The 288,358-nt window shown below is 44.9% G+C and overlaps 6 protein-coding genes across 22 annotated transcripts; 5 read left to right on the top strand and 1 right to left on the bottom strand.

Annotated features, from left to right (window-relative positions):
- Nucleotides 1-9,701: 9,701 nt before the first annotated feature.
- Nucleotides 9,702-73,154, top strand: cntn6 (contactin 6). The gene is made up of 23 exons (XM_040204420.2): nucleotides 9,702-9,819; nucleotides 42,969-43,113; nucleotides 46,065-46,188; nucleotides 46,317-46,492; nucleotides 47,785-47,880; nucleotides 49,278-49,481; nucleotides 49,917-50,019; nucleotides 50,130-50,314; nucleotides 52,750-52,892; nucleotides 53,111-53,240; nucleotides 53,502-53,652; nucleotides 56,688-56,815; nucleotides 57,397-57,569; nucleotides 58,711-58,828; nucleotides 60,095-60,253; nucleotides 61,312-61,461; nucleotides 61,969-62,039; nucleotides 62,256-62,490; nucleotides 62,594-62,709; nucleotides 66,726-66,906; nucleotides 68,299-68,411; nucleotides 69,101-69,269; nucleotides 70,063-73,154. Exons 2-23 carry the CDS (start codon nucleotides 43,053-43,055, stop codon nucleotides 70,149-70,151), a joined length of 3,075 nt encoding a protein of 1,024 aa, XP_040060354.2. The 5' UTR covers nucleotides 9,702-9,819; nucleotides 42,969-43,052; the 3' UTR covers nucleotides 70,152-73,154.
- A 26,180-nt stretch (nucleotides 73,155-99,334) lies between these two features.
- LOC120820995 (uncharacterized) lies at nucleotides 99,335-103,325 on the top strand. The gene is made up of 8 exons (XM_078091446.1): nucleotides 99,335-99,893; nucleotides 100,159-100,277; nucleotides 100,375-100,785; nucleotides 100,902-101,118; nucleotides 101,635-101,846; nucleotides 101,927-102,074; nucleotides 102,187-102,296; nucleotides 102,547-103,325. Exons 1-8 carry the CDS (start codon nucleotides 99,854-99,856, stop codon nucleotides 102,856-102,858), a joined length of 1,569 nt encoding a protein of 522 aa, XP_077947572.1. The 5' UTR covers nucleotides 99,335-99,853; the 3' UTR covers nucleotides 102,859-103,325.
- Nucleotides 103,326-112,699: 9,374 nt separating this feature from the next.
- Nucleotides 112,700-212,764, top strand: cntn4 (contactin 4). Of its 2 annotated transcripts, none has more exons than XM_040204296.2 (23): nucleotides 112,700-113,066; nucleotides 122,769-122,905; nucleotides 141,057-141,186; nucleotides 147,180-147,355; nucleotides 158,244-158,339; nucleotides 167,418-167,621; nucleotides 170,685-170,787; nucleotides 171,337-171,521; nucleotides 174,845-174,984; nucleotides 179,041-179,170; nucleotides 180,749-180,899; nucleotides 195,497-195,624; nucleotides 202,263-202,438; nucleotides 203,832-203,952; nucleotides 204,387-204,545; nucleotides 205,347-205,496; nucleotides 205,855-205,925; nucleotides 207,412-207,646; nucleotides 207,864-207,979; nucleotides 208,597-208,783; nucleotides 208,863-208,975; nucleotides 209,059-209,227; nucleotides 210,423-212,764. In XM_040204296.2, the coding sequence occupies exons 2-23, from the start codon at nucleotides 122,851-122,853 to the stop codon at nucleotides 210,512-210,514; spliced, it is 3,087 nt and encodes a 1,028-aa protein (XP_040060230.1). In that variant the 5' UTR covers nucleotides 112,700-113,066; nucleotides 122,769-122,850; the 3' UTR covers nucleotides 210,515-212,764. The 2 variants fall into 2 exon arrangements, with proteins under 2 accessions (XP_040060230.1, XP_077947828.1); XM_078091702.1 differs by having other exon boundaries at nucleotides 112,763-113,066; nucleotides 203,835-203,952.
- A 1,259-nt stretch (nucleotides 212,765-214,023) lies between these two features.
- Nucleotides 214,024-261,262, bottom strand: LOC120834822 (band 4.1-like protein 1). 11 transcript variants are annotated; one of them, XM_040203110.2, is made up of 25 exons: nucleotides 260,772-261,262; nucleotides 237,722-237,857; nucleotides 237,176-237,343; nucleotides 232,993-233,097; nucleotides 230,731-230,773; nucleotides 230,544-230,619; nucleotides 230,005-230,223; nucleotides 229,683-229,770; nucleotides 229,434-229,586; nucleotides 228,640-228,737; nucleotides 228,359-228,534; nucleotides 227,374-227,600; nucleotides 227,089-227,124; nucleotides 226,600-226,635; nucleotides 225,359-225,508; nucleotides 224,481-224,555; nucleotides 222,623-224,029; nucleotides 220,939-220,989; nucleotides 219,743-220,120; nucleotides 219,244-219,372; nucleotides 217,110-217,169; nucleotides 216,935-217,030; nucleotides 216,583-216,663; nucleotides 216,378-216,494; nucleotides 214,024-216,169 (listed from the first exon to the last, which is right to left on the bottom strand). In XM_040203110.2, the coding sequence occupies exons 2-25, from the start codon at nucleotides 237,758-237,760 to the stop codon at nucleotides 216,164-216,166; spliced, it is 4,014 nt and encodes a 1,337-aa protein (XP_040059044.2). In that variant the 5' UTR covers nucleotides 237,761-237,857; nucleotides 260,772-261,262; the 3' UTR covers nucleotides 214,024-216,163. The 11 variants fall into 11 exon arrangements, with proteins under 11 accessions (XP_040059044.2, XP_040059045.2, XP_077947825.1 ...); XM_040203111.2 differs by having other exon boundaries at nucleotides 227,374-227,597; XM_078091699.1 differs by lacking the exon at nucleotides 219,743-220,120.
- Nucleotides 261,263-271,098: 9,836 nt separating this feature from the next.
- On the top strand, nucleotides 271,099-276,965 carry LOC120835780 (bactericidal permeability-increasing protein). Of its 2 annotated transcripts, none has more exons than XM_040204988.2 (16): nucleotides 271,099-272,190; nucleotides 273,571-273,681; nucleotides 273,756-273,870; nucleotides 273,953-274,084; nucleotides 274,213-274,368; nucleotides 274,453-274,516; nucleotides 274,740-274,800; nucleotides 274,882-274,973; nucleotides 275,070-275,246; nucleotides 275,333-275,392; nucleotides 275,477-275,644; nucleotides 275,722-275,789; nucleotides 275,888-275,930; nucleotides 276,012-276,075; nucleotides 276,539-276,615; nucleotides 276,783-276,965. In XM_040204988.2, the coding sequence occupies exons 2-16, from the start codon at nucleotides 273,579-273,581 to the stop codon at nucleotides 276,843-276,845; spliced, it is 1,443 nt and encodes a 480-aa protein (XP_040060922.2). In that variant the 5' UTR covers nucleotides 271,099-272,190; nucleotides 273,571-273,578; the 3' UTR covers nucleotides 276,846-276,965. The 2 variants fall into 2 exon arrangements, with proteins under 2 accessions (XP_040060922.2, XP_040060923.2); XM_040204989.2 differs by having other exon boundaries at nucleotides 271,797-272,190; nucleotides 273,574-273,681.
- Nucleotides 276,966-278,758: 1,793 nt separating this feature from the next.
- On the top strand, nucleotides 278,759-282,632 carry elf3 (E74-like factor 3 (ets domain transcription factor, epithelial-specific)). Of its 5 annotated transcripts, none has more exons than XM_040205000.2 (9): nucleotides 278,759-278,959; nucleotides 279,123-279,274; nucleotides 279,929-280,165; nucleotides 280,350-280,457; nucleotides 280,556-280,690; nucleotides 280,787-280,873; nucleotides 280,956-281,069; nucleotides 281,285-281,480; nucleotides 281,819-282,632. In XM_040205000.2, the coding sequence occupies exons 2-9, from the start codon at nucleotides 279,130-279,132 to the stop codon at nucleotides 281,928-281,930; spliced, it is 1,134 nt and encodes a 377-aa protein (XP_040060934.2). In that variant the 5' UTR covers nucleotides 278,759-278,959; nucleotides 279,123-279,129; the 3' UTR covers nucleotides 281,931-282,632. The 5 variants fall into 5 exon arrangements, with proteins under 5 accessions (XP_040060934.2, XP_040060935.2, XP_077948706.1 ...); XM_040205001.2 differs by having other exon boundaries at nucleotides 278,773-278,959; nucleotides 279,932-280,165; XM_078092580.1 differs by having other exon boundaries at nucleotides 278,818-278,959; nucleotides 279,150-279,274.
- The last annotated feature ends 5,726 nt before the right edge of the window (nucleotides 282,633-288,358 follow it).

Below are 288,358 nucleotides of genomic sequence, written 5' to 3'. Positions count from 1 at the left end.
CGGCGCCGGGGGCTCCCGCTATCTTTGTGGCATCGGGTTCATGGCGAGAGAAGACATCTGCCTCCCGAGCCGTCCTCTGTTTTTTCTTCTGCATGGGGGTTTTACATGAAACGTGTGTGCGGAGCCAAAAGAAAAAATATTTTCCAGTTAACTCAATTACAGGAGTTAAAGATGTCAACCTTTGGCAACACGTGTATCTGAATGGTTGTTTCGAAAAGAATTTGCCGAATCTCTAAAATTGGACACCAATATTGTATATCATGGCGAGGCCAGATGATGAATGATTATGTGCAGAGACAGTGGCCATGACCTTTACATATTGCATCATCAACACATTAATAATGCATGGCGTAGCACTTTGCTGTGTGCCATTACTGTGTTTCATGTTGTGTGAGTTGAAAAACAACAACAGTTCATTCCCCTCCTTTTGCTTGCCTGCTTTGTCTGTCAAGCAGACCTAAAGGGCCTGTTTAAAAATGAATGAGCAGTGCTTACACTGTAAATAACTGCTGGTAATGCACCGTAGGTTATTTGAAATGTAAAACCTGCTGTCACGCTTTGATTATCTATGTATCTGCCTTGAGCGCGGAAGCAGTGTTCCATGCAGCGTGGTCGCTGGCTGACTTATTAAGGCTCGCTGTCATTTGTGAGAGTAACGTGGTAACTGCAGCAGCATTTTTGAGGGCATTTCACGTACAATGTGATGTTCTAATTCCAAAGAGGTTGTCATTTTTCCCGAGGGTTTACTTGTGCAACACTGCTGACAATATGTCGTGGAGGCGGATTGTTTCTAAGGAACATCCATTGCATAATTTCGCAGAAGAAGACATTAAAACAATTCATTCATTTTAATTGTTATTATAGGCAGATGCGTTTCGCAGTAAATTAGTAGCTGCGGGGATGCACAAATAGCTTCAGGACCATGTGATCAATCAGCTTGTCATTCTTCGTTAGTTCTGTTCTGGATTTACCCTTAAACAAGCCCGACCTTGTGTCTTTGTAATTGTGTCTAGCTACTGATACCAGCTCCTATGCCGGAGAATTGTGTTGCTAGAATTTGGATCCCTAGTCTCCGATTCACCCTTATTCTATGTTGAACAGGAGGTCTATTTTTTGCCCCATATAAGTTTTTCATATGCAGACATTCATGCTCAGGGGACAAATTCAGCACAGCGCCATCCCACTGTTACTTTACAGCCGCGGACGACGTGAGGGAAAAGAGTTAAAAAAGAAACTTACTTTAAAAAAAGTGTCCCACTTCACTCCGACATGTAGTCGTGTTGCACGATTGGGTTACTTTGGATTCATAAAAAATAAAAAAAACATTGACCATTGCTGAGCTTTTCAGAGCTCAACCGCACCTCAATGCCCTCAATGCCCCCCGTGAATTTAATTTCATCCAGTTTCAACATTTCACCAGCGGCCACAATTGACCCAACACAGAACAAAATGAATAAGCTCTGGTGGCACCTGATTATCAACCTGCTAGATGAGTCCGGGCTCTGCCTCCCTCCTGTTCCGAACAGAAGAAAAAGCGAGGCGTGCTCCAGGCGGCCGTGCCCTTTGGAAGTCTCTCTCTCTTCACCGTAATGGAGCGAGTTGGCTCTTACTCCCCAGCCTGAGTCCAATGATCAGTCCAGGCGGCTGCTGTTAATGAGTTCCCTCCTCCGCCATGCGGAGGTTTCTGGCTCGGCCGATACCTTGCTTCTGTCTTACCTGCCCGTGCCTTCTGGCATGGGAATCTGACGGGGAATTGGGTACCGGTACCGGTATGGTGCCATGGAACCAGCAGCATGGAACCAGGAGCATGGAACCAAGAGCATGGAACCAAGAGCATGAAACCAGGAGCATGGAACCAGCAGCATGGAACCAGCAGCATGGAACCAGGAGCATGGAACCAGGAGCATGAAACCAGGAGGCTGAAACCAGCAGCATGAAACCAGGAGCATGGAACCAACAGCATGGAACCAGCAGCATGAAACCAGGAGCATGGAACCAGCAGCATGGAACCAGCAGCATGTCTCCGACACGCGCTGTAGCAGTGGCTGACATGTTATACCTAGGCCTGATTTAAATGTGTTATAATTTAGAGCAGCCAATGTGTAAGTTATGTTTTGAATATATACATAAGACATGTCATTAAAATATCTAGTATTAGAGCAAAATTCAAGCAACAACATCAAATTGTTGGCTCAATCCCTCCAAGCTAAAGTGATTTATTTTATAATAAATCACGTTCTATAAGAAAGTCACTTGGAGTGTAGTTCAAAACATCAGATTTAATCCAGACTAAAGTGGTTAGAATGTGTCTGTGATTTCTAAAATGTACAATCTACCAGCTAATCCCAAACTAAGTTCTTAGAAGGAACTATGTGATGTAAATCTTGTAATTCTGTGTCTGCTAAAAGGTGCAATAATACTGGTCACAGTTAGGAATACGTTGGTTATTTGTTATACTACATAGTTTGACGAATGAGCAATTTGCCTCCCAGAGTTGAATTGGCTGGGATGGTTTTTCATGTGTAAGGCAACATCACTCTTCAACATGGCTTTGCCAACTTTGTCAGACCAAAAGTAACAGATACATCCATAGATACAGTACCAGTCGGAAGTGTGCCCAAACTGGTACAGTATGTACTGATTGCTGTAGTGGTTATGTACTAAGACAATGGTACCCAATCTGTGCCATAATTCTTTTCCTCATCAGCTACTCGCTGCACCTGCGTTGTCGGTTGCATTTGATACAGGACACAGCATGGACACACTCTGTGCCCTGTGAGCAGTTATCTGTTCCCACCTCAGGATTACTGATCATTCTGGGATACTGGTTTAGGTTCCCCCTTGGCTGGGATTCACAGCATACTGGGGACCAAGTCACCTGCTTAACATCAGCAATGGCGGCTGTTGTTTAGGGGCTCCTTTATGGATTGTGGAAAGGTTTTGACCAACGATATTATCATGAAACGAGGAAGAATTTCTGGAGTGTACCTGAATTACAGAGCGGATTCAAGTGTTCTTTTTCACTTATAGTAAACGTCTTTTGAGGATTTCTGCACTCTCCTCTCAGTACTTATAGCTAACATTATTGTGATTGTAGTCAGGGAAATGAAATTGGCGTAAAAATGAATCTATGATGGGCTTAAATGCCCATTCAACAGTTCTCAGAAGTGATTGCTGATGACACCTTTGGATCCAAAATAACAGGACAATTGATACTGTTGGCAAGGAGCCGTCCACTTATGCAAATTTTTTTGTATGGATTTTAAATTTGACTAACTATTATGGCACATTTAGAGGAAATCACATGCTGTCAATTCAAGGTTATATACAATTTCTTTCTCCCACTTGGCTAATTGTTTCCCTTCAGAGTCTCATCAGCTTCCGTGTTTAGATGCAGGAGAGGAGAAGAGTTTGATGATCCATTGCTGCACAGAGGAGCCACGCAGGTACTCTGCAGCTGGAATTCCAGACAAGACAGCGGAGAAACAATGTATAAGGTTGGCTTTTCATCAAAAAATGATGCACTGTCTATCACCTCAAAATCTGGAACTGCACATACTGCACACTCCTACAAAGATGGGGGGGGGGGGGGGCATATTGTATCCCACCGGACACTGCTTCTACACAGCTTGGTTGTCATGGAACCAGATGTGAATAGAAATGAACGCGTGTGGCGCAAAATGCATGCAGCACAGTTGATTTTCACAATAATTATCAGTGTGTCCGGATTCTTGCAGAGAGTTGCTCCTCACAAATACAGTTTTTACTAAAATGAAGTCTCTTGAGCTCTCTCTATACAATATGGATGGCAGTATAATGAAAACATAAGCTAGTGCTCCATCTGGCCAAACTAAAGATGAATTATTTATATTATTCGCGACATCTTTTAAAGAGATGCACTGATCCGACTGCCGATCCAAAATCTGTTTTAATTAAGTTATTCGCCTCACTGTTATCATTCTTATATGTGTAAAGAAACATCTGGCTTTACTTAAATACTTTCCTAATACAATTTAACAAATAAATGCATAGACAAAAATTAACTGAATTCATTTGGTTAAAAACTGCTTTTTGATGCCAGACCTGACTGATAGTCATTAATACGCAAACCAGCTATTTGTGTCAGCACCGAACTGATGACAGTAAAGACACGGCTGCACCGCAGATTTGTTTCCCAAATTATGCTTAGAAAAGAGTTTAATTCTAGCCTGGCTCGGGCTTTTAGGCTGATTTATTAGTCCAGCTGGGGACCTGGTTACGGATGTTCATTAACAGACCAACTGTTATACCTTAGAAAGTTTATCCCTATTAAGTCAAGTTTGGTAGTTAGTAGTACGAATCTGGGGGAAAACGCAAGCGAGAGTATAAAAGAAAACTGGAAAGGAAATCCAGTGGAATGGATAACATTGAAGCCTGTAAAGCTAAGCTAAGCTAAGCTAACGTTAGCTATACTTACTTGTATGTTAAAACATTTCCAAAGAAATTGGAATCTGTTTTGTTTTCTCTGAGTTGTAGCAGCATGTAAGTTATACACGCCTGTAATGTTTGCTTCCTCATGGAAATCATGTGACTCAGGCTGGTTGCTTCATCTGCAGTGAGTGATATGTAATTATTTTCTACTTGTATATTTAGAGTTTGACATCGGCAAAGATTGCGGTTTGATTTTAAAACATTTCTACTGTTAGTCACCTGCGTGCTGTTTGTGGCCAGAGAAAAGTGGGCCAGAAGCCCTTGTTCACTCCTTTCCTTCACACATGAAGATCCCTCTCCCCAAAGAGACAATTAGAGGAAGAAACCTGTGTTGCCTTAGCAAGCAAATAACATTTCAGAGATGTAATAAGACAGAAGTGTGACTTAAGGCAATAGAGGAAGCCACCACAGACACATGTGGTTTTCTGATTAAAGCTGCAACAGCTATAATAATATGACAAATGGCGGTGGGATTTTACACAATCACAGTCATTATGTTCCTTTTTGGTCACGTAACCATCTTTAACTTTAACAGCTGGGAACAGCTTGAAGTTAAAGTATAAGAAGGAGCTGTCTCTGTGGGTTTTATGTCCCAGAAAGAGAAAAGACTCTCCGCTGGTCCCATGTGAAGCAATTTGTTGAAGCATAACATGAACTACACAGCCGGGCTTGGGTGTCATCCATTGCAGACAAGTAAGCTCCCGATTGAAAGGTCTGCATATAAAAAGCATCGCTGATTTGTCTATTTCCTCTGAAATGTTATTCACAGCGAGGGGGAGGACACGCGATGAATCATTACTAACAGCCGCAGTGTGCAGCAGACAAAATGTGCAATGGTCAGAGAAAGAAACCTCCTGTATCTGGCACAAGAAAGATGGCTCCTATGAGTGAATGAAAACTGTATCACAGTGTTGAGCTTCATTATTTTTAGTCATTTAACATTTTTGTTTTGTTTCAAATTAAAACATAAACATACAACTTAAACCGCATGTTTAAAATTCCAACTTTTTGTTGGTTACTGTTTAGTTGTGCAGAAATGTCTTCACAGGGTTGCACAGTGGCAGCATAAAAATTAGATTAGTGTTGTGAAGCATTCAGACCAAATTTCATGGTTTGATTAAGGAAGAGATTCTTGGGGGGGAAATTACGTTTCCTACGTATCTTAAGTTATCTTTATGAGTTAGTCAGTCAATGTAGATTAGTAGATGTTTGTATGTTAACTTACTATCTGTCCTCTAAAGAGACAAACAACCCGTCTATTAAAGCATCTATTAAATGTGTTACAGACAACCCGTAACTAGTTTATATTATATAATATATTTGTCTTTCCATTTTATCAATTGTCCTCTTTTCATGCCTTATGTGAAGCACTTTGAATGTCTGTACACAGTTAAGGTGAGTAAGTACAATGAAATAAAGAACATGTTCCATTATGCGTCTATGTAATGGAGTGGTGAGAAAAATAAAAGAAAGAAAACCACTGTGACCCCAACGGTAAAGTGGAGGATAGCACAAGTCTTTGCCCTTCCTGTTTTGAATTTAGCCCCGTTGAATGAACGTAATTATGCAAATGACAATGGGATCATCAAAAGGCAGCTGTCTCATTTCCTCCACAAAGTCAAAGTGATTTGGTTGATATTTAGCACGTAGCCGTTCTCTATGTCGATGCTAAGCTAGGTCTCTGTTGTCTGCACACGTACACACACAGTAGCACTTTGTAAAGTGTGTTGGTAGAAATCCAAAACCATCCAGTGCAGAGCAGTAGACACACCGGAGCGTTTGAAGTGTTTTCGCTCTCGGCGGCTAGACAAGAGTTTACAGCGGGGAGCCAAAACAAGAAGGAGCATTTGTTTGAATTCTTCTTTATCCTTCTGCTCCATTTCAAACAAATGAGGGCAACGAGACATGAGAAATGAGAAAAACGAGTCAGTCCATCACAGGGCAATTATGGAGCAGAGCTTAATTAGTCTAATAAAGTCGATTTTGCTGCCAACTGGTTTTGCCTGCTACATTGTGGAGTAAAGTTCTTTGCAGATGGTATTCCACTGCAGCGTGAGTCCACTTACAGAGTGAAGCATTCGTACAGAACATGTGTCACCATTTAGCCAACGAGTAAAAGGAGGATGGAAGCAAAGGGAAACCGCTAGCTTGACTCTACAAAGAAATGTGACTCCAGAATTTGAAGCTATTTAGCTCACACGTCATGTGTTGTTTATCGAAAGTGCTAAAACTAACGCGGTGGTGGTATCAAAGGCGGGACTGAACTGTAGTCGATATATTCTGATATGTTTCATCAGCAATAGTTTTATATTTGCAGGATATTGGTTGCATAAAGCCTTTAATTGCTAGCAGTATCCAACCTTAATTCTGTTTTCTAAATGGCAAGTTAGTGAAGTTCAAGATCAATCCGGGTTTCACTTCCAGTCCAATTAGATTTTTTTGACTGAACGCAATCTCAGGATTCAGAACACTGAAAACATTCCTTCATCCCGTCCGTATTTCTAACCAGAATGAATGAACCCATCTCATATGCTGTGCAACACTCACCCAGGTGGTTCAATATCAGGAAGTTCAGAATGTAACACTTGGTGTCCCACCGGATTAGGCAGTAATTACTTGAAATGAATACTTTAATTATGGAGCCGCTTCTGATAACTGCATATTTGCCCTTGGTGTAGTTTGTATTCCTGGATCCTGAGCACATTCTCCACAGATCATGAAACGGAAATCTGCCCACGTGGCTTCCTTTCTATTTCGGGGGGGGGGGGGGGGTGGGGAGGGGGGGCTCTGTTGGTAATGATTTGTCTGTACTGCACGAGTACCATCCTCTGGGATTTGTTCTTACACGAATGGCCTCTGGAGTTATCACCTGTAAAGATAATGACTTTTCTCTCTGTGTTGCTTCAAAACGTCCTCAGAATGGGGCCAGAAACCAAATGCCAGCTCTCTATTGTCTGGACAAGGAGAATAAAAAGTCTGACATCTAAGGTTTTCATCAGTGTATCTATGCGGGCGGCGCGTGACAGAATTTGACATTTGGTGAAGTGTAGCTTTCTAAGAGGGCTGCTACGTTTTCCTTGTGAACATTGTGTCACTATTACTGCTATGGAAGGAACGATAATCTGGTGATTTTCATCCTGAACATTTCGTGTGCTGACGTTAATGATCAGAATCACATCAGACCTGAGGGGAACTTGTATGTAGTGTCGGAGCCTTTCAGTCCCGGTCCATCGCAGGTAGACCCTGAAAAGGGAACTGGAGTGCAGAAAAACCAATGTGAGATAGAAGTATGCCATTCGCTTCGTTTGTAAAAATGACCGCGCTATGAGTGCTGATCACACGCCAAGAAGCTGATGAGCAACAATGCAGATGCCTTCTTGAACGAGTTCTTAGCCACTGTAAAACATCTACTCTGCACTGTCGGACAATATTGCTGAATTATGGCGACAGCACTATAGTACCTTATTTAACCGTATCATAAATAGTTTTTAGAAAGTGGACAGTGTTGGGAGACAATTCAGTCACATGATACCAAGCTATAAATGGGCCGTCCGAAGGCAAAGCAGGTGGATTAGATCATATCACCGGGATTTGGTCCCCAGTTCTCAGATGACAGATGATGCTGATATGTAGGCAATGTCGTAGGACGAATGCACAAGCTGACACTCGCTCACGGTAGTTTAGTAGGTGTTCAGGACGAGCGAAGGTTTCTCTGTTCAGAGCATATTGTGCACTAGGCTACACAGAATAAAACAAGTTAACAGTTCTCTTTATGTTCCTGTGTGATTTCAATCATCTTGAGTTCTCCCCCTAATCCACTTTACTTTTTTTGGTCTGCGTATTGTTTTGTGTTTTGTCAGGAATTGTTTTTCTTGTCCAGAACTCAATTTAAAAAATCAGTGAGGCTCAAAGTCAAAACCTTGACTTAAAAGAAGAAGACAAACAAATGAATCAAGTTTGAGCAGAGGACAGGCGTAGGACGTGGTGATACCGGTGGAGGAGCTGCAGCACCCTGATTTGGGATTGAGGACTTTCAGACTTGAGATTTTTGATTAGTTTGAATGAAAAGACTCTTTTTATTTGCCACAGGCGTTTCAGCGTGTATTCAAAATCTGATTAGAACGCTGCCGATTCTATACTGTCCACATTAAGCATCCCGACTTCGAGGTGTCACGGCAGTGTGGGGCGTAAGGATATATTTGACTGGATTAAAGGCAGGATTGGAATATTTGTCATCTGATGGTGGATTTTGATATCCACCATAAAATTCTCTAAAAATCTTCTTTTCATAAATTAAAATGTCACCAGTAACTCAAATACCTGATCCAATTCGTCCTGTAAGTGTGCAAGAAATGCTGTTCCCTATTAGCTTTGTATCGGCATGGACTGTATTCGACCGACTCCTATCTGTAGTTTTTTTACCTCAACAATTCCAATTAATTGACGGCTGATTAGCATCAACTCTAGTCTGGAAAGTGCTTTTTTCCGGTGAGGTGCTCACAGAGTTTCCCACATAGAGACCCAGATCATGGGGCTATTGGCCCTGACCCACGCTGCTTTATGACGGCAGTGCAGAGGAAGGCCGCTTGTCAGCCATCAAACATGCACTTAAAGCACGTGCAGCCGGACCGAGAGGAGCTAGAACAACAACACGCAGAGCAAAAGGCGAACGCGTTCTCTGATCAGGTAGAAATTACTCTAATAAATCTTTACATTTCAAATCGGCGTGATAAATGTGCTGATTGCTTTAAAGCCAGAGGAGCAAAAGGAGATTGAGAAAATGATCGAATACAAGATTGTTGACGGACACTAAGAGAATTCATTAAAGCAGGTAAACATGTTCTAGTTAGACATCCCAAATAAAAGTATGGACCTGAACATGAGAATGATCCGTCTCTACTTTAAATAATGCTGCAATCAGTGCCATGGAATTCAAATCATTGTTATGAGAAAAAAACAGACTCAAAAGGGAATTCTTCATCATTCGAAGAAGGTTCAAAACCTCTGCACGATAATAGAAATCGAACAAAGCTAATTGATGAAGGTATTTGCTTTGCTGCACATACACTGTGAAGTCATATTTCACAATGTGGAACATTGCATCCATAAAGCGCGTGCAGCGTGCACGATGCGGGGGTTCTGATGGCGATGGGGAGGCAGATGTTGGACATAGTTTGATAAAAAGGGGGCTGGTCTGAGACTCCGCTGCACGCGCGATATCGGCTCGAGGAGAAAAAAATCCCACAGACGCACTTCACTCCTTCCTCACTGCAGGCTGCCTGTGCCCGGCTCTCCGCCCGACGCCCTCCCGCCTCCCGCCTCCCCGCCGCGTCTCCTCTCCGGCTCCAGGTAAGGCACCGGTCGGGGGGGGGGGGGGGGGGATGCTGCTATGTGCGCGATCTGTCTCCGCCCGCGCGCCGTTATGTGCTGCCTCGCCATGGCTTTTTTTGCACAGATTGCGCGTTACCCCGATGGAGTGAGATGCTGCAACCTTCCCCCGTTTTTAAGCATTTTTTTGGGGAAAAAAAAAAGTTAAATACCGCAGCAGAAAGCAGCAAACATCGTGGTCCGTTTGCGCATTCCGCCGCGCTGCTGCGTGGAGTCACACGTGTGGGTGTTTGCCCGCGTAGAGGAAGTGGGGCAGCTTTTAATGCCAGAATAAGTCATTTAGTTTGACGCACATGAGTTGTGCGCAAATATAGAACCAAATGTGTGTATTTATTTGTCCTTATTCCATCATCGTTTAATTGATGAAGTGGACGCGCGCGAGGCACCTCCATAAAATGTGCGTGTCACCGACCGCTCTTCATCTTGTGAATTATTATGATGTACACAGTAGGTTTTACTCCGCAACACACACCCGAGATCACGTGTCCTTAAGATGACTTGAGCGGGTGATTAAGATTAAGTCAATTATTTAAACGACGGTTTCTTAGTGACACTGTGTGTGTGCGTGCGTGCGTGCGTGCGTGTGTGCGTGTGTGCGTGCGTGGAGGAGTGTGTGTGTGGAGGAGTGTGTTTGCTGGATGTGATCGCAGTTTCTGATGTTTGTCTCACATTTCAAGAGCTCAGTCACTTCCCTTTCCCTCCTCGAGCACTGTTAGTTTGCACAAACTGTTCATATAAATGGATCATTGGGAAGGAAACATTTCCCCCCCACGCACACTCTCACTAGCACACCACCCACTAAGGCACTACAGCACAATAAATACCCCCCCCTCCCCCATTCCTCACCCACCCCTAAAATTGTATTCACTGATCACTCTCCTCTGTCACTTAGTCCTGTGAAGTGATGATTAATATTCCACTTTAAAGCTTCATTTCCCAGGGCTGACTTAATAAACCTGCCATGTCCATGTCGCCCCGTCGATTGCTCACTGGGGGGGGGGGTCAGCGAATACATACGGCCCCCCTCACATCCTCATTACAATAGAGGCGAGGCGGCCTTTCGGCCACCACGGTTCCTTTGGTGTGAGGAAGGAAAAGAAAACACTGCAGACGGCATGAAGAATTCACAGGAGTACCGTTTCATTCCCACCAGAACAAAATGCAGCCGAGTGACCAACAGAAAGTCCAACCTGCTCCTCGGTGTTTGCAGAATGAGCACGTAGGTGAAGTTTCTTCCACGTGTGCTTCAGCGTGTTTTTCCCCTCGGGGGGAAGCCGAGTTCGAGGAGGACTCGGTGCGTCCACCGTTCGCTCCACATCTCAGCTCAATGATGCACTCGGTGGTGTGTTTTTACTCTGAAACTCGCGTCCCTCTTTTTATTCCGTGCTGTCAACTGGATTTATTTTTTTTGGAGGATTAAGTAAAGGCGTCCTGTACATGTCAACATTCAGGACGTATAGGTCTTTCTCGGAGGCGCAGGGGGGGGTTATCACCTCATACTGCCTGGGGCGTCCGGCCTTTTGCTCAACAGCGGCCGTCTTAGCAAGTAGGTAGCTCTGGGTGGAAGGCTAATCTTCACATGGGTGATAGAGATAACAGTGATATATGGAGCGGATGGGGGCGATTTAACACCCGCAGCCTGTTGTCTCGCGGGGTCAGGTTGCGTGATACCGAGCTCCTCTCATGCGCTGCTCTCATGCGCGGGATTTGGCTTGTCTTAATAGATGTGGGTGGATGCGAGCAGAGGCAGCCGCTGTATATATATTTACAGCCCGCAGACGCCTGGATAAATGCTGCTCTGCGGCTCCGGCAGCTGTCAGTCGCTTCTGCTCTCCAACTAAAATCCGTCCACAGTTTACACCAGCTGGTTGATACGCTGACGTAGTTATGTTGCAATCCATGACAAGTTTTGTGTCTTTCGGATGCAAAAAGAAGTCTGGTTGAATGGAAGTCTATGAGAAAATGACTCTACTTCTCTCGTGATCTATTCCCTCACTAAACGTGGTGAAGATGAGTTCATGACCTCAATCTCTAGTTTCAAGTCCTTTTCAACACAGCATAGTCATTTAGTAAATGATGGTCCATTTAGAGTAGAATAGACCATAAAGCAGAGTACGCTTTAGGGTTGGCTTACTGCGATTAACCGGCTATAAGACGTGTCTAAAGTCACTTCTCTGCATTCCAAATACATACAGTCGGATCAATCTTCAACAGATTTGTCTGTTGAATCTGCAGGTTTATTTTGACCCTGTATTCCGGTTGTTTGTTTGCAAGGAAGGACTGAGAGACCAATCAAATGTGACCAGATCACACCTAAGAGGCGCTGCAGGCTACAGCTGGAGAGTCATTTCTCTTCATACAAAATGACCTTCAGGTGACGGAAGTTCGATTTACTTAATGAAGAAATGCACGCTAGAGACGGCATACATTATCTGATGTTGTCATCTGAAGACGAATCCATTGAGGAAGTGTGACTATTATTATTATTATCGAACAGCTGATGCCTATCAATGGACAAACAACAATACATGTAACCACCATCACATGTAACCACCACCAGATAGAACCACCACCAGATAGAACCACCATCAGATAGAACCACCATCACATGGAACCACCACCAGATAGAACCACCATCCACAGAAGCCTGAGGGGAGCACACAGACTTTAGGAAAGGGTAATGTTGGTTTACGATGACAGTTATAGTAATGTGATTAATATTTACAATAATAATGATGATGATAGAAGCAGTAGGAGGAAGGAACAGGGTCCAGTTACATTTGGAAAATATTCAAAGATTATTTATATTATAAATGTACATGAAATAAAAAATGAGGTAAGGATGAGGCAGAAATGAGGTGACGAGGAAAAGTGCAAAACAGGTTGTAAAAGAAAAAAACTTAAATGAAATGAAATGTGTGCAATATAAATGAACAGTACAGTAACAGATATATCTCGAACAGCTTATTAAAGTAGAAACCTTTTTAACAGAATAAACCCTTTTATTAACCGCCTTCCAAGAGCTGCCGGCCCTTAAACACAGAACCCTCTGTTATTCAGCGGAGACATTTTCTGACCCAAAATGATCCAAATATTATTTCTAGACTTTTCAGGAATCTATTCCTGCAAAAACACTTAATTATTGCGACCACTCAATATTAGCCGGGGCCAATATTGCAGTTGGGGATTTATGAGACAAACGCAATGTGTTTCTGTTCTCGAGCCGCGGCACCCGGGCGAGATTCCGAGGGAGGCTGGAGGTGCAGTGTGGGGACATGCGGTCGGGCTACAGGAGGCCAGGTAAGCAGGACGGAGCGGTGACCTTCACTCTCTGATAGACTGACAGAAGCGTGATGGAGGCTGTGCATCCAGAGTCATGTTGAGTTATATCCGACGTGGATCCGAAGGCACCAGAGATGAGCATTCCACACCGCCGTGTTGGAATAAATGAGCCTGAAACAGCCGCCTGAGAGCTGGTATAGAAACACACCGTCAGCTCAGTGGCTACGTGGTTGTTAGTCGGCTGTTCCGAGTGGAGCAGGTAGTGTATCTAGTGCAACATGTGAACAGTATTTGGGTTGGTTTGAAATGAGCTTTTCTCACTAGAACTGTTACCGTTGTGTAATCTGCCTTCGTTTAAGGCTCTCCGGCAGGAGAAGCACTGCTTATGAATAAATCAGAACCCTCACTTTCGACTGCTTTGAAGGAAGGCGAAGGGAATCACTGTGTACTGTACCACCCTGAACTGGGCGATCCTTTCTTTTTTTGCCCTCCCATGTTCTAACAATAATTCATTGGTGGAAGTGTTTTCTATTCTGCATCCTATTGGTAAAAGTATGTACGCTTTAATGAATAATTCCAGTTCCTGTAGTTTATTTCCACGACAGCTGTTTTTGACTGTCAATTATACATTTGAACATGGGTGTGAACCCGTCAGTAATGGTGTCAATTTCTGCACTAATCAACTTCTGGTACATAAAACGAACAAACTTCACTCAGTGGTCACTCGTGATTTAACACTGATCCATTTAGCCATACGACATGTTTGTTTTCAGAGAGGCAGATTATATTTGTTTGTCAGCTATATCCCAGGAAATACATAATTGGACGAGAAGATGCTTTTTTTTTTCTTCTTTTTTAATCAAACCTGCTCCTCGTGGAGATTTTATTTAGTGCTGACGGTCCCTGTAGAGACCAAAGCGGTGGTGTTTTTTGAGCATCAGAGACCATGGGGCCGTAGTCGGTCCTGGTTCCGGCTCTCCTCTGTTTGTAAGGGAGAAGATTTGTTTATATCCTCATTCTCCTCAGCACCGGTGCCAATATTCCACATTTTGATTAACAACGTAAGTCTACAGCTGCAGTCCAACACAGGATTACCAAAACAATATTGAAAGTAGCGGCTCACAAAACCGCACGAGGGAAAGAAGTTTTATCCGCGGTCTAAATAAAGCAACAGATCCTCGCTATCAGCACGAGCCACAGTGAAGCTTGGAAATTTACAAACAGGCTTTTCGGTCCGAGGTGTGAGGGAGAGATGATTAACGATAAAACCTCAGACAGAAGACGCCGGGCGAGCTTAGTTTCCTGCAACAAATCCTCTGTGGCCCCGGCGTCACCGACACATTAACGCCGGTGCACATTTCTTCAAAGGTGGACTCCAATTCAAGTGGAGCTACACCTGCACAGTGCTGATAGAAAGAGAGGCTGTAATATGAATCCTTCACCTGGAGACTTAGCAGACGTTTAAATAGATGGTATTCGTAACATGTTGAGCATCGCCTCATCATTAGAATGGAACCCCTCCCCCTCAAAAAAAGGTGTTTAGGGGAGAATAATGCCGTTCCACAAGTCTTTCCTTGAGTGATGTTTGACAGTTGGTCAGTTTATTGAGGCCGTACTGGACCCTGTGAGCCTCTGAGTGGCTTTGTTCCTCGAGAGTACTCTATGGATTTACCATCTGAAATAGGAAATACACCCGTGCAGAATGTGTTTCTAGGATTTGACCTCACTGCTGCTGCTGTGAATGACACATTCACAAAAGATTCGACTTTGCATTGATTCTTATTTCTTGTGGAACGTGTGTTATTGCTATTGAAAGCTCAGCACTAGGCCAGCAATGTCGGTCAGCGCTGCCCCGTGATGGAGAGGTCCCCATGAAATGATAGTTTGAGTTGCTTCATTGCAGCTCTCCACGTCCCATCCCACTAACAGGAATCGTTCACACAGCTTGTCTGACAGATTTCTAGTAATAGATGTTGCTGTATGAAAGTAGATGAAAAGCCAAAAGGCAGATCACCTGCAAGTTTCTAATACAATGTTCTATATGTTATTATCAGTGTATGACCACCCGTAACTAAGAATCCTTGTGTTTTTGTTAGCTTAGCATTATGCAATCTACACAGGTAGCAGGTTGTCATCACGTGATCCGTCATGTTGCACCGCCATTGTCTATGAATCGTTGAGAAACGCTGTTGGTAGACAGGTCTTCTACACGTTCATCTGGCATATCAGTGGTATTCTTGTAACGCAGTATGTGGCCGCTTTAAGAGTTAATGCAGCTAGTATATTATGCTGCATTCTGATTGGACCACCAGTAGTAATGTGTTGTTCTCAAATGGAATTGCTTTGAGATGCTTACCTGACTGTGAGAAACATACAGTTTTCAGATTTAATGTACTAGAACACAGCCAAATTAGGTGTGACGTATTTTATGAGGGAACAGGTATACATCAGTACCGCCAATGTTAAATGTATTTGTTCCACTTTTGGCCTCTTGCCCTTGTTGTTTTGCATATACGACCCTATATGCCTTGCCACTACCCGCTGTGCGGAACCCTTGCCGCTTCTTATTCACAGCAGATAGAAGAAGTTGGTGGAAATGACTTTCCTTCTGGCACTTACATCCATCAAACCCCGTCTTAAGCCCTATCTGATGTTGACGAACAATGCCTGCATATGTGATGTTATATGAATTCCACATGCTCCTTGATGCTCGATGCCACACCCATTTTTAATATACATGTATTCTTGCATCAGCGAAGGACGGAGGTTGGTTCTGATCAATTGTGACACCTCACTAAGTGATCGTGATGGCTTTTGACAATAAGCTGCTTTCTGGGTAAATGGCACGTAGTGAAAAACTATTAATCCAATAAGTGTACAGCAGGTAGCTTTGGGTATGTGTGGTACTTTTGGGCGGTTGGATTTGCGTTCTATTTTTTGCATCCAAGTTAATTCACGTAACCTTAATGTAATGCATTCTCATTCTGTGCTGTGGTAACGTCACCTTAGCGCTGGATTTAATGCCATAACCCAGTGCTGCTCTGCAAGAACTATGTAATTGAGAGAGAGCCCTGGGGACCTTGATGGGGGGAATGAAAATCTCGTAACAATATCTCTATCCACTGTACGTCAAGCTATTTCCACAAATGGGAGCAGTAATGCAGCATTTAAACTTCGGTGAACGCCTTGCGTAGCTCGCAGAGGAGGAGGCTCCTCGGGTACAGATTCGCTGTGCACGCATGTATCAGTCAGCCGCCGTACGCCAGACTGCTCGCAACACCGCAAACACAAAGCAGGGAGCATAATGAGAGCTTCCTTGCCATTAAAAGAGAGTTTCCAACACCCCTCTCTTGTAATCTACGGAGGAACATGAACGGCAAACCTTGGCAGCCTGCAGCATGATTAATGCACTGCACGCTAAATGGGTTTGCAATGAACCAGTCGCGTGATGAGCTGCTTACGCTCGCATTAAGCCGGCACCTCCACAGTGGCGTGGCTCTTCCCGCTCTTTTAATGTTAGGAATTTGCATGGCAAATAGCCACTGCAGGCTCCTTCCTGTGAATCTGTGTGACAGAGTGAATCATTCGTCACAAATGCCGGCCTCGGCTTTCTCAAGATCTTTTTTAAGAACGGGGCGTACTCCTCGCCGTCTGCCGCAGGCCCGCCGGTCAGGGGCCCGTTTGTCCTCCGTTACGTGTCCGCCCGCCTGCGATTTCCTCTCTAGAGGCACCGTCATGCCACTTGCCCCTGGGACCTGCACCAATTGCCCCCCCCCCTCTCCCCTGAATTTACTCAAGCAACCGGCTCCTCAAGATATTTACAAGAAATCTTCTGCCCTTTGCACAATTGAAAACGGCCCCTGACATCTTTGATTATTCCAGACCTTTAAACTGTCTCTTTCTATAACACTTACTGAGTTGTGGTGGCTTAAGCTTTATCTTCACGGCCACATTGCATCTTCTTGTTCTTTGTGCGCTTTGTGGAAATGGGCTGCAGGGTCTAATAGATTAAGACCAAGGCCATCATTCACATCCCCCCCCCCTCCACTGAATGTGCATCGGGATTTCATTACCCGCAGGAATGTTCTTACTTTTGTCTGTGGAAAATTGGGTTGAACTAAACCTCAATGTTTTCCTCTTCCTGAAGATACATGCAGCATGGCTGTGAATCGGATATCGACGGTCACCCGGCCAAACATAACAACGACTGCACCTCGGCTGCTGCAATTTGTGGTTGAATTTCAGTGAAAAAAGCACACAAACTGGTAATGATAACAAAAATGTCATAATATTTCTTATAGAAAGGCCGTTGCTGGAGTCGACCTGTTCGGCTATGATTGAGGGTGGGGGGGGCCTGTGGCCTGTGATGAGTGAAGTCACTGCCCTGCCGCGGCGATGGAGGATGGATGGCCTCAGAGTACAAGGTCCAGCAGCAATGTGCCCAGCGCGCCGTTAGGGGATCGGGAGGAGATGATTCATTTTCAGCATCACTTCACCCAGGATGATCTCATTACTTGGTGCGAGTGGACAGTCCCGGCGATGGGACCGCGGCGGATTCCCCACATTCTCCACCCTGAGAGGCGTGTCACGCGCGCATTGATCATAGAATGGATGGAGGAGCACACATGGTGTCCTTTCACCTGATTTTATTTAGGCTTGTATTCAAATATTATTAGTTTTGGCCTAATGAAAACAATATGTATAAGAACTGATCTGCCCTTATTATTAATGCCTTTTGTTGTACATTCCATCAACAGCACACGTTTAGAAATATTGAGTGAATGTTATTTAAAATCTGCATTTATCTCTTCAGCACCGAAACATTAATTTGCTGAATCCTGTGCATGTTGAGGAATTTAAATTATAATGCAGTTGCACAGTATTGACAATCCATGTTCATATTCAGTGGCATGATTATTTCTTAATAATAGTAACAGGTCTTGATTACAAATGTGTAACCAGAACGTGAGACAGTGGGATCCTCTGTTTGCGACACAAGATGAATATTGTTCTAATCAGAGCACGAGGAAATTATTAAATAATTCCAACTTAAAATGCAAAAATGTTCAAGGCTCTGTGCATGTAGAGTGAAGGTGATAATAATAACATGCTCCTTGATGCAAATGACAACATGTGTGAGATACAACTTATAATAGAATCATACTCATAATACAAATGATAGATGAATAGTTTGGAGCGGAACGACTGAACGTCTCTTTTCACAACCACTTTTCAATGTATTCGGTCCGATAGCATTTGGAAGCCGTACATTTGAAATATTGTATTCCAATTCATGCTGGCAGAGGGCTTAATTAGCAAGCGGACGTCTCTGGCGGGCTTTCTCTGCCAATACAGCATGCATGTTAATATTCTGGCAGTAGCCAATACATTTTAAATACATATGTAATATGTACAGCGCTCACCTCTGACCGGATGACACAGAGCAAATCTTAAAACCTCATTTTTACACTGGGTTTAACTGTATAGTTAATAACAATGTAATATTATGTATTATGCCAGTTGTTCATGAAATTGAGACACCAGAGCCAAACTCATTTATTTGTATTGTATCTATTTTCATGCACTGGTTGATCTTCGGAGCCATATTACTAATAAGTCCTCTTTCAGACTTTTGGTCAAAATACATCTATTATTGTATTGCCTCATTTGCATTTTAAACATACCATTCCAGAAAACTTGTAATACAATGACGCTGCACAGCCGTGCAGTCGATGAACAATAGGACTCTGTGCATCATTGCTGTTCATTTCCAGCAATTGATTAGCTAACTTATTTGAACGTGTTTCCTGTGGAGTATTAAGAGCAGCGCTGAAACGTCTCAGCTGTTGTTTGTAGGTTGGAGCGGTTCAGTAGCTGAATGATGTTGACTTTGTCAAGGTTGACCTTAATACATGTAAGGCTTGATAGGTATGACATCTCTCTGCTGACGTCGCCTTCGATGTCTGTTAAAGTGACATGGACTAGAAGGTACGACTCAGCAGCCACCATGCGGATTCTCTTCAGGTAAGGCCGTCTTCTTAAAGCGACACGTCAGCATTTTACCAGCTCAATCTGTGTGTTGGTCGCAGTAGTTCTTTTCTTTTACCAATACGGACCGGTCAGCTGGACGCTTTAGTCTTAACGTGAGGCGGACTTGCTCGTGAATGTTTGATTTACGCACGCATGAACCTGATTTGCAGCCGTACAAGAGCTGCTATCAGCATGCTAAATAGCAACGTGCAACTTCAGAAGGAGTTTCTACAGACACACTGCTTTGTGTCAAGAAGAAAATAAAGTAAAACTACAGCTGTAAAGTGACTACAGCTGTACATCAAGACAATCAATTAGCACCTCATTTTGCTTTATTGTGAAATAAAAAGTAGCCTACCTGTGTTACTTTGTGTTAGCGTGTTAATAACTAGCGTGTTCTTCCAAATGCTATTTTTTTGTTTCTCTCTGGCCCTTATCGTCATAATGGAGATGAATGCCATTTCAGTTCAAGTTTTTACAGATTTTAACTCTTCATATTTAACAAAAAAACATGTTTCGTGAAATAAGAGAACAAAGTTCTTGCTACTGCAGTGTTTGTATTTCTTTAAAGGGCTGTAATGCATTTAAATTATGGGCCGACATTGAGTTTAACATACAGCAGCTGGACAGTCGAGACTGCTTATTGCACTTTGAATAATTAATTTCTCAGCAAATGTGTCATTTTAGTTTTACAAACCTGAACATAAAATATTTGGTTTCATCTGACTGCATGTTCTACTTTACTCTAGAGCAACCCTTTGTGTCCCAGTGTCATATTTGACAGATTGTCATGGTTAAAGTTACCAACAGGCTGTTATGTCTCTCTGCTCCAAATAAAATGTTTGTCCAGCTGTGGAATAAAATCACTCAACAGTAGACAAGATGTATGATTTCAGGATCTCCTGATGCATGTTTTATATAGCTCACGTTCACCATCGGCCATGCTGGTAGGAAAGTACTCTGTCTACCTGGCCGGCCTAAATACATACTCCCTCTTCGGGAACTAATGCTTCATTTCAAAGGTGACCATTTTAAATTGCTAACCCACGGTTTAATAAGGAGAGATGGTGATGTTCTTGCAGATTTTCAAAGGCCAGTTCATATCTTAATATTCACGTGTTGGGCCGCAGAAGCCAGATGGGATGAGGTGGGATTACATTAAATGAGAAAGCGGTGACCTGGATTAGCTCTCCCACCACATCGCTGCATTTCTGTGAGCTGCTTGTCTGTTCAGATTAAAATGAATCCACCAAACCTGTGGGGAAGGCAAACCAATAACTTGGATCCTCTTGTAGTGTTGGCAACGAGCCTCACCTTCATGGCAAATGACAGGTTCTCTGGAAAGACAAAAATAGTCTTTCACATGGCTCGGCTTAATGTCCAAAGTGTGCCAATCTTCACTCAATCGCACCGTCACTGTTGCCCTCAGCCGGCCACGTCACCCTCTTCCTCGTTCTTGTATGTCCCTGCTGTCTGTTCTCCGCTAGCAGAGTTAATGTAACAAATTAAATTCCAAGCAATCAGCCACAACAACATTTTTTTAAGTGTTTTTTCTTTTTTTTTTTAATGGTGCTTGACCTCCAATCAGCTGTCATTCAAATTGTAAACTGGGTCTGCTGCTTCACTGGAAAGTGGCGGAAGGAAATGCGTTACCAGGCCTTTTCTACTGAGGTCAATGAGCAAGTCTGCATGTCAAAGTTCACCAAAGTTTGACTAATTTATAGAGCCACCGCGAAAAAATCCATTTCACATTGTGTTCCCATTAACTTTTGTGCCGGTATATCATGCTTGTGTGAATCACAAATAAGGTGTTTTTCAGAGATACGCTTCAATTTCATTTCCCCAATATTTCCCAGTTCCCAATATAATAACTAAAGTGACTGATCCTTCAATGTGACATTCTCATGCAACTAAATTGCCTTTTTAATTACTATTTAAGGGAAAGTTAGAGTTGTAAAAAGAGACGAGCAACCAAAAGACTACTTGGTCACGTTTCCTAAAACATAATGGTAATTTAGTGTGCGCTCCATGACGGCGTGCAGTGGCGCCGCACCGACACAGGATTTCACAGCACCTCTAGGTTTGCGTATCAGGTGCTAGGATTGTAATTACTTGCATGTCCGCAGACGTGATTGCAAGCGGCACGCTGGCTATGTGACTTGGCCTCGCGCCTCATTGTCCTCAGGCTGTGGGCCTATTTCTTTTATTTGCACCATACAGATGATAAATGATAGATGATAAAGGCATAATTTCCTGTCCCCAGCAGACTTTCTTTTCTGCTTGAAAATACCTCTTGATGAAAGAAGCGCCATGAAACACGGATGCGTTTTCGAACTCGGTGAAGGCCGGTTAGAGGGCGACAAAGGAGCTAAATGTCTCCGATTAGAACTTTCTTCTTGCCGGCCGAGCTGTTGCGGCGCTGAACTCCAGTCCAGCTGGACACACCCTCTCTGACCCTTTTATGTTGTGATCTGGGCTTAGACAGCACCCGGACATCTCCCCTCCCGAGCTTTGGGCAGGAACAGACGGTGAGTGTTTGCTGTGATAGCAGAATCAACTTTGAGTCACAGCCTATCAGAGGCCGACTGGCTGTGGGAGCTGGATGGGATTTGAAGACCTGGCCCTCCATTAATCATATTCAAATCAGCACCCGACTGAATGCCTCTCCTAAGCTCCTCACTTCTCACTGCAGCTTATCTTAATGTGGACAGATGAAGCCACACTCGGGTTTGTCATTTCAGTAGCAATTGTAATCATACTCCCATCGTCCATTATTGATAATGTCAACAGTTATTGATGACTTTAAAATGTGCAGTCGGTTTGTTTACGAACAGTTCATCAAATTTAACCAGCAGCAATCAATTCTTGCTTTGCGCAGATTAACATAATGCATGATCTTTAAATGAGCGCTTCTAATGGTTGTTTTGTTGTGAACGTGGTGCCTCATTTGTACATTCAAAAAATGTAATAAAAAAAAGAAGTTGCGGTTTACTGCAAAGATTTATCTCTGTACAAATCTGTCACATATTTTCTGTATTGCCATTCCAGACTATTTCAACTTCACTGTCTGGTATTAGTTGAACAATGACAAGCACTTTTGATATTTCTATCTCAAATATACAGCCGGTCAAAAAAACTCTTAATTCTACCGAGAGCCAACTGACATATGAATGTTTAGAAAGATAAAAACTGCATTATGCTCAAGGACTATAAATGTCGAATGGGAATTTGTCTCAGACGGTTTGTCTCTGCCTGCATCTTAATGAGCAGAGACGCAGTCCTTTAAAATAAGTATTTGCCTCTTGTTCCCATCTGAATCGTTGCAGATGAAAATAATACTCTAAACAAACATCCGCGGCTGCAGACTGCGATCATGCCTGACCTTCAGCACAGAAGCGTCTCCTGGACATCGATAGGTAGACACATCACAAGGACTTTGCACATGGACTCTTCATGGAGCACGATGTCCTAAAGTCCAAACGCATTATCAGCTGTTATCCAGTGCTGTTTGTGTTTGTGTTGTTGAGGCAAATCATTTGCATTTGTTTCGTTCTCTAATTATTGTCTGAGCAGAAGCTTCTCGCTCACAATTTACAGGCTAACAGACTTATTCATGCTGTTGTTAGGATTGTGAGTCATAAAATACTGTTTGTAAAAAAGATCCATCCACAAATATTGGCAATATGTTGAAAGTCCACTGGGAGGATTTGATGAATCAGGAATCCTGTGTAAGACTGGGATCAGGCTGCACACCTGTCTATTAAACCTTAAGCCTCAGCAAGCAACCTCCATGTTAGCTGCATGCAAATGTAAAGCTATTGAACATCCTTGAGGTTCGTCAGAAAAACTGATCACAGCAACACTGATTTCCTCACGCTGCTCTGTGATGCTTCACGGCAAACGGAAGCAAAGGGTGTTAATGAGGCAGCTTTCTCTGAGCCGGTTAGTCTCAAATTTTGAATTTAGCTGTAACTCTTGATTTGTGTTCCCGTAGGGGAAGAACTGGACACACGTTCCACATTCGATTTAGGTTAACAGGTCAGAACTGTGTGTCCACGCTCAGTGGGCGTAAGACTCTCCTGGGTCCCAGGCGTGATCCAAGGTGAGGACGAATGAGTGAAGCGTGTCATACAGAGCCTATTCCGTCCCAATATTCACACTCCTTTACTCCTGTTTTTTGTCTCTACAACGCCTGAAGGAAATAGCTCCTTAGTGACTAAATGCTCTGTTATGTTCACCAGCCAGTTGCTAACTGTGTCCGTGTGCAGCCGCTCGTGTACGGTGTTTTTTTTAATAAGCTTTTTTTCTGAAAATCAGCACTCGGAACAAGTATAATGTTTGTTTCTCAAATGTTCAAGTTAAAAGTTGCATATTAGCCTAATATTAGTAGATATATTTGTGCTATTAGAGGGATTTTTTGAAGTGAAGAGATGGTCTCATCCATCAGTTATGTAGCTGGGTCATTAAAAAGTAACCTACTGCCTCACCAAATAACCACAGAGTTAACATTCTAACATTCATGCAGTAAAACAGGCGGCCGCCTCTCAACTTAAATCCCGTCCTGAGGATAACTGAAGTGGCAAACAAGTATCTGAGTTCGCTGCCAGACACACAAAGCCGACTGGCGTTGCTTCAGGGCCTCCGCCAGGTGACGGCTCTCGCGCTTCAGGGTGGATAACCTTTTGAAAAGGCTACAGGCTACATAACCTTTGGAAACCTTTAAACATTCATGCGGCGGCCATTAACTGTGATGCATGTTAAATCCTCTTTGCAGCCACTGGACGGCTTTAATAAGCCATTTCCATAACAGCCCTAGAAGTCCCTGAATACATATTCAGATTTTACAGAGCAACCTTAAGGGTTCGTCTAATTGAGTCCTTACATTTACAACCTGGCATAATGGAATACTCTTTGATTTAACACATATATTCACAGGTTTATTAGTCATATTAGGATTGCGTTGGTGTGTTTCCTTTTTCTTGCTGTCACATTGTCAGCCGTCAATCACAAGGGAACAACCCTTTGCTTTACAAATTACAGCTGAACTAACCTCTCAGGTGAGTTGTCATCTCACCTGTCATGTCACTGTCTGAGGACTTAGAGGTGTCAAGGGTTACAAGATCTCCAGTTTAAACAAGCTGCCTGCCGGCAAAGGTCACAAACACTTCGGTGCTACCAAATCCAATTACAGGACTGGACTAGCGATGGAATATAAAACAACCTGCACCTGCTCTCAAACAACATTTCTTGGGAAGAATAGAATCACGGCAGTTTGTACAGTGACTGAAATTCTGAGAAAGTTTTTCACTGAATTGCCTTTCACATATTTCTACATATGACTGCATTTACATCACGAGGACGATGCTCGTGTTTGCTTTCATGTTGCATCGCAGCGTTCTCGAGAAATACTGAGACAAACAACTTGTATCAGTCTGGTTGTCCAGCTACTTGTGTTCAAAAACATCAATGAAGTACTTTGTTCATGAGAAAAACCCTCGAGTCTGGCTAGTCGGGTCAGAAACATAGACGCTGTGGTTCACGGGAACATAACACTAAATTCTGGCTACTTGTGCTTGAATCCACTTAGTGAACGTATTATTTTCCAAACCGGCATTTTAGTGCTTTGACAATCAGTCAGTCAAATTTCACCAAATTCAGCCCTGCAAGTACTCGTGAAGTATGTGAAGCAGGTGAATCGTCCGAGACGTCTGCTCAGGACATGTCCTCACAGTAAGATGGACAGAGTTCAGTTTGCACTGAGAGTAATTGTCTTAACGTTGCTTAATTTGAGGAGGGTAGTTTGGTTTTTCTTTGGAAACTTAAAGTCTATTTAGGTATTTCTTTCTGTTGTCCCGACTACATTAACGGCAGTTAAAACACATCATATTTTCTTACCCTATCGCTAGAGAACTCAACTCATTAGGTAAAGTATGTGACATCCGTACTGACCCTGCTCACTAATACACACCTATAAACTGTGTCCATAATTGAAAAGTAGCTTGCAAGCCAATGAACGGCCCCCTTAGTTTCTTGATGTTTTCAACGCGTTGCTTCTCACCCGCCGTCCATGTTCCATATGAGGTTCTGGTGAGCTCGTGTTGCCCCCCCCTCGTCACTATGAACATCTTTATGCACAAGCATCTGAGTGCCCGCCAGTTGACCTCATGGGCGTTTCCTCCCCCTCCTCCCCCCCACACACACTCCCGCTCTCGGCGCCCCTCCTGTTCTTAATCAATAAGCTAGACCGGGCGACACACCTTTTAAGTTGCCCAACAAACCGCTTCATCAAACCGCCTTACTGGATGGATGAACAACCAAACACAGTCGTCTCAGTTTAAAAGGCAGAGCGTACATTGAACATTTAACCGGTGCTCTCGTTCAGCCATTGTCCTTACGAAAAAGATTATATAAAAGTATTGATTATGGTTGTATAGAAATGATTAATTGAAAATGAATATGCGTTGGAACAAACAGAACACATTTAACAAGCGGTGGAGTGACCGTGCTGAGGCGCCGGTGTGAATCCGCCTTGTCATGTTTTTCCCTCACGTTGTGCAACATGCATTTGATTGACATAGAAACATTGTTTTTTTTAACCAGTTGTTCTGTATCGCATCAGTTCCATTAGAATAAGTCCCGCCACCAAAACTAATTGGGCTTTGTGTGAAACATCAAATAGTTAAATGGGCTCTGACAGTCGCACTGTAATAAAATCCTGTGTGAAGACAACTCTTTCACTCTGGTTTTCACCACATGCTGTATGTAATTCCTCAAACTTACACTTGTTCCAATGAGACTTTATCATGCTTAACATTGACAACAAGACCACCGGCGGTGTTGTGCTGTCAACCAAAATAAACTCTTGTATTACATCTTTACACATTGAAACATTTACTGGACTGATTGGATCTGGTATTTTTTTGCACTCATTCGTTTGGATTTCTTACCTTTCTAACTCTTTTCCCTCAGACTTTTCAGCCAAGACGTTCTTATCATCTCTTGTTTTCTTCTCTGGATAATTGATCTTTGACTGTGAAAAGGAAACCTGCCAGTTTTACACAATTGGATTGCAAAAGATTGTTTCTCTCCACATCAATCTGTGGGCCTTATAGCTGGAATGAAGTACATCTTATCGCCATTTCTGTTATGTTTTATTGAATCTATGCATCAAAGGTGTGCAATCCTTATCGCCATGCACCCTGGTGTAAGCCTTCTCCTAATAAAAAAGTGCAACCAAATTCAAATCAGAGGAACGGAGTGTTTCAAGTCTGACGGTTTCTCTGCTCGCTGGCAGGGTTTGCTTATTATTTTACTTCCCAATTGCAGTGACATCCTCAAAACCCAGTTTTAAAAGGACCACTTTGGTGTAGACTGCAGTGGAAGTTGAGGAATAGATACTATGTGCGCAGACTGTTCGTGACTGTTGAGATTACACCAACAAACAAATGCCTCCGGTGCACCAAGCCTCCTTTTTCCCCCCTTTTGCAACAATTGTTCAAAGCTATGCCAATGAAGTAATATCAAGCTAATGTCGTTGTAACCATGGATGGTTCAAGCTTTGACGTGCAAACGCAAAGCAGCCTTTTGTGGTGTTTTGAAGAAGCTTGTAGCCCACTTTGAATTCCCTTTTTGTGTCCTGTTTGTGATACTGTGTGAACATTTGCTCCTGATTGCTGGAAACTCTAAATAACTAAATGGCTAAAAACTCACGGGTAATTCAAGTAGCGTTTGTTTGGCGGGACTCTGACAGTGTGCTTGCATGCATTCACGATCAGTGTCGACAGGACCACCCCAACCCCGGGCCCGGGCGCTGGGTTTACTGTGGATAGGCACGTCATTTGGTCAACTTGAGGTCAATGTCAGTATTTAGTTGATGGTAACGTTGAAAATGTAATGCTTAAAATTGTACGCATATGGGGAAAATTATATTTAGTATTTGTTGTTGTCGTGAGTTAACATGAAGCATTGCGAACTCACCAGCACTCAACTACTGGCAACTGCAATAATCACGATGGTAGGTTTTTGGATTCGGCATCGGCGGCACTAGAAATGTATGTTTTTTTGTGCACTTTGTCTTCAATCCAATGTAATTCCAAATCGTTCCTTGAACTTAATCAAAAGTAGTCAGCCAGATAGCAATAGTTGCCATTCGCCAATGTGCAGCTGGCTCATTCAGCGTCACTTTGAAGCCGCTTCATGCCTCGGAGAAGCATACGGCCTGTGTGTGACCTGACATCATGCAGCATGTCCGCCTGGCTGTAAAAAACACAGACAGGCGTCCTGGAACTGACGAGTTGCACTGTGTCTGCCAGAGTCTAAAGCGCCACCTCCAGCCAACCGTTTCACTCGAGTCCAACTCTGATCCCCGATCCCATGAGCCTGGGCATTCCAGTTTGCACTTAGTAGTACATGTTGGCACCAGCATGTTAGCATTGTCCTTTAGAGCATGTTAGCAAGATGAAATGAGCTTTTAGCTCACAGTACAGCCTCACATAACTGCTTAAATGGCTCAAAGTTTTTTCTAAATTTGGAGATTTAGCTCATGTTGTCTCATCTTGGATTGCTGCATAATGACCATATAATGAGCACGAAGCAACTCCAACCTAAAGCTTTAATTATACTTCAGTATGGATCGCACACCAACACACATACACACATGCTCAAATTTGGAGTAAGTAAAAAAAGATGATAGAAAAGTGAAAAAGACGATTAGCAACCATTTCAGGTGGTTAGTTTGCTGTATTTACATTTTGGCCTGAAGTGGACGACAGTACAGGAGGTCAGAGTGGACACTTGCATACTGGACTAGATCACTATACACATGGACAACAGGGGATTTGTCTTAACAACACACTCATGTAAGGCAAGTTGAAAGTTGGTCACCAAGGAAACCCGCTTACTAAAGTCATTACGTGATGTTGATGTGCCGTCGTATTTAAACCGTGATGTTGCTACGGCAGACTGATCAACCAGAATTCAACCCAAAATGGCAACGCATATCAAAATGTGAGACAACACCTGAGCCGATGGGTATGAGACTGGTTCATGCCGACCTCAGGGTGTAGAGCTTGACATGGACAGGCTTGTAGCAATGCTGACCCATCACAATCCTGCAGTCAATTATCAAATATATCTTTATAACCATAACCTTTTACTAAGCACATTGCAGTTGCCCATACCATATAACTATGTATAACAATGATTTTTTTTCACCTTAATTGGTATGACAACTAATGGCACAATTGAAAAAAAATCCTGCATTCATTACCATTAATTGAGGGAAGAAGAAAAGCTCCCTGGATGATAAACGAGCTGAAACCTCAGAGCCACCTGCAGTCACAAGTGCTCTGAGTTGTTAATGATCACCAGTAGCAATTTTGCCATCAATTAAAGTGACAAGCGGATGTCAAAGGTTTCCCGGCGGGACGCCTCTTCATCTACGGTGTTACAGCACCGACAGGGATGTGAAAAAGAGCCTCGTCGAGTGCTGACTTCAGCATCACTGGGCCGCTGTATGCAGCAGATAGCACCACTGCAATTAGAAGCCGAGCTTGTCTAATGGGGCAGCAACATGAAGAATATGTGGAGGAAACCGACGTGAAAGCCTTGACATTCTTTGCAGAGAAAGCTCCAGGTTCACATTCGACTGAGAGTAAACCCTGTTATAAATGATGGCTGGCAGATCAAAATCAAGGGACTTCACCATGAGGGGAGTTCAGGGGACTAACACTAGACTAATGTGGCTCTCTGACACGGGGACATCCATTTTCACAGCGACTCACACAACTCTTAATCTCCATGCACAACAGCAGCAGAGGCCCAGGTGCCACGCTGTTACTGAGCCACAGTCTCATGTTTAATGGATGATGAAATGTGTTGCATGACTTCAGAAACCTTTGCTCTTATGATTACTGCATGAAAATCACAGTGTGTGACCCAACGGTAAGCGTGTGGCTTCCCCTGAGAGCGGTCCTCCCTTTTGCTCCTTGTTTTCTAAGAGAAGATGTGCTAAATTAGGAACCATTGTTGTTTAAAGGTTTTCTAAATCCTGATGGGAGATTATGATCTTAGTATAAATAAGCTTGACTTGGCTTGAATGACACCTGGTGCTTTCTAATCAGCAGCAGAAAGCACCGGGTGATTTTCTACCTTATCCCTGCATACATTTGACATTGACATCACATTACACTTTAATGCCTGTTGCTGTTGTTTTTTAAACCCGATGACTCCGTGGTGATGTTGGTCTGTCTGTCCTTCTGCACCTTCCAGACTTAAAAATATCAAAAGCTTCAAAATGGATTGCAATGGAATTTGATTGGGGTACTCATGGTCCCTAGATGGTGAACCCCAATGACTCCCCAGAGAAAACAATGTGTGACAACTAATTGGTTATCTGTGAAGTATCACCGTATTTTTCTTGATGGACTTTTTAATGTTTTATTTTAGTTTGAATGAATTGTAATAAGCAAATTGACTCCTTGCCTTTTCATCCAGAATCAGCATATGCCATTAGCTGTATTTCAGAGATATTTAACTTAGTGGACCTTATAATTATCACCAAATATGAATGATTTTGTTCTATTGAGCTATTGTTTTATTGAGCCTATGGCTCCTCAACTTACTGGATTGTTCAAGCATTCATTATAGTGTACCAGTAGCAGTTTGGCTAATGCTTTCTGCCAGGGATGCCAGAACATGTGAAATTCCAGCTTAATACCTGACCAAAAAGTTCAGGCAGAAAATTGCAATAATCTTCAACACACTGTTGTGGGTTTTGATGTGTAGTTCTATGGCATCCTGCAGTGTGATGGCAAATATAACACAAACAATTCAAACCGTTCTTCACAGTTTAAGTGTAGAATGACAACCAGTGCTTTCCGTCAGGTGAATTGTGGCTTTTCGGAGCTCTGGTAGCGGAGTTGCCTCGTACTTTTCATGTGCACCTCACCGTGGTAACGAAAGATGCTTTGGTCCTCAGCAGGCACCTCTGTCTGTTGAGCAGAATGTGGTATTGTTTTTAAATTGGCATTAAACACAGCAGTAGCAGGGGACGATCAAATACCTTTGCACTGAGACAAATATCATTTTTAGCTAGTTGCAGGGGTGTCCAGATAAATTACAGTTTATTTAGTGATAAATCCTCCTTACTTACATAACTAACCAGCTGCATCATTTTTATTGTCTTTGGTGTGTCATTGCTTTCAGCCGTCAATGGTGTTTTCTTGTTTCTTCATGTTTTCACCTCCATACTCAAGGCTTGTCTAAAAATGGTTGCTCGCTAAAATAATTCTCACCAAGGAAACATACCTTAATGCACACTCCCACGCACAACCACTGTTTTTACTGGTTCCAATCTTGTTTGACAAAAAAAACTCATTCCAAATGCAGAGAACAGTTTTATTATCCTCAGACTGTCAGAGCAGTCCTTCCTCCGTCCAGTCTGAATGGAGACCTGGCAGGAAGGGATGTCTTGTCTCCCGGGTTGATTTTCTCGGGCCGAGACTCTGTTTGGAGCTAAATTGACTGAGACCACTGAGGTTGAGGGAGTTCGTTACGTACCAGAGGCAAAGGGGGAAGTTGTACAGTACGTCAGAGTATTGTCTGGTATCCCTCAGGCGATGCTCTACTTCGTATACATCTGCCACTCACGCCTCCCCCATCCTCACTCAGGACCTCTGCTGGATCAGCTGGTCTTTTCTTACTAAGCACAACAAAACAATCACATGATTCGCCCATCTTCTTTGCTGCTGTCTCCCCACCTCCACCCAATCATCCTCAGCTTCACCAACTCCTCCTTCTATCCGCCTCGCCAACCAACACCATCACCAGGTCTGGAGATTTATCTTGCTGCTGCTCTGAACAGAAGCCCCCCGATTACAAATCTCCCTAAAGAGTCTGAGCGCTGTAGTCTCACATTTCATCTGTTAATAATTAACAATGATCTTTTTTTATCTGGCTGGGTTTTTTAATTGGCTCAACAAACGAGTTCAAGTTTGCTTTTGTTCCCAACTCTTCAGATATGATAATGCTGGAAAAGAGTCAGCAGCAACACTATCATAATCACCCAGGTTTTACATGGATGAAAATAAAAACAATATCTTAATTGTATAGCTCATTATATGGAGGTAAAACCAAAAGAATGTTCAGCTACGGAAATCTGTAGTAAGTGATGGCTATACGCTTTTAATACGCATTATAATAACATTCATTATGTGACTTGATTAAACAATATAAGACAAATTATGTCTTCTTTAATACTGTATCCAAATACCGGCCCCTCGTTCATATTTCTAAATTAACAAGATCACATTTTGCCTCAAATCCTTCAGGCCTGACTGACCGGGCAGACAGAACGACAAGAAAACAAAAGAACTGGAATCATGATTTCAGGAAACATCTCGAGCACGGCATGTAAATAACTGCCTTTGCTTTCCCCTTTAACAGAGACAAGTCAATAGTTCTCCGAGGTTTGACATTTCCAGCTTCGCTTCTGAGTTAATGGTCAACTGAGATTATGATACGGAGCCTTTTTAATTCCCCAGGGAAAGCGCGTCGTGTGCACGGCTTGTTTTGCTCTGTGACGCCATTCTGGAGTTTTGCAGTGTGTGACCCTTCAGCAGTAGATGTCCCGTTCTAAAATGTAAATGCCTCAGATTTTAAAACAGGTGAGGCGACTATGACTGTGACTATTGGAACAGCTAGAGGAAACACTGTCATGGTTCTGGGGTACCAGCTAACCGAGTCTGGTTTGGGTCCACATAGCATTTCAAAGACATTTGAAGCAGACTAGATGTCAGAGGGGCTCTGCAGCGATTTTATTTTTACTTTTACTTATTTTTACTTTATGCATTAGAAGCTTTTCAATGAAGGAGAAAATTCACCGTGGTGATGTCACAGGGTTAACTGGGTTTTGCATTTGGAGATCACAGACTGCTTTACAGGGCAATTTGCCGGTTGATCCTTGTTGAACTCTGGGTGCTTCCCGTATGAAAGGTGCATGACGGAGCTTTCACAGGCCCCAATAAGGGAGATATTCTTTCTATTAAAGCAATCCATCTTCTATAAAAGTCCTAAATAAAGTGGACCTTTATTTGTATACGAAGGTAAAAATGCATCTTTTTCTTTTCAAGAGCCAAGAACTCGATGATCTACTGTGCTCTTGAAGCCCTTCACCTACCATTTATTTCAGTTGTTTGGGAATTTGCAAAAGAAAGAATCCAAACACTCAATCACTGCAATCCCTGATCGTCCCCTTATTGATCTTTTTTTGCAATGTCTATTTTCATATGATGTGAAAAGGTTCAATCATTTCCTCTTTCCATAATGTGTTACTTTTTGGAAAGACAAACAAGGAAAAACCCCGTTCATTTTCAGCTCATCTAGCCAACTAGCCATCATCATGTTTAGCATGTCTCTCCAAGCACCAGATAAAGCTTAGGTCCACACACTGTAGGATTGAGAGAGATGTGTGTGTGTGTGTGTGTGTGTGCTTGGAGGGGCGGGAGGGGGTTGAGCACTAAGACTGCAATCAATTGATGTTGACCGACTCTTAGACCTCTGAAATCCATTGGTCTTTGTTGTTTTAAGAAGCTTTGAAGGCTCTCTTATCCGTACAAATTGAATGTAGACTTTTTGCACAGGCTGCAGGATGCAATCACTCCTCACTCCAATTGCTCTCTGTCTCTTAACAAGTTACGAGACGAGCAAGCGTTTGATCTGTCGAAACAAATACGACAAAATGCACGTGAACAAGCCATTGTTAATGTACTCCACAACATCCGACGCAATCTATACGTATGCTCAGAGCCAATGTGGAGCACATCCTTCCTGCAGGCCTTCACCGAGACTGACTCCTCACAGAAATGTAAGGAGAACTGAGAGCCGACTCCTCTCTTCATCAGGGCTTCTTCCAGGAAGCCTTTGAAGAGTCAACCGCGGAAGCAAAACGCCGTACATTTTTGATGTAGTAACCGCATTGTGGTTCCTTTTGTTCCGACGTTCTGCCGCATTTCCCATTGAACTCCCTCGCTCGCAGCCTCCCAGCCGAAGCCAACTCGTTGGTGACTCAATCCCACGATCTCGGGGAGAAGGAGGGATCGTCGTACCGCCGCGAACGCGTATATAGTCTCCTCCAGTGATGCTGTTTCAAAGCCGTCGCTGTTTACTCCCCACCTTTACTAAAATGAGTCATTTGCCTTGTGACCCGCACAAGGAAAGATGATAAAATCCCTCTCTGATCTGAAATACCACTGCTGTCAGCCTTCGTTAGTCAGCTGACTAACAGCCAGAGTAGCTGCGATGAAGCGGGAGAACAGCGTCAGCCATTTATGACTGAGACTCTTTTTGTCTTGAAACATTTAGATTGCTATCTGTTGCTGTGTAGAAGTGCTGGGATTTTGCCTAAAAAAGGAAAATAATTTCCAGTTATTCTCAACATGCTTCCCTCATGTTGGGAGAAAACCCAACTAAAGTGTTTTCCAACTGATTGGGTCCAAAGAAGAATCAGCAGCTGCTTCCCTTCATATATGAATTATAAGAGGATCGAGCTAATGAGCATTTTGTTCTGCCCTTTACGCGTCACCTTGTATAATCTTGAAAAAATAATTAAGCTGTATGAAAATATACTTTAGATAACCATATGACAACATTAACGTATTTGTGTGTTATGGAAAATATGTTAAATAGTTTATACATTCCACCATTTTTGGGGAATACTACTCAATGCTTACTAGGAGTCCCTTAGAATAGATAAATAATAATAAAAACATGATAGAATCATCGTTTTCTTGTTTGCTGGTTTTCTGCCTTGGTGCATGCGGCTGGTGGGCATATTTATATTTTCCGCCCTCTGAAACCTCACACAGCCCGAGACCGCCTCTGCATGAAAGCATATCCCAAATCCTTCCTCAACATCCTTTTAATGCAGAGTTCATTTTTGACCGGTAATAAAAATGTAGAAAATCGATAACCCAACGGGGAACGCTCTTATGGTCCTAGAGCATTTTTTCTCTGTTCCTTCTGTTGATCAGGCTGCACACGGCTCTTTTCGCTGCTGCTTCACACAAATACGTGAATTTGACAAGACGACGTATTTGTAAAGTCTTTGGATTTGACTCCGAGCACATTGGCTACACAGGCTGCTGAGAGAAAGCTGCGTGTCAGCCGAGCAGCAGCCTCGGTGCTGCGTTCATGCTCAGCGTCTAGCTCGCCTGCAAATGGAAGAAAATGCATTTAAAGCATAGAAATAGACCTAAAGCATGAAATACATTGTATTTTCATACAACATCTGCTAAACACAAGCTGTCACGCAGCCTGTGTCCACAGCTGTATTGATTAAAATAAAAGGTTCCTTTGTTTTGTCTGACGCCGATGTGACAGACGACTGAGAAACACGCTGACAATCCTCCTGTGAGAGAAGCTTCACAAGTCATTTTATAAACTCATATTAAAAAAAGAAGCACAACGATCAAATCGGAACAACGACATATTATCACCTTTTTGAAGTTGAGCAAACCGTTGATTAATTACTCATCTAACAGCAAAAGAGTACATTACCGTTCCTTTAGAGTGGCTGACCAAGCGGTGAACACGTAGATACGTGCCTAATAGTGTGGGTAGCATGCTTTAATTACAATACTCCTTCTACAACCTTCTTCTGTTACTGTGTGATCGTAGCATCAGTGGGGAGTCGCGTCGTGTTTCATCCACTGCGATTTGTCCTCTCAAAGCAGATTATACGATATTTACAGCTGGTGTGAATTCACGCTCTTTCCACGCATACAGTCGGTTCAAAGTGAACTTTTGTCTTCACAGATGGCATGAGGACGGATACAGTACATCATTCATTTCTTCTGCAATGACACTGTACAATAAGTCAGAACGGAATGAGATTACTCACCGACTCTGCAATGCCAAACTGGTCTATAATAGATAATAAAATCCAAATAGGAATACACAAGCGCCTCAGGGAGATACGTGTTCATGTAGTTTAGAGAAGCAGGGTTCGTATGTCACATAGGCCAGGGGGCGAATTATGAGGATAACAACACTGCTGTTTCTTACAAGCGGCTCCACATACAAAATAAGCTACATGCTTTTTCGTGGGTGGTTTATTCCTTGGGGCAATCTTTCCTGTGATTAGAATTTTTATACAAAGCTGCGTCATTGCAAAACACTTCTGATGATTGACTATAAAACGTGGCTTCAGAAAGTACATTGAAATAAAAATTGCATTTTCAAAATATGAAAGAGTCTCATTCATCCAGAAACAAATGAAGTGGCTTCTGCTAAAGAATTCAGCGCACTTTATTTGCATTTGTAATTTCAATTACCATCATTTTCCAGGGACATTTGGGGCTTCGCCTTGGCTTTCCATTGAATGGGATACGGATCCCAAGCCGACCAGCACATGCATCACTTGTACTGGAAGCAATCAATTGGAGAGGAAAGGCCTGATGCAACACTGTTGAATATTTGGAGGGCTGAAATTCAACACCATGAATTATTCATTTGCAGCACTTAAATGAATGTGAAGAGAGTCTCTCTATCATTCACAATCTGTTCAGCAGCTGAAACGTGACTCTCTTGCTGCTGGCACTTAGCAGGTTTTCCAACAGGCCGCGATACCTGTGCGGTGACACAAAGGCCCGAAATAAATGAGAGACATATCTGAGGCCATTTCAGGGTGATTTTCTGAAAAATACAGAAATATAAAATAAATGACCAAATATTACATTTTCATCTTACATTTGAAAATATGAATACATCAGTATTCTCTGGAGGGAAACAAAACCCAGCAGAAAAGCTTCACGTTTGATGAAAGATTACCTGCTGGACAGGAGAATGATGACATTGTGGTTCATGTTCTGAAGTTGAGTTAAATCACAATTCAATTGGATGGCCACCCTCTGCTTGTCAGTCACAAAATCTAAAATACTGAATATGACAGTGAGAAAGTAACTCGACTGGTCATTGATTCATCATTTACTTTTTAGAGAATTGAGTGGTGCTTGTTTAATGGTGCTTTAGTCGAGTCCCTTGTGTATCTCGCCAGGACGATGGCCGGCTGTTACTTCTACACTGCTGAGGGCTACTTATTCAAAACTGGCCCCAGTTACTGCTGCCAGGCGTAAAACACATTAGTTCCACTACACACAGTGTGTACAAGTCTATTTTCAGACTTGACTTGAAGTTGCATCCTCATAACAATGTGTTCAAGGACGCTGAGATGAGGGTTGTTTCCACATAATTTCCTTGATTATCGAATTACGTTCTGACAGAATGCAAGAAAACAGGCGATACGTGAATGTCTGCAGGATGGAAACCTACCAAAATCTATAACATGACACTGGATTCTGTTTCCTTTTGATTCATTCTGCAATATGTTGGAGTAGTGACAGCGCTAAGCTGAAGATCAAACACACACGCAAGTTGGTCGTGTTCTAAAGTCCATCCTTTAAAACGTTTGGCCTTGACTTCTAGAACGTTCTGCAGGTATTGGCTCAGTCTCGTCATCTCCAGTCTCTGCAGTGCCATTTACAAAAGTGTATTTCTCAAAACAGATGACATGGGGTTAATAATGTTATAGATCGCTATCTAACTTAGTAAAAACTAGGCCAATGAAGCACTTAAGCACTACACCAGATTTCAATCACTGTTTTGAAGATTAACCTTTTGAGACGAAGAAACTAAAGTTCTTCTCTCGTGTGTTTTTTTTCTTCAGCAAACAGCTCCACATGCACACAACCTTTTGTGGTCAGATTTGTGATCCGGCTGAGAAAAACACAGTTTCTTAAAAGGCAAGAACTATTTATTCTTCACCATACGGTATGCCTGTTCTATGGAGACATCAGGTCCAGTCAAAGAATATAGAAGGGAAGTTTGGACTGACCAAAGGGCTGAACTTTTCAAAGATGTTGTAGATAGCGACCGCTGACTTTTAATAATTTTTGCCTGGAGACGGACAGTGGAGGAAGAGAAAATTGTACCGCTGAGATGAAGTGATGAAAGGCCTATACGCCCCCCCCACACTCCTGGGACTGACAGAAATGATTCGATTGTGATGTTCCATCCACACCTTCAGGTCACCTCCATCAAAGTTGTTGAAGCCAGTTATTGTTGGACTAGTTTCACTGTATTAATACAGAACCAGAAGATTCTGTAGCATGCAATAGATGCAATACACTTAATTACGCTGGATTCCGGCAATTTAGCTCCTTCAACAAGCAACATTTAGGTTAAACCTGCAGAGTCACGGCCGAGGACATTTCCCAACACACCGAACATGTCTTATCGGACTCTTATGAAGGAAGGAAAGCATACGGTTTAAAAATGAGCGCTTTAAACATGAGCAATAGGAATTATTATCCTGTCGGACTTTGTGGGGCCAAAACTCAACATTTTGATGTTCGTAACTGTTTTCATTCAATGAGTGCATTTTACTAATTTGTCTGGAGAAAAAAACTTGCACACGAATATTATTGATGACGTTGACTGTAAGTGTGCTGTGTAGCTACTGTAGGCTGTGAGTGTACATTTATTGACAGAAACCCATCATCATCATCACCAACAACTCCAAATCTCTACTTTGATAATGGAAAGAATCAACCATAAAGTTGGTAAAAGGAAGCTGTTTTCAGTTCCATGTTTTCCTCATCCTTTTTGCATACCATCTGAGGCCTATTACCTATTCAGTTGTGTAGAAATACACAAGGAAAACATGTATTTCCCCGTCTGATGTCGGCGGTGCAATAGAGTGAGTTTTTTTATTTTGTTTTATTCGGCAACCTGCAGAATCAATCAGTCTTTTCGCGATACCGGACGAAGCCGACGATCTTGCTGGAAACCAAATTACACAGAACAAATGGCCTCCGGTGCCAGTGCAGACATTCGGGTCATTATGATTCCTATTTGAAGTACGTGTTTGTGATGTCTGACTTGTTTCTCCTAATGAATGTAATCTCGTGGAAGCGCGCGGTCATACTCAGGGAAGTGGGACTAATATGGGTTCCTATAGTGCATGTCCTCTTTATGGTTTATCCTTCGTATGGACGGGGCTCATTTGTTGGAAGGGCGTGGGTGCAGCTGCGCAGCACATTAGCCTTCAGTCATGTGAAGGCGACACCTTTTGCGGTCTTTCCTTCTTTCAAAGGAGGCCGACCCTGAAATGGGTCACAGCTGCTGACACAATGGAGGCCTGCTGAAAAAGGTGCTAAATGTGGAGCGAGGAATCATGATGCAGCCGATGGTGCCCGAGCTCCAGAAGAAATAGGGGGCAGCAGTCACCTTTACTGCCGGGTCCATATGTTCCAGATTGAAAGTAGACCGTTAAAAAACACCAACAATTGATTAACAGCCGGGGAAGAAAAGGCATTTTTCAACCAAACTGCTGAGAACCCCGTCAAAACAACGGCACTATCTTAGCCTGTAGCTTAGCCAGTTATTGACATTGTGCCACAGTTCTTTTTAATAGTTTCTCCAGCGGTTTGGGTCAAGGATGAAACCAGAAAGCGACGACTCGTGCTTCACGCAAGGGGGGAACATCTTCAGCTTGCGGATCTGTTCAGATTAATAGAAACCCAAAGTCCTGCAGTCAAGGTCTGCAAAGAGGACTTGGTTTGTTAAATCCAAAATGGCAGAAACAAACTAACGGGTAACCTCTACTTCTTCCCATGTTAAGCAGGACTGCAGGTGGTACAACGAGAGACACAACTGCATTCCTTCTACAGAATTATTTTAGTTTTTTTTAGATATGCATCTCTCGACTCCACAGCTCAGAAGGAATGGGAGGGTCTCTGTGATCTCATCGTATGTGTACAAGCGTGGCATTTAGTCACTATCTTAGACACAAGAGAGTGAAACTAAGTAGACGTTTGTACTAAATGTTGCCATTGACTTCAACAACCGGTTCTGAGACATGACTATGTGTTCTGTTAAACCACAATTGATTGTGGATTGATTACTTCAAAACACAAGTTAGTATATTAAACCAATGCAACTGGTCCAAAATTAGAGTCATAAATTTGCAAGGGAGAAGATAACTCCATAACTAATGAAAGGGTGCTCTTTGAAAATAGAGATGCACATTTTGGGGAAAAAAAACAAAAGGTCAGATACTCTCAACCACTGCTTTAATGTGTATTATACTGACCAATTCTCCTCTCTTACCCGGGGGGCCGGGTGGCTGGATTAGCAGGCTAAGCAGCATATTGTAGACATCAGTCTCTCCAGCACACAATCTGTGGTTCAACACGAGCACTAATGTCATGCTCCCTTTCTTGGTTGTTATCCCTCCCCATGCCGCACAGTGGCATCCAGGCCCATCAGAGCTGTGGCTACGCAGTGTTTTTCAGTCTCAGCTGTGCTGAAAACGTAGACGTGTAAAAGTGAAGAAGAACGAAAAAAGAAATAGAGCATTTATAGTTACACACAAACGTATGCAAATTATACAACATGGAAGCTGCTCAGGTTCTCTGCGTCTTCTCACTTTGATCATTCCCACGCCCAAACATCATGTACGCCTGGGTTTGCTGAGCTGCTATTGGATCGACGGGAGGTTGGCTTTCAATATTCTCTTCCAACTCTTGGGTAATGAGTAATATCATGCACTTGTGGCGTGAGTGACAGTTGGCGTCCCCAGCTGCAGCGCTGCCCGTGCTCTCTTGTGGCTGACTGGATTCGAGTTCTGAGATCAGGAGGCTTTACTGCGTATTTACATAGACTGGCACTTTCCGATGATGAAACTGGAGCCCCATATAGATCCCACGTGGCTTAATATGAGCGTCGTCTTATTCAACAATTAATACGTATGAAGCTGTATGTTTTCCATCTGTTGGGGGGAGCTTAAAGCCGCGATGACGTGGCGTCAACTCAATGTTCTTATGAGGCCCCTGTTCAAAGCAGATTGGTACGCACCCCCTTCTAAACGCTTAATGGCTTCTCACAAGTTCAATTCTGTAGTTCCATGTTCAGCCAATTACACCGAGTGTAATGATGTGGAACAGGACACCCTTTTGTTCATACCCCAGTTTGGCTATTCTAGAGTGGGAAGCTCGTCGCCACTGAACATTAAGCCCGGCAATACTTCACTCTGGATACATACATTTATCCGTGTCAATATCCATCCCCCCACCGTCCTCTAATCATTTTCTCCACCGCTATCTCAATATAGTGAGAGAGGCGGAGGAAGCGTATTATCTGTGGCGGGCGGTGTTACAGTATTAGGGATTACCCCTGACAGATCGTTTCCCTCGCAGGCACCATTAGCTTAGCCTCATCCCATTTGGTATTTCCAACACCTGCGACCACCATTCGCTGGGCACTAGAATTATTACCATTATATTCCTTTTTTTTCTAGGGTATATAAATTAATCATGGGGCTCACAAGCAACTGCTTTAAATTTCTGGACTGTGACCAAGAAACACATCCTCCCCAAAGGATGCCAGGGGCCCATGCGTCATTAAAACAGAGTCCTGCTATTCCACGGAGGAAAGGCGCCGGCCTCATAGCTTAGACACCCTACTGGATTGTGGCCCTCTGCATTTTTCACACTTTATGCATAATAGCCAGCGTCCATGGCTGAAAGCAATCAGGGTCCTTGTGTCTGACTTTGAATGCCAAACAAGCGCGCTTGCGAGCCGGCAAAATAAAGTTGATCAGCTCGAAAGTGAAAGTGGACAGCTGACGACAGCAAACATAGATCAACATTGATCACTGGGCAGAGCGTGTAGGCTAATGACTCAAGGCTGCTGGGGGGCTTGTTAGACAACCTCTGCAGTGGATGTAATGGTTCCTGTATCCTCTCAATCCACTAAATACCAATCGCTGTAATTCCTCATCGAGCACCCTCGTATCAGCAAATGATCCGTCTCCGTTTCACTTGCATGAGTGAATTATGTGGGTGTTAATGGGGACATTACCTAGAAGTTATACGTCAAATGGTCCAATTAAGATCCGCCCCGTGCTTTAGGAAGGCGTAAGCTTCTGAATCATTGCGGTTCTGGCTCACGTATGGCCATGACAATGATCAGCTCGGTGTGATCAATGCAAAGACGCTCGTTCTCGTTGACACGCATCAGACGATAAAGCAGCTCGTCGGGGCCGTCGGTCCAAACCACGGGGCCGCTTTGACCGTGCAGGTTTTGTCGTGTTTTCATCTGTGGTTCTAATTTGACTCGATCGGAGTTCCTCCGCTCACACAACTCTTGGAGAGGGCGTCTGAATTGGAAAGCATATTGATTTGGAATTACTTACAGGTGCCGGCCTATGACAGCATTGATTGCAGATAGGCGTTTTGACAAAGTCTGGAGAACTTTCTGCATTGATTTAAAAGTTTCTGAGTGCCCGCCAGCCCCCCCCGAAACAATTTTTAACCTTGTAATTGCCATATGCACCTTGTGTGATTTATTTCTCGCCTATTCATCCAGCGTCTTAATCAACAGCAGTTTTACTTCTGGCTCTGAAGAACAGTGTAAACTAGAGCAGTTTATTGAAGGAGACCTTCATAGCTCACGGCCCACAGTGGGTCAGAAGGATGCTTCTCCTGCTTGACACACGGATTAAGTTTCTTCATTGTTTTTCTCCTGAAGCATACAGGTTATCAACACAGTGAGTCTCATAAAGGAAAGCCATCAAACAAATCTCCCTTCATTGATTCTTCCCTCCATATTTGAATGAGACTTGACAAGATTGTGGGCAGGATGATAAACAAAAAGGCAAAAGCTTTGGGAAGAAAAAGGTGGAGAACCAAATCAATAACGACGACTGACAAGATGAAGCTTGACTGATCAGTATTGTGCCCCCTTAGAATAAATAATGGACAGCATAATAAATCTACTTTACTCCCTTTATGGCTAATGCTTCTTCAAGTTCGTTGCATCCATCTGTTGGCAGCACAACCACAGGCACTAAAACAGAAAAGGCTGTAGAGAAAGAAATACTGTAAAAAAACAGTTGTTCCATCATTTTTTATGAGAGCTCATACAAGCTTGCATGATAATGTTATTTGATGTGGCTGCAATCAGGTGTTTGTTTTATTATAAAAAGTAATTTTCACTTTTTAATGATAATGAGGTAGTGGCATTTCATTTTTAGTCATTCATTTTAATATTTTAATAATAGATGACAAGCGCATATATTGAGCATTTATATGAGATACAGAGACGGGATGGACAGAGGCATGCTTCTTCATCTATCCCCTCAGTAAACATGAATTTATGATCTCACTCTATATAGTTTCCAGTCATTTGACAAAGTTGGCCAAATCATCAAAACTTTCATTCTGTAGTTCTGAAATGACAGTTCCCTTCATCATGATCCACAGAAAATGTGCCTTCTGTCAACTGTTTTAAGTGGGTTTATCTATTTTTTTCACTTCGGTCAGCATTCATTAGCAATCCCTAATATACAGTGTACATTAATACATCATTCATTGTGCCAAAGTAAATGTCAAATAGCAGTTATTCGAAAGCTTAGCATCACTGTCAGCAGGCTGCTCTGCTCATCTGTTGCTGCAAGCCAAATATTTTCCTTTTCTTGTTTATATTTATATGTTTTTTTGTAATGCTTCACTCGCCACGAGTAGATAGTGTAGCAGCGGCATGTACACAGTAAAGATCAGCTGCTAGGTACCAGCTCCTAGCTTGCCCTTCAGCACAGGATCTTGGCTCAGCTTATTTGAATGAATTATTAATGGTTTGCCGAGTTGCAGCACGTTCTTTATCTTCTCTTTTCTTTTCAAGAAGTCTTGTTGTGGACGGCATGTCCACACACTCATGTGCCCTCATTTTTGTTCTTACAGAGCCAAACGGAGGAGCGTCTGCCCCTGGAAATATCCTCCGTTCTCCTCGACTGCATGGGAGGAAGGGGAATCTGACCTTGGAAAATGAAGATGCTGTTGCCATGGGAACTGTTAATCCTTCTGTCACTCAAAGAGTGCCTTGCTGGTGAGACGCCAAGTAGAGCCGCCTTTGTACGACAGACACCTGATATGCATCCAGCTCCCAACAGGGAGGGTTCGCCTCGTTCCCATGCAGGTTTATCTCCTTTGAAACAGAGCCATCGTCTCGGAAGGCCTTTCGTTATTCAGATGGGCAAAATTTGGGAATACTTTATACAAAAAATGGGCGAAACTTGGCTAAATCTGGAGATTTTACTTCAGTTTTAAACAGCCTCGCAAAGCATTCGGGGGTAAAGATGAACTACAGAGGAAGAAGTTTGAATTTAGGAGAGTAGATTCCTCTGGAGGGACGAAGTTGTCCCAGAAAAAGTGAAACTACCTGCTATGCTAAGATTGCAGTTTATTTTTTATCTTAATATTTAACTGCAGCCGTAGTTGAACGCGTTCTATTCAGATGCCCATCTGATGAACGTGAGTCACTGTCAGAGACCCAACCGGAGCTCACGCTTCCCTTGGTCTTTTTTATTTTAACACCTTGCTATTTCATTACGCAATGTTCCCGCACGTGGAATTTGGTATGTACTATAAAAACTACCCGATACAAGCTCTTTTTCAACGTTGAGAGGAAAGCAGAGCAGCGTTAATACCTGTATGAGCTACAGCTTCAGAGCTCTCACTTAATGTCAGGATACGGTAACCGGCGCAGTGACAACGTCAACATGTGCTGGAACACTGTATGCCGATCTAATGCCAACCGCTTACTAGTCATCACAAACAAATACATTTAAATGTATACAGCTCACAGAGTGCGGCTTGTTCTTTTGTTGTTCATGCTGCCATTCCTATTGATTTAGCATCTCATCGCCAGTCAGCAGTTTCACTGCGGTGTGTCTGTGCAAACACAGAAGGGAAGAATGCTAAACAGCAGCATGCTCTGGACCACATACACTGATCAAATTTGCATGCACACATGGAAACTAATCAAGTGTTAATTTGTATGTGTGTGTTTACGTGTGTGCTAGTGGTCAGACCGGTCTGTGTGTTTACAGGGCAGCCGTGTTCTCCAGCAGGCACACACAGCCACCCGGTCATCTTCCCTGGCTATTTAAGGCTCATTAATTTGTTTCATTAAAAAAGGACATAACAACCAGGGTAAAAAAATGATAAAAAATGAAACGCTTCCCTCAGAGGCCGTGGGAAATCGGGGCTCTTATCTGAAGCAAAGACTCCCACTCTCATTAGGATGATTATGGCGATGATGATACGGGAGGGAGCACTCTTTGTCCTAGCCAAGGTTAGAGGAAAAAAAGAAAGATAAATTAACCATTTTTGAAAGAGCAACGGCACCGTGGGGGGTCACACTGCACCAGTGTGTGAGCGTGAGTCCACCGAAGAAATGTTAGATTTCTTGGGAGTAATTAGTGCAACAACGGTTAATTACTCCTGTGTATTGATCGCTTGGCAGAAACTTACCAACAGCTTGACTGAGGAGACACGCATGTACAAACAACATGCAGACATCTGAGCCCCTGAGGTTCTCTGATGATCACGTTACATCCAGAATAAGGCAGCATATTGCGAGTCCCATGTAAACGCCTCAACCGGGATCTTCTACTTGTATTGCATATTATCTTAAAGTGTGCGAGAACGTTAAAGTTCCCACTCTGAACCGAAACACAAGTGTGCGTTTGAATAAAGAGGATGTACAGTCGCTCTTAGTAAGACAAGTTTTAGTAACACTTCAACCAACAATTTGCTGACCCCTTCTCCTCAAAGACCAGTTGTTCATTCATAGCGTAGCAACCACCCAATGGTCAACAGGCCTCCGAAGCTTTGCATTGCTCCATATGGCAAAGTGATGGTACAGCAGAGCCACTACTGTCTCTACAGCGCTGTGTCAGCATATAAGGACGGTCCTGCTCCACACTTTACCATTCTGCTGTAGGGTGAAAAATACACTGTGGCTGGATAGTAGTTCTTTAAACCAGTTACAATCGGCTTGGCTAGTGCTGAATCCCAAAACAAGGAATTAAGGAGGTTTAAAAGGAAGGACGTTTTTCTGTACTTCCCGTTTGTTTATGCTGCTGCTAGAGTTCTAACGCAGACCAAAAAATGTGAGCACATTACACCAATTCTTAAATCCTTACATTGGCTCCCAGTATGTCAGAGAATTAATATAAAAATCCTACTGCTCACATATAAATCACTGCATGGTTTAGGGCCAAAGTATATCACTGATATGCTTCCACTACATAAGCCTTCAAGATCACTAAGATCTTCTGACACCATCTGTTAGTGATTCCCAGAGTAAATACAAATCACGGGAAGCATCATTTAGTTACTACGCAACAAACAGCTGGAATAAACTTCCTGAAGATTTAAGACTTTAAGCCCCAACTCTGACCACGTTTAAAACAAGACTGAAAACTTTTATGTTCAGCTTCGCCTTCTGCTAAATTTGACCTACATTGCACTTTTAACCTCTGCCTTTAATTAAACAATTTAAATAAGATTTTAATTTATAATTTTATTTGCTACCAAACAGGTAGAAAAGGGAAGACAGATGCCTTTGGGAGATTAGATCTGCAACAGTTATCATATTATTCTGTAAATGTATAATGGAAGAACGGTACGTGTATAAATGCAGTACTAATTACTTGAGTTCAAGATGGATCAATGAGTCGACATGTTGTTTGCATTTTCCTCTTTTGACACTGTAAATATAAAAATACTTCTCTGAATAAGCTTCCCGATTGTGAACAATCAAAAGAAAGTCACGACTCGTGAACTTTAGCCACGGACGGGGTTATCCAAGTTAATTATTCTCTTATCGCTGTGTATTCATTATCGTTCTCGTGCCACGTGCACAGGAGGGTATATTAAACGCAGGAGAGCCATGTTGGCAGCTAATTGTTTGAAAGACTTTTTTTTTGCATTAATTCAGTGTCACATGCTGAGCATAACCGTACGGCTAATGTGCGTTTTGTTTCCACACAGAGAATACGCGCCATGGTCCCGTCTTCACCCAGGAGCCTAGTGACAGTATTTTCCCCTTAAGCACCGACGATAAGCAGGTGTTTATTAACTGCAAAGCAAAGGGGAACCCACCTCCTCATTATAGGTACGTGCCTTTTTCCTCCCCTCTGACTGTGTGACACTGCAGTGTTTAGGACTTTTTTTCCTCCCGAAGATGAAAAGGAATTCCACTATTAGCAGACCCAGGTGACCCGTTTGGTTCCTGCTCTACAGGTGGAAAATGGATGGGGGAGAAATTAACACACAGTCCGATCCTAACTACAGCCTTGTGGAGGGGAACCTGTTGATCAATAATCCACACGTCGTCAATCACGGAGGAGTGTACCAGTGCATCGCCACCAACACTTTTGGGACCGTTGTCAGCAGAGAAGCGAAGGTCCAGTTTGCTTGTGAGTGTACACAGATTCTTGTATTTACGTGCACAGATTGCTTGGTAATGATGGAGTGGAGTAGTCTACCTCTGCAGAGAGCGCTGCTCTATGTCTCCTCCTTTTGACGTGGGTCCGAGTGAGTGACACCCAGATGATGACGTCATGCCGACAGATGGGAAGCACTCAGCTGACAATTACCAAAATAAATAACCGCCAATCTGATCCATCCATCCATCCATTGTCTAACCGCTTATCCTGCACACAGGGTCGCGGGGGGGCTGGAGTCCATCCCAGCCAACTTCGGGCGATAGACAGGGTACACCCTGGATTGGTCGCCAGCCAATCGCAGGGCTACACAGAGACACACAACCATTCACACTCACATTCACACAACTACGGACAATTTAGAGTCACCAATCAACCTGATCCCCAGAGCATGTCTTTGGACTGTGGGAGGAAGCCGGAGAACCCGGAGAGAACCCACGCAGACACGGGGAGAACATGCAGACTCCACACAGAAAGGCCACTGGGTGGAATCGAACCCAGGACCTTCTTGCTGTGAGGCAACGGTGCTAACCACCACGCCACCGTGCCGCCCCGCCAATCTGATGTTTAACCTAATAACCGAATTAATATTAGCATGCCAGGTATTGATTTTAGTTGATAGTTGCTATAGCTTGTTGTCGTATGTACGAGCGGACGGGCGGCGTCACGTTATTCCTTGACAGTGCCCGTTTGGTATTTGCTCCTGTCAGTTGATTTGTTCTGCGCCATTCAAATTCAAAACGCCGCACATCCACACCGTCACGTGAGCGTCTGCTGAGCAGAAGCCTCCCCAGGGACGAGCCTACAACCTACGTAGGGATGGAAGCCCAATTGTTGAAAGGGCAAGACCGGCAGTGATTATTGCGTGATCATTGCGTGACAGATGGAGGTCTGGATTTTTTATTTTTATCAGTCGACTTGGATTTGAGTGCTGCTGATATTTGATGGATCACTCCTGAGACCGCTGGTATTTATCGAATATGTGGGATTTATAGGTCTTCCACGCTGTTTATTTCCCCTCATATTGCAAGGCAGCATTTAATGAAAGGCGGAAGAAACGTCCCAAGCTCTACTGGTGAGCGGCACCTTCTACTAGATCTCCTGCTGCTGTATTAATGAGACCCGCGGGTCTGACTAGTAAGACAACATCAAGTCATTTTGCAGAAGGAAATGCCTTTTTCCTCCCTGTCAACATGTTGTCAAGTCAGCTGTCAGACACTGAACACTTGTATCTTCTTTTTTTCTCTTTTTTTCTATTTCAACAGTTCTGCAGAATTTCAGCAGAAAGCCGAGGAACACGGTGTCGGTGAGGGAGGGTCAAGCCGTGGTTCTGCTCTGCGGCCCCCCGCCCCATTATGGAGGTACAGCGCTGCGTCTTCTACATTGTCTGCCTCAGCAGTCTGTATTGTTCCTCACTCGGCTGCCTATTATCTCGCCGTGTCTCTTTTTCTCTTCCTCTCCTGCTCTGACACGCTCACCTCTCCTAACCTGTCGGACAGGGAACTTCTCCTCTTTTCTTCTTCTTGTGATCAGCCACCGCTCTACCTGCCCCGTGCCTTCACATGTATGATTCCCACATGATCTGTGACCATGCTGTCGTCCTTAAACCCTCCGGCGCTCCACTCCCTCGGCTGTGTCTTTGGTTGAGTTTCTCTCCGTATGCGGGCAGGTCATCTGCGGGTAGCGGAGTTCCGCCGCGGCCAGGGAGGCGTTTATCCTCGTGCCACAGCTGCGAGTCGGCGCGCGTGTCTGCGGCCCGCTGATTAGCGGAGCCTCAAAGCGGTCCGCACTCCGGCAGCCATCCGGGTGCCCACCAGCGCAATTTCACGCCAGCGCTGCAGCCTCCTTCCTCGCTCCCTGCTGCCAGCTGAATCCTGCGGGTATTCAGACGAAAAAATGTCCCCTGCAGCCTCCCCCCCCCCCCCCCCCCCGCCTCCCCCTCTCCAAATCCTCCATCTCTACATCTTGTCTGTCAAACACAGCATCGTCGCACGTGTGATGGGATTTGCGCCAGGCGATGATGCCGGCTCGAGGTGTTCTAGAATTGAAATATCGTCTGTATTTCTGCTGCCACATTGTGTCGAAAGCTTCCTTAATCACGGTTGATTGCGCCACTTGAGGAGCACAGTGATGCACCTCGGTAGAAGAGAGATAATGCAAAGCGCCTTTGAGCAATCAAAAGGTAAGTGTTGTAAAAAGGAGCCATGCTGAGAGTTAAACTGTCAGAGGACATGAGATTATGTGCCTGCGAGTCCTCTGTTGCTGTGAGACCGCCAGCTCTTCAACATCTAATCATCAAAGGTCTGTCAGTTTCTGCCCCTGAAGATCACCGCTGTGCTTTTAATTCACTGCCTCCCCCCAGGGAACCGAGTGGGACTTTTTAACCTCTGCCCGGTCAAAGGGGCCGATTCAGCATGGCTGCCAAGGTTCACTCCACGGACCCTCGCAGACGTCTGCCTCTTTCTTTATCTTCAATCCTTTTTTAAATGGACAAATTATTTAGACAATGAAATCTAACTCCCTCTTGTAACAAATTCCTGCCCACATACCAGTATTTACTTTAACTAATGAAGCTCTGGCTGCCATTTTACAGCATTGATGGTTTTTCTGAAATTATTATTATAATTATTTTTTTAAATATCACCAACTTTATTCTTTCATGTCGTCAATGCAATAGAGATCTCATTTATTCGAATAGAGGTTCCTTCCCCAGCAGGTCCTGATTTTAAGAATGTCTGTTTCGTTTTGTCATCTTCAGAGATCAAATATTGGTGGTTTTTCAACGGGCAGCGGAGCTTCCTGCAGCAGGACGCCCGCCGCTTCATCTCCCAGAGGACGGGCAACTTGTACGTAGCCAAAGTCGAAGCCTCGGACGCGGGGAACTACACGTGTGCGGTGAGGAACGTGATGACCAACGCCACGGTTCTCAGCTCCCCGACCCCCGTGGTGGTGCGGAGAGACGGTGAGCACCCGCCGTCCGTCCATCACGCTGTCAGAGGAGGGGGGGTGTGGGGGGAGATAAATCATTTTTATCATCACTGTTTTTGCTTTTGTTCACTATCTCAAAGCCCGTGAGCGGCAGGAGGGGTTGTGTATTCCAGAAAGGCCCGTGGAACTGCACGAAGGCACATATTCACATAAGCAGTAATGTAGTTTCCCCCGACAAAAACGCATGCTGGCGCACGCACGGCGAGGAGCTTGCCACACATACTAAACTCCCATCAGGACCGTTTACGTGGCCCCCCGCTGATTTGGGCTGAGGCAAGATATGTAATCCAAAGCCATCCATCCGCTGAGCGTTTCGCTCCCCTGCCGGTGTGTCGTTATGAGCTACCGGGAACCGCATGTCCATGTTGTTTTTTGTGTTTGGACTGATTTGCTTTCATCCTTCGCGTAGCGGTGATGGGTGAATATGAGCCAAAGATCGAGGTCCAGTTTCCCGACACCCTCAGAGTCTCTAAGGGATCGTCGGTGAAGCTGGAATGCTTCGCCTTGGGAAAGTAAGTTGCTTGGTCACATTAATAAAGCTGCCTGCTGACACGAGTCCTGCTGGTCGGTGGGAGCGGGAAGCATGTGGCCGGCGTGACCTTTCCGTGTGCGACCTCTGCAGCCCCGTGCCTTCCATCTCTTGGAGAAGAGCCGATGGAAACCCGCTTCCTGGCAAGATTAAAGTCAACCACTCCAGCGGGGTTCTGGAGATCCCGTACTTTCGGCCGGAGGACGCCGGCGTGTACGAATGTGTGGCCGCGAACAGCAAGGGACGGAACGTCGCCAGAGGCCAGCTCGTATTCAACAGTAAGAGCCTCGTGTACTTCTGCCTGCTTGTTTCAAGGACGTGACTGAGAACATCTTCTCTGCTTTTCTTCTCACCGAGCGTTTCTTTTAACCTCCGGCCGGTGAGTGTGAGTGTGAGTAAACGCGATTACTCACAAGTCGGAACATGTCACAGAATCAAAAGGAGGCCGTCATACCGCAAGTGTTGAAATTAGTCCCGACTGTCTTCAGCAGGCCGACAGATGAGTGTCTCCAATGGACCCGTCTACTGAGCGCGCCGATCGATATCGGATCCGTCTGTACGTTTTTGGTTGAGCACAGAATTTGCATACCAGCTGATTCTAAAGGCATCTAGTTTTGACTTGAGTGGTGCCACTAACACTAAGGCGTGAGTGGCTGTTGACACAAAGCGGGAGGGAGGGAGGGAGAGAGAGGGAGGCAGGGAAGGAGGGAGGGAGGGAGAGGGAGGGAGGCAGGGAAGGAGGGAGGGAGGGAGAGGGAGAGAGAGAGAGAGAGAGGGAGCCAGGGAGGGAGGGAGAGAGCGAGAGAGGGAGGCAGGCCGGGCCGAGTTTATTCGTGTCGCGCATTTCGCGCAGAAACGCAGTTCAAGGTGCTTTACGTAATCCGCTGAAAAGGAGATGAGCCACGACGTGAACCAGCGAGTTGAAAATTAGAAAAATTAAAAACATCAAGAACAGCGAGGTTGAAAAGAATCAGGGCTGAAGGTTCAGTCATAAATCAGAAATCAACCTGGGTTTAGTGTTTTAAATTCGGACCAAACCTTTGGCCTGTAGGTTTGTTCTCTTGTTCCAAGTGACTAAATGCTGCTTCACACAGAAGAGACGGATGTGGGTCCAAAAACAACCGAGCCATCTATAGACAAGCAACAGTGATTCAAACTCTATTTCATGACTCACAGAGTTGTCAGGCCTCAGCGGCTGCTTTCTGAATGAAATGAATCGTTTTTTTGAGTCCGACCTGCTGGAGATCAAAGCTCCATCGCTCTACGATAGTATGCAAACCTGATTATTGATTCAATGTGGCCGTCAAAGTTTCTCTCTCAGACGGTGATTATGGCAAAGATTGATTCTTGGTGTATTTATTTGGATCCCTGCAGCTGTTACCGGGGCAACGGCTCCTCTTCCTGGGGGTCGATAGAAAAATAATTACTGCAATTCTTTGTTTGTTTTAATCGAAAGACGTATTACAAAAGGTTATCATTGCAATTCCAGTAATATTACATGCATGTGCATAGCCATGCAGATGACAAACCAAAAAGGATAATAAACTAATGGTTTGTATAGGACGATTAGGCATTATTGTTATCAGCCCATCACATACTCACTGATAATGTATGCCAGCTTGTTCTTAATAAGCCTGACCGGTTCTGCTAATCAAACCTTGTGAACAGGATCACATATGAGCAGGCTTTGGCTGCGTGCATGTATTGACTTTGGAGAGAACAAAAGCGGCGGAACGCATTCACCACAACGCCGTCTTTGAACCTATCGGCTATCGCCCGGCGTTTTAGCTTTTTAATACTCTAAACAAACATCTGCATCTTAGAGCAGGTAAGCAATCCGGTCGTGGGCCACGACTCCGTTCCGGCCTTTCAAGCTGCTCATTGGACGGGAAGCAGTGAGCGGCGCAGGCTGAGACACGACATCACCACACCAAGTTTTGACCAAACTTTGTTCCCTGTGCGTCCGAGCTGAGATCATTCAGAGGCCAGAGGGAGTCACCTGCAGTTTATTGTGCATTCAGGTTATGGATCGGGAAATCCTCTGAAGGGGTAATAAGTTAAAGTAAATAGAGTATTGAAAAAGAGGAGTTTGTGGTGGGAAAAAGAATCTCACAGAGGCAAACAAGACGCAAGCTCTCTTTCACTCGGCTTCCTCGCCTGTGACTTCAGGTGTGTGAACTGTGTTTTCTTTTTTTCTGACCCTGGTGCTTTAATATCACGCACGGGCTGGCAAATCAAGCAGTCTTTACAATATAATGAGTATATAACCGAGTCGGACTGCAATGCGAAATTTTTGAAAGTTTTCATTTCATTTTAGTATAACACATTTTTCCGCTTGGTGATCTCCAATCTGTGAACTGCACCTGCAGACCAGTGCTGGGAACCGGCTGCGTGTCGAGCTGCTGCCCCGGTGAACCCAGGACCTAAATACACACAGATCGCAGGAGCAAATTGGATGAAACATGTTTTATATTTGTAGATCTGACCTGAAAACCTCTCTAGCAGTGAGAATAAGGGAGCAATTTACTGCACATTTAGAGCAAACAAGCTCTACATGGAAGAACTGTCCATTTTGGGAAAACATAAAGCAAAAAAACTGTTCATGTACTGTGCAGCTAAATAACTGGGTTGCATTATGTCACTGTCATCTGTAATTGTATTCTTTGTCAATATTTGCCAATAATTGTATGATATTCATCTGTATTTTCCACAGATGCTGAACATCTGCACTGGGTCCAGACCCTAAAGGATGCTCACATGGCCATCGATGCTAATCTGCAGTGGGAGTGTAAAGCCGTGGGTAAACCCAGGCCCACCTACAAGTGGCTGAAGAACGGCCAGCCGCTGGCGCCGGAGGTAAGACGCCGCGAGTCAAGCTGGAGGTTCTGTTAGTAGATGTGAGGATCATTTTACACACACACACAAATAATACGCCTTGAGAGGGAATTCAGCTGAGCCTGACTAAGGCCAAAGATGATCCAAGGGGCTTCCACTCATCTCGCGAAAGGGGGAGAAAATTGACATAAAACGGCGAAAGATGTCGGCAAACATTAATCAGCCGGCCTGATTTGCAGGGCAGGATCCACGTGGAGGCGAGCAGGCTGACCATATCCAGGATCAGCCTGTCGGACTCGGGGATGTATCAGTGCGTGGCCGAGAGCGAACACGGCGCCGTGTACGCGAGCGCTGAGCTCAAGGTTGTCGGTAAGCCGTTTGTCCGCCCTGTATTATTCAGGCACGGGAGAGATACACTGCGTGTACGTTGGGATGTCAGAAATGAATAAACGAGAAGAGGCAGAACCGGCTCCCCGCTGAGCCACAGCCCCCACGTCCCCCATTTCCATAATTCCCTCCTACAATAAGCCAGCGTGGCGACAAAATACAAATTGCAGTAATTGCTGTTGATGCACTTGACATTTCTGCTGATGCCAAACTAATGGGCATGAACGCGGGTTTCCTCCACAGCGTCGCCGCCAAACTTCGCCCGGCGGCCCGTGAAGACGTCCACCGTGATCCAGAGGGGGGGCGAGGCGGCGTTGGAGTGCCGCCCCCACGCCTCCCCCAGGGCCACCGTCTCCTGGTGGAGAGGCGGCGAACCGCTGAAGGACAGCGAGAGGTAGGGTGCACACCGCGCTGCCCCGTGGTCATTCCGAGCGCTCATTTCGTTGTTCCTTTTTAGTTTCCACATGTAGGAATGAGGCCACGACCTCCAACTCACTCCCATGTTGCTGAGGCACACAAAGAATATGGTTTTAAAAATTGTGGATCTTTCTTTTTTTTACCCCCACAGCTTTAGAGCTCTTCGAGACAGTCAGTGCTGGATGTAGAACCGAGACCCTGCAGAGTTTAGAGAAAAACAACTGTGTACATCCTTGAGCAGAACGGCACCCCGGGCCGCATGAAAGGCCCCCACCCCGTCATGGTGTCTGAGGCAACGCCACGAGCTAAAATAAACAGGAGACGAATACGCACAATGAGAAGAGCACAGCAGGAGAGCTGAAAGAGTAGAGGAGGAAAACGTGAGCACTGGAAAGGTCCAGAAAACCCTCGTAGAGATGCTCCGGATGGAAACCTCCCTACTGACATGAGCTCTGTAGCCGAACAAGCATTGAGGTTATTCTGTGAGGGAAGAAGGGTCCGTGTCTTCACCATCAGAAGGCCTTGTCAGTCAAACCATTTAATTGACTTAATAGCAGAAATTTGTTCTCTCACAGCCTGGATGGGAAGTAATATTTATTTATTTTTATTAGTTTAACAAAAAGGTTTAAGGTTAGGTTAGGTTGTGTTTTTCAGTTGATACAATTCAATTGGCCTTCAGTGAAAGAAATCAAATGAGTTTACATTTTCTAGGATGCGCTAGTTCGCATGTGTATTAATAGGACTGTGAATGGCGGCTCCATCGACACTGTGTGAAATGTGCAAAGTCATCAGCCGTGATTCCAAACGGTGGCTTCAGACAGCTGACATCATTTAGTCGAAGACAAGAGGTTTTCTTACAGACTCTCAAGGACAAAAAGAAAAGTCAAAGAAAAGTGAACAAGCGTGTACTCTTAGCACTACTTGTACCACTTAATACTAGGACAAACTGGCTTTAGACCGCAGTGCAACACTTACGTTTCTTCATTTCCATAAACTGTTCATGGATCCTCAGCTGGCTGGATGCTAGAACATCTCCTCGAGACCCTTTTAGAGGAGCCTCTCTTGAAAAGCCAGCTGGATGCCATCAAAAGATGAACGTGGCCTTAAGGAGCCATTAAAACGGGTCGTTTTAATTCATCTGTCCACTGTGACCAATGTGAACTCATTGATTTTTCTTTTAACGTACGACGATCAAAGTTTGTACATATTTCTTTAACATCAAATTAAAACACATTGAACCTGCTGTGACTAAAGATCAAATCAGCCTCGATCCACCAGCCAAAGTCTTTAAGATCCGCCCGGCTTCACCCAGACACCGTAACAGTACAAACGTCACGAACGCAGGAGTTGTCTGCTCCTTTTATGAACACCGCCGCTGATGTAGCCACCAACACATGTCCAATTACACGTCCCAACTCCGGTTCACAGCAGCACTGTCGCTGCAGCGGTTTGACAGCCCATCGATCAGGAGGCAGCCGGAGGAACAGAAGTACCCACGTGACACTTTTTGGCAATTCCTGACTCTGAATCTCATTGGTGGTTTTTAATTTGCATGCTGCCGCGGTTGTACAAGGTGTACAGTGCGTTTTCCCTTTTACATCTACTTTTACCCTCCGGCTGCAATTAATCCATTTAGAGATTTAGTTATTCGTTGATCTGTTGGTACATGAAGCCTATGTAGCTTGGACCTGCTGCAACATGCGACCAGCAGGATGGATCAAATATCATCTTATTCTATACGCTGATCATGAAGGAATCTAAAAAAAAAAAAAAGACTGTCTGGTTTGATTTTTTAAGGCTAGAAATTCCCAACATAAACTAAGTTTGTTCACAAAGCAGATAGTTATTCACGCCTCTATTTGTCTCGCAGATCATTGCCCCCCCGGGTCATGTTCTCAGCGCGCCTCCATCACTCAGCGCTTGATATTTTTGTCAATAAATCAGCACAAAGCACCCAGTGTCAGACGTGCTCTCTGGGTCTCAGCGCGGCCTCCAGTGAATACATATTTATTCCGTGAGAAACTGTTTGATTTCGCCGCTTGCTGCTCGCAGCATTCCGCTTTGCTTTACTCGATCCAAAAGGTCACAACAGGAGCACATTATCGGCCTGTTTATGAATATGTTTACATGCTTTACAACTTGTCGGGGCAGAGCCCAGGCGCCAGAAAAAGGCTTCCCGGGCCGCAGTGTGAAACATTTCCACTTACTTTTTTAAAGTCCTGTTGTCTCATTTCATGGTTTGGCTCGGTAGGAAAAAAAAAAAAGACACCAAACTGTGTGAGCACTAAAAAAACCGAATTATGATGATATAGAGGTTAAGTTGTTGGTCACATTTTTTAGAAAATCTAATTTAAAGGGGACGGATTATGAAAATCCTGCTTTAGTCACGTTTATGTGTCTGTCTGGCACCAAACAACTTGCAGTGGATGAATACTATTTAAAGCGGCCTGTTTGGGTTTGCCGACGTCATCACACCAAGCGGGAGTCTGTCAGGTTTGTGCAAATCATTCTGAGACTGTTCTCTCAACCTGGGCCAGCATAACGCTGGACTCGCGCTAACATTGGTCTGGTTTGGGGGGGGGGGGTCCAACGTTTCAGACAGATGGTGAATACAGGGATGTTCATACAGACAGACGCTTTGACATCGAAGCAGGTGAACGTGTGCAAAGTGGTGGAAAAGAGGCGTACGGCAGGTCTCCTTTAGTTGGCTGGAACTTGCAACAACAACAAAATATTGAGTTCATAAATTGAATTGCAAGCTGATACAGATCCTTTCACAATGTGTCCATTTCAATATGTGCATTTCAGCTGCTGCTTGAGCTAATTGTTCTCTTCTGAGGCGCGTCGATGGACTTCTGGAGTAGATTCTGAAGCCCTCATTGAAAAAATGTAATGGGGGGGGACGTCAAACGAGAAATGACACCGCACCTCGTGCCAGAAAGCGGCTTCTAATTGGATGCTTATCATCACTTTGCATTGAGAGACGTGCTGCTTTATTCCCCCTCTCGTCAGACGGATAATCACGGACGACGGGACGCTGCGCATCACCAACATCTCGGCGTCGGACGCAGGCAGGTACACGTGTTTGGCCAGAAACTCCTTTGGAACATCCAGCCGCACGGGGACGCTGCTGGTTAAAGGTGGGTCCTTTTCTCCCTCGTTCTTTCTCACACTTTCACCACTGTAGCTTTTTAAGCCGCGTTTTTACAGAGGATAGAAACACGAACTCAAGCATGAAATTGCTAATGAAATATATAGCCGCTTTATGTTCCCGCCGCTTTGACAGACGTATAAGTCATTCGTGGTTTTGTCAGCTGTGAGTTATTGTGCACGTAGCGGAGTGGGGCAAACCGCCGCCGTCTGGAGCGGTGACTGAGGAATATTTTGACACTGACATTTAATTTAAAAAAGAGCCGCTGTGGCACTTTCAGATTTGGGTTTTTACATAATGATGATCATAGAGGGGGAGCCCCCCCCCCCACCAACACCCTCCCTGGTTGTCATTGTGATTGCAGTGTTTAATTATTCATTACTGAGTTAAGAGAGCCATTCGCTTCCTAAGAGAAGTTATTCGAGGTCACTTAATTACACCAAACGAGCAGAATCTGTTCTGGGCGAATTGAGCTTTATTGCTTTCTTCATTTCGTCGGATTTTATAGATGCCGGCTTGTATACGATGTCGATGAACCCCCCCCCCCCCTCTCTTGCCCCGATGCTGTAGAGCCAACTAGGATTGTCGTCCCGCCCTTGAGTGTGGACGCCGCCGTGGGCCAGAGCATCGTGCTGCCCTGCGAGGTGTCCAGCGATTCCTCCCTGGTTCCCATCTTCAAGTGGTTCTTCAACGGGAAAGCCGTCGATTTCAGCAGGCAGGAGCACTTTGAGATGATCGGGGGGGTACGTATCATATGGCTGACTGCAGGTTCTTCCTGTTGTAGCCAAGACAGTCGGGATTTGACTAATGATCCCTCATTAAAAGTAACTGCTCATTTTATTGTGCGCTTTCCATTGTAACAAAACCGAAGACGACAATTAAGAGCAAAGAGAATAGCCAATGGATCAAAGGCGGGAACACGCCACGGTAATACATCGAGACCGGATGCACACAGGGATTAAATAAACCACGGAGGTGCACACGGCTGTAAGTTAAAGGATTCAACAAACGAGACACAAGTTAAAGCAACATTCTGGGATGCTTTGCTTTGAAGAGATAAAAAGATAGAATCATGTCTGCTTGTGGCTGAAGATGGCAGGCGGGAAGCTTAGCACGCACACACACACACACGCACACACACGCGCGCACACACACACACACACACACACAACCGGTGCAAACAGCAGCTCCAAAGCTCCTGGCTGCTGAATCGTTACACACAACCGTAATCTGCCGAGGTTACGGTTGTGTGTGAAGTGAACAAAGGTGAAATAACGTGAATATACAGTGCGCTGGGATCGCTGTGGATAGGAACTACGACATGAAGCGTGTGTTACTGTGTGTCTGAAGGGCGGAAACCCGTTAACAGCGATTGCATTTCTCCATCCCCAGAAGGTGATGTCACTTCACGAGCAAAACAAGCAATTCCTCCACGAACAGATGAGCGCTAAACGTCGGTGGTGACGCTACTCGTGCTCCCTGCGACGGCGTCCTCTGAAGCACTGACATCGTCACAGCCAACATAATTACAACAGCTGTTCCTCTGGCCTTTGTTTACCACATAAAAGCATCCAATAGTTCTGGGCCGGCTGTATTTTGCTGGAGAAAAAGAGGCGTTTGGAACATAAGGGTGCGTGGGGGCGCACAGCAGTGAAATGCAATAAGAAGCACTAACATCTCTGAGCTGAAAGGGGAAAAGATGAACACAAGAAAACACAAAAGCTTTTCTCCTCTTTTCTAGTTGTCCTGTGGTGAATTCCTCCAACGGTTTTCTTGTGGACAATTTATTGCGTGTGACTGAACAATCATTTTCCAAACTTCTCTTTGACTTTGCTGTTTTTCTTCCCCTGCAAGACTTTTACACCGGTGTGTCTTTGTCGTCAGGGATTCGCAGGTGACCTGATGGTGAGGAACATTCAGCTGAAGCATTCTGGGAAGTACGTGTGTGTGGTGCACACCGAAGTCGACACCGTCTCAGCAGCAGCCGACTTAATTGTCAGAGGTACACATCTGCTGGCTTGTCACTCGATGTTTCTGCCTTTTGTTGTGGAGCGTTTGTGTGTCGTTCATCGTGATGAACACATCTCGCTGCTGTCAGACGAGAGCAGCGGCACCACCACGTCGGGTGGAGGGATACGGAGGGAAAACCGGCTTTAATAGACTTTCAGATTGACAAGCGTGAGCGTTAGTGAATTAATTCATGCGGTTTTCAAACCACGGGCTCTATGATCATCAAGTTAAGGAGATGCAGGTAAGTTACACAGAAAGCTTCAGCGCAGCTTCGTGCAAGAGTAAAAACACACATATCTTAAGTATTTTTGCTCTCACACATGGGCATCGTAGTGGCAGTGAGTGTGACGTCATCCTTCACACAGCTGCCAAAGATTCACCTTGAACGTACGTAAAAGTTAAACGGTTAAACGATCACAAATCCCAGTAGGATTTAAATGGCCGATCAAATATTTCAACACAGACGAGGGCTGAAGCTGAGAGGTTCTGTGTGCAAACACTGCTGCTGTCTTTATTCATAAGGCTGCACTACAGTATTCTCCAAAAGCGCCTGGAACACACAGTGTAGACAGTAGATCGACATATCGGCTGATTAACTCATTTTCTGCGCCAGTCGCTCTATTGGCCTGATCCTTTTTTACTGTAACTGTTCCAGCCACCGCTCGTCATCCATGACTGAAATGGATATACAAATGCAGTGGGGGGGGTGACACTGTTGTCTGGGAGATTATTCAAGCGTGAGATCCAGAGTCGGCGGCCCAAGCCAGACAGACGGTGGCGGGTTTTACATACGGATCGCACGCAGCATGTGAAACCGAGCATCGCTGATACCCAGTGATCTTCCTCCAGCAGCAGGTCGTAATCCGCCGGCGGGTTTGTCTGATCTCCGGTTGATGCTTTCCCTATTGAAGAGTCCTGCCTTGCTTCCTTTAAATCCATCGTCATTAACAGCGTCCATATCGTGAAATAATCATTCCTCTTAACCCGCCTAGTCAGCCTGGGATGAGGAGACTTTTTCTCTGCCTCTTTGTGGATGAAGGCACACGTGAAACAGGAACACAACTTCTTCCACAGTTTCTGGTGTTTATTTTTGTACTGGTACAGTGGACGGTCTAACCTCAGCCAATCCATCAATCGGACGCTCCCAACAGCACCCGTTGCATCTCCTGTTGGCGGAGCCGTCAACGCCTTTTGATTTGGCTGCTGTTGGCGCGGCGGGGCTGATGCCGGTGCCGCTGCTCGCTTTGTGCTGTTGCAGGACCCCCCGGCGCCCCGGAGGGCCTGGCCGTGAGCGACATCACCGACACCACCGTGCAACTTTCCTGGGGCTCCGGAGCAGACAATCACAGTCCCGTTACCGTGTACGTGGTCCAGGCCAGGACCCCCTTCTCCATCGGCTGGCAGACTGTGAGAACAGGTGAGTGAAAAAAAGCAGCAGTTACTACCAAAGCACAGGCCGACAGTCACGAGTCACAATTACAGCTTATTCAGGCTGCTCTATAACTTCCTTTGAGGCCGTTATCGCTTGTATCAAATGGAGAATATATGGAGACATCAGCCTGCTTCTCATTTCGTACTCCAATCTTCTTCTAACGAATCAGACTACTTTTCAGAACCAAAACTTTAAATTGGCAACAAACAAGTATTCAACCATCCGTCCCCCTGCAGCGTTTCCAAGTGCTATTGTTGACGGGGGGCCGAGTAACTAACAGCCACGCGGTGCTACGATCAGAGCGGAATGAAAGGCCTGGTGGCTTTGATACGAGGGAAGGTTTAGTTAAGAATGAGCTTTCCATCCCAAGTTGTTGTTGTTTTGCCTCCTCCGTCAACGGGGTGGACTGAGAGTTGCCACCAATTCATTAGACATTAAGACATTAATATGGCCATTTAAAATCACTCCGTTTGTTCACCGCCGCCACGACCAAAAGTGCCGTCCTCTCTGGGCGCTCAATAGTTTACACACTCCAGTTGTGCCGAGGAGGCCCGGTTATCCCAGGAGGTCAGAACCGGGGCCACAATGAGCTGCACAGTGAACACAGACCGCGTCATTACTCCACAGACATCAACATTTACTTGGTAATGAGGAGTTGAAACAAACCTTTTCCCCTCTCTCCTACAACGATTTCCTTATCCATCTGTAACCTGTAACAGCGCTTTATTTAAAGTTAGTTCGAACCGTAGCGAGTTGATCGCTGGAGGATGTTTATAGTCAGTCAAGTCAGTTCAAGCGACCTCCTCAGGCAGCTTATTAATTCTGTTTGTTCATTGAATGTGTGTGACTTGCATGATGACATGGCTGTGCAATATTAACAATAATAGTAGGTCTACTATTATATTAAAACAAAGGTTTTGTTTTGACGTACTCGACTACTTAAATGTTTAGTTGTTTTTTTTCACATTTGTTGGAAAATGTATTTTTAAATGTGCCTGAAAAAAGAAAGAACCACATCTCAATTCTAAATTCTTTAATCCTAGTTCCTGATTCTGTGCCTGGACAGATGATTCATGCAACAGTGAAAGACTTGAACCCCTGGGTGGATTACGAATTCAGGGTGGTGGCAATCAACGGCGTTGGCGTGGGAGAGCCGGGCACGCCATCAAAACACATTCAAACCCAAGCAGCAGGTATCCTCTCAGTTTGTTGTCTCTCTTCATAAGAAATGAATCAGCCCCACTTGGAGAATGTGATTTAAGTGTTTCCCAAAGCACTCCCTGCGACTTCGTGGAATCTGCCCATCGTTTTCGTGCCAACGCTTTGATTACTAATTTGCATGCTAAAGACGTAGAAATGAATGAGACTTTTCAGAGATTCAAGCAGTAGAAGTGCTACGTGATTAAATCACAGTTGCATGAAGTGACCTACTGACAGGCGAGGCGTCTGCGTGATGGGTCTATTTTAGGCTGGTTAGTAATTCCCCCCCCCGCTGGTTGGATCACACGGGGACAAGTTTCCCCCCCGTGGCGCCTCACACACGGGGCCGACATACGGCGCTCGGCTATTAACGCCGGCGTGAGCGCAGGGGGGGAGGAGGGGGGGTCCCAATGTCAACACAAGAACTGTTCCGTCGGCTGTGTGGTTGACCCGGTCGCTCTGCACCGGCCTGAGACGAGGTCTCTTTGTGCCCGCTTCAGTTCCCAAGGTGGCGCCGGTTAATGTGAGCGGCGGCGGAGGAGCTCGGGGGGAACTCGTCATCACGTGGGAGGTAAGAGGATCGAGTGGTCATGCATTTGTGAAGGTCTTTTGGACGCGCCAGCGGACCCCCGGCCAAGGGAACGCGGCTTTTAATGAAAGGCCGAGCTTCTCGGATTGGCTCCTGAACGTCGCTCAACGAGCTGCATACGTAGAAAATATCCACTGCAATATATTCTGCTCAGTTGTTTGGGGTCAAAGGCAAAACCCTCCCGTGCTCCCGTCTCAGCCCGTTCCAGAGGAGCAGCAGAGCGCCGAAGGCTTCGGCTACGTCGTGGCTTTCCGTCCACTTGGCAGCAGCACGTGGATCCAGACGGTGCTGGCGTCCCCGGATGCGTCGCGATATACTTACAGGAACGAGAGCATCGCACCCCTGTCCCAGTTCGAGGTGAAAGTGGGAGTTTACAACAGCATGGGAGAGGGTCCGTTCAGCCTCGCCGTCACAGTGCTCTCCGCAGAGGAAGGTGTGTTTGTGTGGTCACGCTAGCAACAGATATAACGCTGATTGTGTTCAAGAAATGCTCCTCTAATTGCTAACATGCGTAATTCATTATCTCTCCTATTTAGAACCCTCCGAGGCGCCGTCGAGAGTTCGGGCCCGCGCTCTGTCAGCCTCTGTGATCGAAGTGTACTGGGAACCAGTTCCCAGCGAGTCGGGCAGCGGGAAGGTCCTCGCGTACCAGGTATGAGAAAGAATAGTGTGAGCAGCAGACACTAATCCCAGAGCGACTGGCAGGACAATAAGCCGGGGTTCATTTGAGAAGAACCTCCGGTGGCGACAACGTGGAAACTTTGTGACATTTAAATACGGACGTTATTGGAGCGTGACATCTTTTGCAGGCTAATCCCGGGCATGAAGAGGTCCACTGGCTGCTGCGCTCGTACTCCACAAGACCTCAATACAAAGGCTGTCTGGGAGCCTCTTCTCACAATAATAGTGTGGACATCATACAACACTATCCTGCACAACAAACACTGTCCTGGGATTTGGCTGTGGAGAGATAGAAATAAACGCCCAGGTGTTTGTTGTGGTGGGTTAATCCCAGGGGGCTCGATCTCTACTGAGAAGCTTTGAGGTCACATTGTTATAAGACAGGCGTTTGATGCACAATAACAGCTTGTATGGGAGCGAGATGGAGTAGTTTACTAGTTTTTTTCGGTTACATTCACGCTGAAAAAGGTCTCCAAGTTTAAATACACGTCTCCTTCACAACATGAATGCAGTTGTACTACCTTTTGATGTGGTAAACAACATTATTTGGATACTTCTATCCAGCTCAGTGTTGGCTTCCTGTTATTAAAGCAGAACGTCTCCTTTATGAAGTTATTCTCTGCATTTACCCCACACAGTGGGAGCAGTGTGTTGCCGTAATGGCGCGCGGGAAGCACACCTGGACATGGAGCATTTAGCAAAAGGGATTCAAACTGCCAACCCAGCAGTTATTGGGCCACCCTTTTCTACTTTGTGCGCCACAAAAAATGCCCAAATTCTAGGAAGTAAAACTTCCACGTCTCACACTTCATATTCAGAAAGTCTCTATTCCTAACGCGCTGTCAGGGCTCCCGTTAGGTCGTGATGTCACCATCACACCTCCACCGCCCGAAGTGAATATTCATTTAAATTATTGAACGACACTTTTTTTAAACAAGTCCACTGGGTTTTTATGACATATTATAATTTCAACTTTAAACTACCGCTCAGATCATGATTCAGTGGACCATTTAAATTGCAGAAGCTGGGTGCAAAAGCCACAGAGATTACGGCTACAATGACTTGTGTTTAGCAACGCGTTATAGTTAAAGTTATAGAGCATTTGCAGTCATTTTCAAATATTACATTCCAGATAAGCAGGTCTGCTTTTAGGAAGTGACTTACATCATATTTGGTTAGGGATTTACTTTGAGAACATGAGGTATTTAGATGAGAACAGTTGACGAGAGCTTTTCCCACTTGCATTTCTATCCGTTGACTAACTCATGACTAAGTCTATCAAATGACTGGTCGGGTAAAGCCACATGTTTGACCTTCACTACTTAACCGTAGCCCACTGCTTTTTACTGTGACCCCGAACAAAATGATGGATTTGACCTATTTATGCCCAGACGTCATTTTTCTCATCTGAAGATTGTCTTTTCTTAAGGCATGCTGTTATTTTTTAGCACGTCTTCACGAAAGAAGACTGCAGTGGCTCTGACGTGATCAACAAAATGTTAAAAGTGTTACCTGTCGTGCATGCAGCTTATTCCATGAAAGGCACAGTGAAGGTGCTCCTGCGTCTCGGAGGAGACACCCAGTAGTGCCCACTCTCCCAGTCCCAGTCATGTCAGCACTGTTGTCTCAGCCATTGCCATGCTGGCATTTCTACATCATAGAAACACTGTGAATCATAGAGAACATTTAAGGTTATTGGTGTTAATACGAAGCTTGATTGGAGTAATTCCATTTGATTGTAAAAAAGCAGAACATTCTTTGTGCACTTTGCTCCACTTCTTGGGGAGCATTTGAGAAAAGTACAACTGGTTTTCCCGAGTTCCAGAAAATTGCTGGAATAGATGCTTTTGTTTGTCGCTCTGTAAATGTCCCAGCATAGGATGACCACAGCCTCATTAGAGGCCCCAGCAGACAAGACGGGACACTGGAGAGCATAGCTCATTCGTGATGTCCTGTGCATGCACCATGCTGGAAAACAATGCTCGGACAAAATGTATCTCATCAGAGGCCCTTAGCTTTACTCATCTGCCTATCTGTCACAACAGGGTTAACAAGCCAAAAAAGGGCAGCAAACCCAGTATAGGCCTTGGTAGCTGGCCCTTTTGTTTTAGGGCAAGTGTTCTTGCAATGTACAAGAATTGTACATAATTGTAATGTACTGTTGAAAAAAAAAAAGAAAACAGGAGGACTGCCCTTCTAAATAAAATTGGGGAAAAAAATTACATTAAGATAAAAAGGAAAATAAAATAAACTGGTCTATACACAAGTGTCAGCTGTAATGACCCAACGAGATATTCTGCTTACCTCAGTGAAACCCACTGGGAGAGAGTGGCATCGACTGCCGTTCAACAGGTTGCCGCAAGTTTTAAAAAAAGCTACATTATGTTCTGTGTAAACATAATGTAGCATAACAGGAAAACTTAACACCGTGAAAGTCTGCTAAAAAAAATCATGCTATTGCAAAGCAAGCCATTGCACTGCTAATTAGAAAACTTGAAAAGCGATTCATGCGAGTGTGAATATTTTAAGGAGGCTTTCAACTAGAGCTCTGAGGTTTTGTTTGATTGCACAGACCACATTTAGCACTCATGGCGAGATGCTGTGATTTAACGGCCCTACGTGAAGGAAAATAGCAGGCGCACAACTAAATACAACTCCAAGTAAGAACAGACTGAGAAATTAAACACTTCTTCAAAACTATACGCCTGTATAAGAGTCTGTGGGCACGGCGGAATTAACCTGTAGGCGGGGCCCCGGGGCAAAAGGGCCCCCCTCACTTGCCCCATCCAAGTCTATCAGATCTGTCGCAGCAGACAGACAGCTTGTCATACCATATTTGGACACAGGGCTTCTTCAACAAAAGATCTGTTGTAGATGCCGGGGACATGGGGGCCCCTCTCTCCGGCTTCAGGGCCCTCGCCTGGGAACCAGATGAATCTGTGAGCTTGTTCCTCTGGTACATGTGTTGGGGCCGCTCTCCTCTTTGGTCAGATCTGATCCAATTTGGGCGCGTCGGATACGATGAAAATGACTACGATGGCCGCAACTTTTTCTGATAATTTCGTAGAGCGGGTAAAAATTCTCATGCCATAAAACGCTGATACTCGTTCAGACGGATGGCCTCCAAAGGCATTTTGGTCCACACCCGTTGATAAGGACCCTCGGTCATCGAGAATGAACTAAAAAAGGTCTGACCCATTTTCATTTGCCATTTCTTCTGGAGATGTCCGGTTATCAAACTAATGCAAACAGTTCAGCTGTCTCTATAAAAACTCAATGTAAATGACTTCGTTGATATGATGCACTTTGCTGCAAGACAGCCTAAGCCTCCTCAGACCCCCTCGTTTATGGGCTTAGGTGTGCAGCAGATGCAATGTTAAAAAATGTTTAGACGTTTTCCAAAGCGCTGGTAAAATTGCTATAATTAAACTGCTGGTGTTGAAAATAAAAACCATCCTAGATGCATCTGTTATCAGCTACTGCAGGCCCCGTCGCTAATCTGCCTTCCCACCAGCGAGGTCCCTGAAAACCTGTGTGCAGCCAATTGAATAAGTAGCTCCTCTCAAAACCATCTGTTTGACATGTTCCTGTCTGCTGTTCCCCGTCTCGTGTTCAGGGTCATAAATGATCCCTCTATGAATGCAGAACCTGATGAGCTACTTCTACTACGTCTCCCTCCCAGTGCTGCATGCTGCTGATTGTCAGACACAGAATCACTTGGTAGTTTTCCAACATGTGGGTTAGAATGCTTGAGGAGAAACAGTAGTTTGGAGATCTGGTTTTTAACTTGGAATTACATCTTCAGTACCTGGATGAGCCTTTTCATTTACTTTACAAGCACAATGTGAGACTTTGGCCAAATAAATAAGGATTGGACTTCACCGACTCACCGCTGTGCTCATTTGTACCGGTTTGTGGATGGGTAATGGAACTATGGACCATGCCGAACAATACGGCCGAGCGGTGACCCTTGTGTCTTTGGTGCAGGTCCTCTTTTGGGAGGAAGGATCTGAACAGAGTGAGGCCGAGAGCTTGAGGGTTGTCGGCACCACGGCTCTGCTGTCTGGCTTAAAGGGCAGCACGGCCTATGTGATCTCAGTCAGAGCCCAGAACAGCGCTGGACTCGGACCCTGCAGCCCTGCTTTCAACTACACAACCAAGAAACCACGTGAGTCCACACACAAGAGTCATTGGTTAAGACTCTCTCCCGTCTCTACGGGTTGTGAGGCCAGTTCTGCAGAAACCACTCAGGTCAAGTCCAAAGACTTTTCTTAATTAGGTCTCTTCCTTTTATTCTTGAATTTAGACTTAAAATCTTAAATCCCAGGTGCTGGGTATAAAAACATATTCTTTTAAATGAAAGTCAAATAATCTAAGAAGTTGTACATATGAAATGGTTTGAGAGATGCGTTGATTACTATGATTAGTATTATTGATACTAGTAACAGCAGGAGGAGCAGAAGTAATAGTCGCTGCTTCAGGGTGTACTTTTAATTTATTCTTTTATGTGTCGTCACACATATAAATGAAGAACTTCTCTAATTCTCTCCAGTGTCATCCAGGACATACTGACATACTGTATCTAGTCTTAAAATGCAGAGTTGTTCATATTCAACCTGCTTCAACTCCAAAGGGTGTCATTTATGAAAATGAAAAGAAGCAAAAAGGCGTACGGGCACCTAAATAAAATCAGGGAAATATAATTGAACAGCAGGTTGTAACTCACTTTCCACTTGGACATGTGGATCCTCATCCTACCCCCCCCTCCACACCCCCGATGGTCAACGTTCTGGCTGATCAATGGGTCCTCGCGGGGAATCACGGCAACAACCATCGAGCGGCATTCCGCTGGAGGATCCCCGCAGTGTATATTTAGAACACGGGACTGATTGCTTCACACCTCGCAATGACTCATAGACGAGTGGAACCAGAGCGCCAGAGCTGGCAGTTTTATTTACACACGATGCTAATTTACACAATCCATACGTGCTGCCGGTGAAGACGTGCCGCTAATGCTATTTGATGAGATGCTGGATCTCTACAATAGCACATGGTCAGCTGGTTTGTTACCATAGAGTCCGACCCTCTGCACTCTGGGTAATATGATGGCGAGAATGTGCTGCTGAAATTCTGATCAGACTGATTTGACTCATTTTTAAGTGTGAATCCTTTGTCCCAAACGAGATCTCCGACTCCAAAATGTCAGTTCGTATTTACAGATCACCTACCGGAAGCATTCTTACCCGTTTGTTCATAGTGAATACCAAGTACAGGCTTTGTATATAAGATGTGGACATAGCTTTGTGACAAAGTCTTTTTGGAGCCTGGACTTTGTGGTTTTGTCTGTTGCCATCTTGGCTTAATGCAGCAGGTGAACATATTTAAAGAGTGGAACTGATGTAGAGACGCCTGACACGGCTCTGGTAGCCCACATCTACCTGTAGATCACAAAGTAACCACAGCCCGAAGCATCCTGCCTTGGTGGTCTACTGTGTTCTACATGTGACCAGAATTTATTAAAGAAAAGAAAAAACCTCACTGCTTTGTGAACGTCCTGCAGCTCCGAGGCAGCCTCCAGCGAACATCGAGTGGAACCTGACCAACTCGAAGATCTTCCTGAATTGGGAACACGTCAAGGCAACGGAAAACGAGTCTGAGGTGACAGGATACAAGGTGAGTCTGTCAGAGAGCAAATCGCAAAAACTCACAACCAATAGAGCCTCAGCAGCCCAATAAATGTCTCTCTGAGCACAGCGGGGAGAGAGAGTGCAGCGCTCCAGTGCTTCAAACATTAAAAGATCGGTTCCGGGAGATAAAATGTAAAAAGGCATCATGACAACGGCTTCATTTCTTCACGTTCTTTCAACCAGTACAACAGTGGCTCATATTGGATCTACTTTGCATACTTGTGTGGAGAGCCCCTTTCTGTATTTGGTAATGCTTCCTACAAATATAATATGTATATAAAATGTATTCTCCAGAGACAAGCGGCCTTGCTTGTTTAATGACGAGTCTTTTGGGAGTCCCTGTTGTAAGCGAGCGCCCAGTCACGAATGGGTTCATCACTTGAACCCTGTGAATCAAAAGTTCAAACATTTGTAAAAAATTGCCATACGCGAGTGAGTGTGTGAAAAAGGTTGGAGTGTGAGGTTGAGTGTGAAAATGTGTTCCTCCACTTTTGAGCTCAGCACAAACCTGCACCTCCACGAGGCATTTTGAATGAATCGCCTTCCCCAGAGAGGGATCCTATTGCCAACGTCTGCTCTCCCACTTGAAGGAATTTGATTTGGTTTTCACAGCTTCATTTAATATATTGAGACTGGCGAATGAAAACTCACAGCGGGAACCTCGCTCTCCTCCAGGTCCTGTATCGGCAGAACTGGCCCGGCAGGACCACCTCACTGGAAACCAACAAGACCAGCGTGGAGCTGCAAATCCCCTCCGGCGAGGACTACCTCATTGAGATCAAAGCTCTGACGGACGGGGGCGAAGGCACCAGCAGCGGTCCCATCCGCATCCCAAAGATGTCCAGTGAGTTGGAAATGAGCAGAGAGGCGGTGGGACGGGTTCACTCTGTGAAACTAATCCCATGTGACTGATACTGTTCATCAGCTTAAACAAACGCCTTCGGAATACACATGTGCAGTTAGACGACAAGGACGGGTGTGCGCTTGGTTCATCCTCACGCAGACTGAATACCACTACTTGTGTGCTCAACATCTTCATGAAAACAGGAAATGCTGATTCAACATGTAGATATAGATATATAATCACTGTCAGATGCATCAGGTTATTCCTTTGCTGTCCTCAAGGTATCAAGGGGGCAATTCTGCAAACCACTATTTTCAGCGAGCGATCGTCTGTGAGCTCACGACGTATAGTTTACTTGTGAAACTTTAGAATCCCGGGAGCTAGCTTTGGAATACCAGTTATTTAGTTCCCAGTAGGTAAGACAACATTTTAAATGTACGTGACCATTTAGGTGGTTTGTTGTGTACATTTTGTTATCTAATAGGGCACACAGGGGATACAATTCCACAGAACTACTCCATAGGAAGTAGAACTACAAATATAGTCATCTCAGTCCAGACGGTTTTGTTTCACGACCATTTATCAAACACTTTACACTAATCCTGAGATGGTTTAATGAGCAGACTTTCTTCATTTTACAGCATTTCTAACCAGACATTTTACATTAGCAAAGCTTGTTCTTCATATTAAAGTAACTTTTAATAAGAGTGAGATTGAAACAAGTTTTGATGACACATTCTTTTAAAAATCTCAATAGCCTCCGTGCTCAACGTGTTTTCTTTTTTCTTTCTAGGTCTTAACTCTGAAGGGTGTCTGTGTCCAGTTTCCACCAGGATTATCCATTTTATTCTGTTTTTTTGTATTTTCTTGTTCATTTTTTGAGCTTCTAATGCTTTTACATCCTGCCCTGGAAACGATTCTAGTCATGATTCTCTTCTACATATCTGATCTATGGAGGACGAAGATAACCACCCAGTTTCTAAACCACTGGTTTGCAAACCATAACTGGATGATGGCAGCGCTCTGACAGGTTATCAAATGTCCATAAATATGTGGCTGGAGTGGTTCTCGGAACGGTTACAAAACCTTCTCCATCTGCCTATTTTCAGGACCACTGCAGTCCTCCAGGATGGACAAGTTTGATAAACATGGAAAGATGAATTTCTTATCTCGTATTTTAAGCGTCACAGTGTCACATCCGTCCCTCTTATCCCATTTCACCTCCGGTTTCCACATGTTTTACCTCAACTTCAAAGTCATTTCTTAGTGTGACCTCAATGAATATTACAGAAACAAAAAAGGTGCAAGTTTAATTTACTTGATATTATTATACTTATACCATTATTCTTTGGGGAGCTCGAGTTCAAATTACGCCGCAAAAGTAAAAGAAATAACTTTTCCTTCCCTCAACGCTAACCATAGCTAAGCTAATTGACTCCCAGCCCCATAGTTCAATGGGTGGTTTGGATTTTTTTGGAGCAGGTGTATGCGGCCCTTGTCCAAAGTTACTGACGCTTATACACAGACAAAAGTTCTGCGGTGAATTAGGCCGACCACAAAACGTATCTTCCACAATTAAAATAAATCCCATCACTTTAGTGAGTATTTTCGTGGATCATCGCTTTTTGTGTGACGGCGGATAAAGTGAGAAACTGCAGCCGTTATCTGAGCTCTTTTCAAAGCCAAATTGTACCCAACATTGGGTAAAATGTGAAGGTCTTCCACTGCTTTGATTAGTTTGTTTGTCTTATTATGGGAATTGATCTAAAACTCACACAAACTTACTGATCAATGCAGCGATAAACCTGCAACATGCGCTTGAGGGTAAAATTGCTCTGTTGGCTGCAGTAATCTGCTGGCATAGAGCGCAAAGATAACGGCTTCAGCTCCCTGTCGGGAAGTGCCATCTGAGGTGTGGAGATACAGGAATACATTCTCTCATCTACCTCTCAACAATGAAAGGATTAAGCATACATCCCAACATGTCAGGTACGCAGGTGTGGGAGTACCCGGGAGAAACGGCGCATGTTGGTAAAAATCCTTTTTCATCCCACATGCGTCATAACTATGGAATTATTTCTGTAAATAATTTCTGCATGTGTGTGTTATGTGCGTGGAGCTTAACTCCACACCATCCTCTTCCATTAGCTCTAAAAAGCATCAACAGCTCCTGAAACAAGGCAACAGCCCTCCACTACTTTAGCCGTGTGACATCACGGTGGACCGTTTTTAAGCCGAATACCGAATACCGCAAATCAATGTGTTAGTGCACAACGATGTCCCTGCTAGTTCATTGAGGTTGTCGCTGATTGTTCAGCTGAGCATCTGTGACCACAATCAACTTTCCGTGTTTCATTTTGCACGAGACAATTAAAGGTCACACGTGTAACCGGCGGTGACCAGCAGTCATTATAAGAGACATTTTTAATCAATACTTGTAATACTTCCCTCAGTTCATCTACAGAATTCAGGACAGGCGTGAATGTTTTGAGTGTTGATTTTATGCAAGAACAATTCCACGCTGCTCTTTGTTTATCGGAAACAGATGAGATGATTCTTTACAAAGCTTTATTCTTTAAATCTGCTTTCCATCACTCCCGTGTTGCTATTGTTTGAGCAACACGGCAGGCGTACCAGATATAGATTAAATGTGATTTGCTGCTATTTTGTTTGTGAAATTGTATTTTGTGTAACTTAGTGAGAAGAGAGAGTACGGAAGTGAAAAGTAACACCTAGCATTCATTTTATCCCTAAAGCTAAAAGAGAAGTACGTCTAGAAGTGTTTCTCCGAATCCTCCATAAGCAAGTGAATACATTCAGAAAGTGTAACTGCATCTAAACTAGTTGCAACATCAACAGGATATTTTTGGAAATCCACATGTTGCTATTCATCTCACAATGGGACATCAAAATATAAAACATTGAATGATTCGAGATAATTGATGCGTGATGAAGAACATCATTTGCATTACAACATTATTTCGTGTATTTCAAGATGCATACCTTTGATGCGGAATGACAAAGCTCACCTCCATGAAACACGCTACTGACTGATGAAAAGAATAAGAGAGAAGCTGTTGTTCATGTTTTTATGATGAAATGTAAAGATGTGCTACTGTAATATTTTAGATTTGTTTGCCTTTTCACAATGTTACAGCCCAGTCACATTAACATTAAAAGATCTACTTTATATCATGTGACGTCGAGCTTGAGCTATAAAACGCTCTTTAACTAACTTTAACCCTGACCAAGTGGTTTTGTTGCCTTAACCGTTTGACGGCGTCACCTAAATGCTGCCGGGGAGCATCTCGCGGCGCCGATCACATTAACCGGGAACAATTCATGACATTAGTCACATGTTATGTGTGACTGTTTCACTGCAGTAACCACTCGTTACAAACATCACAGCGTTAATCAGGGTCACAGTGTCACCGCCGTCTGTTACACAAGCGTTACCCCGCGTGGTCATTTAAACAACGCGGACCACGTGTTACGTTTAATGCGTCGCTTTTACTCTTTCAACTTTATCCAACGCTGACTTACAACGTTAATCTCGGGAAGCGTTGACCACGACTTTTTCACTACATCACACGTGTTTTATTGGTGACCGCGACGGTTTCACAATGTCACTCACGTGTCGCAACCATGTCAATGTAAATCCTTAACAATTATCTGTTTAATGCAATCAACGCTATATATGTTTATTGTTGCTGGAATATTTGCTGTCTGAGACTTGTATCTATGTTTTTCTTTCCCACTTTGATTCATTTGCCTCTTTAACTGATTTTGCAATCTGTTACTTCAGTAATGTAATACCATTGTATTAGTGTAATAAGATATCTCTGTGAGATGGCAAGAAGACTCAATAAATCCTTCAAATTGAAACCCTTTAATCAGTGGATGTGTTTGAGCGCGGTTCCTTCCCACACCTCCTTAGAGGTAGCAGACCTGTTCTTTGCGGGATCGGTCTCCGGAGAGTTCTGCTGTACTACGGAGCGTGAAGTGGAGAATCACTGCAAATTGTGAGTAAGTACACTGAGGGATTCATATCCTGTGGGACCGAAACAGGCTGCGCCAACAAAAGAAAGGTCTCAAGAAAGAGGAAGCGTTTTCCCTGAGCACCAAGGAACGAATGGCAACGTATTAAAATGAGGCATTTGAGTTTATCCACCGCTCCCGAAGGAATTCAAATAAAATCACACGTGCGGTAAACTGCTGGCCTGAAACCAAACCGGGTCAATACTGTGCAGAATGTAATGCTTGGATGCCACATCAATCATGAATAATTCTAAAACTAAAAAGAATAAACAGTGGTTCACATCTGAGGATATAGGTTTGACATTTGATAATAATAATGTCTATTTCGGAAGAAGTTATGTGGAAACACTCCTAAAGTTGATATCAGTTGCAAAGATCGTGGTCGAGGCAATTAAACGTCTGATGGATTCGGTGGTTATATCCGGCGTTAGTCTTTTGAGATTACATCAGCAGCGACATGCTTTTTCTCAGAGCTCACCTCATCATCTCCGCGTCATAAATAAATTGATTTACAGTAAATATGTCCGCCATGGTGGGATATATTTGGCTTTTTATTTTAGACTACAACATAACATTCTGAGTGACAAAAGCACATTTGGAATTTTAGGAACAAATATTCTTGTCCAAGACTCACTTTACTGAACTGCTGCACAATCTGCTTTGACTTTAAGCCGCCTGTTCTCCCCGTTGCCCATTTTGGCCTTAAATATGTAAAGCAGCTGGCAGAACCAGAGCTTGACTCATTGTTTGAAGCTAATCCTTTATTGGTGTAAATCTACCGAGAACGGCAGCAGACGAACGGTTGATTTCTTTACCTTTGCTGCGCGTGTTGTGCTGCACTGATCTGGTTGTTCGGTCACCTGATCAGCGTGGGCTGATCTGTCAAGAACTAAACCCGAAGCTCTCACACACACACACACACACACTGCTGGAAAAGTCAAATATGGAATGGATTAGTGAGGGGAGGCTTTGTTCCTACATACACATGGAAAGTGAGTTGGGCGGGGAGGAACTGACAATATTTTCTGGTATTGTTGAGGTGCAGTCTGCGAGATATGTCAGGAAGTGACAGTGTGTGGACCTGAGCGGAGCTCTAAAGTAGGGATGAAGTGCTGTGATGGACAGAAGATTGGCTGGGATTTAAAGAAGACCATGAGCCCTCTCCAAACACTGACAGGCAGCCCGTAGAGCCCTCCTCCAGGGTTCACAGGGAAAGGCTCTGTGTGGAAGACCACCGCTGCACGCATCCCCTTCGTTCTTCACTGTGGAGGCAAACGGGTGCTTTTTCACAGAAAGTTGATTCCATACTGGATATTCTGGTGGTCCCAGCTTTCAATGATACTATGGGAAAAACTCCATAGACAGTGTTCAGTATATCAAAAAGACCGACGAGGGACCTGCTAAAGCCCAAAAACGACCAGCTCCGAATGGGGACAACAAGGAAAAATATCGGCACACAAAGTTGCATTTTTTTGGAATGGAAGTCTGAGAATCATAGCTGCCAACTCGAAAAACGTGAAAAGAGTCACAAAATAGGGGGCGGACATCAAAACCAGGATCTTTTCAAAACAAGCTGCAGATTTGTAACATGGTTTGTTCCTCTCGCTCTTCACAACATGGCTGTTGTTTCACGTCGGTGCTGGATACCACTAACATCCCAGAATAGACATGAAGGAAACCATCTCCAAAAAAATCCGGGAATGAGCAGCAATTTGGAGCAGAGCATAAAGGTCTGCCTTAGTGAACGTGGCCTATTTTGCACGTCTGCTTGCTAGAGAGTGAAACAAGGTGCGGCAGCATGAGAAGTCTCTGGAATGCAGGACACATTGTCTCTGTCAGTCTGCTGTCAGAGGTACAACACGTCCTCTGCAGAGAGTCACTATCTACTGTGTTTGTCCTCCATTACAATCATGTGTCCTTTTATTTTGAACTTTGATCGACATGTTTTGCACTTTGTCTTGTTCACATGAGAACACACACACACACACACACACACACACACACCTTTCTTTCTTCTTTCCTGCAACCTTTTTTCGTACCCGGCCCGTTAATGCATGTCGGCCAATAACCTTGGAAATCCCAAGCGGATCTGGACGTAGCCTTGTCAATCACTCCTTTCTAAATTATTGATCGACAAAACACGAGTTCATTTGATCCCTGTACTGTATATCTTCCTACTTGCATTAGGAGCTTCCAACGCTGTCAGAATAAAACAATGAATGCTCATTTTAAACATATTCCTAACGTGTGAATAGTGTGATTCTCTGTGGACTCTCGTGGCTGATGAACATCAACATGCAGCACATTAAATCCACTCTGTAAATAGGATGACACGAGTCTGGGTGATGAGCTATAAGCAGACAGCGCGACACTGATTTACAGTCACTGCATTGCCAGAATACACGCGTTTACTAAATATTTGCAGCAGCGTGTGTGAAAGCTGTGTATGATCCAAGCATCACTTTGCTCACTCGCCACCTCTGTTCTAGAGATGAAATTCAACCAGAGTAAAACAGCGTGCTGTGTGGCGACCGCCTCCAACGGCTGGTGAGTAAATAAACAGGATTTGTGGATGAATCACACAGAAAATATGAATTTGAGCCGGCCAGTTTCAAAGCGAAGTGAAGACCAAATCAAAGAAAGGAGGAGAGTGAAGATGGATATTCCATCGGTTGGCTGGTGGAATAAACAACTGCACTAACAAATTAGCCTTAAGGAGGCCATAACATCTCAAGCGTGTGAATTGCATGGTGATGAATGGCGGCTCTGCGCGGATACGGACTCTGCACTGTTATCAACACAGTTCTCATTCAGTCATCTGTCAGTCGAACGCCCGTACCGCCTTAATCATCCCATCCCAGCTTCCACTGCACACTTTTAATTACCAAACCGAGGAATGCAATTTGCCCTCTCTGCGAAGCAGTCGTCTTCAAAGATGCAATTACGGAGACAACCGATTTTTTCAACATCATTAGGATGGATAGATGTTACAGAAACTACTGAGCCTGTTAGCCATATCTCCAGATCCTTTGTTAAAGAATACAAAAAAGTAACTTATAGGCAAACAAAACTGAATAAAATCGAGAGAAGACGGATAAAACCCATTTGACAGTTTACCTTAAACCTGGACTTACTTCAGCAGCTGTCTTTACTCCCGTCCATTAGTGCTGATCTGGATTTGTCTCCCGTGGAGACATTCGTTTTCATTGCTCCTTTTGTCTCAGGCAATCAGCCCGAGTGCCGGGAGGAGATCTGCACCATGTCAGCACTTCATCCCACGCAGCCCGGAGATCAAACTGCGTGTTGCTTTACTCCGTTCGTCTGCATGTATGAATGGAGCCACTGGGTCGGACTTTCTATCAGGCTGATTACAGCCACTGTCCATTTCCTTTTTCAAATTGCTGTAACTTCTGATCAGTTGACTTCAATAAAGGAAACAAAAACACCAAATGTTCATGAATTCAACATCAGCTACCTACGTATTTTTTTAGACGTTGAATCGTATTCATATGTATTTCAATGTGATTCTGATAAAAGCTACGTCACGTTTTTAGAAGAACAGTAACCGTGTCCTCAAGTCGAAAAAGTTGTGCAGAGCTAATACACAAGCAAGTGTGAAACATGCTATTGGTGTGTGAGTGTGTGTGTGTGTGTGTGTGTGTGTGTGTGTGTGTGTGTGTGTGTGTGGAGAGCCTCTTCAAAAGGCTTCAACACTTATTCCCCGGCCCCTACCGACCATATGGCAAACATAAACAGGGGAAATATCCTCCGAACCTTTGGGGGAGCATGCAGCTCTTATGAGGCGTGTTCATTAGCCCCACGCGAACTCTGAAGGTGAGGGAGACACTGCGGCTGCACACACGGGGTGATACGCCCGCGTCACACAGCCCTGTTTGCCAACATTATGCCGGAATTGAATAATTGTTTCTCTAATTATAGATGGTGTGAAACCACAGTTAAGGCCACAATCTGTTGCCGGTTCCTTGGAGAAATTTGAGTAATTGAGTGTGGCGCACAACAGATTAATGACATGGTGTTTGCAACTTGGCAAGAGTGCTTATTATTATTGGCAAAGGAGGAATTGTTGTTACATAATGCGGATTAACACCGACAGCGTTTGATAAAATGATCACAGTTTTCTTCACTTCTCTAGCAAGTCTCAGACAAAAAATGGCTCATTTGTACCAGTTTTCCATCTCATCCTGCAGGCAAATCATCCACTAAAGAAAATGACACAGAAAGGAGGGTTTCTCCCAAAGGCTTCACCCCAATTAACGTTGTCGTCTTCCGTGTGCGCACAGTGCACAACCTTTGGCGCCCGCGAAGCCACCCGAAAGCTGTTGCCCGTCCTGTCCGTCCCTTCCCTTTCTTCGGGGAACTTAATTCGCAGACTCTCTGCAACAGCCTTTCTCCGTCGGCGCTTCGTCAGCAGCTGTTCGATGCATCGACGTTTCGAGGACCCAGTCGGTCCATCTAGGTGAGCGGCGCTGGCATGTTTGGATGTTTTCTGCTAAGTTGACTGCTTAAATCAGAGGTCGTTGTAGTTGGATGTCGGCTGCCATTGATTAGCCTTCAAACACGCTCAACGAAGACCCTCGAGTGACAGGACGGACTGCTGCTCTGGCAACTTGACAAAGTCTCGTTTGGAATTCCATCTCTTTGAGCTATTCCATCATCTCACACATCTTTTCAATGCAGATACAGCATTTGGTCTGGGAAAAATCATTCAAAATCTTAAGTAGTCCATTTTTTTATTTAACTAAAACGTTTGCATCTGCTGTCTGTATTTGGTCCTTTGCGTTTTGAGCTTCACCTCTTGTGTAATGTAATTACTTTATTGATATTACTACGGTGTCAAAGAGGCGCAGAGTTTGCTTGTGCACAGAACTAGTTTACAGCGCGTACGATTCGTCAGCCCCGTCGTGATGGATTGAAGACGGAAATGCAGCAAGGCGCGTCGTTGACTGACAGATGTTCCTCAGAGGCATCCGTCTCCGGCGAGCGAGTGCTCAGTGGTCAGGAGAGCCCGGTAGCTCGCCTTGATGATGATAGATGAGGCCGCGGAACGAGCCAAACGCATGGATCAAACCTAAAGAAATGTGACAACGAAAAATCGACTGACTGAAAAGTTTCATTTGATCAAATGGCCATGGGTTAGCCACATCATCCCTCTCGCTACATGACTGAGCTTCCTGGCTCACAAGTGGGAGGCAAAACTGCAAAAATAACAGATCATGTCTCATCAACGCAATTATAGAACCCACAGGCGGCTGCCTTTCCTCGATTCATTTTCCCCCTTGAGGTTTCATGGTTTCAGAGTTCCCTCTTGCTCATATTTGCCTGTGTTTGGGGAATAAATACCCTCCTCTCCATGAGAAATTTGCAATACTAAACACAAAAGGAAGCCAACTCGCTGGGTTGCTATTAAAGGCAGCTCAGACTCTACTACGTTCCTCTGGGCTACAGGAGAGCAGCCATCTGTGAGGGTAGTAAATGCTACTCAAGCATCGCTAAGCAAATACATCCAAGTCGGGCCCATTTCAATTTGAGGGAAAAGAGACCATGCATTGCCGCCGTCCGGAAAAATATACAGTGGATCTGCAAAAAGCATGAAAAAATAAGAATGAAGTGTTCTTTGTCCGTGTCGCTCCGGCTGTTTGCACAGTAGCGAACCCAGTCTGTGACAATTCTTTCTATCTACCCTCAAGATGATGAACTGACGACATACTGGACATGCAAAGAATCATGTTACTGGATCGTAACCGCACAGAGACCGACTCCTCTGCAGCTTTTATCTGCAGGATCAGTTTCCACACACCACTTTATCGGTATTGTAGGCCTGCATGGACTCACCTTCCTTTAGCCGGTGTCATGGCAATTCAAATGGAAGTGTGTCTGTGTCTCACAATGGCAGGTGAGCATCAGTTATTTGTAGGTGTGCCGTGGATCGTCTCTGACGGCCACAACTCTCACAGCCGCGTTGGCTTCGAGTTCACACATCTCAGCATTTCTTCCGCATCTTCCTTCAGTCTCACGTTTGCCCTCTTTAACGCATGAAAACACTACTATATTCATAAATCAAAGTTAACACATTGGAAATGTTGCTAACTGGAAATCCGGTTGATAATTCACCTAATTCTGCTAGATTGACACTCTCACCTCAGAGTGAGAAAGTGTTTTTTCACATCTTGGGTTCGGAGCACATACGTGTTATTTTTAGCGTTCAGTGAATGCAAAAGGTTGTACAAACTGGTTAGATCGAATCCGTCCAACAGTCCATATAACCCACGAGGACGGTTTCCGTACCTGTGCTTGGCGTCATGTGGCACACAGCATGTGCGATCAATGGCGACTGCTTGGAGGAAAGTTAGCAGTGTGGCTCAGCGACTGCACTTCCTTCTGCTTGCCGATCGTCGCTCAGACTTTCTCTTGCTGGTGGCCTAATTGGGCTGAGTGAGGCTCATGCCGTCTTCTTCACACTGCAACAGGACGCTTTTAACCACACTATGGATTTGGCCCAGGCTGGTCTGTCCACCGGTCACTTTTCAAGAGAAATGCGAGCTAATTATTTGCATTTCTATTAACTTCAGCTGTAATGTTCAAAGCAGAGCGCCGACGCCGTTTTTTCCCCACTGCTCTCAATTAAGGTGATAACTGACATGTAGCGCCAACCCTGCGTTCTTTGCAAAAAGAGTTTCTATCAATTAAGAGTGTGTGTCCAAAGAGGGATAAATAACCTACGTGCATCTTTCTGGACTTCACTCTGTAACTTCCAGAAAGAATAATTTCGACCTCGTAATAAATATAATACAATGCAAATGAGTTAAACAAGATCCTCTGTGATGGCCACCTCTGAGCCGTTATTCCTCTTGCATAAAGTGAAACTGCAAGACGAGAAAACGCATCCAACTGCCCCCATTATGTCATTAAAGTACCACAGTTTGAGTACTCCTCTGCCGTTATCCAGGACATCTATCTGTTCTATCGCCTCCTCTTTGCATTTCCACTCCGGGAACCATCACTTTGGATTTTGCCAGACGAACATCCCGGGGAGTCGCGGAGGGGGGTGGGGGCACCGGGCGTGCAGAGGGGATGGGGTAATTCCTGCGATGTGGCTTTTTCCTTCAAGTGGATCTACACTCCCAAAGCCACAGGATGCAGTTAGGCAATTTCATTCACCTTAACACGTCCCGGAGTGCTGTAGCCTGATGCTGCTGAGGCACGCTTTTCTTTGCCCAGGGATTACGGTAAGTGCTGTTGTGAGCGTGTTTACCCTTTGCCTTTGAGGACGCGTCGGCATCCCTCCTGGCACTACATGGGGCAGATGAAGCGCCCGTCTGAATGAAAGAGCAGGCAGGGAGATTTATAAATGAAATTGACAGCAGGCACTTTACTGAACCACGACTGGAATGTTTTAAGGGAGGTAGTGTTTTGGTCAAATAAGCAGCAAAGTACACCGAACCCTCACCAGCACAAATGTGAAATAGTCCTTTTGTCCCTTTGGAGCGGCACGGTGTGCAATTACGCGACGTTGTGTCAAAGACTTGCAGGGCTCAATTGTTGCGGATATGCTGATTTTATCTGGGATTCATTTTGTTTTCTCAGAGCAGAAATGCTCTCTGGAGGATAAACAACCACGTCAGCGTTTAGAGCACCATCTTCACTTCATATTATCCTGAGTAAACAACAGGCGACAACAGAGACCTTTTGGATGTACAATATGTAGGAGGGTCTCATATTACCCGCGTAAATCAACACCTCATTCCTATCACCACCCGAGACCCCCCCCACCCCTCCATGAAAACGTTTGTGTTTTCATTAAACTCAATCTGCTGCTGGGGCAACTTTCGACGCTGGAGGCTTTATTTTGGAGACAGATCGAGCTGCCTCTTTTCATCATCAATAAACGCCTCGAAGGGAGGAGGGGAGGGGGAGTAAGGGGGAGGGGGGGGGGTGCAAGCAGGGACTGTTTGGGAGAAAATACAGCTTTTAGTGTGACAGCGAGAGCGGAGAAACACTTTAAGTTGAGCACATGACATCCGCAAATCACCGAGCGCCGCCGCCCCCCCCCCCCTGAAGCAACGTTCACAGTTTCACTCCCTAAATCACGCACGTGATTTATAGTGTCCTGCTTTGTGTTTCTGCACCACACATCATCACGTGCAAACCTCTCCACTCATGCATTCACATTATTACGGATAATCTATTTCAGTGATAGTAGAATTTTAATGTTGAAGTTGGTGCAGATGGGTCTACTTTTAGTTGTTTAATCATTATGTTAATATGTAAAGAAATACCAAATTTAGATTTCGACAAGCTGATGCTTGATAAGGTTTGATTTTTTCCCCCCTCAAACCACAAATGTCAACCTAATGATGGCGTTAGAGGAAAAGCCAGGAAATCCCCAAAAATCTCTCGTCTGCGGAAAATGACAATCCCGAACAACTATTTTTGTGAACAACTGTAATTTACTTTTGGGGGGGGATGGACTCCAGCCCCCCCGCAACCCTGTGTGCAGGATAAGCGGTTTGACAATGGATGGATGGATGGATGGATGGATGGAAAATGGAAATGCAATTGGTCGGATTGCTCTTGGAAGCATCACAAATGAGTGTCCTCTTTTGGGGTGACGTTCGGGTAGTGAAGGGGTCTGTCCCCCAAGTACACTGCGCACTTTGTCCCACATTAGTGGAAAAATGAACTGTGTAAAAGGAACAGCAATACTACGGATAGAAAGACCTAAAGACCTACACGCCACCCCTCTCCCTGGGACACTCGAGGTCAAAGCCGTCCTCCCCTTCTTCTCACTTTGTTCCTGTCAAACAATTAGTACCTCAGCCCACTTATTGCAGTGCCAACCGGGAGGAGATTCTCTCCATTAGTCCCTTGGAAGGAAAACTCCTGCATTCTAACTACCTCGGCTCCTCTCGTTAGTGTGTCTCTCTGAGTGCATCCACTTACAGAATTATTTTTGCTTCGAGGCAACTGACAAGCCCAGAAATGGTGGATGTGCCCCCTCAGGTCATCCATTTGACTGACGCGCTGCAGCGACGTGCAGATGTTCTTTTATGAAAAAAAAAATGGAAAAAAAATGGAAATTTCATCCGTGTTGGAAGAAGTAGTTTTAGGCGACATGAGAGGCGGAAGAAAGCACTTGTGTTAAACAGAGTCAATAACAGCACCTCAGGGTAACATCACACGGCCTGAAAATAACAGGAGTGGATATTTATTGAGTACCTGTCGCCGCTCCGATTACTATTCAAATTATAATGCGAAAGCTTTTTTTTTTTTTTTTTAAACATGAAAAAAGGGCTCTGAAGGTACAATTCTGACTGACTGCTACTAACCAGGAGCTCGTACATTTGAGAACTTTGTTTTTTGCAAACTGAAATCTAAATGTCACCGGCACAACAGCATCCTCTCTGCCGGATCTCCGGGGAGCCGATGGGGGGGAAGGGGAGGGTGGGGGTGAGAGGAGAGTCGCTCACCTGAGCTCCCGGTTGGGAAAAACATTTAATGCGGGGCCATTATGAATAGAGGGCCGGACAGGATATTTGAATGTCATCGCTCTACCTCCTGAGACACTTCCAATTTGAAACTGTGTGGTAATAATGTCAGAGGAGGAGCCGTGACCCCGTGTGTGTGTGTGTGTGTGTGTGTGTGTGTGATCACAAGGGAGGCAGTGCGGGGTTATTATACCTCTCTGGGGCAAAGCTGAAAAAAGTAATAACTGGCACTGTTGTTCCAGAAAACCGCTACTACGCGTTTGTATCTGCTTAGTGGAGCTTTAAAATAACTTTATAGTCGTATTTTTCTTTTAAAAAAACCCTCAGATTTACCTCATTTACCACAGTAGGAAGGAGGCATCTCATTTGCTCTGCTCCTCTGACAGGCAGCAGTCAATTGTTAAAGATATCATTATGAATCGTCTTTTGAGCCCCGACACGTCGCCCCCCCCCCCTCACCTCCCTGCGGCTAAGAACGTGGCCCTGTCACCTGAGGCCCATCTCCCAGCCGCTCGACTTGTTGAGTCCACGTCACAGCGCAGCATCCACCCGTTAATGGCTTTTCTGCTCATATACAGGATTTGGGAAACGGACGTTAAATATTTGACAGCTTGATGGTCGAAATGAGGACATAAATATTCTTTTTACAAACACGGAAACAGAACTAAACCGTGTGGCTGCTTCCTGTCTCTTCACTGATATTACGTCTAAAAATAAACCAACACGTTAGCCCGTGTCAGTCTGCTAAAGGATGGCGGAGAGCGGAGTCTGGGTGTGATATAGATGGAGCGGTTTGTGGAGGAAGTTATTTCATCCTTTCACAAGCTAAAAAGAGGCGGAGGGGTGAGGGAGGGGGCGGGGGAGAGTCCACTGTGTGTCTGCCCGAGTCTCTCGCTGCACATTTCTCAGCCATGCAGGATGGCAGGTCGGGGCAGGATGATGTATCGCCTCCCTGTCGGAAGGAAAGCTCTGCCAGGAACACAAGACTGTTATTGCAGCAGAATATTGTACGAGAGAAGAGTTGGAGAAACACTTCAGTAACACCTCCAAGCAACCGTTAATAATGCATTGTAACATTATAGCGTTATACACATATTACATTTCACAAGAACTTAAGAAGTAAAAGTATCATATGACTCACCGACATTCTATTTGTAAGAATCATTGTTTACTATACTTCTTTTTTCTGATACATTATAAGAGATTAATGCATGAGGAATAAGAAATCATTCTAAATGGTGTGTTTGCTACTGTAGTAGTTTTGAACATGTTCAATTATAAATAAATAATGAATTAATCTTGTGCAATCTTGCTTCAGAAATGGACACAAGTCTTTGTGCAACAATTAATCACAGCACTACATGTTTCAAAATTGTGATTGTATTCATACAACTTCCCGGGGAAAACAAGGAACATGGTGTAGTTGGCGAACGTCTTTGCCAGAGTTGTGAGTTGGATTGCTACTCAGCATGAAATGGAAGAGACGGCGCCAGCAACCAGCTGATTAATTCATATCTACTTATGCCGCATTTTTTGTATAAATGTGATCCATAATTCATTCTCCTCCATTGTACCAAATGGTGGCAGAAATCATTTGAGTAGATATCTGAAAACAAGGCTGTGAAGGACCCTAACTAACAGTGTAGCTGGAGAGGTTTCCACTTGTGGGGTGAAAAGTGATTCCATCCCTCCCTGATCATCATATTCCCTGGTGAACCACAGTATATGTGGATCCATTTCAAATGTAATATTTGAGTCCGACAAACACTGCAAAGTGACACATGTGCAAGCTCACGCTGGTGCATCTATCTTCCCCCCCCCGCTGCGTTCACACATCCAGCCCGCTCGGGTCGAGGCGCTCACATTCACGCTTCAGCTACCAAACGATGGATGTGCAGCGGAACGTACCTGTGCACGCAGATTTAGTGTTAAAGTCAAAACCGACAAGCGAGGTGTTGTCTCGGCTGACATCGGCTTTCAGACATTAAATGTCCATGTCAAAAATAACACGGTAATCTCTCATCAAATATCTGTTTGTGATGATTTGCTACATACGAGACATGAACAGTTGTTTAGCCTTCGTTTGTGTTGTTTCATTGTCGTTTTGCTGTTCATGGTCTTTTTTTGTGTCACTTTATAGCGGTTTTGCATCTCGTTGTAGTCGTTTCAGTCTTCTTTTGTCTCTTTGAGCCTCTCCCAGTTGGTGTACTGTACGAGTCTCCTTTTCCAGGTTAAGCGCAGCCATTGACTCTTTGGGCTCTTGGGCGGTGCCCAGCAGACCCGTTCAGCCATCCATCCATGCTCGCATGCTTGTGCATCTACGTCCTTGATTAAAAGTCCAATTACTTTTAAAGATTAATTGTCAAATATGTTGAGAGCGATGTGGCTGCTTACAAGTGCATCTGCCGGACCGGTTGACCTCAGCCGCAGGAACAAGCAGCTCTCAAACCAGCCTGCTGCCTGATTATCTACCGAGTCAGTGGAGGAACAACATCCAAATAATAGATGTCTGGTCATTCTGTGGGAGTTCTGGGAGCAGCCATATTGATATTAAACATTGCATTTTACTGTCAATATTAAGCAGAACATTTCACAATGACATCGCCCGAGCCCAGGCGAGGCCTGTTGTTACTCACACACAGACACGTGATGCAGAGCCAAGACATGCCCCCCATCTACAATGAGCAGATAGCTTGTGTCCTGAATGAACTGTGTAAGTAAAAAGAGATTTCCTGCCTGCTGGTAACTTGACAGAAATGTGTATGTGGTTCTTGTTTCTCGAGCTTCACACATTTTTCTACGAGAAAAGCTTAACAGCGGTGCATTCAGAGCAGCCATTAGTGGGACTTATGCGTCGCTGACCTGGAATTACCTCGTCAGCGCTGACTCATTGTTTGTAGCAGTTGTACAACTTCTGTACAGCTTGGCTCATTATTGAATGGTTATGATCTGACATCTGAGAATGTGGCTGCCAAGTTTCGTTGACGGGAAGTCCAGGGACAGGAGACAGAGGGGACTTCAACCCAGACTTGTTATTTTGTTAAATAAAGCACCTTTTTGAGTTCAAAGTAACTCAAAATGACTCCAACCGGGAGCGAGCAAAACCCAACAGGAGGCATTGACAAAAGCCAAAGAAACACAAACCAACAATCGGACAGACAAAGGACCTACAAAGAGACAAAGGACACACCCGGTTTAAATACACTGGGAAGGTGCAGGCGGAAGGAATCAATCACACTCACACCAGGAAGTGAAGTTAACCCTGGCAGGAGACATGAAAAAGTTGAAAAAAGGACGTTGAACTTGTCTATGAATGATTCAAATTAGGTGATTTCCATTATTTTTTCCGCCTGTCTGCATTATTGTCCCTGCCAATAAAAGTTTGACTAATTTTTTAACAATGATGCAGATTTCCCAAAACAACGGCAATTATAACAGATGCAAACAACTGGTAAGAATGAATTACGTCCACCTGTTAATAAAATTACAACTCTGTTTCACTTCCAACGTTAAAAACACTCAAAGTGCAAAAAATCTGATGCAGGTCACTACAGCTTTACAAACCACCTCTCCAGACAACCAGACACTGTTAATTGCTGACACCAGTGGAGCAACAGTGTGGTGTATAATTACCAGGCATTGCTAGCAACAGTTGGTCTTAATGATGCTTATTCAGAGCGTAATATTGATTTTTTTCTGCACAACTGTAGCTATTCTATTTCTATTATTTTTGTATTCTTGGCCATTATTTATTTGGCACATTGAAATTACACCGATTGGTTGAAAAGAAGAATTTACATACACATAATTGCCAGGTGTGCAATTCCCATGCTTACTGTTGTATTTCATACACAGTGTCAAAATAGATCAATAAATTGCAGGATAGAACCACTCTGGAGAGGTTTAAAATTCAAATCAAAGCAATATGAAAAATGTATTTTATCCTGAAACCAGAGAAAAGATACATTTAAACACAAAGTTGTCATAGGTTGGAAATTCGATACGGACAGCTTCCTCTTTTAGTTAGAGAAGTTATACGTTTAATTTAGTAGATGGTGTGTGTGTAATATATATATATATATATATATATATATATATATATAATATAATATACACACACACACACACACACACACGATATTTCAGGTTCATAACTTTGAGCCTTTTCTTTTCATTATATGAAGTATTAACTGTATATATTTTTGCCGTAATGCCGCCATTTTGCCCATACCTCATCAATACATCGAGCTCTGGGATTGGCTGAGAGCGCACGTAAACAGCGGCACTGTGTAAACCGCAACCCCACCTAATTTCCTGTTTCATCCCCGTCCTTCCCTTGAGCCGCCGTTTAAACACATTTGAGATACTGGTTTCTTCACAGCTGAATAGCTAGAGTGGTAGATTTAATGGACTATTTGTGAATGGTCCAGGCTTAATATGTTTTCAGTCTATTTTAATGGTTGTAGGGCGTCTTGTAGATAAGCAGGGTGGAGACCGGTCCCTATGTCACATGACTTTGTAGTGGTGACCTAAGCATCCTAACGTCAAGAGCCAGCTGGGATAAACAGATATACCGCATGGATAGATTGATGGATTATATTGCACACAAACTGCTTTAAATGCGATTTCACCACTCTGTTAATGTTGAGATGTTATTCTTTTGTTTTTAAAAGTCTCCTAAATATTTTAGTTGGCTGCCGATTCTTTTTAAGCATTTGATATGTTGTATTCATTGGATTTCTTTGCATAATTTAATGAAAAATAAGTCGAAGTCGTTGTAAATGTGTCACGGATGGACAGACTGTGACATGACTGGGTGAAGAAGGGTGGTCTTGGAAAACATCATCTAAAAGTTTGGATCTGATTTGGAATCTTTTTGTCTTCCAACTCTCAAAAATAACCTTTCAAAAGACTTGTTTCTCTGGATGCTGGCGGCGTTCTTGGGGCATGCAGCTCATCTGGGAGGAACATTCAAATATGGCGTTTGCTTTTTAAAAAGCTTTGAACTGTGACATATAGATTGTCTATAAAGACAGAAAACTAACTTCTTCTTTACCCAACATGAACTCTTAACAACACTTAAGATGAAATGCTTTAATAGATTCTTTACAAGATAATTGTAAAATAAAAACCCCTTGGTTTATTGTTTTATATTGAGTGGAATTTGGACTCAATTCCCAAACAGTATGTGTTACGGATGTTTGTCAAACTTACTAGCCGTTGAATGCTTAAGTACTTGGTCGTAGTTTTAGCCACCAGTGACATTGACTTACATTTAGCTTCTTGCTTAATAATTAGCTCATCGTTTCTGTCGACTGAGTATCTCTTGAGAAATGTCCTCACTAGTAAACCAACAGATTAGCCAGTAGGTCTTCGATGGCCTTTTATGTCAAAACAGAGATGATAAAACAAACTTGTCACTAGTTTTATTCGCCGGTTTAAAGATTTTGCTTCATACTTATCTGCAGCAAAGCAAATGACATTTGCAATCAATGGTGTGGTAAGATGATGAGGTCATATTTATCCTTCAGCTCCCTGCTGTTTGATTAAATAGTTTCATATTGCCAGCCTGCAAGTATGAGCACATGTCCACACTCTGTCCATCCCTACCGGAGGACTGCCCAACGCCAACCTCGGTTTACCCCAGTGCAGTATCTGTCTTAATACACATTATGTCCTTTTCACTTCATTCTTTCAGCATTTATGGTCACTTGAAACTAAACATGGCCATTTTGTTCTTTATCGTTTCTCATGAATCTGTTAATTAGCAAAGAAAGCATCACGTTGGCTGCCGCCTGTATTTCTGATTGGTTATTTCCTACTTGTGTACGTTGTCAACATGAGGTCATCAAGTCTCACTTTTAACCGGCTCTCTGCTGGGGAGTCAATAGTCTACACACACACACACACACACACACAGGAGATACGAACCTATGAATGCCTGTGAGGACAGTATATAAACCCTGTATGTCTCCTCATCAACGTCACTTTCTGCTTTTGAAACTTAGACCATTTAAATGGTCAACTTGGACAAAAAAGGTCACATCTTCGTCCTTTCTCTGACTGTACAAGCATTTCCATACTAGACCCTTCAAATAGGACGTGGCGAGGGCACAAATCAACTCCATTTCCATTTCTTCGACAATGGTAATGTCCACAATTATGCTTGACAAGTCGGTCCGGGCATATGGACAATTTCCATCCATCCATCCATCCATTGTCAAACCGCTTATCCTGCACACAGGGTCACGGGGGGGCTGGAGTCCATCCCAGCCAACTTCGGGCGATACATATGGACAATTTGTACTCTAAAATTGTCTCAATGAAACTTTCACTGGTATGTGCTTAATGGACCGTGATGAGCAACTCATCACCCTCAGCAGACATTTCATGAGATATGTTTTAAATGGGGATCAAGTGATCAAAAGCGTTTGGGTCTCTGGAATAGACGCAGCTTTGCAGTTCCAGCACATCCAAGTTAGGGGATGTAACTAAGTGGGCTAGCTTGTACTTTAGTATTTCTATTGATATTTATACTTCTAATTTACGTTAGGCCGGTCTCATCCAGCATGAGTAGCCATACCTACGTAAAATAATGGCCAATACAGCCAGGAGATCACGGTCAGCGTGTGAAACAGGGAGTCATTGTTGATCTCATGGAACTTGCATAATGGAGGGTAACTGCCTGCGTCTCCTTCATTAGGTCATGGCTGTCCGTCCTAGTGACAGACAGCTCCAAGTTATCAAACAGGCAGCTCTTCTTCGGCCTGAGGAGGCGTGGTTGTCGATTTGGAAACTGTTTAAAAATTGTAAATTCAATTCGGACAAAAGAAATTAAATTCCTCTTGGGTTGGACATTGGGGCCCGTTTTCCTAATGTCCATTTTTAATTCAAAATATTCTTGCAGATGTTTCACTGAGTAGTTGTAGAACTCCCCCTGCTGATGGATCTGGAAGAGGAATCATGAGGATTTCATTCCCCCGGGGGACCAAGAATGGCTGAATCAAGCTTAATAGCATTTCATCAAATAGCTTAGGAGGCGTTTCATTTCTGGACCAAAAGACGGATTACTGTCCGAGGAGCAATGCCTCTAGCGTGTTTAAATTATGTGATAAATTGGAATCTCCCATTACAATATTCAGTTAGCCAATTTCACCTCCTGGGTGTGAGAATTTAAATATTTTCCAATGTATTTGCAGTCAACACATCATTCTGAAGTGTGTTTTAGTTCTGAGATTAATTTTGTTTCCTCTTATCCTTCACAGTGAAGCATCTCCTAAAGGCTGTTTTATGAGTTCCATAAACTAAATAATTGGCTAGGTTTCTGATTTTCACACCACTTAAAGTCTGCATTACAAATGTGCGCTCATAGTCTCTTCCTTCATATTAGTTAGCGTCCATATCCAAGAGAACTGCACCAGTTAATCAATGAAACGTTCTCTCTCTCTCTCTCAACGAAGCCGGCATTGGGTTCCTCTCCTCCTTGTGATGTACCACTCATCTCCTCGCTTTACAGACTCCAGCAAACTCTCCATGAAGTTGAAAGGATAAAGTTCTTAATGTGAAACTTTTTTTTCCTCCCCTCCAACATTCCCATTAGAGCCACAGATACACGTTTCTCATTACGGCTTTCTTCGTGAAGCGCTTTGCACAGGCCGGACCTGCAGTGGGGTGAACAGGGTCACGAGGGGCCAGACATCTGCTGTCACATAGAAGACATATTTATTGATATTAAAATAAGCGAATGGAGGATCAGGTGTACTGGCGTAGGAGTGTGTGTGTGGGGGGGGGGGGTTCATCATTAGCCCTGTAGCAGGATCTTGTAGGATTCATATTTTAAAGAAGAAAGGGCACTGGTGAAACATCACACACTGGTTTTGCATCCGTTGGTGACAGAAGATTCAAGCCAAATGTTTTTAGGCTAACAAAGAACTTCATGTATTCTTTGTAACCAAATAGTGTATTAATTTTTAGATTGAATATTGATGACAAATGCGTTTCTAAACAATTGCTAAAATTGTAGATTGAGAATCTCCTTTGGCACAGCTAATCAAAAGATAGAATTTGATAAAGATCAACGCTGCTGTTAAAGATGCTAAGCAGAAACCCAACGGGCGTATTTGAATATTGGGTTTGTTTTGTGGGACTTGTCCACACAGATAAAAAGAACTATTCTGGACTTATCCAAGAATATTTAGTAAGTTCTCATTCATAGTGAGAGCATCGCCACATGGTCTCTCTCATGGAAGATGGTCAAAACATGCATCCAGTAAAATATTTCTGTGATGAATCATTTCTGATATATTGGATGTTTTTGAAAAACCTCTTAAAGGATCCAAAAATGAAAACGGCAAAAAAGGCAAACTTTTGTTGACTTGAAGATGCAAATGTTTTTTTTTCCAGTTTAGAGTAAATAAAATCAAAGAAGAAATTTTGAATCCGGAAAAACAAATGTTCTAAAAAATGACCATGTAGGGGAATGTAAATTCTAAAAGTTCTCAACATGACACATCATGAGCCGTGGCAAGACACATAAAAACAATATTTTTAATCGGGTTGAAGTGAAATATGTGCATATGGTCCAGTAAAGCTAGTTTGGATTTGCAATAATCAACATCAAAGCAGATATTTGACACCGGACGTTCAATCCAGCGTTGCAAAGTTCTCTGTACTGTTAATTGAAAGTGCTTAATAATGTTTTTTTTATTTTATACAGTTTTTGCCTCCATTATCCATTCGACACTCTTCAATCCAATACAGGGAAAAAAAATCAATACACTTGAGGAGTGGTCTGAGGGCCTTTATCTTTTTGCGGTGGATGATTTGGCAGCCTGAATTATTCATCAGCAGAAAGCTGTGGCCTTCTGCTGGGGAGCACAGAGGATGTAGGAATAACAGCTTTTCCTTATCACTGTTAATCTTAGAAGCTGCAGTAATGCAATTCCTAACATTTAGCACTTAATGGCGTGTCAGAGAGGGAACATGATCTAAGACCATTAGGGCTGTTTTGTACTGAGGTTCAAAGCAGGCTTTTCGCCTCTTATCTCTACCACTCAGGGAGCAATGGAAGGTGTGAGGTAAGCAAAGCTTTGGGATGCAGTCGGCCAATCAAATGGAGGAAGTTCCTCTTCGCATTTTCCTTTTGCCCGATGGTTATCTTTAGTTTGCATTCAATCTGGTAAATGCTATTGACCTTTTCAACTTCTCTATGTTGCTGAAACGTTTAGTTAACAATGCAGCTGTGAAGAGCTGGTGTATTGGTTCGTTGAAAGGATACGGGGAATTGTTGCACTATTCATACATACACACATTGCGTGGGTTCAAATCCACATTCATTTAATCAAGATAAACAACATTGACCACTCCCAACTGCTGTTCAAATGTCTACGTGGAACACGGGTAGTCAGACAGAGCGGGCGGAATAATCCAATAAAGCGGGCAAAGATTCACAGGCGGACAGAAACGGCTCGACGGAGGGGGACGCTCAGGTAACTCACAGGACAAGCAGTCGGTAGAGACTAAATACAAAGGGGAGACACAGGTGGAATCAATAAGGGCGGGGCTTGCAATCACAGAGGGCGGCGGCACACAGGAAGGGAGGAGTCTGAGTGAATGACAGAAAACCAACAGTGACCTAACACCCCAGTCTGGTGTTACAATGGCTGTCTCTACGGAGACAGGCCACGCCCCCTTTCAGGTGCGAATGAAGAGAAAGTAACTACCACTAGACGCGCGAGTGAAGCGCTGCGAAAATTTTGCTTCGCTTTTGGTGTGAACAACACCTTTCAACACCTTTTTATTAGCAAGCTCTTGATTATTTCCTCTGTTTGCTCGGCCTGTTACCTCTCACACGGATGTTGTCTCCTCTGGCAGTTTAGCAACAGAACAACCGCGTCCCCGAACATTGAGTGTGTACCTTTTTTAAGTAAAGCGTGTGCGATAATGGCTATAGGAGGGGAGCAAAGAGCAAAATGACTTTGTTAATTAACCGGTTGGTCAGGGCAGCCTACAAATAAAAAACACACCCAAATGTTTTTGCCCAAGTGCTGAAAAACTGAGTTTTTCATGATATGTCTTGTTAATGATACTTGACAAAATAGTTTCTTGCTTTCAAATTTATCTACTCAGACATGCAAAAGTATCCGCTGGATTGTCAGGATCCAAGACTCGCGCCCACCCACCGTTTTCACATAGCTGCTCCACAATAGAGGCTGGCGATACAAGTGAGCGACTGGCGTCGAGAGATATTTCATTGTCACACCGAACACAACAAAGACAAAGAACTATTGTTGCTGCAGACAACACAATGCTGTATAACCCGCTCACGGGACGCTGTCGTTGGATCTCTGCTCTAATTAGCTTTACTTAACTGAATTGTTGGTGATTTATTGGAGGCAGGCCGCAGTGGTGGTTTTCTACAGAACTTTTAAAGGTTTCCAATTCCCCAGAAGTTGATAAAAGCGAACGGTAGAGCGAGGAATGAGGAAGAGTGCACATGAAAGAGTCCAAGACACGGTGCATTCTACAGTTACAAAATAATCTGTGGGTGCTGTAATGCCTGCAGGCTGCTTCACACTGAGATGATGCATGTTGTTTGTTGTTGATGCGCTAAAAGAATTCCAAATAACAAAACTGTCTGTCTACCTCTAAATAATGTTGAAAATGTACTTTGGACAAAATGTAATCACCGGGCGGATTATTTTCCTTTTGCTTCCATCGGCTCATTGAGTGCTGCATCTTGTACAACATAAGAGGGCTGGTTTTAAGGCCAGGATGTGCTCATGAAAAAAAAGATGGATGAAAGATGGCTCACTTTGAGAATGATTGGTTGTGGTTAAGTATTCTAGAAAACATGCTGTGCCGTGTCCCCGTTAACTTTTCTTCATTGGTTCCATCTTGCATACTAATGCACTGCAAACTACATAATAAATTCACATAAATAATATTTACCAGACTCGCAGCTCAGGGAGAGAGAGAGAGCGGCCATTTCCACAACTTTATACACGAAAGTGCGTTTTGCCATTTTCCTGAGAAATACAGTGTGTGGTATTTCTTGTTTTCACCGTGGCGATAGCGATCTTACGATATGCTGCTGAGTTACGCGGTGGCCTCCCAGGCATGTCCCTGTGGGCATCGTGAAATGTTTATGGAACTCATCTATTGAATACAAATATCCCGCTGTGATACATGTTCGGGGAGACCATATAAATAAATTCATTTTCAGCACAAATAAAGATAAATCCACTCAGAAATCACAGGTGAACACGCGAGCGTGTGACCTGATGGAAAGTCTAACCAGGTCCCCGTCGTCACGAGAGTCCCCTCTGCGTCTCCTTGTTAGCACGTCCTCTAGCGGCTCAGCGGGCGCAGCTGACACCAAAGGAACTACTCAGAAGACTGCACCTGGAATGGTGAGATGAGATGAGACACGCGACAGTGAGAGCGGGGGAATGAAGATCAGTGCGGCACTCGTGGGCGATGAGGTGGCGCGCCTTAAAACACTGCACGTCTCCCCATACCTCCTTATACTCTGCCTCTGCTTGTGATCTTTTTTCCCCAATCTTGTAGGGGTGGGGGGGGGGGGGGGGGGGAGATATATCTGTATTCACAGATGTATCCAGGGTGCTTGCTGCTGTTTTCTTCTCCGACTCGGCGTTCACACTGCAAAAACTCCTGCTCTAACCAAGACATATAATCTTATATTCAGCCAAAAAGTCTTATTGATCTTATTTTGAGAATAATATACCAGGTAAGAGCAGATTGTGTAAGATAATTTAGATTATTTTAGGAAAAGTTTTCCTTTCTTTTCTTACTTAGTTAGTATATCTTAAAGTTAGTTATTTTTTATGTACATCAAGCTGAATTACTGTTAGAAACCGCATTGGAGCATTTTATGAGGATGTATAGCTGTTAGAGACTGGTTTCAAGACTGCCTAGTAAGAACTGCTAAAATAACAATTCATTATTGTATTTATTGCAAATATTGGGGGGGTGTCAACAACACATTTATTTACAGGCCGTAACAAATCATTTCAACAGTATCAAGTCACCACACACCTTCCAAAACGTACAATATGGTTATTCATTTTCAGTTTTAAGTGCAATTACATCATCAAGGTTATATTTTGTCAAAACATACAAATTGTTTTTAAAAGTGATTGCATAATATGATGTATAATCAAGTAGCTTTTCAGCATCCTGGAACTCTGTGGCCTGTGCAAGATTAGGTACAGCAACTTCAAATGCCAAAAGATCTCTATTCCAACCCAGAGTCTCGTAAAGGTGATATTCAAAGCAATACAATAAACTGTCTATCACATAAATGTTTTTTATGAGTCCAAAAACAGGTACTGTCTCATTTGCATTAGTAATGATCAAAGACTGTTCACGGATGTACTTGTTACCATTGAGAATCAGCCACTTTACACTGACTGCATGTTGTATGCCATCAATCCCCAAAAAATCTCTTGTCTTTTCTGTGATGTAATCCATATTTGTCACTTCAGAGACAGGACCCAATTCCCTCTCATGAACAAAAACTGGGTGCTCAGTGCCCATCTCATTTTGACAACATTCAAAAAGCTGATTATGGTTGACGAGTGACTTACAGACATTTTTAAAGTTCAATTTAGATGACCACTGTTTGAAAAAAGAGTGCTTCGACTCAAATCTCATGCACATATGCCTTATTGAAGGCCCCAGAGAAAGGATTTGAGCAGGTATATGCACCATGTAATGTTGCTTAGGAATTACATTATTCTCAGGAAACAGTTGTTTAAACTGTTTGAGATGCTGTTGAATCATTTGTTTCAGTCTCAATACACTTTGCACCGATAAAACAGGTGCAAATATTATCTGAACTATCTCAATCAAGTCTAAAACAAACTGAACATATTCATTCTTCTCAATACTGTTCAACAGAAACGGTAAGATCTTTAACAATATTAGCATTTGCCCAGAAGACTGTTTAAGTTTGTTATCATTAGATGCCAGGGTACTGACACTGATAGGACAAGGTTTGTCACGTACATCTACTCCTGAAAAGGGAAAACTTTGGATGGCTGAATTGAACATATCCAACTCCATTTGTCCAGAGAGAACAAGATATTTTAGCACACACTTTATTTCCATGGGTGCAACACCCTCAAGAATGATGTGCATTATATCCTGTGGAGTTTGCTGAATGAGGTCAAAGGCTGGAAAATCAACCAACTTGCTTCTTCGGTTTATTCCATATGTGGTTTTGAGGGCTGATTTTAAGAAGTCAGTGGTAGCCCTTTCAATTTCAATGCACTGTCTTATGTGTTTTTCCACTGTCCTTTTAGTAAAGAGTTCTTCATCAAAACTCCTCTGCATTTCCTCAAATGTACATTCACAATGCCTACATTTACTGTAGGCAAAACCTACTCCTTCCTTGAAACCTGCAAGCTCATGTTGTGCAAGCGTGTCTCCACATAGTGAAACAACAGCACCAAATACATCCATTTCACCATTCGGTGTTTGGACTTTGACACCATTATACAACAACTGTAAGTCTTCATGAATTTTTTGCAAAACAACATCAACACCGCACTCATCAACATAACTAGCTTTTGCTATAGCAAGGAGTCTGATTGCAGCAAGCTTTGACCGAAATTTGGGGTCTATGTTTCCTAAGGTATAATAAACCATTAGTAATTTATTCACCGAAGCATGCGACCCGAGGGGATTGCATATCTCTATTTCATCAGTATACAAAATCACCTGTAAAGCAGAAGGTCTTATAGAAAACAGTGGGTGTGATTTGAAAAGGCTCCCATCAATAATATCATACAAAAACCCATCTTTGTGACAGCTCTGTGGTTTGGTGTTGATCATATCAAAGATTCTGCGGTTTGACAACAACTGTTCAAGACTCTTAATTAGGGGTACATAGTAAAAACATTTGTTTTTGATTGCAAGAACTCTTGATGGTCCTTTCTTAACTCTACAAACCCTTTGTGAAATCAGTACCTCCACTGGTTTTACTGGGTTGAAAAGCTTCTGAATGGTTCTGTCTTGCATGTATGAAGAGGCCATTATTGAGAAAGGATCCTGAAAATTATCCAATGTTGCCAGTGCCTCCTCTTGGCGCTGCTCCATACTCTCAGAAGGTCTTTCGAGGATTGTCTTCATTGTGTCCCTTAAGGTACTCAGAAGAGCAGCTTGATACTGCTGGACTCCAAAGATAATACTGTTGACGCTCCTCTGAAAGATAAAAAAAAGAAAATAAAAATAAATTATAGTACGAGACACGTGTTTGTCCATCATCAAGAACTAGCATAACCCTACTAGCAAATCCACAAGATTTCATACAAATATAGCCCCAGATCTCAAGTTTGACTACGTAGATTTTTAGAATAAAAAAAGGACTGGGCAATTAATCAAAAATATATTGAAACTGAAATTCAGATCCTCTAACTGACGTAATCTTGCCCATATCGATTATTAAAATAAAAATGCTGTGTCTGTTTGTACGCATTTTGACTTTAGTGAAGACGACACTAAACAAAAAGAAGTTAAATGTAAACCTTAAGAAAAAAAACAATTTGTTTCAGCGTCGTTCAACTTTATTGAATATGAACAGTGCATGGCACAAAATAATCAATTATTAATAATCGCCCCTGACTTCTTTTGATTGACCCTTTGCTGTCCACTAGCAGAACCATAAATTGAAAGAAGAAATGGAAAGAAGTCTTCCTTTTTGTGTATTCCTTTCTCAAAAATTGTCCATTATTGCTATGACAATTAATGGAATTGATTATAAACTGACCCATTGATGTAGAATTGACAGGAAATGTAGAACGGGTGCAGTTATTGAGCAGATTTACTTCATTTTTGACATTTCTTTGCATTTAAATTTACTTTTCAAATGTAATATTATTAAAGTTGTAATTAATCTTGTGTGAGTGTCACAAAGAGTGTCAACATACAATTTAGCACTGAGGCACGGTAGGGTAATACCTGGGACAGGTGGCATTGTTCCCGGACATTAATGACAAACGCTGCTGCACGTCTGGTAAGAGCCTCATGTGTTGTACCAGCACATTCCTGTAAAGACATGTTGATATATAAAATAGTTCAAACTTGCTGAAGTCTTAAATATTTCTGTTTGTCCTTCTATACATCAGTATTTCATTTTTCTTAAACAAACAAAAGTGACGGGTTTGTGTTAACAGTCTGATGCTGTTCAAAAGGGGGCCAACTGGGTACTAAAATATTAACAAAATGTAATGAATATGGTTTCATTATAATATTATGCAAGACAGTCAAAAGTGGAATCTTACCTGATGATCAGTATGTTGAATCTGGGAATCATCAAGCTGAGGCTGAGGCATTTCATTTGGGGTGACACTTGTGTTGACTTCACTGCTGGTCCTTTGCATCCCTCTTGTTTGAGTGGCACAGTCAGAAAAAATTGGTAGATCAAAATGTTCTCCTCCAACCCTAGATGGCTCAGATGTAGCTGCTGTCATCCCTCTGGTGGGTGGGTGCCCAGTTGCAAGATACAGAGCATGTGTGCGTCTGATATGGTAGTAGAAGGAGTTGTATACTCTGTATTCTTCGGTACATCCATCAATTCCGCATATAACACGGAAATCGGGGTTTCGACTATGTGCTGTGTTGATATGGCTCAAGAGAGACTTTAATGTTAAGGCAACAAAAACGAAGCAAATAACACACCTCCAGCAAGCCATTATGTTAAAAGTTGCTAGCTAGCTAGCTAGCTAATGAAAGCTGATAGTTAATGTTTCAGTTTCATAAAAAACTACACTAACGACAAAATCAAGAATTGCTAAGACAGCAAGGGCAAAAAATAACTATACTTGCAAACTACACGTAGCACAAAGAGCGTGATGTTTAATCCACAACTGCAGACAGCAAACGAGGAAATTGTTGATTCATGTTGGCTTAGACGGGCACGAGCAGCCTTGCGCATTTGGTTGGTCGATACCAAAAGAGAAGTTAGGGGGGGTCATTCTAAGACACCGTGTAATTTACATATACACTTACGCAATTCCGCGATGAAAAGGCGGATTTGAATGACATAAGTTTGTCAGAACATATGTTTGATTTGTTTGATTGTCATTTTGTCATATTTCCATTTAAACTGATGTATACGACGCACATAGTCGCCTCTACTCCTGTGGTCACGTCTAACGTCTGTTCCATTGGAAGAAACCGCCACTTTGGATTAAATCCTGCCACTACTAGGAAACTTCTCCTACAACCTGCCATGAGACAAGGTATGCTTTTTCATTAAAAGTATATTGAATTTGAGTTACTACGAAAGCTGCACCCTGGTGCAGCAATACTTAAGCAAGCTGATTTGTTAGCATAAGTTGACTTGTTGGTTTTCGTTCTATACAGTGCAGGAAGAAATATTGCTAATGCTAATTTAATGCAAGTCATTGCCAGCTAAGTTCATTTGTATTTGCTTGGCTAGCACTAGCTCTCCTAAACTTATTAAGTTCTAACCAAATATATATTTTTTTCTTCAGTCTGACTTTCTTTGTGCCACGTGAAACACAGGCGCTATCCTGAGTAAAAATACAAAAAGAGCATTCTGTCCCTCGCTCCGTTAACAACGAACTGTGAACAACATATTGGTTAATAGCCTATCTAACGTTACAATTCACCTGGCAGACTCATTTTTTTCAGTTGTTCAATAGACATTTTTTGAACATGTGGCAGACACCATTGAAGTAAGCTAATATTTTTTTAAATGGTATTAATGTTATAAAGTTACTTTCTTGCAGACGTGAATGCACTTAATCATAAGGGTTTGCGTCGTTGTGGTGCTAAACACATGCAGTGAATTAAAAAGGTTATGTAGATACATGCAGAAATAATTTCTATGTTGATAGCACGTTTAAAATTAGGTCCTTACCTGCAAAATCTTATCTGAACATGTTGTTTTGTTTTTAAAAAAAGCTGTTTTTTTTTCATTATTGGCTGATTTATTGTGTTAAGTTGTGATTTTCTTCCCACAAGATAAAGGAGTTCGTAGAGGGGACAATCATGGATAAACTGGATGATGTCACAACATCAATTTTAAATGGTATGCTAGGTATAGTGTTAAAAGCTGCTTAATAATGTGTGTTGTCCAATAGCTAATACACTGATCTCAAAATAAAATTATTGTAAACCTTTTAACAATTTCAAGACACCAAATATTTAAATTGTATTCAGTCTAGGTATGGACAAGATATACCAGAGGATTTAGAACGTATACTTTCACCTGTCATGTTAAATACCAGTTTATCTATAATTTTTAAAATGCCAGAAAATTTACAAAAGCTTTTAATGATTGTACTGTTTTATAGCTGCCAATATTGACGAGACCTTGCTCCACACCCTCAACCGTGATGATTTGCGAGACCTTTTTCCTGGCCCGGAACACTTTCTCAGGAGGAAACGAGTTTGGGCCCTTATCAACCCAGAGGTAGTGGGTACCTACTTTACTCTAAAATATCTATCATGTGGTTTCTAACTCTAAGTCTGTTGTTTAACTTCTGTACGTTGTGTTTTTTATCTTGTAGGATGGGAATGTCAAATCTGGCCCTAGTGAAGGAGGAACAGTGTCTTCACCTAGAGGAGTGCCTCCAATCTGCCCCCAGTCATCTTCTCCTTTGGTGATGAAAAGTCCAAAGAAGACGCTGCAGCTTCCCAGCCCTCCAGAGTATGTGGTCTATACAGACAGTGAGTTGGAACAAGCTCGCAAGCACTACTCTGAGATGGCCCACACTGGCAGAGAAGGGGAGTGTGTCATGTCCAAAGAGCTGAGATGCAGACTGGTGAGGAACACCGTCACCAGCATGATTTCCATCTTGAGAGCCAGTGAACAAGGAAAGGATGTCCGGTACCCTTCCAAGCATGAAGTCACATCAATGGCTAAAAGACTTGGGGAATATTACCCAATGCTACAGGATAAAGACAAAACTATGAAGCATGTAAGTGATTTAAATTTGTGGTAAATATGTTTGTTTATTTATTTTGTCTGCCGTGGTTTATCTCTAACATAAAAAGAAGGCATCTAATAATAACCAAACCTTTTTTTTTACCACAGATGAGCATTTACAACAATCTTCACAAGAGGCTGCAGAATGTGAAGTCCCCACAAAAGAGGCAGGGGCCCACTCCAGAGAGGGGCCAGCCAAAGAAAAGGAGTCTCATTGACTTCTCATCGAGTGACAGAGAAGAAAATGATGCAGACTCAAGTGGTGCATCAACAATTATTTTGCATCAAACATCTGGGAGCAGTTCTGATGATGGCAACAGGTCACGTAAGTTGGATTTGTGTACTTTTGACAGTACTATTGGGCATGAAGACTAAGAAATGGCTATCAGAATACAGACACTGATCATTTTAGTTTAATTCTGATTCTGTTTTGATATATTTGCTGTTACTGATGATTTTTCATTTGATTGCATCCATTTGGCTCTAAAAAGCAGGAAGGGCATATGTTGATGTATAACATGCACAATATTGCTTTGTGTCTGGTGGAGATTTACAGTAAGGTGGTTTTATCACTATATTTTGCAATTTCTTATGATGCAAGTCTGACCTGCTGATGTTGATTTCCTTTCTAAGAACTATAATTAACAGCACACACATTGTTCCTTTTCTTTATTGGAGAAATGTATTGTAATAAATAATTACTTAACTATTTTCCTTCAAAATTGCATTAGTATATAGGTCATTCAGCATCTCTAATTTTGTTAATTGTAACACTGAACCTATATTATCATTCAGATGGAGATGTTGGATACCCATTACTGATTTTTGTTCTCCATTTTAGCTGAAAAAGACAGTCTGATCATACAGGCCAGACATTATAAAACTCTGCAGGAGATGTTCAAGAAAACAAAACCCAACAAAGATGCGGTCCACCAAATCCTTGACCTCGAGTTTGATGCAAGAAGAGCCTTCATCGACAGTGATGCCATGAAAGAAGAGGACAGGCCAACAAAGATCCTCGACGCCTACCCGTGTTTTAAGGATCTTCATCACGTAAGCGTAATTCATTTGTTATTTCAGCTCATCAAAAAAAACAATCATTATTGCAGGTGTTAACACTTATTGCATTACAGGTGATGAGTGAGCTGCAACGAATCCTGGATAAGGACAACATCACATACATAGATGAAGTAAAGAAGAGATGGGAAGACTTCTGTGCCAAGGTGCAATTTTACGGTGTTTCAAAGAAAGTGATGAAGCCGCCCATGAACCTGGATGCAGGTAGGTCATTCTGCTGCGTCTCTAATATACTGTGTGGCTTTTTTCATGGTTGCGATAAGGATAAAAGATAATTCTCTGAATTCTGAGAACATTTGTTTTTGTTCTCTTCTAGTGGAATATGCCATAGCTCTATTCAAGGCACTTCCCGCCCTCTTTCCTTCACCAACTGCCCCACCGAAGAAGTTGGGAAATGCCAGTGAGGCATTGCTTCATGTCCTTCAGGTGAGTTTGTTCCCAAAAATTGTTGAACAATCAAGGGGCGTGTCCACAAAAAGGGCTTTTTGAGCCACCACTAGGAGTGCTAGTCTTTCCCGTGCCATTATTTGATTTGATTATCATTTAATTTCTTTTGGTCCTGTGTTTAAAACACAGGACAGTTTGTTTTCATATACCACCACAGTGGTGTCTTGTGTTTTTTTTGTTGTACCCTTAAAGAAATTTCTCAGATTTGTTTCTTTCTTCTTTTTATTAGCCAACAGAAGATCCCACCATCTACCTTCAGAAGAGACCACACTCTGCACTTGTTTTGCTCTTTGATGGGTCCCGCTGTCTTGTCACATTTGGAACCACTCCCATCACCACATTTGCCAAAGAAGACCTTTGTGAAGGTTTGCTTTATCTGATGGCTTACTACTACACTCTGCATCTCACCTATCCAAAGTGTGTGGCAACCCTCCTCTCAGTCATTCAGACAGAAATATTACAGGATTCTATTCATGAGCAAGACATGACGACCTCATACAAAAAAGCCATGACAGAATGGAAGGATTTTATTGGGAAGTAGTGGTGTTCACTGTGCACCAGTTTCACTGTCGCGGTACTCTACATCGAGTGTATGAGGGTGGGGGATAGTAGTGTGCATTGAGTTTGTCAAGAAAAAATTCTTTCTTCCTTTTTGTTCAAGTATTCTCTGATTGCCTTGTTCTTTGTTCCTTTAATCATCAAAGCATATTTTGTACTGCAAATGTTGGATCTAAAAAGTTAATAGAGGCCAATGACGGTTAACTAGGTTTATAAACATTACAGGAGGTGGAATGAACAGAAAATTTGAAACTGTTAATACTTTTTTCTGTATCTGAGTGTCAGGTAATCAGATTCCGTGACGATGACACATAACCATAATTACCTCAAAGTTATATCACATGTTTTCTGTTGCAATGCTTCCGTAATTGAGAATATGTAATATTTTGAAAAGCAACAAGTGTGTTAAAGGGCACAAAACAAAATCGAAATAAATTGTTGTTGACAATGATCTGTTTGCTTTATCGTATTAATGCTTTGTCTCATTTTAAGCCGCATAAGCTAATAATGAACAGTCTTGAATTAAGTGAAATTGTCTTGTATAGTGGTTCTGCTTTTAAGAACCTTTCACTAAAATTAAGAAAGGAAAAAAACTGAAAGAAGAATGGACATCTTATTTTGAGTTTATTTGACTTAATACAGTGCTTGAAATTAGTTTTTACCACTCATTTCAAGACATGTTTCACCTTTCTGATGCCTAGAACATTTTTCTTATTTCAAGAAATCTTACTAAGTGTAATACTCTTACTGCACTGGCAGATAAATTACCTTGTTTTAAGTCTTTACCTTCTCAAATTAAGTAATTTTTACTTGCATCTAGATGGTTCATTTTTGCAGTGCAGAGGCTTTAATCTTGAGCTGATGTTTCTGTTTTGCCTGCAGATAGCTCGGCAGGGAATTCTACAACACATTATTTGCCGGTGTACTTCCTCTCGTGACTTCCATCTTTTTTTTAATCTGCATGTAATTAATCTGACGCACTTTAACCCGTGCAGCCCCTCTATGAGTGCCTGTCTAATTGTTGTCTATAATGTCCCGGCTCACTCCGCCACTGATCATTAACATTTAATGAACAACGAGAGCACATGCAATTAGCAAGTGGTCATATCCACTCAAATGTGACTAGACTAGAGGGGGGCTCATTTTCAAAGACAAAATGCTCTTTCATTTGGAGAAACGCGTGATGACCAGAGCAGCTGTTCCATCCGTGTGTTTTCCTCATGTGAGATGAGGTCCTTCTTTTGAGTATGCGGGTGGGGATTGTGGAAAAGACACCCAGTCTGAGAGATGTATCAGTTGTTTTTTGGTGGGGGGGTTTGCTCACAGCACATGTTCAGTTTACGCTGTGAACGTTACAGCAACATTTTCTGCTTGTTCTCCAGCATTCAGACGTGAAGGTGTGATGTCTCCATCCGTTTCATTTGTTCCTATTTTGACTACACAGATCTAGAAGAGAAAACCTGACATCTACATTGTTTTGTCTAGTTTCATAGACTACTATTAGAACTTGGGCCCTTTGGGTGTGGCAGAAACAAGCTGAGCACTGACAGGTCACAGTGGTGGCGGGTTTGGCTCGGCTGGGCTGCAGAGGGGACGGAGTGGGGGAGGGACTCAGGAACGGTGCCAGGTGGAGGTGTAATTGTCCTCAGCTGCATTCGATTGCCTAAATTGTGTGTCTTCCTGTCTATATGAGCAGTAGTGGAGCGCCGGCGGGGGGGAGGATAAGTCAGGCGGGGAGTCCCGACGCCGTGAACAAAAACAACGTTACTGCTGCTAGATGATAAAAATAAAGTTGATTACAAACCAGCAATTTGTGTGTACTTTGTCTCTGCAACAGCCCCCCCTGGTAACCACACCCGCTACCCTGTAATCACCTTTACAGATATGAGCTTTTTTACACATTCAGTAGCTGTTCACTCTTTTAACTCTGTTTTGGGTCTCTACCAACTCCTGTGGGACATCCAGCATGTGGCTCTCTAAATGCCAAATGCTCCAAAGAGGACATGAACCAAAAAGGAAAAGTGGGCCATTTAAGCACCCAAATATGAACCTAATAAATGAACAGTATAGACAAACTCCCCTCTCCACACAACGAGCCAGCCTAATGGTAGCACTGATATGGTGATGGAAAAATGACTAAGTGATAAAAAAAGCTGAAGTGGATAACAAAAACAATAACTGTCAGTAATAGTGACGTAAGTATAACCAGTAACCAGAGAGCAGCCGTGGATGTAAGGAAGGACTTCTGCAGAAACATCCACCATCCAGATCTAACTGCAATCCAATTAACTGTTAGAAGGAAGAGTACAAAGTCAGTGTGCTTTGATAGTAATGTGACCAATGACAATTAGGGATATAGTCACGATTCTTGGAAACCTGGGAGGTGAGAAAGCACAAAGACTCCAGGGGAATAGATGTGCATTAATGAGATGTGAATTCGTATAGGAAGATCGAGAGCTCAGTGTGTCCCAGGAAGTCTCCCAGCAGTCTTCGCCTTAAGCATCTTATGTTAGGGCTGCTCCAGGCAAATCTGAGCCAGCCCTAACTGTAAGCCTTATCAAAGAGGAAGGTCTTAAACAAGGTGACTCTGTGCCCCCTGAAAGTGAAATTGGTAGCTGCTTCCACAAAGGAGGAGCTTGATAACTGAAGGCCGTGGCTCCAATCTGACTTTTTTTAGACTCTAGGAACCACAAGTAACCCGGCATCTATGGAGCACAGCTGTCTGGGAGGGTGATATGGTACCATTTAGCTCCTTGAGATAAGACGGCGCCTCACCAGTAAGAGCTTTATAGGAGAGGAGAAGGACTTTGTGTTTTTGATTTAACAGGGAGTCTGTGAAAGAGGAGCTGCAGTGGTGTGAAACTCTTGAGTCTGGTGGATGCGAAGCAGTGAAGTGTCATTGTGTTGGACTGGATTGTTTCACAAGGATCCCGAATGCAGAATTGGTTCATAGAGAAGACGAACGTCCTGGGAACAGCAAGGCTTCTGCAGACATGTGAGGTAGTTACAGAGACGGGTTTACAGTACATACTTCTTTTAATTATCGAGAACAGACACTGCAAGAAACTGCACTCTGTTAGATGCCTGTAGTGAAACACATTGACATTCATATTGATATATATAATATATTCACATTATCTTGTGTTTTGTTTAGTTATCAATCATGTTGTATAATTAACTCATGATAGAGCCATGTTGGTGCGATATATGTGGGGTCTAAGAATAAGGCATAATTGAGTAGTAAGCGTAAAAAATATTCTGCAGCATACTTTGGATTCAATGTGTTTCTAAATGAGACTTTGCTTGTTAAGTGGTGTCTCATTATGTGTTAGGATATCTTATTCGGTTTGTAATTAGTCTACTGTATATAATAACTACAATATATTTTGTGGTTTCTTATTACACAGCTTATGATTTAGCAGCTATAATAAAGAAATGTATGTGGACGAGCACAGAAAACGTTGTACGTCTTTCTGGAAAACCAATAATCAGCACACACTGGCTGTGGAGAGGAGCTGGTGAGGAGTAATGTCATGGCCCCGCTACCATTTTGGTTTTCAATTACTAATGGTAGCGCGCTTGTGTTAAAAAACGCACATCTGTGTCCAACCATTTGTTTCCAGTAAACACTTTCACTTTAGCACCGGACTACTTTGCTCTTCTGACTATCAGTTTCTTTCCACTGAGCGCCTTCTCCTGTGTTTGAGTGTCTGGCAAAGAGAAAGAAATGCACAGCACTGCTCACAAGAGGGCATTTCATCCTATAAAAAAACAAGTTGCTAATGATTTTTTCAGGAACTAATTTTGTTCTTTGTGGCGCAGCCCATAAAACAAAGTTATTCTCCCCCATCAAGGGATGAATAGAGATTTAACTCTTTTCCATTTAGTGTCTTGGCGCAACACTTACACGCTGCCTGTGCCACAAAACAAAGAGGGTCTCTGATGACTTTGTCACTTATAACCCAAGTTCTGTTTTGTTTTTTTCTTTGAAATCCAGTAAGAGCACTAAAAGCACTGACCCATTCTGCGTGGTGACAACTATCTCATTTCTACCGTAGATGTTGAACAAGGACCCTCCTCCCGCCCCCCCGGGGGCTGTTGCACATGGTGCATGTTTTAATAGTCAAAACGCAGGATTGACAGTTGTGCTGAAAATTAGCTTTGAGATGCTGAACTCTCACTTTTACACAAGCAACACTGCTCTGACTCTCCCACCTGCTGGCACTCTGATCCAGACCCCCGGGGCGTGTGGGGGGGTCAGACACATGGTGTACCCTTTGACAGGAATGAATTTAATACGTGTTCAAGGAGTTTTTAGTTAATCGCGTACACCGGAGGTTGCACAAATAATGGTACTGTGTGCGTCTGAAGACTGCGCCTTTAACATAACATCCCATGGCAGAAAAAATCATTTAAAAAAAAACATGAAGTTCAGCAAAAGCCCATTTAGAAAAGGCTGTCCGCAAGGGCGCCCACAGCTTTCAGTCCAACTATAACCTCACTGACGAATGACTGCAGCGCTATGACTTAATTATGACTGCACAGGAAATACGGTCCATCCCTGGTAATGACCCCGATTGGCCGTCGATAAAAAGGCCTGATAAACGCAGACTTCCTGAGCGCGGACGGATGAATACGGGCTGAGTAATGAGAGCCGGGGGGCTTCCCAGGATGACAGCTCTGGTCTATATCAAATGCAGCTCTGTGGTTCTGAGGTGGCGGTTTGTGTGTGTGTGTGTGTGTGTGTGTGTGTGTGTGTGTGTGTGTGTGTGTGTGTGTGTGTGTGTGTGTGTGTGTGTGTGTGTGTGTGTGTGTTTGTGCGTGTCACAGGGAGGGCCAGTATGAGCTTCTCTCATTTGCGGCTGGCTTTCAGACGCAATGGTTTTGTTGGGAAAATTACCAAGTGTATCCGAGGGGACAGTGATGAGAAATTCCATATATTATTTTTCTCTGGAGCTCCTTTCAAATGAAAATGCAGCTGCGTCAACCTCTACACATGCAGTCCCCTGCTGCAAATGCCACTCACAGAGGAAAGGGTGGGCTACGGAAACATCCAGAGTCGGATTCCAGCCTGTGATGCTAACGGCACGCGTTTGAAAGGTGCTCCTTAAGCTGGCCGACCAAACACTGCATCAGCAGGTTAAATCCATTCATCATGCACTCAACGTGCAGCGACATTTCCCCCGTTAATATCGCCCGCCTTAGATCATCTGTCTCCTTTTCTGCTCTTTAACAGGTCAACTAGGAATATCCTCCATATGACTAATTACCATTACATGAATTGATCTTTTTTTAAAGGAGCGGATCTACTTAAATCCCTCTCACTATGAGTAAGGCTTATATCGGGTTAATGGCAAAATGGTGGATCAAAGGTTGAACTAATTGCAGACTTGAGCGTGTAATTCAGGTACTGGGAGTAAAGACATGAATATCATTGAAAGGAACCTCGACATGGAACGGTTGACGCAAAATTATACCAGATTGATTAAACAAATGTAACTTTCGTTAATCTCATCGTAACCTGTAGTGGCGTCTCTCCAAGGATTCAAATATGAGGTTAGGGTGGTCAGCTTTTTTAAATTTATACATAAAAAAACAAAAATCCAATTAGCACCTCTGCTATCAGGTAGAGCGTCTCTCCCTTCAATGTCGAGGTCCTGTTTTAAACCCCGGCTCTCCACGACTACGTCAATGTCTCCGTGGCGTCATTGTCCCCGCCGCAGTCTATTAATGGTCCGTTGGAGTCATGGTGGGCGGGTGGCAGGGAGTACATCAGGGTGGACGGTTGGGGGGGAAAGCGCCAGACTGTGACCCAGAAGACCACTGTTCATATGTAAAAAAAAACATTTCTCCCGGTCCCCCTAATGCTCACTAATTTACATTTATTTGATCAATCTTTACAAAATCCAAAATGTGAAAGCACTTGTAAAAACCTCGGACCACACTATATCTCGACTATGCACAGCAGGGTACCCAATAGGTCCACCGCCTGCCATTGGGGGGAAAAAAGAATCCGGTCACCACGGATAGCGCGGGAGCAACAGAAAACGTTTTGCTAATTGGCGATCCCTACTCACTAACGGACACATTTCATTTCATTCAAGAGCAACCCTGGTTGACTCCAATCGGAGCCACCCGAGTGACGTAGCGACCACGAATGTGTGGAATGGTTGCTTCGCCTCTGACCCATGAGGCTTGTTGGGTTTTTTTCTTTTGCGCTTACGGTGTTCTGTTCGGCTACTAACTCGTTTGTCATTACAGTCCGGTGTAGCGGAGCCGCACCAACGTTTTTAACAATTTCTCTTTACATTCCAGAACCTCTGCTGCACACCCATTTCTGGGAGGTCTTTGGAAGCCTAAACTCAGAGCAACATGTGGCGCGGTGCCTGAAACCCAGAGTCATTAATATATTTATACATATTTGGCTAATGAGGGAGGGGAAATCAATATGAATACTTTACTTGGCAAATTAATTATGGCTGCCTGAGCTCTGAAGAGTCACACCTCCGTTATAATCACAGAGAATGACGTTTAGTTGGTTTTATTGCTTTGTGTGTGTGTGTGTGTGTGTGTGTGTTGACCGTGCAATGTGATCTGCAACTTTAAGCTGGACGGAGCATCTAATTGGTGCCACATGCTGCCCTTTTATTATTTTTAGCTCAAATTACTTTGTTTCAACTGTTCAGTTGTGTTTTTCCTGAGGGTCTGGTTAAAGTTTGAATAGTCTCCAGTTAAAAGATTTGCAGATCAATGAAGTTTGACCAAAAACTGTATCAACCTGCAAGTGAGCAAACATGAGAGAAGAAACTGTCTATATTGCATTTTGAAGCACCTGTGGAAGCAAATATCTGGTATCTCAATAGTGGAAGAACCTTCTCTCTTGGATAGAGCTTGAGAAGTAACTAACGTGTGGATAATTCAAAGTGTGCCCTGTCAGAGCTGCTGGGTATCTTCTGAGAGCTTTTGACACACCAGCTCACTGCACTCTTTTTGCTCTGACAGGCCTGTGTGATTATGTTTCAGCTCCTCCATCGCTCCCCGTGTGCAGCGCCGGCTGAAACCAGCGGATTCACCAGTGTTGGGAGAATCGGTTTATTGAATTTCATGAGATTCTAAAAGGTCACGGACCCGTTTGACCTCCCCCGTCAATAGCAGTGGCAAATATTGATCCTTTCAAGCAATCCGCCTTGATTGAAGATAGCCCTCTTTTTTGTTTATTGACTGGTCAGAGAAGGCGATGAATGATGCGGGAGGGAGAGCTTTGATCGGTGGGAAAAGCCGTAGTGGGAGCACTGGCTGGTATTGGCCTAAGTAGAATCACTTTAGGGACTTGTTTTACGAGAGAGCTCATGGTGACTTCACTGTAGTTCTTGGTCTCACCATGACCTCAATTATAGTATTTATTTTACTGTTTCTAATGAAATTAAATGCAGTTGTCATATTTCTCCAAGTATGTGGTATTAAAAGAAAAATACACATTGTGAAATTCAAGCACAGTCGCATTGCCGGCATATTTTATGTAAACTGCCTAATACGTAGCTTCTCTACGAATGCACATCAGGCTACAGATCTGGCTCATTTCATACATCTATTATTGCAAAAATACCTCGTTCTTTTGTTGAATATGACCTGAAAAATGGAATGAATGAACCACAGGGAAAAGGATATAAAACACAAACCAAAGGGAGACAATGCTGGATTCTGTTGCTCATTCACCAATCTAGGCTGTTCAGACAGATGCTATTTTCCAAAAGCCTTTGTTCTGTTCAAGAAGCTGACATTTTCGTCTAAAAGCTCGTATGAACCGTTGAAATGAACCGTTAAACAAATCGGTTACCCAGGGTTAATATGGTCCTGTCTGCATCCAATCACGCTTTAAAATGGGTCGTGTACTTTCAGTATTTTCACCATGTAACTAGCTTTTCCTTCAAATGTCTTTACTTCACATTAATTGCAATGCTGCTTCTACACCTCTTTTCTCAGAGGGTCACAAGAGGGGCGGGGGGGCTACAGTCCTTTCTGCAATATTAATAATTCAAATTTAATATTGAAGAAAAAGCCACGTTGACCCCAGAACGGGGACAGAAACACGTTTAATGTTCTGAATGTCTTTGGGTCATCAGTTCAGAAACATAATTAGAAGCAAATCTGACAAAAGTAAGAAAATTGAAGAACCGAGCTCAAGTAACACTGATTTAAAATCACATGAAAATGAATGCAGCAGTACCAGAGGATAGTTTTTTCTGTTATTTGTATTCCTCTTCCAAGGTCATTTTATTTGTATAGCACATTTCAACAACATTCCCGTAAAACCATCAAAAAAAACAAACAGTTGACATTGTTTGAAAGACAAAAGACAATGTTAAAAAAACTAGAACAAAATTTGAAGTGTAGTTTAAGAGACCCAAAATGCATAAATGGTCAATTAAAGGCAGCAGCAAAAAACGTCTTTAGTCTGTATTTAAAAAAGGAACTGAGGGACTTTGTTCCAGATATGTGGAGCAGAAAAACTGAACGCTGCTTCTCCATGTTTAGTTTTATCTCTGGGAACAGAAAGTAGACGGGTCCCAGACAACCTGAGGGCTCAGGACGGTTCATAAGGTATCAGCAGATCACAACCATTCGGTGCTTTCTAAACCAACGGCGGGATTTTGGTCAATTCTTTGCTGGAAGTCTGTGTAAAGCCCTGAACAAATGGTGATGTGATCCGCTGGTGAGGACTCGAGCTGCAGCTTTCTGATGTCTTTTACAGAGACGTCTAAACGCACCGCTACCGTAGTCGAGTCTACTCAACATAAATGCATGGACGATTTTTCCAAATGTTGTTGAGACATAAGAATATATCCAGGATTAGAGGATTTAAGGCTGATTTTGTAACCGTCTCCATATGGATGTTCCAGAAAGGTCCAAATCCATAATTACACCCAGATTTCTAGCTTGGTTTGTGTTTTTTGACATCAGAAACTGAAGCTCAGCGCCGACTTTCAATCGCTCATCCTTCTTACCAAAAACAACAATCTTTAATTGGAGAAAGTTTTGGCCAGTTGTTAATTTGTTCCAAGTGAAAACCTTCCACGATGCATCCCAACTGCCGGCCAGTATTAGGAGGTGTGTTAGCTGCTAATGTAGCCTCGGGCCTAGCTTAGCCACAATCAGTCATTTCTAACCCGAAACATGCACCATTGTTTTATTTCTAATTAGTCTTTCGTCCTCATCGACGCTGAATCAGGGGGGATTTTTCAGAGCATATTCAGAAGTAGACTTACTTCTTCCCAGACAGCAATGAGTCGGCGGGCCGCCGGCGGTTCGCCAGAGATCGTAGCAGCGGCAGAATGACGTAATCGCAAACGCGTTATCACCAGTAGCTTCAGGTTAGTCTTTGGTATTGCTTGGGGTTACCATGCCTGTAAACACACCATAAAATGAACTATTTTATCTTCATATTAGTTCATATTAATGATAATGATGACAAAAAAAAACGGTGAACATTTCACCAGCTAAATGTCTGCCTGTATAAGGATTTTGGTTTGTAGAAAAATGTAGAAAAACCTAGAAAGCATAACCTGGGGATTTTCAGCCATTAAAAATGAGCTACAGAGTGTTTGAGTTTGTCCAGGTAAACGACATCACCGTGGAACCCGGGAGGAGGAGGAGGACTCTCCCGCTCGTGCGTCCCGCTCCGGCACGGCACGGCACGGCTCGGCACGGCTCGAGGTGGAAGGGAGTTAGAGGCATAGACCCACTCGACGCATCGCGGGGGGGGGTCACTTTCCAATATGCAACCTGCGAGACGCTGCGCCGTCAGCTAGGCTACTTGTGCTTCTGACACACAGAGAGAGAGGGAGGGAGGGAGGGGGGAGACAGAGAGACAGAGACGGGAGGAGAGGCAGGGATGGGGGAGTTCCAGTAGCGGAGCGGCCCAGCCCTCGAACGTAAGAGCCGACACAAAAGAGGAAGAAGAGGAAGAAGAAAATCAAGAGGCAGCGCATCAGTCACGCGGATATTTGATAACAATAATTTGTGGTTTGTTCTCGCGGGGGGAGGGAGGGGAGGCGCTGGGGGGGCTTTGGGGGGCTTTTGGCCGGGAGCGTCGACAGAGATGTCCGTGCAGCAGAATCTTGCTTAGAGGTAAAAACACGGATTAATCTCGGGCGGGTGAATTCCTCGGAGACGTCGCAGCCACGAGGACAGGTACGACACTTCATTCTGGCTATTTTGATATTTCATATATTTCCATTTTCACAGAGCGCAACTTCAACGCCTCAAGTTCCGTCCCGATGAGCTCGAGCAGATTCCGCCGTGCGTCCTTTAAACTTTAAACCTCCGCCATCCGAATTCCTGCCTCGGCTCGTCTCATTCGGCTGTGTACTTTGTTGTGGGACTATGATGGTGGAAGCGGAGTCATCTACGCGCGCGCGCGTGCGTGTGTGTGTGTGTGTGTGTGTGTGTCTGTGTGTGTGTGTGTGTGTCCGATCCGTGCAGATGTTTGGTAATCCTCGTGCATTCACCCTCCATAATCCCTGCGGATTTACTTGATTACGGCGACCACCTACTGTGTGTGTGTGTGTTCGTGCGCGCGCGCGCTTCTCTCACGCGTCCATCTTTTAATATTTTAAATGTAATATTTCACCACCAGTTAACCGAACTTGATCCGTGGACTTCAAGGATTCATCAAGCGGGAATAAATGTTGGTCTGGTTGGTGGTTTGAATCCTGCTCTGCTCGTGTTCGTGTCACTCAGATACCCACCAGGTGGCCTCTGGAACCTGCTTCCACGTGACAGCAAATTCACAGGGCTGCCTCTGCCAAAAAAGCCTAATTTAGATTTCATTTCATCTTTTAAAAACAATTGCTGCTTCTCAAACCGCTTGGCGCAGTCGGGGAGCGATGGAAACACCTGTCAGAGCCGCTAATCTGATGTCCAAATGTGCTTTTGTCACTGCAAAGTCTGGGGAGCAGCTCCAGTGACCTCAGTGTGTGTGTGTGAGGGAAGCGATGAAACCTTTCATCTGGAGGTCTTGATTTTGTGAAATATACAAACTGATCTTTCGCCCCCAAAAGCCCGAGACTCTCCTGAGATCTTAACATAAGAGAGATGGCAGAGCTGCGTGATGAAGCTCCCCGTGTTGACGGGCCCCCGATGGCTGCGTCCCGTAGGAACACGGCTCCGTGGAGGCCCGACACGCCCTTCGGCAGGTCTGCTTTTAGACGACGCGCGGCATTAAAATTTGATTGCGCGTTACTTCCGCCTGGAGGTATCAGAAGAAAATGTGTCGTCGAGAGCATTTTTATTTCATGTCTCTCCAGGAAAGCTGCAGCTCGAGGAACAATGTGTCTGTGCTGTTTCCTTCGGATGGACTTGTTTTGTCACATGACGTCGTTGCCCTTCATTGATCAGGGAGTTTGAACTGTGGGCGGCGGCGGCGATGTGCGACTTGTCGCTTCGTCTTAACGATCCTGTGGATGCCTCTGACACACAGTAGAGATTGTTGGATTATTGTTGTTGGTCCTTAATGCTTAATAAAATACTGTTTTATAGCAACATTTTAGCAGCCCGGTCGCCTAAAAATGACAACAGAGCCGCCATGAGAATTCCATTGTGACGGGATTGGGAATTCCATTTGTTGTTGACTCATTGAAGATGCATTTCTAATGAGAACTTTTAGAAACCGGTGTGAGGAGGACTTTCACTCGGGGGACAGAGGACGGCTGTCCCCTGAGTGAAACCAAATGTCTGTTGCTTCTTTTTTTCAAACCTCAAGGTTTTACAAAACCTAGTAGTTTTGTTTACGCTTGAAGATAAAGGACTGTGAATATTGTTAAAGTTTACGATTAGTTGTTGGGAAGGAGACAGCGTCACATTTCTGAGGCTGCAAGGAGACGAGGAGATGTAAGTAGTTCCTAATTCAATTGTCATCAATAACTTCATATGCAGCTATTTTGATGATCAAATCATAGTTTGAGTAATTTTTCAACTCATCAATTACGCTACCTGTTAATTAATTATTTTATTATTTTCTGGGAACTACAGAGGAAATAATCTGCAGATCAATCTGATAGGAATAACAGTTGAAACCTTAATTTGCAGCTTTTTTCATATGATAAGAATTAAACATCAGTTCATTTCCTCGTCATTCCCTTGCTGTCGAGGACCCGTCATCGCTGCCTCCACTGTAGCAGACAACGTAGCATCTGAAGTGAGCGTATTAATCCAGCGCCTTGCTGATCTGGTTAGAAATCACTTCCCGGGGATAAACACTGCATCATGCAGCAAACACAAAAAAACAAATGCCTGGTGTCAATTGCTGAGCACGGCTGCTTTTCTTTTTTTCCTTTTTCAGTCCCTCCGCTGGATTTTCAAAGTAAACAGCGTAGTGAGATTTTCTGCGACAGCACAGCGCACGAGGACGGAAGCTGCAGACTCCAGATATCACTCGCTGTGTGTGCCGTGCATCGCTTGGTTTGAATAATGCAGCTGTGTGACGAGCTCCAGCAAAGTGCTGATTTATTTCTTTGTCAAACTCGTAAGAAGAAACAATCGTCATTATTAGGCTGCATTCGAGGATCCGGTTTGCTTATAATGATTCTGTGTCTCTTTATAACCGCCACTAAATATTGGAACAATTGTCTCAAAAGGCTGATTCCTCGCAGTTTTCCTCATTTAAATCGAGACAAATCTTTTACCTGCGTGCAAGCTCTTCCTCTACATCTTTCCTTCAGTCAAAGGAGAATTCAGTACGATTCCCCACAAAAAAGAAAACAGCCCTCGTGAGCACGCCGCTGTGCATCGCGGGGCCTGACGCAACTCGTCAGGAATAAGCACACTTGAGTAAAATGCAGCAGGGCGCCATGGCGCCGTTTACCCGGGTCCCCTGCTCGCCGTTCGTTTTGAATATTCAGATTGAAGGAGGAAGAGAGGCGAGACGGATCATGGAGACAGCTCCCGTTTCCTGCTCCATCTATCCTCTCCCGTTGGTTCTGTAAACGCCCTATTTGTAATCCAATCACATTGGAAATAATTCCTCTTCCTGTTTTTTTTACTGCCACTGTCCTTTGGGGTCCTCTGCAGACCGTCTGAGCCGGCGCGACGGTTCCTAATTCAAACATTGTCGCGCGCTGCCTCTCATTGGAATCAGCTTTTAATTGAGTGCTTAATAAGCGCACCGCCACACACAGCATCATCATCCTCTGTGAGGGGGGTGGGGGGTGGGGGGGGCTGAGGGCCGGGAGTGCTGCACTATTTAATGCGCTTACATAACGCCGGCCAACGTCTCCTTTTCAAGGAATCTCAGGATGAAAGCGGCTCCCGGTGACGATGTGCTCGTATACCAGCGAGTTGCATGGCGCCGGGCCGGGTGTGGCCCCCGTGCAAGAGCCGGCCCCCCTCACTCTTTAGTGCCATGTAAGCAGCTGATCGGGCATTGTTAATTTCTCACTCTGACTCCAGATCAAAAGGGCTTCAAAGAGCATCTCCTCATTCTGTAGATATCCTTCAGTTAGATGGTTTTTGGGGAGAATTTCTCCTCTTCTTGCAAAGACGGAAATGGGTCATCATCAACCACATTAGTCTGATTGTATAGAAGTCTATGAGAAAATGACTCTTCTTCTATTGTGGTTTATTCCCACAGTAAACTTTGTAAACATTAGTTTAGGTCTAAATCTGTAGATTTGAAGTCTTCTTCAATACAGCGGGATGTTCGATTAGTAAAGTCATTTCCATTTAGAGGGAAACCGATGATAAACAGACTGTGCTTTGCTGGGACTGCACTGATACGCTGTTGTCCGTGTTTTTATCTTTAACATTGAGCTCACCAGAAAGATAACTTTAAGCTGGGTGGCGTCCACTTCCCATGAACAATCTGTGTGAATGAACTTTACTGCGGACTAAAAGTCGGCGTGCACTTCAGAAGTACAACACTAAATAAGATCTTTATGGTGCCAATTCTCAGGCACCACTGTACCATTCAAGAATTAGATGATTGTAGTACGGAGGCCTGTGATCCACGCCTGCATAACACAATTATCAACTCAAGTGTGTTACGATAGAACATACAATAAAAAAAAAACATTCCTCAGAAATATTACATTTCACTCGCACAAACCTGGAAGCTGCTGAGGACCACTAGTCTGAAGTGTCTTGCTCAAGGGCACTTGAGTGGTACCATACACATCTGAATTAAAGATTACATTTGGGTGTAAGTGCGCAGTGTTATGATGTACATGTCTTATGGTTCTGTTTCAATGGTCAAATGGTGGAAGGGTCACCATTAAAGGCAGCAGGTCAATCTGAATGTGGACCAGTCATCAAATCTTTGGTTTATCTCTGTGTGTGTGTGTCTTAGTACTTAGTCATCGGAGAAAAAAGACATAATGGAAGACGAGCCTGCTTGCTTTTTGTTGTTTGAAATAGAACTCTTGGTCCTCATACCTTTTCTGTCCCTTTGTAGCAAACAGAGAGACAGGGAAGTGGAGGGGAGACAGCTGGACAGCTGTGGCCGACGCGTGTGTCCACGGTGACAAAGGGGATTGATTGTAGACACGTTACTTTCCCAATTTCTGTCAGCAGTATTATTACTCTGCTGATTTTTATCAAAGGACGTATACATGTTGAGAAACCAATTGGCCCATCACTAAGGCCCGCCCCCTGCTGCCATTCACCGAGTCTATGAAACACGGCCGGGTAGTTGACAAGCACTGATGCTTCCCAATGATTGATGGGCGGGACTTGGTTTCAGGTTTTACATTTTACACCCTTTACACCCTTTCGGGTGTTCCAACACAGATTCTGAATACCAATTCAGTAACATGCCAATTAGTGCACACGTGTTGCTGCTGCCTGTTTTTCTAATTATTGGAAGAAGCAATGACGTGGAGTCTGTGATCAGAACTTAACAAAAACTTCATGATTGAAGTCCCCTTTTCAAGACTTGTTTTTTGTTCAGTGACTAATGAGCTTTGTCACATCTAGGAAGACAACTACAACCATTTTGAAGTTGACTTTAGAAAGCGTGCAGGTGTTCAAAACCTGTTTCTCAGATGAAATAATTAGCCGTTCCACAGAGACCCTGTTTGTTTAGGAGACTGTACGCATCAAAGTTATTAGCTGTTATTTGTTTCATTCATTTAAAGAGAATAAGAAAGAACAAGATAATGCAACATGGATTAAATACAGATCCATTCATCCACAATAAATCCTTTTACCAAACATTCTATGTTCATGTATTTAGCAAACTATTTGCCTTTACTTGGTCATTATGTCTTCTGTTTAGAAACTGCTTGAGACATTTTACGTGAAATTCATTGGTGATTCTGTAAAATGCTGAGCTACACTAACCCAGAATAAGACAAACTCCAATTGAAAAGCCGCATATTAGTGTACTTTGAACAAAAACGTTTTTGGGGGGGCTGCGTACTGAAAAATCAAAAAGAATGATCCACCTCTAACTGTTCATTGATAGATATGAACACCGCTTCAGACCACATGTGTCAAACTTGCTGCCCACCGGAGAATTCCAAAGCGGGCGTCACGCATGCACGGCCGCTTCTGATTCTTTTATATCGATTCAGGGGAAAAAAATTGCCACGTGAATTCAGACAATATTTATTAATTTTTTCATGAATATTTATAAACTTATTTATTTAAATTAACTCTTCATGAGGAACGAGCCTGAAAGACGTTCAAATCAGAGGGTAGAAAGTATTAAATAAATCCCATTTTTTCACACAGGTATCATGATATTTATGCCAGGCTTTATTTTGGTGCCTTGAAATGAAACTTCTTTTAGTTTTAGTGACTTACATTAAATTAGTTGTCAAGATTTGATATTCATACCTCTTTTTTTAAATAGTCAGTAAGCTTCAACGTTGTGCTTAAGGAAAACATCTTCCTTTTGAGACAAATTCACTGAAGTACTTTTATGACAAGCAACTTTTATGTTGTTTCCCATAGAGACGCTGTAATCTCTACCAACAGAGTTTCGGTATCTCAGCTCTCCCTGCGTGTGGCTCAGCGTCTGCAAACGGTATTTCTAATTAAATCTGCTCAGGTTTGATGATCATATCTGAGCTATAGACTTATTCTTTGAAAAGCAAATAATATGCTGTGTTTCCCCCAGGTCTACAACCTTGCAGGGGGGGGGTTGCGTGCTCTCTGTCCGATGGTGCGAGCGCATACAGGGACATATGTGCCCACGTGTCGGGGTGGAACACTGCGGGGAGCCTCCCTGACAGAAAAGTTGGGGAAACGCTTGACATTGCTTGGGTCATCCGGCGGTGTTGTAAATGAAACCAAGTGTGTGCGAGACGACACACACTGTTCTAGGCAACAATGGCAGCTCCTGAAGATGTTGCAACAGCATCCGTTCCCTCACAACTGGAGAGTATTTTCTTTCATTGAAATGAGAGCGACACTGAAGGATTTTCTCAATAGAAAATTTTTACTCTGGTCCCGACTGGCACAACCAAGAGTTTGATTGACAGACGGTTTATCCAAGTGTTTCCAATGCCGCTTCTTTGATGGTTTTGTGAATCAAGCTTCACACTATTGTAAAATAAATACCTTTTTCTATTTTACTCAAAAAATGTGTTGTTAATGTGGTCAAAATAACGTGTTTGTGCTTATTGCAAAGCAGGTTCACGTGGATCAAATTTCATTCAAAAGCAAGCAAGTGAATGTGAGACAATAACCTCCGAACTATGCGGCTCTGCCCGCGTCATCTGCAGATCCTAGTAAACCACCTGGCAGATATGCCTCCATTAAAGCTGAACGGTACCTTTTTGATCACCACTGATTCTGCTTGGCTCTCCGCCCTCACATCATTGAGAATACAGCGATGGCGCTTGTTGGACCGGTACATTAACCAAACGTGTTATCTTCTCCCAATCAAATTTAATTCAATTCTGCACAAAGGCATCAGTCTCCTCTTTGAGCGAGAGTTTTCAATGCATCCATTCTGGATTGTTCGATGTATTGTCAAATTTCGGGCAACAAACATGGTGCATATTTCTCAAAGACAACCAAAATCTAATTTTAAAAATACAAAAAATACACATCATCTTTGTTCAAAAACCCATTATCAGGTAGACACTAATGTTGTGAATGCTTTGTCATGCATGTGTCATTGTGTACTTTTTCTTTGGAACAATTTTGAACCTAATGTGTGTGCACAACATTTTTTACATTTAGTGGTTATTTTGTTAAGTCTGTCGATCTCTCAATATGGCGGTTGATGACATTGAAATGTTGTAGTCTGTGCACGTCAGTGTGAATAATTCAAATTATTTTGACAATAACAGAGCGTCAACGTTCATTTCATCGCCGTTTTGCCATCCCTTGCTTTTGTTAACTGTCGCCAAAGGTGGTCTTTGTAAATCAGTATGCACTGTGTCTCAATGTAGTGTACTTCTACCATCACAGGTGAGCAGTAAGCCCTGTGAAGCTCGCCGGTGCCTTCGTTAACAAGGCACAGCTGGATATGCTCTTCGTATCCAGAACATAGATCAACTTCCATTTTTCCCAAGCATCAAGTAACTAAATAGATTACAGCTGCAATAGGCAAGAGCGAATTTGTGAGGCAGTGTGTTATCTTTAGCTGGCCGGGTGCTTTATCAGGTCGAGTTGGAAAAGGGGGGGCTGAGGCGGTTCTCTGATAAAGTCTGTTTCTGCAGTAACAAAAGCAGCAGAAGGAGAGAAATAAATGTAACTAAGTTCTACGATTGCATGCTGAGTTCTCTAACGAGATTTACCACCCTGATGAGGCGCTAACATGCCACACGGATAAAGATCTATGCATTAACTGTATTAAATGTAGGGCAAAAAAGAAAAAAATGTATCTTTAAATACTTTCATTTGGTCCAAGGAAAGGTTTGCACAACCTGCCTCTATCTACCTGTGTGTGTGTCTGCAGGACCTCGGCCCTTGTGCTCATTGTACGTCTTCTTTAGCAGCTAACATAGCTGCTAACCATGTGCTCTGTGGCCGCCATTTTGAGAGCCGTGTGGAGGCAATATATATGGAGAACCTTTAACTTGTTAATAGTTAATTAGGGAAGAGGATTGGGAGGATTCTTTTTTAACTTGTTAAAACATCAAAGGGTCTACTTGGCTTTGGCCTTTATTACCTTGTGGATACATAGTTTGCTTGGACCACAGTGTCTCCAAAACGGAGCTCTCTTTTGGTGCCGGTAATGCCCCTGTGCGCATCACTAAATGTTTTCTACTTATTGCATCCATCAGATTAGCTCTTATGTGACTAATTAAAAAGGAAGCATCACTGAAACAGGCATTAGCCTAATAGGCGCGGGGCTTGGTGCTTTCATAAGACACACTTTCAAATGCGTAAAACCACTCTCTAAGAGTAAGGCGTAGCCATGCACCATTGTACCAAAGACCGACTCCGCTAACTGTATGTGTGGAGATGAAAGTGCTGGAGACAGCACAGAGTAAAGCATCTCAGATTAATGAGAATGTGCCCTTTTCAAACAGCTACAGGTTCCTTTTTGTGTGTTTGCTCCACTCGGTCAGTTTATTTTTTGTCTTTTCTGTCCACGCTGACTCTATGGGTGGAATAACATTGTTCTTTTGATCCCCTGTGCAACTGCAAAATTGCACAAATAGTTATTGTACACAGTTAGCCATGTGAGAGGTTTGTTTTGAGCATGCCTCAACTCTAAAAATAGGTTTTGTTTGTTGTTTGTCAGTGAAACTCTCTAAAAGGTTGCTTTCACCTTTTATCTCATTGCATCGCTTTATTTATCACATCAATACAGCTGTTCCAGAGGCAGTGTCAGACACTGCCTCTGGAACTTTTTTTTGTGTCTTCCCCACTTCTTCCCTTTATTTCCCTATTTACATCCCGGACGGGACGGACGGACAACGACGCTCTCTTCCTGCTGGTGTCAGTGTGTTCACCGGTTAACGCGTGTCCTGTGGCTGACGACGCTTTGCGTGGGCTTTTATAACTAGCGTGATAGCCACGTGGTTAAGAGGCCTACCATATGGTTCAATGGCCTGTGTTGCGTGTTGCATTCCTCTTTCCCCATCCTTGTTTCTACTGTCCAGTGAGGCACAATGCCAAACGTGGACAATGGCCCATACATTTGTAGAGAAATGACTTGCTCCACTTGACGTGAACATAAATCCACCTGGCAAAACCTATTTTGCCGTTTTCAGGAATAAAACTAGTTCATAAAGATTATGCTGGCAAAACCATCTGTCACCACTTCTTTAGCCATAAACATCAGAGAGAATATTGATGAGATTTAGAAACTAGATAACTAGATTCTTTTCTTTCTCGACTACTCGAAGAGTAGACGTCTTCTTGACACTCAAAGAACTTTCGACTTTTAATCCTCACCCCAGGGAGATATTGTCAGCATTGAGGGAAAAGCATCTTGAAGCTGTTTGGGGCTTTTTTCATCTCTCTGCTTTGCCCTTTGCTGAGTTTAAAAGCTATGAGGTTCCAAGCAGGAACAATACTTGGAGAACTCAAAGGAGAGGCTCTGCTTTCATATTGACTTCAAAGTATCTCTCCCTGGAGTTGCTGGAGATATGTATATGAGATATTTTGTGTTGATGTGTCCACCATCATCCCAAAAACTGAAACCCCATTTTATAGTAGTAGTTTATTACTGTGCTGTACTGTGAATTTACTGATGGAGAGTTACTAAAAAAATCATAGTGACAATTTTAAAAGGTATTAATTAAACGCGGCATGAGGTCACAGGTTTAAAGTTGGTATAAAAGCAGTCCCTAATTAATACTTTCGCTGCACTCTTTCGATATTCCCGCTGTCTTTTGGTGTTTAGTTAGATGTGCACGCTGAGCAGACAAAGCTGCTAATGAGAACCCGGCCACTTTACTCATCTCATGTGTCTTTTTTTCTGTTTTTCTACAGACCGGGAGACCAGAAAGGTGCAAATCGGATTCCATACACTTGTGATTTGATGTGAGACTACTTTGACCCGACAAAATTGAAGATGATGTTGCTATGGAAACTGCTGGTGCTGCAGTCACTTATGGGGTGCCTTGCAGGTAAAGCATCTTATTAAGAACTTTTGATGCATGCCAAAGCTGCCTTTTGTGAAGTCCTTATTCATATGTATTTGGGGCAAGTGACAGTATGAAAGCCGTAGTTTAGAAAGGAGCAACCTCCAGTAGATTTGCCATAAGCAGACATATTTTTGCCGCACTGGTTTGAAATAATAGGGATGTATCCATCCATTCAACAAGGACTTTTTTTTAAGTAAGCAAGCCATTGTTTGCTTAAGACACCCAATCGCAGGGATTATGCATTCTGGCTTTGCTCATAGTGTTGTACAAGGCACTAAGAAAAAGTTAGCAATATCATCCTGAATGTGAATGAGGAGAGTTCACCTCATCCCAGTGGGGATGGATATATTCTTTTTTTAATATATTTTCATAGATCAGGAATATGGGCATGATTTAATCAGGAGTGGACACTTTAACAATCATCATTTGGCAAACCCTAAATAGCAAAGACATCAGATGGTGAAAACTGTTACATTATGTTTAGGTTTCTATAAAAATTCAATTTTTTTTTTTACACATCATCCAATAGTAATCAAACAAATTGACTAGTCACAAAAGGATGTTTAGTAAATGAATGCATTACTATTTAAGGTTCATGATATGTTCTAATATAGCAGACATTAAAAGTGCCCTTTAGATGTCAGCTGACGTTTTGTGACTTTTTGTCATAAGGAGGCATAAATGATGAAAAGTAAAGAGTCTTAACTCTGATTGTGTTTCCATTGCTTGTCATTGTAAAGCTAGGTGTTAATGTTGTGCTGCACTATAAATCCGAAGACTTTGTAATGGTTGGCGATCAATCAACTGTGATTGAACCAATGGATCGATCAACAACATTCTAAAAAACATTCTGTAAATATTGTAACCACGGTAATTGTTCTTTGGGATAACTGCTGTATAAGTAGACATTTTCTCAAATTGACACACAGCACAAAAGAGGCAATAAATGAACAGGAAAGTCGTCAATTGGAAATGTTCATTTCACATGCAGTTAAGTTGAAAAATAGCTTAATTATACCATGGTGCCCATTTCAGCCAGAGGCTCTCTGGCATTGATCCCATTTTGATGGAGGACTTTAATTTGTCTTCATTACAAATAGGAGGGGTCACCAGAGAGCATCAGTTGTATAAATCAGGCTGTTTAATCAACAGGTGTTCTACGAATCAAGATGAATAAAACGCCCCATCTGCTTCTGGCTTCTGATGAAACCCTGCTTCTTTTTACTTTGCGCAGATTAGGACTGTTGTGAATCCATTGCTGTCTCGTGGACATTCGCTTATCAGAGTTGTCGAAATTGGCCTCGTGGTCTTTTCTTTGCCCGTCGGCATTCACCTGCCTCTCAGAATCCCGCATGATCGGGTCTCCGGGCTTGTGACAGCTGATCCATGGGCTTTGGGCGTAGCTCAATCCTCATGGTGTTGTCGTCTGACGGAGGTTATGGTTGTGACTGTGGCGCATGGAGTAGAGAGGGTGTGCTGGGAACTGCAAGGTTGGAGGTTCAAACCCCGGCTGCTCCGTCTCCCATGTTGAAGTGTCCCTGAGGAAGACACCTGACCCCTAACTCCCATGGGTTAAAAATGCAATGTAAGTCACTTTAGATACAAGTAATGTTATATCTGTTATAGAGAAATTCAACCTGACCTGAGGCTAATCTAATGGTTAGTGGACCTTTTTTTGTCAGGTTTCCAAAGAATCCAGTTTTTGCCCAAAGTCGTATTGCCGTTGGCAATTTGCATCGTTGACTTTTGGCTTCACGTAGGACACAAATAGTCTCCTCCTGGGGGGAACCTTCCCCCTCTATGTGGCTTCTAACGTATCATGACATTCAAATGTAAATGGTTTTAGGCATAAACCTAGATAAGTTTTACAGTTTAGCAGCTAAATAAAACAGAAATTAGTGATAAAGTTTTTCCACCACTATCAAAGTTTGTTTTGCATCATTGTATTGAATTAGGTACCAATGTCTACCTGATGAGCATGTGACGGGTCTAGCCCCAAAAACTTCATGATTCGAGCTTGAACTCTTCATATCGCCTCATGTCGTATGCAGAGTTCTTAAGATGAATCTGTTCTTTCATTCAGACAGCTGTGATGTGTGAGCAAAAGCTTGTCAGTAAGGACGCAGTTCCTGAATCTATAAACTACAATGTACAGAACATGTATGAGCTACAGCTTTGGAAGACCTTCAATCGGTTTATCTTCCTTTCAAAATTCCCTGGGCATTAACATTCCAGGGATGCAGACCTCCAGAGCAGTAATGTGTTTTCAGCGGCGCTGGAAATGAACATTTTGGAGCATTTTTGGATGTTTAAGCATGCAAAGAGCATTATTGTACTAACCCTCGCACATATCAGTTTTGAACAAAACTCACTTTACAATGGATGATGATATGGCCCGTATGAAGATTAGAGAGTCTGCTGAAAAATGGACCACTCTGAAAGCACGAATATGCTGCTCTAAAAAGCTGGACTTTAATATGCTGCTGAGTGCAACCTATTTGCAGGGGGAGCGAACCTCGTGTAGGCTCGGGGAAAGGAATTGTACAGATGTTGATTGCAGCTTTAGTTACACTCCTCAGCTTGGGGAGTTCTAAGTTGATTTGTTTTTCATGCACAAATGAATAAAAAAGGGTTCATAATGACATACGTGCCAGTTGAATCAAAAAATCCAATTACATTTTTGAATTCGTCACCTGCTTGCTCAACAGAGGGCCGCATACAACAGGCACCAATGTGAGACAAAGTGAGGAAATATTGATTCATTTCCACTGACGACTCCAAAACATTCCTGTATTTGTTAAACATGGTGTGACGCTCATACCCTCGGCGCGATATAATCTCTAACCTCTGTTATGGAGATGTGTGAAACATTGACTAGAAAGACACATAGCTAATAGATATTCACCTACCAACGCTTTCCTAAAACCATTAAGATCACTATTGATGTAACTGCATGCTAGAGATCTACTAACAAATGAGACTACTTTCAAATTGCCTTTAATGACAGAGTATAATTAATAAGTACCAGCAGTAGTGGTAGCGTGGCGACCTCCTGGGCCACATGACCCTCACATTGATCTATTCCACCTCACTTCTGGATCGGAGTCAAAAGGCAAGACCGCGTTCTTCTTTTACCATGCCGAGCATCATACCAATACATCACTAGTTAATATATTCCATGCAATATATGAATAATATAGTATACATGAACTAATCTCAACGTTTACACACGCTCGCATAGATGCACGCTGGGTACACACACTTCTCTTTTTGTTGTACTTATACCTAATCGTAATAATGCTTTTTTCAGACATTCCCAGAATATTAAATTCAGGTAATCAATCATGCAGCTGACCATACACAAACAGTGTGTGTTACTTAAGAAACGTCCAACAAAATAAGCAACTAAACACGTCATATCTGCATTACTAGTTAAAATAAATGCTTGGAAGTTTTAGCCTCTTTAATGTTTCACGTGCAAAGAAAACTGCCCCCAGTCTACTGCAGAGAGGAATAATCCTGTGCGTTATGCATTATTAAATATTTATCATAATTTGAATGCAAATGTTTGAATATTTATTGAAGAGGATCATACAGGGAACCACAGGGGATCGTATATCTCTTTTCTTGTCTCTGAGCTTCATCCACCTGACGAGTGTTTACTGAGCACACTTACATGATTTATGCTACATACAATCTCTACTGGGAACTGTGTGTGTGTGTGTGTGTGTGTGTGTGTGTGTGTGTGCAGAGTGAATCAGTTCATAAGCATCTTCCGCTGAAGTAAGAGTATCCGCTGACATACATCTCCGATCTGTGATATTCAGAGGGATTGTGGTATGAAGCCCAAGAAGAGTGTTATTGCTGAGGTAACAACTAAATATACACTAGAAAGTGCTTTGTGAGTCCAGTATGAAGAAACAAGAAAAGATAAGATCAGATAAATACATGTCTAGTTTATATATATATATATATATATATATATATATATATATATATATATATATATATATATATACATATATATATATATATATATATATAATGAATATGTGTGTGTGTGTGTGTGTGTGTGTGTGTGTGTGTGTGTGTGTGTATAAACATTGACCAAAACTGTGACTGCACACACAGATCTCAACTGGCCTTGTTCACCTGCAGAGGAGTTTTTCTTGCAGTTAATCAGAACGTTTGATTGGTAACAGCCTGCCACCGTCTCTGTTGATTGTAAAATGTCACGGCCATTAGGGATTAAAACAATTCAGTTAATGCTTGCTGGTAAATAAGTGAAATCTTGAATGGTTGCTAGTAATGACATTTTTTATTTGGGATCCTAATTGGAAGAGAAAGCTCAAGAGTCAAAGTTGTGGAAAAAAACACTAATCATTTTGCAACTGCTTTGTGGAACCTCAGTAGCTCAGGAAGAAATGTATAAAGTAAAAAAAATACTGCTCTTCTAGCAATGGGGGTTTATTCATGAAAGCACACATTTATAAGAACAACATTGATGCAACTTGTTTACATACAAATTACAGAAAAGGGTGAATCTTTCAACATTTCAATATTTTACGGAATCGTTCTTTTATCAAAACATTATTAAAAGTGCCATCAGCGACAAAATAACTGCAATTTGTTTTATATTACCTTGTTTCCATCTTTCATTCCTTCTGCTTTTACAAACCAGAAGGTTTCCAGATGTCAGTTTCCTTTCTATAGAAAAATGAATATTCCAGCCCAGTGAACTATTTATGTTGCGTGACAGAACCATCTATTCTAATAGTTGAAGAAAGCACGAAGCATACGTGCGGATTCTCTCCCTCCGTGTCGCCTTGAACCCGTTGGTGGATGGTTTAGCTGCTTCGCAGGCCTCCAGCAGGGAGGGAGAGAATACACTTACTTCAAGGGTCATGTGTCGCAGTTCCACTTGCAGAGCCGTTTGGTATCATCTCAACGATCACGGAAGACGGAATCTCAAATGAACTCCATATCTGCGGGAAATATTTGTTCCGCCTCCATAGGAACAATTTTTTGCTAAGCTTTTGAGGGCAGGCTGCTCCGTGTGAGTGGGAGTATGTGAGGAAGTTGATGAAAGTCTTTTTTCAGTGGACTCGCTTACGTGCTCCTCAACCTATTTATGCTCGATAAATTCATATGATGTCACCTGCATTTGGACCAGAGATTTCTTTCATTTTTCTTCTTTAAACTGTCACTTGTCAGCACGGAAACTGTTCTTTGACAGACCAAAGCGGCTCCACTGTAAATACTAGAAGGGGAGTGGGAGCACAGACATGAATAGGACGCTGATGTGCTCTCATTTGTAACCTTCCCTGTCTTGGAATGCTGCATATTTTTATTTTTAGATGATTTCTTTACTAAAGACCACAACGCAAAGATCACAGTAACCTGCACAGGCAGACTGATTGACCTGATTTAACATTGAACACTGAGAGGTAAGTGGGAAAAGTGGGCTATCAACAACTTCCAGTACCAAGCTGGAGTTCTGCAATGGGGTTAGGTATGGGGGGCTTGACAGGATTCCACGGGTCCATTGCCGTTGTCTGTTTATGTGTTATTAATATTCTTTAAAGTGGATTTTGGGTGATTGGGTTGCATTTCATCTGCGTAGAACGACACAGTTAGAAATTGGCCAACCAATATTTAAGCTTGAATCAGGTAAATCAGTGGTCACCAAACACCGGGGCGCGGACCGGGCCACAGAATAAATAACCTTTTCATTTGACTTTTTGGGGGGAAAAATACATCACCGGGATTCGGTACCCCATCCCATTGAGGACTCATTATGACCACATCACACGGATGCAATTGCATTTAAAATGTTTGTTGTTGGCAACAAATGCATGCATTTCAAAATGCAGCTTCACCAATGCAAAAAGGCTGAAGGGTTTTCAAAGCACCATATTTCCAGCAAGGTTAAATGACATGTATTATTATTATTATTATTATTATTATTATAATTATTATTTCAAGTAACCGATAATGTATTATTCGTGTCAATACTGAGCTCAATTTGGTTTATTTTGTTACTTTTCTTGATATAACTGCTATAAGCTGACATTGCTCAAAACAACCATCGGCTCCACTCTTTAGCTGAGGCTCAACTAAGCTACAAAGCTACATCCACTAAGTTGTCTACATTTAACACAATGAAATGATATCACCAGTTTTTACCCAATTCTTTATATTATTCGTGTCCTTGTTGTTCCAGCATTTCACAACCTTTTTCACGGTCAGGAGTGCAGCCGATGCAAGAATTTGTTTAAAAAGCACAGCAAGCAGCTTGAGTCCGTGGCTGGGGGGCCACTGTGCAGCCATTTAGCCATGCGTCACCCCAAGACTGGATTCACCGAGTGAGTCACAGCCAACACTTGACCACTGCCGGCTTAGCGCCGCTGCGGAGCGGAAAATAGGACAAACTGCTGAAGTCATGGCAAAGGGCTGCGCACGCTGACATTCCAAAAACAACATTTATTTTATTTATTGTGATACTTATGCTAAATGGCAGGAAGTTCTGCTTGTCTGCTGACAGCTCTATACTGCAAAATGTCTGTCCTTGCAGAACCGTATCTGCTGCGGTTAACCGAGAGGGGCAGTGTAGAAACTTCTAATAAGCATCATGTAGGAGCATCCACCACAATGGAATATAACAGGACACAGCAGAACAACATGCAGTGTTCACACAGGGTTTAGAGCGCGGACAGACGTGCTCGCTTGCTCTCTCCGCTGGGGGGGGGGTGACCCCATGTGACGCATGAATTTGATGGACAGTTCCATACAACAAAACGCCAAGTGTGGCGTTGCTTCCAGCTGATGCCATGGAGATACTCGGCAAACAATTCAGTAATTCAAAAGTGATGTCAGCCCACGGTTATTTTTTCCCCTGCACCACTACACCTGATGTTACCGGGAACCCCCGTTGCAGGTGAGGCGTGACTCTCCCCCAATTTTGTTTGAAAAGACGTCCACTATGACGTACTGTGATTCATTGGCCCCCAGAGGGGCCTCAATGAATCAATGCTGATGTGGTTAATAAAGGTTAAAACTAGTGCTGGGCAACGATTACATTTGTGAATTGAGATTAATCGCACAATTTCCGGTGATCGTTTTTCAATAATTAGTAGTTTTCTTGTAAATCTCAACTTGAACTTTAATATAATATAATCAAATCAAATAGAAAACCAAAGCTATTTTCACCTGCCAGGGCATTAACGTTTATTCCAGTTTTCTTACAAGTTACCCTCCACGATCATAACAACACAGGCAAGTTAACATTTATAATCTTTTTTCCGAACCGGTACCAGCAGGAACACGTTTCTTTGATCCGGGATCAGCATAATCAGTCAATCAATCATCTGTGTTCCGTATTATGTGTTCCTGCGGGGATTTACTGTTCAAGGACTTCTTATTCTGAAGTCTATGCTTATATTGGATTTCCTTTTGGAGAAAAACACTTTCAGTGATGCAGGTTAAAAATGACTTTTGATCCATTAACTCCGCCGTCTGAGAGCTCTGAGATCAAAATGACCACACAAGAGTTCGCTAACTATTGCTATTAGCTGATCAATGGAATACAGGTAATAATAATTTAATACAATAACTTATGTAAAAACACATAGATAGCAAAATGTTCCAAGAGGGAAATATTATGTCCTCGCCATGTGACATTAAACCTGGAAACCCATCTGGATTCTATAACTGTGGTGATTATTTTATTACTAATAAAAATGACAAACGTGTCCTGTATAGGGCATTGCTGTGTGAATAGCAACTTTCAACAGCAGGACCGGTCAGAGTGCAACTGCTTAAAATTGCAGCATCTATATAAACACCAAGAATGTCCCGTAGTCACACGCGTCCACAGTCACGTGCTCCACAGCCGGGCTGGCGGTGCTCTCGCATGCGACCTCGTATTTGGAATAGGACTAAATATAGACTGCAGGCCTGTTTGACAACGGCAGTAACGCTCATTAATCTTTGGGTATAATAGTCAGCGGGGCTATGCTGCTGGTTAATCCGTCTTGCTTGTCAACAAATGCAGCTATGTGACAGTGCGACTGTCATAATGACAAAAAGTGTACCGTGTATACATAATTCACTTTAATGATGTTTTACAAGAGTGTAAGACTCTTGGGTCAAAAATACACAGATGCATTATACATTAACATAAATCAGTGGCTGCAGCTTTTTATTTCTAAAGGACCCGATTCATGTGTTGAATTATTGGGACGGCCGGACAGACGACTTCTAGGCCTACTTTTGACACTTTGTTGTTGTTGCCCCGGTACATGGCGAGGAATGCTGCTCCATTTGACTGTAAGCTACAAAGCAGGCCGGACGCACGTTGGACAAGATGAACTCCACTGCTGAATCAATGTGAGCCCCCCGAGTCCCGCTTCCATTGTGCTCCAGTAGAGACGATCGCCATCTGACAAAATAGCAAAACATGTGTTAGTGTGGGTCTGCAATGGGTAGCAGCGTCCTGTCTGTGTTGGTGGGGCATCAGTCCTCCGTCACACGCATTGAAAGTAATGTAGTCGGATGGCCCCATCCGCCCAGTACATTAAGGTATGAAGGGCAACAGATGGCACTTTTAAGCATATCGGAGCGTCCCTCCTCCACCAGTTTGCATCGGCTGAGAGCGCTTTGTGTAGCAGTAATGCAATCCAATAGACTGACATATTGTGGACTGAACTGTTCTTTAAGATTAAAGCAGATTAAGGCTCTCAGCAATACTTGCGGTAGCAGGTATCTTCATTCTAGGCTCAACTCTGTGTTGATGCCATACGTAGCGTCCCAGAAAGTCAATTTAAACCGTGAATTTGCCTGCAATCGTAGTGCCCTTAAAAAAGCAACGCAGTAAACACTAACGTTGAACGCAAAGCCTTGCAATTAAATTGGGATTACTTTTCTTAATAGGGAATCATCTTTTAGAGACAAACGTTCCGAACCACGAGACTTGAGTGGAGGACCGCGGCCTCTTCTGAGTCAGCCAATAGTGAATGAGCTTCACTTAGCCAGTTAGTTGCATGGCAGTGAGCCTTATTTCCTCAGCCGCTGATCCGGCGTTGTAATCCCCTCTTGGTAAATGCATTAGTAACTGTGTTCTTGCTGCGAGTGGCAGCCCACACAGAAGGACACACACATGAGTTGGTTTTTGCTGCAGTAATGTACGATCCAATACACTGTTTTAAGAAAAGTAACTCCCCAAACAAAGCTTGTTGTCTTTGTTTACTTCTATTGATAGAAAAATATTTTTTCATTCATGAGACGGTAAAATTCTAATGCTGATATAAAACCACCACAAAACACGGCCAAATACAATTCCACTTTTTTTCTCTTTCCCCAGCTGATGAAATATAGCTCCAAAGTACAACGCCGCTCCATATGTTTCATCGCTAAGTGAGTAAGTGAGGGTGACTCACTGTAGAGTCGCTGTGTGACTACAAATCCCATACAGTCCTGTATTTGCACAGGTAAAACTATTTGCTATTACAACTGGCCGATGTTTTCCATTCCTGAGAATATTTATATACTAATTGTGATTCCCTTTCAATTGTGCAGGCATTGATACATCGTTTGTTGAAGCCTCTAAAAATGTTTAGGAAGGAAATTCGATGCCAGCTGTTACTCACATGCACTTGTAGTGTGGTAAAAAAAAGCCGTGAAGACTTTCAAATCATTTCTGTAATGTCAACTGTAATGTAATGGCGGTGTCACTGAGAGCTGACAAGATGTTTAGTGTGATGGATTACATGTCTCATCAGATTCCACCTATTAAGATAAAAAATGAATGAAAACAAATAACGGTTCAAAATCACGAAACCCTTTTAGCAAGCGTTATCATATTCAAATGTATCCCTTATTCTGGTAAACAGTTAAACATACTGCCTGAATAACAAATAACTGCTCGCCGAGTGCTAAACCAATTCACACCAACTCCATAATAATATATTGTCTCCATTTCGCAGATGTTGCGATGGCTGCCACCCACAATGATGCACTCCTAATGTGTCCCCGTAATCATGCCCACTGCCGCGTGAAGGTCATTCCTCAGGTTGATGTGCATGTCGGACGGCCTCGTATGTCAAGGTCTCTTCCAGTAGCGCCGCCCTGATCTCTTCGGGCCACTTTACAGTGACAGGATGCACATTGACCTCTGTCGTTCCACTGTGTGAGCAGCCGGCGCCGGGCCTGACGGCTCCGGGCCAGCTGAGCCATGCTGCCGGGCCGGACGGCGCCGCCCCCTTTTTGCCCCTGGGTCACACCTCCAAACGGGCCCAGCTGTCCCCACTTCATTATGTGCTTATTAGGACTAGATGGCTCTGTGAGGTGGGTGTGATGCACCTCTCCACCCGGCTGCTAAAGGAGGCAGCATATTCAAAGTCAAGATGGGTCCCATTCTTTGCAGAACTCCACCGTCGATCCAAGCAGTGGAATCATGGACCTGAGGCTGTCACCTTAAGAAAAACCAAATGCGGCGAACGGCCTTTGTCTATGTAAGTCATGCAGAAGCCAGACGGGAGACAAGCGCAATAATCCGTTCGTTCGTGGAAAGCCTTCAATGCGGATCTTCTTTCAATCAAGAAATAATCCCCAGTTTAGACAAACGGATCTGCATCCACGCTGAGCTCTCTGGGAGCGGAGGCAGTTATAATGGATCTCCTTTTGTACGTGGCAAAAAATACCGTAACCTTATTTAGGAAATGAATAGCATTGTTTTATAGTGGCCACCTCTTATGGCCTACGGGCCCCTTCTTGCTACCAACCCCAGGTCAACTTCACCGTCTACATTTAGACTTTCTGCAGTCAGTATCTGCTGTCTGGATGCCGATCGGTCCGTGCGTACACTCAGAGCGAATTTAGGTGTGATGTGTTCTCCCCCGACTCTCGCATCATGCCTGGCCTCATCCAGAAAGTCCAGCGGCGCGGGAGAAAATGACCTTTTTCCTCCGCTTATTAAAAGCTTTCATCAGGGTCAGAGCGCTGCTTGATGACGATATTAGCGAGGAGCTTAGCTGCAGCCGGTGCAATTGAAGAACACGTCTGTCTAGCCATGGAGGTGGCGTCTCTAGGTGTGCTCACCTGCTTTTCCTCGGGAGGAGCAATTATGTCAAGATGAAGCAACATAAGGGCCTCCCCAGACGGCCCCCGAGCCGAGCCCCTCTGCTAATTGGCGGCGTTAGGGATTCGGAGCGGGTCCGGGAGAAAGCCTTCTCTTCTCATCTCTCCGCTGCCCGGGCCTCTTTGTTTGGGCTTGGTTTTGCTTTGTCAACTCTTGCCTTTTGATGTGGATATCAGAACACGTTGTATTCGTGGCCCCTTTGGAGTGGAATCAGTCAGAAATCACCTCGCTGTTATCGGTGAGCACACGGAGGGTCGGCCATGCGTTTGATGGGGGGGGGGGTTTCGCCATTTTAAACTGGATTTCTTGCTTTTGTGACCGTAACAAACCAGGACTGTGCATCTCACACACACCTTCCTCCTAGTTGGCCGTCAGCTCGTAGTTGTTTTTTTGGAGGGGGGGGGTGCTAATTGAGAGGTCGAGCTACTGGCTAACTATTAGATCCCAAAGGGTGCAATCACAATATGTGTTTCGCCAGAGCTGCGGCCTCATGTTCATTATAATGCTAAAGATGTGAATTTTAATTAAGGGATCCTTTCATTACGATCATGCCGGTGCTTTATTAAATCTCGGGACGTTGCCGTAGAGACCATATCTGTTGAATCAGTGTAAGCGTGAGGCTGTTAGGGCCCATTATGCAAGGCAATTCAAAGTTTGCCTGATTACCAGATAGACCACACGCTGCTATCAGATTCAACACATATTTCTGCTCCGTGCAGGCTTTGACCTCTAATGGGATTCTGTAGGCCGGGTAGCTCATTAAGGGGCTTTGCATGCGTGCATAAGACTAGACTTATGATGCTTCAGTATCAATAATAATCCCCCATCAGAGAGCTCTGTGTTCAAATCAATATCTGATCAGGAGTCAAATCAGTGAAACCCACGGCTTGGTTGTTACAGCCAACGGTCAAAGGAGTTAGGATTGTGAGTCTCGTTTATACTGACAATCGACTGTCAAGTCGAGTTTTTCTGACCTTCACCAAGTCACCATTCTGTCTGAAGCCTAAATGGACCTTTACATTGTCGTTAGAAAAGGTTGATCGGCAGTTTATTGCTACAGCAAACACTCAATGAGTGCCTAATTCATCACTGACGTATGATTTAATACTGCAAACAAGTAGTTTTCTACAGAAGCCGTTCTATGCATAAATGTAATGATGAGCTGCTCTCTTGATTTGTGATGAATAGTTGGTGGGAGGAAGTTCACTTAATGAAGAGCAGCACAGAGCAATACTACGTACTGGAACACTGAAGGATTTAAATCCTTCCAACCGCCATATCTGCAAGAAAGGGCTCCCGCTGTCCATATGGCAAGTACATTCATATCAATGTAATGTACTACATTTTTAATGAAACATCTGGAATCGTCCAGAAAGACGTCCTCCCTAAACTATCAACCTGTAGATTTGGATGTTGGGTGGGAGATTTGTAGCCAACAAGTGTAAACTAATCCAGATGCTCACAAGCCGCCACTGATTTACGACACCCAGTTATGAGTCATATATATATATATATATATACAATAAAAAATGCTTTTTGCTGAAGCCAAGTGTGGTTGTCGTCAAAGTTGCCTCTTGTGATATTAAAGGATTTCGTACAGCACAGATGCCGTTTTAGAGGCCCGCTTGTGGAGGCGGGGTCTCTCCTTTGTTGCTTAAAGGCAGGCGCTGCTGACGGGATGCTGTGCAGGTGTTACATCATACGTGCTAAGGCTTGCATACTCATTTGTCTCTTCTCTGGGGGATTCTGTCACCCTAGCAAGGTCTGCGACGACACGTCCGTCTGAGCGGAAAAACCAACCAAACATCAGCCCAATTATTCTGTTCAGATGCATCGCAGTTAGTCCGACGGAATAAGAAAATATGATCCATTCCCGTCTCGGCCCAGTGTTTGCCCATGAAGTTGATTGGCTCCCTGTTTGCGATGCAGACTGCGCTGTTAGGCCTTTACAAATGGCCACATTAGAGTAGCATGCTGCACAATACATCTACAGCGTGCCTAATGGTATTGGCAGAGGAGCAGTGGTGGTGGGCAAAACAAACAAAAAAAAGTCTGTTTGGAAGCAGTTGTTTTGTGAAGTATTATGTCCCAAAGCACAAACTGCTTTCAGGGATTATACAAGAAAGCATGAGTCATTTAATTTGTCTTCCCGCAGAAATAACATGGTGATGGTGTAATGCAAAATTCGCATTCGCAATAGTGGTAACGTTCTTTGGTGTAGGTCAAACCATCTGTTGTTGCTAACGTAGCCACAGCGAAAATAAAAACACACTCAGTCGGCGACATCGCGTTTCACACCTGACGGACTCTTGCATTCATGTACATTTCCTTTTTTTTCTCCCCTTTTTGCTCTGCGCCCCCCGTTTTTGTTTGATTCCCATTGTGGCCCCAATAGTGGTGGAACCTTTCCAAACAGGTCGGGCTGGAAGCACAACGACACTTCAAGACGGCCAAATGAGAAGCGTTTTTCAGGACGTTAATCTTCTCCTTTATGGCCGGCTTAAGCGCGAGCGAGCGCAGTCTGTCCAAAAATATCTCCCTTCCAGCTCTCAGAAGATCGATGCTGATACCATCTGAATAGCGGTTTGATCGTAGCATTGTTGTATGACATTAAAAACCTGCCAGCCCTCAGTGGATTAGTTTCAAAGACCCAGTACGCAGCAGAGTGATGGAGTGGGACTCGGTGAGCGCAGAGGTGCTTGTTTTTGCAGGATATGTCATTTGTGCCACGGATTTGTTTTCACAGGAGCTACGTGTATTTTAATCAAGCAGCGTGAACTAATCGGTTGCATTCTTTTGTAACTCCTCTGAAAACATGAACTAGTGCATTGCAAAATGATGGCATATAACAAAGAGCAGGAATCAGTGCTGCCCGAGTTCATCACACACAAAACGTTCTGGGCATAAAATCCCAAATATGAAGCACATCTTTGTCGTAGTCACAAACCGCAATAACTAATTAAAAATGGGAACCATAATCACAGAAGCCAATCTGAAATACCTGAGACAAGGGGAAATAACTGATAACAACATATGTAGTACACACATATGAAACAAAGCAATACAATTAGAATGTTTATCAGATGGGCAACAAAAAATATCTTAAATATTAATTAAAAGAATTTGAATTGTAAATGAAAACATGAATGGAATGGAAATGAATGCATTAGAACCCATTAAGGAGATAAAATGAACAGAATTGAAAATGGGGTCCTGTAAAGCATCACGCTGGACCTCGTAGATCTGAAGCTTTACTTCTTCTGCTTTTGTGTTCACAGTTGATCAATTATACAATTTATTTTTATCAGTTGTAGGTTTTTGTGTCATTTCTTCCTGTTCGATCGGTTGTGGGTGCGTCCGCATCACCTAATTCATGCACTGACTGAGGTCATGCTTGTTATTCTATGTGCTTCCATTCATGTTCATTGCAAAGCAGGGACGAGATCGCCGGAAAAACTTGAGCCTGAGTGTGTGTGTGCTCACTGAACGGAATCATGGAACATTTATTTCCATAAACCGTGGCTCCGGCAGAGATTTAATGATACCTGATATTGACAGTGAAAGGTTTTAGAAGGCAAAAATGGTACCGTATATTAAAGGAAAAAAGCCATGAAAGGGCTCATCTTCAGATGAATAGCAGCCCATAAATGTTTAAAGCATCGAAATAAATACAGACGTCAACCATAATAAATATCATATCAAACTGGGACTAAAAAGATCAAGGACTTTTCCTCCATCTTTACATATTTTTCATCCCATTTTAGGTTTGTAAATCTTTGCTAAAAGTAGGTAACAGTGAAGTATTCCCTGTGGCACCAACCTGGTGCGTTGGGCCGACGTGTTTCTCCCACAGAGCCACATGTAGATGAGAAACAGCCTGTCGCAGGTGCGCGAGGTCTACTGGGAGGCCCGGTAAAGGTACCGGAGTGGGTTTGAGTCTTAATGGTGACCTACTTCAGTTCTGTGCACAAGGACTCGCCTCTGAGCCGGATAAGACGAGTGCCTCTTACGCACTGTATTATATTACTATTTATAGTTCCCCATGTAATCAGACAAAGGACAAACAGACATTTTAAGTTATATATGTTTCATATTGTTCCGTAACTCAATTGGTAAATGGAAAAAGGATTTGTATCGTACCTCACTTCCTCCTTATCGCCCCTTTTCTACCACTCAAATCTCCTTCCCACACTGATGGAGGGCTGCGATATAAAGGGCCACCTGCCCAGGAGGAATGTGTGACCCGCACACCTTTCTCAGTCGTCGGGGGTCACGGGTCCGTTAGTCACTTTTATTTACCATGTACGTTTTTTTTTTTTTAAGATGCAAATTTGGTTTGATTTATTTTCTCAAACTAGTAAACAATGTATTATTGTGTACACAGATAAACAAAGCAGCGTGGCTGCTGGACGGCCGTACGCGGCCACGGACACAGGAAGCAGCTCCGTGTTTAAGCCCCATTATGAATGCAGCCGGCAGCACAACGACGACTGGAATCAGCCTCGTAATGGATCTATACTATCCATCAAAGATGCTACATTGGCTAATGTTTATTTAACACCGTACATTTCATTGGGCGTATCGTCTCAATAAACAGCTGTGGAGATGCTTTCTCAGATATTTACACTCACGGCCGATAGCTCTGATGATTTATGAGTGATGAATGTATTATTCTTCGTTGAATATAAAATTGAACAATGTAGAATTTCTGTCGCTCTATCAAGTGACACACTCTTGTATTTATTCTGACAGGTGTGGATTAATGGCTCCATTGTGGTCTGATGGGGACATTTATTTCAGAGCTTTTTTTGTCTTTGTTATTTTTGGCACCGTAGCCAATTCTACCTTCTTTTGTGTGAGTTAGTATAATGAAGAAGAACACGACTCTGCCGTCACGAGGCAAAGCTTATTCTCAGTTAAGTGCATTTCAGTTGGAGAGTCCTTGACTCCTGTCACAAAACACGGCTTCTGAAGGCGACCGCGCCGCCTGTTGGGGGGCAGCCGAAACATTTCAATTCTGTGTTTATCTTTGCATGAAAAAAGAATATCTTACCCTAAAACTTGAATTTGCATGATGTTTGAACGCTTCTGCTGAGATTGGAAGCTCACTGTGATGCTGTGGGCTGAGCAGGGAGACATTCTCTTGAATTAGATTGCCTATTGAGCAGCTCTTTGAATTATGCATCACCCTGTGCTGTTGTCCTATACGCCTCCGTGTGGACCTGTCACCACCTTCACAACACAATGCGGAAGTTTGTGCTGCTTCAAAGTTTCCGTAGTTTAGAGACAGAATTGTAGGTTGCGATCTCCATACGGAAGACTTCTGTTCCACCGGTGATTGCGTTTAAAGGTTTTGCAGAACCGTCCAATACCAGTTTTGTGACTGCGTGCGGGTTGAGGTTTCGAGTGAATAAAGGTCAGAAGATCGAAAGAAAAGGAATTTAAATAAGAGTGCGTTGGAATCCTGTCATTAGATCTGTAGAGAGCTTAATGTGTCAATAGGACAGGATTCTGTGCAAAGCGTCATCGAGGCTTCATTCAGATTTCGATACTGAATCAAGAGGACGGTGCAGTTGTAGGTTTAATGTGTTTATCTATATTCCAACCAACTGAAAGCTGCAGAACGTAGGACACCTGTTGTGGCCGAAGCGATATCGCAAATGATCCGATGGAAAGCGAGCTTTCAGTTTGTCCGTTCTCGACTCCTGTAGAAACACGGCTGTGGGAAAGACAATTCAAATGTCCCGTAATAACAATCAATAAAGAGATGATGTTTTAATTTAAGTTAACTCGTAGTTATTTGAGTTCCCTCAATAAACAGCTAGGTGAAGCCCTGGTGATGTCATAGTTACTAGGATTAATACTCTACCTGGTAACTTCCTGGTCAAAGAAGACCGGATGAAGCCGTATTTTGCAGAATAAGGATGTGGTAAGGGTGATAATATATTAATGACATCTTCTGGCCTTCACACCCACACTCTTAGACGGTGATTCAGCTGTAGCGTGTGAACGCTCGGCAGCTCATTACACACAGTCGCTTCTCTTCTCCTTCTGCTGTCAAAGAGCTGCCTCCTTTTCTCATTTCTGCACTTTTTCTACTCACATGCTAACGTTGATGTTTATGTTCATGGATTTTCTTACTATTTAACTGATGTCGAATCTATTCTGCATGTTGTACATGATATGTGAGAGCTAATAGGAGATTTTAATGTTTTACTAAAAGTAAGATTTGTCTGTAAATATCCCACTCGTAAATTTGAAGCTGGTTTATAAAATCTGTTATTACATTTTCATTGCCCCAGTTCATCAGAGTCAATGTTATTCATCTTATTCAAACCACTTAGGTTCACTTTTAAGCAGACATGGGTCCCAGATTTCTACATTCTAACGTGGTTTTTGTGTCCATTTTTTCAGATTTTAGATTGATTTGTAAGATCCATGACTTCTGATTTACTTCAGTGACTCTGGATTCCTTTTTGCCTGAACTTTAAAGAAGTAGACCAATAATTACAGCGAAGAAATCAGCTCTTTTTCTTCAAAGTATCATTGGTACGTTGCTGAGCCATGCACAGGATGCCCCACTGCGCTGACGGCGTCTGAGTTGTGTCGTTTATAGCGAGGCGCTCTGAACCCGGCTGATTACACTCCTGCGCGGACACACAATCCCAACATCACCAGGCAAATAAGTAAACAAATGAGCAACGCAGAAGCAGCTTAGCAGGTGTTGATAAGGGCATTTTCCCCGGATCACTGCTCAACATTAATCAGGCCGTGTATCCCATTGCCGCCTAAACAGCTGCTGAAGATGCGTCCTGCTGAAGATCACTCTTCTCTGACAGGCGGTTCGAATGGATGTTGTTCTGTGCGCTCGTGGTTTCGCCCTTCCAAACACTTAAAGCGCCGTCATCCTGTTTCTGCCACCGACTAATTGGCTCCTTTCCCTTTTTCTTTTTTTTCTTTCTAAATGTGCGGTTGTCTTTCACCTGTGTCCCACAGAGAGCGGCGTCCTGCAGAGCCCCGTCTTCACCAAGCAGCCCGGCAGCATCGTGTATCCCGTGGAGACGGTGGAGAACAGGGAGGTGGTGTTCAGCTGTGAAGCCCAGGGAAGCCCTCCACCCGTCTACCGGTGAGTGTGCGGCTCGCTGGCCCCCCCCCGTTTACGCGGCGTGCTCGCCTCCCAGCGGCCGCCATTTTTATCTCTGCAACTTATCACTGCCGGATGTCTCCACCTGGTCTCAAAGATCCCCCTTTGCATGCGGGAAAGTTGGAGTGCAAAGACAAGCGATCGGTTTGAAGTCTGGAATCGTAATTACGTAAAGTAGCATCTTATTTCCACCTCGACCCACAAGTGATGCTTTGCATTGAAATGCAGATTAATCACTCAAACCCACGCAACCGAGGGGGAAGACGTCTTTTGATTCTATTTCCAGGTAGAAGTAGCGCTACAACCCTGTTAGAAAGTACATCCTGCTTAAAAATGGAAATGGAATAGTAAGTGGTTTGCCACGACTAAACTATTACTTAAATAGTGTAGCTGTTCAAGGCAAAGTAGATAATAGCTACTTAAAGTGCTTGCTACAGCACAACTTGAAGGTAATGCCTGGTAATTATTCTATCATTTTGTTGTTGTTCATAAACGAAAATGACAAATTGCTCCTCTTTTCCTAATTTACTAAACCTTTTATTTCTCCTTGCCACATGGCTCCATTGTTGGCCACAAACTGCACTGGGGGCCACTCTCCTTTCGCTGTGATTATTTCATTTGTTTTAGTCGATGTGACATAACCGTCCCGCTGCCTCCTAAATGTGTGTATTCATCCACTGCTCAAAATAGTCCCCCAACAATTACGCCTGAGTGACGTTTGCTGAACCTCACGGCGCCGTTCTGCCTAAGGGTTTATTCTTGTGTTTTTTAAACAAAGTATAGTGAATGAAAGTAATTACTCAGGAACATATGGGTTGTGGGTTAGAAGTACGGTCGGGCCAATTCATTTAATGTATGTTTTTGGGGATTTGTTAATTCACAGTTTAGTCACAGGTTGATCTTTGGTCTATTGACCCGATACATACTGCTCCCTTGGCAATTATATATAAATAACTGCATATTTTATTAATGATTCAAAGGCAGTGATCACGACATTAAAGATGCAAACTGAATTGCAATAATCCGCCGCGTGTTTTCATCATCCAAAGCATAAAGGGGGGCTGGTGCTTCAGCTTAATCATGACTGGCGAGAGAAAGTAGAAGATGGATCCCAGTAGAGAGCCGACCTGCGCCGTGCGTGTCTCCCTCCCCACAGCTCAGGTTGCCAGTGAAGATTAAAAGAAACGGATTTGTTAGATTTGTGTATTGTGCCTTATTGGAAGATTGCAAATTGAGTATGGATTAAAAAACAAGCTTTCCTGTGGATGAGTCCAAAATGTGGAATCGCTGCAACCATGACGGGGCCTCAGCAAACATTCAGTGTGCACAAAAAGTATTAGTTTGAATAGTTCAGTAGATCCGCAGACAGACAGAGACATCCGAACACTTGATCTTCCCAAAGATTTACGACTGGCAGAGACACCGTTGGTTGGGTTTTACATTTAATCATATTCCTCCATACATTATTTAAGTGTAGATAAACCACATGGAGATACAAGCAAAAACGAACAAGTTTTAATTGTTAAAACCTTTGCATTTAAACAGGAATCATAGGCTTCTTGCCTCTTTAGTGTATTTGCCTTGTTAAACTGCTATTTTTACATTTTGGTTTGATCTTCCTCGCCTAGAAGTAGAGATGAAATCTTTCGTGGGCAAAAGGGTTTTTAGAGAGCTCCACATTAGGAGTGTTTCATCTGTGTAATTCTTGATAGTAGAATGAGAATAAAAGGTAATCACAGAATCTTCTTTCATGGGATTCAAACTAAAACGACGAACTACACAACGATCACACACTTTTCCTCAGATCTCCGACAGTTTAATCCATACGTGACACTTCTGTTCTCCAGCTGGAAACCAAAGAGCTTCTAATCTTGCGAAGCCCGGACCTGCCAGCGAACATGAATTTGTCGTGGTGCTTTAGCTCAGCGTACTCTTGGTGTCCATTGTGTCCTCAGCTCTGGTTTCCACTTCATGCCCAATAAAAACGGCTCTGGGATTCGTCCCCCGATGCTGCAACAAAAGAGCCTCTGTTCATTTTTCTATCTGTAGAAACGTGTTCAGCCTTGCAGATCAGGATGATAGGAATGTGTTACAGGTTGTTGTGTGTGTGTGTGTGTTACTTTTTTTCTGGGGGAATTTTCCCCTCAACCCTCCGCTGGGAAAGTGTCTGGTCCGTCTGCAGCGCCGGATCGTCTGGGAAGCTTCACCCCCCCCCCCACATGGACCATTAGTCCATTGAGAGGAGTGTTTGTGTTTGTGTTTGTGTTGCGTTGCAGCTTCTCTGGCTCGCAACGGAGTTTAAATCAATCATGTTTGCTGGGGTGAGTGTTGGAAAGGATTGGTGCATTTAATACTTTGGGACAGAGCCAGCTTAGAGGATGACCTAATCAGCTGTTTCCCGCCCGAGGTCGCCTCTCGAGAACGTGTCGGACGGCGGCTAAAAGGTGTTAGGAGTTCATTAGCTGCTCAGCAGGAGAGAGACGCAGTGTTTACATTTTATACAACAAGCGCACAAACCTCGTTGTGTGAATGATCCTGTTCTAAGCACTCAGGCTGCCGCGTTATTATAAGAGTGCTTCGTCCATAAGCTTAATATTAGTGTGTCAATCTCCTGGCTTCTGACTCCTGGGAGGTAACACAAACGTCTTAATTTGTTAAGAATGCTCTAATAAGGGCTGAATGTTTACCAGTTATCCAATCAGAGCTCACAGAGACCCCAAAAGTGCTGCACGTCTAATATTTGAAACTACAAAATAAAAGCACCAAACAGCACAGTTTTTAAAATCACATTTGATTTAACATCAAATTTGTTTTATACAAATTTTAAAGCAGATGTAAAACCTCCTGATCATGATGTGGATTATTTTTTCTTTCATTTATTTATGTTTTTGATGTTGCCGCACACTTGTTGAATATTTTACACATGTACAGCAAATGCACAATGTGTCTCAACTGGAAACACAGCAGACATAAGCCTGCGTAAAATAACTACATAAATCCAATATATTATAGAGCAATTTACGGCCAACATACAAATGTCGTTGAACAACAGTGCCCACGTGATATCTTCCAGGAGAAGAGGACAGGTCACGTTTTTCCCTCAGGCCCGGCCAGACTCGCCGTGTGAAGTCAGTGCGCCGCCCAGCGGGCTGCCGGACCGGCTGTGCTCCCAGTGCGAAAAAGCAGAGCGGCGCTCGCAGACTTTGTCCCTCAGTCCAGCTTTAGGTTCATCCAGGTGAAGTCCGAGGCTGAGGAACCAAGCCTGTAGACGACTTGGGTGGGCCGTTGGGGTTACAGTTCACAAAAGCCGGAGTTGTGCTGTGAAGAAGATCCTGGAAAAACTTTTAGTTTGCAGCAAACGAGGACTTACTGATGGGACGGCCCGCAGGAAGCAAACACTAATCCTCCCTGGAAGCTGTGACTATTGGTGTGGTGCCTGGACTGGCGGTCACTGTGGAATGTGGATTAACATATTTGATGCTTTATTTACATTATTTGTACACAATTAATGTGCAACCAAGTATTTACTCTTCCTGTTATGTGTAGAGCTGTTGCTGGGCGTGGCGAGGATAGCGCCGCTCCTTTGGTTTGCAGAAAGTTTTACAGATTAACCATCTATTCTGTCAAGACACCCATCAAATAGTCTGAACTGCGGTTCTGCGGCAGCTGTGTACGTCTAATGTCCCGGATTTATTTCCCCTTAATCCCCCACAGAAGCTAGAATGAAAAAAACGTTCATTGATTCCGTCACTTTACTTGGTTAGTGGAAGCGACCCTGTCGCTAAGCAACGGAGCCAACAAATGTGTCTAATGGGGTTTTTGTTGCTTTGGTTTCTCAGATGTGGGGTAATAATGAAAGTGAAAAATTAGCAGGGGTATGTGGTTATAACGTCGAGGCTGTGAGCGACCTGTTCCACGCCTGGATTTAGAGTCAAACTGTGACTAAGTGAAGATTAGTAGAGCAACCGTATCAAAAGGAACAGACTCCAAACATCCACAGCCTCGTAGGACAGATGGTGGCGTATTACGTCTCTGTGTACGCCGCCCTGTCGTTACATGATTGCATAAAGCATGTGCCTAACAAATGCAACTGCTGTTGTGGCCCGCTTGCCAGCATAAATCATTGTAAATGGAATTAATAAATAATCTAGTTGATACGTGTTTGATGTAATCTGCTGCTCCACTGCAGACGTGACGGTCCGTGGATTTACAGTTCCACCCCGAACCGGTATCAATTTACACCCGCTTAGAACGTGCTCCAGCTTCACACAAATTAAAGAACCTGTCACTTAGTGGCTTTAAAGATCTCATCTAATTGGCTCAGAGCAACAAGAGCCGTCAAAGGGCATTCAATTTGTCAAAACAGAGCATTGGCACTTCTCGGTGGGCAATTATCTTTCACTTCCACTAAATTTAACCACCAACACATTTCACATGATGGAACACCTGAACTTTTTCAACGCGATCAGCCACTCAGAAACATCAAGACATTGGCCAGCTTTAATTAGCTGTCCGGTTTTATGTTTTCGAAAAAGTGCAAATGAAGCAGCCAATGAAGAGCTATCGGAGAAAATCTTTTGCAACATTTCATTTTGGAGCTGTCGCCCTATTAGACCCTTTCAATATGACTCTGCGAGTAATTAGGAGTGGAGAAATTGCTGCATTTTTCTTTCACTTCACGTGACCCGTTTCGAGGAGCAGAAGAGGCCGCTGTGTGCGGCCGACGCTCTCCGCTCAGCGTTGTTTCGTCCCAGTCAAACCTGTTACTTGCTATTTATGTTGATTTTTGTTTGTTCCACCTCAGCTGCCAACAAATGGCTACTGCATTCCACCATAAGCCCCCCACCCTTCAGTCCGTGTGGACTAACAAGGCTCCTGAGAGCCTTACTTGTACCTGAAGAAGACCATTATGCTCCTCACACTTTGTCCATGAGAAGGACAAAAGTCTTGTGCGAGTGAAGCAATGCACGGCCCACAAGCTCTCTCGTGTAATCAGCTGTCACTTGTGTAGTGCGTGATGATCCTGTACAGAATCCAGTTCATCTAGAACCTTTCAGTCTAATATGTGCGTCCTGTAGGTCCTGTTACACTAAAGCTGTAATAAAGAGAGCAAATGCCGCCATGGCAACAGTGAGGTTGTTATGCCTCAGGACACCACGTTGGCACACAAACAGCTTTGTACCAGCGTCTGTCTATGGCACAAAGGGGTTTTAGATAAGCCCCCTTTTTTTCCCAACCAAAGCTGCTTTCTTTTACAGATACATCGCTTTTTCCCCGTCTGAACCTGAAATAATTCGGAGACAATAAAAACAAAAGTACGTGTCCTCAAATGAATAATCAACCACCAGTTCACCTTGAGTCATTATCGAATCTGCATTTTCCAATTTCCAATAAAGCATAAAATGCTCCTTTCATGCTTGTTTATCCGCGCAGAGCCTTTAATAGCTGCAATAGTTGTACGTCAATGACAACAAATAACAGTAAGTTATGGCATGAAAGCATTTCCTGAAATGACTGATTTTCCTCCCACCTGCATCTGCGCTGCATTGAAGAATTGAAGAATCTGTCGCCACCTTAAGTGAATTACACCCTTCGCTGATCGCACCTAACGGCAACGATTATCACGCCGACCGGTCTGGAATGCACAAGCGCCGAGGCGAGGTTGCAGGCATTTGTTTTAATTGTCGCGCCGCAATGATTAAGCTGCCTTTTCATGCGCTTCGACTAGCGCTCGGCAAGATGGATGGCCCCCAACGCTATCTGTTTTCCCAGGGAGTCGGGTCCTTGGCACCATCGCAGTTCACCGCCGCTCGGATTAACACAAAGCCGGGGCACAAGATTTCTCGGCCCTCGTCACTCGTCTCGTTCCTCTCCTTGTAGTCTGAAATGCTTCCCTCGGCGCCCCGCCCTTTTCCACGCCCGACTAAGTGGAAGTTGTGCATTTATCTTACATCATTCCGTTCATTTGTTTACAGGTGGAAACTGAACGGCACCGAAATCAGCCCCAGATCCGGATCTCACTACAGCCTGTCTGGAGGGAACCTCAGAATCAGTCATCTGAACAAGGACCACGATGCAGGAACATACCAGTGCCTCGCCTCCAACTCCTTCGGGACCATCGTCAGCCGGGAGGCCAGTCTGACCTTTGCATGTGAGTTTGTTTTACGTCTCTCTGGGTGAACTTTTTTTGGGCTTCTGAGGTTCCGATGAAAAAAAAAAAAAGCCTCTCTGCAGAAATGAAAGACAACGCCGGTGGCACTTCAAGACAGCAGTGTGGGTTCTAATTTAAGACATGAGAAACATGGAAACAGGTCTTTGGGGAACTAGTTACTCCCTCTGTGTGCAGACCAGAGTTGTGCTTTGAGTCGTCGGGATGATCCGACCTACAGACCAGTGCAGCGAAGCGAACGCTCAAAGCAACGGGTAAATAACGGAGCGGGCGCCAGTGCTGCTGGGCTGGACTGGGGAATGGGGTCGGGGGTTATATCGCCTAAAGAGCCAGATGTTACATATTTCATTTCACTTCTGAATCAGCTAACATGTTTGAAGAGGTTTCGTGAGATTGGCGGTGCTGTTTAACACAACGTACGTTATTTTGAACCGCTGAGAAGAACCACGTCAGCCCCATCGCTTCTGAAGACGAATGTTCGTTTAGTGGCCCCCTCCCCTACGCGATGATGGAGCGTTTGATGGACCCCGGCGGGTCTAACTGACGGCCAGCGGGCCTCATATTCCTGAAGCGGGAGGGAGTCAATAAGTGCCTGCTGTATGTGCCAGTTATCGGACAGGTCTAAATAATGACATTAACCGCGAGCGAGTGACTGCGTCGCAGATTAGATTCGGTGGGTTTAGGCCAATATGTCTCAGGCCATTCCTTTGGTCCCCTGGATCAGTTAGAAGTCAATCTAGAGGATTTCCACTACGATGGGACGACAGTTCCATCAATTGGTGGGCTTTCTGACCTTACCAGCCTTCACTGTGTTCGGCGTTTTCACAGAGTGTGAGCAATCATGTATGACTGAGCGCCATCTATCTTCTTTATTAATCTCGGTATTGCTTAATTAACTCGGTGGCGTGATTGAACGGTGGTGGTTTAAGTGAATAATTTAAAGGGCAACTGGAATTACTGTCGACTGCCATGTCGTTCTTGTGGGAAATAAAGCAGAATTAAATCAACAGGTTTTTTCTTCTTGGAGTCATGCGAAGGTTTTTGGTCAGTCAAATCCCCACCGTTGGGTGCAAGCGTTGTTTCAGCACCTATCCGCTTTCCCTCCAGTCAAGACTGTGCCCTTTTGGTTGTAATTAGTTTTACACGTCATTTGATTGCTGATCCTGACACAAGGGGGGGGGGCACTCAGAGCTCTAATAAGCCCGCCTGTAAAAATGGAGCCACAAAATTGTGAATTTGCCTTGGGGCTATTCAAAAAGCACACCTACTGTACCTGAAAGGTCATGGGTCGAGAGATCTAACAATAATTTCGCCCTGTTCGTCTGAGGGCACATAGAAGCGGCACATATCCAGTGAGCATTTGCCAGTTCAGATTAAATCATTGATTATTTCCACACATGTACACATTATTTACTTATTGCCAGAATACCAGAAATAAGGGTCCTGGAGAAGAAGAAGAAAAATGAACACAAAAAAAAGCAGGAGAAGATCATGAATCTGACTCTGCAGCCGGAGGACACAACAGCACACAACAAAATCATGAGGAGCACAAAGAACATTTCTAAACGACAGATTAGATGTTTGTCGTTGACCTCATAGAACAAAAGTATTTTTTGAATGCATGAAGAGATCTCCAGTATGCTTCTACTAGTTTTATTTGTTTGTCTTCATCCATTCTTGTCCCACACATTGATCAAACATTCCCCCCATGTCTTTTATTCTTGCCATTCCATATTTACATCCTATTTTCTTGAGTTTTCCACTTACCTTTTTCTAAATCAAACATGCCATTCGTTCCACACACACTCCCTGCAGACGTCAACCCTGCCTGCATAAGGTGACACCTTGTAATCGGCCTCATGCCCCAGACAAAAGCCAGGCTTGATAGGAAAGGTAATTTCAGCACTTGCCCCTTTCCTTTAACGTCAGGTCTGAGGTGGGGCATCATTTTGTGCTGAGCCTCCAGTCTTTCTCTGTAGAAACCTGACAGGCCCTGCAAACAAAGGCAGGGGGGTAGGCGGGGGTATGAGGAGTGCAACCTTAATCGTACGCCGTCACTCTCACATTGTAAACTATACAATGCGTTTGTTACAGGGGGTCAAATGTCTTAACTTCACAAACACAAGAAAAATCCTGTTTAAAAAGGTCTTTCTGTGTCACAGCAGCGTGATGGAGGACAAAATGCGTCTCATGTCAGCAGCAGTGTTCTTTCCCTGCTCGCTCCAGTATGAGTTTCTCTTCCATTTGAACCCCTTGTTCGGAACGTTCCTAATCCATCACAGCACCAGAAATCAAATATTGGCCGAGCTCCTTTGCTGAAGCTGGCAAATCACCTTCTAGCACTGACCACAGAAGCCTTCTTTATGTTGAGGTTTGAAGGGGTTTTTCTTCACAACGGCCAGATGTGTAAATGGTAAGCTGCATGCTATCACGTTAGCATCAGCATTAGCATGAGCCGCGTAAGGCCATAATATGTCAAGCGAGTCACTCCAGTCCGCCTCGTCGTAAACACCCCACGTGTTTGTGGGGTGTTTACGACGAGTGGCATTCAGCGACGTGTCACTGGAGCACTTGGCAGGTTAGCGGGATGCCAGCCTGCACGAATGTGTCGCGTTCACCGATTAGCACGATGTATCTCCGCTTCTTTCTTATCGCCCAGCGTTTCTTCTGCTGCGCTCTGGGAGCTGTTATACTGATGGTTTCACTCACCTCCTCATAATTATAATTATTATCCTGCGTTTCATTGGATGATACATTCGTTATCAACCAAGCACATTTAAGAACAGTGTTGGTATTCTTAAGAAACAAGTTTTGAAAATTCACTCCCAACTTTTTTTTTATTTTTATTGGAGACTGATTGTAATTTAATGACAATGACAAGATTTGGAGCCTTGCTATTTATAAAAGGATCCGTTCATCACGGTCTGAGTTATTCCAGATAAAGGGGAATGCACCCAGAGAAATGTAACTATTTAAAATACTTACATCACGAACCAATTAACTTTGCATTTACTTGAATCTGGCAGACGTAATGATACATGTTTCCAGCAGAGTGCTGGATGTACAGGTCTGTCAGCATGTAGGTCTTATTGAGCCCAAAGTGGAATAATGTTATAATTAAACAAAATCAGAAGTGGGTGATAAATGAATGATGATGATGAATCCTGCGGAGCTCCTGTTTTCCTCGCTCAGTGAACATGCTTTGCCTTCTGATTCAGCCTTTCAGCTTGGAGGCTGAGGGATTCTTGCCTCTTCTATAATTAAGCAGTTATCCGTGGAGTCTTAATCTTGTTCCTGGTGAGTAATCTTTCTAAAAGACATTATTGGGGATGTCACAAGATACGCTGCTGCTGCAAAACACCTGCACTGTGGGTCTTAACTTCAATTATGCGTGTACAACTGCATTCTAATTAAAAAAGCCTTGTCATATGGTAACACTAATCCAGTCGCTTTACATTGCTTTGATATTCAGACCACTGAGAAACCCACCGGCGCAATTTCTATTTGCTTTTGAATCACAAGGGCTCTACATGTTATATCTTCTGTAGACGAGAGCAAACGGCGTGTCCAGAGGAGTCCTCCCGCAGGACGGAAGTCCTCCCGCAGGACCGACGTCCTCGGCTCACACTTGTCCCCCCCCCCCCCCCCCCCCCCCCCCCCCCCCCGCCGAAGCCAAGGTCGTTCTGTGAAATTGGCGGGACTCCAACCCGCCTGAGCATTTTTCGTCACAAACTTTTGATGGATGATGCTCCTCCACGCGAGGAGTTTGAGGCGGCCCTAACACCCCCCCTCTCCCCACCTCCCTCCCCCCTCCTCTCCACCCCCCCCCCCACCTCCTGAGGCAAGGATAACTGATGGGCGGCGGACCCTCCCGCTCAATACTCGCTGCCCTTGATTAGTACGTCTATCGATTCTATATGAGTGATTATGTAAAAGACGCACGGCCATAATTCATGCTGATCAGCCGGCTGCGTGTTCAATAATGGGAATAACAGTGTGGAGGGGGAGGGGGGGGGGGGGGGGGGGGGGGGGGGCGTTTGCAATGTGGTGAGAAGCTGCGGACGTTTCCACCAGAGATGTCGAGAAGGGCCGTCGCTCACAAAAGAAACATCGGGTTTTGCGTGGGAGTTTATAATTATTATTATGCACGGTGCGTACATACATGTGTGTATACGCGGTGTCAGTGTTAGACACGCCGATGTTTTGCAGAGGGGTGTGACTTCCTGATGCCATCAGAGTGGGCTTTAAAGCCTTGAGGGGGAAAATGAATACTTAATTTAAATGCAAATAAATCCTCTAGACTCCTCTCAGCTGTCGTGATAATGTGGAGTGCATTGACTTAGTTAATGAGGTGTAAATAGCTAATGGGCATTCTCTCTGGCTATAACTTTATTTCGTTTTTTTTTTATCTGCAGCACTCTATCAAGATATCACTGTTGAGGACCCGCTGTATGCCAGCACAACGTTCGTGTGGGAGTTGTTTGTTGTGCGTTTTGCCGACTTATTTCCAGCAAGCGATCAGTTCGTATCCAGGCAATAAAACTAATTGGGAAGGAAATAATTGTGGTTGCTTTTAAAATAAGTTCAAACGTGACCGTTTTGGGCCTTAGTTGCTGTTTGTTCCCCTGTGGCCGTGCATGAACCCCGCTCCTCTATGGAAGCCGCACTGTGGCTGGTAGGTGACTAAACACGTCTTCAGTGCCTTACAACACCATTACATATCCATAAGTCATAAACCATAAAGAATAGATAATTTGTGTTGGATACATCATCAGAGAATTAAATGTGCATTTAATTCTCTGATGATGTATCCAACACAAATTGAATTATGTCCAACTTGTTGCCACAGGGATTGCATGAGAGTTTACAGGCTCGTCTGTCCTCTCCTCTACTCGGCGCTCAGCAGCCGGCAGTTCAGACCGAGTCTCACCGAAGTCTCGTCTAATTCTCTGCCAAGTCGATCGCGGCTCCGTTGTTCTTTTCAGGGACGCAGCATTTCTTGGTTTTTCAAGATTTGAGTGAACATTTTCTTATGGGCAAAGTTTTAAGTGACACGTGCAGAATAAAAGGCTTTTGATGACACACTTCTGACCAAGGCCTTCGACCACTTTTGGAAACGTTAAAAACTGGCTCTGATGAAGAGTCGAGTTTTGGCGAATTGTTAAAGAAAACGTGCTTTTACATTCTAGTCGGTTTTAGAGTTTTTAGTGTTTAATCAATTTCGCCGTTTGGTCTTCCATGGTGAAACAACCGCCGTCTGGCGGGACAAACGCCCTGCGATGTTTGTTGTCCACCCAAATCACCTGACTTGCTGCAGCATCTTTGTCCGCAAAATAAAGCCAACGTCAGCGCTTTAAACTCTTCGGTTTGCAGGAAGAAGTCGTATCCCATAGAACTCTATGAGAAAATGACTTCTACTTCTCACTTGATTTATTCCCTCTGTAAACATCGCAAACACTTTGTGAAGGTAAGAGGATGTTTTTCTCCCTCTGTATATTGTTTGATTGTTGCACAAACACGTTTTGAGTTGGTAGAATTGATCAACGTTGCTCCGCTATGGATTTTCCACTTCATAAAAGGTCTGTGAATTACTTGTTTGTTCTGATTTTCGGTTTTCTTGTGTGCAAACCCCCGGCCTGTCTCCATTTCCTCTCCGAGGGATGAACAAAGTATTTTGAATTGACGGGAATAATTGGCTTTGTGTTGCTTCTGAGTTGTATTGTGTTTTACTGACAGGTGTTGCAAATATTTTGTCCAACCCCATTCAGTGAGCCTGAAGCACACGATAGCATTCAATAGCGCCTTAAGCATCCGCCCCGTACAATCGAATGTAAAACACTTTGGATCAATAGCCTTCAAATATTTACATCTGATTCTGTTTTATAACAACGTTCAAAAATGGAGCGCTGACACAAACGCACGTAATCCAACATCCACCTGAAGAGCGCGAAGGAGTCGCAGGTTGTGATCAATCTGGCGCTCGCGGTCGGACGGGCTCGCTGAAGTGTGATAAGTGGGCTGGCATTTCATCAGCCTAATGCGGATCATTGTTTGTAATGCCCCGCCCACGTTGGCAATAATTAACGCTAATTGATCTAGATGGGGAATCGTACTCGCGCTCTTTGAGGTTATTAATCATTGTTATGTCGGCCTCACTTGTCCAAAAATGACACCGTGCTGTTTAGTCGCCGCTGGAAAGAAAAATCCCAAACAGGAGATGCGTCCGCCGGCCTGGCTTACGTGACAAATTGACAGGATGCGTTATTGAAGAAAAACCGTGTGCTTTCATGCTTTCTTTTGAACCTTGAGAGCAAACGCGTGCACAGCTGTGTGCCCTCTGAGGAGCACGGCGGGGCCCCCCCGCGGGGTCCAAATGATGCTTTTTGTCCCCTTGTTTTACAACAATGGCGCCTGTGCTCTCTTTTATTATTTATTTGCTATTGAGTGTGGGTGGGTGATGTGGAGGCTGGGTGGGGGTGTTGCACGTAACCAGCATGGCGGCGTCCTCTCGGCCCGGGCGAGGCCTCGTCTGAGGGTTCCGGACAATCATTGGCTTTGGTGGAGCAGACGTCCCTCACTTCACAAAAAACACAAGAGCTTTGATCTCAGCCCAAAATAATGCCCCAAATACTCTCTCTGGTGGGTTTTTGGGAGGGGAGGGGGATTTCAGTACCTTAGATGTCTATTGCTCTGGTCCACTTTGTTCTATAGGCTCGTATTTTGGGGAGGCGCCGGTGCTTTTATCTAACCTTCTAACGCGCCTTCAGATGAAAGTAATTGGGGGGGGACTACTCAAAAAAAAAAAAAGCGCCTCCGTGGCCATTTTGGAGTGGCCAGAGCGTTTGGACCAGACAAAAAACAAGTAGAATTGTCCGTGTGGAGAAAATACAAGTCTCCTGTATTTCTGGCATCTTACCATTGAAGGAAGGAGCTCCAGCCAGGGATCTCTGGTGGAGCAGATGACGGAGGTCAATCAGCGGCGCTTCATTAATGGCCTCTGAGTGACAGTCAGGAGACAACCAGACAGCGAGTGTTCCTTGAGGAAGCAGCAGTTTGTGAAATATGACAAGCTATAAAACAAACGGGCTAATTTAAGCGCGGGAGCCAGATTGAACGCTGCACACGTCATAAAGCTCCAGGAAAGCATCTTAAATGCAGATCCTCAGACGTCTTTTTTTTTTTTTTGGTTCGTTCACTTTCATGAGTCCGCGACGGACGATTAGTTTCTTTTTTTTTCACAGCCCAGGAAACCTAATTTGGAGGGACAGTGATTTGCTGAGCAAAAACGAACGTAGACGGGGAATTTGTCATCCCATCTACGGACGGCACTCAGACGCTCAATTATTCTGGTGCGGAGATGCCGTCTTTTTCTTCTTCCAGCAAAGAGCAGCGACAAACAAATTTGTAAATCAAAAGAGTGGATTTACATGTTATGAGCACTTAAATCCTGCACTTCTTTTCCAACGTCGACGCTGTGTAAATAATTCACGCCTGATATGCTGCCTGGACCCAAGAAAGGCTCGTTCAAGCTCAACTGACAAAATGTGGTAGTGAAGGCATTAAAGCGCCGCGTGCTTATGTTTTCTTCAGATGGGAGCCTTCCAATGGCCAATTAGCAATGGAAAATGGCAAATTGGATTCCTGTGCAGCCCTCTGTCAGATTCACATGATTCAGGGGAGAGGGATTCAAATTCTGACTTTGAATAAAGGCATCTCAGCACTGAAATAGTGTGTGCGGTGTTACCTCGGTGACGTCGTCATTGTTTTACGGTCATCCTGCCTGCGTGTTGGTCACATTGTTCTGCAGCGTGTCAGTTCATCCCGTCGAAGCACACGGCCGTGTACGCTGACGCACGCAGACCATAGCGCGACCCACCGGAGCACGACCGCTCCTGGGGGGGGGGCAACACTCTGCCGACGGCGCGTGAACCCCGGCTGAGCGGACGGGACAACAGGGAGGACAGCCGTGGTTACGCTTATTGATAACATGTGCTCAACTCAACTCGCATGCATTAGCAAATAGTTCATTTACTGTTGAGAAACATTTAATTCATAATTAATTATGTTTGTTATTTGGAATGCTGTCATTAAATTCAAATATAATTAAATAATTTGTATATAAGTCACACTGAACTATTTAGTAACAGTTCATTCTTGCAGACATTTGACACTGTATTATGGATTTGTTAATGATGACCAAATAACTTTAAACTGCAAACATTACATGGACCATAAACTAATTAGTACTGTCTAATTAATGTGAATAGATGCCTCGATTTGAACTATTTTATAAGATATAGTTATAGTTATAATCACCACTTGCTCTAATGTAATAGAAATTGTAGAATAATAAACCATTATTAAGTGTTTACTTCAAAGTATCACTTTTATGAAAGCCATCAAAATAATGGCTCAGACACATACGTGATTTATTAAACAGTTAACAATGTTCCTGCAGAGTGTGACAGACCATTTATTATTAACAAGTAGTTAATATAATATTTAAAACGCTGTGAGTTTAACAATAACATGTCGCATCAACAAAACAAATAGTTAGTAATTATCTTTTTATTTCATTGTTTTGATAGAAGGTAATTAAACATAATTCAAATGTTTTTTTTTAAATATGATAACGCGATAGCAAGAAGACCGGAAGGTATTTTGGGAAAATAATTCTCCTCCTTTGCTCCTCAGTTTTAAAAGGGACATATAAATATCTCTACAAAGCTGAAAACCAGATTTCTTTTCTCCGTCCATTCAGATGCATCATAATGACTGAAATGTCAAATCTGTCATCAATCCCTAGAAGACAAATATGAGGGAGTTGGTTTCCTAATCGGGCTTAAGAGGCTCAAACAGCTGTTAAGTTAAACCGTGTTAAGCACAGATTTGTGTTTAAAGAAATAATTAAAGGCCGCTCCTTAAATGACTTCTATTAACTGACCTCATAGTCCTCTTCATAAATCAGTGAGCCCAATAATTCTACATTTTGATCACTTGCACTAATCAGCAACCTCATTTCAAAGCAGATTGGCTGCACTTTTTTGAGCGGAGCAGGTCGAGGAGAGCGCTCGTGTCCGCGCCGCTGCTCGCCGCGACTTGAGGATATGCTGCGTATCACGGAGAAGGTTAATGAAGGTTAATGAACCCAATTTGGAGAATATGTAGCCGTCAATTTGAGACGCACCTGTCTTCATGCATTAATGCGCTGTACGTCTGTTCTTTTGTTAAAGGAGCGTTTGAGAATTCACTGTGACCTCGAGGCAAACCAGACACACCGACCAATCAGACCCCCCCTCACACGAGCCTGTATAAAGGATAATCTCCTTTTCAAGATGACTGAATGACTTTAGTCAGAATCAAAATAGACACCTACGAGCACCCGGTTGCTTTTCTTATTTAATAACCACAAATTGCCATAATTGATTGATCTTCACTTGCTTTTTCCTTCAAATATCCCCACAGCCTTGTATCATAGCGCCTCCAATAAGAACCCATTGCCCCCCCCAGTCCTCGGTGCAGACATGAAGCCCCCATGTGGCGTGTTGGATTACACAGGATGTACACACACCTTTTTGTGTCCATCCATTGTCAGGAGGAAAATGAGTTTGGTTTCCACGGCGCTTCAGAGCCTCGCCAGGCGCAGCCTGGCTACGCTCGCCGGGTGTAGGCGTGATGAATGAAAGGTAACCTGATTACCAGCAGAGCTATTAAAACCCCTCGTGCGTGACCCGCCACGGCAGCCTTCTCCGCTTAGCGGCGGGGCCACAGATTGCCGTTTGCCTCGCGGTAGTTGGTGTGCGTCAGTATTGATTAGAATTGGGCTTTTCTTTTTTTTGGTTCATGCTGGGCTTCCGTTCCTTATTTGGAATATACAATTACTGGAGCTGGGTACAGTAATAGTCCTGTTTCTTTTCATTTTCTCACTCTCTCAACTGTGTCTCCTCCAGAATGCAATTATTTGGCAGGTGACACTGTAATATGTAATATGTCCTTTTGCAGGTGCAGCTCGCCTCCCTTTAGAGCAACAAAAGCACGCGTTACCTTATTTAAACAGGTCACTTGGTACAGCTACAGTTCGTCTCATCTGCTCCACGTTATACAATATACGCGTCTTCATAGAACAGGTCGCATGTCAAACCCCACATAGAGTTACTTATCATTTTCCTATGAAAGACCAATAAACACGTTACTTTCTGCTTATTACATCGTCTTCATTAAGGCAAAAAAATGACCTCATTAGATTTAGAAAAAAACATGGAAAACTTAAATAAGCGCATTCTTTTTTTAGCTATTGCTTCAGAGGCTGGATGAGAAGATGATTCTTTGGGCATCATTTAATTCACAATTTCAAAACTAATTCATTTAAATACTTAATTTTGCACATTTTCAAATTCCTCAGATTGAACTCGTGTGCGAGACTAGAAATCTTTTAGCCATTTATTCATACCTGCCGCTCCTCGTAGAAAACCTTTTAACCGATTATTGCGGTCTTGCACACGTGGGACGATTTGGCTTGAGGCAGAGCCTAAGACCGTTTACCCCCCCAACATGCTCCCTCACACCACCCGTTGTTGTGTTTGTGTGTGAGGCTCAGGGAGGCGGTTCGGCGGTTTGCAGTGTGGGGTCGAGCCTCGCTTCTCTCCCACAGTCTAGCAAAATGTAGGCCAGCGACTTTCTCTGGCGTGCGGCGTGTTTATCCGTGTGAGCTCTGTAATAAACCAGCATGCCGGTTCCCGCCTGCTGCACGCGGCTCCGTACGACGTGACCTTGACTGGGAGTAAGAAGGGAAAAACACTTGAATGTTCATGACAACCCTCTCAGGTGTTCACTATTTTACTTACTGTGTTCTTTGTTTTTGTTTCTTCAGACTTGGAGAACTTCAAGACCCACAAAAGAAGCTCCGTATCAGTCCGCGAAGGTCAAGGAGTGGTTCTGCTGTGCGGCCCGCCACCGCATTCTGGAGGTACGGCCTCACTTTTTATCACCTGTTGCACCCGCGGACCCACACTAGGATTTTATATTATGCTTTTATCCAAAGTGACGTACAATAAGTGCACTTCAACCACAAGCATACAAACCCAGGAGCAAAAGAAACAAGAACGTGCAATTTGAGTACAACTTGCTATAAAGCCCTCATAAGTACAATTTAAGTGCTGCAACTCGTTTAGTGCTTTGTTTTATTTTGAACCTCTCACTTAATTTCTTTACTGATATATTGTTGCATTTTTAAGTAGCTTCTATGAAACTCTTTTTTTTCCCGCTCAGGGTGTTAAAAATCGTCTGCTGTCAGGATTAACTTGGTTCAGCAGAGCTAGCTATGAATTGGATGATGCATGTTCAAACAGGTTGGGTCTGAAATGAGTCCCCCCCCCCCTCACTGTCCAGGGAGCTCCGCATAGACGACTGTCAGTTCATTGAAACTGATGTTCAACGTGCGCATTTAACTACGTCGCTTGTGTTGCACAGATGACGCTCCATCGACTGGCTGGTGCACCGTCCCAAAAAACACTTTTGCAATAAACACATATTGTATTAGGTATTTATTGCAGCCACTAATGCCGTGTTCATGTCTAGGACTTTTATATATTATAGGAGTATTATACAGGGCAGGATTATTCCGACTACACCAGCACATCAAGAATTCCGGATTCACGCACAGGTTCTCTGTTCGCCTGTAACTGGTTGTAATGGTTTGAGGCTCGTGTACCTTTTGGGCTTTTACCTGACGGATGCTTGGCAGGATCCGATTTACAGGCAGGCGGTGGGCTTTACGCCGCCGTATAAGATTGTTATTTTTGGTGAGAACAGTCACTGTTTTCACATCTGACAATTTGGGCTCAGGTTATCCAATTAATCAGGTAATCCAATTAAGGTCAGTTTTTTTTTTTGTCAAGCAATGGGAAAATAATTGCTAGATGAAAGACATCTTCAGGCACATGCGAAGCCCCCTCAAGGCACGAACATAGAACGCGGTTACAAGCTGTCGATTAGCAGTCCACTTTACATCTTCATCCAGCTGCACAAACCACTGGTCCTCTTTGCTTCTGAGCAGAGGCGGTAAAAACATGTTGCTTGGACGTATATTTCTGCTGACACATGAACACCGTATAAAAATATGTCACGAAGACCAACAATATTCAGTTACAGGTGTGTGAATGAACGGTAAACATCAGAAAGCAAATCAACAGGCTTCGCCACACTGTGGGCATCAGACACGGACCCCCCCGGTCGGCTTTGTGTTCAAACAGTGAGGAGCAATCAATCCGCCGACAGGCCGCCGTGTTTTGCCAGGACCGGCTCTCTTCGTTGACCTGACTTGTTGCTTTGGTTACACCTAAAGTGGCACTTCTCTGCTTTTCAGCCGGGAACCTCGCACTGGTTTTCTCCACAACACGGTGGAATCAGAGAGACGGCCCTGAGAGCTTAGTCAGCGAATTTCAAATGGATTTCATGTTTTGAATTAGTTTCAACTGGCTCGGCCTGGAATGGAAATGATTGGCAGGACATGCATTGAAAAAGTGTCTTTCTAAACCCAAGTGAACTTGGTGATGGCGCTCGCTGTGTTCTTTACTAGATATTACAAATACGTTACTAGTGATCGCTCACGTAGTTGTTGTTTTTTACACAATTTTAGAACATTTTGAAGGTTCTCACATAAATTCATTAAGACAAGATGACTAATGAGGACGAGGCCATGCTTCAAAGATACGGAACAATCTGCAGCCGGCCTGACAGCGAATACAAAGTGATGGTAAAAAAGGAATACAAATGAATATTCTGAAATGCATTGTTCTTTACTCCAAGCGCTATTGGGGAAACAGTTCCTCTCCTGACGATTTACAATGGATGAAATACATGTAAAGTTGGTGTTGTAATGTTGTTATATGGGTCACAGCCATTACAGAATTCTTTTGAGCTAAATTCCTGCTTCTGAATGGGGAGAAATTAGCGTGTCTTGTTGCATCTGGTTGCTTTGAGTGAATATAACAAAGCGTAGCAATTCTGCCCCCACTTCCTGAATACCAAACTGTGTAGGAGAGATTAAGAAAGTGGCTCCATTGCATGCTCACTTGACTCGAAGAATGTCTTCGAGAAAACAACATTGTATTTTTATCTATACGACAGCAAGTGAACAAACATATGTTCATTCGCCTGCTGTCATACGTTTCGTTCTTTTAGCGTGGATGTCTCGGTGTGGCATCAGCGGCCCACAGACAATAACAGGAACATAATGAAAGCTGGACGGCATGTGGCATCTGCTACATGTCCAATGGTGTATCTGCATTAGCTTCTGTCAATAACCAAAGTGAAAATAGAGCGGTGACATGTAGCGTCATGGTGTTAAACTGGCCGGAGTGTCCCTGGTTGGAGTGTGGCAGCTCCACCTGTAACTCAGCTGTGATCCCAACACACACGGAGGGGAGTTCAAATGCAGACGACACACCAAACATATGAGCTCACATAAATACAAATAAATCACATACTAAAAAGAGAAGAAGACAACACTAGGATTTGGGATATTTAACGTCCAATCCCCAAATGTACTTGATGCTGGTTGAAGCCACTGTGAGAAAAGGGAAGAAGACGAACCTCAAGGATCTGCTTCCTGCAGTGCTGCATGTGACTCATATTTAGCAGGGGTTTTATTTTCACCAGCCAGGGATTATGCTGCATTTAATCTGATTAGCAGACGACACATTTCACAATCTCCATGAGTAATCTGCCTTCACAGTCCTGCGTACAGTCACATTTCATCTGTCTGGGGACTCCAGCTCTCTGGAAACGTGTCACATGTCACTGTCACGCCGTCCGCGGCGAACGCACTTCCAAGCCCGCCTCACATTTTTGACGTAATGTGACTCAGTTACCTTCCAGTGAAGAGAAGCTTCAGTGACAAGCAGCCGGCAGCATGCCAGCTGCATGAAACTGGGGGTTGTGATTTCAGGCGGGGACGCTCTTACCTGATTGGACTTCCTAATCACATGTGAAAAAAGGTCACGGAGGAGTCCGGGTGTCTGAGCGCGCGTTTTCCCAGGAGACGTGTGAGTGACGTGCCTCCTCAATCTCTCTTTAAGCTCCTTAAAGTTCACAGTACACAAAGCTGCTGCTGTATTTGGACAGTGTGTGTGTGTGTGTGGGGGGGGGGGTCCTAAAGTATAGAAACCACGTTCAGACGCTCCCGGTTTGGTTGGTGTTCGATGGTGCACAGCCCCCGCCCCCCCCCCGTCCCCCCCGCCCCCCCCCCCGTCCCCTCTTGCCGGGTCGCAGCCTGCAGTCACACGTCGCGCCCTCAGGCTCCCCGCCGCATAAACACAAATCCCTGGGTGCCCACGGGGGATTTCGTCCCAGAAGAAATGGGCTGTCACCTGCTGCGCGAGGGGGGAAAATAACAACTGTGGAACAACATGACAGCCGGTCCGCAGCACCGAGCCGCTGCTCAGCGGAGCCTCCGCGGCTTTGTCACTGCTGCTGCAAAGTGGGATCGTGGAACGGGGACACTCACAGCGAACGTCTCGCTGCTGTGGAACGATGAAGTGAGGTCATGATGTCACTCTCCCCCCTGTGTGTATGTCCAAAAGTCATGTGCTGCACACTGCAGATGTATGAATCTTTGCCAAAGGTGACGAGGTGTGTCAAAGTGTGTTTATTGACGCTCTTTGTCAAAGAGTTTTCCCTCGACCTGCAGCAGCAGAGTAGCTGTGTCTCGTGAGGGCGGGACCGCCGAGGACTCATGTTGTCCCATAAGTCCCAGCGCGCTCATTCTTACATGTTGAAAGAATGATGCAAGCCACTTTGAAACGCTCAGGCACGTCTCTGTTGGGTTCTTTGTGATCTATTTCCAAGTAATTTACAGTTTCCATCACCCGATGGTCAAAGGAACAGACGCCGTCACAGGTTGTCAGTGCCTCTTTTAATGAAACATTTCTGTAATTGTCTGAGCTGTAAACTACATTTTAGATTAGATTATCATGATTACATTTAAATAGATCATTATAATCTTATATGTTAATTCATTTTTTTTTTAATTCTTGTTTGCTCCTGTCTCCTGGACGCATAGATATGGGGTTTTCTTTCAGGACCTTTAAGGAAACACTGTGTGTTACTGTAGCAAAAGGAAGACGGTACTGAGCAATATGATCAGCAATCCTACCTGCTGTTATTCAACAGTGGAGAGAATATAGAAAACCGCCTGAGTGCAGATCAGGACACACCCTGCAGCGCTGATCCGGCACAAAGGCAGAGCGACTGCTGCCTCCACGTGCACGCACACACACACACACACACACACACACACATGCACACTGTCCATCTCACAGAGCAATGTCAGCGCCCGCCACAAATATATGCTGTTTCTATCTGCAGACTCAAAGGACTGGGGGGGCTGGATGATCTCAACCTGGTCGCAACGCAAGTCGTGTTTTCTGAACCTCGAAACGACTCCCAAACGTGTGTGTTCTCCCAAACGCGCGAGGTCCAGTTCAACCTCCCGTCTGCCGCTGTAGATCAGAGGCAGCGAGGGAGGGAGGGAGGGAGGGAGGGGAGGGGGGATGCCGAGCGCCTGTCAGTTCCCGTCTCTTTCAAAGCCGGCCGCGTTTAATGGGCTGCCAGTGTGACCCAGCCGCGCTCCACGATTACCGTGTTTAGGCGCGGACCTATTTCGTAATGGCCAAAGACCTTCAAGGGGCTCTCAAGACTGAGATCACTTGTGTGCATCTCCTCCGCTGAGAGCACATCTTTTTATGTGATGTGTCTGTGTTTGCTGCTCCCACCCGAGGCGTCGACAATAGAGAGCATGTGCACGCTGTCCGGTCCTATAGAGGAAACGGTAGGACAGAGGATTCATGGAGCCTGGAGCAGATATGGGAGCGCTGCACTCAGCAACACTATGCGGGAGACTGCAGTTTATCTGAGGGGGGGATAGTGGTCGGCTGGGGGGGGTCGTCTGTTTGTTTGTTTTCTGGGCAGAGAGGAAGCTTTTTCACAGAAACTCTTCCGAATTGTCAAAAGTGTGGATCCTAATTCGACCAAATTGTGAGTTTGTGGACTTTTGTGGCTTTTCCGCACATGTTGTTTGGCTGCGTGACCTAAAGGATCTTTAGGGGCAGAAGTAGTTCATACTGTATCGTCTTGTTTCACCCTGTTTTACACAATGTGCTCCTCTCTGATTGTATAATTAATATGAAATATCAGGCAGCCGGTGCTCATAGTAGTACAGTGAACAAACGTTTTGACAGATGGCTGATTTGTTTGTTGGGCAGAAATAAAAAGGAAACACGTTGTTCTCCATGAGTATAGTGTGTAAAATCAAACAAATGCACGCTTTAAGCAGTGCAGCCGACCCACGGGGGATTTCAGTGGCCGGCCTTGTTTGCATTACAGGACATGGCTGACTGACGTCACCGACTGTAACAAACTCGCCAGGGCTGTTGACGCTGTCACAAGCAATTGCTCTGCTTTACAGTCGTTTCGTCTGGTTGTCACGCGCTGCTTTACCTTCAATGAGCTGCTGGAGGGAGATGTTGTTGGCTTCCATGATGCCACATTTACAAATCTGGAGAAACATCCGCGACAAATCAAGAGATGTTCCTAATTTGGACCGTATCGCTGAGTAGCAGCGTTCATCCTGGATGGATTCTTTACTGGGATGGCACCAGGTCTTTGTGAGCACCTGTAAACACGCATGTCTTCTGTGGTTCTGCTGTAGTTTCATAAAGTTGAATAATAAAGTCAACGGTGACTTTAGGTTGCGGACGGGACACGTACAGCGTCTCCTTGGGGTCCACCCCGACCTCCTCCCTACGCATGCTTTGTATTCCTAGCAAGCCCCTGCTAACACATTTTTATGAGGCTAATGGCGGCCACTAAATTAGCTCGGGCCATTATGCGTTCCTGTAGCTGCTGACACTGCAGAGTAGCATGTTGGCTGACAGCGTACTCACATAACTGCATGTGTGTCCATCCACAGGTGGCCCAAAGCTGATAGTCTTCCTCTTTCCAGGCCGTCATAAAAGATAATAGACTCATTTTGGGAATACTGCCCACCACCTTTGTACCAGTGCTCCATTTTTAAACGACAGTCTGGGTGTGATCTTAACCTCGAAAGGAGACGGCGTGTTTGACTTGCACGATTTGTTGGAGACTTTGAATATTCAGCGAGGCGTGTCCTTTGAAGCTGCTCCTCTCCCTCCTTTTGTCAGCGAAGCAGCTTCATTCATTGTGACTTATGCAAAATGATGTCTAACCGGGAAGTGAATCCACAAAGACCCCTTGAGGGACTTCTGCAAACCTCGCTGCACGTTTGGGAAAAGATTTTTTTTTGGACCGTGCGAAATCCAGATCATCGTATACTGTCAGATTAAAAAAGACCTTTGAAACCAAGCTATAGTTTACATGAACCCAAACCGTTAATTTGTGCTGCCGTCATCGTAATACAAATCTGTCTGTTGCCATGACAGTGGTCGTAATACGCTCCTGGCAGCTGGATTCCCTCCCCATTTTGTCTTTGAGATGTCCCTTTTTCATGTCCGGGAGCATTGTGTAACCCATGAAATCAATGCGCTGGATGATTTTGTGAACACGGCCCGGCCAGCTGCGGGAGACATCTCATTATGTTGGCACGTCTGCGGCGTTCTGCGCCTCATGTCGTGTCATGTGGGTCTTAAACATGGAAAGGAGAGCAGGTGCAGCCGCGGACCAAAAGCACCAGAGAGGAAACGCAAAGCAAACGCAAACGACAACATGCCTCATCCTGCCTTGAAGTGTCCCTTGTCCCCGTGGACAAAACCTAGAGCGCCAAGCGGTTGCGATCGGGCGGCTTCCCCATAGCGTACGGCGTCATCTCCTCTCGACCAGCAGGGGATCATGCTGTGATGAATGGCCAGCGAGCAATAAAGGGAGGCAAGACGAGTTCCTCCAAGACTCTTTTGTCTAATTGCTGGACCTCCAGCAAATGGTTCGGTTGAAGCTCAGCAGAGAAATAGCACTCGAACGTCAGTTGGACTCTCAGAACAGCAGATAACGTCCCACAGTTCAGGTTTGATTCATTTCTTTGAATAATGAAAGAAACATCCAGGAGTAGATCTCTTAACCGTTAACACATATACTGTGTATCGTATCCAGGGGCCCACATAATGGAAAATGTGACCTGGCAAACATACAGTGTTTGCATTTGTGGGGTGATGCTCGTGGGACAAAATGAGGTTGCGTCTTGTTTGCTCAGATACTCGCCGATTATTTCTGCATCAAATTTCTTTCATCTCTGCTTGCGAGATCATTTAAGAGATGGTGTCAGCGGTACAGGTATGGCGGTACAGGTATGGCAGTGAGTGTGACGTTGGTGTCAAAGCAGCTATTTCTGAAATGCATATTTGTTATGTTGTGCTCCTGCAAACCGGCATTGTTTACTTGTTTTGCACTTGCATTTGTCTCAATTTAAACCCTGGTTCACTCCGAATTGGATTATTGACCAGGTTAATGGAGTCCCATTAGGTAATTTAATCCACTGTAGCAGTCAATCATTAATTGTTGTTACATAGTAATTACAAAACCACTCGTCACTCGTTTATCAAATCCTCAATGATTGGCTTTTGATTTCTTCAATTTCTTCACTTTCTTAAATGCATCTCATTATTGAATCCTAATGAGCCAGATAACTGCATGAACTAAGTCGTCCGAAGGGACAAAGACTTTTGTGTCTATCAAGACGTCAAAATGTGTGTTTGGTTCCTTGAATTACTCCCAACACAAAGACAGGACATCAGAGGAAAGGTTGACATTCAAAGTGCAGCGACGTCTTATTGATTTCAGCAGTCTGGCAGGTTCTTGCTAACTCGATGCCTCACTTCCTGTTAGCGCTAACTTGCTCCTTCGCTTCCTCTATTTTAGACAGCTGAGATGTTATTCTGTAAAACGTCCCATAGAAATAGAGCCTTTAGCATCACATTAGCATGTCTGTACATCTCTTGTCAAATTCGGAAAGTTTGAAACAAGTGAGTGATGGAAGTATAAAGCTTTAGCCTGCTAGTCACCACAATAAAATGCTATGAGTTTACCTGTTAGCTGGCTAGCCTGTGGTGTGGCTGTGGTAGATAATGACAAGACGTTGGCTATTCGTGTAAATGACCTCTCGATTGGTTCATTCATTGATTATTTTATCAAGTTTTCAGGAATGCCAGCTACCATCCTTTTTTTCGAAACCGCTTACAGGTCAAATGTATTATTATAACTTAATTTCTCATGCGGATTATTGGCTTTAGAACATTTACCACATCAATATAGAGTAATGAAACCGGGTTCCCTCCGGGGCCCCCGGCTTCCTCCCACCCTCCAAAGACATGCAGGTGACTCTACAGTTGCCCGTAGGTCTGTGTGAAGGGTTGTCTGTCTCTATGTCAGCCCTGCCATTGACTGGCGACCAATCCGGGATGTACACCTCTCTCGCCCGATGTTCGCTGTCACTTTCTGCAAGTTATCTGATCAGAAGACCGTCTAAGGATGAGCGGAATAGAAGATGAACCACTCACGCTTTCCCTTGTTCAAATTCACTTCCTATTGAGAGAACATACCTTTCTCTTTCCATCACCGTTTCAACATGCACGCAGGCCTTGAAAAGGCTGTTTTTGTTTCCATGTACGGAAAGAGCTAAGAGGTTTTTGTAGAAACGATTCTGTCTTTCATCCATTTAAGCAGTTTTCACTCTATCTCTGTCAATTCTGGTTGTATCTGCAATCAGTCATGACTACTGAGACCCGAGTGCCTCCCAATTCCCTCGTTGGACATGCAAACCTCATTGGCATGAAAAATGGTCATTTGAAAAGACTCCAGATAATTTAGGATAATTCAATTTGTTCGCAACCTCGCACTGATCCTATCATCAATTTTCACCTTCACTTGATTTAACTTTGTCGAAATTTCCGCATCTACCCTCGGGAGGTCTAAAAATGATCACAAGCCGCTGCAGCCGCAGTGTGTCTCAGGCCGCCCTCCCAACCTCGCCGCCTCATTCATATGTGACAATCTCCTTTTCCCTCCTCGCCCACAGATCTCGTGTTCTCCTGGATCTTTAACGAGTACCCGACGTTTGTGAAGCAGGACACTCGCCGATTCATCTCGCAGGAGACCGGGAACCTGTACATCGCCATGGTGGAGCCTTCAGATGTCGGCAACTACACCTGTGTGGTGACTAATACTGTCACAAAGAGCCGAGTCCAGGGTCCGCCCGCGCCGCTGGTGCTACGCAGTGACGGTGAGCTTCTTCTTTTGTTCATGTTACTCGCACCAAACCACCTACATACCAGGCCTGGTAACCACGGCGCTTAAGACCGATGGAGGTTTGCACTGCTTAACCGGGCTGCATAATGGAGAGTCTACTAATGTCAGTATATTGTTACTGGGATATTAATCTAATGCAAATGTTGCCTTCGAAATCTATTTGGACTAAAGCAATCCATGGATTTTCAGATGACAGTTTTGAATATTTAGATTTGAATATGTGCACATCATATTATGCTTTAGACAATTTAATTCAACCATATTTGGTTACAGGAAGATGTGACATACACACTACAAAAATGCAAAAATGTACTGCAAATGTCACCCTCCACAAAGGTCACCAGTCCCCATCTTGTACGAGTGTTAAATAGCCGCTCACTAACACGTACATGTACCTCCTTCCACTTGCATCCTGTCATTGGATGTTGTTTTTCTTCTATATTTCGAGTATCAATTTAACCAGCAGTGAAAGAGGAAATGATCCAATGGTTGATTTAATAGTGCCATTCTGGGGATTTGGTCGCCTCCTCGGTTGTGATAAACAAACGAGCCGAACTGGCTTTGTTGTACCTGGAAGAAGAACAAATGGTTGTGAGAAATACAAATGAGACTCCACGGTTCATTATCTCGTCCTCTATTCATTGTAGCACGTCCTTTATTAACATGTGGATCTGATGCTTTAGGGTGGCCTTATCAAGGCCCACCGGAGGAAAGGTCACTTTCTGCAAGTAATATGATGCAGCCGTCTGTGCTGGAAGGGCGTTCCTTACCTTTATATAATGATACACATATAATGATACACAATGAAGTGTAATTTTCACTTAAAATGTTAAGTTGATCTGATTTAATGCTAAAAAGACTTGATGCTGGTAATACTTTGCTTTTACGCCCCCATTTAGCAAGTATAAGCAGTTTATAAGACATGATAGTACCTCTAATGTTAACAAACCCTCCCCGTGTTACCGAGCATCTATTGTTCTAATGAGTTATTAATGGTTCAGAGGAGGTCTGATGTGGATTCACAAATTGATACATAAAGTGCAAATAATTATTGCCACTAATGATTTGTCAGTTGACCTTGTGTTGGATATAGATGTATGTTTAATAGATGTGTACGATATTGTGTCACTCTGTTCACCCCCTCGTGGGTTTAATGTTGCATGTCGTTTCATTGCGTACAGACCGTACTGTATTACGCCGTATTCTAAAGTATGTCACACACATAGTGCTTGTTATAACCCATTAGTCTCCAGTTGACCTTTAAATGCTCTTGTGAAGGTTTGCTGTAGTAATATAGCACTCAGATCGCAATATTGATTAAAACAAGCTGAATCCTAAAGTCACAGCCGGAGAGAGAATACTAATGCAGTGAGCAGCAAATCTCTCATTTATTTTGTTCATATTCATTAACTGCTCTGAGCTTGTTAGTAAGGACAGAACCAATGACTTGTTTGAGGTCAGGGACTATTTTATATATTACTCCTATCAAGATCAGAAAAAGTAACTTGTTTTCAAAGTCCACAACTTGTTCATCCTGCGAAAGGAAACAGGAGTTTTACATTTGGGGAAGATATAAACACACATCTATAGTTTAGAATGAAATGATATCAATTGTATTTTTGAGAATAACTATTCATTCATCAAGTAATTCCATTGGTCCACGAAACCAAACCAAGGAAGGTATTTAGTCTGCATTTACTCCACTACAACGAGTTTATAATTTCCTGTGTTTCGATTTTCCCAAATCTAGTATTAAGAGAAAAGGCCAATCGGGTTGCCACGATTCTTTGAGCATTGATAACCCATTACATATTATATGAATTGAAATTAAGAATAAACATGGAGTCGTGTTTCAGAAATATATTAATCCATTATCCTTTGGACGAGAGACAGAATTGTGAATTTCTCGCCTGATTTGAAACATGTTTTTACACATTTCCAGACCATTTCCCCACCTGCTTCCCTCCTCTCCTTCTTCATTACGCCTCGATTTTGCCGCGAGAGCAGCAACGCGTCCGCTCCACCGCGGTCACGGGGGGGAGGGCGGCGGTGGGGAAGGTTGTCTCATTAAACAGGTGTCCCTTTCAAAAGGTTATGGTATGAGACAATTACCTGTCCGCTTCCACCCGTCCGCCTAAAATGGGTGATAGTGCTGTGGTTACATTCCAGTGCGAGACGCTTGTGATAAGGATCTGAATTAGCTTTCACAGTCACTCGGGCAGCCATCCTAACAACACATGCCTTGCCAAATCAACTAGATGAAATTGGCCTGTTTCCTCCGTCTCTAGAGCTATTTGTGCAGCACGGCCCTGAATTACAGCCATGGTCGAGGGAGGGGGGGCAATTGTTACACTGGTGGACAAAAGGGCTTGAAAATCCGATGGTGTGCGCCCGTGATTTGGCAAGTGAAATGACACCCATTACAAATACGTTGATATAATTTATCATAATGTGATTTGAGGGGGGAGACAAAAATACGCTCGAGCTGTCAGACACTCGGGTTTTTGATTTATGAATAAGTTTCTCCCAGAGCTGCAACAGCAGAGAGCACACGTTCCCTTCCTCGGCTTTATTCAGAGAGATGCAGAGGAGCGGTATTATAACCCAGCAGAGCTGCTTTGTAGACACAGAGGCGTCACTCGGGGGGGTTTGTGGGCCCGTTTTCTGGTTCATAGCTGTTAGCGCCACGTAACAAGATGAAACTCATTCGGATGTGAAAGCCCAAACGGCCTGTGAATTCTCTAAGACGTCTCTTTTTCATTCAACGTTAGCGGTTAGCGCATCCAATGGCGAGTTGTGTTTCGGCTTCGTTTTCTCATTATTTTCATTGGGGAGCGTCATGTGACTCCGGCGACATTTTTTGCAAGTTGAAAAACGTTTCACTTCTGGGGTAAAAAAAACAAACAAACAACAACAACAAAAAAACGTTTGTACTTGAAAAAAAGTTTGCAGATGCCGTGTGACAGCAGCCGAAGCCTCAGCCGCTGCGTTTATTCTCAGTTTCCTGTTGCTTGGCTCATTTGCGTTTGTCTTTCAGGTGTGATGGGTGAATACGAGCCAAAGATTGAAGTTCAGGTTCCGGAGGTCGTTCACGTTGCCAAAGGGTCCACGGTGAAGCTGGAATGCTTCGCTCTGGGAAAGTAGGTCCACTCTGCAGTGCCAGACCCGCACGCTCAATCGCACGCGAGAGGAAAGGGATTGAGACCGATACGTTTCTCTACGCTGAATCTATCAAGCTGCTTGCAATAGTAACAACGACGAAATCATTTTAAAAAGTGAAATGTGGTCAGAAGAAATAAATGTTTATTGCCCTCCTCAGCCTGCTTTTGAATGAAATATTAGGGTTTTTTATGAAATACGAGGGTTATCTGTCTTTCATGTGGAAAAAGATGGGGGCATTTGGGATGTAAACTTAATGAAAATATATTTAAGACTCAAAACTGTTTTAAGTGGTTGTAAGTGGTTTGTCTGATAGTAGTTGGTTTCAAGCATCGGCCGTACGTAAGAAGGGGACGTAGTCAGGATATCATCAACCATGGCTTTGTCGGCTTCAATAAATACCTTGAGTTCAGTATTTTATCTGCCGCCATCTTTTAAAGATATTCAGGGACTTGAATTCATCATGAATTAGTTCACCAGCACATCCGTCATAAAACAGGGTAAAAGCTGTGACTTGTAATTTCTCACAGCCCGGTGCCGTCTATAAACTGGAGAAGAGTGGACGGCGTTCCCTTCCCCAGGAAAGTGGACATGAGGAAAGCCAGCGGAGTCCTGGAGATCCCCTACTTCCAGCAGGAGGACGCCGGCACATACGAGTGTGTGGCGGAGAACTCCAGGGGATCCAACGCGGCCAAAGGGAAGCTCTCTTTCTACGGTGGGTGAACCTGACAGACATGAATATTTGACCAGCTCGCACCACATCTGTCCGACCTGCTGGGACTGAGAAGCGGCAGAGAGCGGACACAACCGGTCTGGTAACAGCAGTCGGCGGCGATCAGGCAGAGGCCCGGCTGGTTTTAACGGCACATCAAAATGATTAAAGGCTGTCGGCCATGATGCCTCTAATATTTTGATCCGGATTAAAGGAGTGATGGGGATGATGCTGAGCCCTTGGACACGACCTTGTTGGTGAGCCCGCTATTGGGTGCCACCAGATGGCATCTGGTTGACGTCCAACTTGACTGGAGATTAAAGCCGGTAAATGTACTATACATAGGCCTGTGGCACATATGTCAGGGACAGAATCCGCACAGCAGCATCTGGATCCAAAGGAAAGGGGTTAGGGTTAGGCCCATGCCCCCCCCATTAGTTACACCTATTCAGTTCAGATATGAAGTCGCCCCATTTAGATAGGAAATATTTACAAACCATGTACTGAACATCTCAATTTAGATCTAAGTATGTATGTATATGTATGTATGTATGTAGATTTGTAGATTCATGGTCGCACAACAGTGGTAAACATGTTCAGTCTGTGAATTTTCCTCCCACCACGACCTCCCTTTGCCCGCCTCCCTCCGGTTCGTCGTGCTGGGTCAGCCGTCAGACATACCTCATTCGGGGCATTAAACAATTTGCTGTGATTTACAGCAGCCCTGGACGCCCGTCGCCCCGCTCGCCCCCCACAGCCTGCAGAGGCTCGATTTGTCCCTCGGAGCTGTGGCTCCTGTCTCGTTTTTGACGTGTTTGGTCAGTGTCTCTCTCTCTCTCTCTCTCTCTCTCTCTCTCCTGCTGTCAGCTGCCAGGTGACATAAATCAGTGATCTTATTTTGAATTAAGCCTTTGAGACATTGGCCAGCAGTGTAAGCCAGTGGGGGAATCCGTACGGTTTCTCTTGTGTTGGAGAGGAGATGAAGGCGTTACTCCACTTTAACATGTGGACGTGATTCCCACCGGTAGCAAAGGGCTTTAAGTGTCTTTTGGATACGAAGGAGCTACTTTTCTTATTCATAACTTCAATCTCGTCTGACTAAAACAGGATTTCAAGAGCGTCTCTCGTGGTGGAATTTGATTTATTGAACCTTCATACAGCAGAACTTCACTTCGGTTCAGCTTCCCCATGGCCACTGTCTTTTTTTTTTTTCTGCGGTTTTCAACTAACACCCAAACCAAGGACAAGGGCTCTCGTGAAAGAAACACTCAGGGAGAAGAAAAATAAAAATCTTCTTTTGCTCCGTCGTTGCTGTGCATTTGAAGCTGTGACGGGTCGGCGCCCTGAATTCTCCTCTGCGTTTCTGCAAACTTCACCGCTGCATTATCTCACAGCGATGCCACTGATTTAAGCAAATACACCCCCCGTCCCCCCCCTTTGTCCTCAGCCACTTGACGTTCGCTGTGATTGCCTGCGGCTCGGTGGCAGAGACGGGCTGCCGGCTCTCGTTTGGTAACCGCTGACTGAGAGTCGCTGCGTTGGCAGCGGGCCGAGGGACGGAGTGAGGCGCCCTGCCTGCGAGGGGGGAGAGGAAGAAAGAATACAAATACAATGCAGGCCTGGAAGGTGCATCGGGCGGGGCGGCTCGGGCGGGGCGGCTCGGCCGGACGGGGTGGAGGGTCGCTGCAGCGGGGGACAGACGTGATGCCGAGTGATGAGGATACTTCCAGCCATCAAAGACTCGTAAAACTGAAATAGATTTCTAAAAGGAAATGCATCATCATTTTGTAACATGACAGCTAGAAAAATCAACTGCAGTACTATTTCTAATATATATATATATATATATATATATATATATAAAAACATGCAACATTATCCAAGACTTGCAGACTGATTTGGATCAATGGATAATCTATTAATCAATTAACATGTAATGTGTAATAGCTGGTAACAAATTAAGATAAATGGTTCCTGCCTGAGGCCCAAAGTCTTTCCTCTGTAGGATTATAAAACAACAGAAGCATCAACCGTCGCCCTTTTCCCCCCGTTTGGTGTTAACACAGCCGGGCCGCCACGAGGCCCGTAGTAAGTCACATGATGCGCGGCGAAAAAAATGAGCCTCTGACACCCGGTGGACTTTGATGATGAATCCGTGCCGACCTCTGGCCGCACAAATCCCCCCCCCTCGGTTCTCCCCGTCCCCTTTCTCTTAAGCCGCCGTCGCTCCGTGTTTCTCAACACCCGCGTGCACGCGGAGACGCCGTCGGGATGCGTGTGCAGTGATGGAATTTCTCGCCGCGTTGTCCTGCGTAGCCGGAGCCAATTAGAGCAGGCGGTTGTCCCGCCACTGGAAAGCCACCGCGAAAAAGGTCAGTCGGGAACGTGCGGAATGGAAGAAGCGCGGCCGGCCATTACTCTTGTCCCGCCACTGGCCTTGTGTGACATACAGCGGTTGTAGGTCGACCTACGCATCACGTCGGGCGCACGGAGCGCTGAGGCCGCTTTACTGATCAAGTTTTATGGAGCGCTTTGTTTTTAGGGGGGGGGGCTCATTCATTAAATAACCTTGAGTTACTTGCGTGACACAGCAAGAATCAATTGTCCTTCTGTATAATTAGACATCAGTTAGTCAGATGGGATCTAATGGGGCGTTTTTATGGCACCAGAAGCCGACCTTGTGTTTAACTGGCTGGTTTTCCAGGTTTCTGTTAACTTTGTGTCTTTAATGAGGGGATTAAAAGAACCACATCCAACCATATAAACGTTGGCGTGGGCTTATTTGAAAGGCTTTGTGTGGACACATGCCTGACAACGCATCCACCTGGTGGGGACCGGTAATCCTTCTTGAGACAAAATGGGGGACAAAGGTATAATCGGGTTAAGATTAGTGGTTACGGGTGACGTCCATTGCTGTAGCTCAGGGCTGTGCTGCACAAACTGCTCCACAGAGGGACGAATGGGATGTTTCATTCAAAAAATGCAAATATACAATGTTTGTACCTTCTTGTTCCGTTGTGCCACTTTGTAATTTATATTTGTGCGAACATTGTTATGCTCACCTGACATGAAATACACAACACAAGCGACAGATGATTCAGCAGTGCCACTTCAAAATGGGAGCATGTGTTACTTCAAATGCCCGTTGCCTCGACTCCTCCCTCCTTGCAACCGGCGGCGGGAGATATGAACGGAGGAAAGGAATTGAGGATGCACAAAAATCCGACATGACGGGTTAATATGCAGATTCATTGAACTTTGAGGCGCATTGTTACATCTCGCTCGACACGCTGGCTTCACTGTGGTGTCTTCCCCGTTTCCTCCAGCTCCTCCACATCTCATCGAGAAGCCCCAGGAGGCCCAGAAGCTCATTGACGACTCGTTGGTGTGGGAGTGCAAAGCCACGGGGAAGCCGAAGCCTTCTTACCGATGGATGAAGAATGGAGAGAACCTGGAGGCCGCCGAGGTGAGATCTGCTGCCGTCTTTAGAAACCGAGGACAAAGTCCCTCCCGGCTCGCGCGCTGCACTCTTAAGCGCTTCTAGTGGGGAGTGCGAGCGGCCGCGCACTCTACCTCCAACGCTCTGTTGCGCTGTTTGTTCGCGCTTCGCCCACTAATTAGCATGCATTGTGTTCCTCCTCGCCACAACACGCCGCCTCCCGTGCAGCAGTGCGCTGGGCAATTTACTCCCAGGACGCCGTTCGGCTGAAAGGGATCGGACTGCGGCTGCTGTGCCGAAAGTGTTTTACGCTCCCGTAGAAAGCACAGTGATGTAAGAGCTGCTCTAATCTTGTGTTAAATCTCTCTTTGCCAAGTGCTGCTATTAATCCATCGCCACCAAACGTGGAAAATATAAAGACTGTATATCCTCCTTCCATTCCTCGATGCCATTGCTGAATTCCCATTATGTATTTAATGATGAGAGATGGGCTCATTTCTGGCTCCGGTCAGCTTTTCTATGCAGCAAGCTTTTGCAAAAATAACATTTCTTTAAAACCAGTTTAATATTGCTTCATCATATTGTATTATGATCATTAGAATCGGATCATTTAGCCAGGTTGTTGGGGAATGATTGATTAGACACTGAAGCGCAGCTTGCACCTGATAACTAAACAGGCATAATGTGAATACGCTTCATTAGACAAGAAGGAAGAAAGCCGGCAAACACACCAGAGGATATCGATCAGTCGAATGTAATATGCGGCGTTGGAGGGAACCCAGTCGGTCGGTGCTGTTGCCAGAAGCATCAGGCTCACACAAAAAAAAAAAAAACAGCCCGGTCGCCCTCAGGGAAGAATAATCAACAATCTGCTCAGCGAATGGCTTCCACGTGACCCAAACCTTTTATCAGGTATCACGCTGGCGTTTGCTGGACACCACGGCTGTAATTCCGCTCACGTTTCTTCTCTCCAATCAAGTAGATATCAGGTTCATTTGTAGCGCGTGCTGCAGCATCCTGTTTCATTCTGTGAATGTGAACTCATCACTTCCTCCTTTTATTCTCAACTGAACGAAAGTGAAACCGCAGTTAAAAACATCTGAAGAAATAGGAAGAAACTACCGACACACCTCCCCCACGTGTGATTAAAGGTTACTACGACTAGATTTCTATTTCCTCCCTTTACATAAATATAATATATGGATCTTTTCAGGAGGCATGTGTGAATGGATCAATCAGCCGAGGTGTTAAATGTTTGAAATGGCACCATTAACCACAGCGGCTTAATGAGAGGAAGAGGGAAAGGTCAATGATGTGAAGGAGCCGTGCAGACAGGACGCACCATGTGTTGCTATTTATTACGCCGGATCAATTGAGACCTTTCTGATTGTCTACTTATTTCTGCTGACAGTTTTAGAAGTTTGAGCAACAGAAATGAAGAAATCAGAGTTTATTGTGTCGTAACTAATTCACATATGTGTTTATTTCAATTGTTGATCTAGTTCAACAATCATACCAATGGTTTCATTTATCTGTCTATACATCACATGTTACAAAGGGTTTCACCTGAGGAATAAATCTACCTTTGTTTTAAACACACTGTTATTGGTCGGTAGTCAGTATGTGGAAGCTCACGTGTCCAAAGGAATGAATGGAGGGCGAAACGTTGAGAGTTATGGGCCGTATCTATTGCTGGGGGAATTACTATGAAGTACAGGAGATGTCTAGGGAGTCATGGTATATATATATATATATATATATATATATAGCTGAGTACGTGTGCGTTCAATTATTCAATGTCAGTCATGTAAAATATTGAAGCGCCGCGACTATTTCTAGTGTTCCCCTCTAATAATAGTAGCTGTCGGGCTCCGTGTTGGACCGCGGCTGACATGCTGCCGGGCTCTGGCCTTATGGACCAGGAGACTCTTTCATGCTTTGTATCGTGTGTGACAATCGCCACGGTTCATTGCAATGCCTCTTCTTCTTGTGGCTGTTGTCATGCGAAGGACGTCGCTCTCCGCTGCGCTGGTGAGCTGCAGGATTAGGTGGCCGTGCAATTGAAGGGGAAACTCCACCGTGAAAGGGGATTAATCCATTGGAATCAGTGAGGGGACCACCAGGCGTGGTAATTCCTGTTGTACTACAGATTCAGATCATCGTACGAAAACAAATTAGTTACATGTAATTATAGAGGAAGATAAGAGTATTGATCCCGAGGTGAAATTCCAAAGTGCCTTTGCAGTATTTACAGGGTATTAAAAAAGACTAAACAGCTGCAGACTGATGTTACTGTGCGTATTAATACATCATACTCATCATTTGCTCTATTTTAAAGTAGGCTCCAAACTTATTTCCTCATTATTTTGTGACTAATAATAAATAATAACAGGATATGGCTTCGCCGTGCTGGTACTCCAGTCTGTCTCTCCAAACTGACACCGACTGGGGATGAAACTCTGAATATGGTGAAGAGCCTCACACAACCCCTCTTCAAAACTCCTGAACTGTCCCTTTTAAGTAGAAGATCTGAGCTCTTGTAACCACCACTGTGGCTGGATGTAGATCTAATGCACTCCTCCGCTTCCCCTGTTAATTCAAGCTCAAGTGGAGCAAACAGGCTGAGCTCAGAGCTTTTCTTCTTTCTATTGCAAAGCCACTGTTGAGCTTAGTTCATGTCGACTGGAAGTTCTTTCTTGCACAAGCCTGTCGAGATTCATCAAATATCTGTGTGTACAATTTGCAATTTATTTTTTTCACGGTAAGCACGAGTAATCCTTTTGTTGATCAAATTCAATTTCACGTTGCTTATTTTCTCCTTTTTGTTGATTTTTATTAGACAGGAAAAATCACTTCCCACATCCACAACAGCTTTTAAAGCTGTAAAATAATCATCGTCCTCACAGAAGGCCTCCCGTTATTATTCATTCTGAGGGAGATAACTGTCGACAGCAACCAAACCAAAGAAGATGCTTCCTAAACCATATAATTCACTGTTTTGTTCTTCCCTCCCCCTCACTTGTTTTTCCCGCTTTATGTCAAACGAATCCACCCAGCGTTGTCGGCAAATGACATTGCCAATCCTTCTCCTTCAGCATAAGGCGTACAGATGGTCCCTGCAGGTCCCCCAGTGAAAAACTGCTGATTTGAGAGGAACGTCATGCTTAATTAATAGCAGCCATAAACGGGAGTGCTTTCCGTGCACGGACTGATATACCGTTGGCCTCCCTCGCCGGCAGGGATGTCGGCCCCCGTGCGCCCACAGCCGCTTACAGGCGCAGACCTGCTCACAGGATCAGGATCTTTTAGTCCAAGTTTCCCTTTTCTATGTAGCACAATCGGTTCAGGCCGGTCAGACCTCTATGGAAAACGGGCTGCGATGACATTATGGGTGACCCCCCCCCCCTGAGGAAGACATGGGAGATGAAGGGCACACGGGGGGGGGCAGGACCTGACACCGCCGCGCGCAGACACGGCAAAAGCGCCCGGGGATTCAGAGCTGCAGCGTGAAGCCCAAGTTCAGAGACATGAATCTTACATCAAGGAACAAATGTCTGACAGATGCACTGGAGTTAAAGTTCATTGGGACCAGCAGCCGTCCTTAAATAGATATTCATTTGATGGCTCACTGACGGCCAAGCTCGACCCCCCCCCCTCCCCACGGCGATGACCAAACAGATGAGGAGGAGGAACACAGTTGGACCATGTACGCTGGCACTTAGTATGTGTGCTGGTATCCCTTTCAGAAAAGCAATTTTCACAATGCATTATACCTCAGATGCAGATGTACCACCCCCCCCCCCCCCCGTGCTGAAGGGGAAACAGGCCCTGTGGTGCAGTTGCAGATATAAATAGGGCACGGTTTTATTTCCCTCTCATAAACATGCAGATTGATTAGGGTCATTTTCTGCTAGCCTGCCTCCATCCACCCAAGCCTTTCCCTCCATTAGTGATGAAAACCCTGATTTATTGCCACGTCTGTCACCTCCAGACCATAATTCACTGGCCACACTGGCTGGCTGCTTTCATATCGAGGAGTGCCAGGAATAGGTGTATTAAAGTCGCGTGTCTCTACGTCCGCAGGAGCGCGTACAGGTGGCCGACGGCGCCCTGTCCATCAGCCGCCTGACCCTGTCCGACGCCGGCATGTACCAGTGCGTGGCCGGGAATAAGCACGGCGAGGTCTACTCCAACGCGGAGCTCCGGATTATAGGTGAGGCTTCAGCGTTTGTCCTGTTCGTCCCAGGAGCCTAGTGGCCAACCGGTGGAACTACAGCATCAAGGTCCGTCCGGTGATTCCACTAATGAGGCCCGAAAATATCTGTTCATCTGCATACAAACATTCAAATAAATCCTCGTCTATGAACATGTGAATAATTCACTAATAGTTGAATGCAGAATTATTTTGTTCACGTGAACAAGACAATTGGCAGAGTGATGGATGGGAGGCGGAGCCAAAGGAAACGTTAGTTTTCTTGCTCTGTGGCCAAATGGAAAAGTTCTGCATATTTCTTTTACTGCATACGCCACAGAACGACCACAGGAATGAGCTTAACGCTGTATTCAACACAAGGAATATAAGAGAAAACAAGTTAAATCCCCTAGAAAATCATGTGTTGTCGATTGTAAAATGATTCATTGGCTGGGAATTAAAAACCAGAGAAACCCAAAACTGCTAACATTGCAATCTGAAGGGGTTTTATCAAGCAAGCATTTTCATTTCAAACAAATACTTTTTGTATAATAGTGCAGCACGTTAAACATACTATACAAGTTATGTTGTCTTGTTGGAAGTCACGTCACTTACTTCTCATTCACAACTTGCCAATAATGTTAATTGGTGAGCATGTTTGGTTCAGATGCTACATTAGACGCGCCGCTTCTTTTGCACTCAAGGTGTGAATGTTTTGTGACTCAATCTGTGAGCAACGTTTCCATGGATGGAACAACGTGATTTCAAATGTTTGACTTCAGTCTACATTTGTTCGCGAAATTGTCGGCGGCTTCTGTTATTGCCGTTCAGGCAGCGGCGCTTCCGATAATTCACGAGAAGACCAGCGAGGTCGTCTCTGCGCACGCTGACATCGTGCGCGAGCATACATTCGGCCGCATTTGTCCTCGAGTCGGCTCCGCTCTCCTCCTCCGCTCGATGACCTACAACCCCTCTGGCTCATTGGCTACTAATTGAAAAGCATTAATTATAAGAGGAAAGCGTCCGGCTGACAGTGATGTACGCCGGCGCTGCTCCGTCCGCCAGCCCGTCGGGTCCGTCCCACCCTGAGCGAGCAGCGTTCTTCCTCATGCTGGTCCCGACGCTGAGAGGAATCAGGCTCCGAGCAGCCAAGACTAGTGGTCCAACCGTAGGGGGAGAATTAAGGAAAGAAAGATGCCTCAAAGACAATATCAAACTTTTTGAAAAGGGAAATAATGTTTGAAAGTTCAATTCAATTCATTTCATTTTGTAGAGCCCAAAAGTACTAATTTGCCTCCTAGGGCTTTACAGTCTGTACACATACGACATCCTCTGTCCCGAAAGCCTCCATCGGCACAGGAAACACTCCCCAAAACACACTTTGGGGAAGAAACCTTAGTGAGAACGTCAGAGGATGGACAGACTACAATGGACGCCATGTGTACGAGAAAGCACTCTTCCCCCACTCACACAGTTAAAGGGGCAGAACAAAACATGGGGACATGTAACACACAGTAACCCAGGGCAATAATTCCACGTCATTTGAGAGGAATTATACATCGTGATGTGATGCATTTACGAACACCCGCTTTTTCTCAGCCGTTGCTCCAGATTTCTCTCACAACCAACTGAGGAGCCAGACGCTGGTGAGGGTCGGAGGAGATGTGCTCATCGAGTGCAAGCCCAAGATGTCCCCGTGGGGCGTGATCTCCTGGAGGAAGGGCAGCGAGGCGCTCCAAGAAAGCAACAGGTAACACAAGCATTGGTGCATTTGCCTCTCGGCCGCATTAATGGCAACAGACCTAAAAATGTCATTTCACGCCGTGTCTGCCAGAGAGGTGGATCTCCGACTCCAACCGGCGTTCCTGGCTTTTATTCCATTGTCGTTATCCAAAACAAAACACTGGCTTTGGCTGACTATGTATGAGAGCCCGGGTTTCCCTGGAGAGCTTTGTACGTGTGCGCTGTGAGGCCACGTCACCATTAAACAACAACGTTGCTTTTCAAGTTTGACGATATTGAGTGAAAAGTGGAAATTGGACATTTTCTGTAAACACAGAAGCAGCCACGTGTAAAAGTGAGAGAAAAGGGCTTCTAGAGAATCAGAGACTCTTACCAAGCGGTGACAAAACGCATCCATTCGGGTGCCTGGTTGTTTGGAGGTTATTATGCTGTTTTTGCATTAGAAACATCCCGTGTTTGAGTAGAGCTCAGTGCTTTTCCTTTCCTGCCACCTATCAAAAACAAATGCCCCATAAATACTTAAATAAATAAAAGGCCTTATAGGGAAGAAATCGACCGCTCTACTTCCATATCATGGCAAAAATATCCAAATCAATGTTACACCAGAAGCCTCCAGTCCCTGCAGCATATTTTATTACTGCATGTACGGGGAGAGATTTGGATGCCGTCCTCAGATGTGGAGGCGACAGCTCGGAGAAAAAGCAGCATGAAGACTAAATGAGTAATGCTTCGTGGGGTTTGAAGTGTTTCATCTCCAGCTCTTCAAAACGGACCGGCTGCTGTGTAAATTCAAAGAGCCAAAGTGCTTTTCACCTCGGCGGGGATCCAATAGTCCCATCAACCAACTTTTGCCACCTTGTGTTTTAGTGGAACTGAGGGGCCGTCCGAGCGTCCCGACACATTTGACCCCCGAGGCGCGTGTCGCGCGCTGCGCAGGACCCGTGTTTGGGCCAGTGTTTGTGCGCGCGGCCGTCCCGATGAAGTGTGAGGTCTGGCCACGTAGCCGCGTGGCGGGCAGGGGGTCATCCATCGCGTGTGTCAGCGCTCTAGCATGACGGTGCCTGACAGCGGGGCTGTGTGTGCACAGTGTCCTGCCAGCCTTTGCATATATACCAAGCGCTGTTGTTGCTTGTCAAACAAAGTGGCGCTGAATTTGCATAGTGGTTTCGCCGCTGGTGCCCTTCACTCGCCCTGCTGCACCTCCGTCACACGCGCCAGCATCTCCAGCTGGAGCGTTTCCATCCTGCTGCCTGGACCTCGTGGCGAGGATTGATTTCATATTTGTCTTTGTGGTGACGTTATCGTGAAGTGATGAATCGTGAAGTGGAATTGTCTGTCCCGATGTTAAATAGGAGCTTTGTGATGCTTGTTGTCGCTGCTTGTTGTCTCTGGCATATAAATCACATAATGACCAACTGCTGCGATAAATAATAAATTCATATTTTGATTAATGAAGTACTCTAAAATAATTATTACCGTTATAATTGTTAAAGTTTTACGCCTTTAAGCAGCGGATATCCAACACGAGACCGACAAATATTAAATCAGAACTATTAATTCCAGCAGTGATGCAAATTTGTGATATTTGCAACTAGTTTTCAATATCAGATTTGAATAGATTTCCTCGTTAATGGACAAACTGCCTTTGTCTTTGTGACTGAACCTGACTGGAGTTTGTCTCAGGCAAATTCTTGCAAAGCCTCAATTTATGCTAATTTATTCATTCTTTTTTAGAAAAACGTCAATAAATGAATTTCCCCTGAAGTTAAGGGGAGTATATTTCCACTAAGACTTGAACAGGGCCGACGCGCATGTAAAGGAAATGTTAAAAAGATTCATCAAAACAGGATATTTCATGCAGAGTTGACACACAGCACAGTCACAGTCAGTTGGGTTATCAGATGACCCAGAACATCACGTACCTCTTTCTGTTGTGTTAAGCTGAAACATTATTGCAGTTTTTCCTACATTTAATAAGCCGCAAATATGTTTCCAAATGATGAAATTATATTTGGCTTGAACCACCTGTGCTGCATGTTCCAAAAATAGGAACAAAGCAGATTTGAAATTAAGATTCAACATCCCCAGCTGTATTACAGTACGTTCTTTGCCATGATGCCGGTTTATGGTGCCAGCTCGGAAGTGAAATAACTCTTTGCAGAGCTTGAAAATGAGCATTTTTTAAATGGGCTGATCACAAATCCCTCTTTCTGTTCTTCTTACCGCCTCCATTTTCTCACATCTGACATTCTGACAATCTGAAAATGTCCAGCGTCTGTTACGCCGTCATTCAGAAGAGCGTTTGCCCTTTTAAACATTTCGTTAGTGAGAGCTGGTCCACGTGTTCATATATCACTTCATTAGTACAGCAAACAGCCGGTTCAATATGATTATCACACATGCACTGTGTGATAATATGTGCCGCTTTGCTTGCTCAATAATTATGGTTATAATTTGGTTTTGTGTTCAGCGCAGATAAAAGGATTGTGTTTTGCACACACGTGCGGTCTGTGTACGCTCGCATGTCTGAGCAGGTCTGATTAGTTCTGCACCTGTACGGAGAGGTGTGAGGTCACCACAAGGAGCTGCAAACCCCTTTTGTTGAAGATTAATTGCTTTAATTGCGTTAGCACTTTGCTGCGGCCTCGGCAGCAGAAGGGGGAACCAGTGTCACCAGCTGGATAATCCATCTTCATAGCAGCACCTCCCTTTTTTTCTTTTTGCAGAGGACCAGTCGAGGGGGCTGAGAGTGTGTGTAGGTCCTGCTGATGAGCGTGTAAGTGGGCCGAGTCGGAGAGAGAAGCATTTCAATATGTCACTTCAATGAGACGCACTCGGTCGACTCCGTCGCTGCAATAAAACACCAGCTTTTAATGGCCGCGAGTAAATATCAGCTAATATTTGCACTAGTTCATGCGACCCTTTGATCGAGGGGTTTTTCCTTCCACGGAGGCACGAGAGGCCTTTTAGGCATTGCACAGCACACACGTGTGTTTCTATGTGGCAAAAATGATTTCATTGATGCATAATTGTTTTGCTCTGTGAGTTAAGCCCCAGGTATCCATGGACATCCCATTTGGTAAGCACAGTGCAAACGGTTATACATCTAACATACGGCAATGTGATGCAAATTATTTAAGCAAAAAAAAAAGGGTTATTTCATTTTACTGCTCTATCGTTTTATACCGCCGGTAAAAATACAAAAATAAACGCTGTGTCAGAAAGTGCACAACAACATGTGACACATTAAAAAGTATTTATCATTTCAAATCAATAATAAATCACTAACGTTATCCGAGCTCTGCACACGCCCAGCCAACTAATGAGGAGAGCATTTATGATAATTACAAACTCAATTCAAGACTCCAGGATTCCAAAAATTAGGTTATCTTTTAGATTTAAAATGGAAACATTGGAGCGGTTTGTTGTTAAAGTAACTGCGTAACGCGGACAGAACGTCTGAGGCTGTCTGACGACCCCGCTCTACGTGATCGCTCTATCAAGCCTGAAATGGTGCTAATATAGTTTAAAAAGTATATTACACTATTTTTATTCTACAGACTTTCAGCAAACATTTAAAAAAAACAACTGAGAATCCTTTGGGGCATCAAACATTCTCTCATATTTCACCAATCGTTTAAATCCAGAAACCTTTATTGGCTGCAGCTACGCGGCTGATGAAACCAGTTTAAGCTCTGGGGGGTTTTATGCACTTGGGAATGTAACCAGTTGAGTGACATCTTTGAACAAGGGGCGTACAGGAAGGTTGTTGCCAAGGTGACAAAGTTTTATTAGCTCTTTTTTACCCCAGTTCAGTGTCTCAAATCTGGGGGGAAACGACGCAGAGGTGGGAGACGTTTGTGTAAAACTTCTCCCCAATAACAGAGATGTTGAATTTCACACATCATGGCTTCTCTTTTTAAAGAGCTGTTCCTGCATTGAGGGCAAAGACAAAATTGGAGACTTTATAGCTACACACTTACAACAATTTTATCGAAATATTTGACGCATTTACTAAAAGAAATCTCACAGTAACCATTGTCTTATTGTACAGAAACACTAATCGCGTTGGAAAATGCTTCCTTCTTACTGGGTAAAAAGTCATTTATGCACCATGGAAACAACTGCGGACATGAGGCACACACAAACCTGCTATGAAGGATACTGAGATGTTATATAGAGATCAGATCCATAAACGGTTTCTCGCTACCTGAGCGTCTGTCTCTGGGCTGTCGACATGCCAGAGATATTTTCTCCTGCTGAACCCTCGTAGTGGCCGTTGTGCACCATCAGCTTGCCCACCATGTCCCTTCACAGCGTTCCACACGTGACCCACGGTCAACTAAATAAAAATGATGTACAGCAGACATCAATCATACCTATGATATATAGTGAGGAAGTTGAAGGATCAGGTCATTAAAAGTGATTGACTTCCTTTGGGAGTAGCAGATGTGACTTCCTGCCCTCGATGCCGTGAAGATGTGCCATCAACATTTTCTGTTCGTCACATTTAAATGAAAACTATGACAAGACAAAGGGGAAAATTGTTACTCGTATATCGTTTTAGATTTCTCAGTATTTCAAAAACCTGTGAGAATAACACACTACTCCTCTTTAGGGTTGAATGTGAATCCATTCTGCACAAATGACCGTTACCTTTGTTAGAAAGAAAGCACGATGGCGACCTCCCGACACGCTGACGGGAGCCTGAGCGATTTACTTTGAGAAATCAAACGCCACGAGGAACTGGCCAAACGTCGGCGCCGGCTTCCTCCCACGCTTCTTCTTCTTCCATCACCGTGTCACGCCGGCAGCTTAGACGTAGCCGATGCGCTTTGACGACTCTTTAATTCTGCTTTCTGCTTTCTGCCAAACTATTGACAAGCACGTCGGAGAGCGAGCGTGAGAAATTACCCCCGGATGACGCTCGCCGCCGCGCTTCGTGCCCGCAGCCGTTTGCAAATCATCTGTTAGGCGTGTTTATGGCTTTTAAGTGGCGTCTGTAAATGTCTCCGCTGTGGGTGGGAGCTTAAAAGTTTCTGAGTGGCTCGATGACTTAAAGTGAGAAGACACGCTGAAGCATCTGTCTGTGGCCTGGATGTTGATTTGTCCATTAGAGACAGAGAGAGCAAAAGCTCGGCCAAATTCTATTTCTATCTGTAGTCATGACCCACGAGTCGGTGAGTCCCTCTTGCAGATTGTACACCCCTCCCTTCTTGGGCGGCGCGCATAAGCATGGATGTCACGCAAATGAAGAGATGTCTCGCGGAGTGATCTCCGTTTATGGGCCCATCTGCTGTGCAGAAAGCCTCGGTGTCGGGAGGCGACTCTGCGTTCACTTTGCTTATCGCACATCATCTCACCCTTTCCACGAGGCCTTTGTTCTGTCTCAAGGAGATTTTAATAAGAGTCTCGTCAGTTGTCTTTGGACGCGACTTCACGAGGACTTGGAATTAATAAGCCGTGTATGGGAACAGGTGTATTAATAAAGGCGGTGATTAAATGATCGCTGCGCCGCTATTTCCGTCCACCGCGTTCTCAGGCTGCACGCTGTTATTCTTATTAAAGCCAGTGTTTATCATGTTTAAATGTCACTTTGCCTCTTTCCCCCCCCCCCCCCCCCCACGCCAGAGCTCTAATTTCCCCATTTCCCCGTAATTGAACATCTGCTCGTGAAGTAGAGCTGCGACTCTCCGTGGAGGTTTAGCAGCGCGAGCGAGCGGTCGGGTCCGGGGCCCGAATGCTGAACGCTCATTGCAGCGCTCCGCCTGCAGGTAGTAAAAAGGTTTTCCTACCAGACGGCTAGCTGCTGCCGTTCGTCCGGTCTCTGCCTCCACGCGTCCCCACCGCGGCTGCAGCTCACAAAGCCCCGTGAAGGAGTGCGCTTCCGTCCCGCCACGGAACGGGAGCAGGCGGTGGATTAGTGCTGGCGCTGATCCTGGAAAACACACACACACACACACACACACACACACACGCAGATTACTGTAAATGTTTTATAAATCCCAACACGCCTCGGAGTTGGAGCTGCTCAGGAGGTGGAAATAATCTCGGCGGGATGAAACCTCAGTGGGCAGAGCCAAAAAGGTCTTACGTTTCTTCTAGAAGGAACGCTTGGGCGTGACAAGGAATAACACAGCGCATTGATGGGTTGCGTTTTTCCTTTTTTCAAATCCACGGGTGGTTCATGGGGATTCATGACGTACCAGGAAGCATGCGAATGGTTCCAGCGCCGCTCCTCCACCCGAGACACAAAGACACGCCGACGTGGTGCTTCTGAAAACCTCTTCGTGTCGTTGGCTTCGGGTTTTTTGGTCACTCTTCGTGTTTTGCAAATGCTTTACGTCTAGTTTTATGTGTGTTGTGGTCGTTTTCATTCAGTCAGTTGTTTCAAGTTGAACGTGAAATGATTTGCACGCTGCGACCACGATGGACGGATTGGAGCAATGAGAAGCTCCTGATCTTGACGGAAAGGCCGGATCGTTGTTAGAGACGTATTTCCTGGCAGCTTGTGAGGGAGGAAATTGCCAAGTCCTTTCACTCCGACATATCATGAAGCCTAATCATCCAAATGGGTTTCACACCCTTCAGGTGAGCAGTTGTCTTTTGTTCCCTTCGACACGGAGGCGCATGTTTGGGTTTGGCCCACATTTCACCTCATTTAAATATCATTCATTTACTTGGTCGAGGTTTAGCGGCTGCAGAAGCGGAGCAATATTTTTGTCAATCAGAGGTTGGGCGATGTGCTGGCGATGCTTTAGATCCCTCACACTCAAATGCTCTCAAAGCGTCTATTAACCGTCGATTCCCGGTTTAAAAAAAGAAATGAGGGCACATCAAGAAGAAAAATGGCCACGTGAAATGATTCTGAGCGTAAATGCTCCGCTGTGTGTCGACAGTCATCGAGGAATCCCTCGTGCTCTTCTGGACTGCATGACTAATTGATAATAAAGAGGAGGCTGGATACTCTTTGATTTAAAAAAAAAAGTCATTACACCCTTCGTATCGCTAAATTCAAATGTTGGACACGACTATTTAACTTGCCTGCGGCGTCTTTTCGATTCCCGGTCAGGGTGATCGGCGTTGAAGGACACTGATGGGCCGACTGTCCAGCAGCCGTGATCACGAGCATCCATTGCGTTTCTTGTTGTATTTAGAGACCATCAAAATGATTCACAGATCCATTTACCTGGCGGCCATTAGGTTCTGCCTCTCACGGCCCACTGCATCACGGTGTGTCCGTTAAATCATCAGGCCTTCAGATCATGTAGGGACGTCCATTCCTTTTTCTTTTGCTCACCATCTATCGTGTACATTTGCTATATTAGCAGTTTGTTCTCTTCTGGGGGGGGGGACCCACAGATAAAGTGAATTCTGCGATTAGGTCAAAAACCTCTTGCCTGCATCCCATGTTCTGCTCACTGGGATTATTTTTATCTGGAAGACTGCGGTTGATATCATTTTTCAAAGTGAGAATCCGCCAACGCAGCACGAGTAATCCATCTCAGTCCCTCTGACAATTTCCTGCCGAACATGTGTGTGCTCTTCATCCCTGAAGGGTTACCTCGGCACGCGAGGAGAGATGAATATCTCGGGGAAGGGGAATAAACACGGAGAGCAATTTGTGATTAAAGGAATCCTCCCCGCCTGATAGACCCCCCCCCCCCCCACAATGCAATTACCAACACAATCCCATCGTGTTCCACAGGAGGGAATTAGATGTTCTCAATCAGCGCTGCTCCATTAAGACACCTTCCTATAAGAAATGCATACTTTTACACCACATTTCCTTTTGACAGTACACTGTGTGTGTGTGTGTGTGTGTGTGTGTGTGAGAGAGATAAAGTGTGGAAAAAGAAACCGTTTATTGTTATTTTTTTATTATAGGCGCCTTGGGACATGATGTGATCCTGAGCACTTCTTCCCTTTAGTGTCTCAGTGAGACCAGAAAACACACCGATGTTTGACGCTTTGGATTTCCTTTAACTCGGAGGCTTAACTTCCCTTATTTAGAAAATACATCCAGCCACCAATTCCCGAAACGGAACATCCGTATTTCACGTTGCATAGTGGACTGCACCCAAGACCGTTAGCGTAGCGATGCAGTGCAACGTTTCTGCTGCAAGAAAAGGAAAATTCCTCCAAGCTGCCGACGCTATGGGGAAGAACTTCCCTGCTTACATTATGATAATACACATCGGAGCGGCAGCGGCAGTGTGCATTTCACAGTGCGAGTGAGAGATTAATACGCGAGTCACAGCGCAGCCTCCCTGTCCCTTGGCTTGGTGTTTTTATAAAGCAACAATATTGCCAGAGAAGCTTTAATGCCAGCCGGTCCCCCCCGGAGACCGTTGTTAATACACAGAGAAGCAAAAGGAAAGTCATTTCAAGTATGGCCTGCAACTTACTCCACTGCTTACGATAATAAAAAGAAACCCCGTAACCCCGCTCCTTGTTGGCGAGCTCGCCTTTGTTGATACTTGGAGAAGAAGCACTTATTTCGTGTCACTCATTCTTATTCGCTTTGCTGCGGCTTAAAGCGAGAGCTCCCTGCAACCGCGGTCGCTGCGGCACTCGTTATTGTTGAGCTGTGATTGGCACCTCCAAAAGATCCCTGTCAGACGGGCCTTTTCCAGCAGATTGATGGTAATTGTCTGCAAGGTACAGTGCTTTTACAAAGCCGAGAGCCTGAAAGGGTAAACTGTAATGGAGCTGCCTAATAACCTCTCACACCCAGGGAGTGATTCGGGTTCTCTTGTTGGCTACCGGGCGTTTTCACTGTGATCGGGCTGAGCGCCGACTCGCCAGCAACCAGGCGTCATAGAGGCATAAGTATTACTAGACTAAAGACGTCCTGAGCCCGTTGGGTCCAACGCGCTGCAGCGCGGCAGATCAAATCAAGTTTCAGGGTTTTTCGTTGCACTTTTGGCGCCTGCCGCTTGTTGATCACCTGCACCGTACGGGCGAGACGGAGAGGAGAGAGGCCGCCGCAACGGGCCTTCTGAATAGTGACAGGTTGGCTGAAGGTGAAACGACTGGTAAAGATGTCGCGGCCTGTCCCTGAAGTGGTCAGGGATACTTTTGTTCACAGGGGGAGTAGAGATGCATGTTTTAGGGAAATCTGCACCACCTGAAGATCTATTACATGAGCATTAGAGCAATGAGCTGCATAACCACTATCTGCTGGACGGTCGTCCTTTCTGCCCCAGCTGTGTGACATTCCACGAGGATGAGGGGAATTGTTCATGAACGTAGTGCGTTTGTGACAAGTGATAATCACTACCAGCCCCCTAAAGGTTATCCCAGTAATTTACCAGGAACAATGTGCAGATAATGTCTTTTTTAGCACCATTATTTAAACTTGAATAAACTAAAAAACGAATTATGACTGAATAACTTTGCTAATTAATCATAATTTGGACCGTTGCATCAAACAGGAAAAACATTTCAAATGCAAAAGCGAAGAAGTGGGTTATCGTGACTCCTTTTTATCTACTGTGAGCTGTCAGATGTGCACTTCATGCTTCTCCACACTGTTCATCAGGGCCCGATGTGGGCCGTCTGCCGTTTAATCACTGTCTTCATAAAAGTCAAGTAACTTGCACGGCAATCCATCAGACGGAGTAATATCTCCGTCAGGGTGGAAACATTGTTGGCTCCCCTCCGGACGACGGCGGGTCACCGGTAATATCTTCGCTCCTAAAACTTCCATTGGAATCGTCTCCGCTTTTATTCCCCCAAAAACAACATTTGAGTCCTGAAGCAAAAAACCGTTATGAGCTCGTTGTAGTCGGTGTAACACAGCAGGCGATGCTTCGATCAATGCTCTTTGTTTTCAGCAGTAGATGACGTCGCTCGCCTTGATGCGGCGTTCTAGTGGAAGCATGAAGAGTTTTGTCTTTCTCACCTTCAAATACAAATTAAGAATTTTCTCCTTTTCTCCATGTTTATCTGTATTTAGGGATCATTCCATATTGTGACCAAAAGAAACATCCACAAATTGGAGCATTTACACAGAAAATGCGTGAATGCTAACAAGCATAAGGGGGCCTGTGATTGGATGACGGGTTGTCTCACCCGTGGTGTGATCATCATCATCATCATCATCATCATCATCATCACACGATCTGCTGCTGCCCAAAGACCCACGAGTGCCTGTCAATGAGTGGCACAAACCAATTCAGCCCAACTCACGACATCATAAACGCCACAGTGGGAGAATTTCTGTATCCGACGTTCATCCAACAGCTGGAGAGACATTCTGCTCAAACCGGCCTGCAACCACGGTTCCTAGTGTGGGAAGTGAAAAGGAAGACGAGCTCCAGGTTGTCGTCCGGGCAGCAGAATCACTCCGTGTAGTTATAGCTTGATACATCTCATGATTTAGTGGAAGGGCTTTACATTTCAAACCACCTCAAAGCTAATCATGCCCTCCATCATAGAGCCGCTTGGTAATGGTCTGATCGCTCACTGCGGCTAATGATCCCGTGACAAGGTGAGAGTCATTGGCACCGGCCCGAGTACAGCAAAAATCCATATCAATTACACCCACATCGGAGAATTGTCAACAGTAAATGCCCAGGTGTCCCTGTTCTTCTGCAGCGACCCGACGGCTTTGTTGACTGAAAGAACACGCACACAAAAGAAAAGCGCCGCGCCGCATTTGCTTTCCGCTCTCTAATTGGCCGTTGACCTTGATGCCGACGGCGTCACAAGAGAAGGCAGCGCGCGCTCGTTTAGTCACCGGGCTGCGTGAAGTCGACGTCTGACAAGTTTGTGGCGCAGTCGCAGTCGCGCGCCGCCGGGTTTGCGGCGCACAGCTGGGCTTGATTTATGCAGCCGACAACTCTCAGTGGGGGAGCCGGAGGAGAGACGGCCCTTCAATGTACCCCCTCCCCCCTCCTCCCCCCTCCGGTACACTTCAGGTTCTTTTAAAGCAGTCGAGGGCACAGACCAACACCTGCGGTCAGGTCCCGCCCCTCGCCGCGGCTCAAAAGGATGCGGTGACCTCGCCTCTTTCCTCCCGCGCCGCCCGTCGCCCGAGGCGCTGTTAGCCACGCCGCTGCTGTTTTGATACAATTATGATTGGAGACGTCCCCCGCGGGCAGGTCGGGAAACAGCAACACGGACGCACTTTATCTGTGAGGTCAGTGTGGCGGCCAAACGCGCCATGAAACACGGCTCCGCGCAGGGCCTTTTTCCACACCTCCTCTTTCTCCGTTTCAGCTTCTGGTGGGCGGCGAGTTGAGCGGCGAGCGCGCTGAAGCAGGTGGGCTTGCGTGCAGACGGCCTTTGCGGAGGCTAATTATCCGCTGGGACCAGCGCCGTAAGCCGGCGCCGATCTCTCGTCCCGCGGCCTCATGGCTGAGTAATCCCACTGATAGAATCTTAACCCTCTATTTTCACAAGCCCGCTTTATTTACCCGGTTAATTAAGTAGAGACGCTCACAGGCCTCCGCCCCCCCCAACACCCAGTCACGCTGCCACTAAGTATTCATGAACGGATCCGTTTGAAAGTCTCGAAAATAAAAATCCAATCTGTGATCAGGCCAGTTGTTTGTGTTGACTTGTGTGTGTGAGTTGTGCGCTGCTTGCAGAGAAGTGGGCTCCTTTTGCTGCCGTTTCCTCTTGATACGCAGTGAGAGCTGCTCTGTGACGGACGCCATTTGTCTCTTTCATCTCGTCACAGACCCCCGTCCTCAGACGCTTGATCTCCCCCCCAAAATAAACACACCTGTGTGGGTTTTTGTTTTTTTCTTCAGGATTGCACGAGTGCATCTCCCCCTCTATCCCAAAAAATAATGGCCTCCCTCTCAGGAGAGTTACTGCTGTGTCCATTAAACTGGTGTTCACCTCGTCTGTGAATTATTGATACCCGCCTTCTCTCGGGCAGGAGGTGAGAAACGTCTCCTCGCATGATGTGCACACACGTTGTCGGGGGCCAGAGAAAGACACGAAAAGAAGAAGAAGAAAAAAAAAAAATCTGGCAAACCGAAAAGTGTTAATCGTGAGGCTCCGTTTCTTATCCAGTGCGTCCGACCTCCGCTGCTCCTCCATTAGCGTCTCTGCTCTGCCTTCGCTGTCTGTGAAAATGATGCTCATCATGTAGCTTTTAAAAGGTAGTGAAATGCAGCGAGTGAATAAGAGCAGGCCTGGCTCCACGGGGGGGCAGAGCCCCGGGTCACACGTCACGTGACCGCTACGCCGTCCTGCAGCTCGTGTGACAGGAAGTCTGTGGCAGTGGGACCTGGATCGGGACGGAAGACTCTTTAAATCCAAAGATGATTTCTTCCTTTTCAGGCAGTTCCGCATTCCAACAGTTAAATCAATAGCTTCCTAAAAAATGAAAGATCCAACGCTGTATCACGTTCTCCTTCTACGTCACGTGGTGAATCAGTTGGTTTGGTTCTCGCTGACGACACAAGCTTTTCCTCCACCACCTTTGGATTCTGCATCTTGTTTTGTGGCAGCTTCTCATAAGCTTTGAGGAGTAAACGGCTCCTTTGTCTGCAGGCCTTGTGCTCAGAGCTTGATGGAGGTGAAAATAATGCACATTACCCACAATTATTATGTTACTGTGACTTACCCACGTAAAGAACGTATTTCAGTTGTTTTAATTGTGCTCACTCTGCTTAGGGTGGTCAGTTTCAGGACTGAAGGGCCATCGAACGGGGCCATTTTCTACAAATTCATCAGCCCCCATGGTTTGATGCCTCTCAAGTCACCGATGATCACTGTTGGCTGCTTTTGCATTCAGCACTTTTCTTCTCAGCGTGATTTTAAAAAGCCGAGAAGTCTCCACTCAGCAGCACCGTGTGGTTTTAGAAGTAGATTCTCCCACAATAAGTGTCGCTGCATAAAAAGAAGCAGAGGAGTAACACTGTGTCACAGCGCATCAACCGCATTTCACAAGCACATCCAGTTAAACGCATGAGTGGTGCAAACAGCCAAACATCCTGCTGTGCGACAACGGTGAGAGCCGATGAACTGTTTTCTGTACCGTGTGTCACACAACAAAAATCCTTTCTGTTTCAGCTCAGACTGCACCTACATCCATCTTTAACCGTCAAAGGGATGTTTTGAATCAATCCAAAGCATTAGAGGAATGATTGACTATCAGCTGGGTGGAGGGAGGGTCATAAATGACTGATGTACAAGGACTGTTACTTTTAATGTAACCTAATGCAGTCATGTAGTAAGTATCACGTCAGGTCAGTGTGTAGAATCGGGCTTCATAGCTAAAGATGTGCAGAATAAATGGAATATTCAGCAAATAGAGATATGATATAGGTTTATTTTTCTTAAGTGCTGAGGCTTCAATAGTAGTACTTCTTGCAGGAAAAAGTATTACCTTGAAGTGACGGAACGACAGACGGAAAGAACCACATTTCAGCTTGATGTTTCTGCCAAGTTGTCGACTAGCTGGCGAAGACGGTGAAGCAGCAGCAAAAGATCCACAGTTAAATCCCCTTCTGGCCTTTTGGCCGGGTTAGAAACATAGTTAGCTAATGTTACAATAAACATATTTTGATAAGATCTGCGTTGAATGTTAAAACGTGAAAACAGGGAGTTGAAAGATGCTGAAACGCTGTGTGGAGCGAAGGGAACTGCACAGTGATGAACATCTCACTTTTGGTTATTTTTCATTCATTCATTCTAATCACGGCATCACAAGTGAGCACAGATTACACACATCTCATTTCACCGTGTGTTTGTCGTTAATGCACGTGTCTGCATCTGTCCGCCGAAAGCGAGACCTTCATTCGCCCCCCCCCCCAGAAGTCGCCCTCGCCACTATCTGAATGCGTGTGCTGTGACTCCTTTGACTCGTCGGTGAACTCGACCATTTACAGGCCACACTTCATTCCCCTCCTTTAACAATCCCTCCATATTATCAGTTTGCAGATTCAGCAAAGCATTTCAGATAATTAAAATGAAGCGTGCCTTGATGACCCCCCCCACCCTGATTTCCCGCAGCACCTTCCTTTCAAGGGCACAATTTCCATATTTGCTTGTTATTTAGAAAATGTCAAGTTTGGTCCGGCCCTTTTTGGAGCACCTGTGGCCATTGTGCAAAGGGCAACGAAGCCACGGTTGTCCTAGATATCTCCCAGTCATGTGCTGAATTAATCACTCCTGAAAACGCAATCCTATTACTCATCTCTGTGGACCACACAGAAGCAGAAGTCAATTAGGAGACACTGAGAAATGTTTCCCGCCGTCTCAGCTGCTGTCCTTTGCCGCGCGGTTGCAACGTAGCAGCAGCTGAAGGGATCCGCGTGTCCTTTGCGTGTCTCGTGATCCATGTATGTGCTTTGACACTCGGGACCCAAAAGGACACGCGGTGTTGAATATGATGCGATCTATGCAGCAGCGGGCGGGGGGGGAGGGGGCAACACGGCGCTAAGGACGGTGTCTACTAGGCATTAGATGGCGGTTCCAGTTTGCTGTTGGATGCCGGACATTACGACTATTTACGACCTCCAACGTCTTGCTGACCCTCCCACGGAAGCAGCCACGCCCCCAAGCAGGAGACCTCCCACTCAGCGTTGATGCCACGGTCGTAATGTGAATTGTGTTCTTCTTCTCTTCGTTTAACTCCAGAGTCTCCGTCCTGGACAGCGGTAACCTCCGCGTGTGGAATGCCACCCAGTCGGATGCCGGCCTCTACACCTGCGTGGCGAGGAACCAGTTCGGCGTAGCGAGCAGCACAGGAAGCGTCACCGTCAAAGGTATTTCCCCGGCCCCTCTTAGGGTTTCATCACACGGGCAGGAGCGCTGACCAGCGACGCGAGGGGGCGGCTTTCATCAAACACGTGTTTTCACGCGCAGAAAGAGTCGCTTGATGTTTCCTTCTGCTCCTTGAAGCCTTGAAGTGCTCCGGTTTCATAAATAAAACATGAAGAACGTAGAGAAGGAAGGACACCGGTTTTTTTTTTTTTAAAAGCCTCCAGCCACCTCGTTTTCCGCCAACATGAAGGGCGGCGCTTTTTCCCCGCGTGCCGTCATCACAGGTCGGTTGGTAATTTCAGCTCGCCTCCAGCATGCAGCGTGCAAAAGGCCCGACGTGTTGCTGCATCATCTGCGCCGGTGTTTCTGCTCTGGGACCCATTTTACTTCCAGACAAAACCCTTATTTTTAAATATTTCTAACGGTATTGAAACTGACCTTGCTGTGTCCGATCACTCTGTGTGATTGGAGTCTCACTCCTTAAAAGGTCCACAATAAAATCGACAGCTGTTGAAAAGCATTACGTCCGTGGGGATACCGGGGCACTGTGGTGGCGGCCTCGGCCTCTGCGAATGAGCTTCCACGCAATTTCAATTACAAGATTGAGAATGGCGTCGGCGTGTCCCATTGCACCTGCAAGGGTTAAAGCATTCTCAACAAAAGCACCGCGGAGGAATTCCGAATCAATACGGTTCCTGAAAAAAGGGGGACGGCCGAGAAGCCGAGCACAAAGAAAACCTCCCTCAGACGACCTCTCACTCCACAGCCGCCGCCCTGGTTCTGGTTCTCCTCGTGCCTTCCCGTCCCCCTCGGGGCAGCGTCGTGTCCCTGTTGACCCCCAGCGGGGCGAAGCCCCGCCGCTGGCGCCGAGCCGTCCGCCGAGGCTCTGCGCCAATCATTTTTAGTTAATCCAGATTTCATTTCCGTCGAGATGTTTCCACTACTTTCTCTTTGGAATTGCCTTTGTGAGTGAAATGATTCGTTCCTTTTCGCCCCTCTTGTAGTTCCTGGGGGGTTTGTTGACGTACTCAATGAACAATGGCCTCGCCCCCCCCCCCCCACGCCCCCTCCTTTTTTGCAGAGGTTGCACAGTTGTTCTGTGTTGACCTTCCTGGTGGGCCGGGTTGTATAGACCCATCGAAGCATCGATCTCCATTGGCTTGGCCTGATGGAGATAAGTTCATATCTCACTGGGGTTTGTACTGAATCACATCTGTTCTCCCAGCAGATTATTTGGATGTTCAGACGAATCAGAGCGCTGCCTTTAGTTCGGCGGTCTCACAGGGAGCGGCTTATTCTGACATGTCGCCGTATTTACCCACAACTAATAATGTGTAAGCACATTATTCAAGCCGACACTAATCATCTGCCTGCGTCGGTGCTGAGGACACCTTCAACCTGGAGACAAAACTAAAATATGATAAAGGGGCTCCAGTGTCCCTCCAGTTCCTCCACCAGACAACCAGAGCTGAATGTTTTCATTAAGACCTGAAGACAAAACTCTTTCTTCCTCTATTTTTTCTTCAGTTTGTCATTTTTCCTCAAATGTTCATTTAATTGTCTTCCTCCTTGAAGGTAGAAATCAGTAAAATCCTTGAAATGCCGCGTCGACATGATGCTTTTTTCTGAGTAGTTATTAAAGAATTCACTTTAAGCCCCACAGGCCAATGTTTGTCTAAAGACTTTGAAAAGAAGTGATTAATGTCAGTGTGAATGACGGCACAAGGATTGTCAAGTATCTATATCTACAGTCCTTTTAAACCACAACACGCCTTTCATAATGGAATGAAAAAACAAGACCAGACCAGCTCTTTCTTCGTTAAATCCCCGTCTGTTTTTCTTTTCTCTTGAATTATACAGGACTGATTTCATGTTTTATGAATGCCTGAAAGTCAGCCGCAGTCAAGGATGTGGGGAGAGCTTCGAGTGCACCTCGCTGCCGGGATGTTCTCATGGTTCGCTCTGCACCCTATTGAGGAGAAAAAATTAATCAGTAACCTTTGCATAATTGATGTGAGAAAATGTCAGCGTGTTTGTATCTTTTGCACGCGGACGCATTCGAGTGCGAGTGGAGGCTTGAGGCACAATAAAAAGCACAGCGTTGCTACACCCTGCCAGTCACACTGCCCACCCTCCTCATACCCATTTATCACACACTGCGCAATGGAAACGCTACAGAAGCCCCCAGCCAATCAGTGTGCATGGGGGGACATGGCCTGTGTGTGATTTCCCAATCAAGCTGCAAGGGAACACACGCGTGCTCGGCTTAAAGCGACGCCGCCGTTATCCACTTATGATCCCCGCGGAAAGTATGAGTTTTATCCGACGTTGCTTCTTTTCATACGTTAAAGGCTGCTTCCTGCTGCCGATGTTCAAACGTTCCTCTACGTAATGTCGGGCGCCGCTTGTCACAATCGATACTGTTTGGAAGATGGGACGGGGTGATTTACATGCATCATCTCATGGAACATGGGAAACCTGTTTAGCAGGGGGGGGGGGGACCGCGCGCCGTGGGAGCGGCCTTATGGGAGATGACAGCAGTTTATTCAAATTGACTTTGGATGGAGAAAAAAAAGAAAAAGATGGCTGTCAAAAGGCGTTCGCCGTCTCCTGCTGTGAATGAGCCACCTAGCAAGCGGCGCGGTCACAACAGATGAGCCTTGTTAATGTCGCCGTCATTTCAACACTGGAGGGATATTAGCACATTAATTGCACTTGATTTTTTTTTGACGCGCTCCCTGAATTTTGGATTACGCTAGAGATGAGCCGTGGCAATTAGGGCCTCCGATCGTTACAGATGGTCAGCGAACTGGAAGCCTCGGAGCTCACGCTGCGTTCACTTCTGGCTGCCTCTCAAATCGCTTTTTTTTCATAACCATTGGCTCTGGAGGTGTTTGGGAAGTAAAGATTAAGCAGGTAGGATATTTTCTTTAAGTGGTTATTGTATCACGTTCCCACGCTGGTGGCGCTTGGCGATCCCAGTGGACGTTTTTTAAATGTCTAAGCAACTGTTGAATGGATCCCCTTCATATTTAGCAAACACAATCACTTGGTCTACCCGTAACATTTTATCTTGCGCCATCATTACTTAATAATTACAATTCATCCAATACTCTCACGGGAGGTATGAGAGTTATTGAGTTTATCACCAAATACCTGGTTTGTCGGGCTCCTTAGAACGAGTTGGTAACACAAAGTTAACACTGTACATGATGGTTGCCATCGTGACCATGTAATCGTGCCTTTATTTGCATTTAGATGAACTCACTGGCCGTCAGATGTTACAAAATTTCCAACTAAGTGACATCCCAGAATGTCGGTAAGCCAGAGGTTTTCAATACGTGTTTCAAACAGCCGCCCTCAAAAAGTTGGAGAGAAAAGTCCGCCGCCAGAGAGATGAACAAGGAATAAGATGGAGGATAACGGTCTCTGCTGGAGGACACGCGCGGCGCGGCACTCGGTCAAGCACATAAAAGGCTGATGGCATCTGTGGTTACTCGTCAGCGAGGGATGGAGCATCTATGAGTTAGATACCTGTAGATAAGCACCTCTGCTCATTTGGACACCCGGCACCATGTGACCCCGGATGCTTTTATAAAGTTACACATACCGTGGAAGCGTTGGCAGTGAGGGGGGGGGGGATGCTCCACAGATGCTGGACCACGTGGTAAGGACCTCTGGTGGAGTGTTCTGCTCTCGTTGGTTTCTGGGGTATGTGAGAAATCTCCAGCTGAGTATTTCAGTGTGTGCGAGTTGCGAACCCTTTGGTCCGTATCGACTCCCAGTAGGTGTGTGAGATGCAGGCGACTCCTGACGTCCGTGCAGAGAGAAAATGAGCAGCCATCTGCCAGCGATCAGCAGCAGGTCGCTGCGGATGTGGGCTTTGCACAGCCTCTGAAAACAGTGTTGGGTGCATCTTGCGTGCATCTGCTGAGCGATGTAGACAGGCTTTTACTGCAACTGAAGTTTGTCCTTGAAAGACCTTTTGATTTGTGCTCTGGAAAACAAGTGGCATTCAAAGAGGCGCGTAGGAGGAGTTTGTGCCGCGTTGATGAAAGCACTCTCCGCTTTGTTCATATGAAAAGCAAAAGGAGGAAAAAGCGGCGATGGAAAGGTTTCTTTTCATGAAGGTCATCCCACTTTAGTGACCGACCACTCTGGACGGCAGAGCTTTTTTTTCCCCCCAGAATGTGATCCATGTTACGGGAATTTACCTTCAAATAAATGATGTGAACCGTGGCCCGATGTTTGTTGTTTTAGAAAGGCGTTTTCCTCCACAGCTTTGTGCCCGCGCCGAACCGAAATGCCTCGGCGTCATCGGCGACTTTGAAGGACTTACAGGGTCCCAGATCCTTGGATCCCGCGGCCCGCGTCTCCTCTGTGCATTATTCAAGCTCGCGTCACTCCCCGTGTGAGGAGAACCACCGTGTCTATACACTCAAGGAGAATACGCTCTTCCACATTACAGCTTCAGACCATTAAAGCTGGGAGGGGATCTCCATGGGGGCATTATTCATGACGCCTGCTGTTTGTGGGAGCGCGGCAGTCACTTGGTCAGCGACAGGTTACGCGTGCGCGTTGTTGTGTAGGGTCACTGACTTCATGTCGCTTGAATAATGTGATTTTCATTCAAATATATACTGATACACACGGCATGGTTTTCTCCTCTGAAAATGTCTCACTTTGACACCATTTATTCTATTTTTATTATGCTTTATGATACAATACCTACTTACCAATTTATTTACGTATTTCCTAAAAGAACCCTATAATGGGATTTACCCTGCTGCTACTCCATCAAGCTGCCATCAAACCCACACGGTCACTGACTGTCTGCTGAATCAAAAAAAAGATTTAAAAAACGATCTATAATATGAGATCTAAAAAGAATAGATCCAGGATGTCGAACTGATTCAGAAGCGAGACCAGGTTAAAAAGATGTGCATGTTTAAAAAGGGGATTTGCACATCAAACATTGTCCAAAAGAAGGAAAAAAGCTTCTATCCTGAGCAGAGGAAAGAAAAACCCATGTGAACATTTCCGGTCTTTTGAGCCAAAGTCAACATAAGTATCGCTCATGAATTCTACAACCTTTTGAATGGAATTTGTTGGCCTACTAGACGTCGTCACCTTGAAGCTTATTCGACAACTTTAATGAATTCCTTTTCCGACTATTCACGTCACCGTCAGCGACGGTTTGAGCCACCTGAGCAGCCCTCGGTGCCCTGCGGTCCGTCTCCCCGTCCCGCCTGTGACCGACCCCCCGTTAAGTGAGCGGGTTACTCTCCCAGTGGCAGCGGGTAACAAGGCATTATACAGGACGGAAATCAATCAAATTATGCTCCAGAGCCCAGCGTGCGGCGGCGTAGCCGAGCTTGGTCCATATAACGTGTCACAGATGATGGCAGAGGAGGGTAATAAGGGAGCAGATCCCCATCATTGACACAGCGGATCCCTGGACGCGGCACACACACCAATACATAACACATCTTTATAGCATGTTCCCATGTTGCAGATGCGTTCTTTTTGTTATTGTGGATCAGAATATTTCCTCCCTGACCCTTTTGTTTGTCTCCAATTTCCTTCTCCTCACATCACGTAGAGTGTCGTCGTGTTTTTCTTCCCCCGTAGCTTTTCTATTTCCTCCCAGCCCTTGTTCTAGCAGGTGCAGCCCTCACCAAACACAAACCATTGTCTGCGTGTTATTACCACGTTTTTAGTGCGCCACCATCGCTCGCCATTTAGCCCGAGCAATATAGGACTGTGGCTCCCAGACACACTTTAATTTTGTATATGACAAAAATCTGATAGCACTCTGGGCCTGATATCAGAAAAGGTCTCGATAAATCACATCAGGAGCGCGTGGCGATGGCGTGTGCGTGTGTGCGTGTGTGTGTGTGGGTGTGTGTGTGTGGAGCGAGCCAATACAATGGAGGTATCGAATTCCCTCTAGATGAAGACTGCATTGCCGGCACTTTCTCCATGAATCTATGCCTGTCCAGGGATCATTTGCCATGGTTAATTTACTCTGTGCGCTCTGAGTGGCAATTTCAACCAAGTAATCACAGCACCCCCACGAGGGGGACGGGCGCTGTGCACTCTGAGAACAAAGCCTCCCCCACTCATCCCGCCTCTCATCATGTCCTTCCACCTTGCAGACGCACACAAGTGCAGATAAGGGACGCCGGGCCTTTTCCCTGGCGGTGCCGCTGTAATGCACCGCAGGCTCCAAAAGATTGGAAGAAGTGCCTCGCTGCTGTTTGCTGTTTTCCTAGCGGCGCGTTTTGGGAATTTCGGGGGCCGAGGGTGAGGGGGGGGGGGGGGGGTTGGTGCTGAGCTGTCAGTGACACATGGAGGCTTCTCAGAACGCAGGAGAGACACGTCTGAGTCCCCACAGAGACGAGCTCAGGCCCAAACTAATACCCGCTATTGTAGCAGTGCGCACTACTTTGCCGTGTGCTCGGTCCCGTATATCCTTCTATTAACTGAGGCTGACGTGTCCATGAGGATGATGGAAGGGATTTATTTATTTTTTTGCAAACCCGACATCCTGTGCTGCACTGTAATGCGAGGGGGGTAAGAGGGGGGGCGGTAAAGTGTGTTTTGATCAGACGTGCGCGGCGCGTGTGTGTGTTTTCAGAGCCGACCTCCATCACCACGCTGCCGTCCACGCTGGACATCACCGTGGGGGAGAGCGTGGTCCTGCCCTGCCAGGTGAGCCACGACCCGTCGCTGGAGCTCAAGTTCACCTGGTTCTTCAACGAGCAGCTCATCCACTTCGGCAGCCACGGTGGATTCTTTGAAAAAGTGGGAGGCGTAAGTCCACAATCTAATGTTTTTGTGCCAATATGCAGAATTGCATAGAAGCATTTTCTAGATAATCACAATAAAGGAACGTTAGCATGATACAATTAAGGCATTTATGCCGCTGTCACATACACAAGCGAATATTACTGTCAACACACAGTTCCGTGCGTAATAAAATGTTGTGAAAACAGTTTTTTCACCCTGTGAAAGTGCAGCGATCTGATACCGATTCCATTTGAAGCCTCCGTCTGCTCCTCTATCGACTTTCACCAAGTTCCACACAGATACTTTAAATGATCCCCAAGACGTTCCAGCGGGGTTCATGACAAACACGATGCAGGTCTCTGACAGCATTTTGCACGCTTTACTTTTGCATTACGTGCTCCACCTCGTGTCAGGCGTCCCTTAAGCTTTCCGTCATTTACTCAGTGCACAATGAATGATTAAGAATCAAACCATATTGTGTTGCTCATTTCATTAGTGTGAATGTGCCCTTTTGCCACATAAAAAGACATTGATTTATTTCCCAGCCCCTCTGGAGATTCCATTGAATAAAGGTCAAGAGGTGACTGTGAAGATTCATTGGTACATCAATATCGTACCTTTTTCTCTCTTTTAGTAGGGTCATAATAAATGCAGCCGCAGTGCAGAGGGAGTGTTTGTATCAAGTCTATTATTTATGGGCAGGAAAATTGCTGCCTGTGGTTTATTTTAAAAATGAAATTTCCATACGCACCCTGCACCCAGTCTCAGTCGGCCTCTGTATACTTCAAGAAGTTTGCCGCTTGCATCTCAGCATGTGTTACGTTGCTTCATTTTTTCCTTAGAAAGATATTCAAGTCTCCTTCAAAAACTGCGAACATAGAGAGAACATATCCAGCACTTTCCTGTATCTATGATTCAGTTGCTTCCTTTACCATCATTTACAGTCGGACTAACGCGTCGCTTCAACTCTGCACTTACTTTGATTAATCTACCAGCCACGACAGGATTGTGCCACAGTTTGTATCCGATTTATTATACAACCAGCTCCGATCTGATGAAATGATCATGTAGGAGTGCGTGATTGCAATTAGAGATGGAATAAAGCATCCCCCAAGTAACTCTAGCAATATCAAACTATATGAACAAGTACATATCTATATTTATAGTGGTAGAATAAAGGCGTGGACCGTGCCCAGTATTCTTTGGCCGTAGAAGGGAAGGCTGCATGCGGAATCCTGGAACTATTTTTCAAGATCCACATACGTGAGGACGAGCTTCCCGTTCAGCTGGTTCTGTTCCCCAGTGGCCGGGGAAGTCGGTATTGTTCTCGAAATTATAATAGCTGGAGGCTTACCGTGTTGCTTATGGAACCTGTGTGTGCGTGTGTGTGTGTGTGTGTGTGTGTGTCGAATGACAGCAGCATTCGGCAGGAGACATCATGATTCGGAACATCCAGCTGAGGCATGCGGGGAAGTACACGTGTGCCGTGCAAACCAAAGTGGACAGCATTTCCATTGCTGCTGACTTGGTTGTCAGAGGTGAGCCACGGCGTTCCTTTAACTACCTTCTACTTCCCCTGAGAACCAACGCGCTTCAACTGGAAATGACCAGCGACCAGATAACCGGTTAAATGATGTATTATTCACCCCGTGCTGAAGTAGGATGGAGCTTGTTGGTGATGAGCGTTTACTGTGACCAGTTGTGCTTCAAAGACAAAAAAAATAAAAAGGACAGAATGAAGAGTGGGGGGCGCACCGAAATTTCTCCTTCCGAGGAAGAAAATTTACTGTCTAATTATAGCAAATAGCTCCCAAAGGTTTCACCGACTCTGCTGAAGTAGCTGCAGGTGCTAAAACCGCCGCCACTCTCTCCACCTTCCCCATCTCCTGATTTACATCCCCCCCCAACTCTTCCTCCGCCTGTCTCTCTTATCTTCCTCTCCTCTGTGCTGCCTGGCTATGCCGTCTCTCAGGTCCCCCGGGGCCCCCGACCAGCGTCCACGTAGAAGAAATCACTGATACCACAGCCTCTCTGTCCTGGAGGCCCGGGCCCGATAATCACAGTCCAATTACGGCCTACACCATCCAGGCCAGGACACCATTTTCCCTCGGGTGGCAGGCTGTCACCACAGGTAAGCTCTCTCCAACCAGCCGTGGCCTCCTCCAATCACATGGAGGGGCTCCGCTCTTCTTTCTGCCTCGCCTGTGAGGATATTGGAGAAGTCATTTTTTTGCCCGGGCCCCAAATGGTACGCTATTCTAGCGTGACCATTGACCGCCACTTCATCGGACGCCTGGGAATCCTGAGACGTGGATCTCATCCCGATGATGGAAGCTCGTTGCCGTGGCTGCAATCTGATAGTGTTGTTAACAGATAGCGCCTGCATACCCCCCCATGATGCTTAAATGGAGCTCAGCATTCATTTATGGCCGGTATGATGTGCATTTATTGCGTACTATATACCTTGTTGTATTGATATTTTTGGAAAACGAAGGACACTTTATCGGAGGGTTTTACTGGCCTCATTGATTCACCACATCGGGATCAAATGTGAAATGTAACTACATTATGACCTTGCAGGCAGACACAGCTCCTCGGTCAGCATCAGGAAATGGCTTCTTGTAGTTTCCAGCGGAACGCACACATCACATCACACGTGTGATTAGAGTTCATAGCTGTCTATTAACCCTCTAATATATACTTGTTATTTTCCAGATGTGATTATTCTGTGTTTGTGTCCTGTTTCTTTGAGTTGTGTGTCCTTGGGTGGGATTACCACTGTGAATGCACCTGTGGTGGACTCCCACTATGTGAGTCAGGCTGGAGGTCATTCTGCTGCTGATGCTAAGCTGACACACACACACACACACACACACACACACACACACAAAGTTGTGCGATACTGAAAGCTGCACTGTGTGCTTTATGCCAGTTCCTGAGGTGGTGGGGGGCCACCGGCTGACAGCTACAGTAATAGACCTGAGCCCTTGGGTGGAGTACGAGTTTCGAGTCCTCGCGAGCAACGCCGTCGGGACCGGCGAGCCCAGCAAGCCATCCAAACAAGCGAGGACAAAGGGGACCTGTATGTACCACTCCGTCATGGAAACCACTGAACGCATTACTCCTTCAGGTTGTAGTACGTAAAGTCAATGCAGTAACAACCCCGTCCTTCAAGTGGTTAGCTTAGCTTAGCATAAAGCCTTTCAATGGGGTCAGTTGTGTACTGGAATTTTGGTCAGATTAGAAAATACACACACGCTGCTCCGCTCAGAGAATCCTGCGGCTTTCTTACCGGAATTGCAAACGTTGCAGTTCGACCATGTCAGAAAGTTGCGTCTCTCTGCTGCCGGGGAGGAGCGACATGAATAACGATTCCGCGCGCCGTCTCAGCGTTGCGTCACGTCAACACGGCTAAGCTGATCTGTCTTCTTGCTCTCCAGCTCCGAAGGTCACGCCGGCTAACGTGAGTGGAGGCGGCGGCAGTCGCTCCGAATTAGTCATCACATGGGAGGTAAGCGAACCGGCTCTGGACCGCCGGAGCCAGACGCCATTATTCTCCGTGCATCTGGGCCTGTGTTTCATCAATAACAGCCGAGCGGCTTAATGTATGGCGTTTCATTTTTAAGAACAGAGAGGCAATAACTGCGCCCGTCACCCTGGGGGAGAGACGAATGCTTTTCAGGTTTCAATATGATAATTAAACCTAATGGTACAGACCTTTTTTTTTTTTTTTTCAAATCGTTTCTTTCCTTCCTGTCTTTCTTCCTCTTTCTCTCCTGCAAAGCCCACATCAGTCACGCTCCAGAAGCCTATATTTATTCCGCCACTTTAAAATCATCAGCCCCCGCTGTGAAGCGTTTGGCAGAATCAGTGTTGATGTTTCAATACGGAGGAGTTCAAACGCAGTCTGACTTCTGAACAAAGCCACGCGTCTGCCTCGCATGTGAACTTCCCTCAGGCGCTTTCCTTTGGAAATAAAAAGCAGCCGTGTTTCAGTTTTAATTTTGATAACTCATAACTCATTAAAGTCGCGTATAAGTTTAATGAGTTACCTGTAGTGAGTCTGAAAATGTAACTTTTCAGTGTTAATTATACCCACTGGGTTCCCTGCGCGTGAGATAATAAGATCTTCTGTGGGTGATAGAGGGGAAGTATAGATAGTTAGAAAAACGACAAGAATCTGTGAACGCAGCGGTTAATAACCTCGGTGGAGTTGTGGCCCAGATGACATCACAATAATTCAGATGGTTTGTAAAACACTAAAGTAAGTAAAGAATTTAAAATAAGAATCAAACATGTTAGATACAATACTAATAAAAATGTTTTTTTCACATATTATGGCAAATTCAATTGGAATGATTTTACAATGTACACTTTTCATTAAAAGACATTTTATTTAGAAGAAACTAACTAATATTTTTTAGGAGATATTCAGGAAAAATGTAAACCAAGATGCTTTTATTAAGTCATTAATAATGTAGAATTGACTCCTTCCCAGAAACACTCAATCACACCATTAGTTTACATTCACGACATGTTTCTAATTATCAATATGATTTCAGAGCCCATTATGTGGTAACTTAATAAGAAAAGATGCATGATTCACTGAAGCTCAAAAAAGGAATACCCAATGTATAAATATTAGGGGCTCAAAGATTCCATATCCACACGCTTACGTTGAGATAGAAAGTTGTAAAACAGAAAGAAGAAATCAAGTGTTTATTAGAACTTAGAGTGAAGCGGCTCGGTTTATCCACCAGAATCCAGTCTGCAGCGATGAATATATGAGCCATGCCATCAGTCCAGACAACAGCTGAGCTCATGGCGTCGTGCTGTGTAACCGATGTGTCCGGTAGCAGGTTTTTTTTGGTCACAGCAGGTTTTATTTGAGGCCAAGTCTCAAATAAAAGTCTCAGCTTTGTTAAATGTATCGCGCTTAAATTAATGAATCGAGAGTTTAAAATATATTATTATCATTCTGCTTTCCTCCCCTGCAGCCCGTCCCTGAGGAGCTGCAGAACGGGCCGGGCTTCGGTTACGTGGTGGCTTTCCGACCCCACGGTTCCACGGGATGGATGCAGGCCGCCGTGCCCTCCCCCGAAACCTCCAAATACGTCTTTAAAAACGAGAGCATCCAGCCCTTCTCACCTTTCCATGTGAAGGTCGGGGTCTACAACAATGAGGGGGAGGGGCCTTTCGGACCGGTTACCAACATCTACTCAGCTGAAGAAGGTGCGTGTCATTTTTCATGTCACCAGCGGTTTGATGCCTGAGCACACGGGTGGATCCGTCCAGCCTCTGAGCAGCGATCTTGAAGCCGGCGTTCCTCTTTCAGCACTTGCAAGCGTCCTCCTCAAAGTTCCTCTGTTGTTTGAATGAAAGAAACAGCTGTTTGATGTTGCCATCAAAAGCTGCGTGTTCCATCTGAGCCTTTGTGTATTAACTCCAGAGCCCGGCCGAGCTCCCACCAGGGTCCGAGCCAAGAGCCTCTCTGCATCCGAGATGGAAGTGTGGTGGAAAGCTCTGCCCTGGAATGCCAGCAAAAAAAGAGTCCTGGGCTATGAGGTCAGGCATAATGATACACCTTATGTGTGTGTGTGTGTGTGTGCGGCAACTTATGCTGCTGAATCGTGTTCTCTTTTATTATTGATGAGTGTTTCAGGCTCATGCACCTTGGGCACCGGAGACAATAGCTGGCTGCGTGCATAACGGTCCAGCCTCGCCCCCCCGCCTGTGGCCTGGTTGTGTTTCTCTTGTTGTTTAAGTACTGTAACCACCCTGATTAGTGTACTGATGCAATACTCCCAGGGACGCGGCGTTTAGCTTCTAATCCACACAACAAAGAGGTTGCAGACTCTGGTCCCGCGCTCAGTAAGTTGTTGTCATTTTAATTCCACTCATTAACGAACTCCAAGACGGGAACAGAGGGCCGGTTTCCACCCAGCGGTTGCATAAAAAAGGGCCCCGAGCAAACCGCCTCACTCTTTACCACGCAAGCTTAAACCGTGACACATGTCTGATGAGCACACAGCACACCGATTCACATCCTCCACCCCGCCGAGTTCACATCTCGCCGTTGCCAGTTTGCGCTGCGTTGACGGGGTGTAACAGAAAGCTTTTAAAAAAGGTGTCGGTCGCGTTTTCTGCGTTCACGTCTGCGGTTCCGCCCTGTCGCTTCTCAGCTGAGGTACTGGAGCGGAAGTGAGAGGGAAGACACGGCCAGCGTGCAGAAGACTGTGGGAAATCAAACGTCGACTGTTATCCGCGGGGTGAAAGGCAGCAGCACGTATTGCATCTCGGTGAGGGCGTATAACACAGCGGGAACGGGGCCTCCCAGCGCCGCGGTCAACGTCACCACCAAGAAGCCGCGTAAGTACCGGCCTGAGTCGCCTCCCCGGCGCCCGTTCCAGCTGTCCTTTTGGTGAAGAACGTGTCTTTCTGCTCCCAGCGCCCAGTCAGCCTCCGGTTAAAGTGATGTGGAACACATCGGATTCCAAGATTATATTGAACTGGGAGCAGGTCAAGGCCCTCGACAACGAGTCGGAGGTCACCGGCTACAAAGTAGGCACCCACTTGCTCGGCTTTATTGGAGAAATTGTGCTTGTGGCCGCGAATGACTGTCGACTCGCGCCGTCCGTCCTCAGGTGCTGTACAAGAAGAATCGCCACAGCCGCCTCAACGTCATGGAAACCAACACGACCTCCGTGGAGCTCGCCCTGCCCACTGATGAGGACTATATCATCCAGATAAAGCCTTTTGGAGAGGGAGGGGAAGGCAGCAGTAGCAGGCAGATCACCATCCCGAGGATACCAGGTCAGTGGTGAGATAGCTGCAGAATAATCCACCGCCTGGCTGCCGTCGTGCCTGAACAGATTAGCTATCATCACCTCTGAGAGGGACCGCGAGGACGGGGGAAATAAGGCACCACGGGAGACGTTTCTGTAATTACGGCCTCCACGTGACATCGTGTATGAAGTTGTGATGTTTGTTCTGGATACTTTCGGGGTGTAAAACGGGCTCTTTGGGAAATTCACCGCAGGCATTTTGCCGTCACTTTATCCGACCAACGTGTCTTATGTATCGTAACATTAGATACAAAATGTATATTTTATTTGTGCTAGGGCTGTCAATACATACAAATGAATTAACTGATTTATCGCACATTTTGAAATGAGTGTAACAAGATGGCCGGGAGGATAGTGAATAAAAGGCAGTGCAGCAGTCAGGAGGTGGAACGTGTCTTCGGAGACATTTCAATCAATCAGTCAAAGAAACAAAATAAATCACTCCGGTAATTCCAGCCGCCAGCAAAAAAAACCTAAACCCAACTTAAGCGCCCCGGGCCGCTATCCGGTTCACCAAGGTCCTGTCCCCAAACTGCCTTCCCTGCTCCTTCCTTATGTAGCCCCTTGACGACATGAGGTCCAGGTGTGTCTCCTGGACCACCTGATCTTGATGAGTTCGTTTAGGTGACGGCCTTCCGAATATATCTCCCCTCCACCGCGCTGCCCCTCAGCTCCTTACTGTCATTAATGGCGATTAACGAAGGTTGTTGTTGTTGTTGTTTTTAATGAATGTTTGTTTTCTTCTAAAGACATCTTACAAGTGATGAGTAATCACTTTAGAAAACGTGTATTTTAGACACAAAACTACACACATTTGATCATCTTGGAGGCAGAATTCAACCGGGTGGAACAGCAACTCTTCTAGCTTCTAGCTTAGCCTAGCAGCTAGCTTAGCGTAGCGGTGCTTTAAGTGGTCCATTTGCCACTTACCCCCCCTTATGTTTGACACGTGGAGGAAAAGCCTCTGTTTGCTTTGCTTCCAATGCAAAAAGCTCTCTCCATCTTGAGCTACCGTTGAATGAATGGAGTAAACCGGAAGTAAGCAACGGTAACTACGTTCACATATCTTGTAGCACTCAGCAGGCAGGAGGGAGACGTCGGCTTCGTAAAGTGAAATGCCAAAAGGTGTCTAACGGCCTCGTTCTTTCCTCGTACCGTTTCAGGCCCCAACGCCGTCGGCTCAGCGTCCAAGGTCTCCACTCTATCGGCCCTCAGTACAATAGCGCTGTCTTTCACGGCGCGGACATCTTTATGACAAACGGCTGTCGGCGGACGTTGCATCTGATGCGGTGACAGCGCTACGGCGGAACGCAGAACACAGCCCACTCCGGTGTCACTAGATCCATTCATCTAGATTGTAGAGTCAAAAGGAGGAAATAAACAAACAAAAAAAAGTGAAAAAAATAAAAGAAAAACGCCATTGAGATGATAGGGAAGGATTCCCCTCCGGCGCCCAGGCTGAGCAAAGGGGACCGATGTCGTGACTATGTTGTTACCAAAGCAGCTTTCATAAGAACAAAAAAATGAAGAGAAAATGTCTTATATGCATCTTTTTGTATGACACGTTGAGCTTTTATAGTTTTTTTTTTTTAATCAACTGGGAGTCCTTCTGGGTTTGAGGAAAATGAGGTGCATGGCAAATAACATTATCCGGACTGGAGGTTAAGAATGTGATATGACAGTTCGCCTTTTGTCTTCTAAAATAAGGAAATCTTTGGTTCTATCAGACCAGAGACGTTTATTTTCTTCAAGTGAGTGAACTATTAACTGTTACTGTGTTGCATTCCTGTTTCCGCGATATGTCACAAATGTTTCATTCACAGGACGACATTGAGTGTTTGTCAAAATTGGTCATTTAAATTAGAGGATTCAAATCCCCCTACAGCCCACGCTGATGCTCAACCACCACGCTAACGCGTTAGCGCTAAATAACAACAATGAGGTAGCAAAAGTAGCACTCTTCAAATGACACAGATGCCAACAGCACTTTATTATTTATTTACCTAATGAATTCAATACCCATCATGTGAATAGAAGCATTGTTTTGTAAAATTGCCTCCACCACCTTATTTACTTGTATCATCCTTTTCAAATAGTTTGAGTGTCATCGTGGCAGCGGAGCCTATAAATCGGGTGTAGCTGCCGCAGTATCGGTCCAATCGCACCTCGCATAAAGCAAAAGCATACCAATAGTACTCTTCTGTAGGTATCTGGGTTCTCCTGCATGGAGGACGGATACACAGGCCCTTTGCAGTGCGCCGACTAAATACAAAGTAGCTTTCACCCAAAGCCCACTTAGTGGGGCCTTCCAAATGTCCCCATGCCGCGCTGCCGCAGAGGAATGCATTTAGTTTGTAACGCGTTGACAGACACTTCCACTGCTCTCACAACAAAAGAATGCTGAAGCATCTTTGGAGCTTGGATGGAAATACCATCCATGACAGGAGGCGGGATGTCTCCGTGTACGGATGCAATGGTTGCAGCAGTCAGACCTTTTATCACGCTGGATGCTAACGCATCGCAAGCGTCGTGTTTTTTGGTGCCAGTCCTATCAGAGAAGGTGGCCAAGAACTCCCAAAAAGTCGACGGTGTCCTTAGAGGCGTCCGCATGAAAGCTCGCTACCAGTAACTGCTGCTTTAGAGGCCATTGATAGCCGGTGACGGGACGCTTGTGGCTGTCTCATGCTCCTCCCCCTTTCAGTTAGCGCCGTGTTTAGAGCTATTCTTTGCCTTCCGTGTGCCTCATCATACGTTCAAAATCCTCAGGTCCTTAAAGAGCCTTAACTTCTCATGTGTGTATGAAAAACCATTAGGAGCACTGAACAGCGAAGCAGCCGCGGGGATGTTTACATGTCTGTTTGTGGGGATCGGGTGGGAGGAACGAGAATCGTCTGAATGGCATTCGGATATTTCGCATGGGATATTGGCAATATATGAGGCCTGGTGCATTTTATAGGTGTGTGTTCTTATTTAAAGACAATGCTGCTGATCCTTTCCTTTCCCCGTAGTCTCCTGAGGCCGCGAGGGGCTGCCGTGCCGCCGAGGCGCCGCGCAGTCTGTATGTAGCGTGTAATCCGGTTAAGTAGTTTGTACTTTGAAGGGAAGTGTGCTGTAGGCTACTGAGTCTCGCTCAGAATCATCCATCAAGAAATGTGTAATATACTGTTTTGTACACTTCAAATCATTTATATAAAAAAATCCCTTTCTAAAGAGATGATTTACTTTGTTTTTGTGTAATAACTGTTTCATACTGTAGCTAACTGTTGCTCAGCATGATTATTCCTTTGTCTTCTCTTCTGTCCATCTGCAAGTCGACCGATTTGCTTTGGCAACGTGCACGGCTCATGCATCTGATCATTTAGTGTAAACTATATGTATCTGAACCATGATGAGCCCCCCGTCTCAGTCAGCCCCTCCGAGGTGTCCATACACACTTTACGTGAGGCTTCCCTCTGTTGCTGTTTGTTGTTTATACTGTGTTAATAAAGATTATTGATTTATAGAACAATGTCAAGCTCTGTGGGTCAATCCGTCACTACATCACGGGACCAACATATGGGAGTATGTTCTTCTCTACTTGTTCACATTACAATTAAACAAATGAAACACGTGGATGTAGAGTTACAGTTTACTGAAGGGATACTCCGGGGATTTAACAAAGCACGGCTCCAATTAAAACTGCCAAGAGCTACAGATTAAAACTTTGGGTCCCGTTCCAATAACAAGGGAGTCCACACTCACGTTTCTGAAGTGAAACAAGACGGTTGACTTACAAATAAATGTTGAATGATACATTTTTGGCCGACCAAAAGGTTCAAATTACGATCTGATAACAAACTGTGAAAGGGTTACATAATAATTATAACCTGTCAATCACAACGTAGACAACAATGTCATGAAAAAGTCAAGGTGTAGTATTTCTATAATAAAGTCCACAGTATATTCTACATGTATATATACGAAAGAAGACATAAAAGAGTCATAACTATGAGGCTGGAATCTCTTCTTCATATCTTGATGTGTCACCGGTGTATCAGGTGACAATTGTAGATCTTTACGCCATAACCGTGAAAATACCATAGTATGATTTACCCTAATACTAATAACTAATACTAATAACAGCAATGTATGCTGACATTTATTTCAATATACTATAGACAGTCATAGCAGAGTTTGTCTTCTATTTGACAGGCTCTACTATGAATGTCTTATTTTCTTCCCCATACTATTTTTCAATTTTTTATGACAGATTATACGATTATTTTATATATATTTTTTATTTTTTACATAATATACATTGTTCATTTAATTCAGTTCCGTGTCTTTCTTCAACTTATAAACTACAGGTATTTGTTGACTTTTAGAAATGGTATTACTCTGTTTGGCTTTGACTTATTTGGACGTTATATACTATTACTTTTTTCCACATAAAAGGATTGCGTTGTTAAAAAAAGTGGACAAAAAGGCATCAAGTGCAATCGTGTATCAGACCGTTTAGCGCACTAGATGGCGCTAACAGCATATAAATAACTTCTTCAAACCTGCTGCCAGCATCGTTGTGCTGATGGAGGCCAGGAGATGGCAGTGAAGAACAAGGCGTCAACGGCAGCCTCCACTTCTCACACAAAAAAACTACAATTAATCACATGACGAACTGCTGATGGATGAAAGTCATTTAATGAAGTAGACAAAGAATTTGTTTCCCCACAGTCCACTATTAGACAACTGGTCCCCTTCCCCTCTTCAGTGGAGTCAGACACAGTGTTTGAATCATACTGAGACATTTATTTATGCATGTAGGTTTTCCATTTAGACTGAATGCAAATACAGCAAATACACACCACCAAGCACGAGGGGGATGTAGAGCAAGAAGGCAGCGCAGCTCAATGCTCTTCAGGAAAAAAAGAACATAAAACAACCTAAAACCCATAATGGGAACTCATCTGGATTGTCCACGTTAATGGGGCCAATAAATATTGTCATGTCGCTGAGGACCCAAAGGGTCCCTCAATGTCCCGTCCTGGTCCAAGCGAGTAATTCGCTTTGTAAGACCAGCTCCGGTTCGCCCTCCGACTGAGGGGGGGGGGGTCGTTTCCACGTCCGCCTCGGGGATGATTGACGGCTGAGCTGTGATAACGCCGGCTGCTGCTCTCGTCAGCACCACTCCGAACATAAGGCACCCACTCATGAGACGCTGGTTTTACACCCACGGGCTCAAAGTCTACATGGGCACCACACAGAAGTGTGCATATATACCGTATGTGTGCATGTGCATGTGGATGGAGGCCCCTCCTCCCTCCATCTCTCCCCTCGTCTGTCTCCCATCAGTGGTGAGTCCGTTTCAAACAGCTTTACAGTGTACGTACGTGCTGCAGTCATCAGCGAGGTGCCTCCACAACAGTCCAGTGTCAGAAAACAAGGAAGAAAAAAAAACTAAAAACAAATGAATTTCCTCCGACGCATCAACAGCAGGGGGCGACACTTCCAAGCTTCCTTTTGCGTACCGCCTCTGCGTTACAGTTCACAGTTTTCTCCTTTTAGAGGACAGGTGACGCGAGCGATGGCTGCTTATTGCAATTTCTCCTTGTTTCTTTTTACAGCGATGAGTGAGATGCTCCGCCTCCGGCTAACAGCAGCGAAAGGTCACCAGCGAGGGTCAAGCTCCATCACAGGGGGGTCTATGGGTGATTAAGTGATGCATAGTATATCATTAAAGGTCATCCTGGTGACACTAGGGGAGGGAGGGGGGGGGCACAGGCCTCACATTCACCACTCCTATAAATACAGTTCGACAGAATGAAAAAAAAAAAAACCACGTTAGGATAATGCTCGTGAACGTGCACAAACTTAAAAGTTGTAGTTTTGCCGCCCGAATTAATAACTCTCATACCACAAAAATATTTCAAATGATGAACGAACATATCAGGGGCACAAGAACTAAAGAAACGACTGAAGGGTTTGCCCCCCCCCCCCAAAGGGAAGTGTGCGCATGCGTCCTGCAGCACCACTTCTCTGGTTTGGAGTTCGCTCTGATTAACTTAATCTTCCAGCTCGACCGCGTCAAAGTGAAGAGGAAAGCAAACAGTCTCCATGACGGCAGTCAGTCAAATCATCACATTTCTGAAAAGCTTTCAAATAAAACATTATTCATATTAAAATATCTCTCAACGTCGTACGACGGCGCCCGAAACCAGTGACCAGCATTTCCTCAACGTTGACGTGAAAATAAAAAAACGGTGAGGGCGAACCGGACGAGTCCCGGCTGTCCTTCCTCAGTGGACCCCCCCCCCAGCGGTCTGTAGGGGCTCAGACCCATAATATATATATATATATACATATATGGATGCCTTTGTGTATTTATTCATATTTTGCACTCCCGCTGCTATTTTGTATCTATCTCATCATGCAGATTATCTGACATTATACATAAACAAGCAAACACTGCACATAAATTAGATCCTCTATAGATAAAAATGTAAAAAGCTTATAAGACAGCTGTGGATTTTACTGAAGCTGCAGTCAGGAGGAGGCGGCATCGAGCGAGAGGCCGCTTGGCGCTGTTCATTTAACCCCCCCCACTCTTATACCTTGTTCATCCAGGACCCTTACGGGGAGGGATTCAGACCACCTGACCCAATGGGCCCAGGACAGATGTGTGTGTGTGTGTGTGTGTGTGTGTGTGGGAGGGGGGGGTTGGGCGAGAGTCAGAGCTGGTTGTGGAGGTCTACTGCTTCATGGAAGTGAGTCCGTTCTTGTTCCAGTGTTTTCACAGAGAGTCTTGGGGGGGGGGGCGTACTGCGGGAGAGGGGGGGGGGGGGGGGGGGGGGGGGGGCAGACCGGAAGGCGCTCGTCTGTTGGATGCTCTCCCGCCCCCCTCCCTCGTCTCAGCAGCCACCACGGCCGATCAGGACTGCAGAAGAGACAAACAGCATCACAGATGAGTCATGAAACTGCACCATAACATGTTTATTATCTCCATGTCAGACGACTTAATATACTGTGACATGTTCATGACCTTCTACACTGTGACATTTTAGAACTTACTATACTTTGACCTTTTAAATGATTTTGGCCCGGCGCCTGCTAGAGCGTTAAATAATGGATCAGACGTCGCACACCTCTGCCTGCTGCTGCAGCTCCTCCGTCGGAGACTCGCTTTCCCTGATGACCACGGCTTTTGTCACCAGCATGTCGGGGTGCTGCTGTTTGGCCTCTTGGATCGCCATGGCGAGCGCCTGGGAGGGACACGAGGCGTCAGCGCGTGTGCCCTTCTTGCAGATATAGAACAATGTGTGGAAGTGTTGCGGGTCTCGTCCTTCTCACCTGATGTTGGTCCACATCCTCGTCTCCTGTGATTATGATCCTCTTCTCGATTCTGGTCTCTGAGAAGCCTCCTTTCACCGTCTGCAGCAGACGAAAAAGGGAATTCAGTGACTGTCGATGTCAGTTTACAGAAGACAAAAGAAGTAGTCATAGGTCATTGTTGTGTATTTCCAGTAGTCACTTATTAATGTGAAGAATAGTACATTTTATTGTGTCATCATTCATAGACCGATGAATAAAACAGGATTTATATCAGTTTATTGATCCCAGCATGTCGACAACGAGGAATGAAACCTATTCATCCGTCCGGGCCCCAGTTAAACTGTCACCATGGCAACAGATGAGGTGTTACCTTGGTAACTTGAGTTGTGGTTGCTGAGGTGACGCTGTCAGCGGTGATGGTCAGCGGGGACACGACAGAATCCCTCCCCTGGGATCCGGCCTTTACCTACAGCACAGTTGTGTTACAGTCACACACACACACACAGACGCACACATTGATGTGCTTCCTCTGTAAACATACTTACAGGGGAGCCGTTTTCTTTAAGGACAGCCGGAGCTTCACGTGGGCCGACAACTCTGAAGTTCTGCAGGAGAGAAGAATGCTCTTTATTAACTTCCACCTAGAAAGTGCAGCTGAATGGAAGAATTCACTGCAGGAGACGACAAACATCAGCAGTCAGTTATTACTGATCCACACAGAACAATACAAGTGGCAAACATGACAGCATGACTTTCACCTGGAATCATGTCCCTGGTCCCTCAAGAGTAAGTCTTATTTCACCCCTTAACAATACACCAGAAGATGCTACGCAGAGCGGATTTCACTGCAAGCAAGCGACAGATACACATCGATATCTGATCATTTTTTAGGCGATAAAACTATTGATTAGTACCTCTTCAAAAGGCACAAAATCCCAAATCCATTTCACATAATAATTGTCTCGAAATATTCTTCCCACAGTTCGTATGTACACATAGCGTCACTGTGTATTCGTACGGATAGAAACATGACACTGTGTGACATTGATTGATGAGGATGGTAAATTCAACTGTTTTTCTTCTCATTAGGGTTAAACCGCATTGTGGTAAAACACTCTGAGTTTACTCCTTTTACTTTCTTTTCCTTTTTACACACTGTGTCGTTGGGGGGGGGAAGCCCGCGTGTAATTGTAATCCTAAATAAGCGGCGCTGCAGCCCACGTGGCGGCTCAGCGAGCAGCTCATTAGTCAGTCAGTCAGTGTGTGAGAGAAGGAGCATCCGAATGCGTTTTTAGTACTTTACTGATCGACACGCTGAAACATGGAGCGGACGGCGGTAATAATCGGTGGCACAGTTTGCAAACACGCCAGAATAAGAAGGGGAAATCTGTATCATAAAAATAAATATAAGAAAATATACAAATAAAGAATTTTGTCAAATAATGTTGTGCTTAATGTTGCAACACATGAGACGAGTTGTTCGGACAAAGTGAGGCTTCACAGCAACAGCAAAAGGCCTGAAGTGAGTTCAGAAGGAGCCATTTTTACTGCTTTAGTGTTACGTTGTCCTTCAGAAACTCTCACTAAAACGGAACAGAATAAAAAGTATTGTCCCATTATACATATCTCATCCAAACAGCCTGGGATGAATTGGTCGGTTTAGTGGACTGACAATCAAAGCCAGTGTGGGGGCGATGCCTCGCAGAACCAAAGGCTCCCTCTGGTGGCGTAACACCGGCGGTGCTGGAGATCTTTGATCGGGTGACGTCATCCTCCACTTGCTTCCTCTTATAACAATGATCTGGGTCTGCAAAAGGCACCGACTTGACATTGTTGCCGAGTTCATTCGCATCTCGAGCTGAATGGCTGAAGAGCCCCGAAGCGATTAACTTCATTTTAATAAGGCACCTGTGGGACAGCCGGCCGGCCGGAATTCCAATTTCTGCCTCGGGAGATGAATTGGATCCACACCTGCTTTCACCATACACCAACTGTCACTAGTTTAATCGCACCGTGATGATGCCGCTACGTCTTCCCTCCTGGGAATTGCTTCACAGCATGAAGACAAAGGCTTCCTACTCTAATTAAGACCAGATCCGGATCCTACGATGCCGTCACGTTGTCCTCACTGTCCACCGATGCTGGTGCTTAAAGTCGTATCGACAATTGTATCCAACACATGACCTAGATAACAAGAGCTAAATACTATATATAAATCCTTAACAAAGTCCTTCACCCCCCCCCGAAAATCGTCCTGCACATGACTTCCTCTAAAACCGCGACGTGTTGAGAGAAAAATCCCGGTAGAACTTAACGGGGGACGTAGCGACGCTGCAGAAAGTTCATTTTGACAACTTATTCTTATTCCGCAAAGCTAATGCGCTGATAGTTATAGTTTTGTATTGAACTGAATCAGCAAGAAAACAACATCCAACCGCTCCTCTGACAAATGTCTGTATAAAAATATGAAGCTAACTTTACAAGATAAAATACAAGGTAAGTGGGTCTTTGGATTTTACCTGAATCAATTATGTTTGCTAGATGGCTGCTAATAAAATGCTACGTTTAGCAATATGCATGTAGCAGATGACATAACAGGGTCAAAGAAGAAGGCCACAGATGAGGGGGTTTTATCCGATAGTGCTGAGAGGTTTGCCCACATTCTTATTGCTGCTTTACCTGAGAGGAGACATTGGCGCCGGCCGGCTTGACCTCCGACCCATTCGTATGCGTCTCCGTCTTGGAGTCGGCCCTCTTCAGCATGTGGGCCATGCTCACAGCGCTGGCTTCCTTCTTTGCCACGGGAGGCTGTGTGAGATATGAACCGCAGTCAGAGCCAAACAACATCAGCGTTTCCCGCTCAGAGCAAAGCGACGCGCCGCTTCGGAGCTCCGGCACACAACGCTTTATGATTGGATTGTTCGGCTTGGTGAAAGCGTGCAAACGGTGAGGCAGCGCAGCGGGAGTTAAAAGAAACGCTGACAAGAATTAAATGAGTGAACAATACATAAATGAATACATCAACACAGAGAATAAAAAATCAACATGAAAAAATGATCCAACAAAAAATGGCTTTGGGAAAAAAAAAGCTTCAGGTTTTTATGGCAACGAAATCCAACCAGGCAGCGTGAATCCGGAGTGCGATGATGACGACGGGTGATGACTTTCATCCGTCTACCTCATGGTGCGCTCCTTCCTCGGCAAGCTTCTCCTCCATGGGAAACTTGTCCCGGGAGCCCATCAGACGGGCAGAGTAGAACCGGGAGGTCTCCTCAAAGTCCTCCCGGCCCACCTCGGGCTGTCGCTCCCTCCCTCCCATCTCCGACATGCACCTGGAGAAGTCCTCGGAGCCGGAGTGGAGGTCCATGACCACGGTGAAGTCGACCTCGGCCTCCAGGCTGGACGTGGAGCTGACCGTCATGCTGGAGCACTTGCGCTCGATGCCCAGCTGGGTTTCTCTCATGCAGGCCAGAGTGTCGCGCTCCTGCTCCTCCTCCTCCCCCTCCTCCTCCTCGGAGGCGAGGCGAGGCTGAGGCCTCCTGTCCCCGAGCTCCTTCTGGGACGATTACAGAAGGGAGAGGAGCACCACTCGAAGGTTACAAAGCCGCCGACGAGGGGGGGGCGGGGGAGGGTTGACGGGGACGACATGGAATGGGGATGGAGGCTTCTGTACAGACCCTGAGCCAGAGTTACTGTACACGCAATGTATCCCGAATATACAGTAAAATGATCGAACATCAGAAGTAAAACCTTCCTTCAATAACAGCAGCTGTGAAAAAACACTATATTTGTAATTGAGTTAGACAGGGATATTCTGATGTTTTTTTGAACATTAAAGCGTGTAAACACGTTTTTAGATCAGTGCATTCTGTGTTGATTAATTAACAGTGCAATTCCGTATTATAATATAACTTTATTGTATGACGTAATGTGTATGTGCCAACATGCACACAGCACGCTCAGCTCCTCATGTTGCGTTCTGTGGGGGCGTCAAACGTCCTCCTCTGCATATTATACACTGACTATAAAGAAATAGCTCATACAAAACTACTGCGAAACCACCCGAACCAGGCTGTTTAGGGGTCACCGGCTCCAGAGGTTTAGACCCATTAAATTACAACGAAGCTCCTGAGGCAGCTAATTTAAAGTAGTGCCACTCATATTAATTACACCAACACTCGCTAATTAGATCGCATATGAAAGATTTGCTCATCTACTCACACATTCTGTTCTATTTGACTGAATAACCCGGTGAAAAATGACGCATTTCATTCTTTATGGCGCTTTCTTTTCTCCTTTTTTTCATACACAAACCGGTGCAGTCAGGTGGGAGAGGAATGAGTGTGCAGGTGGGTTTAAATGCGAATGAATAACCTTGAAATCAGCAAACGGCGCTTCATAAATGGCGGGAGTGGAGAGCGGCTCCTGCAGGGGGAGGAGGGGGAGCGGAGGAAAGAGCAGAGAGAGCATCCGAAGGTTAGCACCAGCTGACGGGGCCGGCGGACAGACAGACGGACACAAACACAGAAGCTTAGGACAGAGCGTGACTGGAGCCTGAACATCAGGAGCTCAGGCGGTCAGTTTACTGCTCCAAATCTTTAGATTAGACATTTCAATGTAGCTAATAATTCTTTTCTTTAGTTTTTTGTTTTCTTTTGAATTACCAAAAACCTAAAAAAAAAAAACAGTTTAGGTGAGAAACTCAGCCGGACCCAATCGAAGTCCACCGGGTCTGTTCAGATCCAGTCAGGTCCAAATGGATTCAGGCACAAATTTCAAGCGCAGTTGCAAGGACAAAAAAAAGAGGTGAGCGTAGTGCAACAGAAACAACACCTCCAGCCAGTTGTGTTGGTTAGAATGAGCAGAGGGAAGGACGAGAGAGAATCATGCATTGAATAATGAGCAGCTTCTCAGGAGAGCAGCATTGACCAACTGACATTCAACCCTCTCGTCAAACAGTAGTGTTGAATGTCCAATGGAAGGTGCCGCGGTTGCAATTCAAGGCCTGTCAAAATGGCCGTGCGAATGGCGTGCACTCGTTTGAAGGAGCGCCTTATGCTTTCCCACGCTCCCCGGGATCAACGGGATTCCGGGCACGAGCGTCGCTCGCCAGCGAGGTCGTTGGCGTGCTTTGAGCTACGCTACGCCTCCTAGCGCTCCCGTTTAATCCGCTGCATTGCAAAAGGCTTGGATGAAAAGGTGGGAAATGATGAGAGCTGTCATGTCTACTCACATCAAACTCCATTTCATTCCCTGCCGGGACAAACGCGTTGCAAGCTCCTAATGATACCAGCAGTGGAAATGAAAGCAGCAAATGTGACTGTGTCAGGCACTGAGCTGTGGCGTCTGGGGGCTCACTGCCTGCTGGGGTGTATCAGTGGGGGGGGGCAATATGTTTACATCACCTCGAAGTTTTCTAACCAGAGGAGAGTGATGCTTCTGATCGGAAGGATCGAGGGGTATTTAGCAGAGTTCTAAACCAACTCTAAAACACTGTTTATTTCTCGTTTTGGGAAATAGCAGATGCCTGTCGGAAAGTATTGGATGGCAGTATTTTTTTAATTTTAGAATCCAACAAATGTTTGTTTTCTTAGCACCAGATTTTTGAAAATGGCAAAAAAATAAAAATGACCAGTGATGATGAGTGTTTCTGCCACCTTGACAGGAGCTTGGAAGAAATCTGAGGCTCACAAGAAAGAGGTGGAGAAAATTTCCTTTGGTTTGTTTTTGGATCTAAATTTCGCAGCCAGCGTTGAGCTGTACAGATTTGCCAGACAGTGTGCTGCATTTGTGGTGAGCAATGGGAGGGGAGGAATTGGGTTGCCATATTGAAAAACGTCCAAACTTTTAGTTTTTTTTGACAGAATTGACGGAGCAAAAGGTACCGCTCCGCCTGCTCTTCAAAAAGGCACAGACAGGTAAGATGGATGAGTGTTTCAAGTCACTGAAAACGCAGGGAGATTAAAAGAAGAAAAAAAAAAATGGCGTGCGAGTCTGTCTGAAGCTCATGCGATGCTTTAACTCCAATGAGTGACTAGCGGATGCCAAGCAGAGTTACCGAGTGTCTCTTCTTGGCCGCCGCGTCCCGGCTTGGCTCCCTGTTGGCATTTCGGCTGTTCCGCAGCATCAGCCCAGACTCCCGGGCCTTCTGTGTTTTCACAGGCGGGGCCGGAGGAGCCGTTTTGGAAAGCGGCAAGACCTTAGACCCGAACGACTGACCCTCGGCGGGTCTTCTCGCGGACTGGTGACCACCATCGGGACGATCCGTTTTGGCGAGACCCTCCAGGTCTTCCGCAAACGCCGGACGGGGGCCGGCGGCACCGGCCTCTGCCCAGGAGAGGTCCGAGGATCCCTCTGGAGAGCCCACCGACCAGCGGTAGTCTCTCCGGTGGGCCCACGCGAGCTCGTCCTGTCCCGGGCCGTCCCTTTCGTCCTTACTCGCTACGCTTTTGGACCGCTCTGGCTTGAGAGGGACGATCCTGGAGATCTCCGACTGGCAGCTGCTGCCGGTGAGACGGTGGACGAGTGTCCTCTGTCCCCCCGTGAAACCCTCCGCGTCCTCCCCCCCGGAACCGCTGACCTTCCTCTCGTGCGTCCGCACCTGTCGCAGCTTAACCTCGGCTAGCTCTCTGTTGTCGATGAGGCCCCGTCCTTGCACCTTCTTCGCACTGTCCACCTTGACGGCCACAGACGAACTATCGCGTTCTATCTTGACGAGTCCGTTCACTGAGTCTGAATCCACATCGGCGGGCTCAACCTGGCTCGCTGTTCTCTTCGCCCGCTCTGTTTCTAGAGTGGTGACCACCCTGCTCTCACCTATCGACGTATCCTCTTCTTTAAAGACCTTGATCGAATGATCCTTTCTTAAACGCTCATCATCTTTCACCTTCGCTGAAGATGATGAATCACATGGAATTTTTGAGTTTTCTTCCGGGCTTTTGTCGGACTCTGAACCCTCGTTCTCTTCTTCAGTGGAATCGCCGCTTCCTTTTGCGTAGATGAGGTCGGCAGGCCTCCCCAGGTTTAAGCTCTGGGGTCTCCTCTTTTTGCGTGGTTTGGAAGCCGCGCGGTCCTTCACCTGCCGGGAGGCGGCGGGCGCATCAACGTTTGCCTCGGGGGTCGAGGCGTGAGATGGTTTGCTTTGAGATTTGTCTTGAAAGGAATCTGAATTCTTCGTCAATTGAATCACGAAACGACTTCTGTTAGCCGTCCGTGGCTCTGAGTACTCGCCTGCCTCTCTGGGCGAATCTATTGATGTAAAATCATCGTTATGGCTTTTCATTTCTTTTCTGTCATACCCTGTTACATCTTTGTGTATCATCTTGGCTATGTCTATCTCTCTCTCCAGCTCCCTTTTCTCCCATGACGATTCACATGCTACCAAGAGGTTCTTGTCTTCTGTCCTCCAGTCATGGTCCTGCTGATACGTTTCTTGTTTTTCAATCAATACCCACTCCTCAGAGCCCTACATGTTGGTATAGATTAAACACAGTTAGACATGCAAAGCATAGGTGCTGCTGCAAAAAATGAAATCTATGAAATCATCTGAATCACAGTAAAGGGAACAACACACACATGGTATATGGAGTATAAGAGGGCATGCAACTAAAACATTTCTTGTAGTTTTTCGATTAATCTGCAGATATTCTCAATTAAAATACCAGAAAACAGCGTTAAATGTCCATCCCTGTGTCTCAAGGGGACGTCTTTAATTGTCTAGTTTTTTGTTTAATGAGTGTAAATATCTGAGATCAAACTGTTTGCCTTCAAAATTACTTTAACAATCAAACTATTACGTTTCTTTTTGGTCGACAATCATTGCAGCTCTAAGTGAACATGTGGTGGTATTTCTTAAATAGACACATGAGTGACAAACAGAAATGCTGTGAGCTAAACGTATCATAGAAGAGCTCAACCTCAGGCGAAGCCGCCATTGTCTTCTGGACAAACCCCTCAACAGACAGATTGTTAACAGGGTCCTGAAGCGCCGACTGGCCGACGCGAGGCAGAGGAGACGGTTTGAAAGAAGAGGAAGAACAGCGGTTAGAGCTCGCCGGGGGGCCGGGGGGCTAAGCAGAAAGTATCAGTTCAACACAACAGTTCAACAGTTGTTTTGTAGAAATCTATTGATGAGCTGAAAGCAACCCTGATCTTTTTGTACTGTAACTACACAGAGCTGATAGTAGTAGGACGCCCGCCCCCTCGCCCACCCAATCCCACCCGCCTTTACCTGGAACAACATTTACAGTATTGGCAGATCACATATTCTGACACAGACCGCGCTCTGCATTCTAATCGTCCCCGACAGCAGAGGACTGATTGGTTGAAGGCAACTTAGGAACCCTAGGAATCCTGTCCTAGGACGAACAACCTCAATCTCCAAAAAGCTCATTACCAAAACGTGAGAGCTTTTCTTGTTCCGGCATGAAGATGATAAACTGTGTCACTATTGGACAACCAGGGAAATTAAGTAACTCATTACTACTCAACAACTACTTCATTATTTCTCATCTGCCCTGGCATATAAATCTCAAAAACATCACTAGTCGCATCAGGATGTTTTCCTTCTGCGCTGCTGTCACTGCGGTGCCCCCTGGAGAGGCTAAATGAGCCTCATTTGATGCATTTCTTAAAGAAAAGCCTCGGGTCAAGCAGCAGTAGGAGCAGTTTGACAGCAGCGGGCTAGCTGGGAATGTCACGTAAAGGAATGCCATGCATTGGTTGGCTGGATTGGAGATGTTGACCTTAGCGGACCCCCCACCACGCCATCACTGCCCTGAGTCCCCCCACTCACAGCCTTCTTCTCCGGGGTGCCATTCGGGGAGGCGGAGGACAGACGCTTCTCGCGGTTCGACAGCTTGCTGCTGGGCTCCCTGAGGGTTCTCTTCAGCTCGTTGATGCTGGCCTGGTGCTTCAGCATGACGTCCTTCGACTTGTCCAGGAACTGGAGGAGGAAGAGGAGAAAGGACAAAAACAAGAAGCGGTCATGCTTTAGCAAGATCCTTTTGAACACAGCAGCCCTGGAGATGTGACGCAGTGCGTGTTCAGAGGAGAAGGCGGTCAGCTGATCTTCCACTGGTCGGTGCTGTGGCTCGTGATGATCATTGAAGATGCAATTGAAGCCCGTGGAAACCAAGAACAACGATAGATCCAACTGATTTTGCTTTTAAGAAGATCAAGGCACTAAGACTGAAGTAATGAAGGGAGAAATGAATACGGAATACAGTAATACTCAATTTACGGCTGAATGCCGGGTGACTTTTTTTCTAATTCACCATGAAAGATATATTTCAATGCAAATAAGGTGCATGAAAAGAGTGCATACAGACATCAGAATAGACTTGTGCAAGCTGAGTATTCTCTGATGTGAAGTTGACAGAAATTAGATCGATTAGATTAAAATTTGTATTTAAAAAATTGTATTTGCATTTGTACATTTACCCAAGTACTTTATTGTGTACATCTTCACCAAACCTTTTGGAGACATTTAACCTTTAAACTAATCTTTAAAACAGAGGAATATTCAATACTTCAGTAGATGAATACAAATGCATTCATGGCCGGTTCAGCTCTACCCTGGGACCCGATGGAGCGGGTCCAGCCCCATTATCACTGAATTCAATGCACTTGCAAGTCTATTTTAAGTATGAGACTTCTTCATTTATTTTAGGTTTAAAATATTCAGTCTTGATTTCTATCTCAGATGCTCACTCACTGAACATAAAGAGAATATGAAACACAAATCTCTTGATAAAAAGTGAAAATGTCAGAAGAAAAACATTCTCCATAACTCTGTTTGCCAACACGCGCTAATAATCATGCTGCTTAGTCGCATTTTACAACGTAGAGATTATTCCACGTGTCAACTTTCTGTGATATTCTGACACAAACATGAGATAAAGGTTTCCTTCAATCCAAGGAGCCGGCGAACCTAAATATGTTCAGACAACTCCAAAGACTGGAGGGGTGGAGGAACAGCGGCACACACAACCAAAACAGGCACAAGCACAAGGGGCCGAAGACGGGAACCTGTACCTCCCGTTTGTGCCGAGGAGTGGCCTCCTGGTCCGACTGAGAGAGATGGCGCGCACACGAATTGAGAGGTGCAGGGGTCAGAGAGTGCAGGAGCGAGGTCAGATGAAGAGACAGGATGGTAGAAGGTCAATCAGTCAGAGCACGAGCAGACGGACAGACAGGAGGGCCACACTTGGCCGCTGCTTATCATGCCAAGGCAACTTTGGAAATACATCCCAGTAGACATTTTGGAATCAAATACAACATTGATTTCAAATTACTTATAAATAATATTTTTTTTGCTTTAGTTATAGATAAGATATATTTTTTTAACTTTTTGCTCACTGAACCGATCGCTGTTTGCTGGGATGCTTAACGATGTCAAACACATCGCTCATATCGTGCAAATTATAGCGTTTTTTCCGATGAATAGTGACTGAGACGCGATTACGACTGATGTACTGAAGACGAATAAAGACAGACAAACAGAGATCACCAGACACCAAATACCTCCTGTTTACTGTCGACTGGTGAGCCAGCCTCCTCCTGGTCGCCAGCAAGAGTTAAAGAAAGAAATAGCACGTTAGCTAGGCTTACGTTTGTCAGCATTAGTAGAAAGGGTCAAAAGAAAAAATGACCACGAGCAACGTAAAAGCCTCAAGTGGAGTTGGGTGAAGGATGAAGAACATTAGAACATGCAAAATCCCCCGCTGGAGCCCACTAAAGCCACTCTGCCTCCCATGTCTCCATCGCATTTACATTTGGACCACATCCTAAAAAGTGATGTTTCACTACCATGATCTCCTTCTTTCTGCTTGGAGTGACGTCGCCGTCGTAGTCTTGTCCCGTGTCCTCGCCCCGCTCCTGGTCCCTGTCCTCCTCGTCCAGCTCCAAACTGGGCTCCAGCTCGGTCTCCTGCTCGTCCACGGAGAAGCTGTGGAGGCGCCGCTGTTCACCGGCGCTCCGGTGGGACAGGCCGTCGTGGTTCTCGCACGTGCCTGAAACCGGCCGCGTGAACTCTGCTGGAATGTACAAGAAGTGTCAGGTGTTGAAACGAGGGGGGGGAGTACTTCTTCATCTGGAGCAGTGAGTTGTTCTCACTTGTAGATTAGTTGGCTTCACAGGGGCAGGAAGTTAACGTTTTCCCTTCCAGCTTGCATGCTACGCTAACATCGCTATATCCTGGCATTAACAAGCGTCTTGAAGTGATCACTAGTGAACAGGTCTTGTGTGATAATGTGATCAATAGAGATCCGATCACTCTCCACATTTGGAGGTGGTCTTTTTCTAACCCGTGCAACATAACATTAGATGGCATAAAAATAAGACACGTAAGAGCTGCTTTATGCTAATTCCACCATGCTTTAATGGCACGCTGGTTACAGAAAATGAGACTGAACAGTGACCTCACTACCAGCTGCTTCAGAGGAGGACAAGCTAATTAGCTAACTGTCCAGCCGTCCGTCGCCGGAGCTGCTGTCCCCTCTCTTCCCCCCGGCAAACGTTTTAGGCCCCACCGACATTCGTTTGCACACTTCAAACGACCACAAAAAAGGGTTCAATGTCAGTTCTACTCGCTTTCATTTCTATGGTGCCAGATGTGAACTGACGCACTTAGAGCGCTCACTCAGACGCAAGTCAGTACCAGGTGTAAACCGGGTCTAACTCTCCCCACCAATATTTTCTCTGGGCCTTTAAACGGCTTCAACTTTGGAACTCAACACACGTTCCGTAGACCCTCCAAAAACCAGCTCTATCTGGCAGCTGCTGTGACCCTCACCTCCGTCCAAGCTCCTGGAGAGCAGGTACCTCTTGCTGGTGGAACGCTCAAAGTGCGGAGCGGGCCGGTCTATAAGAGCGCTGGCCTGTCTGGTTTGAGCTTGCGTCCTTCCGCTGTATCGAAACTTTGATCCCATCACCAAGAAGCCTTTGGGAGGAGGCTCCGGAGACACCAGCCTTTGGATTAAAAACACGCGTTAAAAAAAGAAGCCGGTCTGATTGCCTGGCAATGCTTTGATTGCGAGCAAACCTTTCCAACCAGGAGAGGAGATGGATTCTTACCTGAAGAAGGTGTGATGCTCAATGCAGACCTTCCACAGCCTCTTGGCAGCTCTGTGGTTTGGAAGCTTAAAACCGATTGTGCTTTCAAACTGCTCATACTGAAGGGGAGAGAGGATAGTCAGGAGTAAGGACAACGTGAAGAAAGGTGACAGCCTGTCACACTGGCTTATCCTCAGCACGGAGGAGAAGTTGCAGCGCTGCACGACACAATGAGGAGGGAAAATACACCCCGACTCGAGGGAGCAAACATTGTAGGTCTAAAGAGGACGATTTTAAGGCCCTCTGCTAACTGAAGGCATGTTGATCTCTGGTGACTTTCAACAAGGGGATTTGTGATACAACATCAACTATTACCAACTATTTAAAATCTGAGCTTAAGAGGAATAGTTTAACATTTTGGGAAAAAGGTACATTCTCCTTCTTGCAGAGAATAAGATGTGAGGAGCAAAACCATTATTACGTCCATATTCCCCATCCATGCTGCTCTGGAGAACAGAGCAGGGGACCGGAACATGCAGCAGAGCCTGAACCCGCCGTTTTGGGTTTGAATCCCGAAGGAGACAAGGTGAACCCGCTGCCCCCCCCCCCCCCCCCCAACCCCCCTCTTCTTTTCGTAAACACTGACTGCGCCACCGAACAGTAAGAGGAAACGTCCCAGTTGTTAACACAAGCTTTCTGTGAAAGATTTGAGAAAATGTAGATACCACTGTGACTTTATCAGAGATAATGTGTCACACTTCCAAACGGTTTTTGCCGTGTAGCACTGCCCATGACCAAGTAAATGGATGACGTACCTCTCCGGGGCGTATCTTGATGTAGAAGTTGCTCCTCTTATAGGAGATCTTAAGGATCTTTGGCCAGGCAAACCGGTTGATCCTCAGTCTGTCGCGGTAGATCAGCAGGCCGTTGGCACAGACACCCAGCATGATGTCAATCCCTTCAGAGTCCTACAGAGAACAAGGCAAAGCAAAGAGGCACACAGGATGTAACAGTGGGCATCGTTGGAACCTGCTGTAACGCTTATTAAAATCACTCTGGACAACCTTAGCATGATGGAGGTCCACTCCGTACATGGACAGTTTCTTTGCGTTCTCCAGGAAGTTAATTTCAGCCTCTGCTGGAGTCATCCCCCTGTGGGCAGGACAACAATAATATCTGTAACCGACATCAACAGGCCTTGAAAAATAATCCCTTAATCTTGCATGATTCTCCCGATTCTTCCCCCCCAAGCATTCTGTTTGGGCATATGCCAAAAAGATGTGCCAATTCATTGACAGAGGGTGCAGCAATGAGACGTCATCCATCAGACATATTGGGGAGGGTAATTTATACCCAGAGGTTTGCGGTAACACTGTTTCCACGTACTTGTAGTTTCGGTGGAGCTCCATCACCCGCTCCTCCAGCTCGCGAGTCTGATTGGGGGCAAAGCGGAAATCGCTGACGTAGTCGGCGCCGTGGTCGTCCTGGTCGTAGTCGCCCAGCTCGGCCTGGACGCTGTAGGAGCCCAGGAGGGCGTGAGTGACGAACGAGCACGGCAGCCGCCCGGACAGCATGTCATCCCTCAGCTGCAGACACAGGTAGTACCTGTCAAAGGAGACAAGAGGGGGGGGGGAGGAGGGCGTCTGCAGTCAGACAAGCCTGAACCAAAGCAAGCTCCAGCAGGTATTCAGCGCTGTTAATCCACGGCTCTTAGTAGCATTTTAGGTCTAATCCTCCAAAAGGAGAGGGGGATTTGCATTGCTTTGACAGCTGGAATCAATAAGCTATGGGAATTGCTACAATACTTGTATGTAAACACTGGTGTTTTCAGAAAATAAAAAAACTTCTCTGATTAACTCTGAGGAATTTGCGACGGCACAGCCAGAGGAGTGAGGGCAGTTGATATGGAGCGCGTGGGGTCCTACCTGGTGATGTCCTCGGTGAGCTGCGAGGGGTCTGGAGGGTAGAACTTGACAGAAAAGGCAAAGTGCCATGGAGAGTCTGAGGAGAAAGATCTGGAAGGTTAACGACAACGGGTCCGTCTGAGGAAAAGTGCACACCGAATCGCTCCGTATGCCGACGACTCTGCTTTCTCACGGAAAAGACACTCACTGCGCATCTGCTTCTTGATCTCCTTGGAGGGGTCCAACCAGTTCTGAAAGACAGGAGGCAGAGCTCAGAGGGCAAAGCGGAAGCGTGCTTGACGCAAACCCCGGTGTCACGTTTTGATCTACGATGGTGTCGAGTGTTCCTAATGAAAGCCTTTCCATATGGTTAAATAAAAGGAGCTGCGCCCTCCCCTGCTGAGCACATTTAACTCGAGCATCTGCTTCTTCATTGTTTCACACAACCACAAAAAATCACCAGCAGCCCGTCGCCTATTTGATGGCATTGCATGTGTGTGCGTGAAGGGAGGCAGTGCTGCTGTGGTGCACGCTGACCGGCTCCAACAGAAGCTTTTTAGATGCACAGCTGCACACAGAGTTATGAAACACCTCCCACATGAACTCTTATCTCTACTGTTGCCCCCCTACGTGCTCACTCTACCGCTGAATATTCATCCTGTTGCTACCTCCGCACAACTTACTGTGTGTTGTTTCCCTTCGGTTTGTGGGTCTGTTTGTTTGTTAGCAGGAATACAGGGAGGAGGGGGGGGAACTACCGGCTCCATTTTCCTTAAACTTGGTGGAAGGATGTAGTATTAAATATAGGAGTGGATCCAAAGGGGCGGATACACGCATTATTTTTCAAATACCCTTCATCCTCCATGTGTGAGTTAAGTAGCGTCACTTTAAGGTCGCTGATACCAAGTTGGCTTACCTAAAAAAGAAAAATCCTCAGAAGCTCTTTGTTTCCGTCTCAGAGGTTTAATTATCTCTGCATTCATACATTCTTAGAATTCCAACCTCAGAGCACAGTTTTAATATTTCTTCACAACAAAATACGTATTTGATTTACTAACGAATAAAAAAAAGAATCCGAACTGGCTCAAGTCCACCAATTTGGGTTCAGTTTCTACCACTGACTTTAGTTGTCCTGATGGCTTATTCATGGGAAAAGTTTCTGTGTGTATTTCTCTGTGGATTGAGCACTTTTATACTTCTACAGTATTTATATAACAGGAAATCCTACGTTCTACAATGTGGGACCTTTTAATCATCTGCAGTCCCGATAGCAGCTCTGGGACTTTGGCACAGCATGACCGTGATGCTAACCCGTCAACATGCTAACAAAGCGAAGGCTAACATGTCTGGCAGGCATGATGTTTACCACCTTCACCGTCTCCGTTTAGCGTGTTGCGGACTGTTCGCTAATTAGCAATGAGCACAAAGTGCATCTGAGGCTGATGGGAAATGTCATTAGTTTGGAAGCTATTTGGTCATAAATCAATGTGATGGACATTAAAATGTTTGTCACTCTCTTAGATCTGATAATGGAGACGAGGGAATTCAACGCCATTATGGATATCGGGAACAAAATACTAGTTTTTGAGACATTAGTCAAAATCTGGGGGATAAACAAAGTAAGACCCATTAGTCTTCCGGGGACCATGCAGGCCTTTTATAAAATGCCATGGAAATGCATGCAGTAGTTGGACCGACCGGCCGGCAACGCAATCCAGCGCTACTGCTGCTAACACAACATATTAAAACAAGTCAGCAAAACAGGACTGAACGGAGGTGTAAATTTAATTAGTCACTCTGATCCTTGCATGTACGCACTCAAACAGGTGTGTGGCGCATGTCACACAGCTGCGTACTGCCTTTGGTGCCGAGAGGCGACTGCAATCCTCACTAACCTGAATGCCTCCTGCAGCGCCCGCCTATTATGCCGACTGTCACTTTGGCATCTGGTCTCACGTCAGTCAGTGTGGAAACAGGAGCTTGACGCATCACAATGCGACCCTGTGGCCGCGAGCAGCTGCCAATTTGAACCGGGTCTTCGTGTACACGCACATACCCAAGCACACAGGCACAAACACACGTGTGCTACTTCAGTGTTTAATCAGGCTGCTAAAGACGTTAATGAGCCGCAGGACTTTATCGTTCCCCCGAATCCATCTGAGACCAGCGAAGGCCAAAGACCACTCAATTATTACACGTCGCTGCTGCGTCGCTGTCATTGCCGAGAGCCGTGTTAGATTCATAGGGAACCTTTTACTGGAGCTGCTTTCCCTCTAAGAGATTTCAAACAACCGTCTCTCCGTCAAACAAGAGTAGAGGAGTCATGTTTCGTCTTCCAACCACTGTCGACACCCATTCTCCATTCATCTCTGGGTAGTGCCCTCCTTAGAGGGCCGGCCCAGCCACCAGGTGAGTGCAGTGCAGATTGTTCTGTAATGTGTTTGTGCACAGAGGGTCACAGTCCACTGACCTTCTGGGTGTCCGCGTCGGCAAAGGTCAGGGCAAAGTAGTCCTTCTCCAGCAAGTTGAGGTGCTCACACACCATGTCCATCAGGGTCTGTCCTTTGGAGTGTTTCTGCAAAGACAAAAAAAGACACCTATGGTGTACAGCAGTGGTAGGGAAGGTCAACAACAACGCAGAAGAACAATTCTCTGCTGTGTTTCTGCAAAACAATGCGTGCAAAACGGTCCGCTACTGGTTTAACTACGTTTTATTGGGAAAAGTTTGGCTCATTAATATCATCCTTTCCTTTCCAATATTTCCTGTTCTCTGGTTTTGCACACATCAAAGCAGCTCAGCCATTTGTGCTTCAAACATTTGACAGTGAAAATGGACTGTGAATAGATGTGAATAGAATTACTCTCGTATTGAGCATTTCAGAAAGATTTCAATTACATCCAAGTGACGAGTTTATGTTTCTCCATTTTAGGGAATGTTTTATTATGGATGCACAAGCAATTTTGCTCACATTTCACCAAACTAGTGAGCTAGAGAAGGAAATAATTCAACATATAGCGACTAAGCCAATTATCTTCATATTATATTTTACAAAAAGGAATATCACTAATCTTATTTTAAGTAATTGAATTCCACAGTACTTATTGATTGGTTTGCAATTTAATGAATTATTAGTTATTTACCGCACTAGCAGCCAAATGTCCTTGTTTCAATGCTCACATCAAAACAGTTTTTGCTTCAATTTGATGAGACTAATGAAATATTGAATAAAAATTGCCGATTCATGCACAGCCGAAGGCATTTGACACGTGTTCATTTTAGAACGAGGCCGATGTACGTAACAATGAACCACACTATTCTTCTGCTCTACACACACACACACACACACACACACACACACACACACGCAGCGCCTCCCCCCTGCAGATTACTTTGTGAGGTGACGGAGAGATGGAGCAAGCTGTTGCCAGGGAAACAGATGCAGTATTATGACTTTCTTGTTTCTTAACATCTCAACTTAAAGCCATTTCACTTGTTTCACTTTCTCCTCATAGGAGGGAAAAGGATGCCGGAGCGCCTCTTACGGCGTGCGTATTCGCCCCCGTCATGTCGGTCAGTAGGTCCCTGACTGCAGCATTTGTCGACGTAAAGTAAGTAATTAAATAGTTAAATGTACTGCAAAGAGCTCAGAGTTTCTAACCGGGAGAATGAGACAACTAAGCAGCATGAAACACCCGGAACAGCCCCGCTCTGCCCATGGGGGCAGCCAGGCTTGACAATGCATCAGGCGGGTCACTGCCCAGCGAGCAGAGCGGGGAACCTGGGTGGGAGGAACGGATATGGGCGTGGCACCTGCTCTCCTACCCGGGGGGACCGCGGCCAGGCGCAACCAGGCATCTATGGCGAGAGACTTCATCAACCCACGAATGCGGCACCTCCTCCGGGGGGGAAGTGTGGCTTGTCTTCACTCACCACTGTCATTAACCACTTCTGGAAGCCCAGGGAAGGTTCAGAACAAGAGCTGGCATGACATTCCAGCAATTAAAGACAAGTGAGCGCAGGCCTGCCAATGACCTGGAGGTCCGATGCTCTCTCCAAACTTGAATGGGACATTTGAAAGAAAACACACGGTTACAAGAAGCTGCTTTGTGCTTCCTTCACCTGCAATAACTCCTAGTGTTGCGAGGGCGGGCTTATATGTAGGGGGAGACCCTACAGCTGTCATAAGCATAACGCCAACTATTGTTGTGGTGACGCCCAAAAAAGTACAACAATATATTTTACAGTTTTTGCACGGCTGAGAGGGAAGTTTATCCAAGCGTGACACTCCAGATATTCTTACCTCACACATTCACACACAGAAACCCTCCCTCGCCTGAACACCACAACACGCACAAAACAAACGTTTCATGTACCTGTGCATAAGTATCCTATGGTGTGTATCCTACTGTGCATAAGTATCCTACGGGTGGCTCATAATAACATTGCTCTTCTATTTTCTCCTTGGTTGCGCCTGGCTTGCAAGAATGTAACAACAGTAGATTTCCTAGCAGCCAGTTAGCAGCCTATGCTAAAGACTTGTATTGTGCCCCTCAGTAGTCTGATTTTAATGCCACTACCAAATCAGTACATCTCAAAACAATACTTTTTGTCTGGGGAATGAAGCCTTTTCGTTCATTCCACATAATAGAGCACAACACCGCTCAGTAGTTTGGAATAAGTACCAGTGGACAGTATGAATAACAATATGTCTTTTTTTACAGAGGTCCTGGACAGTTTTGTGCAAAGGTCCACCGTATAATGTATGATGAGCTGTCTATTAGGCAAAGATGTGGACAAAACTCTAAACTAACAAACAAAACTCAGAAAGTTGACACGCTCAGACATTCGTACATACAATTATACTGAGACAGGCAGTGGGCAACTCAACCTGATTAGGAAATTTATGTGATACACTCAAAAAGCACTCGTGGTGAGATGTTTTTTTTTCGAATTTCTTGATTTTGTTCTGCAGCTATCTGGTGAAAGAACGAAACCTAAGACTGTTATTACATTGTGGCCAGCCAGGCGCGCCCAAGGAGAGAATGGAAGCATGCAATCACTGTCTGACTTTAGAAACTAGTTGACTGACAAGTGAGCGTCGAGAGTGGCGACAGACCTCCAGGAATTCACAGCGAGACTCAAGGAAGTCAGACTATTTTAGGCTTTGTTTACCTCTGGCTGACATGCAGGCGTACAACTCGGACATCTCCCAGTCGCAAGAAGCTTTTGTTGCCTTAAAGTAACCAAACGTTAAGCATGAACAGGACAGGTGGTGGAAGAAAAAAACTCATGGGCCACTTATCACTTTGTTGTGAAGCCAAAATAAAAAGCTTTTCCTCCTGAAAGTGGCTCCAGATTAGAGGACGTGACCTGGATGCTTCGGAGCTTCCACTGTTGCGTGACATTCATAGTACCAATTAGTTTTGGAATGCATCTCTTATATCTTGTTTTTTAAAATAGGCTCATGCCTAAACCAAACAATGCCAAATAGACCATGAAACGAGGAATATGAACTGTATTTTATTACTTACGTATCAACTGTAATCATAATTAGTTATTATAACTAACTATAGTTCTAGTGCTTGTTTTGGGGTTCGCGGTGTGTGTGGTGTCATGGCGGCACTGTCCCGGGTGCTGAAACACAGCGGAGGACAGACCGTTGCAACAAAGCCAGCTCTTATATGATGTATGAACTCATTTTCACACCAGCACGGACACAGTGGTGCTCAAGCCGAAGGCCTCTGGACAGTATCGGGGCCCAAGACGCTCGGGCGGGAACCAGGAACCAGAGGGCTCAGCGAGGGTTCTCCTTTCTTCCTCTTTTCCTGGCTCTTAAGTGCACATTATGTGCGAGAGAGAGAGTGATACAATTGGCCCCGAGTGAGCCCGCCTCGACCTTCTGGTGATGCAGTATCTGTAACACGCGCAGGACATCTCCATCCCAGTATGCGCTGTCCCCGCTGAAGAGAGGCAGGTTACTGGGCCGTGACAGTTGGCCCCTGATTCAACTCCGTCATCTCGGGAGCAGAGCAAGACGGACGCGTCGTGACGTTTTGGTGTCTGGATAAAAGACTCAAAGAGTGGGAAGGAAAAGCTGAGGTATAATGATGCTGCGCCGTCATATCCATAGTCAAGTACCTGGAAAGGACTTTTACACCAAAATCCTGCAGAAGATACTTTTGTTTTTCAGCAAGACGCCTTGTGCCGCTTGCTAGTCGTTATAGCTAAATAACCTCCCACGCATTTATGTGAGGCGATGCTCTTGCATCGATCTCTTCTCTCCGTTGTTTATGCATGCCTTGATTTTTCTATACAAACAAGCGGGACATGTCCTTTCATTGCACTGCAGCAGCAATGAACAGAGACTTTTATGATCACTATTTCCGCGCAACCATGTGCATTACAGAAATGTGTGACATTGCTTAGGCTTCACCCCTGCTGAGCCCTCAGCATGGCGTCGGCTCTCTTTTATTCTGTCCCTGCTTCATCATGCTCGCTGCAGCAACACACAACACATGCGACTGCCCACAGAGGACAGTAACTACAGAGGGAAAAAATCGAATCAAAGAACTGCCTTTCAAGGGCTTGTTTAAAGCATGTTAAGGATAATGCTATAAAAGCATGTTGTTTCTGTCTTTTTCGTCGCACTTACCTCAATTTCGCCTTCAAACTCGGAGGAGTCCAGCAGGGTCATTTTGAAGGGGGCAGTTTTCAGTCGTTTGGAGCCTTTCTGGGGAGACTTGAGGTTCTTGTTTGGAGACGTCTTCTCTGACATGTCGTCTGTTTCTCTGGGTTCATCAAGATGCTTGGAGTTGTGTTCCTTAATATACGTATAAAAAAGAGGAAGTCAAATGACAGTTATGCACACATGAGTGGACATCTCAAAGGGTTTGAATACGTTGACGTATCAGGACACCTTAACTCAAGGGTGTAGTCAGCATTGTGCCTTAAATAGATCTGAATGAAACTGTGTTGCCCTTTGAATCACATTACATGTCATTTAGCTGACGCTTTTATCCAAAGCGACTTACAATAAGTGCATTTCAACCGTTGACTTCCAGCTATACGACTATCAACTGAATAACAGCAATGGATGTAGTATAGTAGACTCCTTTGAAATAAAGAGGCTCAGACCAAGTTTTGCAATATTTATGTATTTTTTAACATGCTTAATTAGTTCTAACAGTTAGTCGCCGACCTGTTTGGCCATCTTGCCGTCGGAGGCTGAGTCCTGCATGCTTGCTGCTGCCCCCTGCTGTTGGGAGGCCTCCTATCTCGCTCTCGTCACCTCCGGACTCGGGGCCTCACTCTCTTGTCAGTAGAGTAACACCAATCTGAAGAGGGGGACGACAAACCGAGGGGCTTAGAGCTCTTCATGTCAAACGCGTTAATGCATGTTCTCTTTCTGCCTCAAAAGAGCCGAGATGACAGCAGGAAGTGACTTCCCCCCCAAATAATACCGATGTGGATGCCGGCATCACAATTTCATTAAAAATTCTGAAAGCTACAGCCGCTTGATACAACACAGTTTTTACAGGAATAATTCACCTTGCCAGCCAAGACATATACTTTAATTAGAAAATACCTCACTGAGCCAGATAATGATCATCTATTTAAGCCAGACAAGCTCCGGGAGGACGTTTACCAAAGAGAAGGAATTAGTGAATTAGACCGTGGGCACGACTGTCGGGCTGTAGACATTCCTTCAGCCGCAAAGGTGTTCAGCCAAGAGAAGTATCTGTCATGAGTGGGTATGAACGCTTCTAAGTCTTTATATAGTCGTTAGTAATGAAATCATATTCCATCACAATGTAATAAAAATGGTGATTTACATCCCTTGTAATATGTTGGCTCACACCTTAATTGTCTTTGATTTGTGTAATTCTGGCATTATTACTAACTAGCACAAGGAAACAAATGCGTAGGTCATGTGGAGGCAGAGTGCAGCCAGGTGTGTCTGTAGGTCCCCACAAAGGTATTAATGAATGATGTTCAAAATGCCACCTAATCCATCTACTGGCACCTTAACAGCCGTGGAGCTTGTTTGCTGCCAAGAGACATAACTTAGTGTCGCCGCTCATTGCCCCTTTAATGGATTTTATATCACTGCTGCATCATCTATGTTGACTTAAGCACTGTACTCGTCAATGCACAGCTCTAAATTCTGCTTACATGATGATGAAGGTCTGTTTGTAGCGTTCAGAAAAGTATTGTGTAACCATTTGAGTCATGTGTAATAATCGACATCACTCTCTGACAAGACTTGTTTCACCACTTCTCAATGTATACTTAATGTCTTATGAGCTTATAAGCTTACGTGGGCTCGGTACTTTAATGTGCGCTTGGTACAAATAAAAATCCATTGTTGGAAAATGTCATTGTTGTCTAATAACCGAGGCTGTGCCTCCCCACGCAGGATCTTTCCCTGTGTGACTGCTTCACGTCTAAGTGGGGAATTAAAAGCCTTCTGAAGCCCCTAAAAACTTGACATTCCCTGTGAGTGAATGATGAAGATGGTTGAACACTGCTTGATGAAGTTAATACAGTGCATTGTCCACCACAATGTAATAAATGACTATTAAATACATTTTTTTTGTGACCCGGGAGATTTTTTTTATTTCCCTCACAGATGAAAAAGACCATTTTTACCCTGAAACACTTCTTTTGTGACCTTTTATAAAAGCAAGACGCATAATGTGTGAAAATATTCCCAGTGGGTTCGGATTACGTTATTATAGAATAACGCCCGTGTCTCCCCAGACAATTCTCCAGAACCTTGAGCTTAATCCAAGGTCTACATGACCCTAAAGGGCTCACTACTCCTCCAGCACCGACTCACATCAAGGTAACGCACCTGGGCGATGATGCCCCCCCTCCTCCACCCCTTCACCTAACATCCATCTGGGTTGCATGACACAACGCATCCACCTGCAGCCAGTTCATGTGTTCACAGCGACCATCATCTGCAAACCGCCCATTTAACCTTTTCACTTTTCCAACCAGACTGTATACGATCCACATCATTCAATAATCAAAAAGACCTTCGTGGACGCACACGCACATAAAAGTGAGTACAAATCGAATAATACAAAATTGGGTTCGTAGCAAATTGGGTGCCCTATTGAGACGTCTGATGAAATCAGATTAATTGGCAGATTAATAGGGACTGTGGCACAGAGCGAGGCAGTGGAGCCATGCAAATGCATTAATTTCCCGCTCAGGACCATTAAACACAATTACCGGCCGTCGACCCAGCGGCCGAGACCCCCTCCACAGAGTGTGTGGGGGGGGGGACCTTCCAGGAACACACTGTGTGTTTCCTTTTGTCGCACCACTGTGTGCAATACAACATGTCATTAATATCTGCCATCAGCAATAACGATTCATCACTAAGGGAGGCACGTTTCTTTTTGTCTCAGAGGGTTATGAAACACCGCCCTCCCCTCTCTTCTCCTTGTTTGTTCCGTGCCTCTGTGCCTCATCGGAAGTAGGCTTTAATCCAAGCAAGGCAAGTGGGGGGAGAACGAGAGCAAAGGAGAGAGGGAGGAAGCACGCATGTCTGTGGTAGGGCACCGGCTCGGCTCCGAGAGGCAGTTTCCATGGAAACAGCATAGAGTACCCTCGTTTTTTTCATCTTCACAGCCGCCTGTCTCTCTTCAAAGGAGTGACAGAGTAAAAAGTGACGGACTGGACGAGGAGGGACAGTGCAAGGCCAAAAAACAAAAGGGATTGAGGACGGATGGGAAAAGACAGCGGCGGTGGGTGGAGTGGGTGGAGTGGGTCAGGGTACCGGGCTTCCATCTGTATGCATGTCAGAGTTGCTCCCCGGGCCCTTCTCAGCAGCCCTTCACTGCTTAATGCTCAATATGAGTTGAATATGGATGTCAAATGTCATGTATGTTTGTGCTGGTTTGCATAAGTCGGGTGTTTTTTGGGGGGAAATGAGCTGCAGTGGCATCGGGACTCAAAGGCGCCTCCCCTGCAGCAGGGACGGAGCTCCGCACAAAGAGACAGAGTGGAAGTCTGAAGCAGGGAACCGGGCTAACCATCCAGCAGCCGGCTTCTGGTCTGACATCTGAGCCCTGACAGGCACAGTCAGCCCTCTCAGGTGGACACACAACCCTAATTTCAACGCACGAGGACGGCCGTAATCACATTTACCCATTAGCGTGCACTGAGTGGCCAGTGCTGCTGGAAAATCACAAAGAGCCCTAAACCAGTAAAAGAGGGAGACACAACACAACAGCTGCTTATCAAGCTGGGAAGCTATTTGTATACGTGTTCTGACTGTCACAGCAGCAACATGTCGGGTACACAAACACGCTGGTTTGACGCCATTCACGACTACACAAGTTTCACAAGTAAGTCACATGAATCTACTAGGAAACGCCTTTGCAAATTACTTCTGACGAAGCGAACATGTTGAGTTGACGGAGGAGTTTCCCATGTCTGCTTGTATGTACATTTATACTGTCTTTGTCCCTGCATTCATATTGTCTTTGTCCCTGCATTCATACTGTCTTTGTCCCTGCATTCATACTGTCTTTGTCCCTACATTCATACTGTCTTTGTCCCTACATTCATACTGTCTTTGTCCCTGGACAACAGGAATCGTGAAAGTAATTCCTGATGACCTCTCTGCATTTGTCCTCAGTACACTGAAACAAATTGCTGTAAATTTACGGTGCAACGGTATCTTACAGTATGTCATAATAACTGTAAGATACAGTTAAATTTCCATCCCTTGCTTGTAAATTAACGGCCAATGTCATGAATAAACAGTTAAAGTTGTCAATTTACTATAATAGCAGACTACCGTAATTCAACTGCATGTTACATATATTTTATGAAGTGGTGGAAATACACATACAAGTGCAGTGAATCACAACCCATCTACATCCGTTGTAGGTTCATGTATGGAAGCCCATGTCAGCCACTGAAAAACAGGTCCTGGACTTTGACTTACAGGACATGCCTATACATGCAGCTGTCACTTTTATCCATAACGCCCATGGTTTGACATAATTCATGTGGAGTAATTGGGGGTTAGGTGTCTTGCTCTGGGACACTTCGACTTGGCACAGGGAGCAGCCAGGATTCAAACCGCCAACCTTGTGCTGCACAGCACACCCTCCCTATCCCATGCGCCGCCTTCGCTGTCATGGCTGAAATGTACAGATTATAAATATTTGTATTATTCAAAGTGTTCATTGCCTAAAAGTGATTTGAGTGTCAATCGTGACCGACTGCTCCTGCACGTGACGTCAGACGTAATCTCAGTTCATCCAGAACACCTGAGCTGTTCAACATGGGAGTTTCTCATTGGCTCGTCTCTCCAAGTAACGTTGGAAAGTGTTATTTGCCAGCATGATTGACATTCTCCTTCCTTACATCTTGTTGTCGTCCTCAACTTTGTAATTTGAATATTTTACCAATGGCAGTGTTTTTAATATTTTATTTTGGTTTGTTTTACAGAGGCTCTGGATTAAGGACGCCAGCCGTTTGCTGCGGTCAATTGAAAGTGTTCCATAGCGTATTTGTTTGTTAGTTTACCTTGTTCCTAATGATTCATTTTTTTATTATTGTATACATGCAATACAACAATACCGTTAATTTACGGTGACATTTTTTAGAGTGTACACTTCCATTTGAAAATCCATCCATCCATCCATGCATCAATCTCAGCTAACTACACAGAAACAAACACTGCACCGGCACTCATGTTGTCAACAACATTGGTTATTTTTCCTAGAAAGCAGCAGCTCAGGTCACGGCAGTTCATGGCGTGTCAGGGAAAGTTCATGGGGGGGGCGGGACACGCAGGACAGACGCTGCTCTCATTCCCCCCCGTCATCACGCATTGGCCCCCTCACTTGACAGCGGTAACGCAACACTGATGCAAACCAGACACGTGTCGCTCAATCAGTTTTGTTTCCCAACGCAAAAGTCACCCGAGCCGACGGATTGATGGAAGATGAGGGCGCCAGCGCACCTCAGCCGCAACGCGTGCAGGACTCTTCAAGCCTCTGGAATCATCACCTTGGCGAAAGAGGAAGTGAGGCCGGAAGAAAACAACAGCGCTCACCTTCCTCTCGGGCGGACGGTGTGAATGCAGAGCGGCTCAAAGCAGAAGGCCTGAGAAACACGATGCAAGGGGACGCCGCTCAGTCATGGGCGTGTCCGACGGAAGGCGACCTTCCCTCGTGCCGATGCGGCGTCCCACCACTGGAGGATCCGTCCCTGAAGCTGCCAGGCGGCCTGCAGATTGCGGAGCCAACCCTCCCTCGCTCCCTCTGACGGCCTCGCGTGTTTGGGAACACGCTAACGGGGCGGTTGTAGTACATGCTACATGAAAGCGGGGACGCTGCCCGTTCTCTCTCTCACCCTGTGGCATGTTGTTTATACATCATTCAGCGTGCTTTCGCCCTGTCAGATGCAAGCTCTTGTTTTTATCAGATCCCCACTTTTAAAAAAAGAAGAACAGCTGTCACGTCGTCAACGGCCAGCGTGTAATTGCCTCCGCGCGCCGCCTGTTAATGAGCGACTGTCCTACTGGTTGCACTTCCCAAACCAGATTCCGCGCACACTGTGATCCGGAGGGCGGGAACATCCTCTCCCGTCTCTGACAACCGTAATTACAGCTGCTGTCTTTGGCTTTGGTGAAGTGTTGATGACAAGAAACAAAAACAGGTCAGTGTGGTTTCAATTATGTCGCCCTGGTTTCCCCGCCCGGATGAAACTACACACACATTTTACTTTGGTGCAGTAGGGTTGAAGGAAATTTGATCACGAAAGAAAGACCGGATTTGGGAAGCGACAGTATTAATATTGGACCTGTTTGCTGGCAGAGGGAAAAGGTGTGTTATTCATCCCTCCCTTTACCTTCCTATGCCTTTAATTCTGTAGGTTCACAAGTTCAAACCTATGAGACAAACCGCTCCTGAACGAATTGCCCGGACAGAAAACGCTTTGTTCTCCGTCAGGCGTGGCGAGGCCGATTGCGCCGCAGTTCCAGTCACGCCGTCAATAAATCCACATCTGTCCAACGGGGCTCGGCTGGTGACCCAAGACGCTTGAAGTTTTGCCTCAGCTTGGCGCACGAATTTAAGTCCAACCCTCAGTTTCCCTTCTGCTTTGAAGAAGAAAACACACACACACATTCACACTTTCCCTTTGATTTCACATCAAGACCACATTCATTCATTTTTCTTTTTGCTCTCATGCTTAACAAGTTTCATTCTGTGTCTTATTTTCTAACTCCTGTTTCCGCGCTGTTCTCTGCCTTCGTGTTTATTTGACGTGCAGGAATAAATCCCCCTGTTCTCAGTGGATTTCAGAAGCAGGCAGTGTGCGTTGACAGGTTGAAGCCCCGGTCAGACCAGCAGGGACGTGAATCTTCGCCAAGCTCACAATTCACCCTAAAACAGTTCAAACAATACTCAACGAAAAAGACTTTAATAGTCAGAAACTCCAAAGGGCCAAGGGGCAAAAATACAGGCAGGAACCAAGAACATCGACCATCCAGGACGATAGACAATGACACGACAAGTGACACGAGACACACACGGATTAAATACACTGGGGAGGTGCAGGTGATTGGACACAGGTGGAAACAATCAGACAATCACAGGGGACGACCGGACAAGGCAGGAAGTGAAGTTACTCGGGGAGACAAGAAGCAGGAAACTACAAAATAAGACAGGAAATAAAACCACACCGTGACAGTTAATACAAATGTTTTAATAAATCTGGACTCCCTTTATTATTTAGAAAATGCTCTCAAGAATCTGACTAGAGCAGTCTATAATATAAAATATAAAAAAGTCAGAGCATTTTGTGAACAATCTTTCTTTCTTTGATAACATTAGGAGTTATCGGTTCCAACGATGAGTTGCACACACAGCGTGGTCTTTAATTACGTGTCAAAGAGACAACAGCAGAGACCTCATTGAACTCTCCACGGGGAGACGGCAGTGAGATGGACACCGAGGTCTGTTGTGAAATCCAGTCTCGCCTCATGACCCCGTTGTAGGAACTGACACAATACCTGCCTTGTCTCCCACAGTGTTTTCCCGCTCACATTTACTTTCTTTTCTTTGTTGAAAACTGATCCTCATTCTGGTCGCTTTCAAGCAACAAGATGTCTGTTTTCAGCGAAATGTGGCAAAAACACACACACACACACACACACACACTGTGTTTCCTCCAAACAGTTATACCACAATCAAGGTCAACCTGTGATGCCACTTTTCCCACCAATCGGACGGGAGAGCGACAATGTGTCAACCTGTACGCACACGGCGGTCACGCTTGGCCGAGTTCAACGTGATCGGAGAGCGCCGTCCTCCGCGGGAATGAATGCAGAGAGAACGAGGCCACGAGCCTTGGAAAGTCCATCACTCAGCTGCCGTTTGTCCCCTCGCCTTTACAAGTCATGGAGAGCGCCATAGATCATCTGGGAAGATGGTGGGTGTCAGGAGAGAATTGAACACAGCAGAGCTCATCTCCTCAAAGGTCGCCCTGACTTGTAATCACAGTCTTTGAGTGTATTTATTTTTAGGGGGATCAAGTTGGATCAACTGGTGACACACAGGACGCATTGTTGGGATTCCCATGAGCAAGCCTGGAGCATTTTCTCTTTATTTTTAAATCCCATCGAATTTGGCATCAGTGCAGAATTTCTTGGGATTTGTCAAAACCTAAACACATTACAGAGAGAAATCTAATTCCTTTCATAGCTTCACAGCTAGAGGTTGCGTTTAAATGCAGATAAAAAAGCTGTTGTTTTCAGCGTTTCCATGAAGTCATCAGCGGCGCTCTGCAGTAGCTCCTACTGGGCGCATGCGATGTGGGAACAAGTGGCCCTCCTGCCGTCTGGTACGCATCCTGCTGCTGGCTAATGGACCGCCTGAAGCCTCGAGCAGGCGGAGCGGCCCACCAGCGCTGCCGCCGCCGTGCTGCACAAACACCCCCCCCCCCGTCCCCCACTTGCCTGAGCTGGTCCATCACCCGAGGAGACCACTCAGCGAAGCTCACATGTGCTAGGCCGGGGAGAACCAAAGCCACGGCACGGCTATCTGGGGCTGTGGCGGGCTCTCGCGAAATACCGCGTTGCTGTGCGACAGGGGCGCCGCGTGAGGGGCGGGAGCGCATGCCCGCCGTTTCTCCTGACAAGTTACCCGGATTGATCCAACAGCCACGAGAGACTGTTTCACACAAAAGAAATAATGACGCCGACGGAGCCCTCGAGCATCGCCCCCCCCCATCCCTGTCGTGGCCCATTTGACGCTCGGCGCTCGCTGCCCAGTTCCCCCCCCCGCGTGAGTAGGTGGCACGGGGCCACGCCATATGGCGTGCAACGTGGCGGGGCTGCAGCACTCCACGGGAGGGCCGCAGCCGCAACACAGAAGGATCCCGTCCGTTGGACTAATTAACGTCGCTGTGATCGGGGAGGTTTTCCTGACAAACCGGGCCGCTCCAAACGGGCAGAGAAGAAAGCGCCCTGCTCCTCACGGGGGACAGATGGCGCTTTGTGATCGCGACTGCAGATGAAGGCGCAAGGTCAAGGAGGAGGCGTGTTTGCGGCATTTTCTCTCTCTTTCTGTCTCTTTCCCTCCGATGCCCTTTTGTGATCTGGTAGGCCGGGAATAATAAGCAGCTAGCGTGTTATCCGCTTACAGCTCAATTATAGCGCGCCGATAAAGCTGCACAGATCCAAGCAGGTGCAACATAATAACAGCCAAAGTCTTCACGGTCACATGCAATTATCATGTAGCGAAAAAGCATCTGGAAGTCAGGTCCAGTAATTACAGCGTTTATAACATGGTTGTATTGATTAGGGGTTTGCTCCTTTTTCAAATGGTCATTTTAGAGAACAAAAGTTACAATTTATTTGGTTTCATTTTTCTGGACGGCATGTATAATACTGCACTGATGTACAGTTTGTAAGCTTTCCAAATTATAAACTAGAAATGAAATAAATAATTACGATTAATCAATCTGGAAAATTGTGTACGTATTTTTTACCTAATGGACTGCAAACACTGTGGATGAAACAGACGAAAACGATTTACTACGTTTTCACAGCCAGATGTGACACATCTGATACGCTTTGGGCTTTTTTCTTCTTCTTTTTTCTACAAATCTAAATGTCAGCAGACAAAAGAGTGAGCGCAGCACAGACGGTACGAGTAAAACATGCAATTACAACAACTGACGGTACAATATTTTTTGTTAAAATAAAACTTTTAACTGCTATCACTGCACTCTCAGAATAAGATATTGTGATATTTTTGTAAGAAGCAGCCACAGGAAACACAATGAGATCAATGATGACGACATTGATTGACGTCTTTATTATAATCATGTCCGTTTGTTTGGCTGCACTGCAAACAGATCCACCTGTGCCTGCTGGCCGTTACCACGGCGACTACTTTGGATGCCAAATCAACCAGGATTTAAAATGTTACAGCAACTTGAAGATAGAACTTGAATATAGCAAAATGTCCAACAGGAGACTCTACAATTTTGGAGACGGATCCCGAACAACCTTCATGCCCAATTTCAAAATAAATAAAATGGCAATGCATATCAGCCGGACAATCCAGCGGCTTTTCATTTCTACGTTTTGCTAGCAGTACGTGTTGCCGTGGTACCAAACCGCACAGAAAGCAGCTGCAGACACATGAAAGCTCACTAAGTCGTCTCTACACCATTCTGCTGTAGAAGAGCGACATGCAACTTGCCAAGGAAAGGACATTTTCCAGAACCAATAAGGTGTTTCTGCAAGTCGTCCATCTGAGTTCCATCCGCAGAAAGCAGCAGATATGATGACACACAGATAACTTGACATCATACTACGGATTCTGACCTCCTCAAAGTGTCCTCTGCTGCACATCCCTAAAAGGCCAGGAACCAGCGTGTCTGTGGGCAGAACGCGGCGCTGCTCAACATCTCTGGTATACTGTATTTGTATGATGGCTTGAACCATTAATTCGATTAAAAAAAATGCAATTAATTTCCCCCTGGCAGGCGGATGGAGCAGTGTGTGTTTTCATGGATGACTAAACTCTGCATATCGGGATTTTTCTCAGGTGGAAAACAATGGATATCGGGGCGAAACGCACCCGGGAGACTGTTCCACATCTCATTACGATCCGCTCGCTTCACGAGTGAAAAAACAAATTAAAGATGAGACTGACTCTGAACTCTTTTGTTTTCTTCAACCGGCGGTTTGCAGGTTTCCTCAAAGCACAACAACTACAGCTGCAATCAGTAGAAATATTCTGACACCAACACAAAGTTAAATAGGTCATAAATGCCTCTCTGACATCCATAAAGCTCTGAAAATATCTCGCTCAGACAATTCTATTAATTTACAAGCTTACATTTGAACACATCACGATAATGTAATATTTAACCTCTGACCAATGCTCAAAAGAGCTTAGACGCATCATGTGTCTTTGTTCTTTTGTACCCTAAATATATACGTAACAACTCTAGAAATCCAGCTTTTACTGACTTGATGTAAGTAATCAAGATCAGAAAGTGTCCCTTAGTTGCAGGAGCCCAAACAGAGACATTGATTGTGGCTGAAAGCTAAAAAATGACAAGAGCTGCATGAAAAAAGATTTTAAAAAGTGGTGAAACAGACTTCTTGAAAGACACTTCCTTAAAAAGGTCGTAGCACCAATTTACTCCTGCAGGTACAGCACAATGGCCAAAAGGGAGAATCAATGGCAGTTACCCCTTTGGCCCTCAGACCCTTAGGGTGACGGTCGGTGGGCAGAACGGACGTTTACAGAGAGACGCGCCGCTGCTCTTTAGCCGAGTGCCAGGCGGCCGCTTCCCCAAATGATCCAAATGATCCCATTCGAGCCAGTGGCGCGTCTGTTGCTCTGTTGCTCTGTTGCGTACCACTTTGCGGCCTTAAGAGGTAAACAACATTCCTGAGTTCATACTCAGAGAGAGAAACAGTCCGCTTACACAACGTGAGGAACAATTTGACCAGAGTTCACAGTGGGACACCCACTGGACTCCCCTCGGCCTCTGTGAAAATGCATTCCTGCAGGGGAGTTACACAGGGGGGTTTTCAAACACACGCACACACACACACACGCACACACACACACAGCCAGCAGTACAGACAGCCATGTTCTGAGGCTACAACAACTCAATTCTGGTTTTGTTATTTTCATAAAACACAGCAGCGTGGGCCCACACACTTACACTTGCACGACCTTGTTGATGAAGATTACACGCGCACACACAGGCGAGCTTCAGCTGCTGCATCGGGTGTACACGTAGGCACGGATGCTCATCCAATCCCCGCTATCCTCCCACTAAGGGCACGCCAAGAGCCACTGCGGCACAGGAAACTCACTGCATCAGTCTGCACGAGTGTGTGCGTGTGCGTGTGTACTCATGTGTTGCACATTGATGAGGTTTGCAGTGTGCAGGAGTTGTGTCTACCTGAGTGTGTTCTTGGCTTGTGTTTACGTAGCGTGCTTTCAGTGCATTGGAGCGTGGCCAACTCCCGGCGACGCGCCCGTGCGGCGGACGCAGCTTGTAACGCCGTGCCTTGGTCACGCCCTCCCGAGTAAACACCGTGGTGTTTGTTTGCGCTGTTAGCACAGTTAGCTGTGCTAACAGCGCACAGTTAGCTGTGCTAACAGCTAACTGGCCGATCTTGTGTTGAGAATACCGCGTCAACACTACAGCTCACAGCTCGTTTTCTCTTTGACCCCGTTGCATAATGCACGTACTCCAGCGCGCAGATGGACGACACACGTACTGTAGCTCTGGCTTCATCCTCACAGTGTATTCAGTGTCGTAGGCGGTGCACACATGCCTATGGGTAGCGTGCACGTTTAGCCGCGCCAACACACACACACACAGCTCTGCTTTCGCCTTGTGCCTACTGAAGCAACAAAAAAAAATCACACTGGTTGTATTCGGCTGACCTGACGGTGGGTGTCAGGGTGGGCTCTCTGTCTCTAGTTACAAGCCTGACGTGTGTGTGTGTGTGTGTGTGTGTGGCTCTCGCTACTCGGCCACCTCAGAGACCCTCACGGATCGACGGAAAACAGCATTTCACATAATCTGCTGTTTGATATGCTTGTCCCGAGCCTCGGGGTACAACTGGTCCCTTCGCTAAAAACCCAGCGTTTACAAAATCTATCAATCTGCGCACAACAAGGGCCGACCTGGAATAACTGAGGGTGAGGCGAAGGGGCTGAGAGCCGCGGGCGCGTTACCCACAATTCCCCTCGACCTGAAAAAACCCTCCAAATGATCCATGCAGAGCAATTTAAAAGATTCCTGTGGCCACTAATCGATGAGCCTCACGCGTGTGTCGTTGGGAGTCATCAGAGGACGTTCAGATCAACAGCTTGGTCACTGCTCATGATTCCCCTCCTTGTGAATAATGCATCCCTCTAGTTACAGGAAACGTCTGTGTCCTCCTGAAGACACGAACAGCCGCTGTGACACGGACGCTGGAAGCAGGGACAAAAAGGGCTCCGCTCTTAAGTTTGAGATTCATACAAAATATTGAGCGTTATCGCCTCTTTTGTGCGGCTGTTCATCTTCATTTTTAGGATGCAACACACATCAGATACATGGACCATCACTTAGGAGCACATGGAGCTTTCACATAACGTACTGTATGTTCTATACACACACACACGACATATTTAACTCAATTATGACAAGGAACGAGAATGTGTCCCACCTGCTGGAGCCACGACTTAGAATAACTGAACGCTAAAGTCTTGTGTTTGTACGACGTAACCTCCCTTACCTAGAATAGAATAGAATAGAATAGAATGACTCTGGCCACTAGAGGCAGGCCTGCTGACGTCAGAGGGATACGTGGAGAGACATCATTTTGATTCAACATTAATATACAATTCTAAGCACATCCCCCCCGTCCGTAAGCCGAAGGAGCAAATGCATTTACTCTGATCCGGAAACATCCCAGTTGGATCTTTGACGGTTGACATGTTTAGCAGCGGGTGGAAATGCAGCTCACCCGGCCTGCAGCGTAGATGATGTAGATGTTGTATTTCGCGGGTTCGGGGGGGGGGGGAAAGGCGGCGGTGCACATGTTGGTCTCTGTTAGCAGCAGGCAGCTGGACTCTGCCGGACACGTCTCCCTGTCAGGAATAAGAGGGCCGTGTGCTGAGCCGGCGCTCTGTGGGTACATTTGTCCCGTCAGCCTCGTCAGTGGGAGCAACTGAGGGGTGGTGGCTAAACGCACACAACATAAGTCGTAAACTCCTTTGCAGGTACAACAATGCTCAGCACCGAGGATCATTGAGGACGCGCGTCACTAGAATGTAGTCAACAGCAATCTCACATGTCCTTTAATTCTAAAACAAAGTACGAGTTCATCATGAGGAGTTTTATATTTGAGACTAAAGTAAAAACACAGCCCTTGTCGTACAATAACCAGAACGATGATGACAAACTGGAAAAAACGCTCGCAGTGTTTTGATCTACTAGCAGATAGCGCTCCGCTGGCTCCAGTTCCCCTTTCACGGTGCCCTCCCGAAGGCCCGGAGGTGAATACCAGCGGGCCGGAGGAGTTGAAAGGGACTCAGGTCGGAGGTACAGGAAGACGACGGCCTGCCGGCACTTCAAAGACGGTTCACAAACTGAGCGATTCCACAGCCAACAAAGACGGGCTACCGACCGCAATGCCGGACGAGCGCAGGAAGCACTGGTGTCAACAACCACGTTGTCATTCCACGTGACCAAAGTTCAAAGATCATTTACAAACCCAGCAGCCTGATGAATTTAAATCCGGTATTTACTTCCCCTTAAGCTCAGGATCGAGTATCAGCGGCCCACCGCTGGTCGCTTCACTGTGTCCGCCAGCTTTTCCTGTCTGCAGTGTGGTGTTTCTTTCGACGGCGTTCTACAGGCGCGGCTGTCATGGCGACGCCCACACAGTTCCAGATCTACTATGGCGTCTTTATTTGGTGTGGACTTAGCGTGATCCTGAGAGGACAAATATTTAATATATGTATAGGTATTAACGATAGGAGCTGTCCTTCAGCTCATCCTGACCTTAAAAAGAAGATGTTGGACAATTGGAGTTTTAGTTTTCCAGTGGAACGCTGGCAGATAAGATAACTATCCAACAGGTATGAGGGACGACTTGGCGGCGGACACCAGTGACTGATGAGAAAGACTGCACGGTGGATCCGACATTGATCCCCGCTCTCGACTCGGCGTTCAGATTGGTAAACAACAGAGACGGCTAATAAACTGTCACCCCGGTTTAGATCAATGTTCCCTCCTAGTGTGGCCAAGATGTCCACGTCACGTCAACGGCAGAATCACGCGGGGCTGACGGTGCTGCTGGGGGACGGGCACGGAGTGAGAGGGGCAGCGGGGAGGGAGGAATGTTCATGTCCATGTTCTCCACTAAGCCGGTCCCCCGTCCAACGCAGCCAGTGTCCCTCGGGATGTTGGATTACACATTCTTGCTGGTTATTGGCACAGATCTAAACATTTAAACTTCATTGTATTCTCAAGGATTTGGTCATACCAACGCTGTATGAAGCACTAGAAGGACTCGTGTATTTCATCGCCTCATACTGTAAACCCTTAGGAGGCTTCGAAGCGAGTGTGGGGAGACGATGAACAGGGTGACTGAGTCTGTCACCGTCTTTTGCGATTGAGTTTCAATCACGTTTTTACTTCTTTTGTCAGACAGAATCGTAGATATCAAGCGTTGGACTGAGCACACATTTGAATGTTAGGTCCCGCCAGACCGGGTGACATTCCAAGCGTGATTCTCAGCTGCCATGCAGAAAAACCTGCAACTCACACTTACATGTTTTCCGTTTCACATTCAAGTATTTGCAGAGCTGATAAGCTTACACGGTCAATTACTTTCTTTTAGGTTTTGGGAAATGAATTCAAAATCAATTATGTATTCCCTGTCGTTTGCATGATTATCAATCAAGAGCAAAGCCGTTTTATTTCTCGACTTTCTGCAAAACTTCCGAAGAAAGACGTCCACAGACATAATTCTATGAATTAGAGCAGCTCGTCCTTAATTCTGCACGCTCAAAGGCAAAAACAGAACAAATCAGCACTAATAGAATCCTCCGATTCCCCTCGTTCACCAATCACATTAATGGCGGCATCTAATGTGCCGAAGCAATGTACTTTCCATCTCCGGACATTAAATATTCATGCAAACACAACAAACCCACAGTGGACAGGCGTCGTTGAGAAAGTGGTAATCAACCCAACCCATGAAATATGAAAAATGTGAAAGTATAATGAGAATGAATAATGAATGTGCGCTGATGATAAAGTATGTCGGCGAGGGAACGCGGAGAGGTGGACGCCCCCGATGAGCGCGCTCCTGCGCCGTGCCCTACGGCGAGGCCGCATCCAACAAAGAAGGTGGTGCTTGTTTGCCATTTCTGAAACCTACGAAAGAAAGGCGAGCGGATCGATGTGAGTGATCGCTATTGAGCGCCTCCTCTTATCAAACAGGCCCGCCGGTCTCAGATGGATTTGCGTCGCCTGGTCTCCGACGGGCCACCCTCGGATGGTCACCAGCACCCGCCCAGGCAGGTTTATGTAGACTCGACTATGCTGGCAGAGGCGATGGAGATGAATCATCATCATTATCGTCAAGCGACCTCGGTCGGGACAAACGGGGAGAGCTAGCAGGAAATAGGAAAGTGGAGGCGGGACATCGAGAGACGGAATTGGAAGGACAAGGCGACGCCAGCGCTGGCAGGACGCGTCTCTGCTGCGAGGCTGCAGCGAGCAGCCACAGGCGGCCGGAGCCACTAGAGAGAGAAGCACACAAGGGGGTTTGCGGGAGCTCAAGACAAGCACACAATACGAGTGGATTGTGGTCCAACTAAATGGGCTATTTCTGGTCTTTCGGCTGCTCATTCTCCAGAGCAGTGTGTCTATTTCCACGTCTGACGACGGGATGTGAATACGAACATTGATCCTCAAAAATCGGGATTTCCTGGTGAAATCCTTCTGTGTTTTGCTCAGCGTTAGCAAGGAAGCTTCATGAGCATAGACTCTGAATGGTCCCTTGGGTCAAATGGCTAATGAATGTGAACTATGTGAACCTGGTTTTTAGTTTGTAACACACGGATGCACCGACGCAGAGCATCTATTTTATTCTAAATGGAACCATAATTGGCCTAACGTACGTCACGCTGCATTAAAGTAAACTCAAGACTGGCGATATAAACTCGTTTGAGGCAATGAAACCAGTGTGAACAAGTGGCAGCCTGTGAAAGACTTGTGCCGCGCTTCAGTTTTCTACCCAGTCCTCAGACTTCCACTGTGACTTCCACGCCAAAAGCTGCGGCTCAGCGAATAATCGGTGGAGCTCACTGAAATAAGGGTGGCGTCAATGGCACTTTAGATGGAAATGGCTCCCGGTGAACAGCGACAATTCAGCTGCAGAGACAAGAGTCAAGTTTGCTCTCGGGGTAAATAGTAAATGAGCAGATGCATTGAGTTCAACCCCATGAACAAACCAACATCTGGACTGCTGTTGTTGGCTGTGACAGAAGCGGATGAGACTAAACGCTTGAACTAGGTTTATCTCTGTGGTGCAAAACAGTGTAAAAGATCCACCCCGGATTAATTCTCTGCAAAGCGTGTGTGCAAACATGCTGCCGTCTATCAAGTGTGAGCAGAAACATGTATAATCGCAGCTATGATGTATTTCACGTCCTGTTGCGCAACGTATGCAAATGCAGAGCACTTTACACGGGAAACAGTGAGAGCATCCAACTGGCTGCTGGGAGAAAAAAACAAGACAATAAGCGATTGATCGTTTCATACTGCAGCACAGAACTTATTTCCTTTCACATTGTCAACGTTGTAGAAAACCTGAGGAGAAACAGACACGGCCGACTGAATGAAGGTAAGAGCAAAGAAAACATCTAAATTACCAGCCAATGAACTCTTAGATTACTGTATTTCATCCTCTCTTTACTAAACGCAATATGATGCTGCGGAAATAACTAAAAGACACGCTTTTAGAATTTTGGACTCCTTTTCCATTTCTGAAGATCCTGAACATATCCATGAGATAATAAGGACGACAATGCAGAACTCACACTGTGGGTGTAAAAAGCTCTATGCCGATTTTCCCAGCGTTAAATAAGGAAGGTTGAGAAAAAAAGCTGTTATTCTATTTTAAAATTAAAAGGAAACACATTTACAAATGTGATTTTTTGTCTTAACATTTCTTACTTATCTTTAATTATATGTGATTTATCCATTTATTTTCTACAACTAAAAATTATTGCTAAAAAGTGGCCGTGTCTCAAGAAACATGAAGCAGGCGAGCTAACTGATATTTAGTCGTTTATTGTGGCTGTTTGTGTAAATCATGAGTATGACCCATACTGCGTACAGACACTAGCAATGAAGCCAGCTATTTGGCTGTTTGGGGGCTTTATTTGTGGATCTTTATTTTCTTATTTCACATATTCAGAATTATGTTACTGCTGTTGTTTCTATTTGTAGTCAACCTTCGTCTCGCCAGTTATTCCCCTGCAGTGGTCACACTATCAGCATTACATCCAACTCCCCAATCGCTCGCTCAGCTTGTTGCGTTTCTTTCTGGCCTTCACTTAAACAAACTATTGTTGTGTTGTGTTTTCCTACGGAGGAAGAGAAAGACCTAAACAGGCGTTTCCCCCCCCCGAGCACACGTGGCCCAGTGTCACTGTTTGTATAGAACCATTCATCTCCTTATTAGGATCAGCGGCTGAAAGGAAGCCACGGGAGCCCGCTGTGCTATTGGCGTCAGTGAAAAGACGCTGAGCGAGGAACTCGGTGGTATTCGTTTAAGTGTAGACGGGGACGGGCACGGGGGGAGACTAAAGGCTGAAAAGAGTCCTCGACGCCACTCCAGGGCATTCAGAGCAGCGGGCAGAATCCGTGTGTCCCACGCCGCTACTCTGGACGGGACAGAAAGAGGGCGGCTTCCTGCGCGACAGCGCCGGGCGTCTGAGCCCGTGGAGGGTTTTGGCAAACGCTGCCGTGCTGAGATTTCAGCATTGAAACGGCCGCGACAGGGGACCTCCGTTATGGATCACGAGGAAGGAAAATGCTGCTGCTGCTGTAAAGGCGGGTTTGGGGTGTCTTGCTCGGGGACACTTCAACATGGGGACCCGGAGCAGCCGGGGCTCGAACCACCAACCCTGCGGCCCCCGGCGCTCCCTCTCTACTCCATGCACAGCGGTCGGCCCGTGTCAGTGCAGGCGAGGACGCGCACAAGGATTAGAGAATGAAACGTATTACTTTTTCATATAAATGCCTTCAAAAAGGACAAAGAAGAAGAATTAAAAGACAGTGTTTGCACTCTTACTTTTGAACCCTCTGCGGAGAGACAGTCGATTTGATTATAAAGAAGTCAAAAGACGGTGATCCACATCCCACACCTTTGCTTTTTTACTCCCAGTACGCGCTGCAGACGGCGTTGAAAATGCGGCGTGCATTAAATCGTGGCATACTGCATGATTATAACGTCCATCCTCACACATCCGCCGCGCAGACGATTGCAGGTCAGAACAGATGGGGGGAAAAAAGGAAAAGGAATACTTTCATACTTGAAAACGCATGCTGATGAAGAGGGACGTAGCAGCCTTTAAATGTGTGTACTTTACATTACCCACAATGCTTTGCATTGGATTCATAATGTTTCTCACATCTTATTTTGGATATAGTCATTATGGTGTAGTATTGGGGGACGTTTCTGGAGAAATACTACTCTTTCTACTCTTTCTTATTGTTGCATAGAAACCCAATAGAAAGAACTGTTCCTGTCGCCATCTTGACTCTGTGCCAAATATCCACAACGCAAGAAAGACAACGAGTTTGAGAAAAACGGCTCTGTTTAACAGTCTGTAAGAAGAACTTCCACCATTACATTTTAAAAGCCTTTTCAATCCATCTAATGTTCCACCTCATATCTACTGTAACTGCTGCTTAATGGATTAGTCGATTGGCCCAAATCAAATCACCTGCAATCCTGAAAAGCGATCCAGCAATTTATCCATTTGCGTTTGAGTTTGGGGTTCATATTGTTCATCATATCACAGGATCGTAGCACTGCCTGTTACGGGCTGATACGTCCAATAGGTGTGCTTTTTTACTAGTTTTGAAGCCGTGCGATGCTGCGTGTAGAGGGAGAGAGGGTACAAGCTACGTTTGTTCATCGTATTTTTTCCTGCCGCGTATTATTCAGACTTTAAGGACTTTTAGTTCCAAATAGTTACACATGTTATCGTGCCACTTTGGGAGCAGAGGCCAGAAAAAGGCAGGAACAGGTGAACAACAAGCGTGTGTGTGCGCATTGTGTACAGCCGATACTTCCCTGGGCTGGGAAACACAGGGCGCTCGTCCTCAGCGAGCTCTGCCTGGATCTGCCCTCCAACCTGTCGGACCGGTTTAGGAGCCACAGGCGGTGCTGCTGCAGAGAAGCGAGCTGACACAGAGTCTACCTGCAGGCTCCACCCACCTGCTCACCTGGCCGTTTCGGTGCAGAACCGCCTTTACCATTAGCGGCCGAAGGCGTACGCCAGAGGTCAAAGTTCACCCGACTTCCTCAGCGGAGCAGCGGATCTCGACCAGAATGTATTTTTAATCACAGTCCCGTTACCACGGGAACGTCGTCCTCAGAGGACGAACCGTAACACCTGCAGCCTCATGTGTGCAAATCAACTCAATTTCCCTCAGCAGCAGCCGCATGCATGGCCCGATTGTGAGTTTGTGGGGGGGGGACTTTAATCCCTCTCTAATCCTCTTTTTAGGGCTCCTTTTATGCATTTACAAATACTTTGCACTACAAGCGACCTCCTGCGCACGCCGCTCCTCCACCGTTCGCCCGCTCTCTGCGCCGCGTGAGGCGATCACGCCCTCTAATCATCGGGGAGAGATGGACGGCTCCGCGGCGCAATTAGCTTTCCTCCACGACTGCCGAGTGCAAAAGGCGGAAATGTATGATTGCCAAGTGCAAAGTGGCCCCCGAAGAAAACAATGGCCGCTGGCTCGTTTTGTGGGAAGGAGCCAACGAAGCTGGAGAAGCTAAAGTTTTCCTCGACAGACAAAGAGGACGGCGGAATAAACGGCCCTAAAAAAGAAGTGACAACTGTTCTCCTTCCTTGTTGACTTTGGCTGATACGTGTAACTGTGGGGAGGCCAGAAAAGAGAGAATCAGACCGAAGCCACAAAACAACACAACGAGTCTCATCCTTTAGAGGCAATGGGGATTTGTTCAAAGGAGGCTGCGGTCGAGAGGGGGCGAGGGAGACGAGTGAGGTATGCGAAAGACGGGGGAGGGAGGGAGGGAGGGAGGGGGGGGGGAAACTGCTGACTCACTGTAATCATCAGGCTAAGGCAAGCTGAGCCGCTGTAAAGCTCCCTGCCTCCCCTTCAGAAGGACAAAGTAACGCTTCCCATCGGAGGAGCTGAAGGTGGGGAAGGAGCATCGGGAGAAGGAGCTGCCTCGTGGCATGAAAGAGCCCCTCTTTGCTCAGCCAGACAGGATGACGCAACCTGAGGAAGGCAACACATCGTGAAAACTATGAAGCCCACGAGCAGACGCACAGCCACGGTGCTGCGGAGGAACCGTGGAGCCCAAAAGGAGCCTTCCATGTTCAGGTCTGAATCCAGCCTTCAGCCGCCGTAATGTCACTTCTTTTGATTATTCCAAAGCTGAAGTAAGTAAAAAGCCCTTATGACAGGGGAACGAACGGCGAGCTGCAGATCACTCAGTGACACAGTGTTGCTCGTCAGTCATCGGGCATCGATGTCGGCGCACGCTGTGTAAACGCGGTTTGTGTGGTGATTGGCATTTAGACCGGGAGGGTTTGACAAATGCTATGGAGAAGTACTGGCGACTAAAGGTCAGCGCAGTTGAGCCTTGACTTTTTATTATCACCCATGTGTATGGTTCCCCGTGGACAATGAGAACCCACTGACATCCGGCTTTTTCCTTTCACGGGAAAAGGTTACAGACGCCTTTCCCCTCGGTGCCAAAATCGACAAGGATTTGGGTAATTATTTTAATCTGTCGGAAACATTCAAATCAATATGCTTCTGTCAAAGCGACTGCAGCAGTAAGACTAAACACTAAATAAAACCTCTTCTGTGGTCCTTCAACTGTAACAACAATAAGAAATTCAGATTTGGTCAAAATAAAAGCCTAATTCACAGAGTTGGATGTCGGGGTGATGCGTTATGTGGAGATACTCGACTGTGTCGACCTCGGCCCCTTGAGGTTGGGTCCGGAACTTGAATGATGCTGCATTCCATTATACTTAAAAACAACATCATGGAGAGCCAATGACACGATGTGTCATAAATAATAATAATAATATGAGAGGGTTGAAATTGGAGGCTGACGCATTCAAAAGGCTCTTTTATCATCGCGTTGTGACGCCGTGCAGTTGCTTTGTGTCTAAATCTCTTTGCAGATCTTTCGGCCCCCTCGTGCCCCTCTGCAGCCGTGTGCATCTTTGTGGTCGTTTCAAGTCTGTAGGGGACGTTTTGCTGGTTGGAGGCCCGTCGGTCCCCACGCACTTTGGGCCCTTGACCCTGACCCCAGGCGGGTCCGTCCGAATAATCACTGTGTGTGTGTGTGTGTGTGTACAGAAAACGTGGCGAGCCAATGAGCAGCCAGCTGGGCCAAAAGCAATGACAAGCACAACACACACACACACACACACACGTGTCCTCGATGAAAACATCAGGGTGACCCCCACACATTCCTGCTGTGGCTCCATGTGCGAGGAGCTACAGCATAAACCATGACTCAGGTAAAGTGCCCCCCCCCCCCCACTCACTTCATGCACCGCGGCCACGGAACTGATCTCTTTTTCCCCACAGAGGAGTCCGGAAGAAAAAAGGCCGAGTTAACTCGCGAGCGATGACTCGTCTCCAATGGGGGGAGGGGTTGGGGGGGCGGATTCGGCCTCGCTGGATGCCTCATCGCTCGTTTTGAATTGCAAATGGTGGTAAGCAGCATGAGCCCCCGGGCCTCTGCACACACGCACAAACAAAAACGTGTGCACACAAGCAGCGAGACACTGTTGTACAACGTCAACACCAACCAAAGGAAACCGCCACACACAATCGATGAGGCGGGTTGGTCGCAGCCGCCGCTGGGTTGAGGAAATGGCTCCGGGGGGGGGATCAGCTGGCCGGCAGAGTTACTACCAGGGCTGCCGGCTGAGTGCACGTGAGGCCCCCGGAGGAAGAACGTGACCAAAGAGTTGTGGTCCCCCCCCCCCGGTGCAGGGACACTGGGGGCCGACAGGACGAACTGGAACTGCCAAGGATTGTCAGAACTGACTAAACGACTCAATGTAATAGGCAGAGAAATAGTTAGGGGGGGGGACGGCGGGGGGGGGGGCGCTCCAACCGTCGAGTCCATCCCCCGTGGAGTCAAGCCCCCCCACGACCCCTTTGCACTGGTAAAAAGCATTGGAGCGGCTTCTGGTCCGAGGGTCCAAGGGCGCGACGTCTCCACAAATGTCCACGCCGGAGGACAGGCGAAGACCGTCCACCAGACTACACGTTTAGTTTCAGTTGGTGTGGGCGAACCGGGGTGGTGTTTGCAAGAGACGGTGTGACGATGGCAGCACCGACTGTGTGTGTGTGTGTGTGTGTGTGTGTGTGTCTCAGTGTGCATCTGTCGGCTGTTGCATAATTAGAGGTGGGTGTGTCGCCCACAGACTTCAAAGGGGATCCAGTTGGTCCTGAGACGTTGAGACACAAACAGAGCAACTTTTCCCCTTTTTTTTTCGTTTCTATTTTCTAAAATAAGCTGTTAGAGCATCACGTGGTCTGCGGAGCGGCTGATCCTGGCGTAGTGGTGGTGCTGATGGGGTGAGGGGGGTGATGGGGGGGGGGGGGGGGGGTGTAATTCAGCAGCCCGGTTGGTTTGTCAACACTGGACCAGTAAGTGCGCACAGAAGGACCCAACAACTCGGAGACGGAACCCCGCGGGCAAAGTCCACGCGCGGCTCTAACATGGACACATGAACGCGTTTATTGTTGTTCCCACCGCAGCGGCGACGCGCAATCGCACACAAACACAGAGAATATGCAGCAGAAACCCGTCATCATGGAGGGAGGGGAAGGGAAACGTTAAAGCCCGGGCTTTAGACGACATCGAGCCAACCAGCGGGGGGGGGAGAGGGGAGAGGGGGGGTAATAATATTCCAACATACCCTTCCTGGCAGGCGGACATCCAGGGGAGGACCATGGATGGGGTGCGCAGGTGAATCCTGCTCTCTCGGCTGCTCCGCGTTTGTTCTCCGGTCACGGGAGGGGGACCGACCGGGCGGGCGGGCGGTGGGGGGGCGGGGGGAGGGGGGGCCTGGAGCTTGTCGGTGTTCTGCCGGTGGAGAAGCCTAATGAGAGAAGGACAAGGAGGAGGAGGAGGAGAGAAAGAGGGAGGGACGCTGTCGGATGCAGTGAGGGAGGCGCACGGGCGAGGAGGGGAGGGCGCAGGGACACGCGCGCGCGCGCACGCGTAACGGCGTGGGGGGGGGGGGGGGGCGTGAAGAAGAGAGACGAGGGGGTCTTTTCCCGCAAAAGGAGTAAATAAATAAAAACCAAGCGCGTTCCACGTCGGTCAACAAGTGCTCCGGTAGAAGAAACGCGCAGGAACACGCCGGCGCTGATGACGTCACGCCGCGTTCACGTGCCAGCGGCTGATGTTTCACGTTCACGCCGTTCAAGTATGTGGACTCTCTTTCTTGCTCTGGATGAAGCAGTTTGGAAAAGAAAAGCATCCGGGTTTCTGTCACAATCACCCTTCGCTACACAGTCGCTGTTGTGTTGTATTTGTATTCTTTTTGTCGGCACAAAAGGAGAAAAAGCAGTAATAGAGAGGTATCGTGTCCCGTAGTGCGTGTGTGGTAAATGTTTTATTTTGAAAAGCCTGCTGTTTGACGTAATGTAAACCACTGATTAACTGATTAGAGGGTTGCTGTTGCTGAGTTTAATCACTGTCAGTCCCTTTCTAAAGCTCGGACTACAGTGATACACTAAGACGGCTGTATTACTAATGTACAGTATTTACAGTAATGTTAGGCCATATACACAACATTCAAACTCATTACAAGCCCATGTGGTTTTATTTATCCAGTCTAGTGCCATTAATGCTGGATTAACAAGCAAAGGCCATTAATCCCAGGTCGGCACTGCTGCAGGTTTAATGTGCGTCGGCTGGTTTGTGCTCACTGCAAATCTATCAGTGATTAAATATACCATTAAACTATTGAGTCAAGTGGCATCTTCATTGATTTGGCATTTCATTACTGTGACACATGGACAGCTTTGAAAACAACATCGACAGTACGATCAAATCTGCTGCAGCAGAACCACAGATATTTAGTTTTGTCTCTTCCATTATGCAATGATCGAATGTGCATTTGCCTTCCAGAGCCACAGGGCATTGTGTAGAATGTTTTCCACACTTATTATCTTCTGCTCTCTGGTCTCTTTGTTAAAACCCAATTTTTTCACCGTCACTATTTTCAGTTTGAATTTTTGACATCATATAAAGGAGGTATTATACAAAATGTTCATGTTTACCCTCAGCAGTCGTAAATCTGTGACATTTTGTTAAAAACTCCCATTTGACTCCCATTTCTGACGCCTCGATCATATAAGATCAGACGCTTTATTATTAGGTACACTAACAATTGCTTATTAACACTAATCAGCCAATCACACGGCCGCAACTCAATGCGTACAGGCGCGTAGACGTGGTCAAGACAACTTGCTGAAGTTCTGGTCTGTATGTCACAAACTAACTGCTGATCCACGCAACCGTCTCTGAACGCGTAACACGTGGATCCCTGGAGAAGACGGGCTACAGAAGATCAGAAGATCACACCAGGGGCCACTCCTGTCAGCAGGAAACTGAGGCTACAATTCACACGGGCTCACCAAAAATGGACAACAAAAGATTAGAAAAACGTTGCCTGGTCTGATGGGTGTTGATTTCAGCTGCAGCATCCAGGCGGTGGGGTCAGAATGTGGAAAGCATGGATACATCCACATCTGTCGACGCTATCATGTCAATATGGAGTAAAATTGCTGAGGAATGTTCCCGACCCCCCAGTTTTTTTTTGATTGGATAGTTTTGGGTCTCTCAATAAATTGCTTTTTTGTCACCCAGGTTATTTCAGTGCCTTTCAGCTTTAAGCATCCACATCTCTCATAAACCAACAAAAAAACATCCAGGCAAAGGATGCGGCCAGCTGATGAACAAAGCGGAACATCTAGTCACCAAAGAGGCTGATTAAAAAGGGGGGGGGGCTCCCAATTATAGCTGCATAAAGTCACAGGTGTTCAGCTGGCCTTTTGTCTGTGAAAATATATGAAAAGCCACATGATTCACATCCTCTTTCCTTCTTTCTCATCAAACCTGTCAAGAGAGCTCTTTTTCTCTGCAGCATCTACGTCACGTATCCTTCCACGTAAAAGGCCTTTCTTTTTTTGCTCACCATTCTGTGTATTTTTTTCATTTTCCCAGAGTCTGACCTTTAAGACTCTTTCATTGACCGAGCTACATAAAACGGCGTCTGCGAGGCCCCCATTAAAGAAGAGAATCCACACTTCCGATCTCAGCATGAGAACATACAGCATGAGGTTTTAATTGTGCCAAAGGGTTTGACACCACTGTTATAAATAGCATGTATTCCTCAAGAACATACAAGTGAAAACTCATTATTACTATAATTATAATAACTTTAAAGACGTTTAATAATGAAGCGTCTTTTCATGTTTTTCCATCTTCAGGCTAACATCCTCTTGGCAGGACAGCGGAAGCAGTGCAGACAGAAAAAAACGCTGAAACCACGAAAAAAATAAATCCTGGTTGCACATAATGTGCCTTCCGCGGCCTCTCGGGGGGGTGCTCCCCAAAATTTGAGCGGACCATTTCTTTCACCAAAAATCGATGTGAGATCGTTCTGAGGGGCTTTTTCAACTCTACCGGCGTCCGCCGTTAGCTGAGGGCTGCTAGACAAAGACATAAATTACTCAAAGTGAAGCCGAGGTGGTGCCGCTTGTTTTGCTGCAATATGCTGCCTGCGATGACGTTTTTCAAATAGGACGTAAACATCATCATTATTTAATTCGCCTCATCTCCCATCTCACCTGCACAGCCTTCTTTCCTGGCACGCACTGGTTGGAAAGAAGGTAAAAGCAGGTGGTTAAAAGACCACATGAAGAACACAAAGAGAGACAGGTGCTCGCACTCATCCTGATGGGCACTGCAGGCACTCTGACTTTGAAGAGTGTCAAAAATAAACTGGCTCTAAATGAACCATTACAGGCGGCCAAGAGAATACATATGAAATCAGGACCATGTTAGCTCATAAAACCTTGGTGGTATGTTTTAGCCAATGGCTTGGTCGGCCATTACACCCTCCAGCCACAACTACAGCTTAATTAGCTGCGATCTTGAAATTAAGAAATACCGAAATTAACATAAAACATACCAAGGCGTAGTTGATCAGTTTGATCTCAAACACAAAGATAGACTAGTTGGTCAATGGTTTAGTTTGCAAGCTAAGTAGCATTAATAGCATCATTTTAAAAGGTGCTAAATTTGCAATTCAAAGCATATCTTATGCCTTCACATGTCTCGCTACATGGCGATGGCTAAGCTTGTGGCTAGAAGCTAACAGTGCTAATAGTGCTAAAATTGCTAACGGCAACAACGCACAAAAAATAAACTCCAATATTTTCCCAATTGAATTGAATTATCAGATTTTAGGGGGGAAATTGGAGGATGGGTACAGTGACAAGAAAAACCTGAATACATTTTCTTGAAATATATATTTTTTAATTATAGATTTAATATGTCCTTTGGGGTTCCACGTGCTTCCGAGGATCATTTAAGCTAGTTCTAAATGCTAAAGCATCATGCATGAACTTTTGTCAATATGTTAGATGAGTGACCACTTTTGATTCTTCACAAAGGCTGAAATATTTGCAATGAAATTCTGGTCAAGGCCTCTGTTCACCCCTTAAGTTGCCTTGCCGCCCTAGAATAAGAATAAAATCCTCTTTTCAGCCAATTAACTCCACTAGAACTAATCATTCAGTTACACAATACCCATAAAGAGCCGCTACCATTGAGGTGAATCACATCCCTTCTGAACGTTCCTCCCTATGTGACAAACAGTGGTGTGAAATGATGAAGTAGAGCCGTCCGTGTGAGTTATCGTGTTTTATGAAGAGAATCAGCGAGCTGGAGCATCCTGTCTCTTCCCCTGTCGGCGCTCCGTTGGCCGGGACGCGGCTACTTCCTTCTCTCTGTTTGCTCCGGCCCGAGTGACCTCTGCCCGCCGGCGGTGGAAAAGTGCTGTGGCTACAACGATAAAAGGTCACGTTTCAAGTTTGGTCCTTCCCGGACGAAAACAAAAGGAATAAAAGACACGATGTGCTTTGATGGATATCCGGGCTTCAAATTTCCAACCGGAGATGGCGACCCCCATGCGTTGACACAATGATTAATAGTATAGCATTAAAACAAATTAGCCCTTGAATGCAAGACCTTGAATGATAACACCTCACCGCCGATCCTTAATATTTAAAAGATAATAAAACATTTGAAAAATAACATTTTTTAAATTCAGTGTATTTTTGTCAAACCACTGGAGCGATGGTGTTTTTTTTTTTCCAATCTTTGCTCATTTAAAACACCTGAGAAACCCAAGAGTTGATTCCCTATTTGTTTTCATCCCGTAGCCTCGCCCAACACGTACAGTATCTGTGCAGCATCAGGGGCCAGAGGGGAACCGACCCGTCAGGCTCCGTTAAGCATGCGTGTCTGGAAAGGTCCAATGATTGCAGAAGGCAGCCGCGCTCCCTTCACAGCTGCACAGGAAACCAGCCGTGGCATCCTGAGGCCCCCGCCCACATGTGGTTATCATAACAACAACAACAACAACAACAGTCCACTGACCGCAGCAACGGCTTTGCTCTCCAGGGACATTGTGAGGCACCAAAATAAAGAGAATAAAGAATCTTCCAAATATGTCAGAGCAAGAGAATACTTGAAAAGCAGACCGACAAGAAAAGATAATGATTAGGATTCGTATTGTACCCATGAATACAGTTTGGTTTGCATGAAAATACACATACACAGATGTATTCAGACATACATGTATGTATGTATTTATTCATATGAGCAAAGACCCAAATCATAAACTGTTGTAAAATGTTGTGCCCTCCACTATACATTAATAATCTGCCAATATGCATGAGGTGCTTGTTTACTGTCAGCACTGCGTGTGCTGGATGGCTAATGGATGATGTAAGTGGTCCCAGTAAGTGTGCACACACACAGACATAATAGAAAAAGTAATGGTTACATTGAACCGCATGCTTCTTCCCACGGAGACGGACTCTGATTAAGAACTCAGTGCGCTCAGAGAGTCTAAAATGAAGAGCGACGGCTCTGCAAAAAACTGATTTCAAGGATGACGGAACTTTCAAACACGCGATAATCGGACAAAACAACTCTTCAACTCCTCAAATACACAAAAAAAACCACATCTCCCACCCTCACGGCTGTTCCCTGTGTGTCAGAGGGCGGCAATCCAAACAAGGGTTAGAAAGTTGCACAAGCACCACTTGGCTCTGTAACTATGTCCAGCGTCGCATTGCAACAGCGGATGTATTTCCAGTGCAGCCCTTCATTATTTGATCGTTTTGGCCTCGGAGGTCGGACTAACAGTGTGCGCAGGGGGCGGAGGGCGTGGACGGCTGCCCGGGTCCCACAGCTGCGTGGTGCTGGGGCACAGGCAGCCCTTCTCTCTGGGGCACATTGCTTCTTTTATGCCCAGCACACTGAACCATTGATGTGAGGCCGCCATCATCTCCGCTGCACCGACGTAGACTTTGCTCAGCAGACACAAATTCAGACAATATCTCCAAGTCACACATTCGTTTGCCAACCAGCGTTGTTATTAAGGAAGGGAAAGTTTCATGCGTTATCTCTCTAACTAACCTCCACTACGCCACGAGCTGCAGCACTTGTTAATCTAAATGCAAAATGTTGACATGGAGATGATATGATACAGGAATGTAAAAACTCTGATAAATTGCATTGACACTCATGCATTCGTAGATCACTTCCGTCTTCCTGCGAAGGTTCAGACGTTAATATTGATGATTATACATGAATAGTTAGTCACATGACTACTCGTCCAGCAAAAGACAACAAGCTGGTGGACACAAGGGAGCATTTAGCAGCTAAAGACGGGATATTTCCTTTCAGCTGTTAGGAATTCAACCGTCGAAAAATAAGAATGTATTTATACTTTTCTCTCACATAACTTAACATAGTTATTAAAGACAAAATGACAGAAAATGATCACCCGTGATCAAAATTCGGATTATAATCTTTGGATAAAACTGACATTTGCATAACAGCTCATAGATCGGGACATTAGCCGTAAATCTTCACAAAGCAAACCGTCAGAAGTGAAAGTCAGTCGATTCTCCACAGTGCAGAGTTATTGCCAACTGCATCTGATTGAAAAAAGAAATCAATCCACCTCCCACCAGCCTTTCTCTACGCGTCTCTGTCACCCACGGTCAGCGTTCACGCTGCCGGCCCTCTGCTGGAGTTGCCTGATTGATATTCACTGCACTTTTCCCGCTGGCTGATGCACCGACCAGTTTACAACCTCAGTGGGAGGAAGCCTGTCAATAAGAGGCTGAGGCTCTTTCATGATTCTTCTCCAGTTCCGCTGTTTGGGGGCCCTGCAGTGTCCTTCTCTAATGTACGGCGTGAAACAATAAGCCTACTCTATTGAAATATTATTTTATTTGGGAAATTGTTCTGATTTAGAAACGCTGCTAAGACAAAACCACACACTTGGGGTTTGTCTTAATGCAGCAAGTGATAGAATGTTCCACATAGAGCAACATGAATTTGAAATATATTATTCATATTTCTCATCATTCGTGTAGTCCACTGCTTTGATCCAAACATAAAAGTCCTGATAACGGTCTAAGGTTGGCAGAGATATTCATGTCACCCACAGGAAGAATTACCAAAGGATGCTCTGACTTTTCATTTGGTGTGAGCAGCACAACGTCTCTTCATCTACCAGATTGATGGGCTCATGGGTCGTGATTCCCAGAGGATGAATCAGATTGACTTTGCAGAGCCTGTGACTTATTCAACAGTGAGGTTGAAAATGTTGACCCACTTTGAATTCTATTAACCGAATGGATGGGCGTTATTGGCGGCCATGATGCCGCACTCACTATCAGAAGGAGGAAGTCAGAGGGCGTGAAGAGCAAAACACAGGCGGCCTGGAGTGGAGGCCAATGAATCAAGTCAAACCAACACGGGACTTCCACCCGGGAGATGCAATCCATTAGAAACCAAACGTTAACATTTCTGCTCCCAACTCTTGGTCCAGCCTGAACATCGTTCTCGCAAACAGAATATTTAATCCACTTTCGATCCAGCTATCAGCGCATTTCAAAACGTTTAAGACCCAACGGTTTAAATAAGTCTTTAGGTCGGTGGAAAAGTCTGCTGATTTGCAGAGGTCTTCTCCCAATGTAAAACGAAAAGGGTGAATGAAAAAGGGTTTTGGGGCCCAACATCATTAAAAAATGAATGAGAATGTTGCAACAGTTTTGCTGCAATGTGTAATTGCGCGCTTCCTGGGGGCTTGATCCCACTGAGCAGGGATACGTTACATTGACTTTTCTTTTGGCAACATCATCAGATCAAAATATTCATATCCAATACTTAAGCGCATGATCAAAGCGGTTACACCCATATGCCTGAGCTGTACGTCGTGCTTAAGCAGTGCCTCATGGCGCTGCCAGCAATGGTTAAAGACTGAACCACGTCAGTAATAAGGGGGGGAAAACTAAAAAACAATATTGATCTGGAAAGGCCACGCAGAGAATGTGTCACGGAAGTTGCGTGGGGAAAAAGGCAGGACTCAGGAAACAAAATCGACTTTAATCGTCAAAAGGTTTTCAAAAGCAAAAGGCCAAGGGGCAAAAACGGGGACAGGAACCAGAACCAGAACAAAAACAAGACCGTGGACGTGGACTTCCATACATTGAACAATGAGGCGACAAGTGACAACAGACACACATGGCTTAAATACACTGGGGAGGTGCAGGTGATTGGACACAGGTGGAAACAATCACGACATGACAGACAATCACAGGGGACGACAGGACAAGGCAGGAAGTGACACGGCCCAGGGAGAACAGAGGCAAGAAACTACAAAATAAAACCAGACATTAACCAAACACCAAACTGCATTCTAAGGCCAAATACCAAATCCCCCCCAAAACAGGGAAAAATAACACCTGAATCAGCTTTGAGATTCTGCTGACAAACAAGCCGATCCCGAAAACCTCCCGTCCTCAGAGGAGGTAAATGTGACACATCATCCCAAACCGTCCCGAACAGCGGTGAGCAAACCGTCCGCAGACATCAAAGACCTGGCTGTAATGAGCAGGAGGGCGCTGTGGGCGTCTCTCTGGTCCCCCGCTGCGTCGTTTCACAACCCAGTTCAAATTCATTTGGAGCCATTAATGTACCGAAGGAGGCGTGTTAACTGCTGTTAACCTCCACCGGTATTGGAAGATTCACACGACTCATTGAACAGCGCAATTAAATGAAATCGCATCCACTGTCAGAGTCAATGGTGTAAATTGTGGTCAAATCTTGAAGGGAATAGTTTGAACTGAGGGAAAACACTTGCGTCTCTGTCTTCAAGTCAGTGGTATCACGTCCTTGAAGCTCTTCTGGCCTCAAGGAAAGAGACATGAATTATCCCACAGTGGGACCACAGGGTGCTTTGGCCATCTGTGTCCTCCCATCACTTAACCGCCGGAGCATCGTCAGTATCACATGTCCCCCCTCCATCGTTGTCAATACTTCATTTTATAATTGTTTATATTTGTCTCTGATATATCGGTGGCTGGAAAAGCAAAAATCTCGTTATAACGTCTGCTTTTTCAATTCCAGTGATTTTATTGTATTAACCCCAAATTGCAAATTACAAATTGGCCTCAGAGGGCTTTACAGCCACATCCTGTCCTGAAACCCTCACTTGCACACAGGAAAAACTAAAATAATGCCCTCTTTCTGATGTAAGTCAGTATATAACAGGAGCCAAGAGAGCAGAGAGGTTTTTAAATGAGTTTTCCTCCATTTCCTGCTCCGCCATATATTATGTATGTAGGTCTTTACAGTGTGTGAGTATAAAACATGTATTGCTGGCTCTGTTAAGCAGCTCATTCCTTGTGTGCTCAGCTGCTCTACTTTCCACGCTTTGGTGTCACATGTTTGCGTACTACACTTTGAAAACTGTCATTCGTAATTGAGAGTTTTGTAGATTTGCTTTTTAGTAACACGGTACTCATCATTAACTTGAAGGGGACATATTGCACACAACCGATATAGTGTTCGATAAAAAAAGATACGCTTAATGTTTCTGACATCCAATCAGTTTTCATTCGGATTTGGGACGTAAAGAGGGAGAATACAGAGTAAAATAATAACGGTTTTGTGTTTATATTTAGGCCTTGCTGGAATAACATGTGTGGAGAGACAGTCACTGAAAAGCAAGCAAAACATCACATTTGTGGAGAACTGAGTTTCAAAATGAAGTAAATAGACAACTAAATGAGACTAAATGAGAATGCGTGTCACGAGGTGGAACTAGTTTGGAAAACACCAACATAATTCAGACGGTTAAAAAAAGGCATCACCATTCCTCATGAAATACAAATAAGAATGAAAAGAATCTTTGTTTTTCAAAACAGTGCGGGGCCCCCGAGGGGATACGAACTAAAACACTCGGAGCCATTCAGTTGTTGTTTTTCCTAAAAGTGCACTTTATTAGAAACATTGTTGCATCAGAGGGGCTTTCCTCATGGGAGATGACGTCCTGGTGCCTGTGCCGTACCGCCTTCGGCCTCAGGGGGGCAGGACTGCACCACAACGCGATCCGCAGCAGTTAGCGACACATTCAGATGATGACAGTAAGATCAAGGAGGACGATGTAGAAATGTCAAAGAAATGAGCAGCAAACAGACGCTGTCCGAGTGTGTGCAGGCTGGATTATTAACGGTATAAGACCTGATAGTGGACAGTGTGAACTACATCTCCAGGGGTCCGTTTAGAGGTCTCACATCTCAGCGTAAATCAACTCAGAGTTTAGGGTTTGACTCAGAGCGTTAAACCTCGGCCCCGGGCCCCTTTGCATAACTTCACTCTTGCTGTGTGTCCTCACACGGAGCATTTTGTGTTAGTCACACTCACGTTTGGTCGACTTATGTTGTCTTGGAATTTCCCAAACTATGTCACACTTGGCAAAACTTTCACGAGTTTCCAAAATTGGTTTTGAAAGAATCACCACTCACTTCGTCATGCAGGTCATATGTTTAACCCATTAGATCGTATTAACAACAGATTTGCAGATTTCATATGTGCTTAAAACGTTCAGTGTAATTGATACAGTGCTGCAATGCAACAAAGATTTCATTTCATAATTACTAGATATTCAGAATGCTGAATACTACTAGTTCTCTCCGAATTGTTGGTTTGCGAAGGCGTAGGTCTACAGATGCACTGCTGGGACACGGCGCTCACATTATGTTCCTGACATCCGGTACGTGCAACAGTTCTTGCTCAAGATTGGCAATTGGATTAAAGTGACTTCATGTACCATTGACGGGAATCGATGCAACATGCACATTTAAAGAGGTTGAAGTGAGAAGGGACGAGTGAAGCGTGATTACTGGATGAGGAAAAATGGATCAGCAGGAGATTATATTTATTTGAAAACAACACTGAATACCTGACAGCTTTGCTTCGTTATGTTCTATTACATTTTTGTATAATGTATTAAACAGGGTAACTTCTCAGTATGAAAACAGGGATTATGAATCAATACTTTTCACATTAAACTTCAACCACTGAAGATTCAGTGATACAGATTAAACAGGTTCTGCTCATAATTTGCTTAGAAGATCAGTCCCCGTTTTTGAAGCCAAACAGTCATTAGTAGCATTGCTTTAGTAAATGTACTGTCGACGTGGTTTTGGTTTGAGCAAGAGACAACTGCGGGTAGTTTTAGGATTGTGTTGTTTGAACGTGTTGTGACACAATGGCAGCGTCCGTTGATGGCGAAGTAGCCGCGCCCTCGAGCAGGCTGTGCGATCCAGACCCCTTTATTGAGAGATATGATACAGAACATTAGTGACCTCCTCATAGGGAAAGAGCAAGATCTTCATTCACCGTTCTGATGGCAAACATGGACGGAGGAATATTGTAAAGTTCTGAACATTACAAACACGAGAAAAATACTTCTATTGTGCAACATCGTTAGACAGCAGCAGATGTAACAAACAGCTTCCCGTTGCTGTTTCATAATCATACATAATATTTACTAGTATCATGGTGTTGGGCACTGATTTGTTTGGGGCCCAATTTTGTTGCATTTTCCTGGATAGTCCCCAGGTCCACTTCCTGACTGAGTAAGTGAATAAAAGGCAACGTGCCTCCCTTCGTCTTTCACTTTTCCTGGTTGGCTGCCCGACTGACACATCAGGAGAAAACTGCTGCAGGTGAGAGAAGGACTTTTCTTCACTGTTCATGAATGCAGGCTGTAAAGCTCATTCCTTCATACCGTCGGCTCTTATTGTTCTTAACGATGGGAGATTCCAGTGGGAATAAAGTGACCCATAGATTTGTCTTTGCCTGATGGAGGGATGGGAAGCTCCATCTCTGCCTCCATTGTGTATTTATGTCAAGACAAAGAAAGAGGCAGATGGTGCGAGGGTTTTGTGGATTCATTAATATGATTAATCTTTTATAAGCATTTTCTTCCTCTACTCCACTTAAGAGCAGTATTCAACCTTCATCACCAGAGCTTCGCAGTGGCATCTCTGCCAACAGTGTGACGAGTCTGTCGGCTCAGAGACTAAATCCTTCGATTTTGAACATGCGACACGATAAAGCCGTGGCAACGTTGAAAGATGAAAGCATTAAATGTTCAGACCGTTTGCGCTTCAATATTGAGAGTGGACACAAAGTGGGTACTAGAACTACGCCTAATCTAATAAAGCTTGCTTGCTGACTCATTAGGAGTCATGTGGTTTCTTCAGCAGGCTCCTTCCAGGCTGCAGTGGGAAGCGTGTTTACTGTTCTCTTTGTGCTTTTCTTGACTTTTCCATGTAATATGTTATATACTACAGCACAAAGCAGAGCGTATTGTGGTACATTTTACTCCATGACATTTATTTGCAGAGGTTACATTTTGGATTCAAATGTTATAATAAGGACCAAAATAAGCTGTTAAGCTGTGGTTGAAATGCACTTCGCTTTGGATAAAGGCCTCAGCTAAAGGACGTGTAATGTACTGCAGGGTTGAAGGGGCTGCATCTTGCTCAGTTTTAGTCATCATTATATTCTGGGTTTCTACAGGAACATGTTTGTATGACTTCTAATGTTCAAAAACGCATCAGTTCCCCCCACGCTGCCTGAATATACCGGCATCCATCGTCGGCATCTTCAAAGAATCCTGCCAAACAAGCCCGGCCTGGGTTCATCATATCAATATCAATCTGAAAAGCTTAATGAGTCGCATGTTTTCTCATCACCAACATAACAAACTGACTGGAATGCTTCAGCTCATGGCTACATAGTGTGTGACCGCTGATAAATAAATGCGTTGTAGTTTGCATTTCGCCATTCGTCACATTTCAGATGCTAATGTCAATAAATTGCTAATCATATTAGTCACATTTTTCTGAGGGAAAGTATTTTTGAATGCTTGACTTTTGTCCACAGTGAAGTAAAACATTCTTTTTTTTAACAGATGCATATAAATAAAAAAAGGGATGTACTTTTCCTCTAAAAGAGGAAGCCGTTGATGTAATTAACATGTGAAAAAAAGTAGCCTGACTCAAAGTGTTGCTCATGATCTTTTCCATTTCATCCCCCAGCAGTCAAGATGTTCCTGTGCTGCTGGCTGGTTCTGGGGGCTTTGATCCCTCTGACCCTGAGCACCGATCCCGGGGTGAAGGTCAAGCTAACTGCGAAAGGCCTTGAATACGGTACGGATAGTACTGATGAAGGACATTTGGGAATCCAGAATCTCGCCGTCACATTTCCTGGTCTCTTTTTCTAGGCAGACAACTGGGGATGGTTTCCATCCAAGAGAAACTGAAAACCATCCAAGTGCCAGATTTTTCGGGGAATCAGAGGGTGACTCCCATTGGCAAGGTCAAGTACAGCCTGACGAAGTAAGGGCCCCGTTTATTTAACACTTTAGTACATTCTGTCGGAAACTGTGATATTTTAAAATGTGCATGTCGTCTCTTCCAGTTTGAAAATAGTGGATGTGGGACTGCCAACTTCCACTGTAGCTCTGGTTCCAGGGACGGGTGTCAGACTGTCCATCGGCAAAGCCTTCATCCGTCTCCACGGAAACTGGAGGGTCAAGTTCCTCCGAATAATGTGAGAAAGAAGAAACGTCCTTCTTCATTGCACTCTTATTTCTTGTTTGTATCCTTATGGTTGAATTGCACCGAGCTAAATGGCATGTGATGTAATGTACTGACGCTGTCACTCACTCCTCTTCACAGAAAGAACAGCGGCTCCTTCGACTTGAGCGTCAGCGATCTCACCGTCGGTACCAGCATCGCCGTCGAGAGCGACGAGACAGGCCGCCCCGCGGTCAACACGGTGGACTGCGCGGCCACCGTCGGCAGCGCCAACATCAAGTTCCACGGCGGAGCCAGGTAGAAGAGCCCCCGGGGAATGGAATGTGAGCTTTTCTTGTCTCGACACACCACCCTCATTCCTGTGATCGCTCTGTGTTTCAGCTGGCTGTACAATCTCTTTAGAAAGTTCATCGACAAGGCGATACGAAGGGCACTGGAGAGACAGGTGAGGGGACACCAGCCTCACAACCACCTGCAGCTTCAGATTGTCACCCTTCCTCGCTGCGGAACTATTCAATAATAATGAATTACTAGGAGTTTCCTCTTCATGGCAGACCACAAAGCTGCTGGGAACCAGTATGAGCCATTGAAGTAGCATTCGGTTCCTGCCAGTGGCTCAGTATCCAGTTTGGGGAGCTGTGTAAAATTCACTTTTTTTGTCGTTGCAGATCTGCCCCCTTGTGACCAATGCAATATCCGATTTGAACCCTCAGTTGAAAACTCTCAATGGTAAAAATAAATAAATATCTATATCAAATACTTGTTTTATTAATGCCGTGAGTAAATGAGAGACATTCTACCTCACTGCAGTTCTAGCCAAGGTAGACAAGCACGCAGAGATTGAATACTCCATGGTGTCATCGCCTGCAGTGACAGCATCTTCTTTAGAACTGGGCTTAAAGGTAAAGAAGTGTCCATCTGCACATTTTATAGAATGCATTGGAAGCTTCCCGTCCTAATCTTTCGGCCTCGCGGCGTCCTTTTCACTTCATTCACAGGGTGAATTTTACAACATCGGAAAGAAGCAGGAGCCTCCGTTCTCCGCCGCGGCCTTTAACCTGCCGCCCCAGGCAAACAGCATGTTGTACATCGGCTTGTCCGCCTTCACCGCCAACTCTGCGGCCTTCGTCTACAGCGCGGCAGGAGCCCTCAGCTTGTACGTCACCGATGACATGGTGAGCTCCGGGCCGAGGTTCCTCCCGCCGCCGATCCGCGTCCTCGCCACACGACACTGAACCACGGTCTTTTCTCGTCCCCGCAGGTGCCGCCGGCCTCGCCCTTCCGACTCAACACCAACACGTTCGGCGTCTTCATTCCGCAGGTGACGAACGCGTGCCGCTGAGGTCTGATAGAAGAGGCATGTCGGGTTGGTTTGTGAGCCATGTGCATCGGTACTGCTTTTCAGATCGCCCAGCGCTTCCCGGGTCTGACGATGAAACTGCTGGTGAAGACGGTAAAACCCCCCGTCGTCACGTTTGAACCCAACAACACCATGGTGAAGGCTTCTGGCACGGTCACGGCCTACGCCATCCATCCCAACAGCACGCTCTCCCCTCTCTTTGTCCTGAACTTGGTAGGTGACACATCTTGCACAGATTCAATGCGTGTGGTCCAAAATTGTTAACTTTTCTGGTCACGTTTCCTGGACAGGAGAGCAGCGTCAGCGCACAGCCGTTTCTCAGTGAGATGAGGGTGGCCGGAAGGGTCAGCCTGAACAAGTGGGTAACTTAACAAATAACTAGCTGTTCTCACAAGGGGGGTCAAAAGGTCGTTGAAAAGATGTAAATCACAGTGCAATTCTGCCTCATTTGCACAGCATGGATCTGACCGTTGGGACAAGCTACGTGGGCGAGTTTCAGGTGACAACTGCATTTGAACACGTGTCACAGAGTGCAGCGCCTGCACAAGCATGACTTACTAACCCCAAATCCAACCCGCAGGTCGGGCTCCTCAACAGCATCTTCAGGATGGTCCTCAGGGCAGTTGTGATACCCGTACTTAACGGTGAGTTCTGTTCCATATGAGTGAGATGTAACGTCATCTTCAGCTTTCCACTTCATTCTTGTTGTTTGACTTCATTGCACAATGCTCAGGTTACTCCGGACGTTTGTGCACGGACCTTTTAACGAAGCTTCAATTAGCGCTTAAAACCCTTTTTACACAACCTGTAAAGAGACCAAACGCACGAGTTCAAGTCAGAAGTCACTTAGTCTCTTAAATGACTGATTCACCATAAATACATATGTGGTTTCTCCCAACTTGTTTCTGCTGCTCTGTTGGCTCAAACCACACAACCAATTGTTAACGTGATAAATGTTTGACAACCTTGCAGATTTCTTCCGACTTTTGTTTGTTCATTGTAATTATACTCAAGCAGTTTTAAGAATTAGAATCTCCTGTTTTTACTTTTTTGTATCGGTTAATCTGTTTAATTATTATCTTTTTATGTTGAAATTTTGCTCCGTAGTTCAACTTGCAAAGGGGTACCCGCTTCCCGCCATCGGGAAGATGCAACTTGTCAACACTCAGCTTCAAGTCCTGAAGGTCAGACAGGTTCCGTTTTTCCCTTTTCTTTTTTATAAAATGTATAAAACATGTGTTTGAGAGAGCTGCATTCATCCTATGAAGAGGACACGGGGAGCACGTCTTTAAATATTTGGTTGATCACATCATTTGTAATCTCAAAGTTGAGTTGCTGTGCTTTTCTTTAGGACTATATGCTGATTGGGACAGATGTTCAGTTCAATAGTATTCATGGAGCCTCCCGGGGTTGATTTCTGCCCTGGTGCCTGCCACCTCGAAGACACAAGTTCAACAGACACTGAATGTTTGAATGAAAATTGAATAATGCAGATATCTGTCTTGCCTCAGAAATAAAGATATTGTGTTTGGAATCACGTGATGCTTAATATGGAAACACTCAAAGTTGTCAGTCACCTTGAAAACTGCTCATCATTCTTTAGACTCGGACCCAAGACCTTCTTCCTGTGCCAACCACCACGACACTGTGCACAAGTTGATAACTGTGCTTGAATATTGTTATACAATATATTAACTATATGCCGCATAGGCGTCTTCATTAGGAAGATAGGAGGATGAAAGCACACTCTGAGCCACATAATTCATTGATAAGGAAGCGTCATCAACAAACAGGATTTTCCACCATAGACGAAGGGATGGACGTGTGGGTCAGCCCTGTGAGGCGGGGATAAATCCAATAATTCAAATCTAAAAATGATGAGAAAATAGGAAATAAAAGTTACCAGCAAGGCCACCTAGTTTGAGGAGCTCTCCATAAAAACAGGTTATTTTGCAGCAACAACCCAATTTCCTCCTGGTGACAATATGCAGTAAAGCGTTTGGAATCATGTGAAGAGGAGAAGCTATAATCAGTAAAGAGAAGAGGAAAAACTTGTTGGTCAGCGCATCGCATGAACGAATAAATCACTCATCACGGCGAAAGTTATTAATACTACGGACCCCCCCCCCCCCCCCCCCCTCACTGGGTGCCTGGGTGTGACCTCATGTGGCCGTTCAGCCTTTCAGTTTAATACAATGTTAATATGTTGACACCTTCAACAACAGTATTTAGGAAAACAAACAACTGCTGTTGTTCTGCTGCCTACACGTTTAAACAGGAACTTACAGTTCTGTCCGGGGCTGCTAGCAGCCATTTATTCATGAGCTTATTCATGCATTTGCATTCATGATCAAGTTTGGGTTAGTTAGTTTTAGTGTGTGTACACGTTAAGTTTAGTGACTTCCGAGTGGCTGAATAGGGGGTAATTACCCAAACATAATGAAACATGTTGTGAGGAGTAGGATCTAAAAGTACATAACTTTTAAATAACTTGGCTACTGTTACCACTAGGTGGCGACAATACTTTGTCAAAATTGTCATTTAAAGACAGAGTATGTTTTCTCTGTACATCGCCTTCTTAGACAAATTCACCATTTGTGAGGAATGTACAAAACGAATTGAAAATGTTATCACATTGAAAATATAATGGAACATGAAAATATTCATAACCCCAGATGTCATTGTCTGACAGGCTTATGCTTTCCTGGCTTAATCGTGGCAATTCACTGCAGCCAGATTCCAAAATCCTTTGGGATCAAAGGGCTGAAAGATTTGATCTTCCACATCCTTTTGGTTTGGAAGTTTACCAGATAATTGATGTTACCCATATTCTACCACTACAATGTTTATGTATGGGGGCAGTAGGAGACGCATAGAGGTGTTAGGCAGTGGATCACTGACCACAAGGGACCATTAGTGAGTCTTGTCAGAGGTTTGCTGACATAATAAATGAACATCCCTCCTAAACACAGTGTATGTGAGTGTGTGGGTGGGTTTGTACTGTAGTTCTCACTGTAATAATAGAATTCATATCAACCCTCCGCGTCTATTGTGTCTGTAATTTTCTAATGTCGTCTATATATATATATATTTGAAAACTCCTGTAACAGAGTTTTAAAAGATACTATTCATGAAACCATATAAACTAACTCAGTCTCTAAATAAACACTGAGAAAAGCATGATGAGAAAAGCAACAAAAAATGTGTGAGAGAATAGCAGAGCCGGTTTGTTTGGTCGATCGAGTTCTCAGGTACGGGAAGGAGGAGGGTTGGGGGTGTGGCCCGTTGCAGGTGGAATTCCCCTGAACTCACCTGCGTCCATCCCCCACTCTTTTTTAGGAGTATAAAGCTCCACAGGTGGTTTATATAGTGACAAGTGCATCTCTGCCTCAGAGACAACGGTTACGGAGACAACACGGCGAGGACAGGAGAGCCACTTCAACATTGAAAGTTATAAAATACAAGCTCACACTACGGATTGTCTCTGAGAATTCCTTTGCATCATATTGTGGCTCCTGCTGTGATCAGGTAAATTAGTTCACTCTTTAATAGAAATGTTAGAGCAGACATTTGAATACAGAATTTGATTCTTACAAAGCTGGATGACAACAAACAGATGTAGTCGTCATACATAACGTATCTTTGAATTAGAAGCCGCTCTTTTCCAACTGGTCATTTGTATGTTTCTTAGAGTCTCCATGTCATCTCCGTGCCTCAGCAGCATCTTGACTCATGCCAACCTCACCATGTATCACACTGGTATCGCCGATGTCGTGCCGCAGCAGCCCAGTTTGCTGCCCAGCATCAACAGCATGCAGATCAGCAATTCAACATTCAACAGTGGTAAGACGGACTGCCTGTTTTTGTGACCCTCATTTCTATCTTCTCATTGCTGTAAGATTCTATTGTGTGATCTGTATGCAACCAAAGATTTTAAATGTGCCAGTGTCTCAGCTGTGAACCCCTGTGAGCCACTATGGTTCAGTACGAGTCTTGCCGGCAGTTTCAACTGAAGACTAATCTCTACGTCAACATTATCCTTTATTCCAAACTTCAGCCGGCGGGACTTTTTACAGACTGAACTTTGCTTTGACCTCATTTAGACGCTGTTAGCTCAATCATTTACCAGGCCAATGTTTAACTCAGCATAACCGTCCAACCGGAGAATGTTGCCACCTCATAGTTGAAACAGAGAAGACTTTGTTTTGTCTGACCTTAGAGACAAACATCCACACCAGGTGATGATGGTATCCATGGCTGGTGTCCGTCCACGTCATCAAGTGCATTTAACGAGGAATTTAAGAAAACAATATTTTGGTCCACTCAATGTATGAACGGAAATTTAGATTTTAAATGAAAAAATAAAGCTTTCAAATCTGACGTCATTGAGTATTGCTCAATGACGTCAGAGCTGCGCTGTCCATCATGTCCAACTTGGGTCACTCTGTTTACACAGATTCCAGAAGTACTATGTAACAATGAAGGTCTCTGTCTCAGCAGGTCAGTGGTACAGGCATATCAACCCCGACTGCTGGACAGCAAACAACGTTCTGGAGTGGATCAGCGACCACGTAGAAAGCACCAAGTTCGACGCAAACACCCTGAGTTTGGCCTACTGCGCCATGGACGGCCCGACTCTCTGCCAGATGAACCGGGAAGAAATCATCACGGTCTTCGGCCCACAGCTCGGGCCACACCTCTACCAGAGTCTGGAGGAACACAAAACCAAAAATGGTAAAACTGCACGTGTAGTAGAATTTCAGATGTGAAATATACATCTATTTGCTTCATTTTATTATTTGACGGCATTCCCATGCAAAGATTTTAGCAAGCCAGCAATGTATTCTATTTTCCTGTCGTTATAGTTACCGCATGTGATGATGAGCTAACACAACCCTTTTTCATCTCCTCATTTTAGAGTTGCAGAACATGTTAGGACCAGAGCTGAGGGAGACCTGCCAGCTCCTGGACAACTTCCTGGACAACTTAACATACCCTTTGCTCAGCAGCATTCGATTTGGCCAAGGTACATTTTGTAGAGTGATTTTACATAACAGCCAAAAATAAACGTTTTGTGTGAAATAATAGGGTTAATGCAACTAACTAAATACTGGCTATCAACAGCTGAAGGAGTTGTCAACAAGAAAGAGTTTGCCTACAGAGATGATAATCATTTCGCTTGTCCGTCCATGGAACCAGAGACACCTCTGGCAGTCACTGAGTACCTGTCTGACAGCGAGTACAGCTCCTCCTCAAACAGTGAGTATCTCATTCTCATCTTGCTCAAATGTTCTGACCGTACGTTTCTTGAGAATGTTGGATATCTGATACGTGCGTCTCGTGTTGGTGGCTCAGGCGGCATGTTTGACTCCTCAAGCCCGGACTCACAGGAGTCTGGCGTTGGAGAATCGGACCCAGAATACTCGTACTCTCCTGTTTCAAGTGAGTATAAAAGACATTGAGAGATTCTTTTAACGGCGTCAGTGAGTTTAAGTACATGTCTGACAATTTACTGTTCAAACAGTTCAAATCAAAACAGAAAAAGGAGACACTTGCCTGAAGCGACCACGTGGGCGACCGCCCAAAGTCAGCAGAGAGCATTCCAGCATCTACGACAATCCCAGAAAAAACAAACACGGTAAGGCTGATGTTTTGAGAATTAGTAATATTATTCATTATGAAAAACACTGTTCAACCAGGCCTCTGTAAATGAACACTGGTCAACTGTTTGACAGATTCTACTTTGCATCATAACCAAGCTACATTCAAATCCGCTTGACGCAGCTGCTTGTGAGGATTCATGCACATAAAAAAAGCACATTCAGCTGATCGTACCTCAACGTTTGTCTGCAGCGCCCCGAGGAACTCACTTATGGGAATTCATCAGAGATATTCTGATCCACCCTGAGAGGAACCAGGGCCTGATGAAGTGGGAGGACCGCCGTGAGGGTGTCTTTAAGTTCCTCAAATCCGAGGCCGTGGCACAAATGTGGGGCCAGAAGAAAAAGAACAGCAGCATGACGTATGAGAAACTCAGCCGTGCCATGAGGTGAGTTCACGTGCCGCCGCTTAAACAGAAACAACCAGCCCAGACAGTGAAGCTTTATCTTCTTTCAAACAGTGATTCACCACACAACCTAGTTTGAAACACGAGCCTGATGTTCTAACTTCATTGCAAGTCTTAAAGCCGAACAACCCTGATGGCGTCAGTTGACCAATCTTCTCTAAAAGCCACAAAAGACATTATAAGAGTTTCAGCAGAACTTTCTTATGACTGGTACATTTGAATTTACAAACCATTGTTTTGTATGAGGGAAGTCTGTGACATGATGAAAGAAATTGCACACTTTTAAACGTGAAAATAAAACAGTAAATCCCCTTCCTCAGGTACTACTATAAGAGGGAGATCCTGGAGCGAGTCGACGGCCGCAGGCTCGTTTACAAATTTGGAAAGAACTCCAGCGGATGGAAGATGGAGGAGATTGTCGTATCCACATGAGGCGTCCACGACCAAAGCGTTTATCAAAGCAGTTGTACAGGAACCAGAAGGAATTGTGCGGTTTGTGTGAAAAGAAAAAACTTTCTACCCATGATGTTTAAGACACTTACTTCCTCTAAGAAGGAAGGTGTTGCATAAAATGTAAGCCAGTGTTTTTGGCTCTAGTAGGTTTTATGAACCAATATTAATGTTGTGTTTTTGTTTGTCGACTGTGTGTGCAGTAACGAGAGTGGACATCACTTTGAATGCATGAGAGATTCTGTAAGCAACTACAAACCAAATGTTTTACAGTCACAAAGAAGTAACCGTGCTGGTTGTGTATAACTTTCTTCAGCGTTGCATGTACACTTCATCCAGTCAGTCACCGTAGAAGTTTTTGGGACATATGAGCTGTAAAGTCTGAGTTGCAGTGCTGGAAATGTCGCTTTGTCTTACCGTCCTATATTGCTGTTGTTATTCTAAGAGGGTGGAACTTTCAACACTGTTAATTTAAAATCAGTGGTAGATGTAGAGACTCATTAGTAAAACTATTCTTCTGGTTAATTTTATGTTATGGACAAACAGAACAGAGAGAGCAGTTGTTGAATATCCAATACTACTTCACGTTAATACAGTAACAATGTGTACATTATAAAAAGCCATTTCTGAGTAATTATTTTGCAGTTTTAACATGTTTATTAAACTTATATAAAATCAGCTCCACAACGACTTGTGATTTTTATTTATTTATTGTATTTGTGATTTATACACTTTAATGCCATCCACCTTGGATAGAATGATTTTCATAGAAATACATTTCAAGGCGGAGAGAGAGAGAGAGAGAGAGAGAGAGAGACTACCTGTTAAAAGGCCCTGTGGTCATTGAGCCTTTTAACGGACTGCAAAGCAGTTTTCACTCTTAATTTGAAGCAGAAAAGCGTCAGTAGACCTGCAGCTTTCTGACAGTTTGTTCTGGATCAGAAAAACGCTAATTGTACATGTTTGGTCCTCACTGGGAACAGAAAGCGGACAGAAATGTGTTTCAGCTCTAAAGCTTTCAGTGCTTCATAAACAAACAGCAGGATTTAAAGTTAAGTCTTCGTCAGGAAGCCAGTGTAAAGACATCAGAACATGAGTGATGTGATCCACGTTCCTGGTGACAGCTCAAGCTGCAGCGTTCCGACTGAACAGAGACCTGAGAACACACCTTTACAATAGTCCAGTCTACTAAAGATGAATACATGGACATGTGTTTCCACAATTCACAAGTCCTCTAATCCGTAACGTATTCTTCAGGTGATTTAGGTCTGATTTTGTCTTTGTCTGCATCCACCCAAAACACAGTAAACCTTATAGAGGCTGTTTTTGCACTTAGGTGAGTTATTTGAATGAAAGGTAGACTTGTATATATTCAATCTCTGTTATCTAAAAGCTATTTTAGAATTAATGACATTTAACAGTCTTTCCAAAATACTCCAGAGATTCCATTCCGACTTAGCTGTTCAAAAAAGTTTCACCATTAGTTTGAACTTCTTTAATGGATATTAAGAATCATTTCTTTTTGGAGGACATGTACCACAGTCCTTAAAGGTCGGAGTAATGAAACGATCTTAAGACAGCTACTCTTGATCCACAGGTGCTAAATATAGACTCATCTTATCTTTGAACAAATGACCTTCTACTTGCATCTGACAAAGGACTGTTCTCTGCTCTTGGTCTTGTTGGACCTTAGTGCTGCGTTTGACCTTATTGATCAGTGGATTCTGTTGCAGAGATTAGCACCACACTCAGCTTGTTTAAGTCGTATTTATCCAATTGGTCCCGGTTTGGGTTCGTAAACAATGAAACCTAAATGACTTACAAAGTCACGTGTTTCGACCGATTTGATTTACTTTACCGTGTGTACTCTTTCTTTAGGCAATGTTATCAGAAAACACAGCATGAACCTTCATGGCATGCAGGCAATCGTATCTATCTATCATGCCAAACGAGACCAGCCGGCTTGTAAGACTTCAACAATGTCTTACTTTGTTGATGAGCAACTTTCTGATGTTCAACTTAAACAAAGCCGAGGACATTTGAGCGCCTTTGGAATCAGTTGCCTGGTTATGTATTTCGTATCCAGTAAATCTCCCGGTTCTCTTCAACCAGTATGTGTCCGGTAAGAACTGCCTTTTTAACCTACGTAACATATCAAATCGACCACTTCCTGTCTCATAGTGATGCAGAAAAATGAGTTTGTGCTTTTTTTACTTCTACATTCACTAGATTACTGCAATTAAATGTCATCAGGCTGCTCTTTTAAGCCTTTCCAGTTGATTCAGAACTGCAGCATCTGTATTAAACATACAGGTATTTGTTCTGGCGATTGTTTCAGTATTGCAAGAAAATACCCCAAAAATAAGTAAATTAGGATAAAATAAGATACAAATATACAAGCAAAGGTATAGTATCGTACAGGTATAGTGGCGCGTAATGATTTGCTGCAGAGCAAAAGCATGGGATCTCTACGCGGAACTGCACGCTCATCTGGAATTGAATGTACTGTACATATTTTTTTCCTTTGCAATGAATGTCATGCGTACAGGATGATCAGTCTGTCCATATCGGGAGAGGGATCCCTCCTCAGGTTTCTTCCCCCTTTCCTCCCCATCGAAGGGTAGAATTTTTCACTCTGGAGTTGTATTAGGACAGACATCAGCAGCTAGCCAACGCATCCCAATGAGGACCCTGCAGCAGATGGGGCGGAGGTCGTCCTCTGCTGGGACGTCCTACATCCGCCCCGACCTTAACATGAAACTGACAAAGCAAACATCCTTGAAGCCGTTGAAGATCTGGCAGGCATGCATTGGTGTCCTCCCTCATGGCAATGTTGGGAAGTCTTGTCAGTGTCCCCTTACAGGGGAGAGAAAAGAAAGAAAAGAGCCATTTCCGAGATGAACATGAGCGGGCTCATTGTGTCAGTGTTTATGATGTGGCTTAAAAGCTCTTATTTCATCCATAACTGGCATTAGTCTCCCTAAATATGCTCCATTTACACTCAATTCTGGTTGTATTTGAACTTGATTTGTTCTTAATATATCAAAATGTGATACCCACTTCATATCCTAATTGGGGGTCGTGGCATATTTACATGAACAGGAGGAGACAATGAAATACTTCACAACCACCCTTAATGCTGTCTGAAATCTAATCAACCACTGGTTAGCAAAACCAACCTTAATCTAATTTAATCTCTGGAATGCAACAGAAGGAACACACATTGTTTATCTGTCTTATAGTGAAAACAAGCATCATTCATTATTTTGTTTTATTAAGGTAATTAAGATGCCATCTGAACAACCATCATGAAAACAGGGCTTCATTTTTATCCATGTTGTAAACTCACCAATGTGACGTCATTGAAAAAACCTGTAAAACCGTTTCACTGCTAATAGTTTCAGAAAACGCCAGTGTTGCACAATGGCAAGTAGAACAATTGGTCAGTGTTATGCAACTGCGCAACGCTTTCAAGCGAGCCATAAAACATGTGTCATTCACTTGTGTAAAGGTCAACGAGCTGCGTAAGTTGTACATGATACATCTAAACTGTGTACAAACACAAACTATCCAGTCACCATCAACAACATTTAGCAGAAAAACTGTTTTGCGGATTCCTCTGGTTTACACCCTGTCCGCTTCTTCCAACCGACACTGGCACACTGGTTTCTGGTGTCAGCCTTGTGTACAACAGGTTGGGCCTGTTGCAAATAACAGGAAATGATAACATCTCAGTGGTTGGTCTGTGCTATATGAACTTCCTTCAGCGCGTTCGGCTGCCACCATTCTGTCCTGTCACATTTTTTATCTGATGGTTCTGCAGCAGTGGGAACTATTGTTCAGTCATCCAAAATGCACTTTCACCTTCTAGTTCCAGAGTCCTTCTTACTTTCTAGTTGTAGGGTCCTTAGACTGGGCAAACAGATCGCTCATCCCTCTGATCCGAATCTCCACTACTCCATGTAATGTTTCCTTAAAAGGCCTTTAATCATGAGATAACATAGTGGAACCTGTTAGAAAGTAATAGTGGCATCTTGTTTGGTAGTCTCTGTCATCCGTGTAGGAATGTTAAGCCACTCAGCGTGGCACTTTTACACAAACCACCACTGGTGAAGAAGCAGTCCAAAGAAAATGTACTGAAGATGGAGGATACCAAGTGCAGCCAAAGAAACTGTTTCATTTCACCCTGATATAACGGAATGAATAACATTTTGGAGAAGAAGCTTGCTGCAGACTTTTAGTCACGATCATCAGTCATGATCCTGGCACTGTCCCTCAATCAGGAGATTGGGGCTTTTGTTCCTCTGCCCATGTCAATGTGTCCTTGGGCAAGACACTTAATCCCAAAATGTCCTCTGCACTGTGTGAATGCGAATGTGTAATATCGAGAGAAGAAGCTGCATTCATGTATTATCTATCCTCAAACATTATGAGAGTCCAAACACACCTGCATTACATCTTTAACCCAATCTCAACAGAATTGTTTCTGGCTGAATTGGGCACAATGTTAATAAAGCAAGAAAAAAAAGAAGTGAATTGTTTGCCCATTGTCTTTGTTTCGTTTAGAATTGTGCCACTGGATTTCTACTGCAAACTCTCCCACCATAAAGGAAAGGGTCTGCTTCCATGTAATACAACATGGATTAGTCATGTTTAAAGTAACGTAATTCAACATAATCAGTAACCAGTCGAAGAATCTCCACGTCAGCAGGGTTCTTCCACCTTTCACCAGAATCAATGATGATGAGCAAAGAAGCTCAGTGAAAAGAATTTGATGTCCCCCCCGTCGTTCCTGATGATACAGCCTGAAAGACAAAAATATCCCATCCATGATTGTAGCTGTCAAATCAGTTAATTCACATTTACACAAAATGTCTGTAATGACCCAACGTCAACACTACAAACCGGAATTAAAAATAACAATGGACCTAAAATCAAGCCATTAAAACAAAAGCCTTCTTAACTCTGTTTTGTCTCAGAACTGAGGACTACAGCAGTAGTACATTAAATATTTTATCTTTAATCTTTTGGTTATCGCTAATCCAACTAAAACCCAACAGCAACACACCTGACAATCATTTACTGCAATAGGTTAATCCACTAACTATGCACGGCACATAAAAAATAAAGCTATACTTGTGTGTGCAAACACACACACACACACCTTTGTAAGGTGAAAGCAGCTCTGCCCTCCTCCTACTAGGTCAACATACTTGTTTGGCAGGTAGATTTGGCCAAATGCCAGAATGTTTGTGCAACACGTAGCTTACTGGAAACGGCATCGTCTGTGCCAGAAAATAAATGAGAAGGAAGGCGGGGCGGATTTTTTTTTAACCCAGAGCATATCCAGTGGTGTTGTGGATACATTCTTTGGAGTTTTAACTATTTTCTAACCTGTTTACTTCATCTGTGTGACTCTCGGTAAGGAGCCACACAGCCTAACACACAACACACAGTAACACACAATAACACACAGATCCAGATCCTTCAATCCACAGAGATTTATTGGAGCAGCACGTATTCGAATGAACCAACCTCTTTCTGGAAAGACACAGAGAGTCATTACGCCCTTCTCCCCAGTCACTTATTAAACCGCTTTATTACACTTTCGTTTTGCCCACCATCCTTATCCACTGCACTGTGTTGAATTAAGTAAAGTGCAGACTTTCATTCCATCCTTCGCCGTCAACCACAGTTCCAGCAGGGGGCCCCAGACGTCCTTTTCCCGGGCCACATCTACAAGGCGTTCCCAGGCCAGTGCAGAGAAGTCCTGGGTCTTTCCTCTGGAACACCTCCCAGGGGGCATCCTTACCAGATGCCCAAACCACCTCAACTGGCTCCTTCCAAAGCCACGGAGCAGCGCTTCTACACCGAGCTCCTCACCTCTCAAAGGGAGAACGGCCCATTTTGGCCGCTTGTACCCGTGACTCAGTTCTTTCTTTCCATAAATTGCAGCACTATTTAATTTGAGTTAGAACTGCGTACTTTACTGAGGGTTTAATAATATGACTGTCACTATTGTGTCATGACTTAAGGAAACATGAACCTATACTAACCTGAGTTATTATATCATCAGTAACCCTATTATTATCACAACAGTGATCTTCTGGAATGTATGTACTCCATTGTGACGGAAACTCCATTACTCTCCCAGTCAATCATTAAGCAGAGGGAGCGTTTAGACAGCTCTCCATTGCTGCCACAGCTTCCCGAGACTAAATGTAATCCTGCCTGCTATCCAACTAGAATCATCTCATCACTCATCTCTCACTTAATAACTTTATCGAGTAATATAATACGTTTTGCTATCTATCTATCTAATATCTTACGCGTTTATAGTCCAGGTTCTGTAGGTAGTCCAGAAGGTAGCCTAATCTATCGGACTACATGCACCTGATCTGAGAAACTGA

Source organism: Gasterosteus aculeatus, chromosome 17, assembly GCF_964276395.1.
Source record: "Gasterosteus aculeatus chromosome 17, fGasAcu3.hap1.1, whole genome shotgun sequence".
NCBI lineage: Eukaryota > Metazoa > Chordata > Actinopteri > Perciformes > Gasterosteidae > Gasterosteus > Gasterosteus aculeatus.
Note: the sequence above shows the minus strand (reverse complement) of the source record. Positions and strands in the feature narration are given on the sequence as shown.

Bases quoted from the DNA above. Each gene is read 5' to 3' on its own strand.
- cntn6 (XM_040204420.2), top strand. From the start codon at position 43,053: ATGAAGATGCTGTTGCCATGGGAACTGTTAATCCTTCTGTCACTCAAA. The intron at 50,315-52,749 runs GTAAGAGCCTCG...TATTTTCCACAG, and splicing joins AGGCCAGCTCGTATTCAACA to ATGCTGAACATCTGCACTGG. The intron at 62,491-62,593 runs GTGTGTTTGTGT...TCTCCTATTTAG, and splicing joins AGTGCTCTCCGCAGAGGAAG to AACCCTCCGAGGCGCCGTCG.
- LOC120820995 (XM_078091446.1), top strand. From the start codon at position 99,854: ATGGATAAACTGGATGATGTCACAACATCAATTTTAAATG. The intron at 101,847-101,926 runs GTAAGCGTAATT...ATTGCATTACAG, and splicing joins GTTTTAAGGATCTTCATCAC to GTGATGAGTGAGCTGCAACG. The intron at 102,075-102,186 runs GTAGGTCATTCT...GTTCTCTTCTAG, and splicing joins GCCCATGAACCTGGATGCAG to TGGAATATGCCATAGCTCTA.
- cntn4 (XM_040204296.2), top strand. From the start codon at position 122,851: ATGATGTTGCTATGGAAACTGCTGGTGCTGCAGTCACTTATGGGGTGC. The intron at 122,906-141,056 runs GTAAAGCATCTT...TGTGTCCCACAG, and splicing joins ACTTATGGGGTGCCTTGCAG to AGAGCGGCGTCCTGCAGAGC. The intron at 205,926-207,411 runs GTAAGCGAACCG...CCTCCCCTGCAG, and splicing joins AATTAGTCATCACATGGGAG to CCCGTCCCTGAGGAGCTGCA.
- LOC120834822 (XM_040203110.2), bottom strand. From the start codon at position 237,760: ATGCAGGACTCAGCCTCCGACGGCAAGATGGCCAAACAG. The intron at 229,771-230,004 runs GTACGTGGAAAC...TCCTGCCCACAG, and splicing joins GAGCTCCACCGAAACTACAA to GGGGATGACTCCAGCAGAGG. The intron at 227,601-228,358 runs GTGAGGGTCACA...TGTACATTCCAG, and splicing joins CTCCAGGAGCTTGGACGGAG to CAGAGTTCACGCGGCCGGTT.
- LOC120835780 (XM_040204988.2), top strand. From the start codon at position 273,579: ATGTTCCTGTGCTGCTGGCTGGTTCTGGGGGCTTTGATCCCTCTGACC. The intron at 274,974-275,069 runs GTAAAGAAGTGT...CTTCATTCACAG, and splicing joins CTTTAGAACTGGGCTTAAAG to GGTGAATTTTACAACATCGG. The intron at 275,393-275,476 runs GTGACGAACGCG...ACTGCTTTTCAG, and splicing joins TCGGCGTCTTCATTCCGCAG to ATCGCCCAGCGCTTCCCGGG.
- elf3 (XM_040205000.2), top strand. From the start codon at position 279,130: ATGTCATCTCCGTGCCTCAGCAGCATCTTGACTCATGCCAACCTCACC. The intron at 280,166-280,349 runs GTAAAACTGCAC...TCCTCATTTTAG, and splicing joins GGAACACAAAACCAAAAATG to AGTTGCAGAACATGTTAGGA. The intron at 280,458-280,555 runs GTACATTTTGTA...GGCTATCAACAG, and splicing joins CAGCATTCGATTTGGCCAAG to CTGAAGGAGTTGTCAACAAG.